At 39.0% G+C, this 288,358-nt stretch overlaps 3 protein-coding genes and 1 long non-coding RNA gene across 5 annotated transcripts; 3 read left to right on the top strand and 1 right to left on the bottom strand.

The window, feature by feature from the left end:
* Window positions 1–58,766: 58,766 nt before the first annotated feature.
* LOC116589978 lies at window positions 58,767–114,269 on the bottom strand. 2 transcript variants are annotated; one of them, XR_004285454.1, is made up of 4 exons: window positions 114,084–114,269; window positions 63,634–63,696; window positions 63,416–63,513; window positions 58,767–58,997 (listed from the first exon to the last, which is right to left on the bottom strand). It is a non-coding gene; the product is annotated as an uncharacterized LOC116589978 (long non-coding RNA). The 2 variants fall into 2 exon arrangements; XR_004285453.1 differs by lacking the exon at window positions 63,416–63,513.
* Window positions 114,270–114,341: 72 nt separating this feature from the next.
* On the top strand, window positions 114,342–123,862 carry ZNF770 (zinc finger protein 770). The gene is made up of 2 exons (XM_032343219.1): window positions 114,342–114,450; window positions 119,518–123,862. The coding sequence occupies exon 2, from the start codon at window positions 119,571–119,573 to the stop codon at window positions 121,641–121,643; it is 2,073 nt and encodes a 690-aa protein (XP_032199110.1). The 5' UTR covers window positions 114,342–114,450; window positions 119,518–119,570; the 3' UTR covers window positions 121,644–123,862.
* A 2,458-nt stretch (window positions 123,863–126,320) lies between these two features.
* On the top strand, window positions 126,321–220,015 carry AQR (aquarius intron-binding spliceosomal factor). Its single transcript, XM_032343217.1, has 35 exons — window positions 126,321–126,395; window positions 131,480–131,536; window positions 132,042–132,082; window positions 137,730–137,765; window positions 140,523–140,643; window positions 143,531–143,671; window positions 145,612–145,680; window positions 146,754–146,854; window positions 150,020–150,096; window positions 153,893–153,957; window positions 155,134–155,250; window positions 156,473–156,586; window positions 157,112–157,215; window positions 167,952–168,054; window positions 171,120–171,240; window positions 174,211–174,352; window positions 177,468–177,646; window positions 180,639–180,806; window positions 182,659–182,828; window positions 186,278–186,519; window positions 188,117–188,263; window positions 189,077–189,146; window positions 191,513–191,623; window positions 194,420–194,529; window positions 197,418–197,553; window positions 199,663–199,872; window positions 201,476–201,613; window positions 205,761–205,832; window positions 206,877–207,064; window positions 207,710–207,881; window positions 210,052–210,222; window positions 213,982–214,067; window positions 215,392–215,566; window positions 218,074–218,187; window positions 219,387–220,015. Exons 1-35 carry the CDS (start codon window positions 126,321–126,323, stop codon window positions 219,717–219,719), a joined length of 4,476 nt encoding a protein of 1,491 aa, XP_032199108.1. The 3' UTR covers window positions 219,720–220,015.
* A 46,689-nt stretch (window positions 220,016–266,704) lies between these two features.
* Window positions 266,705–271,953, top strand: ACTC1 (actin alpha cardiac muscle 1). Its single transcript, XM_032343216.1, has 7 exons — window positions 266,705–266,807; window positions 267,371–267,521; window positions 268,655–268,979; window positions 269,608–269,769; window positions 269,933–270,124; window positions 270,946–271,127; window positions 271,634–271,953. Exons 2-7 carry the CDS (start codon window positions 267,393–267,395, stop codon window positions 271,775–271,777), a joined length of 1,134 nt encoding a protein of 377 aa, XP_032199107.1. The 5' UTR covers window positions 266,705–266,807; window positions 267,371–267,392; the 3' UTR covers window positions 271,778–271,953.
* Window positions 271,954–288,358: the final 16,405 nt, after the last annotated feature.

Raw genomic sequence — 288,358 nt, 5'->3', positions numbered from 1 at the left:
ATGATTTTGAAAAAATTGATTATAGATTTTAGTTGATTTTATTGAAAGTCCCATATCTTAATAAGGATAAACAATTTCACTGGCTTCTATAAAATAATGCAGTGTGTTTTTTTTTTCTCTTCAATATTCACCTGTGTATTGCAATTAGATGTTAAATAGCATGGTTCTTACAGGTCAGAGCTCTGAAATGGGTCTCACAAGGCTAAAATCAAGGTGTCAACAAACCTGCATTCCTTCCAGAGGCTCTGAGGGAAAATCTGTTTCCTCATCTTTCCCAGCTTCCAGAAGCCACCAACATTCCCTGGCTCAGGGCCCTTCCCTCCAACTGCATCCAGAAGCAACATCAAGCCAAGCCCCTCTCACACGGCCCTCTCTGGGTCCCTATCCTCTGCCTTTCTCTTGCACTCCCACCAATATGAGTTACAAAATAATACATTTGTGTTGTTTTAAGCCACTAAGTTTGTGGTAATTTTTTGTAGCAGCTCTAAAGACATTTCTATAAAAGAAAAAAAAAAAGAGAGAGAGAGAGAGAGAAAGACCATTAAAGTATGAAGAGGATAAAATAATCCTTTAGGATAAAACTAGAAATTTCTTTGTATGTATTTTCAAGTAAAACAAGTTATTTGACAAAATGAGTAAAAAATAAAAATAAATTTAAAAACCCCAAATAAGTTATTTGCCAGCTTAGCAAAGAAAAAACAATGCTCTTATTCTTGTGCTTTGACTGTAATAGGGATAGACGTCACTCTGAATACCTATAAAAAGAGATTTAAATATATGCTACCAAATTTAAATATTTAAATTGCTAATATGATTCTCTAGGTGGGAGCAATCGAATCACACATCTTCCCATCTCAAGGTCAGATGATTAGCAACTTTAATTCCATCTGCGAACATAATTCCTACTTACTTATGTAACCTCACAGATTCACAAGTTCTAAGGTTTAGGACATAGACATCTCTGCAGAGACCATTATTCTAACCTGTGAGTTAATAATTTGTGAAGCTAAGGGATGGGCACATAGGAGTCATTATACTAATCTATCAATTTTTATAGGTTTTAACTTTTCCAAACTAAAAAGGTAAAACAAATAAATTTAGGACCTTATATCATCCAAGGAATTGTGTCTAGGAGAGGATTCCAAATTCAGTTAGAACCTCATTAGTATTCAGCCTCTTGGGAAATTTCCATTTTTATTTCCAGTGAGCTATCTGAAAAAGGATAAAATAGTGCAACAATTCGAAAACTTAAAAGTATAAAAATATAGGTATACATTTTGCTTCCAGAAAACAGCCCTTCCCCAGATTTAATCTTTCCCCCCACCCAGAAAAAGGCTTTAAAATAATTTTTAGAAATACTGATTAGTCATTACAGATTCTTAGAATTCCTAGGTTTGGAGAGCTCTTTCTTATCATCTGGTTCAGGTGCTCTCTGACATAGAGCTTTCTGCCAAGTAATCATCCACATATTTATTGGACATCTCCAGGGTGGGGGATAGGAGTCATACCCTCCAAACTAGTTTGCTTGATCTTTTGACAACTACAGTTATTAAGATTTTGCGCCACCGATAACAGCTATAGAGAATAAGTATAATACTACTTCCACATAGTAGTCTAGAGATGTTTGAAAGTAGCTCAGATGTTACCCCATGGCTGAATACCTTTAGTTTTTCTGGACATCCGTGGCAATCCAAAATAGCTAAAGAATAAAGACTGTGTCCCTGTGGAATATTTTATTGGAAGTAAAATTGTCACTTTAAGTGAAAATTCCCTAACAACTCATTTATCTGATAAGTTGAATCATAATACATGGGGAAAATCTAGAGAAGATTTTACCCATGGCTCTACTCCAAAACCAGCCTCAGATTTTTCTGGGACTCTTCCATAGATAGGCTATTTCAGCTGGGTGGTAAATAACTATTTTTGTCCTGGCATAGTCCTAGACATAACTGCCTGCACATCTATGAGCTGTGAGCACAGATAACTAGATTAGAGGAGATCAGAGGATCCCAAAGTGCAGCAGCTGAAGTTTCAACCTTCCCTGAAGACCTTTCATTGTGTAAGGACAGTTGAATCTCGGTTCTATAACTTGAGAGAGGCTGATCGTCTTCCACGTATTAGCAGATTTTAAAACCAATTTTACCTTAAAATAAAATTTTACTTTTCTTTATTCACAAATAAAGATTCCACTTTTCATTTTTCTCGTACCTGGTTTGATGAGATTTGTTGAGAAGCTTAAAGTAACACAATTAAACAAGAGGCATGGCCTTAAGATTTAAAGCTTTTAAGTTTATTATCTCAGGAAAGTCTTGGTTCTGATAAGACTTTTGGAGGACCAGAGCCATGCCACTAGATATCATTAGATGAAAAGAATAGATTCATAACAGTTAACATGGATATGAAATAGGCGGGGAAGAATTGTCCAACTGACTGAGAGGGCACATTTCTCACCACCTTATAACACAGTTAACTGCCTCAACTTTTGTCAGGCAGGCCCTCAACTGTATGGGTGATTGAAAATAGAAACCAATAAAAAGGCCCTAGTTGAGACATTTTACCCTGAAAGCTAATCAGCAACTTTTTTGAACTGAGGTCTTTTCTCTTTAATGGCTTGTTTTACAGTTTTGTTGACTCTGGGCATAGTAGCTCCTGGTGGGAATCCGTTGTGTATTCCATTTTCAGAAAAGATCACCTCTGTTCGCCCAAATCAGAGACTTACAAAAACCACTTGACTGTTGACCTGAATCATACACATGCCTGACAAATTACTTAGTTACTCAGGACATCGTGAGAAACTAGTGACCTTTAGATGTAGTCTACTGAACTATAAGCTGCCACCACACTGTCATGTTTTCTATCATTTCATAGATCTCTACCAGGAATACTTTCAGATTATGTACAGTTTTTATTAACTTTTGCCTCTGAGGACAGGACTCAGTTATGGGCCAAGAAACACAAGCTCCACACAGACTACTCTCATCCTATCTTTCTAATGTTTACACAAAAATAGAGTCAGATGACTGACACTAGAATTAGCTTTGGTCAGGATGATCTTTTAACATAGCAGTTAATTTTTTCATAGTTTGTGTTCTGTCCCCTCTTCTTATGAACTTGCTGCTAAACAATCTTAGAAGCAGGTCTAGATATACTCAATTAAAGCTCCTTTATGATAGAGAGTATTTGGTTGATGGAGTTTGGGTCTTGCAAACTCAGAATAGTTAGCAATTCCTCTTGCTAACTACTCACTGTCAAAAGGAAGAGCTACATGTCAACCATCCTAAAACCAAACTTGGTGTATTCCTTAGAAGAATGCATCTTTTACTTGGCTTAAAAATAACAAGCCAAGCAACAAGTTAAATTATTTCTTTGGATTAGTACAGAAGTCATGAATAAGTCATTTTAGCAATATCTGGGCAATAGAATTATTAGAGACTGACATTCCTTGAGTGCTTTATTAAGATTGTGTTTTGATGGAGGAGGCATTTGGTTATACCTCCTTTAAAAATTATTTTCAACTTGGGGCACTTGGGTGGCTCAGTACCTTAAGCACTGACTCTTGATTTCAACTCAGGTCATGATCTCAGGGTTGTGAGATCGAGCCCTATATCAGGCTCCATGCTGAGTGTGAAGACTGCTTGAGATCTTCTTTCTCCCTCTCTCTCTGCCCTTCCCTGTCCCCTGCTCACTCTCTCTCTCTCTCTCTCCAAAAAAAGAAAAAAATTTTCAAGTGAAAAGCTTACCAACTATGCTATAAGAAATAGGATATCATGACATCTACCACCCATCTGTCCATCTGAATAAATGACTTCAGAAATAATTATTTTGAAAGATTCTGGCTTTCAGATTTCAGCTTACTCAGCATAGGTTGCCATTCTCTCCTCAATTTGTTTGTTAACTTCCACACAATGATAAGTTTACTACATCCTCTCCCTCATCTTTTCTCATCTTTCACCCTCAATTTTATTCATTCTCTATATACTGTTCAAAATTCCATATGTAACTATATCTAATAAATGAGTGAATGGACAGAGGGATGGACAAGTTTGTCCTACTTAAGAATGAACCTAAGCCCTTTTCTGTAGCACAACTTAGTGCTTATTAACACACACTCCTGATGCTCTTTCCAGCCTCATCTCTTGACATTTCTCACTACCCACCCCCCACACATACACCAACACACTGAAGTGGCTATACCTCCAAACACTTACCAGTTCCTCTTTGGGACACACCTGTTTACCATTTGGAACCTCATATTCTTATGGGAAAAATGGGAATAATACCTATCTTATAGAGCAGCTGTAAGAATTAAAGGCATTAATTTATGAAAAGCTCATCACAAGGCATCTGGCACATAGTAAGCACACAGTAAAGGTTACTTGTCATTGTGATTGCCACAGTAGTGATGATCACGTCTTCCCCCAAACCCATGGCTTTACACATTTTTTTTTCCTTCTGCCTAAAATACTGCCATGTCCACCTGGCACATTCATTTTAACCCCTATAAGAAAAGTTGGGCTCTTCCTTGTCTGTAGGTTAAAACATTTTCATAGACCTTCTGATATCTTCATGTAATTCTTTTCCCCACTAGATTCTTAAGGTGGGGGACAGGATTTCCTTCAGGATGTCCCTGACACTTGGCGTGAAATAGATCCTCAATATATGGGAAAGAAAAAAGGGAGGGAGGGAGAGTGAGAAAGAAAGGGGGGAGGGGAGGGAAAGGAAGAAAAGGAAGGGAGAAAAGAGGGATAAGAAGGAAGGAAGGAAGAAGGAAGGAAGGAAGAAGCAAGCAAATGAATGAATCCAGTCCTCTGGCAGCCATCCTGTCCGCCATCATTCCTGGAAGATCCCCAACAGTGATGCATTGATCTCATTTACAAATTCTGTCATTGCGCTGATTAACAGTTCCCAAGTTTATCACTCAGGGCATAAATAACTCTGGTTCTGGAAGATATTAATTCATTTGCAGTGACTAATTTGCCTCCTATTTGATGATAATGCCAACTATTGACTAAGGCAAAATCCCTCAGCTTGCCAACCAAAAAAAATCACTTATTCAGAAAATGGCTCATATAGGAAAGAAGCAGCTGCTTTTGCAATTGACACAAATAAGCCAAAATTTGTTTCTCTAGAAAAAAAAAATTCATTCCAGTGATTCATTTAGCTTCATTGGTGAGGTTTTGGTGAAGACAAGAGAAGTAGAAAATGAAGGATAAGGGAGTACCAAGAAGGTAAGCATATCGATTTTCTTCATTTGCTTTCTCTTTGATGATTTTCCCTGTCTAGATTTCCTAAGTTATAGATGCACAGTTCTTATTGATCGACCCTGTTATACTGGAGAAAGAAAAGAAAATTCAGTGAGGAAAAATAAAATTAATTGTAAATTGGAAACATTTTCTCATAAAGAGCAACAGTTTTTCTCCCCTGATGTGACAATAATCTTCCTTATAAATATCCTGTTTTGAAGATACTGTTCATTGACAATAGAACTCATAAAAGTGAGGAGAAGTTTCTCATTTTACAAAACAATATTTCAAGCTCTGGAAATGCTACAATTTTAAGTTTCACTAGATAACCTGTTAGATGATCCCAATAGTAATAGGTTTGCCAATTTTTTTTTTTAATGGCAAAAAAATGTGTGGTAACTAAAATGTAGATGAGGTTCCTATTCACACACACACACACACACACACACACACACACCAATTCTCTTGCCACCAGTGAAGGGAATGTCCAGATGTAGATCAAAAACTCTGCTTTCTCTCTTCAACCCAAGTTCTTTCCCACGCCAGTGTGTTTGTGGGACCCAACCATGACTGAAGAATTCCTCCCTCTGGAGCAGATTTAGCCCTTCTCTCAGGGGCTGGTTGCATTCTCTCCCTTCTACCAGCTACATCTCCACTTCTCAAAAATTACCAACCAAGAAACTATCTATGATTAATCCTACTCCACTCTTAACTTTGTTTACGTCTTAAAAATAAATGCATTTTCTGTTTGTTTGACCTCTTTCCCAACTCTCTTTGGCTCTTTTATAATTATTCTTGTCACTTTTGACTCTTTGTCTCATATCTAACTGCCCCCTCCACCATTCTTACTCCCCAAATCCTACAGCAGGCATGCACTTTCTACCCCTTCCAGCTTATCCTACACATCATTGTATATTTCCTAAAGTCACAATTCAGAAAAAGGTTGAGTTTCTAATCTCTTAAACCCTTTGCAGTCCGGAAATGGCAATCTAGCTTTTCAGCCACATCAGCCCCATTTGGACATTTGATTGCCATCTACCTCACCCCAACCTTTTCTAGATCAATAAAGGATATGACCAGCCAGCCAGTTACTCAAGTAAAAACTCTAGGAATTATTTCTGAGTCCTCCCTTGCACAGCCCACATTCAGTCCACCACCTAGCCCGTTGACACTACTTCCATAACATCTACCCAGACTGTCCGTTTGAATTAATACCTGTCTGAACCACCACTATCACTCAACTGGGCAACTGCAGTACATCCCATTTGATCTCTTCTTGCCTCTCTACAATACAGTTTCCACACATCTGAAGAGAGCTACGTTAAAATCTAAATCAGATCACATCAGACCCTGTTTAAAACTGTCCAGTGACATTTCATTCTACCTAGAATAAAATTCCTTCTTCTTCCCTGATGTCATCTGGCTCATGTGGGCCTGTTTGACTCCAGCCTTTACCACTTTAGCATCTGCCACCATGCACCAGACACACTGGCTTCCTTATATTCTTCTTACATACATTTTCACTGAAAGCCTTCACTGGCTTCTTCCATCTCCCAATAATGCTTTCCCTCCTAAATTTTGCATGGCCACTATCTTTGTCATTGACCTCTCACCTTAATATATCCAATATCAAGTAGCTGCTAGGACACTGTCACCACACCCTGCATAGCACTTATCTGATATTTTCTCCTGGTTTTTTGTTTGTATGTTTAGGTTCTGTCTTGTTCACTGCTGAATTCCCCCATATCTACAACATTGCTTGGCTCTCAATAAGTATATGTAATGGATAGATGAACTTTACTTTCCCATCTCTCTGCCCTGTCTACAACACTGGACAGTATTCCTGATGGGGAATGATAGAATCAATGACCAGAGGTAGATTGGGTTGATATGGAGACAGGTAGGCTGAGGAACAGTAAGAGAGAATGACTTGATTACAGGGGACAATATTTATTGAATGATAGTTAAGAAATGAGCTCACTTAAGATCTTCAACATCAAACTAAGAAGTTTTGGGTCAAATCTGATATGTTATAGAGGCCCCTTCTTTAACCTACATGAACATAGACTGTGAATTCCATGAAGTCAATGATGTTTGCTTTGGTCACTACTATAAACCCAATGCTTAGAACATACTGCATACTCAATAAATCATCGAAGGTCCAAATTAATGAGTGAATGAACATGGTATAATCTTTAGGATTCTTTGTTTGGAAATAGTTTATAAGACCTGATAGAGATAAGAAGATTATAGAGCAGAATTTCTTAAAATCTGGACAAGGGATTATATGTAAATGATTTATTAAAATGCAATTTCCTGTGCCTTTCTTAAGACCACCAAATCACTGGAGATTGGGGTCAAGAATCTGATTGTTTATGAATTTCCTTTGTTTCTCCTATGCACACTAATGTTGGAATGTCTTCCCTAGAAGGGTGAGATGATGACAGGCCCTAAAGTAGGATCTGTATTTGAGGGAATTCGTGAATGTGGACAAGTTGCCAGAATTTTGCGAAGTATAGGATAGAGTCAGAATGACTGTTTCCAACCTAGCGAGCAGAGAGAATGACACTGTCGTGGTGGAATACAGGAGACTTGTGTATCAGTATGAAAAGGGCTCCTCTTTTGAAAACATGGAAGGTAATAGCTTTTTACCTTTTGGGAAATGAGACCAACTCATGTGTAAGGTGAAATGTTAGACTAAGCTAAGAAAATTATGTATTCCCAAAACCATGGGAGGTACTACACCATGGTATAATAAATACCAAGGGTATTTCCCCTGCATTCCATAGTGTGAGAATGCTGAAGACAAGTATGTCTTGTTTCTTCTTGTTAAAACATATATTAAAGGCATGCTACTCCTGTTTATTTCATAGTGAAAGCGTTACATATGTCTCAGTAAATAGCTCTTTGTGCAATACATCCTTGAAATTGGCTTCCTCCCAGCCATGAACAGATAGAACATTGGAGCAATGCTAGAAAGCAAGGAAGCAATGCCAGAGATCTAATTTGAGGAAAGATCTGAATGCAAATGTCTCCAGCAAATAGTAACATTTTAGGAAGTTGTTCAGTTTTCCATAGTTCAGATTTTATTCATTATTCTTAGGCTTTAGAATCTAGAATCCATACTTTAGAATAAGGTTTTTGTTTTTGTTTTTGTTTTGATATACAGATGGACTGAGGCCAGTGAATGCTGCTACTCATGAGAAGAAATCTTAAAACATGGAACTACTTTGGGCACCTGATAGTCTCTGTATTTTTGTGTTATGGGAAACCTGACATTTAGAATACCCAGTGAGTTAAATACCTAAAAGTAAATCAGCCCTTCCCAGCATGATGGATAAATGTTTAATATAAGCGAGTAGACTAGTCATCATAAAACCCCAAGTTTCTCTTGTCAGTTTCCAGTTAATCACTATCACATGAGAGAAGTGAAGTTAAGGAAGGCCAGCTGACAGAAGTGAGTATTGGAACATGCGGACAACTATACCCATAAGACTGCTTGCTTCACTGTAACTATCTTGGAAGCTCTGATTTTTTTATTTGAGTTTGTTGCAAAAGTAAAGATAAAATAGTGGGAGATTCTATGTGAATTGTTCTACCAGATAAACCTTTCTATTTTTTTCTTAAGCAGAATAAGAAGTAAGATTGATGCCAATTAAAAAAAAAAAAAAAAAAAAGCAGAAAAAAAAAAAAAAACTACTTGTTGAAAATTTATGCCATAAAATTTGGGTCACACATCAGTGAGGTAGGAGCACAATAACTAATCCCTTCACTACTCCTGTTAAGGGACCTATGACTGTCTTGCCAAAGAAAAGGCCAAAACCTAATTAAGGTAGTATGCTTGACACTAACAACTTCCTCACCACCCACCCCGCCCTGCCAAAAGTCTGGTGAGATCAACACATCAATGAAGAGAACACATTTTAACATAAAAAGAGCATCATAATTTGCTTCATAAAGTTCTTTTCTTCATAGATGACCATTCTGGGGCATCTTCATATAGGAACTCTAGGTCAACAAACTGACACCTGAAGAGAGAAGTACTTTAAACTTTTTAAAACATGCTAATAATTCCTCCTAAGTCATCTCAGTTCAAATACTGAAAGAAAGATCTTGAAGTTATATATGCATTCAGTCAATAAATACTGTCATACAACTTTATATCTGCATGATACGTTTCAATGCCCACTATCAGAACCATGCTCAGCTTGATCCAGCAACAAGAAGGAAGCTGAGTGACTGCCCCTAAGATCCTCAGACCATCCAAAGCCGGAGAGCGTACAGCCAGCGGCTTCTTTTGCTTGGTGCTCTCACCATCCAGGCCCTCTAGATAGGGCATGTGCAATGCAAAAGCAGAGGAAAAGGAAAAAAGTGATCTTTATCCAAGGCTCAGAGCTCTGGACATAAATGCTAAGTCAAATATCCCAAAAGAGAAAGAGCCCTTCTGTGTCCTTGGCTTCTTGTGAAACAGCAAACTTTAAAAACATGAAGACCCTTTTTCTTCATCTCAATACTGTAATACTTGTATCATTTTTATCACTTTCCCCAACACAGATAAAGATCTAGTCATACACTAGAAGGAAAAACTGTTTTCTTTCTGCAAAGAGATATGTTTTCCTGGTTTTCTATATGTCAAGGACAACTGAGCTCAGAAGGCATAAATTAGATTTATTTAGGGTCTGATATTATACAAGACAAAACTGTGACATTTTATTTTCACTCAAGTTTGGCCTTAAAACCCTGTCACTTTGTTCTGAAGGTGTACTTTTATTTTGGTAGATATTAGATTTATAGACCTTTTGCGAAAGATAATATTGTTAAGTATAGGTGTGTTTTAATCAATTAGCAAAGTGCTGATAATCAATTGCATTTAGCAAATTAATGTTGTTAAAAATACTTCAAAATTCACGTTCTCAAACATACTGTTACTATTTTATTATTCGTTGGGTGATGCCACTGTAATTCCCTAGAAACAAATAGCCCCTGACTAGCGTTGCCCCAGGTCTGGTCCTCCTTTCAACAACAACTTATCGAAGGTGTTTAAAAAGCTAAGATTCAAAGTAAATTTCATCCATTGTAGTCAAAAAGGACAAAATGCTTTTTTTTCTTTCTTTTTTTTTTTTTTTCAGATTAGACTCCTTTCTATCAGGCATTTTAAAAAACCATAGCACCAGAAACATAAACACAAGTGAAGTAAGTCACTTTCAATAATTTAGCTTAAAAACATGTAACTGGGTCATTTCTCAAAGTCCATCTTCTATTGCAGGAAAACAGAGTAATTTAGAGATGCAGAATACCTTTTTCCTAAATATTTCCAATCCAGGGCCTCCATCTGGATTATAAATAGTTGAAGAAAGAATTGTGTAGCAACGGCTCAAGTGCTCCCAAGCTGTTAACACTCATCTTGCAAACATCAAAAACTCGTGAGTAAAGGGACGCACACTTTCTTCACACAACTGCTACAGGCTGATCTGTGTCAGTCACGGAAACTTTCTAGCTTTACTTCTCTTCTCTATCCCTCCCACTTTTAGTCTTTTTTTTTTTTTTTTTTTGTAAGATTTTTATTTTTAAGTAATCTCCTGCACCCCAGGTGTCTGAACTTCCAACCCTGACATCGGGAGACCCATGCTCTATGGACCGAGCCCACCAGGCGCCGCGCCCTCCCATTCTTAGTCTTCAGATTGTGCACAAACCACACAGAGCGGGATAGCAGGCGTCTCTGAGATTGGGAGGGACTCAGATCCCTTCCAGTTTTTGAGGATCCCGGTACACTAAAAACTAAAGATGTGTTAAAATGAGGTTACAAAATTTGTGGCATGCTCTAAAAGTTCAGTCTTGACAATAAATCTCAGTGACAGTGTGGATAGCTTCATTAGGAGACAACATCAGGAGTCTAAATCAGAGGCCCTCCATGAGGATGAGAGCAGACCACACGGCTCCCCTGCTCCCTCTATAATTAGCCTGCTATTTACTCCCCGCTTTCATTCTCTCGCGGTTTTCTAACAGGTTTCTCTGCCACCAGTATTTCACACCTCTAATCCATCCTCCATCATGCTGCCAGAGTGATCTTTCGAAAATGCCTGTTTGATCATGCTATTTCCCTGTTTAAAACCCTCACATTTCCAGTCGTCTGCAGGATGAGTCAGGCCGCTTCACAAGGGGACCGCGGAAGCCCTTCCTCGCTCCAGCCGCCCGCCTCAGCACCCCCTTCCCATCTCCCAGGGCATGCATTCTCTCCCGCTTCGCCTCTGTACTCTGCATGCATTGATCGGCTCACACTGTTCCCTGAGCCTGGACCGTTCTCTCTCTCTCTGCAGCTGCCTTCTTCGGGATTCACCCCCAGCCTTTGCTGAGCCCCTCAGAGGTCTCTGGCCACGGTTCTCGGTCTGGCCCTGCTGTACCCAGTTACCTTTGTCATGGTCTTTATCACAATGGAAGGCCGTGCTTACTTGCTAATGAGTTTGACTCCCCTTCTTGAGGGCAGGGGCTGTGACTTACCCATGTCTGTATGCCCAGAGCCCAGAGCACAGGGAGGACTAGATTGATAGGGAGTCTAGTATTTTCATTTTTGTTGTTCCGGTTACCTGATTTTTCTTCACTTGTTTCCCTCTTTGCCCCTTTTCACCATTACATTTTTGAATCTTAAAAAGTACCTTAATCTTGGCTGACAAGAGCTAAAATAATGTTACTGAAAGACTTTTATCAGGGATAAGTGGAACATAGTTTTGCAGGGGAATTCTGCGTAATTTTTAAAAAGCCATCGGCTTCTAAATTTCCTGAGCTTCTAAGCCTCTCCAAGACAATCTCCATACATCTCTTCATCTTCTCATACTTAAATCTGCTTCTCTTCAAGCACTGAGGGGCAAGAAAATTTTAAGTTTTTATGCAATTTTATTATTTCTCTCTTTAATTTTATTGCTGCAGTATTTTATTTTTTCCTTCTCCTTGTTCATCTCAAATGTATAACGTTTCTGCTATGTGGGAGATTAAGTGACTTTCACGAGCTGGCGCGGTCACCACCCCCCCCATACCATCCACGCAGGATAGCTTGTTCTGTGGGGCAATGTATTTTAAGTTGCAAACAATCTGCCTCAAAATTCTTTTGAATTTTAGCACCTCTGTGGGTTGTGGATTCTCTACCAAGGTTAGGAAACCTGATACGTACTTGTTTGAGGTATTTATTCAGCAAATATTTATTGACTAACATTTGTCAGGCTGAATGTCAAGCTCTAAGGAGAAGGAGTGAGATAAATTAGGGCCCCCTGCCTTCAAGAGGTTTACAATCTACCCATAGACTTTGTTAGAAGTCGGCATATTTCTCTTATTGCCTCTCTGGTATTTATTGCCACACATGAAAACAGATAAATCCTATTTATGACCTTAATCACATGAAAAACAGCTATTATGAGAATAGTAAATTAACATTCATCCTTCTGAGAAGCACTTCATAGATATTAGAAATATTTTGTCATGTTTGTTTCCTTAAATGTTCGTTTGAGATCGTAAGTGTTCACGTACTTTCCTTTTTAATGAACTTCCCTCCATCTCAGTGAGACTTGTGATATTTTGTTATTTCGTAATATCTACACCAATCCTTGAACACCCCTTTGGAAGGACTCCTCAAACCTTACATTCATTTTTGTAGCCTTCTTTTTCTCCAGTCTGGATGAAAGAAGATCCATCCAATATTTGAGGCCCTCCTTTATTATCTTCTACCAAGAGAAAAAGGATAATGGGTCTAGAGATGTAAGGTCTTTAACAATGTACAACCCTAAGCATTTAATATGTGAATTAGTGGTCTTTAAATGGTTATCCTTTAATCAGATCAGAATTATTCTTGGCAACTAATGGATGTATCTGTAAAATGGAATTTGCCCATTAATGATAGAAAGGTTTCTAAAGATCTTTTAACATGAGATAAATAAAAGCAGTAGATCAACAGAAGATAGGTACATTTCATAATAATCACTCCGAAGGAGCTATTTCAAGTAATAATTACCCACTCAGAAACGATGGGGGAATTTCTAATGGCTATAACTGTAAGAATCACTTACCATGTGGCAAGACAAACCGGCTATTTCCCCAAGCTTAAAATGGAAACATTCGTTAATGGGAAAATAATGTCTTAATTCACTCTCTTAACATTTTTAAATTAAATTGACAAAATACAATGTTTTCATCTCTACAGTTTTACTCACTTTCCTAAGGATAATATTTTAAAAAAATCTATCCTTCCATGCATAAAAAGCTGACAAAACAGTGTATTCCTTTTCTGTTCCCATGGAAGCCTTCTTTCTATAAGACATACCTTTCCTGATAAAGTTATTTTCTTTAACCATTTCAAATTTTGGTAGTCTTTTCTCCTAAATCTTCAGTTTAAATCAGTTGATATTTTGTGGCTTAACTGGTTGTACAAACCTCTTTCTATGAAATTGGTTGCACAACTGAGACAAAAACAATATGGCTTCTTGGTGCCGCTCTGAGAAGAATAAAGAGGCCAGTTCCTATTCCTCAGAGTTGAGTAAAGGGAAGGAAGAACAGCACTGTCTTTCTTGGCACTTTCTTCCCTCATAGGCTTACTTATTCAACTGGTACCGATGTAATGAGATGTACCAGAAAAAAACTATCAGTGGAAAAGGAACTAGGGAGAAAGCCAAAAGTCAAAATAAAGTCAAAACGAACATTTCTATGCATATAAAATTAGGGATTCACGAAAGTCTCCAAATCTATTGCTGTAAGTATCAGGGGTCAACCACACTGTTTAAGGTGCTTAAATATAAAATGATTTTTGTTACTCCGTGTGAATTTTTTTTTATTATCTTTTATTTGGGTAAAATACAACACTTAGCATTTTAACCATGTTTAAGTGAACAGTTGAGTGGCATTAAATGCATTCACTTTGTTGGGCAACAACCACCACTATCCATCTCCAGAACTTTTTCATCATCCCAAACAAAACCTCTCTGATTCCATTAAACAATAATTCCCCATTCTTCCCTCCCTCCAACCCCGGTAACCACTATTCTACTTTACATCTCTATAAATTTGTCTGTTCTAGATAACCACATATACGTGAAACCATACAACATTTCACTTAGCATTAGATCCTCAAGGTTTACCCATATTGTACCATGTGTAAGAATTTCACTCCTTTTAAGACTAAATATTCTTTGTATGTATATATCACTCATATATATTAAGTTTATCCAGTTATGTGTTGATGAACACCTGAACTGTTTCCACTTTTTGGCTGTGGTGAATAAAGCTGCTATACAAATGGGTTACAAAGATCTCTCTGCTTTCCTGCTTTCCATTATTTAGGGTATATACCCTAAAGTGGAATTGTTGGATTAGTGGTATGAACTTATGTGTTTAATTTTTTGAAGCCATGTCATACAAATTTTGAGGAACAGCCTCGCAAATATTTTTAATGGAACTAAGATAGTTTGTATAATGGTATCAAAGCTTAATATCAAAAAATAATTATCCTCACTACTGGTTTCAGTAAAATAATTAAAACAAAAATCACACTCACCCTTTAACAACTCTTACTTGCTGGTGCAAACATCTTGCACATATTCCACCGTTTCTAGTCCAGGATGTCTATAGCCATATGTGCTCTTTTATTTCTCTGGAAGCTGTCCATTGATTTTTCTTGGTGATTTGTGGCTTCTGATTCTTAATTATTAATTGTGTTTTGATGGCAGAAACCCAAAAGCAGAAGAATTATCTACTGTGAAATTTGTTCTCAGAATTTAGGTTCACCTTGTGCACTGCTAGTGGGCATGTAAATTGGTGTAGCCACTAGGGAAAAACAGTAAGAGGGTGCCTCAAAAAATTAAAAATAGAACTACCATATGATACAGCAATCCTACTTCTGGAAATATATCTGAAGGAAACAAAAACAGTAGATCAAATAAAAGCATGCATCCCTATGTTTATTGCAGCATTATTTATTATAGCCAAGACATGGAAACAACCTAAGTGACCATCAATGGATGAGCAGATAAAGAAGTTGTGGCATATATATATATGTGTATATATATATATATATATATATATATATATATATTAGCTAGCCATAAAGATGAGGAAATCTACCATTTGTGACAAAATGGATGGACCTTAAAGGACCACAAACTCAGAGAGAAAGAAACCAGATTTGTGGTTACCAGGAGCAGGGGATTGGAGGAGGAGGAATTGGAGAAAGATGGTCAAAAGGAACAAACTTCCAGTTATAAGATGAAGACATCCTGGGGATGTAAAGTACAACACAATGACATAGTTGACTCTGTTGTATGATATGCAAGGAAATTGTTAAGAGTGTAAATCCTAAGACTTTCCCCCACAAGGAGAACATTTTTTTTCTTCCTTCTTTTCTTTATATTGTATCTATATGAGACAACAGATGTTACCTGAACTGGTGCTAATCATTTCACAGCATATGTAAATCACACTGGCTATATACTAAACTTATATAGTCATGTGTGTCCATGATTTCTCAATAAAACTAGAGAATAAATTAAAAGTGAAGATTTAAAATAAAGGATATAACTTCACGTTTTCTTTTACCCCAATGTAGTTTCTACTTACTCTTCATACAAGTCAGAAACAAATGACAGTTATGACCATGGTCTGTTAACTTCTGATTCTGTAGTTTATTTTGCAGTGTGTTTCTGTTCCCATTTGTAAGGAAATAACTTACTTAAAATGACCAGGGATCTTCTTTCCTCCTTTGATTATAACAACATCATTCGTATTTTCAGTTGGTTTCCTGAGAGTTTTAATGTAACAATACAAATATTGTCCGTCATAAGGCTTATTCAAAACCGTTTCAGATCAAAACCTAGTTCTAATATTCAATATCCACTGAAGTCATACATTTGTGAGAAATAACTTTTGACCTTAAAGTCTGTATACCAATCAAATGCCAGACGAGCTGTTTTGTGTGTCTCTCATCAACAGCAAAACTGGGGTTTGTTTCAATACAATAATGTCAGTGATGAAATATGCAGGGAAAACAAGGAATTGAAATAAAATTTAGTGAAACGTTCTCTCTACCTTATTTTATTTATGCATTACCCTGGAGCCAAGTAATGACTCAGATTTCTGCAAAAATATTTACTTAACTCTCAAAATATGTGTAGCATTACCCATATTTTGTGTTGTTGTGATAGTATAATCAAATTAGATATAATCTTTTTATTCTGGGGCTATGACAGTATATTGCTCCAAATTTGAAATCTGCTGAAGTTTCTTTGCTTCAGAAACTTAAATCAAATCAGATCTTTAAGTGTGTAGCTTCATTTATTCTGAACCAAATATAATTTCCCTTTTCAGGAGAGAGTATCCTTAAAAGGCTCATTAATAAAATCCTAACGAGGCATCTTGGACTTTGGAGAATACTCATGTCATTTTTATGAGTTAAGTATGGAAAGTTGTAAAATGTAAAGATAAGATTTCTTATCAATTACACAACGGCAAAATGTTCCCGACAAAATCAGAACATTCTAAAAAATTTGAAAACTTTTCTAATGCCTCTGAAAAACATTAAAGTAATCATGCTGATATTTTATGAACCAAAGGTCTTATTTTCTCCTTGTGACTTGGGTACAGCAGATACACCTATGGAAAGAAAAATTGGCACTCCTTGTTACGTTTGTAGCCCAGATGGCCTTATGGCTTTAACTTTGAGGATATAAATGGTCTGTTTCTGGAACCATGTAAATATGCAAAGAAAATGCATGCCAAGCGAAAGGACTAGTTGAAGAAATGTAAATTTAAGAACCTTAACAGGGATCCAAGATCTGTAATAAATAAAGGCTGAAACTAAAAAAAAAAAAAAAAAAAAATAGAAAAAGAAAAGAAAAGAAAAAATGGAAACCTCCCCCCCCCCAAAAAACCAAAAAAACCTCAGACCGTGGATAAATATAATCATTGTAATAAAAGCAGAACTTCAATCCAAGGACAATAAAATTTTACCTAAGGCTATTAGTTGGCATCAAATGGAGGATCAGTGATAATGGGAAGCATAAGAAGGGCATAAAAATTTTGGAAACTGTTAAAATCATCAAAGGTCAAAATATTTGTTTTAATCCAGCAACAAATTTATTTTCCAACGAGGCTCATTCACATAAGGCCTTGTGCCCATTGCACTGTTGCAAATTGGCAGTTCACAGTCTATTAGTGGCATCCAAGCTACCAATAGATATAAACCACAGAATCATTCATCTTCAAAGAATCTCAAGAAATGATCTGGTCTGCCCCCTAAACAGACGCGTATACCATTCAAGACAAAATATCACCTCTCTAATTTTAGAGATCCTCAGGAAAATTTCTGCTGCAGTTCTTTCTGTTCAAATACGATCTAACACATTTACCTGTTTTGTCTTGTGGCCCCCGAGTTCAGAGCATAAACTACAATTTTGTTTAAATTAAGACAGCTTAGAATTTTTTTTTCTTTCTGCAAATGTCTCTTTTCTATATTTGATCCTCAAAACTGCTGAGCTGATTTTAATATTAAAAAAAAAAAAAACAACTTACTCCTAGGCTGTAAACCTGCATGACGAATTCCAGCCCAGAGCAACATTTTATGATCCAGTGTCAAGTTCTTGAAAAATGAAAAATGAGAGGAAAGAGAGATTTAACTGTAATGTGGGTACGTTTTGGCCTGGATGTTAACCAGTTGAATAAGGTGTGTGTGTTTAAGCATTAAAGTTGCCTATATTTGCCTTTTCTGATTTGAGCATGCAAAATCTTTTCTTTTCATAATCAGGGCCAAATGTATTTTGTACTCTGGACTTGAACCAGAACTCAAAAAGGGGATGAAAGAGCATTACCCATGCAAACGAAAGATTTGAGGCAAGTTTTAATTGAAAAAAAAAAAAAAAACCCACCATCTATTCATTTTTAAAGCATGAGAGGCATTCAACACATAAATCCTTCATTATTCATACATGGAACTATGTGTTTAATGATTAAGTCTCTAAGGATTTATTTGATAGAATAATTTAAATGTCTTTTTTTTTTTAAGGCAAATGAAACGTGGTTTTTAATTCTTTAAAGGACAAGTTACAAAGCATGCAAAAATATAACACAGGCTCTTAGTTTTTAAAACTATATCTACAATTTGCCTATCCATTGGTTTGTTCATCTGGATATCAGTAACATACAGACTTGATCTAATAATGGCTAATTATGCAGTTGTTTATCAGCTCATTTGAAACATTTTGAGATTCAGTCTAGCTCAGCAAATTACTGTGCTTAAGGCAGTTCTATATTCTAGAAAATTATAATATCCCCAGAAGGCAAAGAATTAATAATAAAAATCCTCTTTTGTAAAAGATTATCATTGCAGAGCAAATGGAGCAGATCTTCCCTATCCTACTGCATTTAATATTCTCATTTTTTCCCTGAAACTTTGATGGAGAGGCAATGAGAATATCTCTGTTTTATTAACTTATTAAGAGGCACATTTATAGAACTCGTGCACTATATTGATTCCTAAAGCTGCAGTGCTGCTAAGAGCCAATAATCACAGAAGAGCAGGATGATTCAATTTGTTAGCCCAGAATGTTTCTGAAGCTCAGCAGAGCCCAAATTTTCACCTGATTCAGAGAACCTGGTTATTTAACTTTTCTGAGCCTCCATTTTCTCATTTGTAAGACAGAGGTAAGAGCCAAAGGCTGCCTCTACATGTTGTGAGGAGTGAATGAGACCATGTGTGGGTTGCACCTAATGCAATGACTGACCCCAGTAAATAATGTTAGTTTTAGTTATTGTTATGGCTATGATGGTCATTACTTCTTGTGGTGCAGGACTCAAATAAGATGTATGCATTTAATTAGCCATTTGCCTCAGTAGTCATGCAACTTTTCAACATCGATATTTTTATATCAGCTGAAAGTTTAACAAGACCTTACCGCTCCAGCACTTTTTAGCCCAAAACTACCTTACCAAGCCAACATCCAGCCAGCCAGAATAGGTGGGATATGACGACATGAGATAAATCACCTGCCCGAGCGTTTGGAATCATTCCAACTTCATAGCAGTTGGACTTGACAACATAGTATTTTAAAAAGCACTTGGGCTTGCTTCTATTGAACTACACCAAAGAGTTTTGAACTTTTTCTTCATAATTCAGATTTTGTCATAGATTTCTACCACCTTCATTTCCTCCACCTTGGATCATTGCATCATATTTTAAGAAGAAAAAAAAATCTCTAAAAAGTATCCAGATGCCTTAGCTGGAACATATGAGACTATTTGCTTTATAGCATTATTTGCACAGAATATATGTATCACTTCATTTGTTTTGTCAACCAGGACTACTTTTTGGCTTCCTGATAAGACGCAGTGTGCTACCTTTAGTTTATAAATATGCCTGAGGCCTCCCTCTCCCTCTTTCCTTCTCTCCCACCCTCCCAACTTCCCTATTTCTCTCCATACATCCACATATACACAAATTTATATATATATATGCACAAACTGTATCTTCATTTGTATATTTAAGGAGTTCAGTTAAAGAGCACTTCTCAAAAACCCATATCCTAAAGCTAGACTTAGGGGTGGATGGCTCAATTTCCCCTTGCAGCTCTCAGCTTCCGGGTATCTTTGCCTCTCTTGGTTCAGGAAGACAACTCATGTTGCAGAGCATTTCAACTTAGGGACAATGAACACACTATTAAGCTTTATTTTATTTTATTTTGCCCTTAAATGCGAAAAGCAAACTATCCAAGTAATAGAGACTAATTACACAAGTTAGCTATTCTTTACCTCACTCTATAGCCAGTAACTGGTTTTTTCTGATTTTAAAACATGCAAACAACTTTGCTTAAATTCAGAAACACCCAAGAAGAGCCTCTTCCCCTTTATTATTCCTCAAACATTCCTAAGGTAAAATGAAATCCATTCCAGGGGCTACATACATAGAAGAGCAAAATGAGACCAAACAGAGGGAAAGTTCACACAGGGTGCAGAAGCCAGCAGCCATCACAGGTGGAGGCTGTGGAAAGCAGGGAGCCTGGAATGTGTTTCTACTCTGCAGACTTGCGGGACCTCAGCATGCTGGAGGAGAAAGTTTTGCACCCCCTTCATTGCGGGACGCTGTTAAATGGGCTCTCTGTCTCTCTCTACTAACTACCGGGACTGTTTAGAAAAAGCTAACCTGGAAAGGGCAAGGTATCTTTCACCAAAGGTTTCCAGAATCCAATCAAACCCCTTACCCCAGGGCGCGAGAGCACCTCCTTTCACCGCACCCATCACAGCCAGGATTGGGCTGTTTCTGTAGTTTGGTCTCTCCGTGTAGGAGCCTGCTATAATCGCCGTTAAGTCACCTGGAAATTACGTGATTAGCAGCCTGTGTTGTGGTGAGAATGAAACACCACTCACAGACCGTCCGTGGCCTCTCACCCCTCACGGGTGGGCAGGGGTCACCTTGGCCAAGAGACAAAATGCAGAAACTGTCATGGTGCCGCCTGCGCTCTCTGAGGCTCGGGGAGTAAAGGGAAAGTTTCATTTTCCGGCTGGGTGTGTTGATCCAGCAGTAGCCATATTATGGAAGCTCAGTTCCCCCACCTCCCTCGAGGAGCTAATTTATGCTCATCCTGGGCAGATCTCAAAAAGATTTTGTAGAGTCTCGCCCTAGTGCACTAATGCAAAAGGCAGAGTGATGTTTTTAATAGAAACATAACAGCTCTTAAATTTCGTTTGCAACATCTCCAGTATATTAAGTGCATGTTGGACATATTAAGAAGAGGTTTGGGAAATTTAATGCTTCTTCGTCGGGCTGAAGTCAATATAGACCACACAAGTCCACTAAACGACAATCATTGGCAAGAACATACAAATTACTAACATCCTCTCTATCTAAAAGGAACGTATTTCCTCCCATGCTAATGTCTAAGTTATGTGGGACACTTTTCATCATAAACACCTAAGAATCTGTTATTTAATTCACACACCTTTCAGATCATTGAAACAATCAGTCAGAATTAGGAAATTATTTTCTGACAACTCATATGACAGGGTGAAGAGTGGTCAGTTTAAAATATATTTAAAAAAAAGGGGCTCCTGGGTGGCTCAGTTGGTTAAGTAACTGCCTTCTGCTCAGGTCATGATCCTGGAGTCTGGGATCGAGTCCCACATAAGGCTCTCTGATTGCCAGAGAGTCTGTTTCTCCCACTGTCCTCTCTCTCTCTCATTCTCTCTCTCTTTCTCAAATAAATAAATAAAATCTTTAAAAAAAAAATATATATATATATATATATATGAAAAAAAAAAGCCTTTATGGTATGTTGCTGTTTATCACACCTAAACTTTCTACCAGATTGACAATATGTAGCATGACCGGTTTAATTTTCTTTAGCACAGTACAAATTCTCTGCATTTTTTTAAATTACCATTTCCAACAAGTCAGTTTGGATAGGAATAGACTCACTCGGTTCTGTTCCATTCCCACAGCTTGACAGGCATTGATATCAAAATTAATTCTAAAATGAAATTTCATAAAGGAAAATCCTATTTGACAAAAGAATGATTGGGCTTGAGTCACGGTTACATTTGCATCACAGAGTCCCATTTTTGTTTTTATTGTATATGAAATAATGCTGAGGGAGAGATTGAATACCCAGAGAGAGTTCATTTGAGGCATCCTGATGGTATCTGCCAGATGCAAGTAAAGCAGAAGCCGTTTTCATGACATCTTCAGAACTTGAAGATTGAATTACAGTTTCAGTAATCATCAGCTCCCCTTCTCCAGTGTCACTTTTTGGTAATATATTGCACAGAAAAGACTTATGGTTCCAGTTTTATAAGCTTGCCATAAAAATATAACAACTGTTGTATTAAATTATTTAAGTTGTAAACCATTGTGAAAAAGGAGAAAAAGTTTTATCGACACAGAGCCTGAAAAACTGATTATAATGGAGAGCAAAATGTATCGTGCTGATTATTCACAAGTTTTCCCCTAGTTTAGCATCTTGTAAATCTCCAAGATCTCCTTCAAATCAAGGTTTGGTACAGAGGGTTCTTGTATTTGTTGATTATTTAGAACTGGCGATGGAGAGAAAGAGAGTCTGTGCAGTTACCAGTCACCAATTTATTTTAGCAGAGCTATGAACACAAAGTCAGAAAAGAAGGTAACAGAGAGAGACTTAAGAGTAAGTAAAAGATGCTAACTGAAAAAACCTAAATATGAAATGATTGCTTCAGAGCAATATAGACTCTGGATGTTGTCTCAAGTAGAAGGCCAGCAGCATCTTTCTAGAATGTTTTTCCATCTCATCTTTCTAGAATGTTTATCTCTTGTGATATTGGTTTTATGGGCACTTGGTACCTCTCTTTCTGGCTACCACTCTATTCTGCGGCTGCATACAAAAAGTACTAGGCTAGGACGCTTTCTTTTCTCCACTATTCCTCTGTAGGTCTTCTAGGTCTTCTCTTCCCATACAAAGCTTCCAGAACTTTCTGTCCACCACTGCCTACTTTCTCTTGCATTTCCAGGCCCCACCTAGGATTCCCCACCTAGGAATCAGTGAGCATTCTCTGGCTTGGTCAGAATTTTTTCATCTTGTGCCTTCACACTCCTAGATTCCCTCTCTACCTGAACGGTTGCTGGATATTTAAACACAGCTCAGGTCAGTCATACACACACACACACCTCCAGGTCACCCGGAAGCCAAAGGGAGATCCCTTTCACTAAATCACTCAGATTTTATTTCTCCAAAGGAAATGAAAACAAGGAAACCACATATGTCCACCCGGGAAATCAAATCACACAGAGGATGTACAGTAACTGTGATTTAGTTGATCCATGAGTGTTGTTCATAACAGCAATTCTGACTCTCTTACTTGCTGTTACAGATGTTTTCTCCCTTTCGCCTAGATTCAACAGCAGCAAACTGGCCATATTCTCACTTCGATGGCAGTGATAATAATAAAAATAATGTAACTTACATGTGCCAGGCACTGCAGGTTAATTTATTTAATCCTCACATCCCAAATGACCTAAGTATTATCCTAATTCTACAGAGGAAGGCATTTAAGTCTTATTCAAAATCACATAGCTACAAAGTATCAGAATCAATATATAAGATTCAACTTAAGCACATGACATTGATGTGCTTACCAACTATACTATATTTTACTAGTCATGGAATGATTCCATCTTTAGGTCACCATCTCCCAAGAGGAAAGAATAGGATTACAAAGAAGTGTGGAAGACTGGGTCTTCCTCTCTGATGTCTACTCTTAACTCATTGTTATACATTTGTGGTGTACAGGTAATATGCCAGAGTCTATCTGTGGTCTGAGGACACAAAGATGAATAGCATATGGTTACCGCTTCCGTTATCCATTGGAAAGGAAAACCAGGTAGACGAATGCAGTTCACTATGATGCTGCAATTGAAATGTACACAAGGTACTATGACAGCACTGGGGAAAAAAAGAAAGCCCAAGGAATTCAATGCTCTTCTTTAACTTGTCACTGCCTATCTCCAGGAGATCTAAGAGAGAATCCAGAATAGCTTCATCCTCAACTAAGAAGTTTTGTAGAAGTGACTATCTGCTTCCCCTTCCCTGGACTAAGAAGGAAAACACTTATCTAGGTCATCTCCATTCATTTACTTGGAATCAGAGGCTCTTCTTTTTTTCTTCCACACCTACAGCTTTATAAGCCAGAAACACTCAGATCAATTTGGAGCAATTTGTGTCAGCAATCCAGAATTGGGCAGTAACTCTCTTGGGCTACTTCCCTGACATCTGGAATCCATGAAGGTACATTGCTTGGTTTAATTAGAACCTCCTACACCTCTACTTCCAACTTCACAGCAATGAGACTTGATATTAAGTCATATGAGCCATAGATATATGGATAACTAGAAACAAGCTATCATTTTCCTGGGCCACTCCCTAACAGATGATTTTCATCATTAGGACATACCACCAGTTGGGCTGGCTTCACTGCTTGGGCATGGCTCAATAGCAGAGAACCACATTAGATGGATAGTTTTATAGAAAAGCCAGAAAATGAAAATCCCCTAGTAAAGAAAAGGAAAAACTTTATAAATGATCTAGGATAGCTAAAAATCCCTTTTCTTTTTTCTGAAGTAACCAAATTTCTTCCTCTTCTACCTAAAAGTAGCTAGTATCTTTGTAATCAAAGTCTGTTAATTTTTCTAACCAGACAGGGTAAAAACAGGGGGATTTGGTCCCTCGCAATAAAATCTATGGGACTACAACTAGAAAAATCTTAAGAACAGGTTGCCTGGCTCACCTTGAATAAAGAAAGTTGTTAGGAGCTTCTGACAGACTGAGGGCTGAAGAGAAGAAGATCTATAGAGGGTTTCTTGGACCTAGTGGGATGAGATCAGGTAGCCGAAGATCTGGGCATTCCTACTACCCAACACATCACTATGGATGCCCAGGTTGGGATTAAAAGCTTCCTAAAGACTATGAGCAAGTGAAGGATAATCATCTCACCCAAGAACTGCAGAGAACAGTATTCAGGAAAGCCTTCTGTCTGGTAAGGAACTGGACCTGGAGTTTTTATGGAATAAAAGATGAGAATGTTATAACCTGTACTTTAGAAAAGACCTGAAAGGCAAACAAAGAAAGGAGATATACATATCTATGATCTCTAGAAAAGAAGCATTTCTACAGTTTATCCTACAAAGAAAAGACTATATAACAGCTTGGGGCAACCAATTGGAGATCAATTAGTCTGGTTTACCAGAAAATGTCACACAGAGTGAACTGTTCTATCACTGGATACAGCAAGCCTTGCGATCAGCAATTACGATTGCTTACCATAGGAGATTATAAATGTGGACATATCTATGAAAAATAACTAGGATTGCTGATAATGCAATAACTTTTCACCTTACATACACCCTCCGCCGGTAAGGGACAATGTCTCTGAATACAAGGAACAATGAATTCATGCAGGGTACTCAGTTGAAAGTACTGGTTTGTTTCACATCCGCTGTCAGATAGGCCTCTTGAAACTCCTGTAAGAATTGGGAACAGTGGCCTGAGGGTAAAAGGCTCATAGCCCAGGAACTGATCCCTTGAGCCATCCAGATCTCAATCCCTGACGATTTTGATTAATCCATGCTGACAAACCAGATTTGGATCAATAGAAATTATCTGTAACAAGAAACTAATTGTGTATTTAGTAAGTGCAGTGCAATTTTTGGTGGCTGTAAATTTATATGGAAAAGACCTTATTGACTTTTGAAATCAAAATTCATACCATTTTAAGGTAATATTGCCTTAGGTTATAATAAATTACAGTGTTCTACTTTCTCTCTTGGGTAATGGATGGTCTGAAGGCATCTAATCTGTTTACTTTTAGCCTATGCATATTCTTTAATTGTTATTTATGGAGACTTCAGATCTATTTACATAATGTAAAAAAGCACAGAACATGTACCTCTTATGCTACTTTCATACTCCATCCCTGTTTAAATGAAGCAGCAAATCACAGCCAATTTCAAGCCACGTTACAATCTCAGCTCAAATTATGCAGTGGCTTAGAATAGTAAAAAAGATGTCCCTAAAGTTGCATCATCTTCAGGATACAGGAGACCTCAGGTGTTAGAGAGCTGCTGAGAGGCAAAGTAGATGAACCAATGAACCAGTGTTGAATTTATATTGTACTTTTCACACAGGAAGATTATCTAGGCCTGCAGCACACCTATACGTGAATCCATGTGTGACGTCTAACTCTTTGCACTTAATTTCCTTATGGACCATTTTTCTGGAAAGGAAGATGGGAAATTTCAGCCAGCCACAAATGGACTGAGACCCGCCAATCTCATTTCACATCAAGCAGGTGTCCCAGACAGGCTTTGAAACCAAGCTACGGAGGTGAAACAAAGAAAATGCTGTTAGAGCTAAACAGATGGCCCTTTATAGAAGCTGTGTCATCAGCTGAAACTAGGTTTGTCTTGGGGTCTAGGAGCAAGCCTTACCTCATAATTCCTTGCAATTTAATGTTATTAAAATCCACTTCTTAGCAGAAACTACTAACATATCTAATAGAAGGAATTTGCTGATCGTTCTACACTCAAGGAGGAGAAAAGTCCAAAGGCCAGGACTTGAGGTCACGGATCTCTAAGGGAAGGCCGCAGGGTCAGTACTCTGTCAAAGAAGGCGTCGCCTCTTAACCGGGTTGCTCTTTTTCAGGCCAAAAACAGAACTGCTCAACCATTCTCAGCCTTAAATGGATAAAACCCCCTTTGAATATTCACTAGTTTTCTCTAGCATACCTGCATCAGTTATATTAAGGATTTTAAGCAGACTATTAGTGTTTGTTCTGAAGAGTTGTACCACTGTACCAAGCGCATGTAGGGCAATAGGGGAAAGGGTAAAGAGCCCTTGTTTAATAGAATTTACATGCTGTGTGACTCTAAATTGTTTAGCTGCCTGATAGAATTTTTATAAAGCCTAAAATAAATATCCATAAACTTAACAGATATGCAGGAGAACTAAAAAGCTGCTTGTTTTATTTCTTCAAAGGTCACACTTTTTTCCTATGACATAACAGTAAATAGCATGATAAAATGCCTTCAATATATCATAAATCATGGAAAATTACCATTGACTTTTCAGAATAGTTTGGGATATAAATACTTTGAGATTAATGTTATAAATGCTTTCCAAATGCAAGCAAGAAATATTGCCAAACTCATAATTGCACAAATAAGTCATAAATATGAGACAAATTAAAAATTAGAAGGATGTTAGTCACACTTAAAAGAATGGTTCTAGAATAGTCCAGTTTACTCATGAAATACATTGGGTTGAAATTATATAAATTTAAAAACCATTAACGGTGGACCCAGGACTACTATTCATATATCGGAAAATCTGTTTGATATTGTCCCCTGTGTGTCTCCAGATTATAAATCATCTGGTTCAAGGGCCCCACCTTATAAATTCAAATAATCCTTCAGCTGACTAATATATTTACTTACCGACTATCCTAGTATCATTTAAAATAACTAACAAGTATTAATGGGTATTACGGAGGGCACATATTGTAGGGAGCGCGGGGTGTGGTGCACAAACAATGTATCTTGAAACACTGAAAAAAAATAAAATAAATAAATAAATAAAAGAACTGACGAGGTAGATTTTAAGAAGATACAATAGCAGTATGCAGGTTTGCCTGGGTGGCTCAGTGGGTTAAAGCCTCTGCCTTGGCTCAAGTCATGATCCCAGGGTCCTGGGATTGAGCCTGCCTCTCTGGCTACCTGCGATCTCTGTCTGTCAAATAAATAAATAAAATCTTAAAAAAAAAAAAAAAACAAAAAACAATAGCAGTATCCAAGGCCACCTTCAAGAATATTTATCTATTTTTTAAACTACATCTCAATTCCTTTGTGTCATCTATGCATAGCATATTTCCAGTTAAATTTTCTCAATATCGTGAACCTCATAAACCAGGAACAAGCAGTCTCTGATCTATAACCAACTCTGGACCAGCTGCCTGTTTTTGAAAATAAAGTTTGATTGAAACTCACCTACACCTGTTGTCTATGACTTTCTTTACCCTATAGTGATAGAGTTGAATAGCAGCAGCAGAGACCATATTGCCCACAAAGCAAACATTTACTGTCTGGCCCCTTACAGAAAAAATTTGTCAACTTATTATAAACACAAAGAGAACTTAGGATCTTTAACCAAAACAGGGTGATCTCCTCACAGTTCCTGCAATTTGGAGGCATATCATATAGTATGTTCACATTATCACATATCCTCCATTCTAGTTACATATTACTGCGTAACAGGATACTCCAAAACTTAATGACGTAAGACAACCACCGTTGTTTCATATCTCGTGATTTTGTGGATCAAAAACTTGGACAATTCTCAACTGAGCAATTGTTCTGCTCCATGTGGCGTTCATGAGTTTCACTCATTGGAATTTAGCTGGCTGCTGGCTTGTCTGGAGGACTTAGGAGAGCCAGGGCCTATCCGAGTGACAACTTCAATAGCGTGGTTGAACTTCTTAGATGGCAATTCAGGGTTCCAAGGTATCCATCTTCCAGTCTTCTTAAAGGATAGTCCCAGAACTGACACAGCATCCCTTCTTCTTCAGGCCATCCCAGATTCAAGGGGAAAGGAAACACCTCAGAGAGAAGAATGTCAAAGAGTTGGTGGCCATCTTTAATCTCCTACCTCCTAACTTCTCTCTTTGCCTCAAATCGTTTTCCAAAGTCTGGTCGGATACTCCTAAAATACCAATTTCATGATGTTTCTTTCCTTCTCAAAAGCCTAAAATGGCTTTCTCTTGCCTATTTGGTTAAACTCCTCTCCCTAGTTTTAAAAGCCTATTATATCTGCTATCACAATCTTACATCCTTTTGTATTAGCCTCTTCACTGATCATTAGCCTGTTTGCTGTTATCAATATCCCTTACTTTCACTTACTCCATTCTGTATTACAGGGAGATTGACCCCTGCAGACATTTTTTTTTTCCATAGGCTCCTTGTCAGCTTCTATCTGGATGTGGTCCATGGAAGACATTGGCAGGTGATGGAGCAGGGGGACAGACAGGAAGAAGCCAGGATATTTCTCTTGTTCTCTCTGCTTCATGTAGACCTCTAGCAGCAACTGCATTTGTATTTCTCCATTCTTCCAGCACCTACTGGTTAGGGCTTCTCTAGTTCTGTCCTCCCCCGGGTGGCCCTGGTCTCGGAGCTCCAGAAACTCTATCTTCTCCCTTGTCCTTCCACCCCAAGTTTTGCTGGCAGCTTCCAGAACTTGCTAATCTTTAATTGCCACACTGTCTCCTATTGGTCATCTCAAGTCATCACCTGAAAATCAGTTCCCTGAATTAAATTTCTGCTGTGTTAAATGCTTAAAGTGATTTATAATCTCCTGATCAGACCCCAAAAGATACAGCCCTCAACACAAAGCATCCACTGAAAGCCAGGCAATTTCCTAGCTGGTCTTCCACTTGCCATGTTCTTATCACTATATTTTTGGCTTGGACATCTGGCCGCATTCTCCAAAGACAACTCAAGCTCTTACTTCCTCGGAAAGGCTTTTGACCTCACTCTAGGGTTTGGCCCTCCAAATCCACTGTTAGTTGGTGACTTCCAATGTGTACATATTCCCAGTTTGCAGTTTGTTGAGGATGCTTCTGCTATCCTGTGGTGCCCAAAGTTCCCAGCAAAATGTCAGTGCATAGGCAGCACTCAATACATATGGCCCTGATTCACTGGCTTTATCTTTTAACTTATTGTTGACTATAATACCTTCTAGGTCTGACTAATTTCTGATAGACATCAAGGCTAAGACAATCTTCACCCTGAATAGCATCCTAACTGAATTTAGGAATGCTCTTCTGTTCAGTGCTCCTGTTACTTTTTGCCAGTCTGGATGAACATGTTATAATGGACAGAGAGAGACAGAGGCATTTTGGGGTGGGGGAAGGACACAAGATGTAACTCAATGTCCTATATGAAGTAGATACCAAATAAACATTAAGTGAATAGGATATAGCCATATCATGACTGATGAATTCATGGGGAGAAGCCAATGAATGAAAATTTTAAACATGGCAGAGTCCTTTCAACCCTTTCATAAAGTACAATTAATTTTGGTATTAAAAAGCAAATATAATTTAATTTACATCTCTTTAAATAAAATCATATTAAAAGGGAGAAAGTGCCATAAGAAGTAGATATAATTAGTTAAGATTCAGTCTCTAAACTATGTCCCACGTTCCTTAAACCCTGAATATTTTGTTTATTTTGTTTCTCTGGTTCTGTAACAGCACCAGAAATATAAAAGGTATTCATTAAATATCTTAATTGTTTGAAGCTATATACTAGCTGTGCTAGTATTCTATATACTATAAAAACAAATTAAATAAATGATGTTCCTGCCTTGTGGTTGCAAAATTGTCTTATAAAAGAGACTGCTTTAGGCAAAATTGTTTCATTTGGGGGTTCTCTTTTGCCAAACAAATTACAAACACGAAAGCTTGCTGCAGCATTTGCTGATTTAGGAGCCAAAAAAGTGTAGCTATTTTGGACCAGAACATGGTCCAGTTTGAGTTATGAAGATCTGGCATTACCTAACTCTGCTTCTGGTACTCCAAGATGACATCAGAAGGAGCCCCACTTTCTCTTGCAAAAAAGTCTTTTAGCTGGCTAATTTTGAAAATGAATTTCTCTCCCACTGCTGTTTGTAACCACAGAGACAGTCGTTTGAATGCTTTACAAAAAAGGCCTCAAGCCTCCTCGTGTTTCACCTTTTCATTGCACTGACGATCATTTAGAGGGCAGACTTGTTCCAGACAGCTTTAATTAAACTGTACCAAGGACGCAGATAGATGTCAATGGAAATGATCCATAACATGAGGCTAAGCATGTATTTAACAGTGTTCCGTCCAGTTCAATCACCTTCTAGCATTTCAGTGGCTTTATATTCGTGTAGCAAAGACTGAATGTGTGTATGTGTTGGTTGTTTTTTTTTTTTTTTTAAGCCATCCCATTAGTGACCATATGCCTGGGCTTCAATGGATACAAGAACTGTCTGCAATCTGCCAGGGATTTAGGGACATCAATAATTTGTGAATAGTCATGTTGGTACTGGTCGAAGGGTTAAGTGCTCTGCACACCAGGGGCACCTCTTTGGGGATTTGAACTCTTAGTTGACTGTTAGGAACCTTATCCCCTGTGAGGTTCCTACTAGATGCTGCTTGTCAGAGGCTTCCAGCTGTATGTAGCTGGGAAGCATTATTAGCTCTGGGATTTAAAGATCTGTGTTAAGTACTGATAAAATGGTGTCTTTGAGTTAAAAAGCAGGGAGAATATATCGCAGCACCCTCAAGGAGGTTTTCATGCTCCATATTAAGCTTATGGTCTTTGTTTTTTCTTCTTTCGTACATTCCTTGTGAACAGATAGCACGGCATCACTTTGAGAAAGCGGTTATGTTTGATATTTGTTTCTACAGCTTGCTGGTAGATTAGATGGCATCAGTCTAAGTGGAAAAATAGATGTCTCCTTAAAATAAGAGAAATTGTGTTACAAAAACTTTTTCTTCCCATTCCTCTACCCAGAGGGTGAGAAATAGGTAATGTGAATGATTTTTGAAATTTAACTTATCTTAATGGTTTGCATGAAGATTTCTCAAATATGGTTGCTTTAATACCGAAAGCAACAAAAATCATATAAAATCTTTTGTTTTGTGTGCAAGCCTGTAACTTCATGTATACCTAACCCTTGCTGGACATGCTTACTATTGTGGCCCATGTCCTTGGCACATAGACTGTATTTAATAAATGCTTGCTGGATGAAGGATGGATGGATGGGTGGATGGATGGATGGACAGACAGATGGACAGATGGAAGAGAGCAAGGCAGAAGGGAAGGAAACGCTTGGGAAAACAGTATGTCAGTCTGACCTGCGTGAAAGTATTTGTTCTCTTAACATTTTCTAGAAGGTGTTTTGGATCTCAGAGTGGATGTTTAGCATTAAAACGTGTTTTAACAGTTTTAATGGATATGGATTTCAGAGCTAGCTTACATTATTACTATCTCTTAATAATAGTAGCACTTAGTTTCCTTGTTGGGATAGGAATAATTATGTTGTGATGACAGCTTTCCATCAGATTATATTTTTTCTACCACATATCTAGACGTGGTTTTGTTTTAATATAACTGAATACTCCCATAGTAGGTATATTGTGGTTTCATTAAGGAGGATAATGATTATTAAGCAAAGGGGTCTTTAGTCTTTGTCTCTGAATATCTAACTGATCTTAAAGATAGTTTGTCTAGTTTGCATTTGATATTCTATATGTGTTTGTTTCCAGTAATTTCAGCCTTCTTACCCTGGAGTAGTTTTACCCATCCCTTAATTGTGCCTAGCTGATGTCTAGAAAGTCTTTTTAAACTTCTTAACTGCACAATGAGGCCTCAGTGGACACCTAGATTGTGTCTGCTTGGGAAAATGCCAAGCACTAATGAGTATTTTGTTTAATGTAATGGAAACTGAAAGTGCACAGCTTCTTCCTTGACTGATCAATGCCCACTTCTGTTGTTTGAATGTATCTATACATTCTGAATTCTAGAAGAAAGGTCACAGAGGGCAGAGCACTTAGTGTCTTCCCAGGAAGGACTGGAGGAGTCGGAACTGTGTTTATATGGGGCTTAGTAGGTAGAAAGCACTTGAGTTAGCACTTCGTCTGCTCCTTTTCTATGTTCAGATATGCCACCGTGACTTTCAAACCCATAATCTTACACTTTTCCATGTTAATTTTCAAGTTTCACATTAATTTAAGAAAACAACGAGGAAATAAATTATGTCATTAAATGCCAGACTGGGCAATACGTACTTACTTCTATGTAATTGTCTATTTATGTCATCGTGGTTTTATTATTATGAAAAAATTTGGCATATATTTATGTTATTGCTTACTTTTTTCCAAGTTCACATACAATGTGTCACAAATCTTAAAGTAAATAATTAAAAACTATTTCTTAGTTACATTACAAGTCATATTTGCTGGAAAACCAAACTGTAAGCAATTCAGTAGGCCAGTATGATCTAGTTTGTTTGAGTGAAGAATAATGAGTTCCATGTGGTACTAATGTTCTACACACAACCAACTGGAAAGAGTAGAGGGTGTTTCTGAAATTTCAATGAACTATATCTGGTTGAATAGATACAGAGCTCCCTTTGGTAGTATTTATAATTTATAGCCTACTTGAATGTGCTAGATAATTTTCAAAAATAAAGATTTCAAGCTATTTAAAAACTTAAAAGAGATTTACCTCTCCTCTAAAGCTACCTAGGTTTAGAGATTTTGTAAAAGTTCTGTGGAGATGGTAAGAAAAGATGGGCTTTGAATGTGGAGAGTAGAAATAATCTAATTCCTCAACTTTGAGTGTAATGACTCACTTTCTCTATTTATTTCCAAGCCATCATCTTGCTTCCGTCATACTATCTCATGCCTTTGGAGACTCTGAAACTATGCAAGCCTCCCCAAATTAGAGTTTATCAAAGAAACCTTGCCTGACCCTTAATAACTGTTACTATACCGAAACACCGTAATACCTTAACTAAGTTGCTTATTACACTAAGCATGAAGTCCTTTGACCCTTAAGGTTCAATATTGATCAGCCCTACTTCTGTCAATACTTGCCTCTAGTGTCAACAATGTCCAATGTGGAATAAATTTAGGAATGGATAGTCTTTTTAATCCACAGACATTCCAAATATTTAATTCTTATGCATTACAGTTTCTATACAGTTAAACAATTTGTTTATTTCCTCTGTACTCTTAATTAATGATTGGAGATTGGGCATCATTGTGAGTATATCATGAAATGTCATTACAATAAGAAGTTAGCTGTAAATGATCCTCATAGGAGGTACAGGACTCACGTAAAAATCTTAACCGATAAAATGTTACTCTAAATGAGACTTAAAGCAAATGCACACAAATTCAACAAAAGTGGCTGAGCTGTTTTTTAGTCCTGAGGTCATGGGGCAGGGGGGAATATTCTAGTGCTTGCTTTACCCTTGGATAATGCAATAGCAGTTTCATTTTTCTTAAGCTGTGGTATTTTTCAGATTGTCAAATGTGTATCAGAGAGTTATTCTTTTGGCAAGTTTTATGAATTTCAGTTCCATTTTCTTGACAATTTAAAATTCAATTATCCAATTATAACTAAAGGTCATTAGTCTAATGTGGCAACTTTGTGACAGTTTTAGTTACAGGAGAATTTCTCAGTTTAGAGAGGAAATTCTCCCATATAAGAAATTTTTATTGTACTTAGAAGTTGGATGATATTTGAAAATATTTTTTCTCTTGTGCTTTTATTATTTATTAATAAAAACATATACTCAATTTCTCTCAATCCCATATTATAATGTACAGTGTCTCATGTTTCACTTCTATGATTAACATTACCAAATAACAGCAAATGATAATGCTGTTAATGATGTTATTATCATCAGATTGTCTTAAATGTTCCTTTAGGGTTGCTTTCCTGTGTTTTAAGTAACTTTAACCTGCACATCACTTCCAGATCTAGGGAAAGGCATTCTCATTTCAATCATGTTACAAGTAGAATTTCTGCTAAGATTACAAACCAGAAAAGTTAGAGACCTAATATTTTAACATTAGTTCCATTTGGTGTGATAATGGAGAACTCCTCAGGCAAAACATACCACAGAACGAGACACAATGGATGCTTGCTGGCTGTCACGCCAGTACAAGATACAAAAATCTTTATCCCTATCCCACCCCCAAAGAAATTGACTTTGCAGTGATAGATAAATAAATATGTTCAACAGCTATTGATTGTGCACTGCTCTGTGCAAGGTCAACAGTGAAACTCATCATTTTTCTGTTCTTGCATTTTAGAGTTCCAGGCATTACTGGAAGCAGAGATGGACAAGACGTTACCCACATTGGTTCTGGGATCCGTGACCCATTTACCCCAAAGAGAAATGATCCACATGGCAGCCTGGCTTAGCACCTAGACCACCAAACAAACATTCCACCATTCCACTTCAGGAGTAAGCTTTTACACTCACTGTCCTCAACACCATTCTGAAATGTCTTTTTCTTACTGGTGCAAAGCTGACCTAAGGATTTTAATACTGAAGCTCACAGTTAAGAGGTAAAACCCCAAATCAATTGTTCTACCCAAGTATAAACATAAGTTTTGCTTCAAGGGTTCAAAAATATTTCCTATTAACACAAATTCCCTGAACTGTTAGCTCCCTGCAACAGCTCTGTAAGTCAGCTTTTTCTGAGCCATTTGAAATGTAAATGGACTGACGGTTGTGGTTTACCAATTATGTCAGCACCATCATTTCTTGTCCACTGACCAGAGAAATTGTAGGTGTGGATGAGAGTTGTATCTGGCATCCAATATGGCTTCCCTTATCAATTCACTTTTAAGTCCCATCATTTAGCAGAGAATGCTCTTTTCTATATCACAGATTGTTGTATTCATCCACTATTGTGCTAAGCACGAATTTACCCACATTATCTCATTTAATCCTCATAGCTATCCTCCAAAGTGTAAAGAGATTAAAATGACTTGGACAGGGTCATTAAAAACTAAAAAACCAGAACTTGAACCAAGGGCATCTGACAGCAGAGCTCTTATTTTTAATCACTTCCTTTAGACTGCTTCACTAAGAATTGTCTTTCCATAATTAAAATTAGATCATAAATTTTTAAAAATCTGTTAGAATTCACAGGGAATTCTAAGAACATAAAAACTAACTTGATTAAAATGGAAGCTTTTTATTAGTGTCCTGCAGATAGAGGTAGACATCAGAGGCGGTACATTTACTTCTGATTTACAGGTTGGTGTGCTGGAGCAGAAAATGTGGTGATAAAAGACCCTTTCTGCCTTTGTAGATATTTAGCCCATTCTTCCACCACCTAATTGTTCCGACACATATCCTGCAATGTCCTTCAACTTTCCCACCATAGTCAAAAGATTCTCCACCCCTATTTGAGTATATATAGTGAGGACTATTTTGAATAAAGGGTGAGTGTGACTTTCATTTTACCTTGTGATAGATAAAGGAGTCAGTAAAGTTTCCTCTTGAAATTTCTCCAAGGAATGGCATGCATTTCCAATTAATCTCATAACTTGTCTTCAACTGTTTGGTCATGTTCCATAACTGATAGATGTTATTTTAATTCAGATTAAAAAAAAAAAAAAAAAGACCGAGGGAAAGAGAGAATGGTCAAGCCAGAGAATAAGGTATACACCAGCTTTTGGACACATTCTATTCACCCAGTCAATCAATATTTTTTGAGGCCCCAACACACTTTGGCTGATCTCTGTGAACAATCACTATTGTCAGTTCTTAACAAAATTACAAAAATGGGGCGCCTGGGTGGCTCAGTGGGTTAAGCCTCTGCCTTCGGCTCAGGTCATGATCCCAGGGTACTGGGATCGAGCCCCACATTGGGCTCTCTGTTCAGCGGAGAGCCTGCTTCCTCCTCTCTCTCTCTCCCTCTCTCTCTCTCTCTTTGCCTACTTGTGATCTCTGTCTGTCAAATAAATAAATAAAATCTTTTTTAAAAACATTGCAAAAATGACTTGCCCGAAAAAAGCCATCAAATTGCTGGCAAATCTTGCTCAGGACCTAGGACAGGCTACCTCTTACCTTTCAAGGGTGGGCATCAGTGGAAAATCACCTTAAGCCTCTAGAAAAGATGGCTTTTAAGGAGAAATTTACCTGTTGGAACCTGGTGGACCAGGAGATAGAAGACACTTGGAGTCTGGATGAAGCTGTGCAATGAAGGCAAGAAAAACAGATAATGCCAGAAAGTAAAGAAATGTTGAGAGAATAAGAAGAACACCACATTGGCCTTTCCTATGGCTTACGTGATAGCACCCAAATCCTTTCACACTGCACTCAAAGTCTTCTACAAGTTGACGCCAACACTCTGAGAGCCTCACCTCCCAGCACTGTCCCTGTGTTTTCTGTCCCACCATCACACCATGGCCTTTTCCCTACAGACGTGGCCCACTTTCCCACGTAAGTGCCCTTGATTATGCTTCCTCCACTATCCCCACCTCATCTGCCTGGAAAAGTCTTACTCAGGTTTTGAGTCTTTCAATCCCACTCTCTTTTCATGAAAACTTTGCAAACTTCTCTCCCCGACCTCCACTCACTACCCCCAACAAGCAGAAGGAACCACCTTCTCCCTGAGCCTCTCGAGCTCTTTCAGTATCTTCCATGTCGTGCTGGCATTTGCTACAGGTCAAAAAGCCTATCTCGTTCATCTCCATATACCAAAGGCGTAGTCAGCATTTAATACATTTTATTGACATGTGTTCCTTCCATATGTCCAGGCAGGTTTCCCTTCCTGGCTCCACCCTAATACCCCACCTCGTGATAATGATGATAACTAATATTTGTAAAATACTCCATAAACTGCCAAACACCTTCAAATCTGCATGAGTTTTCTAGAGCTACCATAACAAAATACCCTAGACTGGGTGCCTTATTGGAAATTTGGGGTTTTTTGCAGTTCTGAAGGCTAGGAATCCAAGATCAAGGTGCCAGCAGGTTGGTTTCTTCTGAGGCCTCTCTCCTGTGCTTGTAGACAGCCATTCTCTCACCTCCTCTCACGATTGCCCCTCAGTCTGTGTTGTCTGTGTCCTAATCTCTTTTTATAAATGCACTACTCATATTGGATTAAGGCTTACCCATATGACTTCATTTTACTTCATTAATGCTTTAAACACCCTATCTCCAAATGTAGGTGTATCCTAAGGTACTGAAGGTTAAGACTTCAACATATGCAAGGGGCAGGAGTTGGGGACACAATCCAGCACAGGCCAATATCCATGATCTCATTTATCCCCTCAAGCAGTAGCTAAGCCACTCTGTACCTCTGCACTATTTTGTGAGCTTTGAAAGACAGCTCTTCTATGCCTAGCCTTACTCCTTCAAGGCTTCCCTCGTCTAGACCTCAAGTCTATTTATTTTGGAAAGGGGCTTTGTTCCTTAATGGGCAAATAAAAACAATACTTCAAAATTCTATCATTTCTTACAGAGTGTAAATTGTCAAAAGCAAAGCCCTAATGTCAGTATAAGAAGAAAATAGAAAAGCTGCCTCTTTTCTAGCACAGAGAACACAGGAAGGCAATGTAATACTTTTGGGACATATTTTGTAGTTAGTAAAAAAACTAAGTAAGGGATTTAAATAAAGGTGCATGTATTAGCCATTTCAACTGAACAAATGCTGGCCTAGTTATAAAGGGAATCAGGCACTTGCTACCTAATACATCGGCCTACATTCTGACCCCAAGACCTGAGAAACACCCATCACGTGAATAGTTCCTTTCCTGTGAAGAAAAGGGCTCTTTTCAAAAGGGTCCTAATCTCAGGCCAAAGTAGGGAGCTCTGTGTGTTCTACAGTCTGTTAACTAAGAGTTTCTTTAGAATCCTTCAAATTCCCCTTGTTTCCGTGTTAATTAGGGGTGAGCAGGGGATTCTTAATAGGTAGGAAGACACTGTGTTTTGCGACTTTCAGCCATTTCTGTCTCCTCCCTCATAGATCATTCTCATGCCATGCCCAGAAGAAGTGGCCACATGCAACCCGATGCATTTCAGCATTTCATTTGAGCTCCAGGAGGATGACATGGCACATGCAACATTGACCATGACCTCGATGTGGAGCTGGGCCAACGCCAGACCTCCCTATCTTCAGAAGGGCAGTCACTATCCCCATCCTCTTTTCACTTATGTTTTGGGAAGTGGAGAAATCAGGGGGCATGGGTGGCTCAGTTGGTTAAGCACCTGACTCTTGATCTGGGCTCAGGTCATGATCTCAGGGATGAGATTTAGTCCCACGTTGGGCTCTGTGCTGAGCATGGAGTCTCCTTAAGATTCTCTCTCTCCCTCATCCTCTGTTTCTCTACCCATTCACGCTCTCAAAAAAAGAAAGAGAGAGAGAGAGAGAAAGGAAGGAAAGGAGAGAGAGAGAAAGAGAGAGAGAAAGAAAGCAGAGGGAAGGGGGAAAAGAAAACTGAAGAAATAATAGAGGTTCAAGACATGGTCATAAGATAATTCCTCTGCAGTCAAGAACTCTCTCTTTTCCTTTTATGAGGTAGAAAAATTTGAAGTCATACCTATGAGAAAGATAGCTTTTGAGATGTTTTGGGGGAGGGTGAGAGGTTGCTGACTCTGCCCTGCCCAAGCCTCTGGTTCTTTTTTCTCTCCTTTCTTCTCCTTGTCGCATCCTCAGGGTTTTAACAGAAACATTTTGTATCAACATAGTGATGTGACTTATGTGTGTAAATAAATGCAAAGAGCTGTTAAATGTTCAGGAAGTAGCGTAACCAATTTTTACACGATTTGTGCTAGTGAGTGTTTTTCATTATCATTTCCCATACCTGCTGCCAAAAATCATTCCCCAGAGATCTTTGTGGCAACGTATGTACCCAGATCATGACTGCAAGACCCTGGGACACTGTATGGAGGGGAATGTATTTAAGATTTGAAATTTAAGAACTTTTATTTATTAGGCAATCACTATTTAACTAACAAGGTTCTATCTTGGGATACACAAATATATATTTGATTTTTGTTTCTAGAATCTTTTTAAGAATATATGTAGACTAATTTTATACTAATTTAAGAATATATGTGGATTGAGAAACAAACTATTTTGTTTCCTTGATTTCATCAACAATTCCCTCTTGCCAGAAGAATTTAGGATGTAGCGATCGTATCAGGATTAGTCTATGGTGATGACTATTCCAGCTCCCAAAACACAAAGGTGTGTTAGAAGACTCTTGCAATACACAAAGCAAGTTGTAAGCAGTTATGGGAAAATGAGCATTTTTTAAATGAACCTTGATTTTCCTCTCACTTATGTGTATTAGGCTATGAAAATACCTCAGTACTCTTTTTTCCTGGATCTGTGTGGAGTGTGTGCACATCTGCCTACTCAGTCTCACCCTCTCTCCCATCTCCCTCAAGAGCTCTCCCTGCTCTTCCTCTAATTGTTGGGCAGTGAGACAGATGGACAGATCAGGCTAAGCGAGTAGAGCTTGTGGAGAGCAGACACAGATTGACTAACTTTGATGATGGCTTCTAGTGAGTCCTGACCATACACATGGCTGAATTGCCATGAAGCCAGTAAGCCAATCGCCCCAAATAGGTTAAAAGATGACATGGAGAGATTTTAAGTGGAAATGATTTCATTCTTTCCTCTCACAAGTTACATGATTAGCTGGTTCATGCACTGATTTGCTATACCACATAAGGCTGGCTCACAGTCCCTGGCAGCTTTCTGAAGTCTTGACGGTGTCGGAAATGGACTGTCTCCTAGGAATGTGTAAAGAAAGGAGGTCAGAGCTCCTCTCCTTCAAGGACAGTCTCTTCAATCCATTATCTCCTCCCTGAGTTCAATAGTCTAGTCTATCAAAATACAGTGATTGAACAAAATTTTGTTTCAGATGATGAATGCATTGATTTAATAAAGGGTTTGTACTACATGGTATTATAGTTGCCTAAATGAGCACTGAAATCCTAAAATGAGAAAACTTATCATTGGTCCCAGTTAAATCATAGCCACTTCTTTTAAACTGAATATCCTAATAAGATACAAACCCATCTGATACTTTTAAAAAAAAAATCAGTTATCTTATATAAGTGCTTAACATTTTCCAGCTATCTTAAAGCCACCTGTTTTTCCTATCATAAGTACATCTGGCTTCAGGCAAACAGATTACAGCCATGGACAACTGACTAATTTATGATGTTTTTATATTTTCATTTTTTTGGCAGACTAATCCAGTTTGATATATTAACCAGCTTTCAGAGATGAATCTTGAAGTCTTGCACTCTTGCAACCTTTTTACTTTTTTCTCTTCCAAACTCTAGAATATTTTTGCCATGTTCTAAAATTTAATTAGAAAACAGAGACAGGGAGAGTGAATTGCTCCCTTATGCTCAGCCCATCTAGTGCCCTTTCCAGCTGACTTCCTAAAAGGAATTGTTTATCTATGTACCCAATGTTGGTGGTGAAAGATCTTTTTATTTTTGATCATTCATTGCTCCTAGGTTCATTGGGCACACTGACAGTTGTGTTGGCACCTAGTTTGAGAACTGCATTTTTGTCCAAATACAATGGGAATTTGGTAGGTCAAACCAAACAGAAGAATCAGTTGCCTTTCTTTGCCAAAGAAATTGGAAATTTTGAGCCACAAGGAACGGAGGCAAGACGATTTTCTGTGGTGGTTCTGCTTCTGCATCTTGAGTTAGAAAGGCCAAGTCCACTCACTCACTCACTTTCTTTCTCCTTCTTTCTTTCTTTCTCTCTTTCTCTCTTCTTTCTTTCCTTTTTTCCTTTATTTTTAAGATTTTGTTTGTTTATTTGAGAGACTGTGAAAGTGAGAGAGATCACAGAGGAAGAGGGAGAAGCAGACTCGCTGAGCAGAGGCCATGATGAGGGGCTTGATCCCAGGACCACACAGAGATCATGACCTGAACTGAAGGCAGATGCTTAACCCACTGAGCCACACAGGCACAAGTCCAGAGCATCTTTTTGATCTGACAACCCCTGAGGGGTCCTCCGTTAGCTATTTATGGGTAATCTTAACTGCTGTGTTGAATATGCCATATTCTTTCTTTAAATATCTACCCTAAGGCCCCAAAGTAATAGATGTGTTTTTAATAAACCTAACACATAAATCATGGATCAGAGATACTCCAAAACGGAGAAACTATCAGAATACCCTGAAAGATTCATTAGAACATTTTTTTTTCCCCAGACATTGTCACCAAGTTAAATAAATGTAGGTCAACTCAAAACAGAGATGAAAAATGGCAGAATGCTTTATGGATTGAGAGTCAAGATATAAGAATTCTAGTCTTGTCTTTCTTGCTCACTTGTTTAATGACTATAGTGTGCTTATCACATATTCCTAATTACTCTCACCTCTGACCAAAAACCAGAACAATGTCTACAGAAGATTTTGAGCTCCTAAGAGAATAGCCCTCAGGAAGTTCAGTTGTCAGTAATCAAGCCTTCCTTGTAGAAGTATAGAGTGGGCTTGTCTGGATTCAAGTCCTAACCATACCCCCCCCCCCGCCCCACCAAAAGCTTGGTACTTAACTCGGAGTTAAAACCTGTTGAATAGAATTAAGAGGTCTACTATTATTGTACATAATACTGAAATGAACATCTTTGAACACATAGATGTGTTTGTGCATTTATATGTTTATACCTATAGGGAGAATTCCTGAAAGATTTACCTAAGGTTAGGTAAATTTAAAATGTTCATGTATATGGCTAACTGGCCCTTCAAAGAATTTATACCAAATTTGTGCTTCCGAGTATATGTATGTTTCTATTTCCTCATACCCTTGTTCACACTATTCATTGTCAATTTTATTTTTTTTTAATTAATTTTTTATTTTTTATAAACATATATTTTTATCCCCAGGGGTACAGGTATGTGCTTTGGTGAGTGTTGTGAAGTGTGTAAACCTGGTGATTCATTGTCAATTTTAAATTTGAGTCATTATCCAAAGTCAAAGAGGGAATCTCATTGTCATTTGCCCTTCTTGAAATAAAGATGTGCATCTTTTCATATTTCAGTAGTCTTTCATTAGTTCATGCATCCCCCATTCTCAATTTCTTGTGTATATTTGGTGTTTTTCTTATTGCTTTGTAGTGCTCTTGGTAGATTAAGATCTTTGTGAAAACAGAAAAGTTGGGGAGAAATTCTAATTAATTTCATTCATGGGCAGTATTTATAAATTGGAAAATTTTATGGTAATTGGCATTACTAACTGAAAAAGGACAAAACCTCTCCAGGTATGAACAGTGAAAAGCCCCAGCTATGTATCACCTAAGTTATCACCGTACTAATCACTGAAATAACCCATTTTGTATGTAAAACATAATGCAAAGAAGTCCATGATGTGATCTCTGCCCTTAAGGAGTTCACAGTAAAGAACACGAGACACATTCATGAGAAATGATAATAATCTGAGATCATAAAAGGAACAAGTGATATAGACCATAAAATGCCCTAGGAATTAAGGAAGAGAAGCTCATCTTCCGTTGGAGTAGTTGAAGAACATAAAGAATGTCACTTAAAAGAAAACACATGCTTGAATAGGCAAAGAGATCGATTCAGAAGTCCAAAAGTGGGAAGCCAGTGAGAGACAGCAGCTAAGTAGACATGGGTCTCCATTCAAGAGAGGTTTGGATGAGGGAGCGGTGGGAAAGTTCACACATGGAAAGATGGGTTGGGGTCAAATTATTGAAGGCCTTGGATATCTGGATTAGGTTGGATTTTATGCTAGGGGAGCAAGTGAAATTTTTGACCAGAGTATAGACATAATGAAAACAATTTTTAGAATAATAATTTTGACCAGTTAATGATGAATGAATGAATGAATGACAAATGTTGCATTAGAACAGGGGATGACAAGTGTATTAATACTTTCTGTGAGGAGAATGAACTAATTTAAAGGAAAAAGGGTTTGTATTTACATCGATTTATAATGCATAAAACAGGTCTAGAACTAATGCTACCTAACATTACTTAAGATAAGAAAACTGATTCAAACCCAGAATTCCTTGTGTATAGATTGAACATTCCAATGCAGTGCCTTTTTCTAAATCTGACTCAGCTTTCAGACCCCACCACTCCCTCACTCTGATGATAGTATAAAGGCTTTCCTTGTTGGGTCTGGAATTCATATCAGTTTTCTCACAGACCCAGAAATTCCAAACATGCTATTGTCATTACACCTCATCTGTCAACCTAAGGAATGGCATTATTTATTCTTGTGATTTGGAGAAATGAGGTGATGGTAGAAAGGGTTCAGAGTAATGGGAGGAAGGTGTTGGCTTCATAGAATCAGCAATTCCTTTCTTACTTCATTACCTTTACATGTTCCTAAAGTTTAGGTGATTGAGCTGAGCCCCCTGCTCTGTAACTGCAAAGCAGTGTTCATTCAACAAGTATTTATTGTATTTATTGAACACCTACAATAAATGTCAGGTACTGTGTAAAGTACTGGGAACAGGGCTTGAAGTGTAGAGCCAGCCCTTACCCTAAGAAGCTTACGGACAGGCGGGAAGCATAGAATCAAGTTCACATTCCACTGTTGCTCTTCACACAGGCCAGGGGGCTGGACACCTCCCTTGAAATTTTCTACGTGGAACAACCCTATTCTACCACATCTGCAGTTTACTTCATGCTTCCTATGTATACATTCCTATGTGTAGTGAGGCATAGAGTCTACTTCTGATGGGTATAAGGAGATAAAAGGAATTCAAATAATATATATTTGGTAAACTTGCTGCAAAATACCAGATGTGAGAGTGGTTATGGAAATCACCAAAGAGTAGAACATGGAACCAATCCATAGAATTGAAGAGGTACAGTAAATGCATTTGCAAAGGTAAACTTTGTAATGTAAGTAATAAACCTATGGCACAGATAGTAAGCGCTGAGGGAACTTAGAAGAAGAGGCACAACTTCCAGAAAGAGGTGGGCTTTGCATGGTTTCCTGAAGGAGAGATCTGATTTGAATAGGTAGAGGAGATGGGTGGTGCCATGTGGGAGCCTGGTTAGCGATGGATCTTGCAATTCCCAAGAACAGAAGCCTGGAGCACACAGACTCGTGCAGGAGTGGTCCTAGGGCTTCCACATGGCTAGAGTCATGGGGTCCAACCATCTGAACTGGTGTCTCTCCCTTCTCCTGGCTCTGCTTTCCCCTGAATTGTTTTTGTCTCAGACAACCGACTCTACCTGGTAGCTTCCAGGTTCACAGTTCACCCCACCAACCACCCGACACAAAAGACAACTTCCTTCCTCTATAGTTCTAAGCAAACTCCTGTGATTTACTCCGATTGGACCAACTCATATCACTTTCCCATCCCTGACCCAATCACTGTAGCAAGGAGGATAGAATTAACTGATTGGCCAGATCTAGATTATGTCTCCACCCTTGGAACAAAAGCAGGCGGGGTCAGCTCCATCTAAGCCACATCAGAACAAGATTAGGGAAGAGGTGTTCCCCAGAGAGAAGAATTGTAATGCTGTTTCCAGAAAAATAACAAGAATCACCAGCACTGAAACCCTCTATGATGAAGAACTTACTCTGAGGACTAAAAAACTTACTCACTGGGTATTATTCTAAACAATGTTCATAGATTCCTTATTTACTTGTCTTACATCCTGTGAAGAAGCTAATCTTATCTCCATTTTCAGATAAAGAAACTGAGGCACGGGGATTTAAAGGAATTTATCACACGGCTGGTACACATCAGGCCAGGGACTGGAACCCGGGACTGTCAGATTGCTGAGTTCATGATCTTACCCACTATAGCATACTAAAATTGACTTCTGTACACACAGAAAACTAGCTAATGCTCAGACTCAGAAATAAGCAAAGTATATCCAACGAACAGTGAGAAGACCAGCAATGGAGGACAGTAATTTTGGTCTATTCTCACAGCTATGGAAACAATATCCAGAAAGTTTGTAGGCAGTGCTATCCTCCCCAGCAGGTCAAGATCTGACAAGACCCAAGCAACCATCACCTGAACTTCCAAGGGAAATGAAATGTCACTGCAGAAAGCTGAATTATCCCCCTGAACCTACCCCAGCCCAATCCTCTTGACAGATTGCGGTTAATACTTTTGCACAATGGGCCAAGGAAATGACTTCATATCTATGTCTGATTCTCATTCTCTCCTCTTTCTCACGCTCTCTCTCTCCTGCTTCAAAACATCATTCATGCAGCATATATTCATTTTAGCTAAAACTAACAATGCATTCAAAAACACACCCAAAATCAAACAATTGCCATTTTGGGCGGGGAGAACCAGCAGCCCCTGGCTGGAGTCTGTTGACTGCATTTCCTGATGCGAAGAAAAGCCAGCACAGTTGGAGAAAACACCACAAAGCATTAGATGGAGACAGCTCGTGTACTTCAGAAGAGAAATGGATACATTAGGAAAAGTTTTTCTCCCTTTGATGTGGAATGTGCTATCTTTTTTTTTTTTTTGTATTAAAATGGGAGTTAACTTTAAATAAATAAAATTCAGCCTGTAGGCTTCAGAAAACTAATGTTGTATTTTGACAGTGTCATTTCTCTGATCCTTGAAAGCATTATGGGAGTTAACTTGGGCCTTCATCATGATTTTCCTTTATGGCGTGGAGAGCACATTATTTTTTCAGTCTGTGTTATTGATTTCCCCTCACTTCCTCCCACATTTTCTCTTTGCCAGCTGTTACCTCTGCCCCTTCTGCTCCCCCACTCGCTGAGAGGGCAGGTGAAGTGACTTTCTCCCTTGTCTTGGGCTGCCGGTGGTCCAGGCACTCCCCCTTAGGGCTCCTCCCTCAGCTACGAACTCTCCTCTGCGTGGTTTCAGAATGTATATAAACCAAGGGCCCTAGACCGCCTTCCAGAAGAGATCAGAGTGCGCCTCATGTTCCTCTGATAAACCAGTGGAAGGATGTGCAATTTTTACTTAGCATGTCTTTAATTGGACTTGAAAATATGTCCCCTCCATTTAGGACACAGAATGCATGAACCTGATAGACTGATGAAAATGTTGTTTTCTTGTGTGGTTCTTAGTGTCCCAAAAGAGCACTGAATAGTCAAATATCAGGTGATTTGAGCCCCCCCCTTAGAATTTACTAATGAAATAAAGCCTTTTTACTTCTAAATAAAGTTGCTTCTAGGTAAATGAAATGTGTAGCCACCTCAAATAAGGTGTGCTTTGCCACATGAGAAAAAACAAGTTTTTTTTTCCTTGTAATTATCCATTTTGATCACTCTTTTCACTCAAGGAATTGCTTCTAAAACTGAATGTATTTGAGACGTACAAAACAACAATTAGAAAAAGAAAATCCTTTAATATAAAAAAATTGTCATGATTAAGGAGTTTTCAGAATTTCACGGTTGTTAATAAGATTTGGAAATTTATAGCTTCTAGAGTTTAAGTTTTTAAAACAAAAGGTACGTTTATGGGTAAGGAAGATTCATGAAATTATATGCAAAATTGTGTGTGCATATGCATATGTTTGTGTTCTGAAGAAAGGCTTCATGGCTTTAATCAATTTTCAGGAGGGTTGATGACAGGAAGAAGTCCCAGTTTGCCTGTCTCACTTTCCTCCCCTTGCTTCTCTGAAGTCAACATCTCTCTCTCTCTCTCTCTCTCTCTCTCTCTCCCTCCCTCCGCCCAGCTTCCTATTAATCCTTTCCCAGATGAATTGTTCTTTTGTTTTGTAAATAAGTTAGGCTGAGCCTGGATGGTGATGGTGGTGGCAGGTAAATGGCAAGACCACCGGGTGTGGGGGGGGAGGGGGGAATGCAGTGAGTGCCCTGGGGGTGGGCTGTTAGGAAGATGGATGGTGCTTCCTGGACCTGCCCTGAGCAGCCTCTCCCGGGAGGGAAATGGTGCCTCCAACATGCCACCACGTCAAGCTTCCATTACATCGAGGATACACGGAAAGAGACCGTCAAGGGGAGAAAGTGAAGTGGATAGTAGATTTCCTGAATGCTCTACCGTGATCCATTTTTTTCCATTTGGTTTTATTTTTTATTGAGGTTTGGGGGCATTTTTCCCCACTTTCCTTAGTTTCTGTATCCATTACAACATCCTAACACTCTAATTGGCTTTCTGTGGGGGCAAACAGGAGGTATTGCTTCTGGCAGCATAGGATTTTCTGTCCTGTTGATTGATGGGTTAATTTTTATTGAGCACAGTGTGCTACCAGCAGAACCAAAAATCCAAGACACAATTCCAGCTTTAGGAGTTTCCATTCTAATGAAAAGTCAGACAGACAACACATGCAAACCTCCCGGTTTCTTTCTCTTACCAGTAGTTTTCCCTTACATCTCTCTTGCTTAAATCAAGTCTACATAAGCAGCAAGTGGATATTGAGGCACCTAGACAGATAAAGTAGGGCCCAGAAACTTGCCATGAAAAAACAGGGGGTGCCGGCTGGATCAAGCAGCCTGGTGAGGGGAGTGGGTTCATCGGAGAGTTCGAGTGGCTGTTCAGTGCTGAACTTCAGAACAGGCAAACGCTTCTCCAGACTCTTTTGGTTCTATCCTATGTCAAGTTAGATTAAATTATATCAAGTTAGATAAAAGAAAGTTACATTCTTGGACTATGTAATAGTTTAATGCCCACAGAAATCCCTTCACTGAAATACAATACAATACTACCTGACGTAATCTCACGAAGGTCTGACGATTTTTCTATAGTCATTTGAAGAATGCTTCATTGTCCCTCTGTGTCCATGATATAAGAATACATAGGCGCATTCCTCCGTAAATTACCAAGCCCCCCGAAGAAGTTTCCCTTTCCAGACAGTTCTCTTTCCTTGTATCAAACACTCTAAGTTAAGTGGCCCAGAGTGTTGTCCAATTCGCTCAGAGGAAATTTAGGGCTCAATTGAACTCATTGTTCCATCTCTGAATCACTCAGAATATTTCTCCTCTTTTTAAAATTTTATTTATTTGTCAGAAAGAGCGTGCACAAGCAGAGGGAGTGGCTGGTAGAGGGAAAAGGAGAACTAGGGAGCCAAACCGGGGCTCAATCCCAGGACCGCAGTGTCACGACTGGAGCTGAAGGCAAACACTTAACCCACAGCCACACAGGTGGCCACAGTCACACAGGTGGCCACAGTCACAGTATTTCTGAACCGCGATTTCCTCATCCATAAAATGGTGTTTATTGGAGATGATGATCTTTACGATTCTTCCAGCTCTGAAGTACCTCCCAGCACACACACATTCTTAGATGATTTCTGATCTCATTCATACCCTTACTTAATTACAATAGAAGCTCTGTAAAAGCATGAGCCATGTCCGCCTTGTTCACCTAGACACCCTGGTTCCTAGCCCATAAATGGAGTGCACTAAATATAACTTGAACGAATAAATTACATTCATAGAGATGTGTGCCTCAAATCCTTCTTTGAAAGGAAACAGTCCATAAAGAAAATCCTCACACTCTATTTGCATATAATTCTTATATTGTATGTAAAAAATCTCATGCTTCCTCTGCCTATGTAGCTACCCTTAAAATTTTGTCCTTTCCTTCCCCTTTCTTCTCTTGTTGATCTGGTTCTCTTGCATACTATTTCACAAAAGGCCCCGATTTTTAAACAAAGCTAAAGGTAGAACAGGACACTCGCACGCAGGTGGCCAGAGCTAAGGCTGCTCAGAACGGAGGGAGCAAGGTCCCTGAGCCCAGGGAGGCCAGGTCTGCCGCCACCAAACTCACCCGCTGACAGCTGATCCAACAACACACAGAAAGAACAAAGCTCCTTGCTCTCTCGGCTAAACAGGTTCACCTGCTCCCCCCCACCCCTCCTCCGCAACAATGGGCCTGATCCTTCAGAGTTGGGCAGAATGAGCCAGCCACTGCCTCAGAGGCCCCAGAGACTCTCCTTGCTGCCCACGGGCGGGGGGGGGGGGCGGGGGGAAGTCCACGGGGGGAGTCCAAGGGGGGGGAGTCCACTGGGAGGGCTAGGGTCCGCCCATGTTATGTTCAATGTGCTGATTCTATCTTTTCCTGACACGTCAGGGGTTTTTCTCTAAACATAAAGTTTAGCCAGAACGGTGTGACGGTGTTGCATTGGTGGACGGCAGAGAGCTAAAGGGTGGATTATGGGGAAGGTCCAGGAAGACACAGGAAACCGAGATAGGAAAAGAGATGTACTTGTGGGACTGCCGCGCTCCCTCCAATCGGCAGTCTGAAGCGCGGCCTTCCCATACATTTGATGGGCAATGCTGCCCTCTCGTGGCCAAGTGAGATGAGCACAGGCTCCAGTTAAATTCCCAGTCAGCGTTTACGGACGTCTTTTGTTGTTAGAAATTTCATCAGCAGTTTTAATATTACTTTGCTTCTAGATCTGGAAGTGAAAAGACAGACATTTTACCAAAACTCATAACTTCTTAAAAAAGATCTCGTGTGACTCCTCCTCTTCTTTCCTTCACTCACTTTTCCATGATGTTTCTACATAATGCCGGCAGTTGGCCTTCCAGCAAACCGCTGGGCCTGACCCCTTGAAGAGGCCTGGGAAAAAGCCTGGCACCTGCCTTACACCTCAGAGGCTGCCTACTAGAGGACCCCTGGGAGAGGCGTGTGGTGGACATTTTCTCTCACTGCTCCTTTCAACTGGAAGGCTCTGTCCTTATTTCCTCACATGGCTGGTTCCTTCCCATCACTTAGCTCAGCTCTGGAGCCAGGGGACCACAGCAGCCGCACCACACCCTCGCCACCCCCCACACACACACCCAGTCCTACCCAGAATGCCAGTCTTCTGGCATGTGATCGGTCTTCTGACTCCATACAGCTCATTGCTTTTTAAAATTATGTGTATTTGCTTCCTCATTTACTGTCTCTCTCTCCCCCATTACAATATAACCTTTATAACAGCAGGAACCGTAGTTTTTTCCACTCATCGATCTGCACACACTAGAAAATGTTGCACATGTTTGGCACATAGCAGACTCTCAGTAAATATTTCTGAATGAATGATAGAGACGATTTATCTCCTAAAACTTCTCTCCCCATAGCAATATTTGTGTCTAACATCTTGCCATCTCCAGTGTCGGGAAGGTGGGACGTGGAGATCCAGGCAGAATTTCGCTAGGGAAACCTGGAAGGCACACAATCCCTTCTCCTGCATCGGCAGACGCTCCAGATTAGAACTGCAAGTTACTAGTGCTGGGTTTAATATGATTTCTTAAAAGTCTGATGATCTATGTTTCTCCTTGTCTACTCAGCAAAAAAGTTTTCTAAAACAGTAGAAACACAGAGAAAAGAAATGGAAAAGAACATAATGATAACGAAAATTCTCAGTCTTGTCAATAATTAAACCTCAGTTGGTGGTAGTAAACTCATGGATACACAACCTCATTGTACCATTTTAAGAGGACGATACCCATTCTTGGTCATACCAGCATATCCTGTGCTGTAGTGACCACAATGTCTGCCTTCATTACATCTTTTTTTTTTTTTTTCCTCATTACGTCTTTTAAAGCAACAGTTTCTACTTACCTGTAGAACCATCTTTATAAGACATGTTTTGATAGTCTCCTTACATCAGGGCTTTTCTCCTTTTTGTTTCTTTTTTTTTTCCCTTCCTTTTTTCTCCCCATATAAAATATAATATGCCGCACTAATGTGTAAAACAAAACAAAACAAAAATCCTGAACAGCTCTGTTAAAGCCACGTTAGGGACCCAGAGTCCTGCCCAGTGAGCCTCTCTCACCATTCTTTCTCCCCTCCCCCCTCCCCTTCGCTCGCCACTGGGTTCCCGCAGAGGAGTTACAGGGCTCCCAAAATTAGACAGAAACCAATGGTGAAAATCATACCTATGGCAACCCCAATACTTTTTAAAAAGTATTCTAATATTTTACTATTAATTCTGGGTAAAGAGAAGCACTTGTTAAACAGGCTAATGTGCGATTTCTATCCATTTGCTCATTCAGTAAACCTTGTGGATCATGATCTTACCACAGTGATCTTACATGATCTGCTAAAAATGGGGGATCCCTGTGAAACAAATGGGACCCCTGCTTTCATGGAGTTTATTGCAGTTGGAGATATTGATAAATAAACAAACAGGTACAATACAGTGTAGCAAATGTGATGATAGAGCAAATACAGGGGGAGCACCAGGAAGTACACGGAGCAGGAGCTTCATAGATCACAGAAGACTTTCTGGAGGTGGAGATAGAGAGAGAGAGATAGGTGACTACTTTGGAAAGCAGTTTTCTGGTTAAGAGGATAACAAGGACCCATGGGCCTCAGCGGGGAAAGAGCATGGCTCATCTGAGAAACTGGAAAAAACTGTGTTTCAAAGGAGCATCAAGTGTATGGGAGACACAGCAGGGAGAGGAGGGAAAGGTGAGGCTGGAGAGGTGGCCACAGTCTGCATCACAAAGGACCATGTAAGTAATTGTAAGAACTCTGAACTTCAGCTGGAGGACAATGTAAACCCACTGAAAGATTATAACCAGCTGCAGCTGAAGAATGCCAGCAAGGTTGATGGATGAGATTGACGAAGAAAATGTTGTAGTGACTGAGATGAGAAACGATGGTGGTCGAATTCAGCAAATGGCCATTGAGATGGATTTAAGGGATAGAAGAGTCTAGTCAAGAAGTAGAATCAACAAGACGTAGTTGGTTGTATATGGGAGATGAGGGTAAAGGAAAGGAAAAATATGTCCAGGCTTCTGGCTTGAGCGACAGAGTAGATGGAGATTCCATCACCAAGAGGGGAACTCACAGGGGCAGAAGTATAATGAGTTTTATTTGAACTTGTCGTGGGATATGTCTGTGAGACAAGCAAATGGAAATAATTGAGATGCCGTTGGGTATGTGGATTTGAATCTCAGAAAAAAATATAGTCTAAAGATTAAGATACAGGATTCATCAAGCATATGTGATTGGTGGTACTTGAAAATATGCAAATACATAAGATATCCAAAAGATTTTGTAGAGAAAGAAAGAGAGGATCCAGAAGAAAACCTTGTGGGACAACACATGTGAAGGGCAAACAGAAGAAGAAGGAACAGGAAGGAAGCAACAAGGAAGTAGAAGGCAAATTTTTGGAAGCCAGAGGAAAAGTCTTTTTAGAAGGAGAGAGTGGTTGATGCTGGAATTTGCTGAGAGATAAGGTGGGGGTGGGGGGGCACTGTTCTTTGGTTTTAGCCAGAAGGCATTCATTGGTGACCTTGGTGAAAACAATATCCATGGAAGTCATAAGAATAGAAGTCACCCTGTTGTAAGGTCAAGGGAAGATGGGAAAGTAAAGGTGAGACAGTTCTTAGGAAGCTTCACTATGAAAGAAAAGTAGGACCCATGGTGAGAACAGAATAGAAATGTAAAGTCAGAGGAGGTTTCTGTTTGATTTTATGTAGAAATACTGATGGAAAGGAAAGTATTATCATTCTTACATTATAGAGAAGCAAAGAAGTTAAGCAATTTACCCAAAGTCATATAATCAACAGAGCTAGGATTCAAACCCAGATCTGTCTGGCTCTAGAGTCCTTGTCCCTAACCACAAATATAAAAGAATAACTCTAAAAAATAAATAAATAAATAAATAAATCAAAGAATAACTCAGTCCTAGATACTGGCTTTCCAATAGAGTTTACTAGCTCAGAATCACATTTTGGTTAGTACCGGGATGGGGGGAAGCATATGTCAGGTACCCCACCCCCATTTAATGGACTAGGAAACTGCAGCTAGAGGAGTCTGGTTTATGCTTGCACACCTCACTCATGGCAAATCTCAGCTCTGCTCTTTGTCGGCTTTTATTCTATCTTTCCTAACATCTCCACTTGGCTTAGGAGACTTGGAGTGGGAAAGTAAGACATAAAGTATCTTGGTATGACAACCAAATGAGTTATGTTATGTAGATTTGCTGCATGAATATGTTGAGGCTAACATGGTCTCTAGAAACTCTGCTTAGCATGCTAATAGGTAAATAAGTAAAATTCTGAAGATATATACCAAACCTGCCTTATATTGTATTTCCAGTAAAATTATCAAAATTAGCACTTTTCAACTCAACCTCATTTGAGGTTATTCATATATATACTTATTACAGGAGTATATAATAACTTTAAACATTATCCTCAGGGAAATGAGTATATCATTTTTTCTCTCCCCAGTTTACTTTTCCCAAAAGTTCTGTAAGTACAGATTGAATAATTAAGGGAAGTTTTGAAATGAGAGGCATAAAACTATAATAAAATAAAAAATAACCATATATAAAATTGTGCAGTAGAGGTGGTCAACCTTTTTGTGACACAAAACTCTTATCTCTGTATGCATCAGATTCAGTTCAGTGACATAATGGTTTAAAAATATGAAAATTAACGAAGAGGTAAGGGGTGCCATCTAGATAAGTTTCACTCTTGGAGTCTACTCGCAAACCTCCTAAACACGCCCACAGATTTGGCTTTCAGGCAATGTACTAAAACACTACCGAGGCAGAGCATGTGCTCTGGAATCAGACTGCTTAGCTCAAATGCCAGTCGCATGTGGACTAATTAGTGACCTTAGGCAAGTCACTTAACCACCTCATGTCTCAGATTAGTCAGTATAATATGAGTATATTCACGTGTATTTTGGGGGCATAGTTCTCCATGAGTCTCAATATTGCTCCCATCTTTAGAAGACACTGACTGCTCATTGTTCTAAGATAACTTCTCAAGGATTTTGTAGAGCAAGCAGCCTTGGAACACAGAAATAGTGTCTCCCTCAGAACAAAGGGCAGGCATACTTACTGCCTACTATAAAAGATTTAGGTTGACTAAGCTTAGGGCTCCTCTCCTACTACACAGTCCACTGTGTATGCTAGCATCCCCATGGAACTTCAGGTCCAGAAGAACTACACAAATAGGTCAACGTTCACGCTGTAGGCTGAGTCATGAGTAATAAAGTCCTTTGTCTCTGACCCAGGAGGCTGGTGTCCTCTGCCAGCCCTCAGAAACTTGCCCACAGAGCAAAATCTCAGATCCTCCGCAGTTCTTCGCAACTTAGGGAATTTAAAGATGAAATGAATTTGTCCATTGAAAATGCTTAGCACACTTCTTGGTACTTAGTAAGCACTCAAAAAATGTAAATTCTACATCAGAACCATCACAATAGGGGTGTGTCCATGGGAGTGTCACATAAATGAAAGCGTGTATTATGCCTGAAGCCCCACTCATAGAAATCAATCAATAAAGCTTTGCATATTTTCAGTAGACTTTTACAAATTCCAGGTACAAATATTATTTATACGTGTTATTATATATTATTATAGATATAATTATATATTCCCATCAACACCTCAGTGACTACCGGCACTCACTTCTCATAGCAGAGCCTGGCAGAGGAAGTCTTAAGAGGTGTACATTTTATGTGATTGAGAGTTCCTCAACATGAGGTATTGCCCAGATAAACAGACTTGAGTAGGAGACAAGGGTATCATTATGACGGTGGGGTTGGTATCTATCTTATCCAGTACTGTATTTCCAACATACATACAGCATGAGACCTAGCACACAGAGGCCCAGAAAAATCTCTGTTGAATGAATGGATGATATCCCAGATAGAAGTTTGGGGAGCCTTTCTTTGTCATCCAGAACTTCTAAGTCGCTGAGGTGTCCTTGTCCTCAAATTACCCCCACCAAATTTGACAACCATTTTACCTACTAAAAAGAAACTCCATCAAAAGTCTAAGATAAAAAGCAACAATAACATAACAAAACAAACTTTTGACCTACTTTGTTATGCATTGAAAAGCACACTTTGGCAGACAGAAAGGCTTGTGCTGCGTAATTGTCATCAGTGTTTCACTTAATATTTTAATGAGCTGAGCAACGGACATCCTGGCTGAACACGTGCCTTTTGTGGCTCTTGTTGCTAAGTAAAAAAGCATATAAAAAACTAGTTGTCTTCCCCCCCACCACCAAAAAAACCCTCACATAATTCCTTAAAACATAAATACATCCCAACCGCCACTTGGATTTATACAAAGATGATTCCCGAGATCCTCCTTCCAACTCTTCTCATATTTTCCTTCTCCTCAGAGCTGCTGAGTTGGGCTCCAGAGCCCTGTGCTGGTTCCTGGACACAGAGCACATCCTCCTGAGCCAGGACTTGTCTGCCAGGACAGGCAGGGTCGTCTTTAGCTCTTTCTCTCTTCTTCTCAAGCCTCCCCAGAACTACCCTGATACATTTATTTTAATATTTCTTCTTTCTTTCCAACTGGCAAGGTCTTCTCCTTAGCTGATGTTTTTCTCTTTTTGCTCCATTCTCTTCTTTTATCTCTTCCCTATGCCCCCCCCACCCCGCTACCCCGGGAGGGGTGATTTATTGGAAACCCCAGAATGATCAAGAGGTAATTTTAGAGAAGCGGGGGGACATCGGTAACGTGATTCTACATTGGGCGGGCGGGAACAGCAGTGAACTGAATACTCTTTACGCAATGTGGAATTTACATTCTTTATTTGCCAGCCTTTGAAGATAAGCTTTAAAATTCACCCCATCAGGGGCACCTGGTGGCTCAGTGGGTTAAGCATCTGCCTTCAGCTCAGGTCATGATCCCTGGGTCCTGGCGTTGAACCCTAAGTTGGGCTCCCTGCTCATCAGGGAGTCTGCTACCCCCTCTCCCTCTGCCTCCCTCCTGTTTATGTTCAGGCTCTCTCTCTGTCAAATAAATTCATAAAATCTAAAATAAAAGAAAATAAAATGAAGTAAAAGTAAATAGTTTTAAAATAAATAAAAGTAAAGTAAGATAAAATAAAATTCACCCCATCATACAGTTGGGAAAACTAAAGACTGAGAGATGAAGCTACCACACTGGGTCTACCAGAGATTAAATGGCAACACCCAAATTTATGCCCAGACAGTCCGAAGCTGACTCTTAGCCATGTGATCTCATGTATTGAGCTCAGATTTGGAGGATAAATAGGAGTTATCTAAACAAATTAATAAAGGATAGGACAAGCTCTTGTAGGTGTGGAAGCCAAGAAAAACAAGGCTGTACCCACCTCGAGTCTAGCCCTGACATAAGTGCAGCCATCTTGATGTTCCAGATTATCACAAAATATTTCTTGGGTTCTGACCTACTCAGGTTAGCACTTTAAACAGTCCCTCTCTCCTTTAATGATTGATTTAAACCCCTGGACGGGAAAAGGGTATTTTTGTCAAATAGAAAAAAAACTTATTTGAGCTTCATTTTCTTTTTGTTACACGAATCATGTTTTGCTCTTTTCTCTCATGTCTCCTCATCTGACCTCAACTCCTCCACTGTCATAACTTCCACAGATGATCCTTTCCACCTGGGAAGATCACCTGAGCAGTCTCCCCCGGACTCAGCCGTCTCCGTCTTTCATAACTCCCCTACACATTCCCCAATTGACCAGTGTTGACCTGAGCAGGTAGGGACAACTCTACGTCCCTATTCAGCAGGAAGAAGTTATAGAAGATGAAACCTTCCACCCTCAACAACCTTAAAGATTTAAGGGTCAAAACTGTTCAGTGGGGAATGATGTGGGAAACAGAGGGAGAAGAAAATCATTAAAATTCTGACAAGCCCTTGAAACAGACAGAGTGGCTCTCCCCTGGGGACTTAACTGCCCTCACCCTGAGGTTTTGCTAAGGACAATCCTAGCCTGACTGACCCCCTACCCGGACAGGTCCGACCAGGATCCTGTGAGTCTACTCTAACAATTCCTTCAGGAAACTTTTTCTCTAAACCTCCAAGATAGTGTCAAGAATCATTCCCAAGCATATGGCCCACTGATACACATCTAAAGGGTCTCACGAGAAGATTTTTACTACTGGTAATAAATAACCTTGCTCCCAACAATAGCTAGCTCCTCAAGGTCCTGGAGACCTTGCTTCCAAAATTCCTTAGAGACGTACATCATCCATAATCCCCTTTGTCCGCATCCACCGACGAGTCCACCCCTACTCTGCCTTTAAAAACTCTGACTGTAATCTGGTTCGAGGTCCAAGTCCCTACTCTGCTGTGTCGGGTATACTTGGGCCCAAGCTTAAGCTTGTCAAATAAACCCTCGTGTGATTGCATCGGTGTTGGCTCCTTGGTGGTCTCTCGGACACGAAAACTCGGGCATAACAGTAGGCAGAGGGCACGGCATTACATACAGGCCAAAAGATATGAAGCGGCTTAACAAGTTTGGGAAACCACAATATCCACAGGGGAGTAACCAGGAAACAAACAAACAAAATACCTAGGAAACTCTGGACACTCATTTAGGACGTAGCATAGGAGTGGAAAGACATGCAGGGTCATATCTAAGAGACCTGGGTTGGAATAACGTCTGACATAATGGTCTATGCATTGTAAAACCTCTGTGAGCCTCTATTTCCTCATCTCTAAAACTGAGATAACACACATTTCACAGTTTAATGGTACAGATTTTAACAAGATAATATATGAGCAGCTGTGTAAACTATGGCATTCTATGCAAATATCTTTCTCCCTCTTAGCTTCTCCCCCTCTGTCATGGAAAGTAGGTTCATAACTGGGACTCAGGAAGCAGCTATAAAAGAAAGGACATTCCAGGGGCCTGGGGAAATCTTGTAGGCAGGCTGCACTCTAGAAGTTATTCTTTTTTAGCCCGAAGTCTGGGAGGTTTATGAGACCCATCCTAACCCAGCGGCACAGAGAAAACGGTTTTGTCAAAGACATTAGTCAAGCATTTTTCTACTAGAGGGAAGTTGCACCTTTGAACTCCGGCATTTTATGGATTTTTTTATGAAATACGATAAGAACAGAAATGACTAAAACAAAGGAATGCTAGACTCTTCATCTTAAAAACGGAACTTTGAGAAGATATGGAGAACTCCAGAATCTGCATATCTGCTCTACTCCGATGAGCTGGTGCAGGCTGCAGGGTCGGCCTGGGATGTGGGCGGGGCCAGAAGCGAGGCTGAGCAGCAGAGGAGGACTCGGCCTGGGACGGAAGATCCCAAGCTCACCAAGCCACCTCCCCAAGCCACCACTCAGTTTCAGTACATAGAATGATTCCCAGCCATTTGCAAGGCAGGCAATACTAGCCAGCAGAAAATCCTGCCATGTTTTGAGGGCTCTTCTCTGTCCCTAAACACCTTTCCAGGAGCGCAAGATGCAGCCGTGGACAGGACCCACAATATCACTGCTGTCCTGGAGCTTACATTCTAGGCCCAGGTGGGCAGGGGTGGAGAGTCTAAATGAACCAGGTAATTTCAAATAAAGTGCTCAATGACATATAGGAGGTGCTCACTAGTATTTGTTAACTGGATAGATTAATGAGGCCTAGGATTCTCTCAAAAGGCCATCTTTGTGCAGCAAGGCAGTCAAGCCAACTTGTCTTCATTGACAGTGCCCTTTAAAGCGTCATTCAGATTCATTCAACCATTTAGCAAAGAGTTTTTAAGTATCTATTCCATGCCAGGCGCGATGCTAGGCGCTAGGGATGTAAAGACAAAACCTATCCCACTCAGTAATCCTTTTATTGAGGAATCAGCTCCTGTCAGCTCTGTTCTTCTACTGATTTTGCCCACTTTCAGATTCAGCCTGAATGTGCCTGCCACGAGGACGGACACAGAAGGCTTGGTGCCAGAGCCTGGATGGCCCAGGCTTCCCATCTAGGAGACGTAAGGAGTGACATTTTCACAAGGCAGGTGGCCCCTTGCTGGAGTTTCCTGTTGCCCTCAGAATCTCATGTAAACCTAGTAAAGAAAATGAAAGTAAGCATTAGGCAGTGCAGTCACCAATTCTCTCCCAAGCAGAAGCGCACATGCTATTTAGTTTATAGGTGGGTAACCCAACCACAGAATACTCCAGAAGTCTAGACATCCAGAAGTCTCCCATATTCTAGAAGTCTAAAAGTCTGGAAGTTGCCCTTCTATAAAGAGGAGTGGGACATTCCTACAGAGGAGGAGTCTTCCTGGATGCTATTTCCACACAGCAGAACAGAGTCCTGTGACTGTGGCAGGCTCCTCTCACCGCTGGCTCTCCCTGAACCCACAAACATGCATAGACATGTACGAACCATGAGGACAGCTTTGATCATCTTATTATTAATATTTGAGATATGGGAGGAAACTAATTTGGTCAGTTCTGTGGTGTCTTTTCTTCACTTAATCCCATGAGATCTTTGGGAAAAGCCTACCCTTTCTTCCCAAGGTATAAAGCTCTCTTCCAGGTGCCTGTTAATCTTTTTTTTTTTAATATTTTATTAAGTGAATAAAGTTTATTGAGCTGACAAAACCATTTAATTTGTGATTTCAAAACTGTGACCAGAGAAGTTCAAGTTTGTGAATTGTTTAAAGATTTGTAAGGTGGAAAACAGCCCAGATGAGCAGCCAGAAAGGCTGAGAAGGAAACACAGTGACAAAAAAGGAAAATAATCTCCCCCAAGAGGCTGATTAGGGAACACATGGAAAAACACAATACAGAATAAGAAAGAACACATCGTGTCCAACTGAAAATTGTTGTCTATCTCTTTTCTCTTAAGAAAAAAAAGAAGATGAATTAATATGTAACAATATGTATCAAATGGGTTTACAAACACCATTGTTAACACACAGCAGGACAACGTGGCTCTCGTTTAAGGTAGGCCATGATGACAGGAAGAAGAGATCTAAACCATGTTTAAATTTTAGCAGAAAGTCCATCTGAGGAAAGTTGATCCATAAATCCAAGAAATAAATAAATAAGCCACCATCTTAGGCAATGTTCTTGAAACACTGACAAGGCAAATTTCTTCTAAGTTGATAGGTTAAGGTTGGAAAAGTGGCTCTGGATTCTGCTTGGTTTCCCCTGACTTGATGAAGGACTGTAATTGCTGTTCTCCATTCTCCCTAAACTCTGTCCCCTCCTCCTTCCGCCCCTACCCATGCACCCCTCCCAGATATTAAATGTGACGATCTTTATAGCATGCTGAAATATCACACTAGCCTCTTTGGCTCAGTGTTAGTTGTGGATTCTAAAAGACAGCAGGGTTGATTTTTCCAGATATACTTTGGTTTGATTTCTTACTATAGCTTGTAGTGACAGGAATCTGCTTGGTTGTTTTTTGTGGATTTTCTTTTTTTACTTGATATTTACATTTAAATTTCATAGGCCATGAGTGAGAAAAGTAATGTGACTAATGTAAATTTTATATTCTATAGCACTATGAGCATGGACACTGATAACCTTATATGTTGACACTAGTGTTGGTTTAACGACAGAAGAGACCTAATTACGACTTAAACTTTTCTTCCAGATGGAAAATTCTATCATGAACCTTAGAGTCAATATTCTGAAAGGGATCATCAGCATATCTTTGGATACTTGACGAAGTCGATATATGTGGGGTGTCCTCAGAGCTCTTAGCAGCTCCGTATCAAGCCGTGTAAGTGATAAAACAACCTCAGGTGTAGAAGGCTTATTCTGAAAAATATAGCTGACTATTGTCCTAAAGAATGAAGCATGGAGGGGGCCTGGGTGGCTCAGCTGGTTAGACGACTGCCTTCGGCTCAGGTCATGATCCCGGAGTCCTGGGATCAAGTCCCACATCAGGCTCCCAGCTCCATAGGGAGTCTGCTTCTCCCTCTGACCTTCTCCTCGCTCATGCTCTCTTTCACTCTCTCTCTTAAATAAACAAATTAAATCTTTAAAAAAAAAAAAATGAAGCATGGGGAAAATAAAATAGACCATAAAAACAGGGCTTAGCTTATCTTCAGTGCTGAGCATAGTGCCTGGCACAGAGCAAAGGTCCTATGAATAATATTTTGAATGAGTGACATTCCCTTATCCTCATTAGTATGTTCACCAGATACCTGATAAAACACCAAAAATTGAAATCACACTTCAAATTTGAAGATTCAAATTTTTCAATTTCTTCTACTAATGAGTATTTTGCTACCATCCCCAATGGATGGTAGAATGAACCTAGACTCTCCTATGCCCATCCTCTCATCTTTAAAAGCTAAAGGATCCTTCATCTTCACAAGAAATTTGCCTTGTCATCTTCACAAGTAGATCACTTTCTGTTCCACGGCCCATCACAACAAAGATCTGGAAAATTTACAAACCACCTAATCATCCCCTGAATCATAAAATGTCCAATTCAAAGCAAAGTATGGGTCAGTGGCGTAAGGATGGTTTTCTAATGGTTTGTGCTTCACTACGTTTACTACTATTACTACTACTACTACTACTATTATCATTATCATTAGTATTATTATTATTTTAGAACACTTTTTTGGAATGTGGCTGCTGTACTTTTATCCTACTAAGAAAAGAAGGTTTTTTGCTTGAAAAGAGTTTTTTAATTGATAGAAGCAACAAAAGGAAAAAAGCCACTAATAAATTCTGCTAACTTATGACCTTCTAACCTTCCCTTCTTTGTTTCTTTGAAGCCGTTAAATATGTTTTGCCTGAGTGTCACCAAGACGGTGAGCACACACTCTACGTCTCTAAACAAACCTTAAGGTCAGACTTGATTCTTTACTGCACTTCTTTTTTAATATTTTTTAAAAGATTTTATTTATTTTGACAGAAAGAGAGAGAGAGCACAAGTAGGCAGAGCAGCAGGCAGAGGGAGAGGGAGAAGCAGATTCTCCATTGAGCAGAGAGCCTGATGTGGAGCTTGATCCCAGGACCCTGGGATCATGCATGACCCAAGCCAAAGGCAGCCACTTAACTGACTGAGCCACCCAGACACTCCTAAATTTTTCTTAAAGACAAGTTCATGGGGCACCTGAGTGGCGCAGTCAGTTGAGTGTCTGACTCTTGGTTTCAGCTAAGGTTGTGATCTCAAGGTCTTGAGATTGGGCCCCACGCTGGGCTCCACACTCAGTGTGGAGTCTGCTTGAGATTTCCCCTCCCTCTCTCCCTGTCTCTCTGGCTCATGCTCTCTCTATATAAAATAAAATAAAATAAAATGACAAATTCACATTTCTAGAGCATTAAAGATTAGTCGAGATTTTCTGAAGAATGTTCCAAAAAGACAGAGTCCCGCTCACAGGTGGCAATACCGCCTTTTCGCAAATATCCGAGAGAAGATAATCACCGTTCCTTCAGCAAATTCTGATAGTGTTGAACAAAAATATCAGCAAAAAAATGTCAGTTCAGTTGGTCTGGGAGGAGATAAGCCATCATGCCAGATTCCTTCTTTGCATTCCCCTTTTCTTCATTATCTTGCTCCTGGATTACCAGTTGTATTTCTATGCTTAGGAAAGCAGTAAGCTATAGTAGAAAGGACAAGGAGCCAGGAAGAATGAGAGATTGTAAGGTGGCAAGGAACAGAATCCTACTAAAGCTAGTTCAGGGTGCTCGACTCTTGCACAATTGCATGGGGAGCTCTAAAAAAAACTGCTGGCAATTTTCATTAGTGGGTGTAGGAGGGGGACTGATGCAACTGTCGTTATAAATGCTGCCTGTCCCCCAGCAGCCTCTGATCTCTCATTCCCTCTGCATGGTCTTCATCCCTGCCTAACAGAGCTAATTCCTTTGCTGATTCCTACACCATGATGTAAGGGGACCTGTGGCTTTGGTTTGATGGGTCACCAATCCTGCTCCCACTTTTCAGAAACTTTCAGAACTGTCAGGTCGAATGACAGAGCAGATATGTCTCCTCTCTGCACAACAAATACATCAGTTCTTCTTTGTTTAAATATTCCCACCGCTTCTAGATGTGTGACCTTGACCATAATACTTAGGTTCTTTGTTAGGTAGAATCAGTATCTTCCCTGAGGTGTTTTTTGTTTTAAGATTTAATTTATTCATTTGTCAGAGAGAGAGAGAGAGAGAGAGAGCACAGCAGGCAGAGGGAGATGCGGGCTCCCTGATGAACAAAGAGCCCAATACGGGACTTGATCCCAGAATCCTGGGGTCATGCATGACCTGAGCCAAAGGCAGATACTTAACTGACTGAGCCACCCAGGTGCCCCACCTTCCCTTAGTTTTTAATGGCTCCATAAACCCTCAGTCCTATCCACCCTGCTTTGAGTTAGTTTGTCTTATTGCTTTTTGGTTTTGGTCAGTGGGAAGAGAGCATATGGGGCTCTATAGGGTGGGAACTAGAGAGAAAATTATGACAAGTAGCTTTTATTTGATAAGCTCTCTCATGTGAAGTCATGTCCTCTCTGTGCCTTACCAGGACAGGTGGTGGAGAAGCTTTTTAGATTGTTTTTTCTTCTGGGAAACTTTGTTCATTTGGAGCAAAGCCTTCCTTTTTAAAAATCTTCTGCTACACTGTTCAAAGTTAAAAAAAAAAAAAAAAAAGCAGCACAGAAAAAGTCAGTTTTCATCCAGAGATGGCTCCTTTCGGAAGCCCTGGACTGCAGAGAGAGGTATCAGGGGACAGGAGGTCACCTTTCTTTGAGGTCAGACAGCTTTTCCTTTGTCATACTGGTAACTGCTGACTGGGAAGAACATCTGAAAAACATATTCCAAACATAAAAGTTGAGGCACCTCTTTACCCTGCCACTTCCCACCCCGGTCTCTACAGGAGTCCCTCCCAACAAACCTGTCACAGGAGTGGCAGGCCCCCTCCTTCAGTCTTATTCTGCTCGGCAGCCTTTGCAAGGAGCACACTCATCCTCCTACCCCTCCCACCCACGTCCGTAGGTGTTTTGAAGTTTATGCTTTAGAGATGAGAGAAAAGTCTAACATCTCAATGACAACGTTCAAATGTATTCTCACCCCGGCAGAAATTAATAAATCATCAGAGCCACTTTGAAATTGGGAAATGAGGGGGAGTGTAGACCACATGAACTTTGGGGGCCTCACTGGGAACCCTCATTTAGGTTCTGAGTGAAGCTTTAGAGGGCATTTTATGTAGACATCCCATGGTCCCGCCTATGACCTTGAAAGCACTATTTCCACCAGTCAGAAGGCCTAGGCATGAACCTCTCAAAGAGAAGGAAAAATGATTTATGAAATCAATATTTAAATAAGAATGACAGCCGATTTTATTAAACATTTACTCTGTACCAGGTACTATTTTTAAATGCTTTTATAACAATTATCTCATTTGGAGGGGAGGGGGGTGGCAGGGTGGGTGAGCCTGGTGGTGGGTTTTAAGGAGGGCACGTATTGCCTGGAGCCCTGAGTTGATGCGTAAACAATGAATCTTGGAACATGAAAAAATTAAATTAATTTTTTTTAAAAAAGAAAACAAAAACAATAATTCAAAAGGAAAAAAACCAATTATTTCATTTAATCCCCCCACCAATCCCTACAATATCTTTTTTATAGATGAGTAAGTAAATACAGTAAACCAGAAGAATATATGCACATGTGTTGTTTGTAGTGGACATAGCCTGGGAGCATCCTGACTATCCATTAATAGAGAAATAATTAAATATGTTTTTTAGTAAAAAAGAAATTTGCAGTATAATACTGATTTTAAAAACTACCCATTTTAGCCTAAAGGAATAAAGAAAGAGAGGGATCAAAAGAAATTCAGATATGATTAAAACTGAACACATAGTAGGAACTAGGAAACCTACCTCTCAAGGAAAACCGTCGCCCTGTTCTAGACTAGTTTCTTGATACTTTAGAAACTTTATGTTTATGTTTTATGTACTGACAACACAGCACCCTCGTGGAATGCTGATGAGCTATCTCGGGAGGTGAGCAGGCAAGCTGACAATGCAATTGATCATCTAAATCAGAACTGTTTTGAGAGTAGAAGGGGGAGTTATGGATAACTGCCCTGGGGCGACAGGCATAACCCAGGAGTACCCAGAGCAGACCAGAACACACGGTTAGCAGCGCCAGGACACCTATGGAGACTCCGCCCCAGCGAAGCCCGCACACAGCTGTGACTGATTCCAGGCTCTGCGGGCTCCAGCACTCCAACCTGATCCAACATCCTATTACTTCGTTACATTTTCAAGCATTATGTCTCTTTCCCTCTCATGCACTGACTGACTTCAGGTACCTTAGCCCCAGCAACCCCCCTGGGGCTAATGGCTTCCACTCATGTCTCCAAGGGGAAGGAGACCATCCTCCATCGAGGACAAATGGAACACAGATACCATGTCACTCTCCTTCTCTATGAATCCCTCCATGGCCACTACTGCATGCATAGGGCAGGGCATAACAAAGCAGGTGCCTAGGACTTCATGAGGACAGAAGCCTGGCTCACAGTCTCCCCAGGGTTGCTCAAGAAGACCAGACAGTCCTAAGCTCCAGGGGACTGAAGAGAAGATGAAAAGAGATGGAGGAAATCCAGAAAGTCAAATGCCAAGCTCGGTTCTTCTCAAATTGTCTCAATCATTTGTCAGGGAAAAAAGCACAGAGCCCAGATCCTAAAATAAAACAAATCTTCATTTCATCTTTTTCAAAATGAAATAGAATGCAGATGGGAGTGTCAACCTGTCCTCTCTTGACTCATCCACAACTTCCCCATTTCCATTAGTCACCAGGAGCTTCTTATACCACATAAAACATAGTCTAGGAGAGGCCAGACCTATCAATCCAGAACAGGTATTTATATCCACTGTATAGGGTTCTAAGGAATCCTATTTTCCAGGGAGTAGAAATATCATTTAAAAATATTGTGCAGGGGCGCCTGGGTGGCTCAGTGGGTTAAGCCGCTGCCTTCAGCTCAGGTCATGATCTCAGGGTCCTGGGATCGAGTCCCACATCGGGCTCTCTGCTCAGCAGGGAGCCTGCTTCCTCCTCTCTCTCTGCCTGCCTCTCTGCCTACTTGTGATCTCTCTCTGTCAAATAAATAAATAAAATCTTTAAAAATAAATAAATAAATAAATAAAAATAAAAATATTGTGCAGAGCCACCTGGATGGCTCAGTCTGTTAAGTATCTGACTCTTGCTCTCAGCTCAGGTCTTGATCTCAAGGTCATTAGTTTAAGTCCCACATTAGGCTCTACACTGGGTGTGGAGCTTACTTTAAAAAATTATATATATATATATATATATATATATATATATATGTGTGTGTGTGTGTATATATATACACATTTAATATATATATATATTTATACTTATGTGTGTCTGTGTATATATACACACACATAAATGTTGTGCAAATGATTTATTAATTCCTTTTCCCCTCCCCTTTTAATGGTTAGCTCTTGTGCTTTGAGTTGTTTGAGTCTATTGAAACAAAATCTAAATGTTTTGTCCCAAACAGGAGACATGGCCAAAGCCCTCCTTTATTCAGGCAGTTTTACCTAAATCAACAAGCAAATCAGATCATGTCCCATGGAAAGTATCAGCTTCCTGGGGAAAGTGCCCCACATGATATCTGTAAGCAGCTGTTTGCCCTGAGCTCCCTGGATGAGGTAAGTGATGGGGGAAGTGGGTGATCATCAGAAGGACCCCAAGAACTTGGCCATTGCACCCAGAGTCCCTTGCTCTGTAGTTATACTCCCACTGTATAGGATTTGAGGAAATCCTCATTTCACTCTGTGGTGGGAGACAGAGGAAATTAAGTGGCTAGACAGAGTGACCAGTGCTCTCCCTTCTCACACACCAACACCTGTGCTTTATGAATAATCATTAACATAAATGGCTGAGCTGTCTTCTGTACCTTTACTCATAACTGGGTACAGAGGAAGATTCACAGAGACATCTACAGGTCATAGTTGGAACTGCTCTAAAATCAAAACTATGTCTTAACATTGTCAATATTTTAATTTGGATGATTCTATCAAACACTAAGATCAATTCATCAGTAGTTAATTGGAGCATTAACTAAGAAACAATTTGTCATTTGTTTATCAACTGCAAATTATTCAGTGTGGGAAGAAAAGAAAATCGACATTTGTTGAGCATTTACCACGTGACAAACTGCACTGGCAATTCTATATTCAGATGCCATTGAATTCCAGAACAAGACTCTGGTCTGCAACATTAAATCCAATCTACAGAAAACCATGACTTAGAGGTGTTAAGTAACTCACTCAACCTCCCGCAGAGAGGAAGCAGAATGCAAGGGCCAGGCTCAAACCTAGATCTATGTGGGGCTATAGCCTACCCTCTTTCCACTGTCCCCAAAAAGCCCGAAGCTTTCGAATGTAGAAAGCTAACTATACACAGCGTTATCAACAATCACGTACATATTATGAGGTTGTAATTTACTCACTCTTCTTATCAGACAAGTGAAAAGAAAATTGGTACTTTTAGACAACTAGACAAACATCTTTTGTCAACTTTCAACTGCTGAGTGAGTAGCAAGGAGAAAAATAACTAAAAGCCAAACTGGTTTAAACCTTGGCCTGACACAACCATTTAGAGTCCCTTTGTTTGATGTTCCACTGTTCCAGATAAGGTACTTGGTGATTCCTCTGCCTTCCTGGCTCCTCTTCCAGATGGCATCTGAATACATGAATATACGTGGGGCTGGGTTGTCATCATAAAACTTTGCAGTCTCGTGGTAGATGGAGTCAGGAGTCTCAAGCATGACTCCATCTACCAAGGTCCGTGGTCTGCAGGACCTTATCATGTACCCAACCAGTTGCTGTTTCCTGACTAAGGTCTGCTGCTCCAGCTGCTTGCAGCTTGTCCTCTGACTTCTCTTCAAGCTTGGCCAAAGCCCAGTGGTGCCTCCGGGCTAACGGCTAACGAGCAGCCTCATCTTCCTTCTTGCTAGAGTCTTGCTAGAGATCCTGAGGAGCCCTTCCTACAAATCTCATTTGGGCTCCAGACCAGCGTTTTCCCGAGCGAAAAGCCAAGTTTTCTTCTCTGCCCATCTCGCCTCCCAGCCTTCTGTACAGACATGCCAGGGATCTCACTGAGCCCTCTGGCAAGCTTCCAGCCAGGCTTTAGCATCATCAGTGTTCCTCCTGAATATACGAGCACCACTGGATACGTTCAGGTTATCATGGAATCTGGGTGAAACCGCTAAGTGACTGAATTCAGGCCCTCCCTCCATGCCCCCCTATGTGGGAGTGAGGAACAACCTTGAGAATGGTGATGTATGGATTGAAAGGTGGCTGGACGGGGAGACACCAGATTTTGCCTGGATGAGAGATTAACAAGGGGCTAGAGGGAGGGCAGGGGCACAAGCTGTTTCTACTTATGTATTAGAGAGGCTCTTCTTTTCCACTTACATTTTTATCTTTGTCGTAGTGCCAATTAAAATAACCATGTCCTTCTATGAGTCCTGTGATAGTGTGGTCACTGCAGGCCAACTGGGCCAACCTAAAATGAGCCTGATTCTAGGGCAGGCTGAGCCTCAAACCACAGCCTCCTCCACTTTCCTCACCAGTGTCCTGCTCTGGTGTACCCTGTCCACTGTCAGGTCCCCAAAGAAGTGGCCAGGGCACCAGCTGTGCCCCTCCTTCCCTGCCCCCCCAACCCCCCACAGCTTCAGCACTAGTGGTTGTGTTTTGTGCCTGGCAGGTCTCCAATGGAGAGCTTTGATTGTCTTTGATTGTCCTGTTTAAGGTGCCAGATGTCTAATTTCAAATATTTAAACAAAATGCAAAAATACCAGATGCATATACGTCCAGTATTAGAAAGTGTCTCTTTCTTCAAAATGTTAACTTTAAATTTTATTACGGTAACCAAATGTTTCCAAGTCTTTCCACATTTTTATGGCCGCCTCTATTTAAAATATCCAAATAAAACAGTTCAGGCTATTGTGGGAAAAGTCAGAAAGGTCCTTCCCAGGGCCTCAAGTTCCATTGTTCTCTCTCACGTGAAATGTCTGTTCCCAGGAAGCTCTTGGTGTTCCCAGCTCGGTATCTCAGCATTCGAAAGCACGGCCCTGTCTCCTCTGCACTCGGCCACTTGGCCTCCCTCCCCAAAGCACTACTCGTGCAAGAAGGTTGTACATGCCAGATGTGATTCTTTTGGGAATTCATTCATTTAACAAACAGTTACTGAGCACCTACTATAGACTACACCCTGCTTGGACTCCAGGGATTCAACAGCAAGTAAAAGAGACAAAAATCTCTGCTCGTGTGGAGCCTATCTTCCAGGGGAAACACTCAGACAACAGGTACACTAAGTAAGACCCCGCAGAGTGTCAGGGCTCAGAGAAAAATAAAGACAAGAAAAGGGAAGCCGAGTCCTAGGAGGAGAGTTGATTTTTAAAATATATGACCCAAGCAGGCTTCAGTGAGCAGACTTGGCATTGAGTAGAGGAGGTGCTGGAGGAGCCATGCTCGTATCTGGGGGAAGGATGTCCCAGGCAGAAGGAGCAGCAAAGGCACAGACTCCGATGGAGGAAGAGGCTGAGGCCAGTGTGATGACAATGGGAATAAATGAGGGAAGCGCCAAAATGTGATCAGAGGGGTTGGAAATGGGTTGTGCAGGCCAGTAGGTCAGTGTGACAGGTGACTTTTGCTCAGAGTGAGTTAGGAAGCTGTTGCCGGCTTTGGGTGAGAGGAGTGCTCGAACCTGACTTGCTTTAGAAAGATCATCTGTCTGGCTCCTGGGATGGGAGAAGACTGAGAGAGGCAAAGGCAGAGGCTGCATGATGACTTTGGAAGCTATTACAACTGTGTAGGTTAGAGCTGGTGACTGGGACCACTGTCCAGCAGTGTGATGATAAGGAGTATACATAGGTTATGGACATATATTGAAGGTCTGCCAACAGGGTTTGCAGATGAATCAAATGTAGATGTAAAAGAATGAAAGGAAGCAACCATAAAACCAAAGTTTTGGAGCACCTGGGTGGCTCAGTTGGTTGGGTGTCTGACTCCTGATTTCGGCTCAGGTCATGGTCTTAGGGTCATGGGATTGACCCCATGTTGTACTGTATGCTGAGAATGGAGTCTGCTTGGGATTCTCTCTCCCTCTCCCTCAACCTCTCCCTCCAGCACTCACTCTCTCCCTCTCTCTTTCAAATAAATACATAAACAAAATATCTATTAAAAGCAAGAAAAAAAAATGTTTTGTTCTGTGCCAGTAGAAAGATGGGGTTGTCATTTGTTGGGATAGGGGAGAACAGCAGTAATAGCACAGCTCAGGAAAGAATATCAAGTTGGATATTAGGCATAAGCATTTCTCCCCAGTCGTGTCCCCCCAGAGTCCCCATGTCTGGCCTTGCTGTTGGGCTCCTCTCTCTCCATATTCTTTTCCTCCACCCACTCCTTCCAAGGTTCCAACTACATACCATGAGCAGCTGAACTTGAAACTCCAGAATTCCTATTTTTACCATGTGCCAATGAGCAATTTAGTTCTTTTTCATGTGATGAAAAACTAAAGAAAGCAAGTTCCCAGGCAAATTGATTATGAGATAACACTGGAGTTTTATTTTAAGCTTACTGCAGGCCAAACCAAAGAATTCTTTCTTGGGAGAAACATAGAAAAGAAGAAAAAGAAAAGGGGAAAGCGGAAGAAGAGGGTGCAAAGGAAGAAGAAGGAGAAGTTACTAACATATGCAAAAAGTAGGCAGAGTGTGATGAACTTTTATGTACTCACCACCTCGCTTCAGTAGTTGCCAACTCGGGCTGACCGTACTTCATCCCGCGCCCACTTCTCTTCCTCTTGTACTATCCTGAACCAATTCCAGGCATACCTTTCATCTATAAACTTTTCACCGTATATTTCTAAACCATAAAGTTGATTTTGTATCAATTCATTACCATTGTCACAATTCAAAAATTAACAATAATCTCTTAATATCATTACATTTCCAGTAAGAATTCACATTTTCAACTGCTTCATGAACGTCATCATTTTCTTTTGTAGCATGTTTGAATCAGGATGCAAATGAGGTCTACATGTTGTAGTAGTTGGTAAGTCTTTTAAGTATTTTTTTTATAGATTCCTTTCTTCCTCCCCACCCCCACTACCTGCAATGTGCTTATTGAAGAAAATATTTGGACTCTTATAGAATTTCCCATGGTATGGATATTACCATCCCTTCATGGTATAGTCTATCATGTACTTCTTATAAATTGGTAGGTAGATATAGACACTGCTGGCTTGTTTTCAAATCACACTGGTAGCTTACATTAATGCTATTTCCATTATGAAATCTTACTGTTTCTTCAAAATGTTGCATTTTGTTGCATGAAAAACTTCCATGTTTTTCAAAGCTTACAACACTCTTTTCAGGTAAGAAATAGTTTTATTCCAAAAGGGCTTACCACCTGAAATCAAATTTTAAGGAAAAAACCATTACTTTAGAACAAAAAACTGATGATAAGGTTTTAGCACATAAGTTATATTCACATTGAGAATAAAAACTGTCCCAAACCTGGTGTAGGACAGAACTTTTTGCATGATATAATTCACAACCTCCTCTGGGATGTAATTGGCTTTGCTGTTAAAATGCTTGAGCAATTTTCTGATAGACCTAAATAAGATTAAGGACTTCTGGGAAGCCAGGGTTACCCACCCAGCTGACTGGCCAGTCTAATAATCTTTAACCAGACATGATTTTTCCTTGTATCCAGTTTAACAATGATTAACCATTCACTTTTCTTATAAAATCCCTAAAGAGAATCTTGAATCGGTGCACTTAAAGGTTTCATCCCTTTTGGCCAGCTCAAAAGAGAGTTTTGGCCCAGACTTATAATCCATTTATCTAAAAAGATGTTTTAACAACATTTAGGAAGAAATACTGTAATTTTTTTTTTTACTACTTAGTGTAGGTAAGAAATTTTCATCAAAAGGTATTAAATGTAAACACAAGAGTCCTTAAATATATGGAAAATCGGTTTCTTTGAAAGCTTTGGGCACTTTGACTAATGGAGAGAAATTTCCCCTTTGGATAACATAATTCAAACTTAGCTGCTGTCATGAAGTGAAAGATCTTCCTTCAGATTCCTTGTATGAGCAAGTGTGTGCCTTGAACGTGGCATCCAAGTGCCCTGAGAAAACAACCTCTCTTGATAGGTGGAAACTGGTTTAACATCATGATTTAATTCTTATCTCAAATACATCACGGATAATCTACGGACTTTAATAAATCTAACAGGTAAAGGCTGAATTGGTAAGAATGAACTTCAGCCCTGCATTTTAAAAAATACATTTAACCCAACGGAAAGTAAAAATGAATACTTGGATAAAATTTTAAACTTGATCATAAATAAATAAAAATTGAATGAAATATAGTAAGAGGATAGGTTGTATATTTTATGTGTTGTGTATAAATGTATTTCAGAAAATTATTTTTTATCACGTCTATACAACAACTTTGTTGACTTCATCTGCAAACTCTTTTAGTTCCTAAGGACAGATATATGAGCTCTCAAAGTATGTAATACAGTGGAGTTAAACCCATTCTCCTTGGCCTTTCAGGATGCTAGATTGGGCCAAATGGCTCAAGATGGCTCTAAATTAGACCTGCAGACCTCAAGGTCTGAGCAAGGCTACCAGGGGCAGATTGGACTTCACCCAGTCCAAGGGTTGACCAGCTAGAAGTCTTCCCAGGGGATTTCTGTTCAGATGCAAAATAGCAGACCCACTCTGAGAGCCAGCCCAAGTAAAGTATGCAGGCTTACGTGCTTTCATCAGCACTGAGTCTACACCAAAAGGGAACAGACTCTTGCATTAAGGAAATTAACTTTAGGGGCAATGGAGAATAATAAAAACTATTTCACGGAATTTTTAGAAAGATTAAAAGCAATGATGTATATAAAGTACTTAGCACAATGTTCAATGGGCACAGGAGGTATGTAATATTGATTATTTTTAATATATTAAATTGTTAATAAATGTATTAAATTATTATTTAATATACTAAATTGATAATATTTATTAGCACCTCCTCTCTCCCAAAGCTGGAAGAGCCACAAGTGCTCAGGATCAGGGATTATCAATGAGGAAATCATGATGTGACCAAAATAATTATGCCTGAATAGTGCTTTATAATCTCCAAAATGTTTTAACATGTACTGTTACATGTGGACCTCAGCTCACCAGCAACACCCAAAGTGCTCTGTGGCACAGGACTAAGTATATCCAGTGTACAGTCGCTGCAAACCTGGTGAAGAAGGACGTGCTATTGCAGCCACACTCCTGGAGGAGATCTGACTTCTGTGGGTCCTGACTTTCAGGTATGTGACGCCCACAGTTCAGACCCCCCCCCCCACACACATACATCCCACAGACACAAGATTCCAATTCAGGTGAACAATGAAGGGATTCCAGGAACACCAGTCTTCCAGTGCTAAAATGGAGAAAGTCTCCCGCAAACCCAGATGAGCTGGTCACCCTAAGTCTAAGAGAAATGAACACCAAACCCCACAGACCGAGAGAGCATAAAACGTTAGCCGCCAGAGCCATGGGAAACATGCTGCTTAGCACATGCCATAGAACCCGGGGGTTTCATGGTTTCAGAGCCTTACATTGCTGTTCAGTCTGGGAAGACAGCTTCTCCAAGCTCTTAGGACCAGAGCGGATTACAAAGCATTTCTTTCCAGAACCCCCTCTGAGGCATCAACATTAGTGCTAATCTTCTCCTTCATCCTGTTCCTGAGGTTTGTAGGTGTGTCCCCCCATGCATGGGGTGACCCCACCCAGCTCAGTTTGTCCCTCCCAGAGGCAGTTGTCTACAGGAGAGCCAAGCAGCTCTGCTATAGCTCCTTTCCAACTGTGGCAAGAGACTGGGGCGCAGTGGAATACAGAGGGCCCCATCTCCAAGCCTCTCCTTTAGAAAAGTCTAAACACTCCCGCTGACACAGAATTCCTTCCACAGAAGGAACTTTATGCACTAAATAATAGTGACATCCTTTGCTTTCAGTATTGCTCCCACCCTTGCATTTGTTTCAGAGCCTATATCTGGAGTGCAACAGCACATTCCTCTGCCCCTTTTGGATCTGGTGTGTATGAGTTCACGGAATCATCTTCAGAAGAAATGCTGAATCAAAAGCTGGGGCAGCTCAGAAGAGGCTATATCTAGGTGGGTCTCCCGTACCCAGCTCCTCAATCTCTCAGTTCCCCTCTAGAGAATCTGCTTCTCTCTCTGAAGATCAAGACTCTGCCTTTTCAAATTCTCCACAAGTTGGTGTGCGTGTGCACTTGCATGTGTGTGTGTGTTACAGTGAGAGAAAAGGGAGAAAACCCTCTATATGGCTTCCAATACTTAGCAGACACGTCTCAAAGAGAAGGTTAATCTCTAGACAAAGAGAAGAGAGGCATCTGGCTTGTGGTTTGATCCATCACTGAAAGGAATACAACTGAAAGGGGCATCAAAGAAAACTGCGGTTTGTCCCCAGCGCAAGCTACCACAGGAACAACTTCCACAGGCTCAAGATGCTGGAGGCTAAAGGACTAGGAGACAAACCTGCAAGCCAGAGACCCGAAGAGACCTTGAGGCTGTAGGAAAGCTACTTACATATTACTGGATCTTAGGGGAAAAAAAAAAAAAAAGTTTTCGTAGAAAAACATGGCTCTGTAAGCTTCTAAGAGACTTTAAAAACATGGTCCACTCACCACACCCACCACATCAAAACACTCTTACTGTGCAAAGAGGCAACCCCAGCTGAGGATCAATGACTAGATGTGCCAGATCTCTTGAGCCTCAGCCCTCCAGATGCTCCTTCCAACCTCCCCAACCAGATCTGCCCCGAGAGAGGCTGACTGCGCTTTGCCTCATCTCAGCCCCCATCGCCTCTGCCTTCTGGCTGGGTTTGGCTAATGGGAAGCACCAGCAAGTGACAGAACAGGAGACATGAGCACGGGAGGAGAAGGAGGAGTGAGGTCAGAGGTCCTTCCTTGTGCCACCAAGGCTTGGCAGTAGCTCCCTCCTTCTCTGGAAAAGGACATAGCCCCCACTATTCTTCTCAAGGTTCTCGTAGCTCTTCCCACTATCCTTTTAAGCCAGTGGCTGGTGAAGACTCCCACTGTTGCTAGCCCTGAATTTGTTGGTTTCCCTCACACCTGTCTACACTCTTACAGATAGCCTCCTCCTTAAACACCCTGAATAAGGCCCTATTAAGTGAGCATTCTGTCTTGTTTGGGGCCTGTACTGATACCTTCAGCAGATCAAGGATCTACATAGGGAAATGCAGCAGAGTACAAAGGCCAATGGCAAGCAAATGAGAAACAATGCAGAAGTAAGGTAGGACTACCTTTCTCCTCTTTCCCACTTTCATCTATCAGCCAAGGAATACATACATTGAAGGGAGAGTTTGATAATAAACAAGGGCTACAAGGAATCCTTCTGAGATTTTTGTCCCTGGTCCTAAGTTCCTGGTCTTAATAATTTCTGGATGAAATGATCCAGAGAAGCTTTCTTCATGCTTATAAGAGTGCAGTTAAATGGTTTTTGCATAAGTCATCATTTTGGTGACCCTAAAAATCTAGTTAACTCTCTCTTTTTCCAACAGAGGAGTGCATCTGAGTTTCTCTTACTGTCCTAAACAAAAACTGAGTGGGGCAGCCAGAAAAACCAAGAAGGCGGAACCATTTGGAAAAAAATTGAAATGTTCAGGGTCTGGGGAGAGTCGTAGCTCCACGCAGGAGGTCATCATGGTCAGAAGATGATTGTTTTGTGAAAGGAGATGTGAATCTAGGAAGTGGGGCTGAAACAAATCAGCCCGAAGGGAAAAGGACCAAGAAGACTCAGTGGACTCCTGAGACCTAGGGAGCACGTGTCTAGGGCAGGCAGGTCCAGAGTGGGCAGTTAAGTAGAGATCTTCACTAGAAGCAACTGGTGGGATCATTGTAGGCACATGGTCAACAAAAAGGGTCAGCAGCTGATGTCATGTTCCCATAAGGCACCAGTCCCTGGAAAACAAGAGAAAACTGACTAAAGCTCATCCTAGTAGAGCCAACAAAGAAGACCCACTCAGAGATGGCATGGGGCTCCTCACTGACCCCATGATTAAGGCCCACATTAAATCCTCCTTCCTGAATAACTAAAGACCATCAGTGCAGGTTAGGAGTCCAGGGGCCAGAACAAGAGGAACAGAAACAAAGCAAGGGTTACAACTGAACTGATGTGTCATAAATAAAGTTAGTGTTGAAATGTATTCTCCTACTACACCAAGATAAAAAGCCATACAACAAAAAAGTTCTTTAGGCAGCATTTTCACAAAAAGGAATAATATCCTCATCTTACTTATGGCATTTTTAAAAAAAGATTTTATTTATTTATTTGCGAGAGAGACAGATAGCAACAGAGAGCAGAAGCAGAGAGGAGAGGGAGAAGCCTGGGAGCCTGATGTGGGGCTTGATCCCCGCTCTGGGATCATGATCTTGGGACATGAACTGATCCAAAGGCAGATACTCAACCAACTGAGGTACCCAGGCACCTCTCAGCATTTAAGTAAAACTGCATAAAGCCCAACATTTCTCCAAATATGACATATCAAAGAGCAAAAGAAGGGAATGAATCTCTGTCAAGAGCTTGACCGGGTATTTTCTGTGCAACTTACGGACAAGAAAGCAAGGTTTTGAGTTCATCTTTAATTCGTATTTCAAATAGCTCTTCCTTTCCCCCAAGAATGTGGCACATGATTAGTCAGAAGTATTTATTAATCAATGATGGAAGGTGACACACACTCCTAAATGAGCTAATTTTAGCTCTTTCATGTTGGAAAGAAAGCAAGAGTAAGAGAAAGGTTGGAAAGCTCTCAGTCCTTAAACTAAAGGGAAATTTGGGAATTTGATCTTAGAAGTCTGACCTTGACTATCACAGTTCCATCATCAGGATTTCAAAACTAACATAGGGACCTATTATATATTGGCTTTGTATTAACACAGTAGTCCTTTTTTGGTTCAAAGACAACTCTTGGGGGCACCTGGGTGGCTCAGTCATTACATGTCTGCCTTCAACTCAGGTCGTGATCCCAGCATCCTGGGTTCAAGTCCTATATGAGGCTCTCTGCTCAGCAGGAAGCATGCTTCTCCCTCTCTCACTCCCCCTGCTTGTGTTCCTTCTCTCACTGTGTCTCTCTCTGTCAAAAAACTAAATGAAATCCTTTTTTAAAAACCTACAACTTTTTCCCCATATTATATAAAAGATCCTCTTTCCTAGAATTCTTAAACATACATATGTTAGGTAGATATTATATACAATACATAATAATATTATATATGTATGCACTATATGTGATATATAATTTATACATATGTGTTTGTATATCTCATATAAATCAATGTATAGTATCTATATAGTTATACATATATTTATAATATATAAAATGAATGTCCATATAGCTATCTATTTATATACATATATCCATCCATTTAATGCATCATTCCTTGAAGAGTAACTGGTTATCATGCTCAAAGCCCTGTGTTTGATGATGGGAATGCAGAGGTGCATAAGACATCTTCTCTATCAAAATTTAGTGGAAGAAACTAACAAATACTATGTATCAAGTTAAAACACATTGTGACAAATGCTATCAGAGAACAGTATGATTAATAATTAGGTACCCAGTGTCTCTGAAGTATCTTATATGTACAATTATTAAATTCCATAATCATGAGTCTGTCGGAATTGTTACATAATCTCTCCCACAATCTCTCCCCCAGGCTGTCAAAGAAGTTTTCATCTGGACCACAATGCCTATCACGTGCCCAGCAAGTGTTTGTTGTTTTAATGAGGATTAGATAGATAATGCTATGAAAGTTCTCTGAAAGATATAAAATGTGACACACACACAGAAAGCTGTAATTGTTTATTCAATGGAGTTAAAAATAGAGAAACCCATTAAAATAACCCCATTAAAAGATAAAAGTGTATCACTATGTTCTTTTTAATAATAAGAGCACTGAGAAGAAGGTAGAGACTATATTAACATGTCCAGGCAAGATGCATTGACATGGACCAAAGTCTACTGGAGAACTGATGGTCAGATTCTAAATAATTACTTCCTTTAAAATCCATCTTCTTTCCCTGGAAAATTGTGAGATTTTTATCACCTTAATAATTGTGTTGTGATTTTAAAAACTGAAAACATCACTGCATTCCAGCTTGCTTAATATTTCCACAGTGGAAATAAATGATAATACAGGTTTTACTAAGAGTTTCCATTTGTTGAACACAGCGGGTAAGTTGGTAGCAGCTGAGCTCTGTCAATGCAAAATCAATTTGGGTTAGACTGATATAAAAATTAAACTTCTGTAGTATATCAGAATATGGTAAAGTGCCTTTAAATCTTAGCCACAGTAATTTATTGAAAAGAAGGAAGTGACTTATTGAAAGGAGGAAGTAAAGAAGAAGACAGTAGCAAGAGGAGTTAATGATAACGAAAGATGGAAGAAATGATCTCAAAACCAGTCAGTTCCTTCCATTTTTGCACCTGTGTTTTATTGCACTTAAAGGGAGACCACAAAAGCTGGGTTGATTTTGTCTTTTCTCTTTTTTAGGCATAGGGGAGAAAAATAAGGAAAAGAGTGATAGTAAAGTAAGAAAGAAATAAGGGAGAGCTGTGAGTAAAAATAAATGAATTAGTGAAGACGAGCAAAGGAAAGACACAGAAACCTGAGAACTTAGAAAAAAAAAAAAGGAGAATAGTGAGAAAACTGACCAGACACCAGGCAGAACTGGTACCTTTGTGTAAAGTATTTTTGCCCCAAATCGAAGGACAAATATCTTGATAATGGTTTAATATTTTTGCTTTCCTTCTACTGAGTTATGCTCATCATTGAAAATGTTAAACACTAACCACCATCCTTTTCTCCTTCCTACTCTACCCTTTTCTGTTCTCACAGTTTTCTTTAGGCAAGAATTTCAAGATCCATACATCTTGAAGTGTGGAGCAACTGGGTTGAGATTATTTTTTTCCAGAACAAGAACAAGCAATTCTATGTGGGAAAACAGAGCATCAAAAATTAAGAGTGGTCTACACTGATTTTAGAAATCAGTGACTTGTAGGCATCACCTCTAAAACTGGAATAAATGCATCTGCAGGTTATAGAGTCTTTGTAAAATGAAATGAGTTAAGGTTTATAAAGCCCCTAGGGCTCAGGCACACAACAAGACTTGTATTTTGAATGAAGATTTGTACTTGAACTGTTTTAATAACTGAAGCATTAAAAACTTAAATTTTCTGGGGCATCTGGCTGGCTCAGTCAGTAGAGCATACAAATCTTGATCTCAGGGGCACGAGTTTGAGCCCCATGTTTGGTGTACAGATTACAAATAAGCAAATTTTGGTTATAAATAAACAATATTTTTTAAAAACTTAAATTTTGTTTAGTTTGGGGAAATGCTTACTCTTTTTTTTTTTTTTACCTTCAAGCCTTTGAGATGTAAAACTCACAAAATAAAAATAGAGATGTTCAAAAAAGGGCTGAGGACTCCCCACCTGATGAAAACCTGATCCAAGATTTCCTCCTTTTTCAAAGGAAAATCTGTCCCTGTACTCTTTTCCAGCATCATGATCTTCTTTCCTGTCAAGAAACGATCTCCAACCTTATACTTTAAAACATTCATTTAAACAGCACAAGGTATGAAGGCATCTCTCCAACTTTCTCCCATCCCTCTGCCTTTCTCTTTCAGGTTTCCTATAAGCAGATAAAAAGGAGAGAGAGTAGGTACACGCTACTACATCTAGCTGTCTTGCTGGTGAAGTATTGTAGAAATAAATTCACAATGGCAATTTCCTCAAAGGAAAGGGTCAAACATGAGCCACGTAATTTAATTTTAAAAGGGACTTTAAGACAGGAAATCAGGAGTTGGTTTGTGGAGAACTCAGGGAAGACTGAGGATTTCAGCGAAGGCACAGATCCTGCACCACCCCAAACTTAGTGAGGTCAAGCCTTGTAAAGGAAAGCTCGTAAGACCTTTGTAGAACAATATCTTACTTTCAGGCCCCTGCCTGTCAGTCCTCTGCTCTGGTTAATATCATCAAGGGAATCCTTGCCTGACAGAATGTAATTTAGGATCTATTAAATATGATTACTTGGCCTTGAAAATGATGGATATTGGACAGAATTATAGAATCACTTTACAAAAGAAAGGTCTCTTTTACATCCTTTCTTGTGGAGCCTAAAATGAAGCCTGGGGAAATCCCTCAGAGGGGCTGTGGCATTTATAGGTTGGGTTTATGAAGAAAGGGAATTGATATTCATATTAAAAACTGTGAAAATTGAGCAAGGTGAAGATAGTGAACATGCAGACAGCTGTGACGTGTGTCTGAAGGGTGAGTGGCATGTTGCCCAACTGATTTACTTGCTTTAATTATATTAGTAATGTGAAAGTCGACATGATTCGAAACAAGCTCTTTGGGTTTTTCATTCAAATACTAGCCCCCAGTGACCAATTTTTATGGTCCTCCCAATTTCCAATTACTTAAAATGTTCATAGCTGAAATACTTCAGAGTTCATTGCTAGGTTTGCTTTAGAGGTGGCCTAGGCCTGAGTTTTTATTTAATTACATTTTGTTCCTGGTTATAAAAGTAATATATAGTCATTGAAAACATCACAAAACATAAAAAATTGCAAAGAAGAAATTAAAATCACTAATAATTCTGTCACCCAGAGATTACCACTAACATTTTCTGTATACCTACTAGGACTTTCATACATATGTTATATATATATATACATATATATATAATTGATGTACTGTCATAATACTGTTTTCTAAATTTTTTTAACTCTATGCTATAGTATGACAATACCCCCATATTTTAAGCGTTATTTGATAATGAGATATTTAGGGGTTATATGGTATTCATTGCATGTATATGCCATCGATTTTTAAACTGATCTGCAACTGATGAGAATTTAGAAGATCTAGTTACATTTTTTACCCATTATCAGATAACTCTGTATACCTCCCCTGCTCTTTCCTTAGGATACATTTCCTGAAGAGTCATTATGCCCAGAAATTTGCAAAATACTAAAACTTTTTACATGTGGTAAATTTCTCCTATAATTCAAAGTCTACCTTACAGTATTTCTTCACCACTTCTGACTATCTTACCAAGACCAAAACAATGAAGGTAATAGCTAAAGTTGAGATTATCATTATATTTTGGTTGACAATGAATTCTGTGTTAGGTGGGAGCAGCCTTAGAATTTTAAACCTCAAACGAACAAGGAAGTGGGAAGTGAGGAATGGGGAGTTATTGTTTAACTGGGTATAGAGTTTCGATTTTGTGAAATAAAAGAGTTCTGGTGATGGATGGTGGTGATGGTTGCACAATGTACTTAATATATCGTACTAATAATGTACTTAATACATTGAACTATACACTTAAAAATGGTTAGAACAGTAAATTTTACATTATTTGTATTTTATCAAATAATGAGAAAAATGACTAAGCAAACAAAAAAGATCAGCACGACTTGAGCTGCAGAGGAGCACATGTGAAACAAGGAAATAGGCTCTCCATATTCCAAGTGCTTCTGCACACATAATTTCATTGACACAAGAGCCTTGTGAAATAGTGGATTGTCATCATTTTGTATATGGAACTTTGAGATGAAGTTCCAATAACTGCCCAAGGCGATATCAGAAGCAAGAAATCATCCCAGGGCCCCAACTCCTTGCCTAATCTGTCTTCTCTCTCCTGTAGAATATACCACCAAGATGGCAGCAAGGCCATTGTGCTGGCAAAACCATCAAGTCTTTTCATTTGACAAGTCAGATGTTTCATCTATAAACTGAAAAGGGCAGATATTTAAATAGCACTTATAAGATTAAGCTTAGAAAAACTTTTTGTAGTGTTTAGATAAATAATTGAATAAAACAGTAATTGTACTAAATATCACTCACAAATCATACACTCAATGTTTGAATTCTTATTTTGTGTTTCTGGCACTTTCAGATATCGAGGTATTTTTGAAATTTGCCCTCCATAACGTATTTTTCGTCCTCAAGGGGAAAACATGTGACATGACCAGTGATCAGTGTGGCCAGGCAAGGACACAGGGAGAGGAACTGAGCACACTTAGAATAATTTAGAGTCCGCAGTCTCTCTTCAGTGTCTTGTCCTATTAAAATACAAAGAGAGAAGTTACATATTTCCAAATTAAATATTAACATAAATGTAGATTTTTTTAATGCAGATTTTCCCTTGTTCCCTAAGTTTTCTTTGCCTATTTTTGGGTGCGGGATCTGATCAAAGATTAAAAAGTTGTTATTGGCTCTTTTATTCATTATCATCTTGAGTTTTGATAGATGAGTTCTCCAACTCTTCAAGATCACTTAGAGTTTTGTCTTTGATGATCCCTGAATAATTTAATCTGAAAAGCAGGTATTTTTGGTAAATAGAAATCTGATTTGTGAAATTTGTTTTGCCTGTGAGCCTACTTATCTAAGGAATTTTAAAGTATCGATAGACACCATGAACATTTCTTGTTCTCATATAGTGACTAACCACATGCATTTAATACACATTATTATGGACCTGTTATGTGCCCAGTACTGCAAATCTAAATAAGACAAGGTCCTGTGGAACTCCCATTATATTAATAACTAGAAAAACTAAGAAGACAAAATGTATTTAAACAAAATAGAAGAAGTGTAATACTAGAAGTACATGTACATACTCTGGGGTCACAGAAGTAGTATTTTTGCTCCTGTAAGTAAGAGAAAGCTTCAAAAAGGAAGAATCATCTGAGTTGGGACTAAAAGGATGAACAGTTTTTCATAAGGAAAAGGTTGGGAAAGTTTATATTACTTTATCCCTTGTTTTATGATTAGATATTTTTCTTCAATTAATAGAATGAAGCCACACAATATCATCAGCTCTGGCTATAACATTAAAAACATCTTTAAATTTCATAGCCATTTCATCATCCTTTTGTAAAGTCTGTATTCTCTTAAAATTCACCAAACTATCATCTTCTGATACACCTGCCATTGAGTTGACTGATAACAAATCATTTTTGATCAATAAACATTAAGTTTAACTATGAACTCCTTGACTAATTTACCACTCTACTAGTAGTGTCAGGATACCCAGCTGCAGGGCCCACCATTTATATAAACACTTTCTACTCTGTACATAATCTATTTTAACACTGCATTTTCCTTTCTAGTGGAACTATACTTACAGTAGAATTTTAAGAAAAAATTGCTTCCTAATATTTATGGTGGCCACTACTCCAGTTAATTTGGATAAATAGAATTTCTAGAACAGTAATAATGATTTTCTAAGATATTTTATCTTACTGTCTTACTTTCTAACCGGTATTGATATAATATGGATCACTGAACAATGTAAATCCCCATTGTATGGTTGATATTGATGGTTTCTGGTCAACTGATGTATGCCACATTTTTTCAGAAATCATACTAGCTTTGAGATTCCTGATCAACTATGCTGTGTATTCTTTTTTAACCATTGATTGAATTTTGAAAAGAAATTTAATATATTTCTAATTTCTTTTTTTTTTTAAGATTTTATTTATTCATTTGACAGACAGAGATCACAAGTAGGCAGAGAGGCAGGCAGAGGGAGAGGAAGGGAAGCAGGCTCCCTGCTGAGCAGAGAGCCTGATGTGGGGCTCGATCCCAGGACCCCGAGATCATGACCTGAGCCAAAGGCAGAGGCTTTAACCCACTGAGCCACCCAGGCACCCCTCTAATTTCTTTTTCTTTTTTTTTTTTTTAATGATAAATCAGGGCATAAATGGTCTATTGTCTGGCATCTTGAAAGGCATCTACTGTGCTTATTCTTTGTTAATAAATAGTGCAGGTTATCTTGAATTGTGCATGGATATTTTTACATATCTGAAACAAATGGGGAATGGTTATTCTCTACAATCTTCATATTTTCAAATTTTATGTTGGATCTCCTCTATACCAGTGGATTCCTTTGAGTTTGATGTGTCTGCCTGGCCAGCACTCTCAACAATAGCATTTTCCCTGATTTCGACTTTTGCCTATCAGAGGCTTTTGAAGAAAAGGAAATTCATTTACACAGAGTGGTTTGAACATTCAATATGCACTCAAGAGAACTAGTTCTGCAGGACTTTCCAGCTCTAGAATTCAGTGTGTATAATAGACTGAAAACAACAGATTGTAATTGTATGAATGTCATCTGTGTTATGTCAAAGAGAAAAACAACTTCATCCTGAATCAGATCAAATAGAACAGTCCAAAAAATGTTAATAGAGGTGAAAATTTAGTCAATTAATTGAATTGGGAATTATAATTTTTGGTGTTTGGACATGAGATAGTGAAATGAAAATTTCTAAAAAATATTAATTAGATTCTTCCCAAGGGCTTTTGAATCCCATCAGATTTATTTAATTTTTTGGAATCTTTTGCAATATGGCACATCGGTACTGAGGTGTCTGCACAGAGTCATGTGTAATCACCCCACTCTAATGCCTCTGTGTGTGGTTTCTCACACAGTGACTTGTCCCCTAACAAAACAGGAGGTCATGACAGCTAAGAAACCAGAGATTCTGCCCTAAATACAGACAGAGGAAAACAGATATTTCCATCAATGCATCAGCTTCTCTTCCATTTTTAGAAGAGAACTTCTCTGCAGGCTATTCAGGAACAAACTGAGCACTCGGTCAATGCAAATTCAAAAATATCAATGAATTATTTTTAAGACAGTAAAGGAGTGGATTTTTTTCCTGGATTCAGGAAAATATGTCTACCTTCTCATAACTGACATGCACCTGCAGGGAATTACCTAGAGTATTTCATTAGCAACACGTACAGCAATGTTTTAACACAGCAGGGCCAATAACCCACCAATACAATCTTGTTCTCTTCCTAAGCAATCTGGGATGAATTATAGAAAATAACTATTTTTGTTTTCATCTTCAAGCTTTAGAAATCTTCTTTTCTTCCTACTTTGCTCCACTTCTCTGATGCCTATTCACAGCCAAGCATATGTAAAGTGTTCATTCTGACAGTGATTCTCAAAGAGTGGTCCTCAGGCTAGTAGGGGCAGCCTCGCCCGGGAATTTGTTAGAAATGCAAATTTCCAGGCACTACGCTACACCTGCTGAGTGAGAAACTCCAGGCGCTTCTGGGTTTTACAAGCCCTCTAACTTATTTTGATAATCGTTTGATTCAGAACCACAATACATGCTCTAGAGTATTTTAATACTCCTTTATTTCCTATTCACTTTCTCCCCTGCCCCAATAGATCTTTCTAGCTTCATCTCTTCCTCAGAGCTGTTTCCTCAGTCCTGTTTCCTCTCATCCGCCCCACCTGCATTCTTCCCCAAGGAGATCTTACTCATTCCTTAGTGAGATCTCGCCCATGTCTAAAAGAAAAAAAACAAAAAAACAAAAAACACTTTATGGATAATAACGGGGTAATAATTAGCTGATAGCAATAGCCTCTTCCAGACTTCTTACTAAATGTTAACTCTCAACCCAATGGCCTGTTCTCTTCAGATGTTTCTCTAATGCTGAATGAACTCATATTAGATCTCCTATCTGATAGTAATAAAAGCTAACCCTTGTTGAGCAATTAATATGTACTGTCCTAAACACGTGTGTATATTATCTCATTTAATTCTCACTATAACTCTATGAGGTAGGTAACATCAGTAATCCATTTTACAGATATGCAAATTGAGGCACAGAGTCGCTAAGTGATAGGACAAGGTCATACAACCAAGAAGTAGTGGGGAGCATATTAAAAGCCAAAGTGTCTAAGATGATTGTTACTCAGCAAGGAAAAAAAACCTAGTCTTATAAAGCAAACAGGAAATTAAGGACTTTCCCTTCTGCCACATGAAGACCATAATGGAATTTTTCCTAAAAGATTATTTTAGAAAGCAGGAGATGCACCATAAAATTATATATATATACTAAGTTTGGGGGGAAAATTCCCCCAGGCAGTGACCTTTATTACTAAGATTTGATTTGGAAGCCAATTTTTATAGCTCAGTTAAAAACTGCTAAACCCAGTCACTTATATAATAGAAATGCTGACATGACCTTAATTCTAGAGGTGCAAAGGGTATAATTGAATTTAAGAACAATGTATCTCATCCATTAAGTCATTAAATAGATCGTAATAATCTGACACATTTGGTAAGTACTACATGAAAGTGGTTAACAATGGTATGCAAATAAAATGAGCTTACGCTATTAGCTACTGTATTTTAGGGTGTGTTTGCCAAATATAACATTAAATTACAATACAGTCATTTAGGAAATGTTATGGAAATATATTTTAAATGTTCCTGAACATGATGCCAACATTAAGAAAAGGAATGTTAGAATCTACAGGATATTGCCAAGTGCCTGTGTGTAATTCAGATAGCTTATATTTACAGTTTATGGAGTTAAACTTAATCAGAAATACATCCTTTTGACCCAAACTTCTGGAGTTGCTCTGGCGATATAGTGCATCTGATTGGAAAGCATATATAAAGATGCCAACTAAATGCCAAAGTCAGAACATTCCTCCCCACAGATGCATATTTGGCACTGCTGAAAGGAAAACATCCAGATGTTTGGCATCCTAAAACCAAGTGCCCAAATCCAAGTGAAATCATAAGTTAAACACATATTTAGGGAATGTAACCAAAGTAGACATCCAGTCAGGCTCATTCTGGCTCAAACAAAACGAAGCAAAGCCAAAACAAAATTTCTTGAGGGCAGGGCTAGCGATCTGAATTCTCAACTTATATTGTCTCAATTCTTTCTTCATTTAATGGATTTACAGGCCCAGTAATGAAGCATACTAACCATTTCAGTCTAACAGAGAAGTCAGTAGTGCAAAACGTTATGGGCTTCAGAATTACAAGAATTATTTTAATCAGATCTTCTGTTTGTTTTACTTCCTTATGCAAATGCTAACATGACAAATAAGATTAATAAAGGAGAATATATCTAATAAATTATCCAGGTTCTTACCTGTTGGTCACAATAATCACAAATGTATTCAAATGTCTTATGTTAAATGTATCTATGGGCAACAAACCATGGATATGGATATATGTGTTTATAGAAAAAATATGTAATATGGTGATATGAAAATTCAAAAGGTTAAAAAAATGCTGTCCTAATAAGATAAATAAAAATAATTAAGAGTTTAAATTAAATAGAAGTGACTCAATTAGCGTGATAGAGCAATTATAAAAATGGCTCCAATTTTCTCCCTTCTTACAACATATCTATACAGCTCCTCCCATCATGATGTGGTATTTATTTGTCCCACCTCTTGAACTGAACTGTCCTGCAACTTGCTTTGGCCTCTAGAATGGTTGACATGATGGGGTGCCATGTAGCAGAGGCCTCAGAGGCATTATGCATTCTTACTCACTCTTTAGCTCCTGTTCCTTTGTCCTGAAAACAGTTCTGAGCTAGCCTACTAAAGAATAAGAGATCACGTGAAAGAGAGCCATAGCATCCCCCCTGGGGTCATCCTAATCCCCCAGTTTATCACAGATGCATAAACAAGCCCAAGAAGAGCTGAGCCTGGCACAGGCCAGCACAATCCACACAGCTGATCTGTAGGTTTATGGCAAATACTAAATGGTTGTTTTAAGCCAATAGGTTTGAGGTAGTTTTTCTTATGCAGCAATAGACAACTGATACAATTGGTGTCAGACAATATTTCTATAGCAGAATAATGCAAATATTATGATTATCTCTAAATATTAGTGATCCTTCAATTTACGTGTAGTTGATATTTTAAAAAACATTTATTTCCTTATTTGGGAGAGAGAGAGTGGGGGGTGCAGAGGGAGAGGGAAAGAGGGAAAGAGAATATTAAGCAGACTCCCTGCTGAGCATAGAGCCGGCTGTGGGCCTCAATCCCAGAACCCTGAGATCATGACCTGAGCCAAAACCAAGAGTCAGACAGCTCAACCAACTGAACCCCAACATACATTTGATCATTTTTAATGTACTGTCACAGACGTGGCTTGCATGATAAAGAAGACAAATGTGATTATCCTAATTTTAAAGATAAGAAAATTGAGACAGGAAAGTTAAATCACACAGACAGGTATAATAACTAAGGTGAGGTAGGGGGGATAAGGATGGATTAAAGTGTAGAATCCAGTTCTCCTCTTTCTAAGTCCACATCAATTTCCAATAATCCTTATGATCTTAACTGGCTTCACTCTGAATTTGACTTAAGGATTAAAAATATCAGCATCGTGGTACCCCAGCTAACATGACAAGCTCTATCTTCACCATTACAAAAACAAGGGTATCCCTGCCTCCAATAAATCCACTAAAACAGAAAATGAGAAGATCCCCAAAACCTACAAGAAATTTAATATTAATTGCTGTTTTTGTTATTGTTGCTGTTTTTGTTGAATGTCTCGGGCTTCCGTTTACCCTTCATGGAAATGAAAGGGGAGCAGGAGGAAAATCTACCTCTCCTACTTTGGTGTCAACCTTTGGACTACTTAATAAACCAATTAGATGAAAAAATCAGAAAGTACCAATCTTTACACTGAGATAACCACTGAGCAATCAATGATAATTAAAAAAATCAATTGGTCTTCTGTAGTAATTAAATTTGTCCACTTAGATATAATTGATATTGTTCACAACTAATTATCCAAGTAAAGGCTCTGAGGGACTTTTAGAGACTAAAGGATTGAGCCAAAGATTCTTCCTAATTTGAAATTGGACTGAATGCCATGTTTTCTCAAAAACTGATTAAGTCTTCCCTAGAAACATAATATTGAACAAACCCAAATACAGTCAGGAAATCAGTATTTCATTAGAGGCAGTTTAGCATACTATCTAGTACTCTCTGTGTGACGGTGAGCTAATCACTTAACCCCTGTGTTTCAGCTCCTTCATCCATAAAATGGAAATAATGCCAGTGTCTACCTCATGGAGTTGTTTTAAGCATAAATTATTATTAGTAAAGTGTTTAGAACAGTAAGACGTGTGTTGATACCATCATTAGTTGTCCCTTGAAACTCTTTAGGAAGAATGGTAAGATAGTCATCAATCGTTAAGTTTATTCTACTATTTTATTCTCAATGTATTCCTTTACATTCAAGAACTGCTACTGTCCTTTCCCATATTTGAGATTCAGTTGTTCTTGGGATAAAAGATGGCTAAAATAGGGCGAAAAGGAAGTTCACATTTGCTGTGTGCCATATCTGATTACAAGTTATTAAGCCAATCCTCCCGTCTCTCTCATAAGCAATTCATTTCTCAGCACCAGAGGGCAGGAATAATAATAAAACACAGGATGATCTTATCACTGATGCTTAGCATTTGTATATTCACTTAAAAAGGTGGCAGAGCAATTTACTACAGCCCTCAAGCGGCCTAAATGACATGTTAGCAAGTTATATAGATATGCTATTACCTATTTATTCTGATATTCAATGCAAAAGTGTCAAGGAGATCCCTACTTAAGTACACTAAATTACTGACTCCTGGGGCTAGAAAGTACTTGGAGAAGCTATTAGCTATTGAACCTATCCCCCGGATAAGAATCTATGGCCCGTATAGATGCGAACCTTCCCAAATTCTAGAGAAAGCTATTAAACTATCTTCTACATTAAGATCCTCACTCTTCCAGAAAATTCTTTTCAAGGTATTCTGGCTTCAGATAAAGTATATGTGCATTTGTCCTATCATTGGATAGAATGAAAACAGCTGGTAAGCCTTGTGACCCATGCAGCATTTCCTTGAATTCTCGCCTTCATCCCAGACCTGTATTTCCCAGTACCAGTACAACAGCTTCATCTGAATGACATCCACTTATCCCATAAGGATTACTGTCTTATATCCTATAAGGTTACCATCTTCTAATATGAGATTAAATTAAGAATATTTTATGCACTCTGATTCTGAAAATGCAGGAATCATCACTTGACATTTGCAGTCCGGCTTTGCCTTCTTCAACTTTCCGAAATACCCTTCAGTCAAATAAGCATTAAGGGGGGAAAAAATGGCACTGAGGTCAGACACTTCTCTATTGTTACTTCTAATGGTGAGATAAGAAGCCTCCTCAGGAATCAGAAGTTGAGCCAGAGGGCAGGAGGCACATCCTAAGAGCACAGTTTACAAAACACTGTAGTTCCTAAGTAAATACAGAATTAAATACAAGTAGATGCATGAATGGAATATCATAAAAAACAAATTGATTTCCTTTTTTTTTTAATTTTTTTTCAATTTTTATTTTTAAGTGATCTCTACACCCAACATGGGGCTCAAACTCATAACCCTGAGGTCAAGAGTAGCACTTTCCACCAACTGAGCCAGCCCAGGGGCCCCAAACTGTCAGGTTTCTACATATATTTCCTTTTCCTTTTTTTTTTTTTAAGATTTTATTTATTTATTTGTCAGAGAGAAAGCACGTAAGCAGGGAGAGTAGCAGGCAGAAAGAGAAGCAGGCTCCCCACTGCACAAGGAGCCCGATGTGGGACTCGATCCCAGGACTCTATGATCATGACCTGAGATGAAGGCAGATGCTTAACTGACTGAGCCACCCAGGAGTTCCCAAATATTTCTTAATTAGGAATTCTGGCACTAAACAATTGGAAACAACCTGATGTATTATGTAAGGGAAACCAGACTTTGATTTTTGGTGGTATTAAGAAGATGGTTTCAGAAACGCAAATTGAGCACATACTGTGGGGCATATCTGACTACAAGTTCCTAGTGTCATTAAAATTCATATTTATTAATATACATTAGCTAGAAAACAAGAAAAGGAGCCAGTATCAGACCAGAAAGTTGCAAGAACTATTAAAAGTAAGATAAAGACTAAGAGAAAAAAAAGAACACGGAAACCTATAGCCCACATCATCAAAAGGTAAGAAAAGTCCTTCCCTAGGAAGCCCTGAAGCACGCCTGATCTGGGAACCCAGGTTAAGTACTGAGTCACTAATCAAGGCCATTAATTTTAAAACTTTATTTGCAACAATAGCGCAGGTTGCATTTCTCTTCCTCTTTCTCCATTTCTATGCAAGCAGAATATATGAAGCTGGTGTCCGGTTTTGTTCAAAAAGAAAACACCAAAACTTTTAAGAGCACTCTAGCGTTCAAAAAGCAGAAAGGGTGAAGGGCAAGAGGCTCCCATTAGGCACTTTGGTTCAATTGTGCCTGCCTAGCAAGTAAGCATGGTAATGTATACATTGTATATTCAAAAAACTGCAGAAAACTGCCTGTAGAAAGAGATCTTAGTATTATAAAGAGCCAAAGGTAATTTCAGGACAACTCCAGGGGGCCGCTGAGAAGGTCCTCAGCTCCCAGCTGGCTCAAACTGACTCACGTAAGGAGATACCAGGCAAGACACCTAGTTGGCATCTCCTTGGCTGAAACCGTTCGTTCTGCAAAATGAAACACATTCCTTCCCTTCCTTCCTTCTGCTGTTAGGTGTTATAATGCCTTCTTATTCAAGTAACTTCCCATTGCTTCCTAGCTAACACGGGATTTTCCAGAGGAGAAAAGATACACTAACAAAAATCAAAGAAGTTTAGTAAACGCCTGTAATCCTAAATTCAAGCTAGAAATACCAGTGAAGAGTTGAGGACGCATTTCTCTTTTTAAAAAATTGTGTATTTCCTAGCTCTCTCTGTGTAAAGGCCAAGCAACAGCCAACCCAGGAACAGGGAGCGCCGCTGCTAAACTGGGTTGTGGCTGCTAAATACGACTTCTGCCTCGTAATTTACAGGTCCGGGACAGGAACTGTAGCACTTGAGCCTGAACATTCTGTCGTCAAGAAAGTAAGGAAGCTATCAAAAACTACTGGGCGGAGGGGTTCATAGCAAAGGTGCATAGGCCAACTTGAGGAAGTTTCTCTTGGCAAAAGACAGAAATCAATAGAAATAACTACTGCTGAGGATTGCAAACACATCAAATATGGTAACATCCATGAGTTTATGATACTTAAAAAAAAAATCTCATTGGTTACCTTTGGAAGATGTTAAGGAATCAGCTCGTAATTCTTAAATCTGGTAAATACAGAGAAAGAATCAAGCATTTAACGTGCCTGTTTGTATGAAATACTTCAGTGCACTGCTCTGATCCCCCGCTCCAAGACTGAGACATTCATCCAACTGTCGGGAGCCTTTATGGCTAAAGGTTCCCGGCTGAGCCTTCCCCAGGAACTGCCTTTCGATAAAGGCTGTTGTCTTACACAAGAAAACATTCTCAATCCCGAGGCAGCCCACAAACAAGGATTTGTCATTGCAAAGGTAGAATGGGAATACAAAGGCACAGCCATGGTTCCGAAGAGTTTTCCCAGCTTCAAAGTTCCCTGTGGGATGGGCTGAGTTCTCCTTTGCAAGTCCTTCACCATTCAATCTCTCCCTCATCCAGTCCCTGCCTCCATCGTTCTCTTACAGGTGTTGGTGCCCAGAACTCTCCCCTGTAAGCCTCTGATAGGCAATCTCCACCTCAAAATCTGTTTCCCAGGGCACTGACCTATGATACTTACCCTTATAAAATACACCTTACGGTGACAAAATAATCGGTGGGGGAAAGTTTTCTCAATAATACACAGAAAAAGAATGATGCAGCCAAACAAACACCATTTTGCTGATTTCTATTTAAATAATGGATCTAGGCAATGATCGTCAGTGGTTTCTGATATCACAAAAAGAGAGATAATTGGATATTATATACCTTGTAATACACACCACCATTTACCAGGTACTCTTGCAAAAAAAAAAATAATAACCAGAGAAATTTGAACCCTAATTTAATATTTGATAATATTAAAAATATACATTGTTTTAGGTATGATTATTTTTATAGGTATATTTTTAAAATATCTTTCTCTTTTTACAGATATATACTGAAGTAATTATCACGGAAATGTTCTGATGCCTGGGATTTGTTCTAAAATAACTGAAGTGGTGGGAGGGAGGCAGAATGGCTAAAGTTATAGATAAAACAATGCTGGCCATGAGGTAGTAACTGTTGAAGCTGGTTGATGATATAAGAAGTTCATTAAAATACTCCTCCTTTTGTATACATTTGAAATTTTCAATAAAAAAGTAAAATAATACAGGAGTGCCTGGGTGGCTCAGTTGGTTAAATGTCTAACTCTTGATCTCAGCGTGCATCTTGCTCTCAGGGTTATGAGTTCAAGCTCCACGCTGGGCTCCACAATGGGCATGGCTCCACCCTGAGGTCATGACCTGAGCCAAAATCAAGGGTCCAATGCTTAACTGACTGAGCCACTCAGGTGCCTCAGGGTTATTTTGAAATGAAATGTCATTTTAAAACACTAAATGATAACATTCAACTCATATAAGCAATGATACTACAGAATGAATATTTTTAAAAACATTTTATTGGGGTGCCTCTGTGGCTCAGTTGGGTAAGTATCTGCCTTCAGCTCAAGCCATGATCTCAGGGTCCTGGGATCGAGCCCCACATCGAGCTCCAAGCTCAGTGGGGAGTCTGCTTCTCCCTCTCTCTCTGCTGCTCCCCCATTTGTGCACTCTCTCTCTCGCTGTAAAATAAACAAATAAAATATTTTTAAAAAATAAATAAATAAAAACATTTTATTTTTCACTATGGAATAATTAGAACAGAACTAAGGGAAAAGGAGATGCTTTCCAATAAAATTTGCCTGGTAAAATATAGAACACCAAGTTAAATTTGGATTTCAGATAGAAATAACAAATAATTTCTTAATGTATGTCCCAAATATTTTTATTTGTTATACCAACTCTACTCCGAATTCTCTTTTTCCAGTTTTATTGAGGTATAATTGACATATAACTTTGAGTAAGCTTAAGGTGTACAATGTGATGACTTTGTATATGTATATATTGTGAAATGTTTTCACACTTGTTTTTTTAGTCGAATTTTTTTTTCTTCCACCATTTGATTACCTGTCCTAGAATATTATCCATATGGTGCTTCATTAAGGAAACTATTATTTAAAGCCTCTCATGTTAAGAAGCCAAGAGAGATTTCTAGCACTGTCACCTTGGAGATGGCAGTTCTGGTACAGGTATTTAATTTTGAGATCTCAAAATACCAGCAGAAAAATTATCCCCTAGAGAATGAGGAATCTGGAAAGTGTTTGTGACAGATCCACCACACTCTTACACCAGCAAGCGCAGCTACTTTGTTCTCTCTGCTCCTCCCCTTTCCCTTGCAATAACACACAAGTCGTATTAATCAACCAGATAATGGCAGTGGTGAGTGGGGGTTGATGAGGGCTCCACTGGACTGACTGTGCTGACTTGACCAGACGTATGGCTTGAGGTGGGAAAAATAGGAACCAGAATGTGGCCTCTTAGTCCCAACCACAGCCCTTAAGGGATGACTCCATTTCTTCTACGTCTCGACAACTGTGCACTCATATTTACGTTGTGTTTCAAGTACTTTCCTATACTTCCCTCTGCTACTCAGAAATCTGCTACTCAGATAAAGATGTTAAGCAACCGGTCAGAAGTCACACACCTTGTGCTCCTGATTCTCCTCTCGGGGTTCTTGTCATAATCTGGATAACGTTGAGCTCTGGTAAAGTTAGGGATTCTGTTCACTGGATTTCCTGCAAACTGATCAGTTCCTGTCCCAGCCTTTGACCCTTCTAGGTGAGGGGCTCACTCTGCACACAGTCTCACATTCTCAGCTCATTCAGTCCTCAACACAGGTTGGACAAACATTGGATTCACTGTGAGGAAACTGTGAGGGACAAGACAGAAAAGGTCCCTGCCTTCCTTGAGCTCACAGTGTAGGGGGAAATAGACAATTAGGTATGCGGTAACAATAAAACGTGATGAGTGCTATCACAGAGTTGTCAGAACATAATTAAGTCGTTAACCTCTATGTTGGGGAGGCCTCCCAAGGAAGGAATGCTCAAGCTGAGACCTGAGAGACTAATGATAATAAAGGTGAAGGGAAAGAGGGTCAGAGAGAGCAGAGTAGTTTCCCTAGCATGGGATTAGATGTGCAAAGATTTGGAGGAGAGAAAAGGTGATATGGGCACGCTGTCATAGGGAGGGCAAACCAAAACATGGGGATGCGTGAGGAGGTCAATGATTTGTGCCTTTTCAAGTCAGTATATTTAATATACTTACTAAATATTTCCTTAGAAGAGAAGTTGATTAGCCTGGGAAAAAAAATTAGCGGGGGGGGGGGGGGGACACTGGTGTCCCCTCAACTACTCCTCTATGGTCCTAAGCAGGGACACCCTTTGGTCCCAAAACTGCAATGTCTCAGCCTAATAAAAGATCTGCACCTAGCAGGACCTGCCCTTCTTAGAACGAGTTTAATGACCTTCTTTGTTACTGAACTAAACTCCTGGGGGAGCTCATGCATTCTTCCATTCACTACCCCAAGAAGCTTCTTTTCAACCATAAACCCGGTTCAGTTCTTGCTGATGATTCTACTAAAAACAAATTTCCACTATCTTGGTACATTCAAATGTTTTGCTTTAGCACCCTTCTTAACTGGCCAGTTTTCTGACCATGTGAGAGAGACAGATGAATATGAAGAATCGACAAGGACCAAGAGTGGGTGGTTTTGTGCAGAACTGGATGTCATAGGGGCACTTGGGTGGCTCAGTGGGTTAAGCCTCTGCCTTCGGCTCAGGTCATAATCTCAGGGTCCTGGGATCATGCCCTGTGTTGGGCTCTCTGCTCAGCGGGGAGCCTGCTTCCTCCTTCTCACTCTGCCTGTCTCTCTGCCTACTCACGATCTCTGTCTGTCAAATAAATAAAATCTTAAAAAAAAAAAAAAAAAAAAAGAACTGGTCGTCATAGGTAGTTCCTTTGGCATCTCTCAGTCACGGGGCTGGGTGTTGAGGCCTGTGCACAAGAACACACCCTGCCTCCTGGCTGACTTAGGAGCAGCACTGAGGAATAAAGCAGGGGTCCTTGTCCTGACAGCAAATCAACAAGGCTTTGGGGTGCCTGGGTGGCTCAGTCAGTTAAGTATCTGCCTTTGGCTCAGGTCATGATCTCAGGGTCATGGTATCAAGTCCTGCATCAGGCTCTCTGCTCAGCAGGGAGCCTGCTTCCTCCTCTCTCTGACTGCCTCTCTGCCTACTTGTAATCTCTGTCTGTCAGGTAAATAAATAAAATCTTAAAAAAAATGTCTTTTCCTGGTGGTAAAATTAATATACTATACAAACCAAGATACAGACTTTTAACTATAGAAAACAAACTGATGGTCACCAGGGGAGAGGGGAGATGGGTGAAATAGGTGAAGGGGATTAAGGAAGGCACTTGTCGCACTGAGTACTGGCTTATGTATGGCAGAGTTGAATCACTATATCGTACACCTGAAAATATTATGCAGTGTGTTAACTAACTGGAATTAAAATAAAAACTCTAAAAATTAGTATACTGCATGTTCATTAGACACAATTTGGAAAATAGTAAAAATACTATATAAAAAAAGAAAATTAAAACCATCTCTATCACCTAGAAATAATGAAATTAACATGTTGATGTGTTTGTTCCAAATATCTTATTTTTTTAAAGAGTAGAGTCAGAGAGTGAGCAGAAGGAGGGGCAGAGGGAGGGAATCTCAAGCAGACTTCCTGCTGAGTGTGGGGCTCAATCTCATAATCCTGAGATCATGACCTGAGCCAAAATCAAGAGACAGGTACTTAACCTACTGAGCCAACCAGGTGCCCCCTCAAGTCTGTTATGATCATGTATTTTAGAAAGTTGGCATAATATATATATATAATATATATATATATATATATTATATATATATATATAGTTTCTGAATCATACTTTTCCCCTTAACCTTATATTGTAACTTTTTAATACATTGCTAAAAATTTTCAAAACTATAATTTTTAATGTTGGTAATATTATACTTTATAAATATATTCCATAATCTCTTTCCTTGTTATTGGACACTTGGGCTTCCTCCCTCTATTTTTTACCATCATAAATAGTAAGAGCTAGCTTTGCTATTTTCAGTTTACCTTTGGGAAAATAGCACTACAGAGGTTAAATGGCTTGCTGCAGGACTAGGACTGGAACACAAATTCTGTACTCCAGCCTAATTCTCTTTTTCATAGACCAAACTTTAATTTGTTTTAAAATTATTAATCAGTGCGTAGACCATACCTGCCACTTCAATACATTTTTATTTCCTGGCCTTCATATTTAAAAATAAATATTACTGACAGGATAGGAGGGTATGAATCAAGTTATATATAGTCCCAAAGTGGGGGTGAATAGGATGAGGGGGTAATTCAGAGTCCCTACAGCTCCGTTCTTTGTTTCTACCTTTTCTCATTGTACAGCTTCCCCAAATGAATCACCTGATAGTGATAACATCACTCTCTTTTGATTCATAAGAAGAGATAAAGTTTCTCTGGTGCTCAGCATCGACCCCTACATGATAGTGCTTCCCCTCTTTCTTCACCTGATGTCCCAGCTCCCTTGTTCACTCACTTACACTCTTTCTTTCTCTCTTTCTCAAAGTCTGACTGGTGTCTGCTTTTCTGTAAAAACCACTGGTATTTGCTCTTCTGCTGTCACATCATTAAAAACATACTTAAGGTATAAGATACAACTGCCCTGTGTCTATTCTTCCATGCTGCTTAGAGTTATACTTCAAGGCGGTTCCGCACCAGGCCATGGAAAAAACCCAGTCCTGAGAACCTGGAAGCCCACCCTACCAGTGTTCAGCTGAGCTCTATTCACTGCTCAGAATGGCGGAGTCTGACGTTGGGCAAGTTACTTGTTTGTATCTGTGGCCTCTATTCCATCTTCATTAGCCGACCCTGAAGATTCCTTCCAGTTTGACCTCATAGCTTTGAACAGTGTTGTTCTTTCAGATGCTCTTTTAGAACATCTCTCGAAACTTCCCTGTTTAAAAAATAACTTGTTTGAAATGCTTCTTTCTGGCCGTCAAACACCTTTGCTTCCATTTCTGTACAGGTCCTACACAAGAGACAATGCCTGTAGGAGGGTTCCACACCAGAGTTTTCTTGTCAGCAGTACTGCTCTTGATCCAATCAGCTGGACTTCTTTTCTGGGTCTAATGCTTTAGGTCCTATTCTGGCCCTCCTTTCCCTCCACCTCCTCCTCCCCATAAGGTGACAGGTCTGTCAGGATTTGCCCTCCTGGAACCTGCTCTCCTTCTTCTAAAGCAAGCTCTCTTTACCTAGGAAACCTAGAATTCCCTGCTTATGAAGCCCTGAGCCTCCTTGGGGTGGCTTGATTTCTGCTCCTCTCTGTTCTCTTAAGGGCAGAATATATTGCGCACAGTCAGGCCAAGGGGTGACTACTTGAGCAATTTGTGTGTGGACTTGTGGAGTGAGCTTGGATATGTAGGATATGTAGGGTGAAGTCTATACATTTATATACAAGCTTCTCTGAAGTCAGTGTGGACAGAAGTGTTATGGCCCATTGAGATGGGGGAAGGTTGGAGACAACCATTTGCACATTCATCTCAGGCTCACAAATATTAGGGATGGGCCCACTTGTGAGATAAACTGCTTTGCACAGAGTGTCATACAGCAGCAAAGAAGAGTGGCTCTTCAAGGACTCTATGAGTTATTTGTGGCCACATTGGAGAACTCGCTAATTGGAATGAGTGGTCAATGGAAAGAGCATGGGGAAGCCAGAGACTTTTCATCCTTGGCTCTAGCTAGATGCAAGTTCTGGACACAAAGATAACTTATAATTTCTTACAAACTCAAGTTGTGATCTTGTAGACACAAAGTGTGATATTTATTTATAGTAATGACAATTGATAATTGAGGCTAACCTAACACCCATTTCTCTCTATGTGTGTTGTTCCATTTTCCCTCAACTCCCTCCTCCACCAAAATAAGATCTTAGGTAAACCAAAGCAATCTTCTTGGACCTAGTCAACCCTCAGTTAACCACCACCTCTGAGACCATTGTTATGATAAATGTTCTATTAAAAAGCATGGTAGGGGTGCCTGGGTGGCTCAGTCATTAAGCGTCTGCCTTCGGCTCAGGTCCTGATCCCAGGGACCTTGGATCGAGTCCCGCATCGGGCTCCCTGCTCAGCGGGGAGACTGCTTCTCCCTCAGCCTGCTGCTCTGTCTACTTGTGCACACTCTCTGTCTGTCAAATAAATAAATCTTAAAAAAAAAAAAAAAAAAGGCATGGTAATTCCAAACCTCATTTAACTATTTCTCACATCACAGTGGTTTTTTAAGATTAGGAGTCATGATTTCATAAATTTGGTTCTTTAAGTTATATTCATATGACAGCTCAAAAGGATCAAGATGGAAAAGTTTGTGCCCTTTAAAATGGCTTTAGTTGTAGTTCTACCCAATTCAAAAAATTAGCTTTGGAAAAATTCTAAACAGCTTACAAATTAGCTGGATGACATTGAACAAGTTATTTACCCTCTTGGGACCTCGATTTCTTTAACTGTAAAATGAGGGGGCTGGATTAAATGATCTCTAAATTTCCTTAAAAAATCTAAGGTTTTATGATTGCTTATGATTTTCTAAGCAGTTATGCCTAGAGCCATTTAGCAGAGAAAATTGCGGAATGTGAAAGCCTTCAGGACTCAGTGAAAAAATGAAAAGCCCATTCATCAGGAAATGGGGTCAAGTTAGAGAGCAAAGAGTGTAGTTGCCTGAGCAACTAGACTTTGAAAAGAAATTATTACAGAGTTAAGCACAGGCCTGTGCAGGCCAAGGAGAAAGAAAAGAAATGAGAGCTCCATCTTTTCCTGATGCTGTCCTGGAAGAGGAGTCGTATAACTGCTTGACTTTGCGGAACAAGGTGAGGTATAAAAAACCAAACACACAGAATACCCAATTATAGGTTGATTATAGCTATATCTGCTACAGCTTCCTTCCAAGTGTTTTAATCAAAGTCTAAAAGCTCGAATGCCAACTCCCCATGGGTAGTTCAGCAGCTATCCACAGCATGCAAATTTTCCCTCCCTCTTTCAGTATTAGAAATCCCACCCAAAGTCCTACAAGTATTATGCTATCCTGAAACTGGGGTTTAAAGCTGGTGTCAAGCCCCCAAATCCTGTTAGTGATAATATGATGAAGTAAGACATTCAACTTTGTTGGGAAACTAAGTCATATTACAGCAGACAACAATATGAAATTACTCTGTCAGTGTGTTCAACCCAAAGCTACAAACTACCCCAGAGAATATGGAGCCTCTCCAGAAGGGGAGGCTTTTTAGTCCTATAATTTCTTGCTAAAGAGAAAGTGAGGAGCTATATGGTCAGTGTTGGAAATCTAACCATATTACGAGAAACCAATTTCACACCTGACTTCACATGCTCTGTAATTGATCAAAATGCAGAAAATTGCAGGTTTAGGGTAGGAAGGAAACAGGAACAAAAAAACTTGTAAAATACCAGATCTGGCTAATCAGCCCTTGTATAAATAAAAATTGGATGCATTTTTAATAGCTATAATATTAAAATTTGAAAATGTGAGGTATAAATATATATTGTCAATGAATTTTATATCATTTTCTTGCATTCGGAAAGTCACAGATTTCCTATGAATCCAGACAATTTTTATTGTATTTATGTTTCTGAAATCTAACTCAATTTCTTCCGTGATGTGTTTTTGCAAAGCTCCTCTGCTTATGAGAATATTTTGTTGAACAAAAAGAACGTGTTAATAACTATCTAGAAAGCAGACACTCGATATCAGTCCATCTTCTATTTAACCTAAATAAGGTATCATTTCTCATTAGAAGCTTAGACATCCAGAGCGGGCCACTGGACATATATAGGACTTCTGGGAGCACTGAATAGAGACACCTCTACAGTGAAGCCACTGACAAACAGGAAAAGGAAGAGTTTTCACACCACATTTTGGGCAACTTCAGCTGCATTTGAACTTTGGGAAGGTCTCATGAACAGCTGCTTCTTCAGGAAACTCAGAAAAACAGCCACAGTGCCCATACCATTGTGCCATTCTTATTTTTTTTTAAAGATCTTATTTCTTTATTTGATAGAGAGAGAGAGAGAGATCACAAGTACACAGAGAGGCAGGCAGAGAGAGGGGGGAAGCAGGCTCCCTGCAGAGCAGAGAGCCCGATGCGGGGCTCGATCCCAGGATGCTGAGATCACGACCTGAGCCGAAGGCAGAGGCTAAACCCATTGAGCCACCCAGGCACCCCTGTGCCATTCTTATTTAACAAACACTTATATAGAGTTTATTATGTACCCGCCCCTGTAAATGCTTTACAAATACTACTCTTTGATTTTTTTCATAGCAATCCTATAGAGTAGGCGATATCATCATCACCATCCCTGTCCCTGTCCCCATTTTAATAGATGAAGAAACTGAGTCACAAGGAGGTAAGTCATTTGTTCAAGCCCCAGAGCTAACAAGAGGCAGAACCTGGGGTGTCTGACTGCAGAGCCCATGCTCCTAACCAACACACTCCCCTCCTCTCAGAGTAGGTCACTATTTGACGCAGAGGTGGAGGGAAAGAATTAGAAAGCGGCTTTGTGCCAGAGCCCTTTAGTATGTCACTTCTCCAGTGTGGAAACACTGCTTTTAAATTCTAGCAAATTCCACCTCTTTAACCTGGAGATTCTTTCTCAGGTCTGTGCTTCTTAGATGTTCCTACAATGAAAGACATGATAACGCGAATGCTAAAGAATTTTAAGAGCAACCTCCAGAATGACCTTGCTTAAGAAGATGAGACTGGTGAGCTAAAGGAGTCAACAGCAAGACATTAATGGTTTCTACCACATCAGAGCCCTCTCAGTTACCTTTATAGTTCTCATTAAAAAAATCAACAAATGCTTTTTGTTGCTGTATTTACAGGTTAACATGAATGACTTCTCTTCGATTTAAGAGAAAAGAAGGTACCAGTTCCTAGAAAATATACATTTTGGCTAAGGACCTTAGAGAGTGAGGTCTTTTAAGTATGACTAAGAGGTGGTACAGGGGTATAAATCTGAAGGAATAGTTGCCATCATAAAAACATAGAAAAACCCTATTTATCTGTCAGTAGGACAATGGGTAAATTAAAAACATCCATGCAATAGAACATGAAGCAATCATTAAAAAGAATCAGGTTGACCTATACATATTTCTGTGAAAAGATACATAGAACATACTAAGCGAAGTGGACAAGCTGCAGAACACCTTCATAGCATTACGCCACTTCCGTGAGAGAATGACACAAGAAACATTTGGTGTTTTTTTCTTTACATTCAATTACCCAACATATAGTACATCATTAATTGTGGATGCAGTGTTCAATAATTTATCAGTTGCATATCACACCCAGGGCTCATCGCATCCTGTGCCCTCCTTAATGCCCATCACCCAACATTTGTTTTTGTGTATCTATGACATAAGGCACGCTCACATACAAATTTTTTAAAAAGTCTGAAGGAATATATACACACCTCTTAAGAGTGGTTACCTCTGGACAATGTGCTGCAGGGGGAGGAGGATGTGGTGAAAAAGAGACAATTTTTTACTTTATAGACTTCCACTTGCTTGTGGTAGGTAGGAGTCACCAAATGCACACGAGTTAAAGCACAAGCAAGCATATGGAAACCATTAAACAACTGGAGAAAGATTAAGAAATCATCAATCATAAATGTGCAGGATATAAATTTGACAAACTGATTCCTGAGATACATCATATAACCCCTTTATGCACGAGTTCTTCCATAATTATGTATACATTACTGTGCTGGATTCACTAGATTTCTATTTTGCTAATGCTATAGATTTTGAGGTTTCAATATTTTTTTTTTTTGAGAGAGAGAAAGTGAAAGCACAAGTGGGAGGAGGGGCGGAGGGGGAGAGAGAGAATCTCAAGCAGGCCCTACACTCAGTGTAGAGCCCAATATGGGGCTCTATCTCACAACCCCATCATTATGACCCGACCAAAATCAAGAGCTGGACGCTTAACTGACAGAGCCACCCAGGCACCCAGAAGTTTTATTTTCATTAAAACTTAAAGAGGAGGGGCACCTGGTGGCTCAGTCAGTTAAGGGTCTGCCTTAGGCTCAGGTCATGACCCTGACTCCCAGGACAGAACCACAAGTTGATCTCTCTGCTCAGCGGGGAGTCTGCTTCTCCCTCTGACCCTCCGCCACTCATGCTCCCTTCTCTCTCTCATTCTCTCTCTCAAATACATAAATAAAATCTTTTAAAAAAAACATAAAGAGGAAAAATAATACATTCTATAAAACTGATAAGTAAATAGTTAATGTGCCAGTCTTTTATAATCATATACTCCTTTAGAACTCATATATACATTATGTGGATCATAACCATACTTTAGACTGACTGGATATCAGTGTAGTATGATAGAAATAATGTGAACTCATGTGATAAATGCAGCACACCAATGAGTTCAGATGGAATCGGTTTTCTTGCCTCATGCTTTCAGCTTTCAGAACTTTTTGGAATTCAGAATTACATCAAAGATATTGTGAAACCATATAGTCTACTGCTTCTCTCTTCCATTTAACACATACTTCTCCTAGCTGGAATGCCCTTCTTTCCTTGCCCAACTGGCTAACTTAAATTTAGTCTTTAAACACCATCTGTCCAGTGAACTTCAAGGTTGAACTGTCCACAGACCAATCCCCTGTAGACAACCCCCATCCCACAGGCCTAAACACTTACAAAGTCCCTGGAACAGCCCTGGAAAACTTGTGTGAGAATTGGGCTTAAGGGAAACCCTATCCAGGGAAGCGATGAATGGGCAAGTACTGTTAATGTTACATATGTCAAATATCTGTTGAATGAAAGGTTTAAAATTTCATAACATTATAGCATGGTACAAGAGACAGTGGATGAGTGTATTCCTAAATTACTAAAATTTAGTGAGTTTTAAACTTCTTTTGATCACTCTCTTGCACCAAAGGCTCACAAAAAATATATAAATAGAAATTTTTGAAAAATACTCATCTTCAGTATGTGAAATGCATACTGGCATTTTCTAGCCTATTATAATCAAAACCACTTTTTAAAAATACTGATCGAGGGTGCTTGGGTGGCTCAGTGGGTTAAGCCGCTGCCTTCAGCTTAGGTCATGATCTCAGGGTCCTGGGATTGAGTCCCACATCAGGCTCTCTGCTAAGCAGGGAACCTGCTTCCCTCTCTCTCTCTCTCTGCCTGCCTCTCTGTCTACTTATGATCTCTGTTTGTCAAATAAATAAATAAAATCTTTAAAAAAAAATACTGCTCGAACCCTAGAAATGGATCATCCCCATCACAGTTTGAAAGATCCCAAACTAAACAATATGTGTTGACAAATGATTACAAACATTGTCAAAAAAAAGAACCAAAATGTAACTAAAATTGCAACCAGAGTTTAGTTCCTTTTTTGCCCTTTCCACTTTCATGTTGTTTCTCCCCATTTTTAGCAACTTGTTCGCCCAAGTTGGGGGCAGGAATTCCTGTCCTAAAGTTGGATGACGTCTGGCCCAAACCATAGGACGTGTGCTGAGACAGAAACCAGAGCAGCCAGCAATCTCAGAGTTGGGAATGTCTTAGCCAATTTTGGATATTTGGTCACCTTATCTGAGATTACATGTAAACTCACCTGTTTCAGTTTCTCAGAAAGCAGTTTTTATAGAGTCATTTAAAAAGAATTTTTTTCTGTGTTGTTTAATGGTTTGGGTTAATTTTAAACAAGGGTTTATGAAATGTGAGCTGGTGCCAGAAAAATGTGGATCTATTGTTGCATCCCTAGGGAAAGTAGTGGTGCTTTTAATAATATAGATTCTAGTAAAGTGTCTATATTTCTTTTGAGGACCTAAAAGGCAAAGCAAAATATGGGTTGGGTAGGGGTGTTTTTAGTGTGTATGTAGACCAAATTTCACATGGCCTGAGTAAGAAAAACTGTCCTTATTAGAATCTTGTTTGTAACAAACAGATCATTATTTAGGTACTATGAGAAGAAAAGGAGTTAATTATATGAATATTGTATCATTTAGGATTAACACTGCATGTGACAGAACTCCAAAATAGTGGTGGATAAGAGTCTTATCTTAAATAAGATAGTATTTAGCTCTCGTAGAAAAGCTAAGAGGTAGACAGTCCGAAACTGGCATTGCTCCATGGTGTCAAAGGACCAGGGTTCTTGCCTGTTGCTTACTACTGGTGTTTCTGTCAATGCATTCAAATTCTAGAATGCTGAAAGTAGAAGGGAGGAGAAATGGTATGCCCCCTCTCTTTAAGGCTATGACCAACAAATTGCGCACACCATGTCCCCCTGTAGCCCATTAAATAGAATATAATCGCATGCCTGTACTTAGCTCCAGGGAATGTTGGGAAATGTAGTCTTTATACCAGTAGACCATATACCCAGCTAAACAGTGGAAGATCTCTTACATAGAAAGATGGCAAGGATGGATACCAGGAAAATAAGCAGATTCTCCCACACATATCCATGGCTTGGGATTTTTTTTTTAAAGGGGGGGGGGCACCTGAGTGGCTCAGTGGGTTAGGCCTCTGCCTTCTGCTCAGGTCATGATCTCCGGGCCCTTGGATCGAGCCCTGCATCGGACTCTGCTCAGTGGGGAGCCTGCTTCCTCCTCTCTCTCTCTCTGCCTGTCTCTCTGCCTACTTGTGATCTCGCTCTGTCAAATAAATAAAATCTTAAAAAAAAAAAAACTTTAGGCTCCATTTCTGAAATCTTTGTCTCTCCTTCTCAAACAGTTTCTCTTTCTCCTTTTTTTCCCCAGTTGAAGGGCATTACAAAGAGCACTAGTCTGCTCGGCTTGGTTGATTATTTGTTATATGGCAGAACCTGCAATGACAGGACAGCATGTGGATGGCTAGAACTAGAGCCAATCAAACCCTAACCACAAAGCTGGGAAACAGTCTAGCCAGGCACCAGGAAGAGGGAAATGAATGTTGGGGAAGCAAGCAACAAATACCTTAACACAATGTCTAAAAGGCAGCTCTGAGTTAACACGTTCCAATCAAAATTCTTAATTTCCCCCCCAAATTCTGCCTCCAAATGCACTACTGTCCACACAGTTGTTTATGCCAACAACCTAAGCGTAATCCTTGAGCTTCTTTTCCTCTCACTCCTCATATCTAATCAGGACCTGCTACATATTATGTGGATCCCAATAAAAAATTAACATGCAGGGTCCCCTGTTGAAAAATTACCAAGAATTTTAAGACTCCAACATCAGAGAACTAAACCAACTGTGGAGTCCTTCCAAGTGTGGGGTCTAGTGCAAGCGCATATGAAGGCAGACATGCATCCAATATACATCTCATGAAATAATAGAAAATATATATTGGTCTCTGTCCCCAGTTCCTGGCACACAGCTCCTAAAATCCCTATCAATTCCTAAGTGATAAGAGCAGTACAAGCATCTTCTGTTCTAATGAGGTGACTTTCGGTGGGTTCCCGGATGGCTCCTGGATAAGGGCTGGTCACTGGAAAGAGGGAGTCATGATTAGTAGCTTGGGGTTTTTAGCCACAACCCCATTCTCCTGAGAGGGGCAAGGGCTGAAAATGGAATTAATGATGATCAATCATGCCAACATAATAAAACCTCCATAAAATCCCAAAAGTATGGGGTTCAAAGAGCTTCCAAATGGGTGTACACATCTATACCAAGAGGGTGATGCACTCCGGATCTATGGGGACAGAACCTCCTAGACCTTGCTCTAGGTATCTCTTCATCTGGCTGTACCCCTGTCTCATCTATCATGAGATACATAGAGATCATGAGATTCATATCCCTGAATGAACCGGTAAAGGTATGTAGGCATTTCCCTGAGTTCTGAGAGTCCCTCTAGCAAATTAATTGTGCTTTTAGAAGGGGTCATTGAAACCTTTGCTCTAGATCCAGTGGGTCAGAGCCATGGACAATAAGAAGCTTGCAACTGGGGTCTGAAGTGGGGAGAGGCAGACTTATGGGAGTGAGCCCTCAACCCATGAGATCTGAGGCTACCTCAAGGTAGACCATTCAACTCAGAATTGAGTTGAATGGTAGGACACCCAGCTGACATCAGAGGCTGGCTTGTTGTTGTGAATAAAACCCCCCACATATCTGGTGACTAGAAATGTCAGAAGTGGTTTGTGTTAATAGGAAATTCACCGGGAAGAAATTCAAAGTAGAGGAGAACTGGGTTTTTCTCTATACAGGAAGGGAAAAAACCTGAGGTTTTCCTTTATATCTATGTGAAAGTTACTTTTATGTGTCAACTCAACTGGGCAACAGAGTGCACAGACATTTGGTTAAGCATTTTTCTGGGTTTGTCTCTAAGAATGTTTCTGGATGAGATTAACACAGTAGACGGAAAAAAGCAGATTGCTCTCTCTAATGTGGGTGGGCTTTATACAAGTTGAGGGCCTGACTAGAGCAAAAACAACAAAAAATATGGGGGACCACCTTCTATCTAGACATAAGTCTTTTCCTGCTCTTAAACTCGAACTGAAACTTCAACTATTCTTGTGTCTCGAGCCTGCCAGCTTCCACCATCAGCCCCACCCTGAGTCTGGAGCTTGCCAACCGCCAATCTTGGGACTTCACAGCCTCCATACTTACATGAGGCAATTCCTTATGAGAAATCACTTTCTTTTCTTCCTCTCTCTCTATCCTACTGGTTTCTCTGGAGAACCATAATACGACCTCCAAAACATTTCTTAAATTGGTAAACATGTCTCCATCTCCATGATGACATTTTGGATCTTTGGTCCTAGACTAAATGGTATTGGCCTCTTAACAAATGTACCAGCTTTCACTTTTGCCCCTGCTTCAGTGGTGTTCAATCAGAGAAGCAGAACCGCAAGAAAGGACACACTCACACATAATACATATATAACAAATGTATAAATATAAAATATACATATTATATATGGTGAGTATTTACATAAAATATCACATATTTCAAATACAAAATGTATTTATTTATTTATTAAGATTTTATTAATCTATTTGACAGAGGGAGAGACAGTGAGAGAGGGAACACAAGCAGGAGGAGTAGGAGAGGGAGAAGCAGGCTTCCTGCTGAGCAAGGAGCCCTATGTGAGGCTCGATCCCAGGACCCTGGGATCATGACCTGAACTGAAGGCAGACACTTAACAAGCCACCCAGGCACCCCATAAATAATATTTAAATATGTATTATTTTTATATATGTATTTTAAATGATATTTAAAATGTACAAAATACATATCACACATTTGTATATGAAATATATTTGGATAAATATATTAAAATATAAAACATTTGACTTTGAGTGAAAAAAATAAGAATAAAAAGTACAATATATTGAGCACCAAATATGCTGTAAGCATTGTACTACATATTTTATATTATGGTGCAGTAGAAAGAATATAGGTTTTGGAGTCAAGACAAAACTGGGTTTGAAACTAAGATACCTGGGTAGCTCATACAGTTAAGCATCTGCTTTCAGCTCAGGTAATGATCCCAGGGTCCTGGGATTGAGTCCAGCATCAGGTTCCTTGCTCATCGAGGAGCCTGATTCTCCTTCTGCTTGCTGCTCCCCCTGCTTGTGGTCTCTCTCTCTCTCTCTGATATATAAATAAATAAAATCTTAAAAAAAAAAAAGAAAGAAACATACTCTTGTACTCACTAGCTGCATGACTTTGACAAGTCAACTAAACTCTAGGTCTTTATGTTTCCTAATTCATAAATAGAGACAAAATTATTTCCTTTTGAAGTTCTTGAGAAGATGAAGAAATTAGAAAGCAATCATAAGGATACTTACTGACCCTGAGAAAAGAATAGAAGCCATCAGGCGGCAGACCCTTACTACAGAGATAGAACAGTTAAAAAAAAATCAGAGATGAAGAGTGCAATAAACGAGATTGGAAACAGGCTTGATGCAATGAACAGCAGGCTGGAAGAACAGGAGGAAGGAATTTGTGACCTAGAAGACAAAACAATGGAAAATAATGAAGCTGAACAACAGAAAGAAAGAATTATGCGATGGGAGAATGGACTTAGGGAACTGAGTGAATCCATCAAACAGTAACGTCCATATTATAGGAGTCCCAAAAGAAGAGAGAAAACAGGGGGCAGAAAATTTATTTGAAGAAATAATAGCTGAAAACTTTTCTAAACTGGGAAAGGAAACAGATATCCAAATGTAAGAGGCACAGAGACCTCTCATCAAAATCAACATACAGGGAAAATGGCAAGACATCGCAATTAAATTTGCAAAATACAGTGATAAAGAAAAGATATTAAAAGCAGCAAGACAAAAGAAGTCCTTAACCTAAAACTCTGTACAGAGCTGATGAAAGATTCTTTTGATGATTGCTTCTTCTACTGAGTCAGGGTCCCTTAAAGATCTGAACTGGGGACTCCCTGTTAGGACCCCTAGAGAATGTTACATGCCGGAAAAAATAAAGACATTTTTTGGTAATGCAGGAAAAGGATTTTCACATTCCCTGAAATATTAGAGGAATAACAGTTGGAATGTAGACAATGATTCATTAAAAGTTTTCAGGATCCAGATTTAGGAATCGATGTGATTCCAAAGTTGCCAGTGCATCCCTAGGGTACACTGAATCCCTAGGGTAGCTGAATGCTTATCAAGGGCATTGTTAATGGCAATCATGCTTGGCAATGTGGTAAATGTCTGGATTTATAAATCAGAATTTAGGCAGCATAACAACTGGAAGGAGAAGTGACCTTTGCATTTGTGTTAACACTGAAGAGGTTTTTGCCATAAAGCATCACCATGTCGCCTTTGGAAAGTAGTATGGAAAAATCAGGCTTGTTGGGGTTAAGTTGTTGTAGGAGGAATTTAAAGCAAAACATTAAAGGGGAAGCTTAGAACCTCTTGTGAAAATCTTGATTATCCTCCTACTCCTTGCTTTTAAAGAAGTCATTTAAAGGGAGAAAGAGAGAAGACTGAGTATTGGGGTCAGAGATTAAGGTACCGTGAGCGGAGTGTGCAGAACTCAGCCACCCAAGTTCAGAGAATTAGTTCACATGGGTCGTTCACCCAACTACCAAAGCCCCCAGTCTATGGGGTAAGTGAGTTACTGACTCTGGGTCAGAGAACACACTGGAAAAAGCCCTAGGCCTAAACACAAACCATGACTGTTGAGCTTTTATCTAGTTGGGAAGCGGGGTCCTAAACAAAAGATCAGTAATACCTCAAACATTTGCCCCCACCATCGAGCAGCCACCAGAGACAGTTTTAATACCATAGCACCACATGGGTTTGGGGGATGAGAAAGAAAATGCTTCCATCTGTTCTGGCTCTTGTGAGGATAGGTATTTTTTAGAGGGATCAAAAGAACTCAAGAAACTAAGATCCAGAAACAAAAGAGAGGTCACAGAGTCAATCTCTCCTGACCCCATAAACAAAAACACTTGGTAGATACCATAGCTCTCCCCCCTTTCATTGATTGGCCTACAGCCCAGTATTAAAGTAGTATGTGGGGTTTCTGTAATCAATGTGGTTCCAAAGGTCAGCCCCAACTCTAAGTGTGAACAAATGTGGTCAAAGCCCTATGTTGAGAATGGCCTCGCTTTCAGGGTAACTCTGGAACTCCAGGGCTTTTGAATTTGAACCAACACAAATTGGGTAGGGTAGGATGGACTGGACTGGGTAGAGTAGGATGCTACTGCCTAACAAGTCCCAGAAATCCTATAGGCATTAGCAGCAGCTTTAGAGAAAATTTCTAGCAACCCTTCAAGAGACTGGACTAGCCTGGAAGTTGGATGTGGTCCAACTGCCTTAATGAAATATAGCGGTACCACTTTTTATCTTCTGATTCCAACTCACCACCCCTTACCTCCAGCCCCTGCCACCCCCTCAGAAGTCCTGTACTAAAACACACAAGAGTCTGCAAAATATTTTTCTTGAGAAAATGTATGATGGGAAAGAGAGAGTTTTATTCACCAAAAATCCTCTTAGAAAGGTAGTACTGTCTTTGTTGGAAAAATCCTTTGATAATTGCTTGGGGGTAGAAACTGACATTTGAAGGCACCTGGGAGGCTCAGTGGGTTAAAGCCTCTGCCTTTGGCTCAGGTCATGATCTCAGGGTCCTGGGATCGAACCCCACATCGGGCTCTCTGCTCAGCAGGGAGCCTGCTTCCCTCTCTCTCTCTCTCTCTCTGCCTGCCTCTCTGCCTACCTGTGATCTCTGTCAAATAAATAAATTATATATATATATATATTTTAAAGAAGCTGACATTTGAGGGATATTGATTTGGTGGCTTATCTGCAGAAGGCAAGGGGATGGTTTTATTGATTGATCCCTGAGAGAAGGGGGAAAAGTGAGAGGAAAATAAGAGGGAGCTGAAAATAGGAAATGTGAACTCCCTGCTAGATCAATCACTTGGGGGCAGGAAGAGCTTTAGCAAGCATTAAAACTCAATTTCATAGTTTCTTTCCTAAAAATATTCCAAAGACATATGAAAGATGCTAAAAGTGTGGACTCCTTTCATCCAATTATCTTGGATGCACTCGGTACTAGCTGAGTTGCGAGAAACTGACAAGGAAGCTAAGTTCTACATTCAACGTGTTGTTGCTAACAAGGAGATAGATAGCTCTAAAGGTTAAGAACTACCAAGGAGGACACACACACACACTAGGAGCAAACTGTGAGAACAGGTATCATGAAGACGGTCACAGGCCACAGAACTGGGTTTTCATCCAAGTTAACCAGATATTCAAGGAGTAGGAAACCCCTAGCTGACAACGTGGCTATTCTAATTTTGCCGCCGCTGTGCTGTCATCCATCTTACTTCTGAGTGAGTTTTCTATGACACAAATGGAAGCGTGCCACACCTGTAATCAAAATTCTTCAATAATCCCCCACTGCCTACAGGATTAAAATAAAGAAGGAAAAAGAAAACCTCTGCAAGGCATTTAAGCCTCTTCTCAGCTTCTTGCAAACTGCCTGGTGAGCTGTAGGCGCTCTAAACACTGATGTATAAATAAGTAGGACTGGCTGTCTCAATTCTATCAGGCTTCACACAAAAATCACAGGACTAATCAGTAAAGTCATCCCTGGCCATCTATTGAAATCCCAACAAGCCCTCACTGTCGGAGGCAGGCCCCTGGCCAGGGCGGCCTCCGCCATTAAAAGATGGCGCCTGGCTAGTTGCCAGGTTAGGATTGCCTCGTGAGACTAAGCAGAACGCCCAAAGAGGAAGTAAACAGCATTGGTTGCTAGCGAAGTTGTTCATTTAGGTGCACAGCCTGATTCGCTCCCTCCTGTACCCTGCTCGCTGATTGGTCATGTAAGCGTATATAAGTGTGTAGACTTGCAGAAATAAAGAGAGAGAAGAGAGAGAAGATGCATCCGAACCAGGGTTCTTGTTGTCCTTGCGGGCCGAGGGCGATACCTCACACCCGAATCTCCATAGCCTCCTTCTCTGCTTATTTCTCCCCTCAGTTCTCATCAATACTTTACATATTAGATATATTTTCCTTATTTAGTTTATTGTGTATCCCTCTGTAGGCATATAAATATATAAAAAATAAACTACACACGAAAAATCTATGAAGACAGGAATTGTTAACTTTTTAATTTCTTCACTACTCTATCTTCAGTAACTTAGAACAGGACTTGGCACATAGCAAGGGCTTAAAATATATGTAGGTCGGATGGATGGGTCGATGGATAATGAAAGCCTCAGCTCAAAGACAATCTCCACCTGAAGTCGCCAGCAGATTTAGACATTTCACCTCCCCACTGCTGTCCCGTACATATCTTATCTTACCATATTGTACTTCTTTGCATGTTGCTCTGAGTTGAAAACTACAGCAAAGTTAGGGCCCTCACTGTTTCATCTTCACATGCTTACAAGTGAATTCTTTGTATTTTGTACATGACAGGTCACTGAGTGAATGATTAATTATATCGCCATTTTAAAGATGCAGAAGCTGAGATTCAGAGGTTAAATAACTTTTAAGGACACACACTAGTAAGTTGCAGTGGTTAAGATTTATCATAAACATATGCCACACCATTCCTTTACTTTTCCTTGTCACTACTACGATCTCTCCCTACAATGTTCTAGCCTGCCCCCCACATTTTCTGTTTATCCATATTGAACCCACTGCCAAGTCCCTGCTCAAATCTCACCTATTTAGTGAAATCTTCCTGATGGCTTATTCATGGTAATTTCTCCCTTTTTTCTCCAGAAAAGTCCTGAGATGACATTCAGGGCGAATGGGGCATGGGCCTTGGAGAATAGTTTATCCATGTCTCATCTGTGTTCCACACTCCAAATTCAGACTCTTGGTGCAAAGGCCTACTTATTTTGCAGGTAATGCACCCTCCATTGGTTCCAACTTCAGGAAATGTTCTCTTATGGTCTGCGTATCTTTCCTGATGATTTATGTGGTTGATGATGGAAGCAATTATTTGCATGATTTGGTTGAACAGAGCTCCCAGAAGAAGCTGCAAAATGCAGCAAAGTATCTAAGGTTATCTGAACACACAGCGTCCTTACCCTGAGGTTAGCGTTTAGGACACCAAAAATTTTCCCCTCCTTTCTCTGTCTCTGCTTCTCTTGGAAGTAAGGGCTTCAACCTTCCCCAGATGTGACTCCTCTAAGCTTCCTACATAAAAAGCCAAAGCTTACGTCCTATTAGCCATTTCCTCATGTTGCCATATGGGAAGTAGAGACTGACTTTTCATTGGCCCAACTTTTTCCTTTTTAAATAGAGGAATGTATACCAACATTAGAAATAACAATTTTTGTTGTCAGTGGTCCTTAACAAGTAATGCGAAAAGTTACTTACAGTCGAAAGAAAATGTGCTTGTTTCCTGTCCTCGTGTCCTCAGCGCTCAAGCTGAGACACTTAAAGTCGGAACCTGCAAAAATTCGCAGTAATTTCCCACTCTTTTGTACTTAAAATCTTCAGTAGATATCTAAACATCCTATCCCTACTAATGTGCCTTCCAAGTCTGTAAAAGGACTGCAACGTTGAGCCCTTCATTGTGTCCACATCAAATACTGAGATTAATTTAGGAAGAAGTGAATTAAAAGTGCAGGTTTGGGCTAAACAGCGGTGTTCGAATCCCAACCCCATCGTCTACCAGCCACGCAACACTGAGTAAGTTTCTTAACGCCTCGATCTCATTTCCCTCATTTTAAATGAGATCCCACCCCTTCATAAAGTTGTATGTAATATAAAAAGAGTAGTAAGTGATAAAGCTATTTGGGGGCTTACTATGCTCTAGACACTATGTTGAGCACTTTACACCCATCTCATCTCATCGTCGCCAATCAGACGAACCGGCCTTCTTCACGCCGCTATTCTCGTCCCCGAGAAACTGCAGCGCGGGGCAAGCGGCGGCAGGGGCGGGGATCAACCTCTGGAACCCCGTTTCACGCCCGACTCGCAGACCGCGCCGAAGCGACGGCGGCCCTGGGGTGGGGGGGAGCCTGTTTCCAGCCGGACCGCGTCCCTGGGCGCTCCGGAGCGCGGCGCCTGCGCGCTCAGCCCGTCGCCGCGCCAGCCCTACGGACGTGCGCTCGCTCCCTTCGCGGCGCCTGGGCCCTGGGATGCGCGCCTGCCCGGTCCGTGCCAGCTCCAGGTGCGTGAGGAGGACTCGAGGAGTCCGTGTGTGAGGTGGAGCGATCCCCGGGAAGGGTCGGCCCTGCCTCGATCCCTCCAAGGTGCCCGGGGACCCGTCGCGGGGACGCCACGACCTCCGCTCCCATTCCTTTTCCCGTCCCCCGCCTCCCGACTGCGTCTCTTGGGGAGCCGCAGTCCTTTAGAGGAAGACGCAGAAAGGATGCTTCCCCGCCCTGCTGGGGGTCGAGTCGCAGGAGGCATTTCCCCCGGACTGCGGCCAAAGCCGTTTTCACGCTTGCCCTTCCTTTCCTGGTGTGGGATTTTGCAGTCTCTGGGCTCGACTCGACTCCTTAGATGCTTCTGGGTTGTGGGTGATTAGGGCGACGGCCGGACTTCAGGGTCCTCTGTCCTCTGTCCTTTGCAGCCCGTCTGGGACGAGAGGTGAGGGTTTAAGAGCGTGGGCCAGGGGAAGTGGGGCAGAAGCAGCCACCAAGAAGGAAAGGCTGTGATAAATGTCGCCAGAGATGATTCCTCAGCTGGAAGTGGCCCACGTTTCTCTCAGGGCTTTCGTCTCTTGTTCATTGGCTTTTGTGATGTCCTCACTGTGCTTTTATTATGTTAGTTAAAAAAAAAAAAAGAAAGAAAGAAAGAAAGAAAACACAACATACAAAAAACACCAAAAAGCTTTCAGCCTTGAAGCGTCATTGAAATTCTTTTAAATCGGTATTTACAGTCTTCCAACAGAGCCTGTCGTGCCGTTGTCGAATCGTCTTCAGGTTGAACCACTGAGATTTACTATTTTACTTTTTATTTTCAGTTTAACAGAAAAAAAGTACACAGAGTTGGCTTTGGTTTGGTTTGGTTTGGTTTTAATAATTACCACCAACGATAAAATCAATTGAGAGCACAGAGAATCCGTTGAAGTGGGATTTGCAGCTCTATCAGATTAATGTGCACCCTGTAGAAGTACTTATGGGACTGCCCTGGGAGCCCTGGAGATCCCTGAGCTATCACTTATAAATAGCAGATGAGATCACTTGTTGCCACCCATGGTTCAAGCAAAGTAAAGTGCTTTCCCACGTGGTATAAAGGCAAATGACAATAGTATCCAGTCTTAACTGTTAGTGGTAGTTGATCAGCTACAGACACCTTGGCACAGGAACTGTAGGTGGTCAATTCCTGTTATAATCAGAGATGGTTGTGTTGTGTGGTTCTAGTCTGGGACTTCTTTCAAGAGTATTCCATAGACACTATTAAAGAAAAAAAGTTAGGAATAGAGGAGATTGGCTCATCCTGGACAAAATCCTTTGTGTGATCTTTCAGGCCTGAAGGTAGACAATTGCATGTCTTTGGCTGGCCAGTCTTAGTAGGGGGGGAAACTGCCCTCTCCACACCAGACTTGTGCATGGCCAGTGCATTGCAGTTTTCTGGAGGGAGTTGCAATCGAGGACTCACCCCGTGTTTATTCTAGCTTGGGTTGTTGGCTCAGTTACCTGCATTCAGAAGGTCTTGGCGGGTGCTTCCCAGGCCCCTGCATCTCTGCCAAGACCCCTTGGATGGGTGGGGGGAGGGGCTTGCTTGAGGTACTTTGCTCTGTTTTAACTCAGGACTTTTCTACTCCTAGCCCTTCCTTCCTCTTCCTCTGGCTCACAGGCCCATGATGAGGCGGAAGCCTTTTGTTCTGGCCCCCTCTGCAGGGAGATGCGGTGTCTGCTGCATCCATCTGATCCTCACCTAGTGTAGTTCTGTCTAATGGACCCTGGGAACCAGTACTTGTTTTGCCTCATCCTTGCACTGTGGCAGTAAGTGAATAAAGGCTTGATTATTATTTTCATCTTGGCTCTTTGTCCTGATTGACCAACCTGACACCTGATAGCTTGACAGGAATTCATAACTTAATTCTCGTAACTGTTGGTGTGTTAGCATGTTTAGGGATTTAGAGAGTGTTCACAAGTATTTTCTCTAACCCAGTGTAGTGAAAATGAATATGAATAGCACCAGCAGTTGATTGTTGCTAACATGGATATCTGGGTCATATGGTATATTTGTGAATTAATATAGTGACTTGCAGTCAGAGTCTTTTATTTTGCATAGACTTGTATGGCATATCCATTAGGCCTCTAATTACATTTTTTTGGTAAATATTTCAGGGTTATATGGCCCAAGTGAAAAAAATTAGATACTGCTGCTTTCCTTAGTAATCCTGCCTCATCCTGTGGGCCCCAGTCTTACCTAATGGATTACTTGGTTACTTTGAACAAAGTGACTGATTTGTTGTGGTTTCCTCTGACTAGGGTTGTGTGAAGAGATATACGAGGAACAGCTTTCACAACATTCTTACTTCTTTCAACAGAAGTTTCACAAAACGGTATTCATCTTTATGTTATACAGTCTCATATTATCTACTCTTTATTAAATAAGACTGCGGATCGTGACCCACTGAATTGATTTCACGGTGCATTAATGGTAGCAACATGCAGTTGTGTTTTTCAAACACGAAAACACTGTAATAAAGCCCCTAGTAGAAGAAACTTGCTCAATAAGCGAATGTTTTTGTTTCTAATTCACATTGCTGAAAAGAACCACAGTGGATATGTTTGTGATTTTGTGTTTAGGGTATCTTGTAGGAGAAAACAGTACACATATATACAAATAGCATATATGTTGGATGTTTGCTAAGTTAACTGACAAAAGAACACTGCGTTTCTTGATTTAATAACTTTGTGATTTTAACTAGAAGATACAACATTAGAGAGGTAGAGCAGCTTTTTTTTTTTTAATCTCTGACTCCTTTATTTAAAGTAAATGCAATAGTAGAAGAATGAGAAGATTGTTTTCTCTGATAAAAGAAGATAGGGTATACAGTTTTTGTGAAAATACCTAGTAATCTTTTGCATGTGTCCTACAGAGTCATATTAGTGAAAGCATATTTGTCCTTATATTAACTCCAAAACCAAAATGATCCTTTTATTATATTGTCTGAAAAGTGAACCACACTTAACTTTCAGTTACTTAGCCATTGATAAGAATATAAGTAGCCAATTTGCCTCATCGACTCTTTTAGGAATTCCACAACAAATGCAAAGAAGAAATACAAAGAACTATAAATTTAGTTAGTTTGTTTATTTCTTTTTTCTTTTGGTATGTTTATTTCTTAGTTAGAAACCCTAAAAATACATAATATGTAGACAAGGATAAAGTTTTAAAATTTGATTAGTGTTGAGCTAAGTAATACCTCCCTTTTGTATATCACTTCATAGTTTTCCAATACATTTAAATGGATTATTTCCATTGATTCTCACAACTTGATGTGGTATGCAGCCAGGAGACATTTTCCCTGTTTTAGTGATGAATTTATTTCCTTTTTTTGCTGCTGAGATTATACAGTAACAAATCAGTACTAGAACCCAAGTTATCTGGGGCATTTTCTCCCAGTTGTCCATATTGTCTTTGTTGGTCCAAAGAGGTAATTAAAAGTAAATACTGTTAGTGATGTGGCTAAGTAATCCAACCTTGGTAACTGAAACATACTGTCAGATCTTACCCATGGTGTGCTATAATTATATGCAAATAACCTTATTTTTAGTTTTACATTTTAATTCTTTTATATTTTAATTCTTAAATAATATTTATATTTTAATTCTCTTATATTTTAATTCTTATACTTTAATTCTTTATATATTTAATTCTTACTTTAATTTTATTTTATATTTTAATTCTTTACCTTCTAGCTTAATTTTTTAAAAATGACAAAACGGGACACCTGGGTGGCTTAGTCATTTGAGCGTCCAACTTGATTTGGGCTCAGGTCATGATTTCATGGTCGTGAGGTGGAGCCCCACATTGGGCTCTGTGCTGAGGGTGGAGCCTGCTAAGATTCTTTTCTCTCACTGCCCCTCCTCACCCTGATTCACACACAGGTTCTCTCTCTCTTTCTCTTAAAAATGAATAAATAATAAATAATGACAAAGCAACTAAATAATGATGACGCTACTTAATAGAGAACTAGGAAACTTGGAATTAAAGAGTCTATTTATAATGTTAAGAAATTTGACTCCTCCCCTTTTTAATGTATTATCTCAATTAATTAGAAATATAGCTTAAAATTATGTTTTTAAAGTTTTTTTTACAATTTTATTTACTTATTTATTGATTTATTTTTTAAGATTTTATTTATTTATTTGACAGAGAAAGATCACAGGCAGGCAGAGAGGCAAGCAGAGAGAAAGGGGGAAGCAGGCTCCCTGCTGAGCGGAGAACCCATTTCGGGGCTCGATCCCAGAACCCTGGGATCATGACTTGAGCTGAAGGCAGAGGCTTTAACCCACTGAGCCACCCAGGTGCCCCAATTTATTTATTTATTTTTAAGTACATTCTACACCCAGGGGCTTGAACTCATGATCCTGAGATCGAGTCCTATACTGTACTGACTGAGCCAGCCAGGTACTCCTAGAAATTTATTTTAAAGACTCATCATTTCTTTTCTTTTCTTTTTTTTAAGATTTTATTTATTTGTCAGAGAGAGTGAACAGGCAGGCAGAGTGGCAGGCAGGGGCAGAGAGAGAAGCAGGCTCCCTGCCAAGCAAGGAGCCTGATGTGGGACTCGATCCCAGGATACTGGGATCATGACCTGAGCTGAAAGCAGATGCTTTTTTTTTTTTTTTAAGATTTTATTTATTTATTTGACAGAGATCACAAGTAGGCAGAGAGGAGGCAGAGAGAGAAGGGAAAGCAGGCTCCCTGAGGAGCAGAGAGCCCAATGTGGGACTCGATCCCAGGACCCTGGGATCATGACCTGAGCTGACGGCAGAGGCTTTAACCCACTGAGCCACCCAGGCACCCCTGAAAGCAGATGCTTAACGAACTGAGCCACCTAGGCATCCCAAGACAAATCATTTCTGTATGTGAATTTAGTTTTATAAATCTAAACTATTCATCTAAAATGGTTATTAACTTACTTTTTAAGCAAAGAAAAAGGCCAGGTTCTCCTGTACCCTTAATATCTTTAACCAAAGGACAACTTAAATTATTTTTTTATTTGAATAAATAATTTTTAAATTAATACATTTTTATTTTTGATTTTTAGACATCTGTGGAGTTTAAGAACATGGAGTTCATCAGAGTATATCACTGAAGAATATGATGGCTGAAAACAATTTAAAAATGCTAAAGATTCAACAGTGTGTAGTAGCCAACAAACTACCTAGAAACAGGCCATATATTTGCAATATTTGCTTCAAGCACTTTGAAACACCATCAAAATTAGCTAGGCATTATCTCATTCATACTGGTCAAAAGCCATTTGAATGTGATGTGTGTCATAAAACCTTTAGGCAACTGGTTCATCTGGAGAGACATCAACTAACTCATAATCTGCCTTTTAAATGTAGCATTTGTCAACGCCACTTTAAAAATCTGAAGACATTTGTGAAGCACCAACAACTTCACAATGAAACGTACCAGAATGATGTTAAACAGGTCAGAAGACTGTTGGAGGCCAAGCAAGAAAAGCCAGTATATGGGATGTATCATACTTTTACCACAGAGGAAAGATGGGCATTACACTCACGCTCTAAGTCCGATCCTACATACAGCCCTACAAAGAAAAGAAAGAATATTCACGCGTGTACAATCTGTGGCAAGATGTTTCCATCACAGTCAAAACTTGATAGGCATGCACTTATTCATACTGGCCAGAGGCCTTTTAAGTGTGTCTTGTGCAGTAAATCTTTCCGACAGTCAACTCATTTAAAAATTCATCAACTCACACATTCAGAAGAAAGACCTTTTCAATGTTGTTTTTGTCAAAAAGGATTTAAGATTCAGAGCAAACTTATGAAGCATAAACAAATCCATACCAGGAATAAGACTTTTCAGACACTTTCACTAAAGGTAAAGAGTCCAGAATCCTGCCCCCTGCCTAATAAATTAAATGCAAAGCAGGATGGTTTTGAAAATGGTGATATAGGTGAATCTGAGGAGAATAATCAACTTGACGTCCACTCTATTTATATCGTCCCTTTTCAGTGTCCAGAGTGTGAAGAGTGTTTTGAATCAGAGCAGATTCTCAATGGACATAAGTGTTTTCCTGCCAGAGGTGGCAAAATTCCAAGCCGGCTCAAAAGAAACTACAACTATAAAACCATTGTGAAAAAAATCTTGGCTAAACTTAAACGTGCTGGGGGTAAGAAATTAGATAATTTTCGATCTGAGAAAAAAGTATATAAAAACAGTTTCTTGAAAAATTACGATCTTATTTCTGGTGAGCAGAGCCCTGAACAAACCCCGAAAACATTTATGGGTTCTCTTGGCAAACATGGAACATATAAGCCAGTTGGCAATAAAAAGAAGAAAACATTGACTTTGCCATTTTCTTGGCAAAAGCACTTTCAGAGCCAAAATATGGGTAAAAACTTGAAAGGTATCCTTACAACAGAAAACATGTTAGATAACTCCGTGAATAATAAAGATGTATCTATCTATGGTTCATCAGGAGAGGAATTCTTTGATAACTGTGAAGTGCTTCAGTGTGGTTTTTCAGTTCCTAGTGAAAACATCCATACTGGACATAAGATGTGTCCTTGTGACAAATGTGAGAAAGTGTTTCCTTCTATATCCAAACTACAAAGACACTATTTAATTCATACTGGACAGAGACCTTTTGGCTGTAATGTTTGTGGGAAATCTTTTAGGCAGTCAGCTCACTTAAAAAGACACAAATTAACTCATATTGATAAGATTCCTTATAGAAGATCTCTTTGCCAAGAATTTGAAAATTTGAACCAACTTCTTATTCATCCAGGCGATAATGTTAACTATAATGCTTCCCAACAATGTCAGACTCTTGGTTTCCAAAAATACGAGGTCTCAGAGTCAGATCAGATATCAGAAATAAAAGTTAAGGCTGAATCAGAGGATTTCATTCTTAGTACCCCCTATAGGAACAGGCAGCCTTATCTCTCTAGTGCACTACTGCAATCAGAGCAGAGCCAACACGGTCATTGTTGTAGTTATTCAGGGCGTGCAGAGAGGAATGATGGCCTTCTTTACCAATGCAGCGTTTGTTCCAAAAGTTTTAGATCTCCATCTAAACTGGAAAGACACTATTTAATTCATGCAGGGCAGAAGCCATTTGAATGCTCAGTTTGTGGCAAAACATTCAGACAGGCTCCTCACTGGAAAAGACATCAACTTACTCACTTTAAGGAATGACCAACCACAAGATAAAGTTCTCAGATTCAGTTATGTAACTGACAGAACCAGGAACACATCTGTGGTCTCTCTGGTGATCTCATTCTTAAAGCCTATATCATTTAAAATGTGTTTTCATTAAAAGGCCTTTGTTAGGTTGAGTGATGTCGTAGGCAGTTGCTTGTCCTGAAAGTAAGAGCCAAGATACATAGAAAATTAATATGATGTTTTAGGAACAGCCAACTTAATTTTTAGGGGGAACAGCATGGTTTGATGCCATATAGAAGACATTTATTTATTTTAATATATACTTTGTATTGAAAATGCAAATCCATGATGCGGTACAATAACTCAGTTCATCATTTTTTAAAGGAATTATTTCTTACTGTATGCCATCTCCTTTTAGATATACTCAAAAGACAGAGGTAAAAGTTGGGTTTTGGCTGCAGCAAATAGCCCCACTACATTTTATTATTTTGTTTCATATGAAAGCATAATTTTGTCCACCTATGGCTCAAATTCCATTGCAGATTTTTTTTCTTGTAAGTTTAAAAACTGAAGGCAGTAAAAGTGAAGGTGGATGAAAAAATCATGGCATTATTTTCATTGGCCTTTTGCAAACCATTTATTCTTAGGACCCTGGTAGCTTCACCTCCTTTTCCAGAGGGGATTTGAAGTTGGCCTTTTGCGCAGCTTGTTGTCTTTCCCAAAAGATCTGAAAGTCGGAGAGAGACTAGAATGCACCTGTATACATTTATCATGTTTACTAATTGGGAATATTTTCCAAGTGCCATAATCTTTTTGAGGATATGTATGCAGTATTATCTTGTCAGAGGAATAAATGAAATTCATCTATTTACTAAATAATTGACAACAGTAGTTGTATAGACTTAAGACTCACCCATAGATCTACATCTCCACATGACTTCTGTTTTACTTCAGTAAAACTTTGTTTTAATGCCTCTTGAATTGAGTGGTCCTGTACTTAACTAAATCTGTTAAGTTTGATCAAATGGCAATGAGTAGGTCTAATTCTAGTTTTTAATTCTGTTGTTTCTCGCAAGACGCTAATGCTAAAGAATGTTATTTTGATCCTTAGCAAATTGTTTTGATTAGTAAGGTAATTATTCCCAATAGTAATAAAGTGCTTATGGAATTGAGGGTATCATTCTTCGAAACAGCACTGTTGTGATTGGGAAATACTGAATCTTAAGCTATAAAAGACATAATCACAAAATGTCCTTTGTATTTGCCATTTTTTAATAAAATCTTTAAGAATGACATTTCTTAGTAATAAAGTAACCATTATCTTTGAAGAGAAGAACTGGTGGGTGTTTTTCCTGGTGTACTTTAATATAGTGACAAGCCCTCTGTTAAGAATGGATACTAAACATTCTTTGCATTGTAAGCTCTTTGTCATACTCTAAGAATTGTCTTTGTATAGGAGGAAGGGGGAAGAGAGGTTGGTATCTTCTTTTTCCAGTGCATTTTGAGAAACTTGGGTTTAATATACAGAGATAAAATGTAACAGTATAGTAACAGATAACAGTAACAGTAACCGATAAAATGCCCAATGTGTATTAATATGCAGGAGAATCATGTTTTAAAGAAGAATTTCTCTTAGGTTTCCTCCAGGTATGTTCCTCCAATGCAAGCAAGATGATGGTTTACAGAATTTGCTTTACACAAAACTTTTCAAGAACATACCTATTACATAAAAACAAGGAATAATTAGTTCATATTTTCCAAGAATATAGGTAGGTTCAAGGATTTTTTGTTTGTAATTATGTATTGGGGGATTTTCCAAAGCTATTTATTTAATTTTATTTGAAGCAAATGTCTCATTTAGCCATTTCCCAGCTCAAACAGGGAGAGTCCTAACAGTGTTGTGCTTGTATGATTATTAGACTTTATTTGCTTAAGTGATACTACTATACTTTTTTTTTTTTTTTGGGCCCATGACTTTTTAAGCTGTTTCATATTGAAAGTTGGAATATTGTAAAAAATTTTGTCAAAGATGTACTGTAGTGCTATTGGAAGTACCTGTAACAATCCTTATTTACCTTTATCACTGCAAGCTTCTTGTGGAAACTTTATAGGAATGAAAATAAACTGTATACCTCCATGATACAAAAATTAAACATTAGATGTTAAATGATGATTTGCTGCATGCTAGAACTGTTAGTATTGTTGAATCAATTACTTTGGTTTTCTGAAAAAATAAACTTTATAAATACCTTTAAAGAGATTTATTAAAAATTTTTGTTTGGGTGATTCCAGGCTGTAGCATGATTACTTACTGAAGTAGTTCCATTGGCTGAGTTAGTGGAATTATTGTTTCTTGTTTTGTACTGCAGTAGGGCCAACAATTTTAAGACAAAATGTGTGTGTGTTGAAAGAAAGTGGGTGGTGGTTAAGAGTCCCGAAGAATTTAAATTTCAGAGTATTTTAAAAATAAACTTTCAAATTACAGAGTTTGGACCTTTTTTTTTTTTTTTTTTTTTTAATAGAAAGCAAAAGCACATAATACTAGAATAAGGTACTGATGGCCAAACACTTTTCCTGGGCCCACTCCAATCCACCTTCTACACTGAATTTCCTAACATGGATATTTAATCATCTCCCTTTTACTTATTTATGTATTTTTTTACTTTTCCTTCTTAGTACATTTCTTTGATATTTTATTACCACCTACAAAAGGATGTTAACTGCATTACATGTCACATGATCTACCCGTTTACCCATTTATCTTCCTCTTTGGCCTTGCTCCAGATTTGTGCTAAAGAAATACAGAATTAGTTCCTCCCATGCATATTCTTGCTATTCTTGTCTCCATTTTGTCTACCCACTATTATTTTAAATTAGATACAGACTTCACACTGTTCAAAGAAGAAATTCAGTTCAGCCAGATTTTATTTGACTTTACATGATTATGGGAAAAAAACTAAAGTGTTTAAAACTGGCTTGCAGAAAACATTTTTTAAATGATGAATTGACTTCTACTTATTTTTTAACATAATCTCTATCCCAACATGGGGCTTCAACTCACAACCCTGGGATCAAGAGTCTCATATTCTTTTTTTTTTTTTTTTTTTTTTAAGAGTCGCATATTCTATTGACTGAGCCAGCCAGGAGCCCCCAAAACATTTCAATTCACATATTATGTTAAATAACCCTTACTTGGGTTTTCTGTTGTTTTTTAGTAATCTCTACACTATACGTGGGGGGCTTGAACTCATGGCTCTGGGATCAATAGTCCAGGCCACCTACTGAGCCAGCCAGATACCTCAAGGACTTTTTGATGAAACAGACTATCTGCTTTTTAGAAACAGGAAAGAACATTTAATTCCTATCTTGAACTTCTATTGCTGATTAGAAGGACTTAAATTTCAGGGCTAACTGCTAGGGTTCAGTTAACACCAAGAGGGAAAAAAAAAAAAGAAAAACGAAAAGTGACACAATGGTATTATTAAAGGGATATGGAACTTGTAATATTTTACATCTACACTGGCAAATTTCTATTCATTCTTTGAGTTTAAACTTAAATACTACTTCCTCTAGAAGCCTTTCTGATTTACCCAAACAATCCATCCCCTGTGCTCCCCTGCTTTTTGTTCATAACTCCATTAACTGCAATTGTTGATCAGTGGTTTTCAAACTTTAGTGTGCATTGGAATCATATAGAGAGTTTGTTAAAAGCATGGATAGCTAAGCCACATCTTCAGAGTTTCTCTCATGTCATGTGTTGGGCCCAATAATTTGCATTTATTTGCATTTATGCAGGTTAGCTATTAGGTCAAATTTGAAGTTGGGTTTGGAAAGAAGGGAGGATAGGCCAAAAAATAAAAAAAATAAAAAAAATCCACTGCACCTTGCATAAAAACAGATAACAGTTGGGACAAAAAACTTGAGTTTTACCTGACATTCTGGTTACTGTTGTACCTTTCTGTTTTTTATATTGAAAATCCATTTTACACCTACTTTCTCCATTGCCTCTTCACTCACTAACCTGTCAGCCCCTTTTAACCTAGTAGCCCTTTTCCCCTAGTTTGGCAATAGGGATGGATTGCAAAAAGCATGAGGAAACTTTTCGGGGTGTTGAATATGCTTAACATCCTGATTTGGGTGATGGTTTCACCGATGTAGGACTGAAAACAGATCAAATTTTACACTCCAAATATGTGCATGCAGTTCATTGTATGTCAACCTATACCTTCATGAATCTTTTAAAAACATTTAAAACCAAGCCCTTCATACCCAGCCTATATTTTTTTCACTACCGCTTTTTTTAGGTTTGAGAGAACTGCCAAGTCTCCCCGACGCCGGCAACTCTACCAGGAGAACCCTCGCCCAACACCACCTACCTACCTGCCCAGACATTGAGACTCTATCCGCACTACAGGGTGCGTTCTCCCATCTTTCCGCTAGGGGACGCAAGAGGTGGAGGCCGAAGCCCTTGCATTCTCTAGCTCAGACCCAACACCTGCACGAACTTCCGGCCCTATTCCGTTCCGCTTCCGGGGAAGTGTACGGGATGCGGTACGCGCTCCTCTGAGACTGTGAACAGTGAGGATATTTTGGCCCACGGGCTCCTGGTTCGCGGAGTTGGGCAGCCACAGCTACCTGTTAGGGGAAGCGCATCGGGTTCCCCACTGCTCCGAGCGGACCTTTCCTTTCACTGGAGCGGAGAGTGCTGCCATGGCGGCCCCTGCTCAGCCCAAGAAAATCGTGGCTCCTACGGTGTCCCAGATCAACGCGGAGTTCGTAACCCAGGTGCGCTTGGCCGAGTCTGGTGGGTGTGAAAGTGGGGAGATGTCAAGGCTCCCGAGGCCAGGGTCTGGGATTTTCCGTGGGACTGGGAGCACCCAGGAAGCATTCGTTCGTCAATTCATTCACTCAAGTGTTCGAACTGAGTATCTGCTCTGAGTCGGCCACTGTGTTGGGCGCTGGGGATAGCACAGGGGAAGAGCCGCCTTGCCCTGCGGAGAACAGGTTCCAGGGAAGATAGAGAAATAAAGAGAAACATACTAAGCGAGCTTTTCTGTCCCGGAGTCTGTCGCAGAAGCGGTAGATTCACGGTAGAAAGCACCCCAGCCTATCTGACACTGGCAGGGCTTCGTAGCCGAGATGATGCCTAACAGAGAGGAAGGAGTAGAGTTTTTCTTAGCCTTAGAGTAACTAGGCTTTTGAGTGGAGCGACGAGAGTCTTCCAAGACACCTGCTCCAAGCAGATGCATCTGTGAAGAGAGCAGTGGCGTCATCCGAAAGCATTCATGTAGAACCCGTTTACTGTGCTGCATTGTGGACCGCGGTGGGCTGTGAAAAAGGAAACATCCCTAGCCCTCAACAACATTCCTAATCCTTATTTCGCTGCTTTGGGTGTTGGTTAAGAGTGCAAGTAGTTCCCTCCCCAAGTTAGCCCATCTTCGTCTTTCTTCTCTGGTCTGTCTCAGATGTGCCTCAGTTTGAACCGCCCTTTCCCTTAACCACCATGTGTTTACATTCTAAATAGCTTTCAAGTTTGTCTGCGTCTCTGTACCCTAAGCTACGTTGCCCTTGTTTATTCTGTGGGCCTACGCACCCTAACCTGTGGTTCGTGGCTTTCCCGCAGCCCATTCTTCATATTGCTGCCAGTGATTTTATACAAATGCAAATCCAGTCATATCACTTACCTTCTTAAAATCTGTAGAGTTCTAATTTCTCTTAGGGTAATGACCAGGATCTTTCAAAATACTATGTAATCTGGCTTGTGCTTATATCCACTTTCCTCTCTCTTTCTTACTCTGCTTTAGCCATACTGACCCGCATTTACTTAAATTCGACATGCTTTCTTTAATCTCCTGTTCTTTCAACATTGTTCCTTCTGCTCAGAATCCTTATTTTCTCCCACTTTATGCGGTTAATTCATTGTCATCCATCTACATTACTTGGGAGAAGCTTTCTTTACAACTTAAACTATATTAGATCTCCCTTTTCCCATGTACCTTTTTTTTTTTTTTAAGATTTTATTTATTTATTTGACAGACAGAGATCACAAGTAGGCAGAGAGAGAGAGGAGGAAGCAGGCTCCCTGCTAAGCAGAGAGCCCAATGCGGGACTTGATCCCAGGACCCTGAGATCATGACCTGAGCCTTAACCCACTGAGCCACCCAGGTGCTCCTGTACCTGTATTTTTATGGTTAAAGCCATTTATTAATTTCCTTCGCTCAAGGAGCTTAGATTTTAGAGATGAGTCAGACAAATTAACAGTACAGTTTCAGGGGTGCCTGGGTAGCTCAATCGTTAAGTGTCTGCCTTCGGTTGAGGTCATGATCCCAGGATCCTGGGATCGAGCCCCACATCGGGCTCCCTGCCCACCAGGAAGCCTGCTTCTCCCTCTCCCTCTCCCACTCCCCCTGCTTGTGTTCCCTTTCTCACTATGTCTCTCTCTGTCAAATAAATAAATAAATAAACTTAAAAAAAAAAAAAAAACAGTACAGTTTCAAATAGGGATAAGTGGTATCAGGAAAATGAAGCAGGGTGTTATGACACTGACTAGGGTGGGGTGTATGAAAGGCAGTCAGGAAAGCTCTCTCTGAGGTGACATTTGAACTAAGACCTGAATGCGAAGAAATGCCAGTTTGGGGGAGAGCAGGGAAACAGTGCAGGGAATAGCAAGTGCAAATGCTTTATGGTATGAATATAAAAAACGCCAGGATAGAAACATAAGAGGAGAGATAGTATGTAGACATCATATCGTATATAGTTTTGGAGGGTGAGATAAGAAGTTTGGATTTCATTCTCAGTACAGTAGATTTTAATTGCAATCCAGGGAATATTTTAGAAAGGATCTTCTGGCTAATGGGTGGAAACTGCGTGAGAGTGAAAGAGCAAAAGTAGCAGTAGGGTCACCAGTGACTCCAGGTAAGAGATGATGGTGGTCTCTACTATTAAAGATTAGGATAGGGCGCCTCGGTGGCTCAGTTGGTTAAACAACTGCCTTCAGCTCAGGTCGTGATCCTGGAGTCCTGGGATCAAGTCCCACATTGGGCTCCCTGCTCGGCAGGTAGTCTGCTTCTCTCTCCCACCCTTCCCCTTCTCATGCTCTCTCTCTCTCTCTGAAATAAATAAAGACTTAAACATATATGAAAAAATAATAAAAAAATAAAGATTAGGGTAACTGATACATACGGAGGCTAGAGGCAGCAGGACCTGATGATGATTGTGGAAGGATGGAGGAAAAGACGAATTGGTCATAGCTTGAACAACTAGGTGAATGGTATGGACATTTAATGAGATAGGAAAGGAGAGGGTTTAGTGGGGGAGTATCAAGAGCTCTCTTTGGGACTTGTTAAATGTGAGATGCCTAGTAACCATTCAGTTGAAAATACTGAGGAGGCAGTTGAATATGTGCGTCGAGAGTACCTGAGCAAGCTGTGGGCTTGAATATAAATTTTGTATTTTTTCACCCAAGATGGTATTTAAAACTGTAGGATTGACTGATATGTCCCAGCGAATGTTATTTGTGAACATGTGACTTTTACTGTATCCTACATTAGATTGAGAGAGCTGAGGCTAGTAACCGTGTCTGATTTATTCCCCATGTACCCCCAGTGCCTAGCGTTGTACTAGGTGCACATTGTGTGATGAGTATTTGTTAAAAGAGTGAGTGAATTAATGGGTAAACATACCAGAGCATTAAAAATATAGAAGTAGGGATGAACATTCTCAGCAGTATTGGGCCATGGAGAGCAAACTTGAATGTCTAAAATCTGCTAGATACCGTTTTGGGCTCTTATAGGCTGCAAAGATAAATAAAATGTGATCCTTGTATTTAGGGAGTTCAGTTTCTGGGAGACTTTAAGAGACTCATCATAGTTCAGTCAATAAATGCCAGAATAGAGATGTGAGGGAAATGCTTTGAGAACACAGTTTTAAATGGAAAGTTTTGTCTAAGAAAAGACTGTCAAGAAAGAATCTTCTCCCCATTGAGAAAGTGCCATTTTAGATGGACTTTAAAACATAATAGGGACATGAGGAAATGGGTTTTCTAGCTGGAGGGGGTATCTTGGATTTAGGTGGTGGTTTATTCTTTTTCTTCTTCTCTTTCTCCTCCCATTTCTCCTTCCTCCTTCTTCATTTCTGAGTACCTGACCAGAGAAGGTATTTTTAAATTATTATTAAATGAGTAAGTTGCAGAGCTTAAAATTTAGTTTTAAAGAGATCAGAAATCTGAACTTTGTGAATTTAGTTTTTTATGCTACTGTATTTTATGTTCTTTTTGTCTTACAGTAAAATTTATTTTGAACAATCTATGCTGTCATAGCTATGTTAAGTGGGAAATGGAAAGAGTTTCTGTTTTGCATGAGATTGGAGAGTATGGGGGAAGGCAGTAGTGTCTGAGAGGTCACAGGTTCGACCCCAAGGAAAAGCTGGATCAGATATTTACAGTAAGCAGTTTTGATCAGAAGATAGGACTTACATATGTGTTTGGAAGACCTTAAATCCATGAAAACTGATCGGATTCAGTTCTCTTAATGGTATGAGGTGAGTAAAAGTAGTTTGTGTGATGCCCATAGACAGTGGAATGAGGAATGAGAATACCATAAGATAATTGGGGGTAGAAGTGTTTTCTGTTGGGTTGGAGGCTAATTGATAGTTCGGGAAGGAGTCATGTAAGTGGGCCGTTGATATATGGGTTGGAGAGACTTCCTCAGGGTCAGTGTCCTCACTGCTCGTGAGGCCCTTTGGGTGTGCTTACTGGGATAGGTACTTAGCTATAGAAGCAAAGAAGATATGAGTCCCATCTCTTTAGTGTTCCACTTAGGCAGACAGGAAGATAGACAAGCAATCAAATGATTGATAATACAGAAAGATAAGACTATAGTAGAGTTCTTTATGAAATGAAGAGAAGGAAGAAACAATTATCACCCTCAGGTAGGGTTGAGGAAAACCTCATAGAAGAGGTAACATTTCAGATTTTACTTTATTTGTTCATTCAGCCATGCACCTGTGTGTATATACCTACATACGTCAATCCATTGGCTATTATTTGAGTTCCTCCAGTATACCAGACACTGTGCAGATAACACTTTCTTATAAATGTGTTGAATCTTTGTGCTTACCAGAGTTTTCTGTTTTTCAAGAGATTGCAGTTTAGTTTTTTTTAAAAAATGCATATTAATAAGACAAGTTTTTTCTTGATATTATATAATAATATACAACCCATCTAAAGATCTGGAAATATTGTGTGTGTGTGTGTGTGTGTATATATATATATATATATATATATATATATATATATATTCTGCTGAAGTATATCAGTTCTTTTGTTCTCTGTAATAACCTGCTTATAGATTAGAAACTTTTTAGGTTTCATTATGTGTGTCTGGGTGTCCACTAATCACTTAAAGTTATTGTTTTACAAGTAAACATTCCTGAAGATTTTGAATCTGATTTTCAATACTTGCTTAGTTCTTAACTAATTGTAATCTTGGGGAGCTCACTTAACTCTAGGTTCTAGGGTGTTCTTTCTAGGCAGTTTCTGGGTTTCATTGTCTCTATGCTGAAGATGTTTGACTGTGGTTATTAAGTGGGTCCTACTGTTCCTCTTGGTGTGGTTAGAAAAGTTTGTTTTGTTTTTGTAAATCACAAGAGCAGGGTGCAGTGCAGGGCATTACTGGCATTTAGTGGATTGGGGTCAAGGATGCTGACTGGCCTGCATGCCTGTATAGTCCTCCTAGGAGGTGGGATTACTCTGTCCTCCCAATGCCTGTAGTGCCCTATTAAGAAATAGCTTGTTACTGTATGAATCCAATCTTTTAGCTCAACAATGGTATGAACCTGTGACTTATTATTTATACTATTTATTTTTGCAGTTAGCATGTAAATACTGGGCTCCTCATATCAAGAAAAAATCACCTTTTGATATAAAGGTAAGTATTTTGGGGTTACAACATTCTTTTTGTATAGGTATGTTCTTTTTATCTCATTTTTAAGGACTAATTCAACAAAAGCATTCCCTGCTCTGAGGGGAGCCTGCTTCCCCTTCTCTCTGCCTGCCTCTCTGCCTGCTTATGATCTCTGTCAAATAAATAAATAAAATCTTAAAAAAAAAAAAAAAAGTCCAGTGCTCTATCCGCTACATGACAGAGCCACCTTGAATACATGATTTTAGTAATTGTTTCTAGGACTCTTTTCATATATATATATATATATATATTTTATTATTTATCTTCTACTACTTTGCTTTCTATTATTTTACATTTTGAGGACTATGATGAGGTTATAAAAAAATCTTTTAAGTAATTATTTCAGTAATATTTTATAAGTATCCTAAGCCAGCTTATTTTATATAAACTGAGTAACTGGAAACTACCAACTTGGGATCTAAAAAAATGCTGTTTGAGATAGTAAATATTTTTATATTTTTGATAACAGGTCATTGAAGATATATATGAAAAAGAGATTGTCAAATCGAGGTAAGAATGAGTTTAATTTTCATATATAGAGGTTAGGTGGGACCAAGTTGGATCTCTTTTGCACTTCTAAACTAAATGTGATCGTAACTAGGAACTTTTTTCTTTCTTTTTGATTTGGTCATTGGGGAGATGGTGGCCAGAAAAACTTTTATATCTAGCTGCTGCAATGTATAGAATATATGTAAAATAATAAAAATAAATAATAGAAAAGAAGGGGGTAAGTTTCGAGAAATCTTCTGTGTCCCTTAACCCTTGATTTATTTATCTACATATTTTTTTTTAATACAGAAAGCTTATACTGTACACATCATTCCATCTCATCTTTTTTTTTTTTTAATGTATTTTGGGTATGTTTCTGTATCTGCAGCTGTAGACATACATGCCTACATGTGAGTGTTTTAGAAGAATAATTGATTAAGTGTTTTCATATAAAATGGAAACATTTAGGTTATGACTAAAAAAACTTGAAAATCTCAGATTTGTTATTTTTCATGTGTTTGAGTCCTAGAAGGTTAATTTTACTAAATATTATGAAGGCAAATCCATGGTAGCATCAAAATGAGAAGCTAGTTGTTTTTGCTTTAATGATTGATTTGTGAGCATATAAAAGGAAGCAGGACCAAAGGTCATGTTAAGGATTTTGTTTCTTATCTGAAGAATAATGAGAAGTTAAGCCTGTAAGCTTAACTTGGTTAAGATGGTGATATTTAAAAAAAAGAATTTGAGGGTATAAGAAGCAAGAAATTAGGTGAGTATTGTAGTAATTACATTCCAGATAATGGTGGCTTGAATTAGCTTGGAAGATTGAGATACAGAGGTGTGCCAATTTGAGATAGAAGTGGCAAGATGGTTGGTGGTTGGATGTGGTAGATGAGGGAAAGGGGAGAATCAAAGGTGACTTCTCTAAGTTTTTGGCTTAGGTTAATTAGTGGATTCCATTACTGATTTCTCCTTTGTTGTTAGGGATGGGGTTGGACATAGATTATTAGTCCCCTTTTAGAAAGGTTGAATTCTAAGTAGTAAAGAGCCATGCAGATGGAGATGTAGAGTAAACAGTTGGGTATCTCAGTACAGAGCTCACAAAACATGACAGAGTTGAGCGTGCTGTGTATCAACCACTATGTCAGTGCTAAAGGAACAACAGTGAACATGGCAGATAAAGTCTCTACTCACTGAGCTTGTGTTCTAGTTCTAGTCCAGACAGGAAATATACAGGTATATAATGTCTCAGGTAGTATTATAAATTTAAGTGTGTTTAGGGTAGTTACAAGGACCATTTTAGATTGAATGATCAGGGAAATCCTCTAAAGATACAACATTTGAGCAGATACATAACTTATGACTTGGTCTGGGAATGGGTATGGATGAGATTACCTAATAAAACTTAAATAAATGGGTAGATAAATTCTAGGATTCTTTTTTCTTACATATTAAGGGTATACCAATCTGAAAATCATCTTGAACCTTCTCAATTAGTTTTCTGTCTCTTCAGAGTGGCTTTACTTCAGTGGAAAGTAATTGCTTGTGATTTTGTTTGCTTGTTTGTTTCATTCAAAACCTTAGTGATTAATATTTCTTCTTAAAGATAATTTTTATGTGACTAATAACCAAAAGCTGCCAGTGTTTTTAAATTATATACTTGGCTACATTATTTTTAGTTGTAAAAGAAGTAACTGTTGTTGGCCAGGCTCACGAAGATTTATCATGGCCCTCTTATCAGTCATTTTCTCACCTTGTATACATTTGAATACTTAAAGTAAACATTACATTTTGCCCTCGATCTCAAAGTTCAGAAAGTGAAGTGTACTTCTATAATACATAAACTGTCATGTGTATATATGTTTTCATCATAAGTGTACTCTTAAATTCCCATTCCCTGAGGTAAATAATATATATTTAAATGACCGTGTTTTAGCCTAGTGTCTGAGGAAGCTGTTTTGCTGAGTTATGTGCTGGTAATATCTTCATTATTGGAGAATGACAATATAAGATTTATTAACTTGTTTGTAGGCTATCAAAATAGACAGTTTAAAGCTGTAAGGTACTCTTCATATTACACATTAATGTTCTTATAATACGCATTTTTTGCATATCAACCCTATTTCTGTAGGAGGAAGCTGGGAAATAAATCAATCAGTTCTTAATATTCTTATGGTAAGAATAACTTCTAGGATCTCAAAAGTGTTGAAATACCATCTTGCTCAGTCACCCATGAATGTGTGGTCTATTACACAATTGATTTGAAATACGAAATATGAAATACGAAAAGGATATTTCGTATCCTTACATTTTCAGATTTGGCAAACATATCTTAATATTTTTTTCTGTTTAATTTTAATATATTAAAAATAATCATAATTGTTATTTGTTAAGTGCTTACTGTGTACCAGATTCTGTTCTAAGCACCTTGCATGTATAGTAGCTCATTTTTCCTCACAACAACATGTGATAGTCACAGAATTATTCTTGTTTTATTGATGAGGAAACTGCAGTACAGAGGGGTTAAATAGTAGTTAACCCAAAATGTTTCCCAGTAGTTAGAGGAAGAGCTAGGTATTAAATCCTCGTTCTTTGACTCTTATCCAATACTCCATTCTTTTTTTTTTTTTTTTTAAGGATTTTATTTATCCATTTGACAGAGACAGAGAGAGAGAGAAAACAAGCCGGGGGTAGTGAGAGAAAGAGAAGCAGGCCTCCCACCGAGCAGGGAGCCTGATGTGGGGCTCGATCTCAGGACCCTGGGATCATGACCCAAGCCAAAGGCAGAGGCTTTAACCCACTGGGCCACCCAGGCACACCCTCCAATACTCCATTCTTAAGTAGTGCAGGGAACATTGCCTTTTAGAATCCCTTAAACAGCACACTTTGGTATGAAAATTAATTCTGTTATGAATCCATCTAAGTGGCTTTTATGCAGAAAAAAAAGTGAGTTGTACTATAGTTTAATTTTGCAAATGTTCATATTTGTTTTGATTTAAAATGTTTAAGGGGCGCCTGGGTGGCTCAGTGGTTTGGGCTGCTGCCTTCGGCTCGGGTCATGATCTCAGGGTCCTGGGATCGAGCCCCGCATCAGGCTCCCTGCTCCGCAGGAAGCCTGCTTCCCTCTCTCTCTCTCTCTCTGTCTCTCTCTGCCTGCCTCTCTGCCTACTCGTGATCTCTGTCTGTCAAATAAATAAATAAAATCTTTAAAAAAAAAAAAATAAAATAAAATGTTTAAACCCCAGGGTGCCTGGCCGGCTTACCCAGAAGAGCATGTAACTCTTGATCTCATGGTCATAAGTTTGAGACCCACATGGCATGTAGAAGTTACTTAAATAAATTTTAAAAACTTAAAAAGTGTTTGAACCCCTTTGCTATGAAACATAATACAGAAAAGGGCATAAAACAGAAATGTTTAGCCTTCTAGATTATTACCATTCATAACCACCACCAAGATAATAAAAGCCGGTATTTGTTAGCATCCCAGAAGCCCTTGCATGGCCTTTTGCTTTAACTAATTTTGAGTTGTAAGTATGGAAACATGAACACTATAGTTTTGCTTGTTTTTAAACTTTAAATAGAATCATGTGATATACTCTTTTGTGGCTGGCTTCTTTTGTTCACTATTCTTATTTGTTTTTTTAATCATCTACTTTACAACAAATCTGGATATGGATAGTTCAGAAGTTAATGTGAGAGCCTTTGTCAACCTTTTCACAATTTGGGGGGCAGGTGCTTTCCGTATGTGGTTGCAAGAGCGCTGCCACAACTCCAGACCTCACGTGTTCACACAGTTATTTCCCAAGAGAACCAGCAGTGGCAATTAGAGCAGCAAGGCTTATTGGCAGAATAAAACTCCAAATTTAATGAATACCACCAAGAATGCTAGAGGTGAAATTAAAATTGAGTGTTTTTGCTTTATTTTGACCTATCATGACTTGTTTTTCTCTTGTCCAGTCATTCGGAAGTATATTGTCTACTTTGCCACTTTTGAATATGAGGAAACTGGGTCCCAGAATGTTTAAAAGATGTTGTGAAGGTAGTTTTGAGTCATGACCAAAATATGATCTTCTTCTCTTCTTTTTTAAAAATTAATTAATTAATAATAATAATACCTTTTTTTTTTAGGGAGAGAGAAGGCAAGGGGGCAGGGGTGGGGTAGAGCTAGATGGAGAAAGATCTTAAGCAGGCTTCACACATAAAGTGCAGAGGCTTGATCCCACGACCCCAAGATCATGACCTGAGCCTAAACCAAGAGTCAGAGGCTCAACCAACTGACAACTCAAGGCACCCTTAGAATATGGTCTTCTATATTATGAGCTGGTATTTTTTCTTTCTTTCACCAAGAGGTCCTTTCTGTGACTGAAGAAATTAAGCATGCAGTTGTGCATAGTGGACACTGAGTGAATTCTGTTCACCGTCATGTCTGCAGCTGGAGACCTAGTGTGTCTGACACACAAGATGTTATATCCACTCCATGGTCTGGCTGGCTGTAGAAGCCAGTACTTTCTCAGTGTTCTATCTTTGTGCTTTTGCACAGTAAAAACTTTCATTTTATTCTCAGTAAAGTTCTGTGACATTGTTTGCTTAGTGAAACTATGTAAGAGATTGGAAATCAGGGGAGTAGTATTTTAACAGGATAATCGTCTCTTGGGGTATTATAGACTCATAATGCCTACACATTTAATTTTCAAAGCTGGAGGCTATTATCTAGTGGCAGTGTTCTACTCTGACTACTGTATTTCCAATATGCAAAATGGTAAAACCGAATTAGTGGACATTTGAACCTGCCTTTGGAGAGATACCTGGTAACTACAGCATTATTTATTCTTTTTTTTTTTTTTAAGATTTTATTTATTTGTTAGAGAGAGAAATACAGAGCGCAAGCACAGGCAGACAGAGTGGCAGGCTAGAGGCAGAGGGAGAAGCAGGCTCCCTGCCGAGCAAGGAGCCCGATGTGGGACTCGATCCCAGAACGCTGGGATCATGACCTGAGCCGAAGGCAGCCGCTTAACCAACTGAGCCACCCAGGCGTCCCAGCATTATTTATTCTTATGAAACAAAGTATTTTTATTTTAAAAAGACAGTCCAGTAAATAAAGATATCTAATACTCCTTTCACAGTTTTGTCATATTGTAGACTTAAGGTCAAGACTTATAAAAGCTGTGAAAAGTCTGATTCCTGTGATGGAGATACATGTGTCCCATGTACTTTCAGGAGGGCATGACTTCAGAATGTTTCCTTTTGAATATTGATAAAAGGATGTTTGTCATTGCTTAAGAAGTTAATATAGGCTACCTATTGGCAATTGTGATCCAATAATATGGATAGTGATGAACATTTGTGTTTACATTAAAATTATTTGCCTTATTAACCTATGTGTTATATCTCAGTATGTCATGGTTCTAATTATGTTTGTTAATACAGGTAAGGTAAGGTTTCATCTCTCCTATTAAGTAACTTTTCTTAGTTTTTAAAAAATAAACTACCCTGACAAAATACAAAGAAAAAGTATAAAAGCAAAATTAACTTTCTTCATTGCATATTAAAATATGATTCTGATATGTGGGTCGATATTAAAACAAGATTCTGAAATGCATCTGTATTAATGACTGAAATATTTATATTTTCTGTTTAAACATTTTTATTATTTATTTTTATACTTTAGGTTTGCCATCAGAAAGATAATGCTCTTGGAGTTTAGGTGAGTTAAAAGACTTTACTTTGATGAAGTTAAAGATGGTGTCAGATCTATATTGTCTGTATACCATAGGGATACCTGTATCATGTTTTTTTAATTCTAGTGTAGTTAACATACAGCATTATGTTAGGTTCAGGTGCAATATAGTGATTTAACAATTCCATACATCAGTAGGTGCTCATCTTGACAAGGGCACTTCTAAATCCCCGCCACCTATTTCACCCATCTCCCCACCCATCTACCCATATCATCTTGAGCAGATCATCTACTTTCATAGCCTTGGTTCCTTATCTGAAAATGTTAAGAATGGATTTGGAGTTTACTGTGTAGTCAGATAACCCCCAAGATAAAACATTAGTATTAGTATTACTATCAAAATGTGACAGACACAAGCCAGTGATAAACCTCTGAGGCATCCAGCAGAAACAAATGTAAGGGTACTCTGGAAGGATATGTATCCCAATTGCATTGCAGAAAAATTCCTATAGAACCCTAGTAAAATTGAGTTCTTAGTCCCTAATTATAAAGCATGTTAGGATAATAATCAACTGTAAGCTGGTCAGTTGAAATAACAGGAGAATTATATCCCCATCCTACCCACGCAGGACCTTAGATAATAATTGATATACACTGTCAAATCATTATGTTTAAAACTGAATATAAAAGAAGAAATTGTGCAAACATGCAATAGGATACTAAAAATGGATAGATTTGGGGAAAACAGAAATAAAAATTATTGAAATTTTAAAACTCAGTGGACAAATTAGATACAGGCACGTTGGAGATATTGCAAGTTCAGTTTGAGACCACCGCAATAAAGCAAGTCAAACGTATTTTCTGGTTTCCTAGTGCATATAAAAGTGTTATGTTTATACTATATTATAGTCTATTAAGTGTGCAACAGAATTATGTCTAAAAAAAATTCTATATACCTTAATTTAAAAATACCTACTTGCTAAAAAGTGCTAACCGTCATTTGAGCTTTCAATAAGCATGATCACAAATCATGGATTACCATAACAAATATAATAATCAGAAAGTTTGAAATATTCTTATTGCCAAATTCTTTGATAATTCTTACTATCATAATGTGACAGACACACAGTAAGCAAATACTGTTAGGAAAAAATGGTGCTGTTAGACTTGGTCAGTGCAACATTGCCACAAACCCTTCAATTTGTGAAAAATGCAATGTCTGCAAAACTGAATAAAGCAAAGCACAATAAAAGAGCATAGGCCTGTGGTGGATTAGACACAGCCAAAGAGGGGATTAGAGGATTGGAATATAGAAAATTAATTAATAATAGCAAAGAGAAATAGAGATGAATAATATAAAAGGAAATTCAGAGATACAGAGGTGAAAATCCGAAAGTGCAATAAGAATTTCAGAAGAGATTTAGGGAGAATGGAGAAGTAGCCATTTAGAAGAGATGGTGGTTAAGAATTTTCTACAGTTGAAACATGAGTTTTAGATTCAGGAAGTACAGTAATACTCAGTAGAACAACTGAAGACTGACAAAGACGGAATGAAGACCTCATCTGCTAGAGGAAAAAAAGACATTACTCAAACAAGGATGCAGAGGTTAATTGTAGATTTCTCTGCTGTAGTAATAGAGAATGTAATAGAATGAGACCAATACAAGAAAAAAATTACAACGCAGAAAGAATTATATAACCAGCTAAATTGTCATGAAATAAATTTCAAACAGATTAATACTAACAGATTTGCTGAGAGAAGTTCTAAAGGATATAATTTGGGAAAAAGGAATTTAAACTTGTAAGAAAGGAATGAAAGAAGCTTTGTGCATTTTATTTATTAAAGAGCATTCAAGTGCTTTACTTGGAGCCTTTTGACCATCATTTTAAGTAAAATTCCACTTGTCCGGGTTCTAGGTTCTTATAAATAAAGTAAGTATTGCTAAAGATTGAAGTACTGATGTGAGCATAAGAGGAAGTAGAAAAATCACAGTGTTACAGCAGAATCTAAAGCACTTAACTGTGTGGGTTTGTTCATAGGCCTGCACACATGTGTGTGAATGATTGCAACATGCATGTGGCGTGATTTAAAAGTGGGAACAAAACACCTTGCTTTTTTAAAATTGGCGCTCAAGAGTATTTTAACCCCAGTGTGGTAAATGATGTTTATAAGTACCCTGAATGGTAGCTAAGTTCTCTTGTAGAAATCAGAAATACTGAAATTTATATATAATAATTGTAGCTTTGGAGAATAAGAGTTTATGCTTTCAAGGCAGGAAGACAGCAAAGATTACTAACATGTAATTATTACCATCAGAACACTGGATATTCCTTATCTAAAACTCTTAATGAAATAAAAAACTAGAATGATATTATGGGCAATTTTAGCAGATAAATGTATCTGAGACATTAATATTACCTCATATGAGGGCCAAATAACTTCCAGAAACTAAGAAAGAAACTTAATAAAAAGAAGCATTTTAATACCTGATTTACTAGGTATTCAACATAAGTCAGTTTTCAAGTTAACTGGCATTTTCCCTCCAAGATACCAAAATTCTTATTTTGAGACTGTGGTGAACAATACTCCTTAATAAATTTTAAAAATTGGTAGCAGATAGCAATGACCTAGATTATAGGTAAGTTTGTAAAGGATTTCCAAGTCATGTAGTTTTTAAAAAGTTTTCAGAAAGTTGTAGATAATCATGATTTTCCAGGTGAGTGACATATTATGGTGAGTGGTGTTAACTAATGAAGTATTCTGTGCTTTTTCACTCTTCACAGCCAGTATCTTGAAAATTACCTCTGGATGAATTATTCTCCAGAGGTGTCCAGCAAGGCCTATTTAATGTCAATCTGCTGTATGGTGAATGAGAAATTCAGAGAAAATGTCCCTGCATGGGAGGTAACAGATTTAAATTACTTCAGAGCTTTCATACTCTGTTTAAGCCATTAAAAAGTAGAACTTTTGACTGATAATAAATAATGCTTTTAGAATGGAACTTTCCCCCAAAATTAAGTGTTGAGAAAAAAGTGGATATATGAAGAATACTATTCTTTTTTGGTTTCAATACTTTGTTCAAACTAATTTACTATGAACCAAAACATTATGAAAGTGAAATTATTTTTCTATTTTGGGCTTGAATGAAGAATGGCATGGATTATAAAGACTTTTCATTAGATCAAAATGAAGTTTATATTAATTAGCACAAATTGTGCTCAAATGAGATCATATTTTTCAGTGTCCTTTTTCACAACAGGGAGTATATATTTGTTTTCTATACATTTCCAAAGTTAAGACATATGTTCATATTATAATTTCACTTTTCTCTTTATCCCCAATTTAGAATCTGCTCCCCCCCGCTTTTTTTTTTAAAGATTTTATTTATTTATTTGTCAGAGAGAGATTGAGTGAGAGCGAGCACAGGCAGACAGAGTGGAAGGCAGAGTCAGAGGGAGAAGCAGGCTCCCTGCGGAGCAAGGAGCCCGATGTGGGACTCGATCCCAGGACGCTGGGATCATGACCTGAGCCAAAGGCAGCTGCTTAACTAACTGAGCCACCCAGGCGTCCTTGCTTTCCCTTTTTGAAATTTCTAGTAGACTGACATTTTTTCTTTGTGCTAGTGTTAATAGAGGCTTGGTCAGTAGAGGTCCAAAATCTAGGTTCTGTTTGGCTGCCATAGAATGATCAGGTCATCAACTTTTTTAAATGAAGAAAAGGCATGGGTACGTGTCATCTTTTTGTGGCAATGGTCTCTAAATTAAGGAAGTATTAAACTCCTTAAGATAAAACCATGGGTACTTCTCTTGGATAGGATATTCCTTAAGAAGAGCCATCTTTGGGGAGATTAGAGCCCAGAATAAACTATGGGCCTGCTGTATTATTGAAAGATCCTGCAGATTTCTTGAAGTTTCTTCAAGCTATTACAGGAAGGGAGAGGCAAGATTTTTTTGAGCTAAAGAATGACCTGATCAGTTTGCATGTTGGTGATTAGGACTTGAAGTAGAGGAATACAGATGAAGAGAAGAGGATATACTAAGATTTAGAAAGTAGAATTGAGGGCACCTGGGTGGCTCATTTGGTTAAGCGACTGCCTTTGGCTCAGGTCATGATCCCAGAGTCCCAGGATGGAGTCCCGTATCAGGCTCCCAGCTCCATAGGGAGTCTGCTTCTCCCTCTGACCTTCTCCCCTCTCATCTTCTCTCTCACTCTCTCTCTCTCAAATAAATAAAATCTTTTTTTTTTTTTAAGTAGAATTGACAGGATTTCATAACTGAATAATTAATATTCGGGAAGGGTGTTATTTCCAATAAGTTTCCAGTCTTGGGCAACTGAGTGTAATAGATGATACTGCCATTTACTGTGATAGATAATAATAATAGAGGGTTGAGAAGTACCAAGGAGGGTACAAAAACTGTTGAATTGATTTTTGGACTTACTGAGTTTAAATTGCCTTTTGAATATCTAGATGAAATTGTCTAGTAGACAGAGGAATCCTGGAATGTAGAGTTAATAATGAGAGTAATCTACTGAGGATATATATTTGGAATCATTAGCATACGTTTTTGAATTCAAGGGACGGGAAAAGAAGAATGAGGTTAGAACCGTAAAATACCAACATCTATACAACAGAAGAAGAGGAGCCCTCAGCATTTGAAAAGGAGTGTGGGGTTGAGTCCCTTGGACTTGATAGCCCTAATAGCCTCAGGGACATCCTTGAGGTGGGAGCCTATTTTAGAGAAGTAAATGAAAACAACTAATGTAGACCACACATTTGGAGCACTTACCTGAAAGAAGAGATGTGGAAGTAACTTGATGGGGAGGTAGATCAGTGGGAAGCTTGAATATATTTACATTGTCTACTTTTTGTATATTGCATGTTAAGAGGAAAGAGCTAATACGACGCAGACATGGGAGAGGCTGTCTTTGAGATTAGAGATTAGTTAGTGGGAAACTAATTTTTGCTAAACATTTTTTTTTTTGCTTATGTTAGAAGAATTAAAATGTTTATTAAGATCCTTAGAAAACAAACACTAGGCTAAATGTGAGCATAATCCACAAAAGAAAAATATAAAGGAAGTAAGCCATTATTTTAGGGACACCTGGCTGGCTAAGTCAGTAGAGCATGAAACTAGATCTTGGGGTCATGAGCTCAAGACCCATGTTTGGCATAGGGATTACTTAAAATATCTCTCTATATGTATATACATATATAATACATACATGTATGTACATATATGTATATATAATATATACATATACATTGTATATACAATGCATATACATGTATGTACATACATACATACATATATGTGTATATATATTTTTTTAATTTTATTTATTTATTTTTTTAAAGATTTTATTTATTTATTTGACAGACAGAGATCACAAGTAGGCAGAGAGGCAGGCAGAGAGAGAGAGAGAGGGAAGCAGGCTTCCTGCGGAGCAGGGAGCCCGATGCGGGGCTCGATCCCAGGACCCTGAGATCATGACCCGAGCCGAAGGCAGCAGCCCAAACCACTGAGCCACCCAGGCGCCCCTATATATATATATTTTAAACACACGCATAAAACATTATTTTATTAGGTAAAGGTTGCTGCAACTCTTTCATGATCTTGCCAGAAACCTATATTTGATTTGTTACCATTAATTATAATTAAGCAAATAATCTTTTTGTAATTTTTTGGTGTTGTTACTAGACTCCTAAAAAGAGTCTACTGATGTTTGTTTAAGGGAGAAAAAGTGGAGAGCAAGCCATATCAAAATAAATTTTTATTCTTTCTCTTTTCAGACTTTTAAGAAGAAGCCGGACCACTTCCCATTTTTTTTTAAGTGTATCTTGAAAGCAGCATTAGCTGAAACTGATGGTGAATTTTCACTCCATGAACAGACGGTCTTACTGCTTTTTCTTGACCATTGCTTCAATAGTTTGGTAATTCTGCTTTATCTTTTGGGAAAACTTTCACATCCTCTTGTTTTTTAAGTGGAACATAAATGAAATTACTTGTATAGCCAACTCTTCATCCATGGTAGCAGGGATGGAGGATAATGCCAAAGCTTCATTTTGGCCACTTCTCAGTAAAAACATTTTAGAACAGCCATTCACTTTTAAAATAGATTTGGGCTGGATCTCCTTTTTTCTGTCTTGACTCTTAAGGAAAGTGGTAATTAGAACTGAAATTCTCCAAAGGTAGAACAGCAAAGAATCTAGCCAGTATGAACTTTGAGTAATGAGATCTGTGCCACAGTTGCCCACAGAAACTAGCTTTATTACTTTTCAGACATCCTTCATGCACAGGCTCTCAGGTCAGCAGGAGAGTTTTGTTTTGAGTTGACCAGTTAGGGGCAGTTGTGGATGATCTCTGAAAATCTCTTGGGTGTGTATGACATATTTTCATCCCTCATAAGAGTATCTTCAAAAGAATTAAATATTTACAGTAATTAATACTTCTTTTGCACTTCTCTACTGTGGTTAAGTGAAGGTCTGTACCTATTTATTTAAAAATATGTGCTTCTGAAATGATTGTGCTTTCAACCCATGCAGGACCCCAAAGCTGGGGGTTCTTTCTTAAGACTGGATGTTGATAGATGGATGGTTATTACTTGTTGTAGGTACCACCTCACATGAATCTTGTAAAGGCATTTTTTAAAAAATGCCTTTACAAAAAATAATCTTAAAAAAAAAAAAAAAGATGTGTGAAGCCCCCAGTAGATGCCACTATTACCACCTTAACATTTACTGAACTACACAATGCAAATGTAAATATAGACAGGACACTTTATCAGAAATTGAATTAAAAAAAAAAGATTTTTATTTTTAGAAAATCTTTAAAAAAAAGATTTTTATTTAGAATTAGTAGTTTGGTGCTAGGTTTGGTTAACTTAGAAGCTAGTTTATTATTAAAATACTTCATTTGGGGGCATTCGGGTGGCTCAGTGGGTTAAGCCTCTGCCTTTGGCTCAGGTCGTGGTCTCAGAGTCCTGGGATCGAGCCCCGCATTGGGCTCTCCGCTCAGCCGGGAGTCTGCTTCCCTCTCTCTCTCTCTCTGCCTGCCTCTCTGCTTACTTGTGATCTCTCTCTCTCTTTGTGTCAAATAAACAAAATCTTTAAAAAAAAAAAAAAAAACTTCACTTTTTTTCAGTATGCCATCAGTTTATTACTTGAGGTAGTTAGGTCTGTGAAGTAGCTAAAAACACTGAATTGGCTGAAACTGAATCATGGTTCCTAGGGAAAATACAGGGTTAGGTCCCTATGAGCCTATGATCACAGCATTTTCATCAGTTGATCAATACATAAACTTGTTTTATGTGTTTCTGTTTAAAGACATTTTATGTAATAATGTTGATTTATTAACCTTGAAGTCATGGCCAACAGCACTATAACTGAAGTCTAAACAAACCTTATTTACCACAGGTATTTTCTCCATAAGATATAACACAGCCTTCTTGGAACTGTGGAACACTAACCAGCACTTTGAGCCCTTAATATGAAATATTAAAATATCATTAATTTGAAAGTATTGGTGGTATATTTTCACCCCAGGACTTAAAAAAGGTGTAGTTATTCCTTATGTAAATATTTATTTATTTTATTAGTTAATCTATTTATTTTTTTTTTTCCAAAGATTTTATTTATTTATTTGACAGACAGAGATCACAAGTAGGCAGACAGGCAGGCAGAGAGAGAGAGAGAGAAGCAGGCTTCCTGCTGAGCAGAGAGCCCGATACGGGGCTCGATCCCAGGACCCCGAGATCATGACCCGAGCCGAAGGCAGCGGCCCAACCCACTGAGCCACCCAGGCTACTTCCTTATGTAAATATTTAAATTAAAATACTGGTGTGCTTATAAATTTTTCTTTGTGCCTTAAACAGGAAGTAGACTTGATAAGAAGTCAAGTACAGCAGCTTATCTCCCTCCCAATGTGGATGGGCTTACAGCCTGTAAGTACCTAATTTCAGAAACTTATGGGTATATGTATTATGTAAGTGGAAAATGCAGTTTAAGACAATGTAGCTTTAATATGGATATAAAATGGTAACTAAAAATCCCCTTTCCTGCTTAGAAAATATGTTTAATTTACTATGCATTAACTTATCATACATGTAGTTTTTTTAAATTTTAGTTTTTATGTATGAGCTAGGAGATCTTTCACTTAATGTCATTATTATGAGGTAAAATAAGGTAGTATCTGTTGAGCTCCTAAAAAAGGGTTAATTTAGCAAAATGTGGTTGTTATTCATGTGTGTCTTTGGGTGAGACTAAATATAGACTTGAATTTTTTATTTCCTTAGATTAGAATGTACACACAGTTAAAGGAGGTCTAGATCATATTTAATATTAATGACTTCCTCTTTTCTTACCTCAAATCCTTATTGGATCGTATGTGTCACTATGAAAACCAAATTAATTGTGATCTTGGGGAATAAAGTTATAACTATCAAATTTCAGGATAAATAATAAATTTACTGAAAATTCCACTTCTTGCATATGGGGTTTTTGCGCATACCCAAATATGCAGGCTTATTCACAAGTACCAGTTGATGGTGATAAAAACAGACATAAATAATGCTAAGTTAAAACTGATAAGTGCCATTAGAAAGAATATAGTTGTGTGGACATTTCTTTGTTTACATGTGACCGCTGTTTCTATGTTCAGTGTTTCAGACTCATTTTTCAGATTTCAGTGATTATACTAATTAGTGTTAATGCTTTAATTTTTCAAACTTAAATCCTTAATTTTAGAAATAGGAAAGAAATTTAATTGATTATTGAGCTTAAGACCTTGACAAGAAAAGGCAGTTTTTATTATTTTTTTGTATTATTAGCAATTATTAAAATTGAATGGTTTTTTAAAATAGAGTTATTAGTTTCATAGTTTTCAGATTTTATCATGTTGCTTTCAGGTTTAATTCCGTAGTATCCACATCTTAGAAAATTAGCTAATAGTGGATCTAATTTTTATCCTTGTAAACTTTAAAGTTACTGGTGATTTAATATCACATTATTCTTTCAGGCACGATTGGAATTAGAATTAAAAAAGACACCTAAGCTAAGAAAATTCTGGAACTTGATTAAAAAGAACGATGAAAAGATGGATCCAGAAGCAAGAGAACAGTATGTTCCCAAAGCTTATTCCTTGTTGGTTTGTTACGCTGTTTTGAGTCTTAGATGATATTGACTGATTTGTTGTTTCCTTTATAAGGCTGAACCAAATAATTAAGAAGTGCTTTTACTGTCGTATTTTTCATAAAGATGTGAAGGGAAAACCAGAACATCAGCATGTTATTCTTCTTTCTCCTCTGTCTGCCCCAGTGATAAGTATATCACTGATCTTCTGTCTGTCTGTTGACCATAGTTTGTCTCTCATGGATGGCTCTCGATTTTCTCCACAATCTTCAGGCTGTCAATCCAACCTTTCTTTGTTTTTCTTACTCTCACACACTTAACAATGACTTTTATACACTCTAACCATCATGCTTTCCTTCAACAAATAGTGAATATTTATATTTTTCCAGGTACTATTCTAGATACAGGGGATATAGCAGAGAACAAAGTGGAAGTAATTCTTGCTCTATGGAACTTACATTCTATTTGGGAAAGACAGCAGCAAACAGATCAATTATGTAGTGTTTTAGATGGTGATACATGCTGCGGAGAAAAATAAATCAGGTATAAGGATTAAAGAAGCAAGTGAGTGTTATGGATTCTTTTAATAGTAATATTTATAATCATTTGGGTAAATCTGGCAGCAAGTATTTATTTCAACAAAGTGCTATTAGTAGGACACTGGGAACTGCGTGCTTTAAGAGCTCTCTCTCTCTCCTCTCTTTCTCTCTCTCAGGCTAACTGGCTAACTGTGACCTTGCCTTTCTACGTGATGGCTGCAGCCGCACTCCGTGTTCTGTTTCCATCTTTTATTCTTTTCCACTCACTCCACTCCTTTTTCTTTGCTTATGTAAATATGCCAAAGATTCCCTTCCCTTGGACCTAGGATAACTTTCTAGCCCTAGCTTATTTTTTCTTCCACTTAGGAGAGTGCTCTGTACATGTGTAGCTAACTAATAATGAAAGCCGTGAGTATGGGTGAGATGATTTAGTCAGATACATAAACCCTGAAAAGAGGGTTGAGGACAAAAAGAAGTGAAACCTGGAGTTACGCTGGTGGCTACCGAAAATGGGAAGAACTGTAAAAAGCTGCGTGCCAGAGAAATGAGTTTGGGTGAAAGGGAGTGAGAGCTATACGGACAGGATATTATTAGGGTCAGAGTAGGAAAATTCCTTCTTTAATTTCCAACTCTAGCCTCATCTCTCACAGTGCCTTTCCACCCAACAGCCTCTTGATTGAACTAATCACATGGCATCTGTATTGACTACTCTTTTTTTTTTTTTTTAACCCGCTCTTACCATTACCTCAATATGATTTAACCATAAATCTCTGTGGCCCTGTCTTCTCTGCTTCCAGTCTTCATGTAACTCTTTGCTGTGTACACTTGGCCCTTGAACAGCACGGAGGTTGGGGTACCAGTATCCCCCACCATACAGTCAGAAGTCCACATATAATTTGTGACTTCCCAAAAACCTAACTGCTAATTCCCCGCTGTTGACCAGAAGGTTTACTAATAACAGTCAGTGAACACATATTTTGTATACTTTATTACATACTGTACTCTTAAAGGAAGATAGAGAATAGAAAATGTTAAGAAAATCCTAAGGAAGAGAAAATGTATTCACAGTCCTATAGTGTATTAATTGGAAAATAATCTGCATGTAAGTAGACCTATACAGTTCAAACCCCTGCTATTGAAGGATCTGTTCTGTTTGCCATGAACTCCATTTCGGCTTAAGTAATCATTGTTCTTCCTCCTAACCTTGCCCTTCTAGCCAATTTCTCTTAATTCCTCCAGACAGTAGGGCTTGGAATATTCCAGTCCTTTGACTAGCAATTTATATCCCATCCATCAGTCCTATTGGATCATCTTTTGTCCTCTTTCTTCTTTCTTGCTTTTCACACTGCTGTTGTCTTATTCAGGCCTTCATAGCTTCTGATTAAAGCACTACAATAAATTCCTATTTGGTGTTTCTTCCAGCTTTCCCACAACAATGAGCCTAACAAGCCATCTCCATAGAAAATTTTGTTTTGCTTGCCATATTCCTATTCACAAGTTTTCAATGGTTTCCTGGTTCCCTAGGATAAACTCTGAAGTCCTTGCAGTGACATTCAGAAACCCCCAACTATTTTTTGCGACTCCCCCAAATCCTTGTCCCTGTCTGTTCTTTGTTTTTTAAACTTTGCTTCCCTAAGTACCTTTTCCCCTCCATTCCACTTAATTGTAGGCTAACCTAAGCACTTCTAGATGGACTACTTTAGGCCACAGTGCTTTCTTCTTCTGAATTCCAAAAACATGCTGTGTGTTCTTTAATTGCAATGCCAGCTATTCGTGTAATGGTTAGAATATGTGTAGTTATTTAGAAAAAAGATTCTGCAGTCACACTTAACTAGGCTCCACACTCACTTGCTGTGTAACTGGGCAAGGTAACCTCACCTCTTTCAGCACCAGTGTGAAATTGGGACAGTTAGTAGTACCTATCTCAAGGACCATTGTCAGCATTACATGAGATCATTCATATGAAGTACTAAATGCAGCTCAGATCCTGACACACTAAGTGCTCAATTAATGTCTGCCAGTCTTATTAATTACGTGCTGGTCTGTGTTACCGATTATCTTTAAATTATAATACTTGTCATTTCAAATACATTTTGGTCATTCCTCCTTTATATTTCCAGTAGGACTGGCATAATCATTTGCAGCTGCCCAGTACATGATGAATATTTGCTGATTGATTGGTATATAGTGCATCTTAAATTAGTAATGAGTAGAATATTGTTTTTTAAACCAACATTTAATTTTTAGACATTGTAATATTCTATGTGATATTTCAAACATATTAAAGTATAAAACTGCTTATTTTATTTTAACTATATACTTAAACATTAAATTTTGAACCTTAAGGGCAGACTATAAATGAAATTTTGGAAACCCCTTTCTTGTTCTGACCTTTAAATCACAAGTGAGAACTTTGACAGAAAGAGAAAGGGGTGTTTCTTAGCTGGCTTATTACACCAGTAATAAGCAGCTGTGTGTTCAAATTATGGTCCCAATTTCAGAGAAAAATGGAACATTTGAACAGTGTTAGAAAGGCTCCTTTGACATTTAAAGTTTACTTTTGAAATAATTATTTTTCAAAAATAATTTGGTCAATGTTACTCTCTGATTTTAGAGCCTATCAAGAAAGAAGATTTCTTTCACAACTCATACAGAAGTTTATCTCTGTGCTGAAATCAGTGCCTCTTTCTGGTAACTATCTTCTCTTACTTCATTTGTGAAGTTGTCATTTAGGTATCCCGACAGTATTTCCTGGTCTGCAGTCTAAAACCTGCTCTTAGAATAGTTTTAAATCATAATGACAACATGTCTGTCCTCCCCTTTTCGTGAATATTACCAGTCTGAGTATTGTGACTGCCTTAGGAGTTCACATATTTTTAAAGGTATCTGCATGATTATTGAAATAATTATTTAGCAGATATTTTTTGAGTTTGCTTGCTAGACCTAGGTCCTGAGCAAGGTGCTAGAATACAGTGGTGAACAAGACAGTAACAGAGCCACGTGGCATTTACAATATGGTCCTAAATAGTGTTTTTAAACAACATCAAATACTGTTTGGAGGGGAAAGAATTATTTTTGAGGTATGAGGTACAAGACAAAATAGGAAAGATTTCCTTCCAACATGGCCTCCATTTATTGATGAAACAAATATATGTTGTATAGACTGTATACTTAAAAATATACCATGGTTATACTATATTTGTGTGTGTGTGTGTGTGTGTGTGAGAGAGAGATAATGCCTGTATACTCGGGGGGGGTGGGGTGGGTAATTACATTATCCTGAGTTTGCAAGATCTTTATAAGCATTTAGTGAATGTACATAGAATATTTTTTACTTAATAAAGGTGTATATATGCTATGTAAGATATGTCATTGGTTAATAAAGTTTTATTTTCTAAGTGGGATATAATCTAAGAGCAGCTCTATAGGTGTATCATATGTATTTTTGCATCAGAGATTGTAGGTTTTTTAAAACTAAAATACAACAGGATTACTTACAAATATTGACCTTCCAAGTAGTATTTTACAACTGAAAATCATATCTATAATTCAGCGAGTAGTAGATACTAATGCTGTTCATCAGCTATACCTGATTTGAGACATAAGATTACTCCCACCATTGGTGTAAAGAAAAAATTATCATATGCTAATAATCTAAGTCACTTAATATTAGTTTTTTTTTAAATTTATTTATTAGACAGAGAGCACAAGTAAGTAGAGCAGCAGGCAGAAGGGGAGAGAGAAGCAGGTTATCTGCTGAGCAGGGAGCCTGATACAGGCCTTGATCCCAGGACCCTGGAATCATGACCAGGGCGGAAAGCAACCACTTAACCAACTGAGCCACCCAGGCACCCCAATATTAGTATTTTTAAGTGTTTCAGTTAAGTGGCTTAAATCTAGAAGGAAAACTTAGATATATTTTTTGGAGCACAAAAGGTATTAATGAGTACTTGGAGCTACTAATGCCTGTAATAATTAAAGTCATAAAAATTGACATCTCTATAGAATGTTAATTTTGGGGCATCAGCAAGGTTTGAAAATCAAGTAACAACAGCAACATGGGACCTGCAGTAATTTTAACAATCTGCAAACCACCAGCTATTACCATTGCTTATTGCCAGAAAAGAAAATTTCTTAGATTGACCTTGAGTTTTAATCAAAATTTGTTAACTCTTTGGCAGCTGAACCAACAAGATGATTAAAGAAGTGTGCCAGTTCAGAGAGTAAAGGTGGACAGATTATCTAGTTAAAAAACAGAAAACTGGCTTTTAAAAAATAAGGATTATAGCTTCATTTCACAGGCTCATGAAAAACAGCATATCCATATTAGTTATTATTAAGGAAGTCTTTGTAGTTGAGCTGTCAGGACTGCTGTCAGAAGAAAGGGGAAAAAACCCCAACAGTGTACATAAGAAGCAAATGATAAGGATATCTCGGTGTCTGAAATTGGAATGACAAGGTTTCTGCTGTAAACAGCATGCCTAGTAGGGCCTACATACATAAAAATATGCAGCTTTATTCATCAGAGCTCAGAAGTTGAGTGTCAAGTATCATGTTCTAATTTTAATTTTAAATAGGACGTTGCCGGTAATTTTCTCAAAACTGAAAATAAAAATACAGAGTACAGAGTTTGCTCACTTTTTCAATTTTGGACAAAAATATTTTTCTTTGACAGTAACAAGAAAAAGGAGCAGAGGACTAAATTGAATGAATTTAATTTTTAAGTTGCTTCTTTAAATTCTTTAGTTTCAACAGCTATATGACTAGACTGTGTCTCAGAAAACCTGAGTTTCAGTTCTAACGAGTCATTATTTTGTTCTACACTTTTACGAGGTCATTTTCTCTGGTTTTCACTTTCTTACCTGAAAAATGAAGAGCTAGAATATGCATTCTCTATGGTCTTTTCCAGGTGTGAAACTTTATGGTTATGTTATTTCATAGTCTGGATTTGGAGCATATGTTAGCGAGAAAAGTTCTACTTAATATTTCCATATATTAGTCACAAAAATATTCGCATTTCTTTCCTTAGATGAAGCCTTCCAATTTTCTGTATAGTACAAATAAATTAAATACATGGATTTATTTAAGCATTCATAGGTTAAATCTAGGCACTGGGGTTAGTCGCTGCTGGGAGTCCTTAGACTAAGCAATAGTGGGGACTCTGGAATTTTTTCCTTTTTAACTGACAGAATCTTGAGATGCCTGGGTGGCTCAGTTGGTTAAGCGGCTGCCTTCAGCTCAGGTCATGATCCCAGGGTCCTGAGATCAAGTCCCGCATCAGGCTCCTTTCTCAGTGGGGAGCCTGCTTCTCTCTCTGCCTCTGCCTGCCTCTTGTGATCCTCTCTCTCTCTCTCTCTCTGTGTGTCTCTCTCTCTCACAAATAAATAAATAAATCTTTAATTGACAGAATCTTGGTAGGATGATTATCTGGTAAAATGGTAGACTATTACCTGGCATTATGAAAAAAAAAAAAAACTTTTTAAAGGTTTGTCATGTCATGAGGTTGTAATTATTTAAAAATAGAAGTAAATGTTTTATAAAAATAGTACATTAATAGTCATGAATAGCATAAAATAAGGTAATGGTTTAAAAATATTTCATTGCTCTGTCATTGATGTTTTATTGTTAAATACTAACATATATATATATATATATATATATATACATACACACACACACAGAGGGGAAAAAAACTCATTTAACAGTTGTCCCTTTAATTAGTTTGGTGTGTACCTTTCCTGCCCATTTTCTTTGCATTCTAAAGGTATCTATGTCTGCATGTACACACACACATATATATGTGTGTGTTTATGTATATGAGAGAACTAGAAGTTTAGTGTGTGAAGACAAGAAGGAAAGTGGGTCAAAAACTGATTTAAACTGCCTTTTTTTTTTTTTTAAGATTTTATTTATTTACTTGACAGAGGGAGACATAGCAAGAGAGGTAACACAAGCGGGGGGAGTGGGAGAGGGAGAAGCAGGCTTCCCGCTGAGCAGGGAGCCTGATGTGGGGCTCCATCTCAGGACCCTGAGATCATGACCCAAGCTGAAGGCAGACGCTTAACAACTGAGCCACCCAGGCGCCCCTTAAATTGCCTTTTTAGTTCTGTTTTTTTTAGACTGCCTTTTTAGTTTTTGTATCACTTGGTTTTTTCAAATCTAGTCATTTAGTACAGGTCTTTTTTTATGACTAATTATTACAGACATTAGTAGGTCTAAACACTTCAAAAATATTTTTGCAAACCTGACTTTTTAAATGTGTTTCTGACCCAAGATAGGTTTTTTGTTGTCTTATATTTGTAGAGCTAAACATAAGGGTAAGGCCCACCTTTTTTGAAATATAGGTGGGGTCCTTACACAGGATCATGATCCTGTCCTGTAAGAGACACATGACAGTTTCAGTAACTAAATAATTGCCAGTTAAGGATTTAGTACATTGAATGGCCTAAATAAGAAGATTCTAACCTGTTTTCTGTGTTATGTCTAGAGCCAGTCACTATGGACAAAGTTCATTACTGTGAAAGATTCATTGAACTTATGATTGACCTAGAGGTAAGAAATGGGCAGTGGCTTTTCTGTTACATCATCTTTAAGGGGGCAAGATTAATCATATAACTATATGAAATATTTCTTCATTACTGGCCTTAGTTTTTTTTACCCATTTCTAGGTGTAACAGAGAGAGGAAAGTCAAACGCAGTTGGCCCTTGAGGTTTTCAGATAGCTGTCAGATGGCTATTGTTTGTAGAAAAAACTACTATATAGTGTAGTTATTAAACATGAGTCTAGCAATAGCATTTTATTTTTTATCATATTTTAATACCCTATCATAGAGGGTCTTGGTTTTGGCTTTAGTTTTTTTTCCCCCATCACAGAGTTTTAATAGTGGCTGAAGTTAGGGGGTTTTGTCCATCTCTTTAATAATCTCACTTTTCTAAATGTGCCTAAATATTGTTGATGAAAAAAGGTATAGCTGCTATTGTCAATTTTTTTAATTAAGATTCTTAAAGAAGATTTCATGTTACTAGGTGCAAGATTTTGACAGAAAGTTCAGATGCAGAGTTGGTGTAATTCAGATTGAATTCATTTCCTTTCCTTTCCCTCTTTACTGCAGGAAATTGAAAGAAAATCCTTTGTGTTCATTTCTTATCTGGAGAGAGAGGGTGGTTTCTTGACATAAGGATTAGAGTATTGGACTGGCAGCCATTCATGAGATCTTTATTCAGATTCTAGTTCTGCCAGCAACTAATTTATAACCTCTAAGGATCTTGATAACCTCATCTATAAAATGAGGATATTTGGCTAGATTAGTGGTTTTCACACTGATATCAGTATCTCGGCATTTTCTTGCTGACTGTCATAAGAGGGATATGGGAAGAAGATACGGGGAAAGAAGTCTCCACATAACCCCTTATCCCCAGTCTCTTTTCTTTCAGAGTAGTACCATTTTTAAATTTATACACAATACATATTGGGATTTCATATAGGATTTTGCTTGAAAACTACTGGCCTGTATATCGGTGAAATTTCTTCCAGTATTGGATTTTATTTTTAAACATTGCCACTGAGTTTACTTACAGCACTGACCAGACCCCTTGCTTTGTGACCGTGACTTTTCAAGACTAGAGGGAACCTTATATGTGATTGACGCTTATGAACCAAATAGTAGATCTTTATCTCTAGCTGCAGAGAACATGCAGACTTACTGCTATAGTATTTATTTTTTCTAGGCCCTACTTCCCACAAGGCGCTGGTTTAATACCATCCTGGATGACTCCCACCTTTTGGTTCACTGTTACCTTTCCAATCTTGTTCATAGGGAAGAGGATGGCCATCTTTTTTCCCAGGTGAGCATTGCTATATCTGAACTGTCACATAGTTTTCATTTCTAAATTGACCTTTTTTTTGCCATGCAACTAAGAATACCAGTGGATGATATAAAGGAAAGTTTGCTAAATATTGAATTGAATAATGTAACTTCCTCATTAGTCATTTTAAAGTAAAATCAAGTCTTAATATAGAAAATGAATGAATGAGACCTTTTGTTAATCATATGTGATTTTATTATTGAACTGAATTATGATCTTGGCAATAATAGTAATCACTGTGGAATTGAATAGATAATGAGCATTAATTTCAAGAGAACTATGCCCTAATCTCATGGCTGTCTTTCCATAACATGATGGTGACAGAGACAGTTGATAGCATGGAAGTGCTCATTTGCTACCTTGGGTAGAAAGAAGTATTAGTGTTTCACCTTGTTTCACATCTCTTTTTCAGAAGGAAAGTCTTCTAACAAACTTTTAACCTTACGTTTCAATGAGATCATACTTGGAGATACAATTTTTGTGTGTTTACATTTTCTTTCAGGAATTCTTTTATTTTTTCATTTTTTTTCCAATTTATTTTAGAGAGAGTGTACAAGCTAGGGGAGAGGAAAAGAAAGAATCTCAAAAAGACTCCCCACTGAGTGCAGAGTCCCACTTGGGGCTCAATCTCACGATCCTGAGAACATGACCTGAAGCGAAAACCAGGAGTCGGATGCTTAACCGACTGCAGTACCCAGGCGCCCCCAAAATTCTTTTATCTTGTATCTATGTTTTTTCTCATTCTCTTATTGAATTTCTATCCAGTGATTTGCCACATACAACATACTAAAATTCTCGTATCTGATCTTCCATAGATTAAAATTAAGAATAATAAAGATCTGGGGTGAATGCAGCCAGTAGATTCTTGATGCCATTGCTATGAAGGGAGAGCAGGCCTTCATCAGCAGCAGTAACTAGGCCAAAGAAAGGGTTTGGTGGCCATGGAGACTGATGAGAGGAAACAGTATCTTAACTTTCCTCACCTTGCTATTTTTCCCTAATAGAAGCAGAACCATACTTTATTCTTATACAAATAACACATTTGGATATGTTCTGAAGTGTTTGTTGCAGTGTTTATATTCCATAGTTTTTCAGCACCTCTGAGAAGTTATATGGACTTGTTATTCTTTATAATAGCTTTTGTTTGTGGTTTCTTGTTCTTATGTTCACACAGTTTAGTAATGTAATTGTATCCTTTCAGCTTTTGGACATGCTTAAGTTCTATACTGGTTTTGAGATTAACGACCAGACTGGAAATGCTCTGACAGAGAATGAGATGACCACAATTCACTATGACAGAATTACTTCTCTACAGGTAACTTGCAATTCAGCATAACCTATGCTTCTGCTGTTTCTGTTTTCTTGCAGCTTACCACATGGTTGGTTGAGGGTTGTTACCCTGAGAGGTCCTTTCTTTCCAGAGTTCCAGAGTAAAAGCACAAACCACTGTGCTTTTGAATTCTCCCTCAAGCTGTCTCTACAGTGGGGATTTCCCTTGGAACTTTCTTTTAGTTTTGTTGGACTAGTTATTCATAATAAAGTATTGTTTTATTTTTCTCCTTTCTGTCATGACTGTTTTCATGTTTGTTCAAAATACAGCATTAGCAATAAACTGAACGTTGACTCTTGGTTTTTGCAATCCTGCTGGAATAATTCTAGCTTTTTGCCATTGTATTGAATGCTTCTGGCTAAATATGGCAGAGGTCACATAATGAGAAGCATATAAGAAAGAGAAGTGCATTAATATTTTTAAAATATTATATTTATTTAGTTTATAAGTTATAGTTGATTGTATTAATATGTAGGCATTAGTTACTGATTTCTTTTTTCTCTTTTCTAGAGAGCTGCTTTTGCACATTTCCCTGAACTCTATGATTTTGCCCTCTCGAATGTGGCAGAAGTAGATACCCGGGAATCATTGGTCAAGTTTTTTGGACCTCTTAGGTAAGTTGACATGAAAGGAAAACTGAATTTTAGTGTTCTTTTTGCCTTTAATCATTTTGCACTATTAGGTAATGGAACTTATTGTACCACTTTATTGACAACTAAAACTAGTGCTTCTCTGTAGCAGTTGGTATCTTTAAGGAACTTAGATGTAATTATTGATCTTCTGTTTTGGGGGGCAAAATTTATATTTTTCATAACAAACTTTTTTTCTAAATCATAAATTTTTCTTAGAGTAGAACATAACACTGGTATTCTGTCAATTATAACATAAAACAGAAACTAGTGCATGTTCATATGTGGTATTAGAAGATGAGAAAATGTGTGTTTAAAATTTATGAAATAGTAATATTCTTTGATGCTTAGCTAATACACTTTTTTTTAAATGGCAATAATGCATTTATAGTACATAGGCACTCTACTACACGTGTAAATAATTCTCAAGACATTCATTTGTGTAAGGAGTAGGTACCATTTTAGAAATAAGGTCCTCGAGACACAGAATTAGTAAGTCATTTGCCTAGATCAAATAGCAAGTAAGTGGCAGAGCTAGGATTCCAACATAGGTAAGTCCAATTTCAAATGTAGGCAGTATAACTTTTAACTGTGCTCTCATATCTCCCAGTGTCCTTAATTCTTGGGAGAAATTATGTTTATTTCATTGGCTATTTAAAATGAAACAAATTTGGTTTCAACCTGAAAGTTAACCGGTTTGGTTGTTGATTTTCTTAAGAAGATTTAATAATGACTTACAATAACACAAAATCTGTTTCATTCTCCTAATGAACTGCATGAAGTTCCATTGGACAGGTGTACCATACTATTTTTTAACCACTCTCCTATCGACAGATCTTTACTTTCTAAATTTTTGGCCATCACTAACAATTCAGTGATGAACAACGTTGTTTCTATATCTATAAAAAAAATCTTGATGCTGATTCCAGAAGGAGTATAGTGACTGGAAGGAGTTCTGTATTTAAAATTTGTTATATATTGCTAAATTTCCTTCAAAAATATGTATCGATGATACCAACAGCATATGAGTATTTATTTTTTTCCCTACCACGTAGGTACACTAGTCTTTCATTCTTGCCAATCCAAGAGTAAAAGAGCCCTCATTGTTTTACTTTGCATTCTGTGATTATATTGGGGAAATTGAGCATCTTTCTATTTTTCTTGGCTATTTGCATTTCCTCTCTAACTTTCGTGTTATCTTTTGCTATTTTGTATTCATTCTTCAATACATTCAATTCATTGCTTGTATTGATCTTTTTTTTGAAGAAAGCTTTATGTATTTTGCATGCTAATATTTGGTCTAGTTTGTGTTGTAATTATTTTCTATCATTTTCTCACTTTTAAGCTTTATTTTGGTGTATTTTATTACCACAAATGTTTTAAATTTTTTAATCCTCTCTGTCAATCTTTTTTTTTTTTTAAAGATTTTATTTATTTATTTGACAGACAGAGACAGACAGAGACAAGTAGGCAAGAGAGGCAGGCAGGGAGAGAGAGGAGGAAGCAAACTCTCCACGGAGCAGAGAGCCTGATGTGGGGCTTGATGCCAGGACCCTGGGATCATGACCTGAGCCGAAAGCAGAGGCTTTAGCCCACTGAGCCACCCAGACGCCCTTGTCAGTCATTTTTTAATAACAATAACAAATGGTTTGTGTAGAAGGCTTTTATCACCATAAGATTATAAAATATTATATTTTAAAACACTTCCATAGTTTTTTTTTTTATGTTCAATTTAGCTGCATAATCCACTTGGGAATTTATTTTCATCCATGATACTCCTTTATACTCTTGTAAATTACTGAGGATGCTAAAAAAACTTTTTTTAATGTGGATTATAGCCATTATGTTGACTGTATTAGAAATTAAAACTGGAAAATGTTAAATACTTTATTAAAATAAGTTAAAAACCTATTACATGTTAGCACACATAGTGTTAATGAAAAAATTTCCATTGGGGGGCCCCTGGGTGGCTCAGTGGGTTAAGCCGCTGCCTTCGGCTCAGGTCATGATCTCAGGGTCCTGGGATCGAGTCCCGCATCGGGCTCTCTGCTCGGCAGGGAGCCTGCTTCCCTCTCTCTCTCTCCTCTGCCTGCCTCTCCGTCTACTTGTGATTTCTCTCTGTCAAATAAATAAATAAAATCTTAAAAAAAAAAAAAAGTATATAGTGAGGAGTGGCATTGTTTTGCATTTTTGAAAATCTTTTTATTTTTTTTTAATTTAAATTTTAGTTAACATACAGTGTAATATTGGTCTATAGAGTAGAATTCAGTGATTCATCACCTCCATACAATAATAACCAGTGTTCATCAGAGCAAGTGCCCACTTTAATGCCCATCACCCATTTAGCTCATCCCCCGCCCATCTCCTTCCATCGACCTGCAGTTTGTTCTCTGTTGTTAAGTCGTTTATGGTTTACTTCCCTCTCCATAATTTTCCCCCATTCCCATATGTTCATCTGTTTTCTTTCTTAAATTCCACATATAAGTGAAATGATATGTTATTTGTCTTTCTCTATTTTATTTAGCATAATATACTCTAGCTCCATCCATGTTATTGCAAATGGCAAGATTTTGTTCTTTCTCATGGCTGAGTAATATTCCATTGTATTTATATACTACCTCTTCTTTATTCATCAGTCAATGGTCATTTGGGCTCTCTCCATAGTTTGGCTGTTGTTGATAATGCTGCAGTAAACACTGGGGTGCATGTACCCCTTCCAGCCTCTCTCTTTGTATCCTTTGGGTAAATACCTAGTAGTGCAATTGCTGGATCATAGGGTAGCTGTATTTTTAAGTTTTTGAGGAACCTGCAAACTGTTCTCCAGAGTGGCTGCACCAGTTTGCATCCCCACCAACAGTGCCAGAGGATTCCCTTTCTCAGCATCCTCATTAACACCTGTTGTTTCTTGTATTGTTAATTTTAGCCATTCTGACAGGTGTGGGGTGGTATCTCATCATGGTTTTGATTTTTATTTTCCTGGTGATGAGTGATACTGAGCATTTTTTTCATATACCTGTTAGCCAGTTGGGAGTGTCTTCTTCCCATTTCTTAACTGCACTATTTGTTTTTGGGTGTTGAGTTTAATAGATTCTTTATAGATTTTAAATACTAACCCTTTATCAGGTATGTCATTTACAAATATCTTCTCTCATTCCATAGGCTGCCTTTTACTTTTGTTGATTGTTTCCTTTGTTGTGCTACAGAAGCTTTTTATCTTGATAAAGCCCCAGTAATTCATTATTGCTTTGGTTTCCCTTCCTTCAGCAATGTGACTAGTGAGCTATATAACCAAGGTCAATAGGTTTCTACCTATGCTGTCCTCTAAGACTTTGATGGTTTCCTATCTCACAGGTTTGGACTGTTCTATTTTCATTTAGACATTTAGGTCTTTCGCCATTTTCAATTTATTTTTGTGTGTGGTATAAGAAAGTGGTCTGGTTTCAATCTTCTGCATGTTGCTGTCTAGTTTTCCCAACACCATTTGTTGAAAAGACTGTCTTTTCCATTGGCTATTCTTCCCTACTTTGTTGAAGATGAGTTCACCATACAGGTTTGGGTCCATTTCTAGATTTCCTGTTCTATTCCATTGATCTGTGTGTCTGTTTTTTGCCAGTAGCATACTGTCTTGAACTACGGTTTTATAATACAGCTTGAAATCTGGAATCGTGATGTTTTGTTTTTCTTTTTCGGGGTTGCTTTGGCTATTCCGGATCTTTTCTAGTTCCATACACATTTTAGGATTGTTTGTTCTAGGTCTGTGAAAAATGCTGATGGTATTTTGATAGGGGTTTTATTAGATGTGTTTATTGCTTTGGATAGTGTAGAGATTTTAACGATGTTTTTTCTTCCAATCCACGAGCTTGGAATTCTTTTCCATTTCCTTGTGTCCTCTTCAATTTCTTTCATAACTGTTCTGGAGTTTTCGGAGTACAGATCTTTCACCTCTTTCTTTAGTTAGATTTATCTCTAGATATCTTACTGTTTCCAGTGCAATTTTAAATGGGATCAATTCCTTGATTTCTTTTTCTGCTGCTTTGTTTTTGGTGAATAGAAATGCAGCAGGTTTCTGCACACTGATTTTATGTCCTGCGACTTTGCTGAATTCATGTATTAGTTCTAGCAATTTTTTGGTAGAGTCTCTTAGGTTTTCTACATAGAATATGTCATCTGCAAATAGTAAAAGTTTGATTTCTTCTTTGCCAATTTGGATGCCTTTTAGTTCTTCTTGTCTGATTTCTGAGGCTGAGACTTCCAGTACTATGTTAAATAGTAATGGTAAGAGTGGATATCTTTTTCTTGTTCCTGACTTAGGGGAAAGGCTCTCAGTTTTTCCCCATTGAAGATGATATTAGCTCTGGGTCTTTTGTATGTGGCCTAATGATGTTGAGATATGTTACAACTATCCCTACTTTGTTGAGAGTTTTTATCAAGAATGAATACTTTGTCAAATGCATCTCTTGACAGGATCATATGGTTCTTATCCTTTCTTTTGTTAGTATGGTGTATCACACTTATTTGTAAATACTGAACCACCCTTGCAGCCCAGGAATAAATCCCACTTGATTGTGGTGAATTATTCTTTGAATGGACTATTGAATTTGATTTGCCAATATTTTATTGAGAATTTTTATATCCGTGTTCATCAGGGATACTGGCCTGTAATTCTCCTTTTTAGAGGGGTCTTTGTTTGGTTTTGGAATCAAAGTAATGCTGGCTTTGTAGAATGAGTTTGGAAGTTTTCCTTCCATTTCTATTTTTTGGGACAGTTTGAGAAGAATAGGTATTAACTCTTTAAATGTCTGGTAGAATTCCCTTGGGAAGCTATCTGGCCCGTGACTTTTGTTTGTTGGGAGATTTTTGATTACTGACTCAATATCTTGGCTGGTTATGGGTCTGTTCAAATTTTCTGTTTCTTCCTGTTTCAGTTGTGGTGGTTTTTAAGTTTCTAGGAGTGTGTCCATCTCTTCTAGATTGCCCAGTTTGTTGGCATATAATTTTTCATAGTATTCTCTTATACTTGTTTGTTTTTCTGTGGTATTGGTTGTGATCTCTCATTTGTGATTTTATCTATTTGGGTCATTTCCCTTTTTTTTTTTTTTTGATAAGTCTGGCTAGGGATTTATCAGTTTTATTCTTTCAAAGAACCCTCTCTTAGTTTTGTTAATCTGATCTACTTTGTTTGTTTCTATATCATTTATTTCTGCTCAAAACTCTATTATTTCCCTTCTTCTGCTGACTTTAGACTTTACTTGCTGTTCCTTTACTTTTTCTTTTAGGTGTAAGGTCAGGTTGTGTATTTGAGACTTTTCTTGCTTCTTGAGGAAGGCCTGTATTGCTATATACTTCCTTCTCAGGACTGCCTTTGCTGCATCCCAAAGGTTTTGGACTGTTCTATTTTCCTTTGCTTCCATTTGTTTTTTTTTTATTCTTTAATTTCTTGGTTAACCCACTCATTTTTAGTAGGATGTTCTTTAACTGCCATGTATTTGAGGTCTTTGCAAATTTTTTCTTGTGGTTGACTACAAGTTTCATAGCAATGTGGTCTGAAAATATGCATGATATAATCTCAATTTTTTTCATACTTGTTGAGTTACCCAGTATGTGATCTATTCTAGAGAATGTTCCGTGTATACTAAAAAAGAATGTGTATGCTGCTGCTTTAGGATGAAATGTTCTGAATATATCCTTTAAGTCCATCCAGTCTAGTGTATTATTTAAAGCCATTGTTTCCTTGTTGATTTTCTGTAGATGATCTGTCTGTTGCAATAAGTGGGGTATTAAAGTCCCCTACTATTATTGTATCATTATCAGTGATTTTCTTTATGTTTATTATTTTTTAATTTCATTTATTAAAATTTAAATTCAGTTAATTAACATATAATGTATTACTGGTTTCAGAGGTAGAGGTCAGTGATATATCAGTCTTATATCATACTCTGTGCTCATTATATTACATGACCTCCTTAATGTCTTTCACCCAGTTACCACATTCCCCACCCCACCCCACTTCCCTCTAGCAACCCTCAGTTTGTTTCCTATGATTAAGAGTCACTTATGGTTTGTCTCCCTCTCTGATTTCATCTTGTTTTATTTTTCCTTCTCTTCCCCTATGATCTTTTTAGTTTCTTAAATTCCATATGAATAAGATCATAAGATAATCGTTTTTCTCTGATTGACTTATTTCGCTAAGCATAATATCTTCTAGTTCCATCCAGTTCCATCCACGTCGTTGCAAATGGCAAGATTTCATTTTGTGATGGCTCAGTAGTATTTCATATATATATATATATATATATATATATATATATATATATATGAATGAACTTCTAGGCTCTTTCCATAGTTTGGCTATTGTAAACATTGCAGCTATGAACATTGGGGTGCAGATGTCCCTTTCGCTCACTACATTTATATCTTTGGGGAAATTCCCTAGTAGTGCAATTACTGCTTGTAGGGTAGTTCTATTTTCAACTTTTTGAGGAACCTCTTTATGTTTATTAATTGATTTGTGTATTTGGGTGTTCCCGAGTTGGGGGCATAAATATTTACAATTGTTTGATCTTGATGGATTCACCTCTTAATTATGATATAATGCCCTTCTTCTCTTGTTATAGATTTTGTTTTAAAATCTAGTTTGTCTGATATAAGTATAGCTACTCCAGCTTTCTTTTGATGTCCATTAGCAAAATAGATGGTTCTCCGTCCCCTTATTTTCAATCTTCAGGTGTCTATGTCTAAAATGAGTCTCTTGGGGTGCCTGAGTGGCTCAGTGGGTTAAAGCCTCTGCCTTCGGCTCAGGTCATGATCCCAGGGTTCTGGAATCGAGCCCCGCATCGGGCTCTCTGCTCAGCAGGGAGCCTGCTTCCTCCTCTCTCTCTGCCTGCCTCTCTGCCTACTTGTGATCTCTGTCTGTCAAATAAATTAATTAAATCTTTAAAAAAAATAAATAAATAAAATGAGTCTCTTGTAGGCAGCATATAGATAAATTTTTAAAAAATCTTTTTTTACTTATTTATTTGACAGAAAGAGAGAGATCACAGGTAGGCAGAGAGGCAGGCAGAGAGAGAGGGGGAAGCAGGCTCCCTGCCAAGCAGAGAGCCAGATGTGGGTCTCGATTCCAGGACCCTGAGATCATGACCTGAGCCGAAGGCAGAGGCTTAACCTATGGAGCCACCCAGGTACCCCAGATGAATTTTTTTTAATCCATTCTGATACCTTATGTCTTATGATTGGAGCATTTAATCCATTTACATTCAGAGTGATTATTGACAGATATAAATCTAGTGCCATTGTGTTATCTGCAGAGTTGGTGTTCTCTGGTCCTTTCTAGTGTTTGTTGCTTTTGGTCTTTTTTTCTCCACTCAAAGAGGCCCCTTAAAATTTCTTACAGGGCTGGTTTAGTGGTCACGAATTCCTTTAGTTTTTGTTCATCTGAGAAACTCTTTTTATCTCTCCTATTCTGAATGACAGTCTTGCTAGAAAAAGAATTCTTGGCTGTGTTATTTTCCCATTCAGCACATTGAATACATCCTGCCACTCTTTTCTGGCTCACCAAGTTTCTGTAGATAGATCTGCTGTGAATCTGATCTGGCTAACCTTGTAGTTGAAGGGTTTTTTCTTCCCTGTGCTGCTTTCAGGTTTCTTTCCTTGTCTATGTATGTTGTGAATTTGATTATGATATGCCTTGGTGACAGTTGACTTTTGTTGAATTTAATAGGAGTTCACTGTGCTTCTTGGATTTTGATGTCTGTCTCCTTTATCAGATTGGGGAAGTTTTTAGCTATAATTTGTTCAAATAAACCTTCTGTCCCTTTTTCCTTTCTCTTTATTTTCTGGGATTCCTTCCAAAAGGTGGTTGCCTTTCTACTTTTAGACTGCAGTTTTTGTTCTCTCAGACCTCCAATTGATTTCTTGGGCATTCAGAATGATTTGATAACTAGCCCTGTTCAAGGTATGAGAGAAGCTTAGGGTCCCCCTACTCCTCTACCACCTCAACTCCTCCCCCACAAATCTCTTTAATGTCTGGCTTCATCAAAGACTGTTGGACTGTAGATCTGCTTCTGTATTTCATTTATTGTGAGATACTGTTTTGGTTGAAGTAAATGAAGACATTCCCTTATGCAAAAGGGAAATATATTTTAATAGCCTTTTCAAATAATTGTGAATATTTTTCTTTGATAGTGTATCACATTTGACAAGTGGTTATTTCTTAAATGTTAGTTTCAATGTGGTATCTGAAACCACATTAAGGAAATCTATACAATTAAAGTGAATTAATTTAAGAAATGGAGATATTTGCCTTGCGTATGGATGAGAAGAGTCAAGGTATGAATTCTGCCCGGATTGATCCATAGGTATAACTCAGTTCTAGTCAAAATCCCAGCAGGATATTTTTCTAGAAATTGTCAAGCTTATTCAAAAATTAGTATAGAAAGGCAAAGAGACTAGACTAGCCAAAACCATTTTGAAAAAGAACAAAGTTGGAGGATTCCCACTACCTAATTTCAAGACTGCCTATATAGCTATAGTAATCAAGACATTGTGATATTGAATAAAGGACAGATAGACATATAGGTCACTGGAACAGAGTAAAGTTCAGAAATAGACCACACATATATGTTAGTTGATTTCTAAAATACCAAAACAACTACCTGGAGAAAGGATAGTCTTTTCAACAACGGTGGTGAAACAGTGGGACATCTATGTACAAAGTATGGAACTTGACACATACTTCGCATCATATACACAAACTGACTCACAATGAATCATAGACATATTTCTCAGAACCAGAACTAATAGAACATATGGAGAATATTTTTGTGAATGTGGTTTGTGCAAAGATTTCCATAGACACCAAAGCACAATTCATAAAGGAAAAAAAGAATTGATAAATAGGACTTTATCAAAATCTAAAACTTTTACTCTTTGAGAGACTTTTTTTTTTCTTTTTTTGGAAAGACATTGTTAACAGAATGTAACTGTAACCCCAGAGTGGGAGAAAATATTGACTAAATACCTGTCTGATAATGGACTGGTACCTGGAAGTCTTAGAACTCCATAATAAGAAAATAATTTAAAAATAGCTAAAGATTTGAACAGATACTCCACCAAAGATGATACATTTCAATAAGGCTACGGAAAGATGCTTAGCATCATTAGTTATTAGAGAAATGCAAATTTAAATCATAATGAGGTAACCACTACATGCCTATTAGAATTGTTAAAAAACATGCAATGTATTGAATTTTGACAAGGATGTGGAACAGCTAGAATTCTCACACATTGCTGGTGGGAATTCAAAATGGTAGTGCCTCTTTGGAAAAATGTGACAGTTTCTTGTAGTTAAACATGCTTTTACTATACAATCTAGCATTCTTACAGGTATACTTAAATGAAAATTTATGTTCACACAAAAATCTTTGGGGAAGTGTATATAGTGGCTTTATAGTTGTCAAAAACAGATACCCTTTAACTGGTGAGTGAAAAAACACACTGTGCTACATCTGTATAATGGAATACTACTCAGCAGTAAAAAGGAACCAACTACAAATGCACACAATATGGGTGAATTTAATTGCATTATGCTAAATGAAAGTAACCAGTATCAGATCATAATGTATGACCTTCTGGGACAAGCAAAATTGTAGAGATCAAAACCCGGTTAGTGGTTATGAGGGACTGGGATAGTGTGTGAGGTCATTTGCTGAGGGTGATGAAACTATATTCAAGTCATAGAAAGCTGTTCAGCTCATGGTGGTGAATATACATTTTCCAGAATTCCAATTTTTCATTTGGAAGTTCAAATTTTATCTTCGGTAACAAATAACCATCAGTTGTTTTCGTTAAGTTACTGCTTATTTTGTTCAGATTTGTAAAATTTTTTGCCATTTATTTAAATCTGAATAACCATAGTTTGTCACCAGTTCTTTCAAGTAAAAATTGTTTGCAAAAAATTGTTTCCATCTTGTCACACAGAATTTTTTAAAAACAGATACTCAAGAGTCCAAATTTAATTATATTAATAATTAATGTTAAGTAACAGTTTAATTTTAATTAATTAATTTTGCTACTTCATTAAGGTCATCTTAAACGAAAGTGGCTTTTTTATATTTTTAAAGATTTTATTTATTTATTTATTTGACAGACAGAGATCACAAGTAGGCAGAGAGGCAGGCAGAGAGAGAGAGGAAGAAGCAGGCTCCCTGCTGAGCAGAGAGCCCGACTCGGGGCTCGATCCCAGGACCCTGGGATCATGACCTGAGCAGAGGCTTTAACCCACTGAGCTACCCAGGTGCCGTGAAAGTGACTTTTTTTTTCTCCCTCTGCATGTGGCAGTAAGGAATATTATGTCTCTTTATAGTCCTAGTTGGTACCATACTTGGTTGATACAGCCTTCACCCACGCCAGCAGTTTTATCCGCCATTGATTTTCACTGTGTACATAAAGATAGTGAAAAAAACAAACAAGTAAAGTATTAACAGAAGAAATACTGTTCTTGCACACATAGTAGAAAGGTCTCAGGGACCACAGGGGGTTTGCAGAAGACTTTTCGAGAACCTGCATTAAGGGGATTAACTTTCATTCTTAATTTATTTATTTGATGCAGTATCATAGGGTTATGTTTGCTAGGGAAGACTTTTTAAGCAGTCTGTAAAATTATGTGTTTCAGAAGTAAAGTAAGTTAATAAGATACTCTGGTCTGAATATTCCTTATTCTGCAGTTCAAATACACTCCACCAGGTGGCATCATACCTCTGCTTGTTACCAACTCTTCCTAAAAATGAAGACACAACTTTTGATAAAGAATTTCTTCTAGAATTGCTGGTAATATTAATGTTCTTTAATTTTCCTTTTCTTAAAGATGTGTGTTAATGAAAATTTTTTCTAGGCTAAAAGTTAAGTAGGTCCATTTCTACTTGTTTTACAATTACATATCTGATTTTGCCAGATTTTTTATCTATTAGGTTTCTTTTCTTAAGTCTTTTACCTTTTAAAACTGCTTTATGGCATGAATTCATTTCGTGCAAACATTTTTGAGCAGCTTCTGTGTCAGGCACTGGCTTCAGGCATTGGGATACATAGGTAATTGACACCATTCCTGCCTTTTAGAGGTCATAGTTATGCACACACAGTTAATACGTACGCATTCATATTTATTTAACCATTTATTTTATTTTATTTTATTTTATTTTTAAAGATTTTATTTTTTTATTTGACAAAGCACAGGTAGGCAGAGAGGCAGGCAGAGAGGGTGCAGAGGGTGGGGGGAGCAAGCTCCCCGCTTGGCAGAGAGCCCTACTGGGGCTTGATCCCAGGACCCTGGGATCATGACCGGAGCTGAAGGCCCAGGCTTTAACCCGCTGAGCCACCCAGGCACCCCTAACCATTTATTTTAAAAGTTACTTAAATATGGTACCTTGAATATTAAGGCATACCTTTATCATTAGAAAGCTCAGGAATATTTATAAAAACTAAGTTATCACTGACTTGGTGATTTAAGAATTCTAACGGAGTTTTCAGTCATTTGGGGAAATAATGGACTTTAACTCAAACTAATACTTTTTGGGTAAGGATTTATTTATTTATTTATTTATTTTTAATTTATTATTTATTTTTAAAGACTGCATTTATTTGAGAGAGAATACAAGCAGGGGGAATGGCACAGGGAGAGGAAGAGGCAGGCTCCTCTCTGAGCAGGGAGCCCAGCTCAGGGCTTAGTCCCTGGTCCCTGAGATCATGACCCAAGCCGAAGGCAGATGGATGTTCAACCAACTGAGCCACCCAGGTGCTATTTATTTTTTTTAGTGCAGTTTTAGGTTCACAGAAAAATTGAGGGATAGTAATATATTTTTAGCTTTAGTAAAATAATTCATAAAATGCACGAGTAATTATATCCCACTATGAATATATAAGTTGTTTGCCGTGTTCACTTTTACAAGTAATGATTTGGTCCCGGCTCATGTCTCTTTGTGCACATGTGTGTGGACATTTAGAAGAGGCACCTAGAAGTGAAATTCTTTGATTGGAGCATGTGCTTATTTAAAAGGTGTAAGATTCAGCCAAATTATCCTCTGAAAGATGTATGTTCCTACTAACAATGTATTAGAGTGTGTCTCCTTAAGCTCTTACCAGCATTGGATGTTACAGGTCATCCTAATTTCTGCCAGTTGCATGGTTTGTACAAAAAAGAATAGCGTGTTTTAATTTTTTGTTTTCTGTCTGCTATAGGTTGAGTAGGTTTTTTAGTTTGTTTTTGTAACTCTGTTTATGCATTTTTTTTACATGTATGGAACGGTCCTGGGCACACAGTTTTGTGGTTATATTCCAAACTAATACTTCTAATATGGGGGGTAAAATACAGTCTCTTATTGTAGAGAAGATGATAATGCTCGTTTTGGGGATAGTAACCAGAAGCTATTGGTAGCAGCTGTTTTAAGCTTGGTAACAGGTGTTTTAGTGCCAATTGGAGAGAAATTCTTGGAGTTTTAACTTAATTCAAGTATGGAAAATACTTTTTTATTGGTACGTTTATGTTTGAAGTGTATGTCTTAGGTACCATCTTTGCCGCCTTTTCATTATTTCTGACTACGAGTGCTTTCTAAAAATTCTTTGTCCTATTTTCTGACAATGTGAAATCTTTTCTCATTAAGTCGGTTTTGGGGATTAATAATAAATCCTTACTATAAGAAATGAGTATTCTTTTAAGGAATCTTTCTAATGGACAATAGGTTTACGTTTAAGGCTGAGCCTTTGCCTTTTACAGTCTTACGGCTAAGATTTGATCAATGAAATTTAAATATTTATGCCAACAAGAAAACAATTCTAAAAATTTATAGTGCTTACAGCATTATCTTTCATTTCCTCTCTCTCCTGAAGGATTTCCTTAGGCTTTGGATTCTTCTAATACCTGAATTATAATAAAGAAGTTGAAATATGTGAATTTTTTAGATGATGTCACACTCTTTTCTTTCCTAAAATAATACTCTCTTTATTGAGGAGAACATGACAAATTTTTCACATATATCGTTATTTTAACTTGTTAATTAGATAACAAGCTTATTTCTGTGTTTGAGATAGAGGACTATAATATTAACAATGGAAATCTACATAGAGGTCATAAAGGCAAACTGATTTTACAAGGAAAATTGAGGCCGTGTGTGTGTGTGTGTGTGTTTTGTTTTGTTTTTAAGATTGATTTATTTCAGAGAGAGAGAGAGACAGCCTGAGCAAGGCTAGGGGCGTCGGGTGGCTGAGGCAGAGGGGAAGGCAGACTCCCCACTGAGCATGGAGCCCAACACTGAGTTCTGTCTCCTGACTTGGAGATCATGACCTGAGCTGAAATCAAGTCATACACCTAAGCGACTGAACCACCCAGGTGCCCCCAGGTTTTTAATAAACAAAATTTTCCAGATTGTTTAATTAGTAAAAGAATGAAAACTATAATCTACTTAGAGCTTAAAAGTGTTGAATATTAAGGGCTGTGGATTTTAAGGTCTTGGCATGTACCAGGCACTTCGATGCTGTTTTATAGTACTCCGTTTCATTTTCATAAGAAACTTGAGAGGTGAATGGTATATTACCTGTTTTACCGAAAAGGAAGCTAAGATCAGGGAAGTTGAAAGAATGTGCCTAGTTTTTACATAGCTCATAAATTACAGGGACTTGGTATTGAACTCTGCTCTGATTTTCCAAAGCCCATCATAATTGGTACCTCTCTCATCTTTGATTTATGGAGAAAATGGAAAAATGAAAAAAACCCTCTTATAAAGTGCTACCATAACTGAAAGACATGAAACTTCTCATTCTGTACTTTATGGTGAATTTCTCCATAAATTATTTTGATTAAAAAAAGATTGCTCTTACTTTCTGCATGATCCTGTTTCTTTTAGGTATCTCGTCATGAACGTCGAATTTCTCAGATTCAGCAGTTGAACCAGATGCCTTTGTATCCAACTGAGAAAATCATATGGGATGAAAATATTGTCCCAACTGAGTACTATTCTGGGGAAGGTACGGCAGAGAAGTATGGAATACAACTGTATTAGGAAATTTAGTTTAGAATTTATTGTATGTAACTAAAAATACCTCTATCGATTACATGCATTAGGGTAGTTTTCTGGTACTCTCAAGTTCAGTTTTAAAGCTGGAAACTATTCAGTATTTTGAATACTGAATAGTATTAAGGATTTTTGAATACTTGAGTAGTATTAAGGATTTTTGTTAAATTTAACCATGCCCTAATGTGTATGTGTGCATGCGAGAGCACGCTACGCACACGTGCTCAGACATTCACATGTGTACATGTATTGGCATGCTATGTGTGTGTGTGTGAATACATATATCATCCTTTATAAAATATGACCATATCATAAAACTATGTTTTAAGGAGACCTAATAGTGGAGGAAGTATGGCTCTCAATATGTCACTGTAAAAGGCTTTGTTTTGTTTGGTAGTGTTTTATTTTTCAAAGCCTTTTTTAGAAGTTCTTTTGAATTTCTCATTAAACCAGCTAATGACCACCAAAAATTGTCAGTACTTAATAATAAACCCTTAGTTTTGATTAAAAATAGTTATTCCCCGGTTTATTTATCTATTTCAACAGATTTGTTCCTAAATGCTTTTTTTTATCCTCTGAGGTTGAGAATTTGCCACAATTGAGTATAGACTGAAGTACATTCTGACATATTTTGAAGGCATATTTCAAAAAAAAAAAAATCAAGGCAATTTTTGAACAATGGCCTCATTATGAGAAGTTTGGCTATTTTAAAGATATTACCAGTGGTAATTTATTTAAAAGAAAAATAGATACTTCAGAATCATATGCTGAAGCCATAACTTCAGTAAACCCATAACTTCAGTAAACTTCAGTGCACCAAAGTTGTGCTAGATTTCAGAATAGGCAGGCTTCATATTTTTTTTTGTTCTTACAAAGGTCATGCCTTGTTTTTTCACTTTCCTAAGTTGCTCATGCTAATAGCGTTTATGGCCATGCATGTATGAATCTAACTCTTCATCTAATCAGTTCCTAAAAGGCAAATACCACTTAATATTTGTCTTACCAGTACAGAACTTATGTGTCCTTAAACATGTATAGTCTTACATCTAGCTTTTGGTGCTATTCAGTGATGTTGCTCTGAGTTTAAAAATACATTTTGCTTAATATGTAAGGTATTGTTCTTTATCTCCTGTAATAGTGAAGGTTAAGGAAAGTATTTCGGAACAATATTTGTTGCCAGGTGGTTTAACTGTAATAAATCTGTCTTCAGATGTTTGGCAGTGTCTTGCCATTGTTCTTCAGTGACCATGATGGCATCGTGTTTTAGGGGCTCAGTAGTTGATGCTAATGAATAGGCAAAGATCAAAGCTAATACTGAATGTTTATACAGACTGTTTCTAGCTCCCAAAAAGACAAAATAAGTGAAACTGGTACAGATATTTAAAGAAATATAGTTAAGAATTATAAAGAAAATCCTTGTAAAATTTTTTGCCCTAATTTTAATTGAACCTTTTAAAGAACATAAACACAAATATAGAAAGCCACACAACATAAACATAAGGTTTAACAAATTATTATAAGGGGAATTACCACCTTATTGGCTATCCCAGAATCCTCCCATAAGCTCCTTCCTAGTTACTGCTTCTCCCTCCACATGAAAGTAACGATTTCCTGACTTCCAAAGCAATCACTGTTTATTTCTTCATAGCTTTATCACTGACTTGTGCATCCATGTATGATAGTCAATCCTTCACATTTTTTAAATTCTTTTACTTCACAAATGCCCTCTGTATCCCCTTTCTTTTCTTTTGAAGAACCTGAGTTATTTGATCTGTATAGTTTTCCACAGTCTGGTTTTTTCTAATTGACTGCTCAGTGTACAGTTGAGTATGTCTTTCTGCTCTTTATTTTTCTTGCAGATTGGCAGCTGAATGCAGAGGCTTGGTCAGGCTGACATTTTCTCTCTGGCAAGATTCTTGGTGGTGCTGTATTCTTTCATCAGAGGCACTGACTGGTTGTTTTTTTCTGTGTGTGATATAAGTAGCCATTGCAGCTTAATGGCTAGATTTGTTAATTCAATGACAGTTGCAAAATGGTCACATTTTAATTCTTTTTTTTTTTTTTTAAATAAAATTATGCTGTCCAAAGAGACATTTTCCCTCAGCCTCTGGCCTGAAAGACACTGAGTTAGATTATAAGTCAGAATTTGCTAACATATATGATGTGAAAACTTTTTTCATATAGATGTTTTTGCCCTTAGGTTTATTATTGCTTTGGTAAGAACGGATTCAGATGATGAAAATAAAGATTTTCTAGTAAAATGTGTTTATTTTGAGGTTCTTTTTTTTTTTAATCTTTTTGATATTGCAGCTGAGGCTTACTCACTTATTATCCAAGGGAAATAGCAGTTACTGAAGATACTAGAAAGAATATTGTTCATTAATATAGTCAGAGAAGGGAAATAACTCCAGGAAGAGCATACAGCCAATACCTTATCCTTAAAGTCTGGCCAAAAGGTAGAGATTCAGAACACAATAGCACCCTTTGGAGATAGATTAATATGTTGTAATGTACTAACTAATTAACTTTCATGGTAAATTTGTCATGAGCTTAGTTTATGGTCATTATTTACTTCGAGCTTTGCCAAATATATATTAGGGGTAAAGGAAGAATTTTTAAACTACTCGAGACTATATTAATTTTAAGTATCTTCAGCTACTTTTGAGAAGTCTGTTTGTATATGAATCAGCGATGTACGGTTATATGTATTAATGAGTTTTATCCCAACTCTTAATAGATAGCATTTGTTAACATGGTTTTTCAATTTCTGTGTGAAAATAAAAATAGAACCTTATCAAATATGCTATATTTAAAGACATCATTAAGTTAAACTCTTAACCAAATTTGTAGTACATTTCTTTATACATAGTGCAGTTGTCTAATTAAAAGAATAATTCAGATGTGGATGTTTTTTCTTTTTCAGGTTGTCTTGCTCTTCCCAAGTTGAATTTGCAGTTTTTGACTCTTCATGATTACCTCTTAAGGAATTTTAATCTCTTCCGCTTAGAATCAACTTACGAAATTAGGCAAGACATCGAGGATAGTGTCAGCAGAATGAAGCCTTGGTAAGCAAATCGGTTCCATTTGTAATGAAGAGGTGTAAACAGTGACTGATACAACCTCTGTCAGAAACCTCATAAGTGTATTTAGAAATAGTATGCCTGGCATGAAGACGCCCTCTTAAAATATGAAATATTCACTCTTGGAGAAATTCTCTAATGTGGATTAGAGTATATCAAAGTGCTAAGATATAAAATATATATCTGGGTACTTGGGTGTGGTGCTGGGGGACTGGGGATAAGGGAGGAGCGGTCTTCATTCTTGGAGGATGGTAGGGGGAGAAATATAGGGGGGTGAGTATGTTGGACATTAGCAAAAGGGTAAAGAGGGAGCGTATGGGCTGACCAGCAGGCCTTTACTAGGACAGGACAGTTTAAGTACTAGGAGCTTATGATAAAGGGGTCTTCTACCCCAGCTGCTCTTGTGGCTATCACCAGTATCTCAGTTAGCCTCTCTAAGGACCCTGGCAATAGATGAGGAGTACTGCTGAGCTTCACATGGCATTGAATGTTGCAAAGTCTTGCCAGGTCCTCCATCCATAGATTACCTTGACTAAACCATCAGGATTTACTTTGGGAGCCAGTTGAGTAGGTCTCTTTATTTGAGGAAGTCTTCTGCTTAAACTCAACTCCCCACTTGCTAGCTCATTTCTGGAATTCTCTTAGCTAAGAAAAAATTTTCATTCTGGTTATTATAGGCAGCTCTGTATTATGAGATTTGTGAAGGTCCGTTTTGCTTTTTAGACATGAAATAAATGCCCTTCATTCACTATTTCATTGTACGTATGAAATTGATGAGAGTAAGTTATATGTCATAAGTGCCTGTGAATCTATAAAAATAGATTTTTATTATATTCTGGTCATTATATGACCAGAATTTTTTTTAAAAAAAGCTTAACAAGTTTGTGAATGTGAATGGCTTCAGGTATCTTCCAGGCTTCTCTCCTTACTAATTATAGAGAGCTACATGGACACTATGATTATGATCTATTTTTTTCACTTCCACATTTTATTTCATACACAGTTCTATTTTTTAATTAGTTATTATGTGAAAAGTTATTCTGGGTGAGACTATACAACACAACATAAAGTATTTTTGACTTAATAATCAGTTGAGTCAGTAGGCAGGGTAGCACTGTGAGGTTTGTATACTCGCTGGCTGATCATCCCTGCCCACAGCTTTGCTGGAATTATTGCCCATTGTTTGGACCCCGGGGGTGTGCTTGATCAGAAGGCTTCCTTTCAGTTTATGGTTACCTTGGGTTATACATGCTCAGATTCTAAACCTAATTTTGGCCATTTTGCAAACTAGGGATTTATGAACTAGCCGTTTATCAAATAGAATTCACTTACATTTTATTTAAATGCCAAATAAAGCAAAAATACTTAAGAGTTCTTATGGTCTATTAATAAAGGACATTTTTTAAACTTATATTATTTTCTGCTAAGGGAAAGAAAATGTCATTTTTCAGAATTAACTTGTGATAATAAATTTTTCTAGATTTTCATTCCTAATTGCCCTTCATTGAAGGCCTTTAAGAATGATGAGATCCAAAAAGAGGCCAAGCTTCTTTCTGTTTCTTGTGTGCTGAAGGTGGAAAGTAGGGGCATAAATTTTACTCAGTGCTTGGTGCTAACGATCACGTACGTATTCGGTCTGCTGAAACCACTGAGCAACATAAGAGAGAATGTACTTATGATGGGCAGAAATCTATCCTTTTTAATTACTTGTGTCATAGGTAGATTTTATAAGAGGAAAAAAGTGTTGGGGAGAATAGATTAGTGGTTGTCTGGGGGTAGTAACAGAATTGACTGTAGTCAAATGAGAGGGATCTTTTATACATAGGATGGAAATGTTCTCAGATTAGATTGGATCATGGGTACACAACTCTGCAAATTTACTAAACAGCATTGAATTGTGCGTATACAGTGAATGCATTTTATTGTATGTAAGCTATACTGTAGTAAAATTGTGAAATATGGAAGAGATAATAGTTATTACAAAAGGGCTTAGACACAAGTTAATACCTTTAAGAAATTCCCTATATTAAGCAAGTCACCGGATGCAGAACTTTTATTTTTAATTAGTTTCACTCTTTGATGTAGAGTTCTACATTTTTCTTATAACACAAAGCCTTTACCTGGGATGTAGCTTTTCTTTATCTGTGTAAGCATGTCACTTTTGGCAGTACTTTCCAGTTTTGGAGTGCTGCTGGAGTATTTATACTACACATTTCCCAGATACACTACTTAATGTAAAATCTAAAACACCAGTTACACTAACCTAAGAAGGAAGAGTGGGTATTTGAATGTTAGTGATTCTGGTTATTATAACTAGCTTGATTATTTTTACCCCCAATCCATGGCAGTATCTCTTAAATGATTCAAATATTACCCTAAAGCAAGCATTTGCATAGATATTATCGTTTGTTGGTTTGTTTTTAATTTTTAAAATTCTGCTTGTTCCAAAACAGCTTATAGAAATACCTAAATGCATAAAGTGTGAACAGTTGAGACTGTCTTGATGAAGAGAGGAAAAGGGTTAAAATTATTACTCTATTATAATAATATAGATTATAATATAATAATAGATTATTATTATTACAGATTATTCTTGACAAAATGCCTCTGCTGTTATGTATATAGAGTTATCTTTTTTCTGTGTGTGTGGGATAAATACTCCTCCTCTTTACTTCACTTTTTTTTTTTTTTCCTAAAGACTTATTTATTTATTTATTTATTTGACAGGCAGAGATCACAGGCAGAGAGGCAGGCAGAGAGAGAGGAGGGAGCAGGCTCCCTGCTGAGCAGAGAGCCCGATGTGGGGCTCGATCCCAGGACCCTGGGATCATGACCTGAGCCGAACGCAGAGGCTTTAACCCACTGAGCCACCCAGGCACCCCTTTACTTCCCTTTCTTTATTGGACCATATCTGCCTGTTCATAACTACTGAAGGTATTCCCTGTATATTGGGACTTAATCTTTTTTTGAGTTTAGAAATAAGTTACTGATGTCAGGGCTTAGTGGTTAAATATGTGTTCCTCCTTACTAATTTTCCTTGACAGAAGTTGGGAAAAAGTCATTTTTTCTTGGAGTAATCACGTAATTCTTTGCTTTTCAGGCAGTCTGAGTATGGTGGTGTAGTGTTTGGTGGTTGGGCACGAATGGCCCAGCCTATCGTGGCTTTCACTGTAGTTGAGGTTGCCAAGCCAAACATAGGTGAAAACTGGCCAACCCGAGTTCGTGCAGATGTTACCATCAATCTGAATGTCAGAGATCACATCAAAGATGAATGGGAAGGTAATTTCCTATTTCAAAAAATAAAGTTACATTTTGCCTTTTTAGTTGATAGACTTCCACTTAGAAAATTGGCAGAGTACTTTTATTAAACATTATTCTTCTAAACATTTATGAAATTTTATCTTTAAAAATTGTCTTTGTAATTATTAGTAGTAAAAATATCAAGGATCATACAAGAATAATTGTCTTAATACTTCAATAAAAAGCATAAAATAGCATGCATATCACAGGATTTTGAAAATTGCAGTTTGCAGAGCTGAGAGGAGAGCTCTATTTAAATCCAAATTTAGTAAGATAGTATTTATGAATATGTAGGATCAATATAAAAAGAACCAAAATATTACTGTTCACTGAAGAAAGGGGGGAAGCCACATATAACTTGTACACATGCAGAGCTAGTAAAGCAAATTAGTATTTTTAAGAGATAAAAGCCGCCAAAGTGAAGAGAATAGAGATAAAGTTGCCGGAAAATAAAGATACAAAATCAAAATCAGACAAACTCAAAAGAAATTTTAAGGGGATCTGTTAAAGCAACTCAGAAATAGATATAATAGTTTAACTATTTGCATCAAAGGGAGGAAGTCAGAATTAGTGATATTAAGTGTATTCAAGGATAAATAATAGATGTAGAGAATTTAGCTGAGTTATTTCCCCTATTCTTTTCAAGGCAAGATTTTAGGTACAGGAGTTCTGTGTCACAAGGAATTTTATTTAGAGGCAGATATGTTCAGAGTTACTAAGCCAAGTAGACTGAAAACACTGGTAACACCTGTGCCAGAAATGACACATGACCTAATTTTTAAGTGTCACTTTTATATTTTTCCCCCAGCTGTCTGTGAGAGCTCTTGCTTGCTGTCCTGTTGTGAGAAACAGTAGCTGGTAGATTTTATCTCTTTCCACCTTCTTAGCATGCCAGAAGGAAAAGGATAGTCCCTTAATAGATCAGTTTTCAGAAATTACTGCTCCCAGTATGGCTGTTTATAACCATAGGGACTATATGATATGTTTATCCAGTAATTCTAAAGGAATCCAGCACCAAAGCTGACCACATGTTTGACATGTGATCACTCTAGTGGGTATAGTTTGTGACAAATTGTTTTTGTATTCCTGTATCCTTCAAGAGTTCTAATCTAATCTAGTGCATTACACATCTAGAATGCTGTATATCTTCATTATTGCTAAACCTTAAGAAAGACATTATTTTTCTGAAGGTTTTTTACTTACTACCTTTGGTGTTTAAGAAGGTACTAAAATAAATACTATTTTACACAGTTACCTAAGCTTTCCTTCATTACTTTGGAGACTTCTCTCAGAAGAACATTAAACAGTCTTTTTTTTTCCTTTCATTCTTTTAAACATAGACCTCTGATAGAATGAGAAATGTAATAGATAAATTTTGATGAGCAAGAGACGGAACAGTAGGGTATTGTGGGATAAGTGATTCATAGTATGAGGCATGGTGGGAAGAAAAGTGTTTTCTGGGAGGCCAGAGCCAAAATTCAGGTCCTCTGTTAATCACAGATGGAGTAACTAAATAGAAAATGGAGGCAAAAAATGAGAGGAAGTTTCTTTAGTAGTAATGAATATTGTCCTGTAGGAACAGTTTTGAAGAGTTTAAGCTAAATACATGAAACATTGTTCTTGTGTCTTCAAAAAGGTATGAAGTTCAGGGCCTTATCCTCTCCATTACCCCATTTTAAAATTAAGAAAACATAATTACGGACACCAAAATGCAGGATTCTGCTCCAGAGGCACAGCCAGGATGGAGTGGATACATATGGTTGAAAGGAGAAAGGTAGTTGAGCTCACCGTTACATAAGGACTTTTTTAATGTAGATCTGAGATGTCCCACAGTGAAATGATCTTAGTAGGGAATATGCAGTCATCCCTCAGTGATACCAAAAAGTGACACTGGTAGGAACTAAATTACTTCTCAGGGCCACCTCTTTGACTTGAACACATAGATGTTGTAATGAGCTGTGCACATCAGAAGTCCTAAAGGTAGTACAACTCAGATAGTAGAACAGTCCACCTTAGTTCTTATTGCTTCTCCTGCTTCTGATTTGTTGGGAAATAATAAAGTAGTTATTGTTAGAGCAATTATTACTAGCACACTTAAACCTCACTCCATATTAAGCCAGAATGGTCCCAGTACTATTAGCTACACACTGACATTGCTGATTTGATTTAGTTGTATATTTTATTATAAGATTATAATTTTGCATTTATGTCATACAGTGGCTAACAAAACGAATCAGGAAAGAAATGAAGGTTAAGTGGTATGCCATTACGTGGATATATGATGTAAATTTATGTCCCTTGTCTTCCCATGTCTCTACTTTTAATAGAGCTGGGGATCTAGTTGAGTCCAGCATTTGGTCTAATGACTGAGAAGCTATGGACTTTGGCACAAGTTTCCTATTTCTTGTCATTTACTTATAAAAATTTTTATTTGCCAAATGAAACTATATATATCCAACCATGTTCTGAATTTGGTATCTATAAACAGTGCTTTTGTGCCTTGATGAATTATTCTTGCATTGACCTCTTTCAGGGAATGCAATTAGACTGTTGTTGGAATGACAGTGATGAATAGTTTAAACTGATGTTAGAAACCTGCTAAGTATAATATAGCTAGATTATATGCCAACCATATTTTCAGTTATTTATTAAGAATGCTAAAACTAAGAGTGATGATGAACATCCAATTTTGGAGCTCTAACATGACTTGAGGACTTACTCAGTAGTGTATTCGTGGCATAAAAGTTTCTAATGTTAACATAAAGAGAAATTTTCTTTTAACTACTCCTTTCAAACATTGAATTTTAAGATTATAGGAAAACCCATAATTATATTACTATGCAAATGTAATCATTGATCACCTTTGGTACTTCACATGTTTCTTAAATCTCCTAAGAGGATGACAATTTGCCAACAAAAGACTAAAAACAATAACATTCTGATAATTAAAAATGTCTTTATGTTCTACCAGGTCTTCGTAAGCATGATGTATGCTTTTTAATCACTGTACGGCCCACAAAACCTTATGGTACTAAGTTTGACCGGAGGAGACCTTTTATTGAGCAGATTGGCCTGGTTTACGTCAGAGGCTGTGAAATCCAGGGGATGCTGGATGATAAAGGGCGCGTCATTGAAGACGGTATGGCAATCTGTAATTTTGAAAGAGTATGTGTACATAATGGTAAATTTTTGTGCCGTTTTTATTTTTGCATCTTAAGTAATATTTTTTAGTTATTTTTATATATTGAATCAACACAAAGGATTATATATAAAATATATATAAGGTACCTACCACCCACTTCTAGAAATAAATAATACGGTTTCTAAACTTTTTTTTTTTTTTCAGATTTTATTTATTTGACAGAGAGAGATCACAAGTAGGCAGGGAAGCAAGCAGAGAGAGAGAAAGAGAGAGAAAGAGAGAGGGAGGAGGAAGCAGGCTCCCTGCCTAGCAGAGAGCCCGATGCGGGACTCGATCCCCGGATCCTGAGATCATGACCTGAGCTGAAGGCAGAGGCTTAACCCACTGAACCACCCAGGCAGCCCCAATTTCTAAACTTTGTATTAGATATTGGAAAGGACAGGATCTTTTGAAATTACCTTTATTTAAAATTTTCCTTTTATAATACTTTACAATATTGCCTTTTTAAAACCTCCAAACACCTCTTATGACATATTTGCCTAATTTTTCCTTCTTAAGTTTTATTGATTTGATGCGTTGTAGCAGTGGCTCTCAGTTGGAAATAGCACTACCCTGTATTTTGAAATGAATTTTGGTATTTATCTTGTCATGTACTGGGGGTAGGAGTAGGGGACGGTGAATTTTATGGAGGGTGAAATTTGATGGATGGGGTCTAGGGATGCTAAACATCTAAACAGAGCTACCTTGGGGCACCTGGGTGGCTCAGTCGGTTGAGTGTCCGATTCTTGATTACAGCTCAAGTCACGAACTCAGGGTGGTAAGATTGAGCCCCACCTTGGGCTTTGTGCTGACCCTGGAGCCTACTTAAGATTGTCTCTCTCCCTTTCTGTCTGTCCTTCTTCTATCACCCACTCACACATGGCACATGCCCCTACTCTCTCTCTCAAAAAAAAAAAAAAAAAAAAAATTAAACAGAGCTGCCTTGTAGAAAGAATTGTCATACCTCACATGCAAACATTACCCCATTTAGAAATACTGCCTTACTGGATTTGTCAGCTCTTTGATTTCTCAGTCTTACCATTGGCTTTTCCTTGAAATTCTTTCTTACCTTGTTTGACTTCCTTGTTATACTTACTGTTAAATTATAACTGCATCTATTTCCAGGGCTTATTCCAATTTGTTTATTAAACTTCTCTCAGAACTTGAATTGCTTTCTACCTGTGATTTTAAGATTGCTCCATTATTGAAAGTGCTGGTAATGAAGCTGACCTTATCACTAGAATAAAAGAAAATAGGAAAGGTGGAATAACCATAAGGTCACATATTGGGACTAGAGTTAAAGGACTAAGACAAAAGTAAGGAGATGAGGCAAAGGGGCAAGAAAAAGCCTCTGAGCTTTCAGCTATTAGTATATGAGATTTCCTTTCACACCGGTGATACTAGGAATGGAATGTGAAAGGACAAAAAGAGTGATCAGTCGAGTGCTTACTATAAGTAAGGCAGTAATGGAAGCTATGAGTAACTGACAAAAAGTAAAGTTGTTTGACTTTTAGGGCTCTTATTTTGGTTGAGTACATATACAGAAAATTGCAGTCTGTGGCCTTGCATCATAAACATTACATCACAAACATTTTTCTGGGAAAGAAATAGTAAAAATTTAGGGAAAAGAGAAAATATTTTCAGCCTCTAGGCATTTGAAAAGCATGAGTGGAAAATATTCTAGTCAGGAGAAGGACTGGGGTTCAGTGTGAACAGTTTACTCATCATTTCTGGAAAAGGAATACTGCTAACTTACTTTGATACTTGAAAAGTCTGTATTTCACTTACCAAACTTTTTCAAAATGTCTAGGACCTGAGCCAAGACCCAATCTTAGAGGAGAGTCGAGGACATTTAGAGTGTTCTTGGATCCAAACCAGTATCAACAAGATATGACTAATACTATACAAAATGGAGCAGAAGATGTGTATGAAACTTTTAATATCATAATGAGGAGAAAACCAAAAGAAAATAACTTTAAGGTAATTTTTAGGCTATGTAACTAAAAGTACTCTGTCCAGTTTGAGTTAACTTCTAAAACAAATACATAAATACTAGATAAAAGAATGTTTTGTTAAGGAAATGATCGCTGCTTTTATTCTCATTCTAAACAATTCTCTCATATTCTTAACATGAAGACTAAATATAAAAACTTAAGAAAATTTATTTACTAAATCTATTTTGTCTTTTGATAAGTTTAGAAACTCAGCAATATAAATTAATCCACGTCAGCCTCCTGCCTTGCATTTTGTGTATTAGATGCTCAGAATAGCCAGTATAAGGTAAAGAAAACTGCTTGTTTATTTGTTTAGTGGGAGTTCTTTTTTAAATCAAAAGTAAGTGTACTTCCAAATCACTTTATGAACACAGATGTGAGAGCCTGTGGTTTTGAATCACTTTATTATATAATATGTTTTACTCCTTAGCAGAAAAAGGGAGGTTTAGGGGCTAGAGAATTTTACTTTTATAACTTAATGGAGATAAGGAGTTTTGATAAAATATGTTTTTTAATTATTTGAAACTACTACATTATAAAATGTAAACATTGAATTGTTTTAGCATTTGGTAACACTACCTTCTGTATAAGTACCTTTCTTTTTTCTCTTCCCCCCAAACATAGTGCCTCTTATGCATTGTCAGTTTATTGCCTTTTTCCCCCCTGTTCTTGTTCTTGAAGACTTCAGATACAAAGGAATTTATTCCCCATTTTGCCCTATTATTGAAGACAGGACAGCAGAAGTACTCTTATTTCTTTTTGTCTCACAGTCCACATCCAGTCCATCAGTCAGTCTGGTTAGCTCACTACCCCCACTGACAGCACGTCCAGGACACCCTCATCTCACATCCCTGCTTCCATTCTCCACGGCTCCTCTCTTTCTGCTATTCTCCACATAACGACTGAATATAAATTATGCCTTGGTACCCTGGTCAACACTCTAATGGTTTCCTATCATAGTAGAAAATTATTACCATAATCCAAGAGGCTCCTTCATTATCTGTCCTCTGGCCACCTCTTCAACCTCATTTGCTAACACCTTTCCCTGATACATTCGATGGCAGATGTGCTGACCTTTGTGCTGTTCTTTAAGAATCCAAGCCTTGGTCCATGGTGTTCCCTCTACCAACACAGTCTTCCTCCCAGGTATTTACCTGGATCGCTCCCTCCCTGCACGTAGGCAATTCTGCTTAGATGTTAACTCCTAAAAGAAGCTTTTTTTCTGGAAATCTTAACCAAAGTAGTATTTCCTCTTCTTCTCATTCTTAATCTAATTGTCTTTATTTCTCCTTACAGTCTTTATTTTACTTGATGACTTGATTTGTTTTTGATCTGATTTCACCATTAGAATGCAGGTCTGTGAGGGCAGGGTCTCATTCGTTTGCCTCTGTTTTGCTTCTCAGTAATGACTGAATTTCAGTCACACTTTACTAAAAATGAAAAAAAGTTTCTTCCTTATGTTCATTTGTTTGACAATTTTATTTAATGCCCACTGTGTATCTGGCATTGTACTAAGTTGTATGGAGCCAGTAAAGTTGAGTAAGACACAGCTTATGTTTTTAGGGAGTTTAGACTACCAATAAAGGAAGTTAAAAATATAAACAAGTAACTACCATGAAATGTTAAAAAGTGCCAGAAGTCATAAGAAGGATGCAGATAAAAGTGTCACAGAAGGGGTGCCTGGCTGGCTCAGTCAGAAGAGCATGTGAGTCTTGATCCTCAGGGTCATGAGTTCAAGCCCCACACTAGGTATAGAGATTACTAAAAAAAATAAACTTTTAAAAACAACAACAACAAAGTGTCAGGGGAGGTCAAAGAGGCATTCAGATTCCAGTCCAAGAAACTGGGGCAGTGATTAACTCTCCTGTGTTTGGGAAAGGACAGATGCTCTTTTGGTGTCTTTGGTGTTTTGTTATCTACCTGGGCAGCATTCCTTACTTCCTTCTCTCTTTCTCAATTGGTATAGCCTGTTCTGAACTGGATGTTTTATTTCTTGCCTAAATAGTTGCACTAAATCACTTCTTCTGCCCTAGCCCTGTTCTCCTGGTCAGTCACCTGTTTTTCATATGCCTCCACTGATCATTTCAGTCAGCTTCTCAAAACATTTCTGTGACTTTCCATTAATGATGAAATAATCCAAGGTTCCTTCACAGGAACCTTGTTTGAGCAAAATTGAAATGCCACTTTCCTCCATGAAACCTTTCCTAAGGTCAAAAGTCTTCCCTGCATGTGTCTGTCTTGGAACTGTTTTCCCATTGTATTTTATAATATTCTGTATTATTGACCACACTCTGCCACTTTGTGTCATTGCTTAAGGACATATTTCCTCTCCCTACTAAAATTTTGATTTTCTTAGAGAGTAGAGCTCTTCTCTTATCCATCATTATGAGAACATACTCATTGATGTGTCCATCCAGTGATTTACCCATCTCATAGTAAAACTTCCTAGATCCCTGCTCTCATGGAAATGATATTCTCGTGGGGATTAGACAAATGATAAGCAGGTAACTTAGTACATGAATAAGAGAATTTCAGGTAGTGATTAGTGCAAAAAAAACAACAACAACAACAACAACAACAAAACAAGGTGATGTGACAGGAGTGTGAATAACACACACTGTCCTGTTACTTTGTTGTCCTGTTTAATATATAGCATTTGTGACATAAAAATGGCTGGTTTTGTTATTTTAGTCTTTGTAGTTAATAGCCTAGCCTTCTCATTTCCATATAGGAGATAGAGCACTTTGTCTAGAAGTAATTATTAGAAAGTCTGAAAGTTTGCCTTGACTTTTGGTAATTTTGATAATGTATAGGTTAACAATTACAATGACTTTTTATTGTAGAATGTTTCATTCTGAAATTTATTTGACATTTCACTTTTTTTTTGTCTACTTTATTTTTTATTTCTAACTTTATTTCTTCTAACAGTGTTAATTTTAATATTTTTAAGTTATGAGATGTTTCACAACTGAGGCATCTATTAATATGTTTCTGGTTGTGTGTCATCTTAGCATGGAGGAACTATGCAATAAAAGAGTTCTCCTCTTTTATTATCTGCCCAGGAATTTCTAAGAAATTCTACTCTTTAAGCGTTTGTTCTATAATATTTTCTTATTGTTATGTAGTCCTGATCAGGTTTTCTTTCTGCCCAACGGGAGTCAAGTGATGAACTTATTTATGACATTCTGTCTAAATGAACTCCTAATGGATAAACTGTCCTTGCTAAGTTTGGTCTTTTGTTTAACTCAGTGTATGGTATCAACTGAAAATATAGCTGTTGATTCAGTCTAGCCAAGCACCTGTCAGCAGAAAATAGCTTCTTGCCCTGAAACACTCGGGAATTCTGGATTAGTGCAGCCAGCTCTGCATTCCACTGAAGTGCAAATGTTTGAGATGGCTTCTTGACACAACCCTTTTCTGTCCTCTCCCTGACAGGCTGTGCTGGAGACCATTCGGAACCTGATGAATACTGATTGTGTGGTACCTGACTGGCTGCATGACATCATTTTGGGTTATGGGGATCCAAGTAGTGCACATTACTCAAAAATGCCCAATCAGATTGCCACTCTTGATTTCAATGATACGTTTCTCTCCATCGAACATTTAAAAACCAGCTTTCCTGGTCATAATGTTAAAGTAACTGTGGATGACCCAGCTCTACAGATACCCCCTTTCAGGTAAAGTCAGAAGTGGATACACTCCTTTCAAACTTTCTGTAGCCAGTCTGAGATAGGCCATGGGACTCTAGCTAAAGTTTTGAATATCTTGATTGTGTTTGGGCAGTCTTTACCTTCACCATATAATGACTGGATTAAATTTACTTTATTTGATTATATTTCTTAGTATAGAAAACAATTTTAAGACCATAAAAAAAGTAGCCTCACGTCTGATAAGGGATCAGTAAATGCTTGTTGTCTGAAGAGCATTATATAAACATATTTATAGCATTTGACTAAAGAAATGTGTCTGCCTATTATGTATAATCTGGTATATTTCCTAATTAATAGACATAGTCGTGGGATGTTGAACTTTCTTTTGTTTTGATTTCAGAAAAATTCTATTTTTCTCATAAGTTTGCTTGCTTTCACAAAACTTAAATATTCACAATATAGTTATATTTCATGTTAAAGAAGCTTTGGTTTTAATTTTGAGTAGAAGTGGAACAAAGCACCTGAAGCAGCAACTCATCACTCTTCCCTGAATACTATTACATGGAAGAAGTGTACATAGAGAATTCTTTTTTTTTTCTCTCTTTTTTTTAAAATTTTAAATGTATTCATTGAACCCCCCAGGTAGTGGGGGGCATTACTTCCTGAGGTGTCCCTGACACCAGGTTAAGAACTTCTGCCTTAAGGCGCCTGAGTAACTCAGTCAGCTAAACAACTGCCTTCAGTTCAGCTCATGATCTCCAGGTCCCAGGATCAGCCTGTGTTGGGCTCCCTGCTCAGTGGGAAGTCTGCTTCCTGCTCTCCCTCTGCCCTTCCTCCTGCCACCTGCTTGTGCTCTCTCAAATAAATAAAATCTTTAAAAAAAAAAAAAAAACTTCTGCCTTAAAGACTTGACATTCTAAGGGTTGGTCATAACGGGGATTCAGCCTGTCTCTCCAGCCTCGTTTTCTCTACTGTATCCATTCTAGCAGAACTGGCCACTTGTACTTGAACCTGTAATCTTACGTATCTTCCCTTCCATGTTTATATGTCTAAGTTCTTGGAAACTCATCTTTTTTTTCTTTTTCTTTTTCTTTTTTTTTTAGATTTTATTTATTTATTTGACAGAGAGAGATCACAAGTAGGCAGAGAGGCAGGCAGAGAGAGAGGAAGGGAAGCAGGCTCCCTGCTGAGCAGAGAGCCCAATGCAGGGCTCAATCCCAGGACCCTGGGATCATGACCTGAACCCAGGGCAGAGGCTTTAACCCACTGAGCCACCCAGGTGCCCTGGAAACTCATCTTTGATGCCATCTCTCCCAAGAAGCCTTTTCTGATTTAAGGAGGGACAATGGGAAAAGCACTTTACAGTGCATGGATATAAGCGTAAAAATGCTCCTTTCTGATTCTCCCTTCATCAGTTGACTTTTTCTAATCTGAACACCATTAACACATATTTTAATGCTTTTTTAAGTCTGCTCTTTTCGGAATATATGTACAGATAGTGAGTTCCTTTAAGCCATAAGCGTTTCTTTCTGATCTGATTATATTCCATACAATGTCATGCACAAGGTAGGTGGTTGGTAAATGTTGTTAATGGTAAAAATGAACAAAGATCTTGATTTTGTAGGATAACTTTTCCAGTAAGGAGTGGAAAAGGGAAGAAAAGGAAAGATGCAGATGGTGAAGATGAAGATACCGAAGAGGCAAAAACCTTAATTGTTGAACCTCATGTCATTCCTAATAGGGGTCCTTATCCTTACAACCAACCCAAACGGTAATTTTACTGTCTATTAATTGTAATAATGAATAGTAGTTTGTTATTTTGGATTAATAAAAGCTTAAATTTTACTATGCCTTTAGAAACCCCAGGAAACTTATGTTTCTGGACACTCTTTCCTTGTATTCTGTTAGACAGCTGAATAGCTCAGGCATTTTTGGCCATTCTGTAGTTACATTTCCTAACACTTTTGGATACTATGAGAAATAAATATTGAAGGGCTATCTTAATTTGAGCGCAGCATTCTTACTTCATGACGATGTTTTACATGTAGCAGCTACCCTCATGCATCAGTGCTGTGGCTAAAAAGCGGCATTATATTTGGTATTAGATTGGGAACTGGAACTTAGACATTCCAAGTGAAATATAGGATGAGCTCAGTGTATTGAAAAATAACTTATCTTTTAGTCTTTTCTTTCCATAACATTCATTTGGTTTTAGTTGGTCAGTAGAGGATGTAGGTGAAGGAAATCATTCAGAAGAGATTGGTTCAGCCATGTAAGATGTAAAAGTACTGGAGATTTGCTATCCAACATTGTTCTTATAGTTAGCAATACTGTACTTTGCAGTTAAAATTTGTTAAGAGGGTCAGTCTTGTCGTTTTTGGTTTTTTGTTTTACCACATACACTCAAATGCACACCCACAATCACCCACCCACCCAAAGGGCTGGGGTTGAGGCAAGAAAAGATTGGGAGAACAGGGGCATATACAGAGGAGGCATTTAGACCTCCGATCATTGTTGTCTAAGGTTTTACCAAATGTTGTTCATCTATGTTTTTAACCAACTTTTTATTTACTCTTGTTTCCAGTAATACAATTCAGTTTACTCACACACAAATAGAGGCTATCCGTGCTGGAATGCAGCCTGGGCTGACTATGGTAAGAGGGTTATTTTTACACGTTTTTACATGGATTCAGACAGGAGGTAGGACTCAATATTTAGAGTATATTTGAAACACAAAAACCCAACTGAATGTAAGCATTTGTAAGTCATTGTGGCCTTGTTTGCATTTGGGGATTTTGCTTACTACTTATTTCAGTATTCATAAATAAAGTTTTATTGGAACATAACTATGCCTATTTGGTTATGAATTGCCCCTGCCCAGTTTTATGCTATAATAGCAGAGTTAAAGTACTTGTAGCAGAAATTATGTGGCCTGCAAAGCCTGAAATGTTTACTTGCTGGCCTTTTACAGATAAAGCCTGCTGACTACTGATTTAAAAGTGTGTTTCATTTCCAAGTATTTAGAAACTTTCCTGTTATTCTTCCATTTAGTAATTTCTGGTCTAAGTCCCTTACGGCCAGAAAAAATACTTTGTGTGATTTCAATTTTTAATTTTTTTAAATTGCTCAAGTTTGTTTTGTGATCCAGGATATGCTCTGTCTTGGTGAATATTTCAGTACACGTAAAAAGAGTGTTTATTCTATTGTTTTGGGGTGGAGTATCCTCTGTATGTCAGATTTATTTGGTTCAATATTTCTTTGTCCTTGCTGATATCCCACTGCTATTTCTGTTGATTACTGAAAAGGAGTATTAAAGTCTCCAACTACAGTTATGTATTTATCTGTTTCTCCTTTGATTTCATTCAGTGTTTGCTTCATGTTTTTTAAAGATTTATGGATAGATACACACATTCAGGGTTGTTACATCTTCTTGGTGAATTAATACATTTATTATTATGTAATGTCTTTCTTGGTAATTTTTTTTCTTCTGAAACATACTTTAATATTAATATAGCCACTACAGTTTGCTTTTGAGTAGTGTTTGCATGGTATATCTTTTCCCATTATTTTATTTTTAACCTACCTATTAATGTTTGAAGTGAACTTCTTGTAAATAGCATATAGTTGGGGTATGTTACCTCCTTCGTTCTGACAATCTCTGTCTTTTAATTGATGTGTTTAGACCATTTACATTAAATGCAATTAATATGTTTAGATTTATTAATTTTTCAGTCTACTTATAAGTTTATTTATTTGAGAGGGAGAGCATGCATGTGCATGCAAACAGGGGGAGTGGCAGAAGGAGAGGGAGAAAGAGTCTCAAGCAGACTCTGTGCTGTGTGCAGAGCCTGACATAGGGCTCCATCTCAGAATCCTGTGATCGTATCCTGAGCCAAAATCAAGAGTTGGACACTCAACACTGAGCCACCCAGACTCCCCAGAAAGTCAAACATTTAAAGAACTCTAGAAAAGAAAAATCTATTATAAATTGGCCATTCATCTTTCATTCCTGGAGTTTTAAGTTTGCTCTGCTATCACTTCCTTTCTGTCTGAAGAACGCTTACCACTTTTAAGAGTAGGTCTGTTAGCAGTGAATTATCTTTGTTTTTTTTCTTGTGAGAATGTCTCTAAATCATCTTCATTCTGTAAAGACACTTTCACTGGACATAGAATTCTATGGAGTACTTTCCTTTCAGAACTTCTGAAATGTTACTCCACTTCCTTCTGGCTTCAATGGTTTCTGAATGAAACCCACAGTCATTAGAAACATCCTTTTCCTATATGTAATGTTTCATTTTTTTCTGGTTGCTATTAAGAATTTTTCTTTAGTTTTCACCTATTTAATTAAAATGTGTCTGGGCTTGGATTTCGTTTTTTTTTTTTTTTTTAAAGATTTTATTTATTTATTTGACAGAGATCACAAGTAGGCAGAGAGGCAGGCAGAGAGAGAGGGAAGCAGGCTCCCAGCTGAGCAGAGAGCATGCCCGTGCATTCTCGATACCAGGACCCTGAGATAATGACCTGAGCTGAAGGCAGAGGCTTAACCCATTGCCCCTGGTGCTACCCAGGTGTCCCTGGGCTTGGATTTCTTTGGGATTATTCTGTTTGGAGTTTGCTGAGCTTCCTGAATCTATTTAAGTCTAATTTAAATTAAATTAAGTCTAATTTAAATCTAATTAAGATTTAAGTCTTCTGCCAGATTTTAGAAGTTTTCAGCCATCATTTCTTCATATATATTTTTCTATACCATAAAATTTTCCTCTTGTTCTAAGACTTCAGTAGCATAAATGTTGGACCTTTTAGTATTGTCCCATAGATTCCAAGGCTCTGTTTATTCATTTGTTTTCAGTCTTTTCTCTCTGCTTATTTTTCTGTTGCTCTATCTTCAGCTTCACTCTCTTGTCAATTCTGTCATTGAACTTATCCAGCAATTTTTAAAATTTATCTCTCAGTTTTAGAATGTCCATTTTCTAACAATGTGATAAATTAGGAGTTTGATATGTATTCATCTCCTGTTTAGGTTGTGGGTCCACCAGGTACTGGAAAAACAGATGTTGCAGTCCAGATCATATCCAACATCTACCATAATTTCCCAGAGCAGAGGACTCTGATTGTTACTCATTCTAATCAGGTAAGAGTGTGTATGTGTGTGAATGCGTGCATGTGCACACACATATATAGGGTGGATGGTAGGCAAGATAAAGGAGGGAGATGAATGAAAGCACAATGGAGATTTCTGCTTGTGTGATAACCTGGTCATAGGTACAACAGAATACTGAAAGACTGATGAGTATAGTTTTGCTGTTAAGTTACTCTTGGATTGTTACTGGTCATAACCAGACTATATTAAGAAAAAAAAAAAAACAATCTTTTATTTCTAATGGAGAGGGTCAAAATGTGGGAAAGCTAAGAAGAATTCTTGGATGTATGGTCAGGTAGATTAAATTTAGATTAAATTAAATTGCTCCCCACCATCTTGCATGCTATGCTGAAGCTTTGAGATTGAAAGCATTAACCATTACTGGTAACATTTTTTTTTTTTTAAGATTTTATTTATTTGACAGAGATCACAAGTAGGCAGAGAGGCAGGCAGAGAGAGAGGGGGAAGCAGGCCCCACTCAGCAGAGAGCCCAATGCAGGGCTTGATCCCAGGACCCCGAGACCATGACCTGAGCGAAAGGCAGAGGCTTTAACCCACTGAGCCACCCAGGTGGCCCTGCTGGTAACATTTTTTATCCTTTAGTAGGATGAATATTACCAAAAGACTAAGGCTCAAATGTATTAACATTAGATTAAGTTATATATCCTTATGAGGTCTACATATGAATATGTGTCACATGGAAGGACTACTTTATGCTGTAGATTCAATACTTAAGTCATTTATAAACCACTAAAGCAATAAAGACAAACTTTTCTCAAATAATATCTGAAAAATAATCTTTGTATCTATGTGTGCGCTATGGTAGTTCTTCTAAAGCTGTTACTATCATAGAAATGAGTAGGACAACTAACATTCACTAGCTCTTTTGTAAATGTGACAGGCAGCTCTCAGAACATCATGAAACTTGCAGCATAGTCTAACCTCCAAAGGTACTTATGTTCTCTAAGTGGTGATTTCAGTTGGCCACTTCCTTAAGAATTGATCTGGGTTGTTTTTGTTTTTTTTTTTAATTTGACAGATCTGGGTTTTTAGAATGCGAAATGTCACTTACTCTATTATTTATCAACTTTTAGTATACCGGTTTTTAAGATTAATGCTATCCAGCTCATTCATATCCAGTTCATTCACTTGTTTTTATATCTTCAGAGTTTTTAAGTAATGGTGGTGTGTTATTCTACAATAATAACAATATTGTACTAAATTGTATGTAATTATATAATATACGATTGTTCAATAATATTGTATACAGTAATACAATATTATAATAAAATTGTGCAGGGGGAAAAGGTTGACCTAGGCTTTATCTTAATTAAGGAAACAAATTATGTAAAGGCCTTTTTTCTTCTTCTTAGTAAAATTTAATCTGTAGAAATCTTACCTATATCCAGATTCTTAAAATGAATAAAGAGTAATTCATCTGTTACTGTTTTTACATAGTATTTTTAGTTAGTTTTGTCGTAACTTGATAATGACTTTCTGTAGAATCTTCTACTTATGATTGATTTGTGTAGTATAATTACAGAGAAGGTTGTTTTACCAATATAACAGAAGACTTCATTGTTTGCTAATGAATGACCCTTGATAATCATATCATCCTCAGTGACATCTATTAAATTGTTGATTTGTGGCTTTTTACAGTTGTTTCCTTTGTCAGATCTTCATTTGCATACTTAACTGCAAAAAGTTCTTCAGTATTTAATTCATAATGAAGTCTTGCAGTTTTTTCTGGGGGAGTATTTTTTCTTCTCTAAATCTCTGTGGTTCCTGACTTTGGATAATGAATAATGCCATGTGGTCTGATCCATTGGATCCCAGGTTTTAAATGGAGAACATCAAGAGTTTCGATACTGGGGAATTTTTTTCTGAAAATTTATATTGATTTCTTCAGTATCTGAGCTCTGACTGCTAGAATTTTGACAGCAAAGAATATCTGTTTTTATATTTTATACCTGGATATTTATAAGACTGGATGTTGACTTCATAGGCAGGTTTAGATTGAGAGTAGTTAAGACAGATGTTTGGCTGACTTTTAAATGATATCTTTAAAATTAACATTATCTTTCCATACTATGGAACTTTTGCCTTTCTGCAACACATTGTAACTGCAGATGGTCAGGTAATTAATACTAGGATTTAAGGGAACCCTAAATATGAGCATTTCATAGGTGGAAAGGAGTGACCTCTAGTATGGCTTCCATCAGAATAGTGTGCAATAAATGAGTGCTCTACTCATTGTTGTATAGAAAACTTTAGACCTTTGGCCTAAGATTTGAATGAAGCTCTTTATCTTTCTACTCTGTGGTCCTCTTGATGTATTGCACCCACACACTCACTACCTGAGAGTCCTCCAACCACAAAAATGTTTCAGTTTTCTGCAAACCATGGGTATTCTATTGAGTGAAATCTTGGTGTGGCCATTAATGATTTTAGTAACTCTTACTGGGGAAGACAGAAACTGATCCAAAGTCTTTCTTTTTTTCATAAATTAGAAGCAAAGATTTAATGATTAGATGGTTTTTATGGTTTTCAGTTAATTAGTTGACCAAAATATATGTGGGCAACAATATCAGGAATCAAGAAAAATACTGTTTCATTTAGATTATAAATGCCCTAACATAAGACTTGTTTCTATGTTTTGAAGTTGATTCTTTTCTGACTGGGCAATGTTCATTCTTTTCTATCCTCCTAAATTTTGGTTTTTCTTACTTTTGAAGCAGCTGCTGGTTCATTAAAATTCACCATCATCCTCTTTGTTTTATTCTCCAGGCCCTGAACCAGTTGTTTGAGAAGATCATGGCTTTAGACATTGATGAGCGCCACCTCCTGCGTCTCGGTCATGGGGAAGAAGAGCTGGAGACAGAGAAGGATTTCAGCAGGTAAGCAAATGAGGATGAGTTTTGAAATGATATACAAAACAATTTTTAACCTTCTCTTTTTCTTTATTAAAGAAACATCAAGAGACAAGAGTCATGAATAATACAACTTGATTCTGAAAGGTTCTAGCATAACCTACTTGTAGTTGACCTAAAAGTCTGGCCGTGGTCTCCCTCAATTCCAGTTCTTTGTGTTTATGCCATTTTTTACTAAAGAATACAGTTACTTCAGTAAAGAGTTATCTTTTTCATCTTTTAAAATTTGCATATTGCCGATTGTTCTCTATTTATTGAGATAATTTTTAATGTTGCCCACTCAGACTGTATGAGTTTACCTGATCCTTTCCATATTTCATCCAGACATTTAATTTGTGTGTATTTTAGGTATCAATTAATAAATTTAATGAAACACAGTTGAAGATTAATGACAGTATAAGCTTTGGGGTTGTAAGTCTTATTACAGATACTTAATTGCCATTTAGCTGGACTTTAACATTAAAATAAAATGACTAAAATTTTACAGATCAGATTTTTTCTGCTGTTAGTATTTTAGGTGTTCTCTTCAAACTTTCTTTATAATAGTTCACTTATTTATATTTAAATCCATTTTGAAAGCATGATTTCAGTTAATAATCATAACAAACAGCTGCACATATTTAATACAGCCTTTGGCTATTAAACTTGACCTTTGACGAAATTGATCATAGACATCAAAAGAGCTAAAGGAGTGTTAAATTATTATGTTGCATCTATTTTGAGTTCCTGTATCACAGAGCTCACCAAACATTTGTTAGCGTCTAAAAAATCATAGGGCAAGAGCAACACACATTAAGTTATTTGGGGCTCTAGATTCTTAATTTGGGGTTAGCCAGAGATAGTTCTCTGAATTCTTGCTGTGTATATTTCTTCATATTCAACTTACAAAAGTGAGCTATACTCTAAAATGTAATAATCCAGCATTTAGTGAACATAAAGTTGCTGGTGAAATGTTAAATACTGTAATTATAATTATACTGCAGTAGAATTTATAGTTTTTTTCAAAGATACTACAAGATACTAATAGTACAGAAGTAGAACTATAAAAAGAATTCAGGTAATACCAAGATTCTGAAGAAAAAAATACTTTTTGCTTTCTGATATATAAGCTAAGCCCCAGGTCGTATTAGTATGTATGAGCTTGTTCAGTTGGGTATATTCTTTAATTTCTCTCCTTTTATTGTAATTAAAAAAAAATGAAATTATCATTTCATAATAAAAGTAATATCATTTTCCCTAAAGAAAATTTTTTAAACTTTGTGAGATAGTAGAAAGGGAATCCATAATTCTACTACTGCAAGACAACTTTTGTTAGTCTTCTTCTTAATAATCATCTGTAAACATGCTATTATTTATAATTGTATACATCGCTTCTTTAAATTAAGAATTTTTTTAGTATAACTAGATTTATGGAATAATGGAATTAATAGTACACAGAGTTCCATTGCATATTGCTTTTAAAATTTAACACTTATCACAAGAATTTTGGTATTTTATTACGGTCTCCTTATAAGCATCTTTAGTTTTTTTCTCATTACCAAAATGTTGATTATAGAAAAATCATTCAGGTCTAGATAAGCAAACAGAAAGAGGTTACCTGGTATAACATTTATATCCTTCTAAGTTGGAAAATTCTTTAAACATAGACTCTCTCTTATATCCCTTTATTCTCAATCATTCTTGCTGGCTCAGAGGTGAATATCTGATCTGTGGAGCATTCAAGAAGATGATTTCTCTCTGTCTAGTCTTTGAACATGATAGCAGCAGTGTTTGTGTTTACACTATTTTAATTTTTGTTTAATGTTAAAAGGTTGTTATAGAAGGTACTTTTTTATTATGGAAAGAGTTCTGGTTCACTGTTTTTCTCTTAATTACATGCCTCTGAGTCAGGTACTCTTCAAATTTCAGTTTTATTACTTATTCAGCAAGTATTTATGAATCTACTAGGTTCAGGTGCCAGGCTACGTGCTGAGACAACAAAGAATGATCAGATACATTTTAAAATTACATTGTGAAGCCTTTAGAACTAATCTACTTATATTGTAATGTAAAACAGGGTTATTCAAAGCAGCCAGTCTGTAAACTATGTATTCTTGGTCTGTGATAAGATGAACTAGCACCAGAATGCACAGTACTGTTTCCCTCTTTGTGAAGGTCTTGTTATTTAAACAAAACAAACAAACAAAAATTATTTAAATGGTGCATTTAGTGATACAGTTGATTTTCCTTCCTCACAGATCATTAAGATGTTTGCAGATCAACACTGATCCAAGAACTACCATTTACATTATATATAAACAGTGTTTTCTACTTTATTTTCCTATTTGCCCATTTATAGTTTCTATTATGGTTGTTTGTTGTTTTTTTTTTTTAAGATTTTATTGATTTATTTGACACAGAGAGAGAGATCACAATAGGCAGAGCAGCAGGCAGAGACAGAGGAAAAGCAGGCTCCCTGCTGAGCAGAGAGCCTGATGCGGGGCTCGATCCCAGGACCCCGAGATCATGACCTGAGCCGAAGGCAGAGGCTTTAACCCACTGAGCCACCCAGGTGCCCCTATTGTGGTTTTTTAAAAAATATATTTATTTATCTGAGAGAGAGAGAGAGAGATGGGGCATGGGAGTGGCTGGAGGCAGAGGGAGAGAGGATGTCAAGGAGACTCTGCACTGAGCGTGGAGCCCAACAGTCCCACAGTCCCAAGATCATGACCTGAGCTGAAACCAAGAGTTGGATGCTTAACTGACTGTGCTACCTAAGGCACCCCATTATGATTTTCTCAAATGTTTTGCTGACAGTATCCTTATAAGTTTCATCATTACATAACTTTGCTTTTTTGCTTAATTGAAATGTCTAGATATGGAAGAGTTAATTATGTCCTGGCTCGAAGAATAGAACTTTTAGAAGAAGTTAAACGATTACAAAAGAGTCTAGGGGTTCCTGGAGATGCTTCATATACTTGTGAAACTGCAGGCTATTTCTTCTTATATCAGGTAAGAGATTTCAGAGTTTTTAAATCATATGGTCTTCAGTTGGACACTGAGATGGGTTCTTGAAATTCTCTTGAAAGCCTGTTTTTTTTTTGTTGAGTAGTTTAAAATGTATGCTGTTGCCAGAGCTATATCTGTGATTATTAAATGTTTGTATTTCCTATTATCTTTTATTTTCTTAGCTAAATAGCTTCTCTTGATGACTCATTCACTGAAAGGCCAGTGTTGCTACTTTTTAAATTCTTTTCCTTTTTCTTTCTTGCTACTGACAAATTTTCTAGTCTCGCTCTTTGTTTTCATTACTATAGAAATATAACTAATTTTACTAGCTACCCAGTGGTAACAAAGTACCATTCTGTAACATACTTCTATTCATATTAATCAACTAATGAAGAGAAACATAACTCTACTTTCAAATTTATAAAAATAAGTTAACGTTTTAGAACTGATTTCAGAGTAGTTAAAAATTCTTTTGACTTCAATTTAAAGGTGTGCTTTTGCTTTGGTTAGGGTTAATTTTTTAGGTGTGAAAATCATTGAGAAGTGGAAAACTAAATATTTGAACAAAAATAAACCTTAATAGTCATTTGGTTTACTAATAATTTTAAGCAACTTAAGGCATAATTATATAATGGAGAATTTTATGTAACTTTGTTCTCTTTGTACTCATACTATTTGTGTATTTTAAATCCAAATTGTAACACTGAAACTTTAAAATGTATAAGGAAGAATACAAAAGGTTAAAATAAAAGAATAAAAATAAAGAATAGGTGTATGTTCATAAGTGGATACACAGACCAGGTCAGTCCATTCAAAATGATCAGATTTCATGGTTTCTTATGACGTAGAGAAGATAAACATCATCTTACAAAGTAGCCTGCATTGGACTCAGGCAGTTTAGAACTTTGAATAATGGATAATATCATGCCTAAATGTGTATTTGGCACAAAATCAAAATCACTAGGCTCTCAGTGAAAACTCCCTTTAAAAGTAGGAGAAATAATCTAAAAATTTGTGGAGGCTTAAGTAATCGATTTGAGAAAAACAAACTTGGAGCCTCACGGTACCGATCAACAATTTTCAACATGTAAGAATCGCCCTGGGAAAGTTATTTTAAAAGTAAATTGTCAAGGTCTGTCCCCAGAGATTCTCTTTCAGGAGGAGGTGGCATCCAGGAATCATCTACATCTTTATTTAGCCTCTTAGATGTTCTGCCTAAGAACCACTCTTGGATAAACCCTGACTGGGAGAATTACCAAAATTGAGATTAAGCAGGAACCGCATGGTAGAGGCATAGTAAAATGTACCAGGATAACTACATCACAAAAGTCATAAAATGAGCTTTCAAATATATACTCAGTTTAACAGAAGTGCTTTGTAAATATACCAAAGAGAATTGGAAAAATCATAAAGGTCTAGGAGAAGGGTTGGCATTTACTAAAATGCTGCTAAAGTAGGATTTAATGTATATGGAGAAAAACTGAGATAATGAAAAAAATATCAGAATTTCTTTGTCCAGAGAATTGGGGTTTTTTTGTTTGTTTGTTGTTTAAACATCAGTAATACTGTTTTGAGTATACATGGAGAATCTGAAATGTCTGAGATAAAGTCCCCTAGGTGACCCTGAGGTTCTTTCTGGTTTATGTATATTCATAAATTATTTATATTTTTATTTATCCTTATATATACACATATATTTTTTCTTTTGAGAGAGAGCATGGTGGGCAGTGTGGGGAAGCGAGGCAGAAGAAGAGAGAAAATCTTAAGTGGGGTTCATACCCAGCGCAGAGCCCAGCTGGATCTCACAACACTAAGATCATGACCTGAGCTGAAACCAAGAGTTGGACATCTAACCGACTGAGCCACCCAGGCACCCCTAGTTTCTCTGGTTTTGATTAAAGAGCCTTTGTTCAGTAACCTAAAAAGTCACCTATTAAAAGGCAGTCTGTCAGTGACTCGGATAAGAAATAGTCCCATTAGGTCAGGAATTTTTTTTCTTTTTCTTTCCCTTTACTTAGTAGGTCTTATTTTTACTGGATTTCTTTTTTATTTTATCATTTAAGACATAATAATTAACTAAGAAATCTAATCTCAAATCCCTTTGTTTCACAGGTCATGTCTCGTTGGGAAGAATATATCAGCAAAGTGAAAAATAAAGGTAGTACGCTGCCGGATGTTACGGAAGTCTCCACTTTCTTCCCTTTTCATGAATACTTTGCAAATGCCCCACAACCCATTTTTAAAGGCCGATCTTACGAAGAAGACATGGAAATTGCTGAAGGATGTTTCAGGCATATTAAGAAAATCTTCACTCAGCTCGAGGTAAGGATTCTCAGAGTCTTTTTTAACTTGACTTTAAAGGGTTTAAGTTTAGTTGTTTGGGGTTTTTTTTGTTTTTGTTTTTAATGAGGTAAAATGGAATATTCACATTACAAACCAGATTGTTACTTTTAAGTGAGATTATTGAAAACATTTATAGTTTTAGTTCAAGACTGAGTAAAAATTAAGGTTTAAATTCAATCCCCATTGCTCTGACTTTTCTGGTGTAAAAGGCTTAGCATTTAAGAAAGGAATGCTTCCCTCAAGAGATTCAACAGTGTTTCTTTGAATTGGAATCTGAGAATGCCACTTCCAAATGATGGAAAACATCATTGGAGGACTATAGCAGCCTCATAAAGGGATCACATTCAGGCTCAGATTCCTCAGTAAGATGATTTAGGATTATTCCAGGTAAGAGGGGCAATGACCGTATCTGTTTTGTCTTTATACCTTTTAGATAAGATGATATCTCTACTTCACATAGTATATGTTCAGTAAATATTGATGTATGGTTTAGGTAGGGGGTAGGTGGATAGATGTAGGTACAGAATAATAAATATATAGTATAATAATAAATAAAATTTTAGAACCTATAAAACAATAATATTAGAGTATGTTCATGATTATAGAAACAAAGTAAAAGAATAAAAGCATTTAGTTCATAATAGTAGTTGTCTTGGGAGGGGTAGGGAGAGATTTAAACAGACTACTTCTCCTGTATCTGTCATGTTTTAATTATTTAGAAAACAAAAATGTTAAAAATATCTAAAGTATGGCATAATGTTCAGAATTTATAACACTTGATATTAGGTACTCTGCTTAGGCTTGTTTGCTCCTCACTTAATCTCTGTTGTCCATCATTTTACCCTGCTCTCTGGGGATCCTCTGCCATGGTCAGAGGTGGAGCTGATCCTTGGAGGTTTAATTTCCTGGCCTCCCATATTAGCTGACTTCTGGCTGGGTTTAGCCAATAAAAATGTGACAGGAATAGAGAAGCTAGGATATTTCTCCACCAGTTGTCTTGGGTTTCATCTCTTTCATGGCCCCAATTTTTGTTGGCCTTGCTTACTATGATTGTTGTTGTAGCTTGTTCTGGTACCCCAGTCCCTGGGCTCTGAAAACACTGCCTCCTTCTCTTCTCTGTTCTAGCCTAGGAATGGTCAAACTTCCTGCTAGTGCTAATATCTGGGTTGCCTCAACCATTCATTCCCTGGCTGGTTTTTGTGCTCCTTTGTCACCTGTGAAACCAGACCCCCTGCATTAAATTTCCTTTGTTATGAATACTTGAAAAAGTTTCTGTTTTTGTGGAGGGACCTTGAGTAGATACTGTGGTGATAGATATTTTATTCTGTATTCTTATTAATAACTGTCAATATTTTACCTTCTACAAAAAACGATCCAAATTATAGCTTCAGTGTCAGTTATTATATGAACTCAATTAGTACCTAATTAATAATGAACAGAGTTGTAATTCATTAGGCTTAGTTTATGATATATTTATATTAATTAATTAGGAATTAAATCTGATAAACTGGATTATGTGAATGTATGCATGAAACGTGTTTATTTTCCTAAAATACTCTCTCCCTGACCCCCAATCCCATAGGAATTCAGAGCTTCTGAACTGCTTCGAAGTGGACTGGACAGATCTAAATACCTTCTGGTGAAAGAAGCCAAAATCATTGCTATGACATGTACTCATGCTGCCTTAAAGCGACATGATTTAGTCAAGCTAGGTTTCAAGGTGGGGACTTAGAGTTTCATTCCTCATTTGATCAGCTGTCAGCTATTAGATTTCTCTTTCCTCTCCTTTTCTTTTCTTGACTTTTTCTTTTTTTTTTTTTTTTAATTTTTATTTTTTTATTTAAATTTTCCTTTTCTTTTCCTTTCCTTCCTTTACCAAGGCCATTTCCCTTAAAGACTGGCTTACCTCTCTCTGAAGTTCACATTTCTAATTACTTAAAAATGTCTTTTCTGAAAGTGATGGTAATCTCTGATGTTTATATGATTAGTGAAATCTAAATCTGATTTTTCTGAGTCTGTTTATCAGTTGTATGTCCATTAAATAACATAACCATATGATTGTCTAAAAAAATTCTAATATTTGTCGGGACGCCTGGGTGGCTCAGTTGGTTAAGCAGCTGCCTTCGGCTCAGGTCATGATCCCAGCGTCCTGGGATCGAGTCCCACATCGGGCTCCTTGCTCGGCAGGGAGCCTGCTTCTCCCTCTGCCTCTGCCTGCCTCTTTGTCTGCCTGTGCTTGCTCGCTCTCTCTCCCTCTGTCTCTGGCAAATAAATAAATAAAATCTTTTAAAAAAAAAAATTCTAATATTTGTTAAGGTAAATTGATTTTTCACTGTGTTAAAAAGATCTCCAAATATAACTAAAAACTATTTAAAAAATTTGACAGTGTTTTTCACCTATTAGACATTTATATGCTTACATTGTTCATATTTTAAATGCACAGCCACTCCCACTAATTTGTTCATTCAGTAGATGGAAAGCCTTCCATATGAGGATATGGAGTACTCTTATAAGACTGTAGATGAGATAGTAAAATGATTACATCATATGAAAAAGACACAAGAGCTAATGGGCACCATAGCCTTGATAACCTATGACTTATTTAAAATGGAATGTAATAAATAAGCAGTAAATTTGAATTTGCAGGCTCTTTATAACTTTGCTAGTGATACTGGCCTAAACTCTGACTTTAATGCAAAATCATTTAACTTCGCTGCAGTTGGTTTATCTGTGTTTAAAATAGGGTTTGTGTACTGGTTTGAATTAAGAGTTAACATTAAGCATTTGTTGTTAATGAAAGTGACTGACAATTTTTAAATGTGAGCTCACTGGAGGATAAGTGCTAAATAAATTCAAGGTGATAGAATAGTTGCTATCTTAGACTGAAGGTTCCTCAGCTGCAAGGTTAGCACAAGCACGATAATTTTATTAAAAGGTACTGTGAACTTGTGCTAGTGGTGTGAATTACCCTTTTGCAAATTATTAGTGAGAATTTTCATCTAAATACTTTGTTCTTGGGACTGACATGAAATATGCTTTGTATTTGATATTAAATCATAATCAGTTTAATAAGGGAAATGATACAATCATAATTAATATTTTATGATGTGCAGCTTTTTCACATGCACATTTTTTTTTAAGACTTTATTTATTTGAGAGAGAGAGCATGAGAGGGGAGAGGTCAGAGGGAGAGCAGACTCCCTGCCAAGCAGGGAGCCCTTTGTGGGACTCAGTCCTGAGACTCCAGGATCATGACCTGAGCCAAAAGCAGTTGCCCAACCAGCTAAGCCACCCAGGCACTCCTCACATGTGTATTCTAAAAAAAAAACAGTACTTGGACCCTATCAAACTTTGATTAATCATTTGCTTACATGGTGCTATACATATATAGTTAGTATAAGCACTGATAGTAGTCCTTAGATCTTTTATATTTTTAATTTTGAGGTTTTATTTTCGTCAAACTTCCCCTGTATCTGGCTTAAGTATTTAAAAAACTTGTAGAGCTACTTTACCTGGAGAATTTCAGTCCCCTTCTCCCCTATCAGCCATTCATTCAACTTTCAGTATTTTCTGTGTTCTTTTTATCTGTATCAATAAAGAATGTTAAATTTGCATTCAGGGGTGCCTGAGTGGCACAGTCGGTTAAGCGTCAGTCTTAAGCTCCGGTCATGATCCCAGGGTCCTAGGATTGAGCCATGCTCCCTGCACAACAGGAAGCCTGCTTCTCCCTCTCCCTGCTGCTCCCTCTGCTTATGCACGCTCTCTCTCTCTCTGTTTGTCAAAAAAATAAATAAAGTCTTTATAAAATCAATCAACTCAATCAATCTGCTTTTTCGACATTGTCTTTTGACCCTGTGCCATCCCCAGGGAGACATGCATGCACAGTCATGTGCTCTTTTCTTTCCTTAATGTGCCCAATATGGTTATTTCATAATTTTGCTTTGTGATTAAAATTGCCTTTTAAAAAGCAGAATCTATACATAACACATTTTTTGTAAGTTAATTTGCATTAGATTTTCAGAGTTGTTTTTCAGAAAGCAGGCTCTTGAAACCATCTTGAGCTGCTCCCACTCTGTTTTGCGTATCATGTCTATTATCCTCTGAGTCCACACAGGGACTTGTGAGAAAATGTGGATCTTAGAACTCCTCCTCCTAATCTTCACCGGGATGACCTAATTAATACTTGTAATAGGGAAATTCAGCATCAGATAGAGCTAGAAAAGACACCTATCTATATACCTTTAGGTATGTTCAGTAAGAAACAGTACAGAATTGAACCTTAACTTTCATCATTGGATGTCCAGTTGAAATTCATGTCAGCTACTTGTCTTAGACAAACAAATACAAGCATAGTTTGGTAAAAATGAGTAGCACAGAAATTACAGTATATGTAAACAATTCATTTAAAAAACAGAGTGAATAGGGCACCCTGGCAGGATGGCTGAAATTGAAAAAAAAAAAAAGTAATGAAATAAATAAAAGACAGACTTAATTAAGCATAAAGAGTAAATATGCTCTTACCTTCTACCTTCCAAGGAGACAAAATAAGAGTAGAAAACTTCAAAAACACAAAACAGAGGAACTGTAATTTGTATTTAGTGATTCTCAAAGAAGGTATTTTACCAATAAGACAAGGAAGAGGATGTCACACTAAGTAACAAACAGAATTAGAAGTGGAGGGGAAGGAAAACATGTTGAGAATAGATCTAAAAGAGAATTGAGCAGATGGGAGAGCAGTAATCATCAAAAAAGAATGAAATTTCTTAATGTTGGAGAAAGACTTGATTTTTTATTATTTTATAAATGTGCAGTGCCTGATGTTACTGGAAGCTGGGATAGTGGAAGGATGCAGGCATCAAACAAGTAAATATGCAGATAGAATTACAAATTGTAATGTCCTGTGAGACAAAGGAAGAGAGTTCTGTGAAATCATGTTTAACCTGGGAGGTCAGAGAAGACATGGATAAAATGGGTTTTAAGCAGGTACTTTAAGAATGAGGAAGAGCCAAGCAGACAAAAAATGAAGAGTGAATGGTATTATAGAGCACCTAAGGCCAGAATGGTGTTGCCAGTTCTAAGAAAATGAAATATGTCAACGTGGTTGAAGCTTAATTAGTAAGGCGTAAGGTGGCATTTAAGGGAGGAGAGGAAGATGGGTCAAATTGAATATAGGCCTGATTAATACAGCTATTACAGGCCTTGTTCAAGGCTCTTTTTCCTAAGATAATTGGAAGCCAGTGAAGGGTTTGAAACCAGTTGAGCTGATGCCGGTTGTATCAGTGGTTTAGGAGAGGCAAGCCAGGGAGGGGCTAGTAAAAGAGATTTCTGGTAGTAGAGTGGTGGCTTGGAATTTAGTGGTGGTGGTAGTAGAAATGGTGAGAGAGTTCTGAAATAAAATTGCATGCTTTGATGACACATTGAATGCCAGGGGTAAAACAGTGGTAGATTGTCAAGTGCTGGGTAGGAGTCATAAGGGGGAAAAAAAGTACCCCAAACTACTACCTGGGGTAAGAATACCAATGGAAATGACCTCATATATAATCATAAATTCATTCTGGCTTATGTAGAACTTAATGAACTGAACTGAAAATAACTAAATTGATATGCAATGCAAGAAATGTTATGTAGGAGATCACTTCAAGGTAAAATTACATATTCGGGGGTTTCCCTGAGGTAACAGACTTGAACTAGAAAAGCAGGGGCATCACGATAAAAAAAATCATGAACTTTCTGTTTGAATAATTTGTATGATATTTTTATCTGAAATTATTTGGGGTTTCTTTGGATAGTTGTTATAGTTATGGTGGTAGTTTTTTTGTCTTTCAAGCTGTCTTTTTGACAAGCTTTCCTTTTTCTCCATCTCTCAGTATGACAACATTTTAATGGAAGAGGCTGCTCAGATTCTGGAGATAGAAACTTTTATACCTCTTCTTCTACAGGTAAGAAATGGATATCTGAGACAAGGAAAGTAGAGTTTGAAGAATTCTGGGGGACAGTGTCAAAAAGCTACACAGATTTGTAATTGTCGTAATTACATATTCTCTTTAACTTCATTATGTTTGCTATTCTATTTTAAGCCTATAAACGTCCTTTAATCTATTCACTGGTTATTTAGTAGTTTGTTTTGTTTCCGGGAGTACTATTTAAAAATTCATAGTTTATCTTTTAAGTTTTGAAAAGACTTAGTAATTTTAATCAAGAAAATTACATTGTTACGCCGTCTAGAGTTTAGATGAGCTATTTTTTTCTCTTCCTTTGTTAGAGTTGTTTCTAGACTTGTTTTTGATGTTCACTGAGTACATTGCTTTTCTTTATTTTATGCCTTAATTTTTCTGAGTGAAATGGCAATGTTTAAGAACGTTTTTTATTGTACCATAGTCTTTACTATGGAAGAATTAAAAACAAAATGTGGAATTCCCAGTTTAAGAATAGATCTAAAAGTTGTTTTATAAGCCAACTTATTTGGGACTTGGAATGTGTTTTATCAGGGTATGTTTCAAGGAATAAGATGTATAAAGTAGCAAATCGAAGTAGTAGTGTGGGAAATTAAAGACATAATTTTTACTGCTTTGTAGATTTTCAGTCTGGCTCTTGGCATGATTGTAATATAGAGTATCTACTTTGACATCTGTCCATTTCATTGCTTGGGTATCTTTTTCTTTCTGTGCACCATTTGCCCAATTCTGACCTGAGCCTCCCTTGGCTTGCCCTACCTGTTAAAGTAGGGTAATTCCATGCTCGCCTTCCTAATCCCTCCACCCTCCCTCACCCACTGTCAGTCACAAGGGTGATAGCACCTGTTTGTGGTTCACAAGTCATTCTATAAACTTTCCAGATTCCTCTCTGTGGAACTGGTGAATGAGAATTTGTAAGCCAGTAAAGCTGTTTTTTAAATAGCAGGACTCTTGAGCAATTGGTTATAGACTAACAGGACAATATATTAATCAGAGTATTTTTGTCATCTCCTCACATTTCATTTCTAGAATCCTCAAGATGGTTTTAGCCGACTGAAACGCTGGATTATGATTGGTGATCATCACCAGTTACCTCCAGTCATTAAGAATATGGCCTTTCAAAAGTATTCAAACATGGAGCAATCTCTTTTCACTCGCTTTGTCCGGGTTGGAGTTCCTACTGTAGATCTTGACGCTCAAGGAAGAGCCAGGGCAAGGTAAAGGAGCCTTAAGTACTCCCTATTTAAGGACCCCCAGCTCCATGATCCAGCTGTTTGATAGTATGTTCAGTAGAGACTCGAGAATTCTCTGCATCTAGGAACCTGCCATCTACAAATCTGAAAGCACCTGTATTGCCCTGTGCATGGGGTGTGAATGATCGAGTTATTTCCTACACTTAATTCACTGATACTAATTTACGTGAGTTGTAAACCAAAGCTTCTTTTCACTGTCCCTTGCCCTTTCTTCATGTCCCCAGAAGATATACAGTTAATATCATTTTGAAATCTAAAAAGGTGAACAAGAGAAAAAGATACCAGTTCTTATTTATATTAAGTGTATAGGCTCTCTCTCATAATTACCTCAAAGTATTCCTCAGTTTACAGACTTCCCTGATTTTTTTTATTTAAGGAGTAAATGAGCATTTACCTCATAAAACAAATAGTTTCATTTCTATAATATCATCAAGTCTGATGACCTTTGGTTACTTAAAGCAGGAAGACAAGTTAAAAAAGGGTTATTTCTAAAAAGATGAGTGCAAAATAGTTAAACATGAAAATTAAAAGGAAGTACACACCCTCTTAGGAACCCAAATTTTGCGTCACTAATATTTCCTGTTTGGGGGGCTTTTTATCTTTGGAAAGCTTATGTAACCTCTACAACTGGAGATATAAGAATCTGGGAAATCTTCCCCACGTGCAGCTCTTGCCAGAGTTTAGTACAGCAAATGCCGGCTTGCTTTATGACTTCCAGCTCATCAATGTGGAAGATTTTCAAGGAGTAGGAGAGTCTGAACCTAATCCTTACTTTTATCAGGTAAGAAAAACGTAAAACTTCTAAGTTTATTTTGCATTAACTAGCTGAATTACTACCTAAATCAGTGCTCTTGAACCATTTGACTAGCCACTGAAAAAACAGAATTAAGTTGCCACCTCACACACAACACAAAATTCTGTTTCAGGTAGATTCAAGATATGTACACCAAAGAAGAGAAACTGTAAACACACTAGAAAGAAGAAGATAGTGATTTAATATATAATATATACATATATAGTATATATATATTTATAATAGATAACGTTAGGGTGACAGAGGTCTTAAGCTCATTACCAAAAGCAGAAATCATAAAGAAGAATGTTGATTGAGACCAAAATTTATTTCCAAGATTTAACAGTGGGTTGAATTCTGAATATATATATACGGAACTTCAATAAATCACTTTTTAAAATAACACCCCAACAGAAAAATGCAATAAGGATAAGAATATGCAGTTCACAAAAAAAGATTTGTAGCAAGTAAAAGTCACTAGAGTGTATATTCACCTCTGATAATACTCAGTGTGGAGTAGGTTTAGGGAAATTTTATACTCATGCAATGCTAGAAGGAAAGCAATTTGGTGAACAGATTGTCAGTATGTATTAAAAGCAGTGTCCTAACTCTGAAGAATTTATCCTAAAAAAATAAATGGGCAAGTTTGCAAGGACTTATATACTGAAATGTCTATCAGATCTTTTCCTTTTACCGCATATTATTTTAAAAATGAGAAAACAACCAAAGGATCTGTCAGTAGGGGTTAATTACATTAGTACCTATTCCGTATAATGAATAGGCATTAAGTACGATAACATTATAACTTCATTTACTGACAAGAAAAACGTTTATGCTCTATTAAATGAAAAAAAAACTAGGTTGTAAAATATATAGGGTCCTTTTTTTTTTTTTTTAAGATTTACTTATTTATTTGAGAGAGAGAGAGTGAAGGTGGGGGAGTATGGGCTGCAGAGGGAGAGGGAGAGAGAGAATCTCAAGCAAACTCCCCCCTGAGCATGGAGCCCAACACAGGGCTTGATCCTCCAACCCTGAGATCATGACCCAAGATGACATCAAGAGTCAGATGCTTAACAGACTGAGGCACCCAAGCGCCCTGTCCAATTTTATTTTTTAAGAGGTACAGCAAAACATGGAAGTTTATACAGATAATCTACATAAAAAGATCCAGCAGCATATACACCAAAAGGTGGGTTGGTTGATTGTTTCTTTATCTATACTAGTAGAACTAACACTTAAAGGTAGTTTGCTATCAGTAGACAGTGGAAAAATTCATAACACGTAGCTGCTTTTCTCTCCTGTCTTCCAAAGAACTAGAAAAGTTAAATGGAAGAGGTAACTCAGGCTGTGAGAGTATCACCAAGAACTAGAATATAAATGATTTTTCTAAAGGTGTTCCTGAATGGTACTTTTGCCTTTAAATGAAAACCAGCTTCTTGTCTTTCTTTTTTGATTCATGTTATGTTTTATATTCTTGTTTTACTTTCTTCTCTCATCTAATGCTTCTAATTTAGTCTCTACTGTACTGGACAGAGCAGCCTTGTGTGCACTTCCACACTTTCAGATTCAGCTAAGCATAAACATAAGCCAGACCCACCAATTTGAGACCACATCCTCTTCCCACTTAAAGTGGTCTCTCTATTAGGAGAGAACAAACACAAAAAATACTAAGAAGTGTGAAGAAAAAGAAAAAAACATTGCCCCAACATTGAGAGTGCACTGCAGTACGGCTAGATACATACACTATTAGACTGGATTTTCTACTGGCTTCTTAGTCGGTAACCTTGCTTCTTTGTAGTAGTGTTTCTTTTATACCTACAGTTGCAGTACACTGCAGCAGAATATTATTGATCTGTATTAAGACTGTTGTGGACCTAGAAATATTAAGCCTTTAAGTTGGTAACTTTTATTTTATGATGAGTCCATATGTTGCTAATACATTATAAGTGTCAAAGAGAAGTAATTACCAGATACTCTTTTTATTTATCAGTGTTAACCTAGGATAGGATTATTCCTTAGTTTTATGAAAGGTGTTCACTTGTCCAAGTTGACTTGACTTCTTGAAGTGTGATAAATGAACAGTTGTGCCACTTACTCATTCTTTCTACAAAATTGAAAAAGGAAATAAATGCATAATCTTGTCATTTTTACACTACAGAATCTTGGAGAAGCAGAATATGTGGTGGCACTTTTTATGTATATGTGTTTACTTGGTTATCCTGCTGATAAGATCAGTATTCTAACAACATATAATGGGCAAAAGCATCTTATTCGTGACATCATCAATAGACGATGTGGAAGCAATCCATTGATTGGAAGACCAAATAAGGTAATTTTGTGAATATGATATGTTCTGTTATTCATCATGTTGGCAAGATGGGAAAATTTTATTTATTACGAGCTATTTATATTGTTCTACTTTGTCTCTTTGCTGTCTCCTTTTAAGACATAAGAAAATAAAATAATAGGAGCTATAAATAATTCTCTAGCAATCCTGTCTGACAGTGTTATTGGTTTACTATGAACTTCTGTCTCAACTACCACATTGGAGATTTTGTTGATGGTAATCAGAAGTAAATGATCCTGAAACTTTTTGTTGGTAAAATGAAGGATAATAAAATTACATTATTTATGTACTGTTACAGTAGGATTGTAGCTTTTTAAAATTATTTTTCAAAGGTATAATTTGTACTGTTTTATTGGTATGTGTGGGAGAGTGTTTTTTCTTGAGAATAAGGGAAGATTGTAGAGTACCTTTGGACCTGAGGATTATTTTTTTATACTTTTATTTTTTGTGTCATATGGAGTAATATCAAGTACGATGCTTGATTATTTCAATAAAAGGCTGAAAGTTTAGAATAACAACTGTATTACTAATGATGAAATTAAGACTGGTTGTAAACATGGCTGTATAGAAGCTCTTTCACTTTTTCTTGGAAATCATCCAAGAATAGCAGGAAAATGGGAGGAGGGAAGGACAAATGATATTTTTAGTGAGATGACACAAATCAGAGGACTAAGATCAAGGAGAAAATTAGGAAGAAGAGAATTTAGAGGACCAGGCTTGAAAGTACCAGTGGAAACACTTTCTGAAGGTGAGTGGCATACTCTGACACACAAGAGCCATGTTCCTGTTACAGAACAGTGGGTATGAAATTGGGGTGAGCAGGAGCCTTCCTGGTCCCAAACTGGTTCAAAGAAGCAGAGCCATGCTCCCCCAAAAGCAGACTTGTCTCTACAGTAGCAGAGGCATGTAGCTGGCATGTAGCTAATCTAAGAAACCACTTATTCAGGGATGAAGTAGAAAAAGGAACCTAGCACGAGCTCAATTTATATAGGAAAAAAAGGAGGACATCAGAACATACCGACAAGACATTTGCTTCAAAAACATGTTGGTCTGGAACAGATGAAAACTTTGAATACACATTTGGCTGTGAATTTTAAAATGCTTAATGAAGTAACCATTTCTGTTGGGGAAGGCTACAAAGCAGAGAAATTTAATAACTCAGGAAGAGATGAAACGTGAGCTGGAAGAAAATAAAAACACAGAAATGGAGACAAAGTTGAAAGGAGTACAAGGACATGCTGAATACTCCACATAGAAAGTGCAAATGAGAAACTAGTAACTTTGAAATGGAGACAGCTTAAAAGTAGAAGAACCTCAGTATCTGAGTCCTTTTATTTATAACAGAAAAACTTAAATAATGAAGGAAAGTCTCCCCACCCCCCATCTCATAACAAGAAGACAAAAGTGAAATGGTTCCAGGACTGGGTTACAGAGTGACTCCATGGTGTATCAAAGACCAGGGTGTTCATTTCATCTTCCTCCTTTGCCATTCTGAGTGTGTGAGCCCAGTTCCCAGACAAGCTCTCCACATGGTCGGGTTGGCAACAGAAATTTCCAGGGAATATATCCCCACATAAGAGCAAAAGACTAAAATCCAAAATATACAAACTTCTGTAACAGTCACTGTTAAATAAAGACAGCCCAATACAGAATTGGCAAACGAGTAGTCACTTCGCACGAGAAGATATAGGAATGGCCAATAAGCACATGCAAAGTGCTTACCATCATTCTTTGTGTCAGGGGAATACAGATTAAAACTATAATGAGGTATACTGCACACCAAATAGATTGGCTAAAATTGACAAGATTCACAGTGCCAACACCGGTTGTTGGCAAGGATGTGGAGCAACTGGAATCTGAATCTAGAACAATGCTAGTGAATGTGCAGAGTGGTACAGCACCTTTGGAAAACAGCTTGACAGTTTCTCATGAAGTTAAACACACTTACTGTACAGTTCAGCAGTTTCACTCCTAGATATTTATTCAAGAGCAGTGAAAACATAATGTCCACAAAAATACTTATACTATGAATTGTAGCTTTATTCAAGATAGCCCCAAACCAAATGCAAACTGCTACAGCCACTGTGGAAAACAGTATGGCGGTTCCTCAAAAACTTAAAAATAGATCTGCTCTTTGACCCAGCAAAGAATACAAAAGCACTAATTCAAAGTGGTACACACACTCCTATGTTTATAGGAGTTTATTATCTACAGTAGCCAACTTATGGAAGCAGCTCAAGTGTCCAATTGATAAATGAGTAAAGTAGATGTGAGATGTGTGTGTGTGTGTGTGTGTGTGCGTGCGTGCATGCATATGTGTATGTATATATGCATGCACACACAATGGAATATCATTCAGCCATTTAAAATGAAATCCTGCCATTTGCAACAACATGGATGGAGCTAGAGAGTATAATGCTAAGCAAAATAAGTCAGAGAAAGACAAATGCCGTATGATTTCACTGATGTGGAATTTAAAAAATGAAACACGATCAAAGGGGCAAAAAGAAAAATTAAGAAACACTCAGTTACAGAGAACAAACTGATGGGGAGGAGTATGGCGGGTTGGGTGAACTAGGTGATGCGGATTAGGGAGTACACCTGCCATGACAAGTATCAGGTGAAGTGTAGAATTGCTGAAACACTGTACTGTACACCTGAAACTAAAATAACACTCTATGTTGACTACACTGAAATCAATTTTTAAAACAAAAAAGCCCCAACCAGAAACAATCCAAATGACATGAATGGGTAAATGGATAATCAAATGTGGAATATTGTTCATTGGAATACTATTCAATAGGCAAAAGGTATGAACTTCTAATGGACACAACACATGGATGAATTTCAAAAACATGCCCAGTGAAAGAAGCCAAACAAAAAAAGTATATGATTCAATTTTTAAGGAATTTTAGCCCGGCAGAAAGTAATCTATAGTGACAGAAAGCAGATCAGTGTTTGCCCAGGGCTTAGGGATACAGTTTTGACTACAAAGGGGCCTGAGGTAATGGAAATCTTCATTGTGGTGCTTATCTAGGAGCATTTATTGTCAGAATTTATCAAAGTAGATACTTCAAGTGAATGCATTTTATTACATGTAAATTATACTTCTGTGAAGTTGATTGAAAAGAAATGCTTTGTAAAACTCCTAAAGGTATGGACCGTGAATTATAGCTTATGCAGATAAGCACTTTTTTTTGTTGGATTAGTGAAAAAGAAATAAATGCCTGAGTGCCAGTATTAGACTAAAACCTGCATGAACTTTCCTAATTGTATATAAAGTTTCAAAGTGAATAAAAAGTGCTATGAAAATTACTTATTTTGTGTGTGTCAGAAGGTGCTATCCGTGAGAACTAAGAATATATCAAATAATAAGTGAGCATACTGAGTTATACTGCTGGGCATCAAACTGGGATACCAGGTCCCTGCGTCCAACGTGTTGAGCAGTCTAGTAGGAGAAGACTGTTTATTCTATAGATAGTAATTTGGTTGTCAGCAGAGGTAAAGATCAGTGCTATAAGTGTAATAACAGGAACATAGCCTAATCTGGTTACTAAGGTTTATTTCTTTGTGTTCGTTAACTGGTTTTCTCAGTTCCAAGTATATGATCATGTTTCCTTTTCAGGTTGACTATCTTAATTATAAGATTTTTATTTTTGAAATATTATTTAAATTCTCTCTCTAGAGTTTTATTTATTGTGCTTTTGAAAATATACCTTATTTCCCATTTTTTCTTCCTAGGTGACAACTGTTGACAGATTTCAAGGTCAACAGAATGATTATATTCTCCTTTCTCTAGTAAGAACCAGGGCAGTGGGCCATCTGAGGTACATAAAGAAAACTTTCAATATTATTGAAATTTATTATCTGCTTCAATTTTGAACTTCTTATTAATTGTTATGGCAGCATTTGGCTTGTCGAGCTTTTTGTTGGAGTATAACAATATCAGATTCTTGCAGAGTGTACTATTGTCATTGCTTCTGAATTTTTTCAATCTTAAATATTTTAGTACATTTACTTTTTAGTCTTCAGTAACACTCAGAGATAGGATTTTATTAGAAAATCTTAGTATCTTGTATTTGTTGGAAGCAGTGTCAGAAATTTAAAAAGGTAAGGTGGTAAAAGGAGTCTTCAGAGTACATTTTTCATTGCACAGGATTTCTGACTTTATTTTCCCACGCAGTCTTTCAGCTTCACCGTTAGAGAATAAAGAAACCATTTGTTCTCCCCGGATTAAGAACTGTCAAAACAAACAATAATCTATTTTTATCATTTATTGTGATGTATTTATGTGCTAGAGATTTATGGGAATAATATATTCTTATTACAAAGCAGCCATTCAGTTTTATATAAACCTTCATCTCATACGACTTACTAACAAAACTAATGAGAGTTTGTTTTATTATTTTATTTGGTAGATATAAAGAGAAAAGTCTCTAAGCTCTCTCCAAGCTCTCATAATGTTGTCATTAAGTCAAAATCTATTTGGAGCTTAGCCCAGTGATCAAGTTGCATCAAACTGATAACTTTTATGTAAGAGTAAACAAAGATGTAATGTTTTGAGAAATTGTTTCAAAACTATTGCATTCTAAAATAGTTTATTTTTGCTTACTTACCAAACATGTATTTGGAGACAAACTTTTCTAAAAAGCATTTCCTTTTCCGCATTAAGATTTATAGCTGCTGTTTGAATGGGGCATCATTATGATTTACATAATTAAAATCTCCCAAAACTCACAGTGTGAATATACGAATAATGCCTCGTCCCCTCCCCATCCTTTTTCTTACTGTGTCATGCTTTTGCCTTTTTCACACTTAATGACTTGACTTCGTGTTCCATAATTCTAATGTAGCTACTTTAAATCAGTGCATTAGTCATGATTCCCCTCCTTCCCACAAAAACAAAAACATGAACATAGAGTTTAGTGGTAAAGCAGTAACTTTACTTGGTTTAACTAATCACTTGATATTAACTTAATGTTTATTCTGAATTTCAGTTTTTAAGACGCTTAACTTTTTATTGCCATAGCTTAACAGGGATATTTAGTAGAATAAGTAAAAACAAAACAAAAACAAAAACAAAACAAAGAAGAAGAAAAGCTGCATACAAATGTTATTAATCTTGAACTGTGCTAATTTTGTTTCCCAAAGGGATGTCCGTCGCTTAGTGGTGGCCATGTCTAGAGCCAGACTTGGACTATATATCTTCGCAAGAGTATCCCTCTTCCAGAACTGTTTTGAACTAACTCCAGCTTTCAGCCAGCTTACTGCCCGTCCACTTCATTTGCATATTATTCCGACAGAACCTTTCCCAACCAGTAGAAAGGTAGGCCTGCTTCTTCATTGTATAGAGCAGCACTCTCCAGTAGGTGATCCCAGTAGCTAGGAACAGCATTGCGTAGATCAATCCCATCAGTGGTTTAGAGCGTTCCCTACACTGTGGAACTGAATTAAATTTTCTGTGTAAAATAATAGTACATGCCAACGTTTATTGAAGACTCACTATGTATCAGGCAATTAGCTCTTCCTTATTAATCCCATTTTATGTATGAGGAAACAGGATTAGCAAAGTTAAGTAGTTTGGTCATGCATCTCATAGATGGAGAATCCAAGATTTTAAAAGCCAGGCAGTGTGACTCCAGAATCCATGTACTTTACTGCCTCTGTTCAGCTTTTCAGGGAGAACTTAACTAATTGATGACAGAGTAATAAATGGCTTAGCTGTTAGAGAACCCTGAAGAAACCTATACTTCAGAGGACATAGGAGGGCACAGCAACAAAGGACCTACTCAGAAGTGCCTCTGCCCTCCCTCCTTATCCTTGTACCCTTTCCCTGTCTGTCCTCCTTGCTCCCCCTTCCCACCCCCTACCCCAGGCCCTATATTTCTTTTGCATAAAGAAGCAAATACTTATTTTCTTATATTGTTTTCTTTCTTTCATAAAGGTTAGCATGCTAATCTTTAGGTTGTGACTTTGGGGCTTTGCATTTTTAATGCAGTGTCTTAGAGGTCCATTTAGATTTTAAATAAAGCTGTTTGGTTGGTTTTTTTTTTTAAATTTTAACTTATTTTTTAAATTTCTTTTTAGTATTCCAGAATTCATTGTTTACGCACCATACCCAGTGCTCCATACAATACGTGCCCTCCTTAATACCCACCAGGCTCACCCAATCTCTCATCTCCCCCTCCAATTTCCCCCAATAAAGCTGTTTTAAATGTTCACAGTACACTTCTTTCCCTCCCTCTGAAGAAAAAGATGAAATTATGTGTGTTTGTTTTATAAGGCTGAGTACATTTTTTCAAACTTTTTTTTCCGTGGAAGTGCCTCTCTGCAGGAATAGAGGGATAAGGGTGGAATGATTTGATGAGGTGGGGCCCTGTGAAGCCTTCAGTGTCAGCCTCCAAGGTCTGGACATGATCCTGTAGCCCTCTGTTTCTCAATCTTTTGTGGGCTGATTATTACACAAGCAGGTTCCTAACACAAGGACTGAGGCACAGCCTTCTTATGCAGAGGCTGCAGGGACGTATCTGGGGGCACATGGAGGTCAGGGAGTGCCAATGAACAGAAGGCTTGAAAGCCAGTGCTTTATCCGACACCTGGGGTGCTAAGGGCTAGGAGCAGCTCCCTATCTTCTGCTCAAGAGACTGTGTTCGAGGCAGAGAGGGCCACACAGCTAGCACTGCGTCTCAGAAGAGGCAGCTCCCAGCAGAGCCCGGGAAAATACGCAAACACACACAGAACCTCCCATGTTGTGAAGGCCATGTTTTGTAGTTGTAACAGCAGTGCTGTCTTTGCACACAAGTGTGACCCTCGCAGAAAGTGACTGCTATCAAAAGAATACCTGCCTACATGTAATACTGCCATCCTGCTTAATTCTGAGAAGTTCTATTTAATACACTCACTGTTGCTAATGTTATGTGTGCTGATTTGTTACTTTATGGTAAAAGCCCTATCCTTGATAGAAGTTTTTTTTACCTTTATGGTTTTCTGAACTGCATCTATACTAAGAAGGGGTGAGACTTTATAAACATTTTATAATGACTATAAATAGGAGGTGTGTTCATCTTTATTCTAGGATAGTTTAGGGAGAAGTGCAGATTGTTTACGGTCTTCATTTGCTTTACCACTTTACCTGCGCTGGTGGTTGTCGGAAACCACTGCAGCAGCAGCCCACCCGTTCTCTGGCAGACCTACCGAATCCCAGGCCCCGGCAGCCGGCCGCACACCTCCACAAGTTAGCAGTCTGCCCCAGACAGTTCTGAAACATACCACGAAGTTTGGACTTTACTATTTGACCATGCATTTTATTAGTTAAAAAAACCTTTTTAAATATCAACCCTCATGACTAACAGTCTGTGTTTTAAATAATAGTAATGTTAGCTTATTTTTAAAGAAACATAAATAGGAAAAATAGTTTTAGTGTTTTCCTTCTGAGTAAGCTTGAAAATTGCCTTTCGAGCTTACACAGTGTTAGAGACCATGCTTTAGGCCACATTGACTTTTCTCTCTATTCAAATGATCTATAGCTCTTGCTCTTCCACATGGGTTCCTAACCCAAACTCCTTATCTTACTTGCCAGCCTGATATTAAAAGGTGGTAACTCTTAATTCTCTTTGAGTCTCTACCTTTTGCTAAATTTAAATTGAATCCCTTCTCTTTATGAAGTCATTACTGGGCTCTCACTCACACTGACATCTTAATGTCCTGGTACTGTTCTGATGTCCTCCAAACCCTAGTAGTGCTTGTACGTAAGATGGAGACATGGGCATCTGGAATGTTTGCTTTTAGCATATCAACTTTCTCACTGTCCTTAACTTTCTCTTTGCTTTCTAGAATGGAGAGCGACCATCTCACGAAGTACAGGTAATAAAGAACATGCCCCAGATGGCGAACTTTGTATACAACATGTACATGCATTTGATACAGACCACACATCATTATCATCAGGTGAGTTTTGTCAAAATTCATTCTTATTTTTCTTGTACAAAGAATCTACTCCTTTGCAGACTACATCTTTAAAGTACTCAGTTCCTCATGGGAAACCAGCTAAACCATCCAAGGTTGTTGTTAATTCATGTAATATCCATTTTTTAAAAACACCTTTGTGTAGATAGAATTTGGCCTACAATAAATTCCACATATTTAAAGCATATAATTTAATATGTTCTGACATATGTAAATACCTGTGAAACCGTCACCACAATCAGGATGGTGAACATACCCATGATCTCCAAAAGTTTCCTCATGCCCCTTGGTAACCTTTCTCATCCTTCACCAGTCCCTTTCCTGACTTCTGCAGGAAGTCCCTTTCCAAGGATCTTACCCTCGATCTGTAGCCCCTCTTTACTGCCAAATAGTATTCCATTATAGGGACCTACCAGGTGTACCCATTGACCTGTTGATGGACATTTGGGTTCTTTCCACCTTTGGCTGTTACAAAGAAAGCCACTGTGAATATTCTTGTCCCAGTCTTTGTATGGGGAGCGGGGCGGCGGGGTGAAGAGGGGCGCGTGGCGCACGTAAAATCCCTAGCAGCAGAATGGCTGAAAAATAGAGAATACATGTTCAATTTTTTAAGAAAGTGCCCACTCATTTTGCCAAGTAGTTGCACCACATTCCCAGCAGCAGTGTTTGAGAGCTATGGTCGCTCCACATCCTCATCTACACGTGTTATGGGTGGCCTTTTTTATTTCGCCATTCTAAACGGGAGGCTAAACGTGTAGAGCTGCTCCAGTGTTCTGGTTGAGTGTGGACAGAAGCTTTGTGCCCGGCCATGGTTTTATCTGAAGGCTTATTCCTCCCCACCCCTCACACATCTCCTTGACTGAGGTTGGCCCTTCAGTTGTGTCAGTCAGTCCTAATCAGCCACTGTTTTTGCAGAAGTGTTACAGCCAATTTATTTGCCAAAAAAGCTAATACATTTTCATATTATCTTCTTCTCTGAAGATCCAATACTTTGATCTTTGGAGTCAGCAAGACCTAGGCCATTGCCATCAGAGTTATGTTTGTAATAAAAAGTGGCCAGCAGTGTTTTAGAGCCCTCTGGATTGAACAGTATCTATTAGTAAGATAATGTGAGAGCTTAGCTTTGTAAGCCAGTGTTTTTTTCATCTAGGTTCATATTGATGTTTTCTTTTTTTCATTAGACTTTCTTACAGCTACCACCTGCTATGGTAGAAGAAGGTGAGGAAGTTCAAAGTCAGGAAACGGAGTTGGAAACAGAAGAGGAGGCCAATCCTTCTCAAACTGACCTATCCGGTCTGACAGATGCCACCTCCAGTCAAGAATCCTCAGCCTCTCTGAATGAGATCACCTGCAGTCAGACCGAGAGCACCCGCACTCAGACGGGAGCTAGGTGCAACCCAGAAGCCACCCCTGCTGCATCTGATGTCACTGCTGCTGCGGCAGGACCTATAGCCGTACCAGCAGAGGCACATGCCCCTCAGGATGTCACACCGGCCCCACAGGAGACCAAGTAGCCCAACTGTGGCCTTTCTTGGGGGAACATGGCTTTCATAAAGTCTAACTAAAGCTACTTTCTGTATTTTATATTTGCTTCTGCTCTTTTAGGGTACTAATTTGTGTTCAGTCCTAATTTTTGGTCACCAATCTCAGTGTTTGTCTTCTTGGATATATTTAAAAGAAAATTGTATGTGTGTAAACAACTTCAGTTTAATTTGTTCAGTCAGAAGGACAAATAGCCATTCCTTTGATGTTTTTATAATTGAATGTATCTGTAATTATACCTACATTAAAAGAATTTTCTGTAGAATACATAAGACATACTTTCTATTTTCAGTGAACTTCTCTAAAGAAAAGGACAGAATACACCAAAATTAGCTCTGAACATCCTTAAGTAAATATTCAAATTGGGAGGAAGTTGTTTCTTCTCTCAGAGTATCAGAGACAAGTTGTGTTTCCTTTTTTCCTCCCTTTCAGATGTATTTTCTTCCTCAAAGTCTCATTATGTGTTAGAACCACCTAGGATGTCTGTTTATTCTTGGGGCCACTCTAGACTGAATGAAGAATCAGAATTTCAGGGTTAGAGCCCAGGTATCTGTATTTTAGCAGGTGCTCCTGATGTTTGAGTTGCTGGCAGAATGGTATCAAATCAAGCTGTAAGGCTGAGCCAGGATGTGTCATGCAGCTAAGCAAGAAGAAGCTGGCAAATCCATCTGGGCAAGAAGAAAGATCCAGAATCTGGGCAGTGAAAGTCAGTGAACTTAACTCCCCTAGATATCTTATCTTTTTTTTTTTTTTTAAGATTTTATTTATTTACTTGACAGACAGAAATCACAAGTAGGCAGAGAGGCAGGCAGAGAGAGAGGAGAAAGCAGGCTCCCTGCTGCTCAGAGAGCCCAATGTGGGGCTCCATCCCACGACCCTGAGATCATGACCTGAGCTGAAGGCAGAGGCTTTAACCCACTGAGCCACCCAGATGCCCCAGATATCTTATCTTATACCCCAGATATCTGCTTATCTTGGTAGATAAGCAGCCACAAGGTGACCTTAAGGTAGAATGTGCTCGAGATTTGGGAGGGCAGAGGTACTAGGACCTTGCTACTCAAGTGGGGTTTGCAGACCAGAGGTACCAGCATCCGCTGAGGCTCGCTGAAACTGAAGCAGTTTGCACTGTCCCCCAGATCTCTTAAGTCTGAATCTCCTCCCCAGCAAAGTGCCCAGGTGATTTATCTGCACTCTGTAGTTTGAGAAGCATTGTTCTCAGATGTTTGTACTGTCCTCAACACGAATGAGCGAGATGGTCAAGTACCGATAAATCACTGATAAAGTTAACAGCGAGTGTAACCGATGTTTTCTGACAGGGGAACCTCTAACTTGCCCGCTTCTTCTCATCCCCATTTCAGCGTCTGCTAGCGTGGCTGGTGGGGAGCATTTCCCTAAAGTATCCCCACTGGTGCCTCCACCTAAAGGCTTGACCATGTTCAAGGAACCTTGAACAAAGTAGGCAAGCACGGCACAGGGCAGCTGACACGCCTCTGCTCCTGACATTTTGAAAGAATGAGTTTGAAAGGAGATGAAACTGAGAAAGTCAAGTCGATGACACTTTTGACTGACTAGTGTTTGCTCAGCTCTACCAGGCAGTGGTCAAGACGAGTCAGGCTTTCATATTATAAGGTGTGCTACTGCATCAGAACACAGCAAAAGGAAAGTGCATGCCAAGGAAGCGGGACTGGGAATCCTTGGTCTCTTTGTTACCAGAATAAGGATTGAGCCAGATAGTCTGTTACATAATTTCTCTGATGATAAGAATTTGGAAGCAGGTGTTGCGGGCATCTGTATGAGGAAGAGCACTCAGAATTATTTTCCTCTGTGAGTATTCTAGTATCAGCCTAAGCGAGAGGAAAGAAGCCTTATTACTGTGTTTCCTGGAAAAGATGAATTTTTCTCTCTACCCTTTAGAGGATCTGAATCATGATACCTGCAACTAAAATAAGCAAACAGTTACTCTGCTTTCTCATTAAGTAAACCCTTTTTCCAGATACTATGTATCATTCTGTCTAGGTAGGGACTTGCTTTTTTCTTTGCTGTTTGATTTTCTGTCACACTAAAACGAAAATCTAACCAGAAGTCGTTCACCTTTCTCAAAGAAATTTTAAAAGAGACAATGATGGTGGGATTTGAATTACTTTAAATTATTTTTTCACAGGAATGGTGAGTGAAATTATGGAATTTTTAAAGGAGCTTAAGAGATCAGTTCTTACTTTAAACAATGAGGAAACTGAGTCAGATAGTCTTAACCAGGGGGGCAACTGTGAAAGAGGGGGTAGAATTCAAGTTTGCTGTCCTAGGACAGTGTTTTGTTTACAGTTCTTTTCAATCAAGCGTACAAGTATGACTGCTTCATAAATTCAAGAGTTTTCTATTGGGATTAGAGACACAGGTACTTCAGCCATGTGACCATTTCAGATTAGTGTTCTCATTGCCCTCCATCCTGTTTTTCAGATCTGAATATGTCATGATTTTGGAATCTATTTTTAAAAGCAAACCAAAAAGATGTATGCAAGAGAATGAGCATGAAATGAAGCAATTCAAATATTTAGACTTTTTTCCACAAAATGCTGAGTTAAGGAAGTTCATTACCAGCCGTTGAGAATAAATAGCTCCATTGATTTGGGCAAATGAATGAGTTGATCTAAACATTATCAGGTCTCTTGAAGTTAGTGTGATGATAAAAATTGAGATGTTGCACTAGATACAGAGAAAAATGGCATAAATGGGTCGTTTGTGCTCCTATATAAATGGAGTTTTTTTATGATCAGGAAACAGCATGCTATTGTAAAACTTGACTTTGGACTCATGCAGACCTGGCTCAAATTTTATCTCATTTGCTCATCAGCATTTAGTTTGACCTTAGATATGTTTTATAGCCTTTCTAAGCCCCAGTTTTCTTTCTTCTCAAAATTGGAAAAAGGTCTCTTCGTTAATGAGGTAATGTTTGTGAAAATATCTGGCACCTGGGTGCCCAGTAGATACTAGCCCTTCTCTCTCCATTTTTTTCCCCAAATCCTGGAGACAATATAGGATATTGCCAACCAGTCTTCTGACTTGGGTAATTGATTATCTTTGCCCCTATTCCAAGAGCATGGAAGATGATGAAGAAGGGGACACGTGGCAGCAGTTGACAATGGAAGATCAAGAATCAAGTCTACTTGAGGACGGTCTCTGCTGAAATTAAAATTCTGACAGAACAGGATAACCAGAGGGAAGGCACTGGGCACCATCATGTGTTTGATGACATCTGTCAGTTCTGAATCCTGCACTCCCCAACCCCAGATCATATAATTGTTGAATTTAGTTAGCTCTGTGCCTTTGAATGTGCCATTTCCTTTTTTTTTTTTTTTTAATTTTTTTCAGTGTTCCAAGATTCATTATTTATGCACACGCCCAGTGCTCCGTGCAATATGTGCCCTCCTTAATACCCACCACCAGGCTCACCCAGTCCCCCACCTCTTCCCCTCCCAAACCCTCAGGTTGTTTCCCAGAGTCCACAGTCTCTCATGGTTCGTCTCCCCCTCTGAGTTCACTTTTCCTTTCCTTCTCCTAATGTTCTCTGTGTTATTCCTTATGTTCCACAAGTAAGCGAAACACTATGATAATTGACTCTCTGCTTGACTTATTTCACTCAGCATAATCTCTCCTTCAGTTCCGTCCATGTTGATACAAAAGTTGGGCATTCATCCTTTCTGATGGAGGCATAGTACTCCATCGTATATATGGACCATACCTTCTTTATCCATTTGTCTGTTGAAGGGCATCTTGGCCCTTTCCACAGTTTGGCGACTGTGGCCATTGTGCCTTTTCCTTTTTATCTTGCAGTCACTCAAATGACATTTTAGAGAAGTTTCTTCAGTTAACATAAGAGTAAAAGGATTTTTTAAAAAGTGACCCTTTTGCACAAGCCAGAAGAGCAGTTAAAGACAAGCAGTGCCTTGCTTCCTGTGGAAAAGGCTTGGCAGTTAGCCTTTGTAATTATGAAGCAATCATGTTAATAGATGTTTAAGAATAATGCAACTGGAGCTGTACTGAGCCAAGGATGGAAATGAACACATGAGACCATTTTTTCTTCATCCATTGGTACTCTTTTTAGTGTTCAAGAAGGGGTTTTAATTCAGTAAGATCCAGAAGTTTTGGACACTTTAGTTTTTCTTCCTAGGGACAAACCAGAGTTTAGTCACTGGAGCATTTCTCAGGATGTTGCATGGTTCATTCTGATGGACATCATGAAAACTTTATTTAGTCAGTTTGGCTTATACTTATTCAGTGGCTCTTCAGACTTCTGCCCTTACATGCAAGGGTGAGTAATCTCATTACTTCTCAACATACATTACAGGAAAACACTATTCTTGAAAAATTCTGAAAAACATGCTCCATGGCCAAATAAACTTGAGGAACACAATGAATTATTCCTTTTTTTGCAGAATCACATCGCATTGTTAGTAAACAAAAGGTTCTGAGAACTCCTGCTGGAAAAAAAATCAGTTAACTTTGTTTAACCCAGCACTTCCAAAACTCAGCTGACCATAGAACTTCTTTTTATTAAGACACTTTTAGGGGACTAACTGCAGGACACAGTGGTTTGGGAACCAATATCTTTACCAGGGCAGTTGAACTTTGATTTCCCCTTAGAAACCTATGGGGATTATAATATGCCACTTTGGCATAAGGATTATTTTGACCTAAAGGCAATTGAGAAGCAGCAGATGTAGGAAGAATTCTCTGTCCTCTGCTTCTACCAAAAATCAGGGCATCAATGTCCCTTTGTAAAAGTGACACAAATTTTCCTTTGTAAAGGTGTCCCCTCTCTTCTATACTAGGAAGAGGAAAATAACCCTTATTACCAGAAACAGATGGCGCTGATCTGCATAAATAAACCTTACTAAAATAACACTTATTCTCCATCAGTTTGCCCATATATTTACTTTTCCCCAATTTGCCACCTCTATAAGCCCAAGCCCCTTTTTGTTTGCCTATTTGGTTCACATTTTATCACTCTCTGTTAAAACAGTATATAAGCTTCTAAGCCTAACAACTTCTTTCGGGTTTTTACTTTTCCATGTAGTCTCCATGAAAGTAAAATTTATAAGATCAATTAAATTTGTATGCTTCTCCTGTTACCCTGTCTTGTCCATTTAACTCACAGGCCCCAGTCACCAACCCTAAAGAGGTAGAGGTAAAGTTTTTCCTCCCCTACACACACATACACACACTCTTAATTTTTTTTCTAATTAACCCAGAGTCTGAGGTAACAGCTGAAGAAGAAACTAGAGGTGAAATGATTGGTACAGAATGTCACATTGTAATTTGTTGAGTGTCATATGGTATTAATAGCAACGTCCTGAAAATGAAAATGAATAAAAGTTTGATCAATGTACCATGACATTCTTTCATGTGAGCCTCCCAAGAAAAGGTCACTGAGCGTTCTCCATTTAGATTTTAATTTTAGACTCCAGGATTTCACACTAGGCCTTTCTCATTCCTAACCCCACAGTGAAAGAAAGTTCACATTTCCAATATACCTTGTTTTCCCAGCCCTTTAAATACGTGTTTCTTTAAAAAGTTTTAAGTTTCAAGAAGGGAGAAGAATGGGCAAGAAGAGTGGGCCAGAAATAATAGAAGAAAATAAAGGTAATATAGAAAATGAAGAAAATCCCCCCTTCCTAAGAAAGTTTAACATAAAAGACCCCAAAAGTTACACCTTGCATCAGACATGTTGAATTCTCTCTTGGTTGATCTCCAGAGATGACTGTCCCCACTATCCCCTTTCTCTCCATCTTTGGCTTACATAATACACACACCTAACACTTAACTCTTCTTGCAGAAAATCTTGAGTTCAAGAGCCTCAGTGGTAGCCGCTTCTCCTTGGGAGATTCCTGGTTTAATATAAAAAGCTCTTTTGAGAAATTGATTTTACTGACATTTTTCAAAAAATTCAAAATTGTGGATAGATCTGATTATATAAAATAATAATTTTTTCTACTTTAGTTCATTGGCTCATTTGGCCCTTTGGAAAGGGTTTATTTTGTTTTTTTCTTTCAGTTGTTCATGAAGAAATGTGCCTTCTGTACTATTGTATGCTCATTACCCCTTTGCTTCCAGTCGCACCTTTCTGTGTGATTTCTTCTTCTAATTCCAGACTGTCCCAAGAACAGTAATAGAACCAGAGTAGACCTAGTTAATTTGCATTTTATTTTTCTGGCTTACTACTTTTCACAGAAATGAATTGAGTTAAAGATATGAAAAAGTTGGAAGATGTCTTTGAATGTATTTAATTCTTGCACATTCACTGACTACTGAGGACCTACTGTGTGACAGGCAACAATGCCAAAAATGACCCATTAATTCATAGATAAGAGCACAAAGGAATTGGGTAATTTGCCTAGAACACTACAATTAGTTGAATGGTGACTAGAACCACTCTCTAACTTTCAGGCAAATCCCTTAAGATGCTGCTCTTCAAACCTATTTGCTTGAGACAAGTAAAAGGAGTAACACCTATACTCTGCACAGGAGTAAGGCGAGTATCCTAAAGAATTCCTCTCATGGGGCACCTGGGTGGCTCAGTGGGTTAAAGCCTCTATCTTCAGCTCAGGTCATGATCCCAGGGTGCTGGGATCGAGCTGCACATTGGGCTCTCTGCTCAGTGGGGAGCCTGCTTCCCTTCCTTTCTCTGCCTCTCTACTTGTAATCTCTGTCTGTCAAATAAATAAATAAAATCTTAAAAAAAAAAAAGAAGAAGAAGAAGAATTCCTCTCATGGTTAGAGCACCAGAGAGGATACTAGGTTGCCCAAGATCAGGATAGATGAGAGATTGATAGAAAGTATCCTTTGATGTTTATAGTGTTCATACTTATGGGTGAAAGCCAAATTAATACTTGTTTTGTTCTGAAAAAGGTGTGAGAAACAGAATGGGAAAGAACTCTGGTAAGCAGTACTTAACTTGTGCCTTTGAAATTCTAAAGCCTAAAGTCTTTGTGAGGGGAGACCCTCTAAGTAATCTTTATTTTTTTCTTTTCAAATTTATATTTAAATCCTAGCTAGTTCACATACAGTGCAATAGTGGGTTCAGGAGTAGAATTCAGTGACTTGTCACTTACATACAACACCCAGTGCTCATCACAAGTGCCCTTAATGCCCATCAGCCATCTAGCCCATCCCCCACCCCCTCCCTCCATCAACCCTCAGTTTGTTCTCTAAGAGTCTCTTATGGTTGCTTGCCTCTCTCTTTTTCAAAGTTTGGGGTTGCTTTGATTTGTTTCGTTTTTTAAGCACAGTCTGAACAGGTTAAATAACAGTTTTTAAAATGTAATATGTAATGAGGGGAAAGATACGACTTACCAAAACCTGCACTTTAAGTTACCATTTTATGACATCTGTTTCAGCCTCTCATTTTAACTGTACAGACCAAAAAACCTTTAGCACACTTGGGAGCTGAAAAGAAAATCTATGTGAGTTCAAGTTCCCAGGAGTAAAAGTTTATTGTTAACACAACTCAAAGCAAGATGCTCTTATACAATTATAGAACCAGTTGAATTAAGTTTTTTTAGAAGCTACCATTGTACTTCTTGATCTAATTGAACTGTTAGTAAGTGAATGGGCTCATTGAAGGAAGCAGAGACTGCGTTTTCCTCTGCCGGAATACACCCCTCCCTTTGGTGAGGACTCGTGAATGTTAGCAAGCATTGATACTTCAGGAATTAAATTGATCAGGTGGTTCCCTTAAGTTACCATAGTACTTTTAATATTGAGCATAGGACATGAAATTATTGGTTCTTGTCTAGAATTCAATAACAGTAATCACCGGACCCTGACCTGGCTAGTGTGAATGGCAAATGCAGATGAAAGGAATGTAAAGATCTCTGACATCAGATTTGGCACTCTCAGAATACATTGGAAATATCAGCCATGAGGAGTTCCTAAGTTAGTGGGACCTTGCAAAAAGCAGGACGTGCTACCTATCAGTAGGCATTTTGGGATCCTAAAGGAGATATTTGGTAATATATTGTGTGAAATACTGACATAATTTTTTTAGGAAAAAAATGACAACAGAGGGATGGTATTTTGTTTGTGAAATGCACAAACTCCTTTGGTTCTGATGCCAGCCATGTATAAACCACTTCGGTTTAAGTAAACTTTTTAGTGAAGTGTATTATACATATAGAAAAGTGCATATGCCAGGGGCACAACTGTACATTTTCATAAAGTGAATACAATCATGTAATCATCACCCAAATCAAGAAATAGAACATGGCCAGCTCCAGAAATTTGCTGTCAGACCCTTTACCAGTCATTATCCCTGCCAAATAAATACCTGTCTTCTGCCATGATTAGTTTTGGTTTTGAGCTTTACATAACTGGAATCATACAGAATGTGCTTTGCCTGTCCTCTCAAACAGATTTCTCTGTATGGTGTGAGGTAAGGATCAAGATTGAGCACATTTATTAGAAGACCATCTTTTCTCTTGCCACACTGTAATGTCATCTTTGTCATAAATCAAGTGATAGTTTATGGGTGAGTCTATTTCTGAACTTGTTTTATTTATATAGTTTTCTTGTGCCAACATTTCACTGCTTTCATTAGTGTCACTATATAATAGTGATGTTTGGTTCTATGTATGCTTCAGCTGTATGCTTCCTTAGTCATTGTGTATAAAGTTTAGAATCATCTTGTCAATTCTACAAAAAAAAAAATGGGATTTTTACTGGGATGACATCTAATCTATAAATGAATTTGGGGGAAACTGACATCTTTACAATCTAGGAACATGGCATCTCCTTCCATTTACTTAAGCCTTTTAATCTCAATGTTTTATAGTTTTCTATACAAAGGTCTTGGCCATCTTCTGTGAAATTTATTACTAGGGTTTTTTTGTGCTTTTATAAATGGAACTTTTTTATTATACTTTATTACACTTTCTAATTGTTCATTACTGGTATATAGAAATACAATATTTTTTTTCTTCAAAGATTTTATTTATTTATTTGACAGAGAGAGATCACAAGTAGGCAGAGAGGCAGGCAGAGAGAGAGAGGAGGAAGCAGGCTCCCCACTGAGCAGAGAGCCCGACGCGGGACTCGATCCCAGGACCCTGAGATCATGACCTGAGCCGAAGGCAGCGGCTCTACCCACTGAGCCACCCAGGCGCCCCAGAAATACAATATATTTTTGTATGTTGACCCGGTACATGCTGATATTGATGAATTCAAGGTTTCTTATAGTTTACTATTTCTGATAGTTTAACTGTAGACTCTTGGATTTTTTACACACATAATTTTGTGATCTGTGAATGACAATACTTTCATTTCTATTTATAATCTTAATAGTTTTTACTTCCTCTTTAATTATACACCTTATATTTCTCTTCTCTGCCTTATTAACCTGGTGGCCTCTGGTACAATGTTGAGTAGAGGCCATCAGAATGAGTATCTTTGTTTCTTCCCAGTTTGGGGGGTAGGCTTTCAATATTTCACTAGTCAGTGTTTGCTCTTGGATTTCTGATGCTCTGTATCAGATTTTAAGAGTTTCCTTCTATTCGTAGTGTGCCAAGGGGAGTTTTTTTCAACATGAATGAACATTGAATTTAACAAATTCTTTTCTGTGTTCATCAAGATGATTATAAACTTTTCTTCATTATTAATGTGGTGAATTGCATCAATGTGCTTTTCTATCAATTGTTTTTTCTTCTTCTGGTTATGGGCCAAAATTGCTACACTTTACATGCCTCATAATTTTTATAGGATCCTGGAAATTACAAATGCTATGTTGCTGAATATTTAGATTTTTTGGTCTTTATTTTTTTTTAAGATTTTATTGATTTATTTATTTGTCAGAGAGAGAGAGCGCGCACATGGTGTGTGCACAAGTGGGTGCAGGGACCAAGAGGGAGGGAGAGGAAGAGAATCTCAAGCAGACTCTGCTTTGGCAGGCAGTTGTGGACTATGTGGGCAATTTTTGATGTTTGTTTTTAAGTTTTGTTGCCCTGGAATTCAGTACCTTTCACTCTAGGGCTAACTTAGTTCAGTCAGTTCTGACCCTTCCTGTGGTCACTGTCCCAGGTGTTCAATGAGGTATCATACTCCAGCTGGTAGAAATTTAAACATTTCTTACACTTGCACAAGTTCTGGAAATTGCTTAGCTTACAGCTTATGGCAGTTAGTTGTGCCTCACATGACTTCATGGAGTTCTACCCTGCATGTGTGTGGGTTAGTATTCAGCAAAGACTTGAGGAGGCCCCTCTTTGGAGTTCTCCAGCTCTTTGGGGGCATAACTCTGTTTATTTATGTACGCTGCCCCACACATCTCACCCAGCTCAGCCTGCACAGGTTTCTAGCTCCTAAATTCAGTAGGGCTGTGAGGCTTCTACTTAGGTTCTCCTTCCCAGGGCTGCTGTTGGGAAATTGCCTCTGGGCAAAAGGCCAATGAGTCACCGGGCTCATCTCCTTTTGCTCCTTTCTCTGGGGGACGTACGGTCTGCAAGTAGTTGCTTCCTATATTTCTTCCAGTTTTCTAGTTGATTATAATGGGATGATCAATTACTGTTTCATGAGCAGAAGCAGATGTCCTTACAATTTGATTTTTCAAATATGAAAGCAACCTGACATTCCTAATTAAAAAAAAAAAATTGTCACACTAAGTTTGCTAATATTTTTGTTAGGATTCTTGTATTTATATTTATGAGAGAGATTGGTCTATAATTATTGTGATCGTATCATTCTTGTCAAATTGGGCATCAAGATTATGCTGGCCTCATAAATCGAGTTGAAAGTATTTTCTCTCTTTTCTAGTCACTGGAAAAATTTTTGTAAAATTGGTATTCCTTTTTCGGCCTTTGGAACAATTCCGTGAAATCATCTAAGCCTAGGGATTTCTTTGCGGAAAGGTTTTTAATTTCAAATTTAATTTAGTTAATAGTATAGAACTATTCTGTTTCTTTTTGTGTTGGTTTGGTAAATTTTGTTTTTCTATGAATGTGTCCAGTTTATATTACCAAAAGTAACTGGGTGTGGAATTTGATTTCCTACTTGTGAACTAGTACGATGAAGACATAGAGCCCCCGGGGGACACACAGAAGACCGCACCAATCACAGCGCTGCAAGCAGCGTGGGCATCAGGACTCTTGCTTGCATCGGTTCCCCTTGCTTCCCAAGTCCCACAGACGTGACATGGAGGGCCCCCAGGGATGCCTTCGTATTCAGGGGATTGTGTTATAGCAGAAGAACACTGGGGAATCCACCCCTACGGTAGCAGGCAGTAAGCAAGCTTGTTTATTGTCCCAGAGGGAAACTTGACCTCATCTGCAAGGTTGCTTGCTACGGATTCAGCCCTGGGGAAATGGCCTGAATAAAGAGCAGTCTTGTATTCTCGGTGTGCCCAGCAAGAGCGTATCTCTAACTGTGAACTCGTTTCTTTCTCCTTATACTTCTGTCAGTTCTTTGCATTGACAATTGATGCATTTTGAGACTATGTTATTAAATTTATACACATTTATAATTATTATACCTTCCTGGTTTATGAGCTTTTTTTATCATGAGGAAATGATTTCCCTGGAACTTCAGTAAAGATTCTTGCCTTAAAGTCTACCATGCCTTATGTTAATGTAACTGTACCAGTTTTCTTTTGGTTAGATTTTTCATGCCATATTTGCTTCTAGCCTCCTACTCAATCTTTCTGCATGCTTATATTTAAGATTTCTCTTTTGTCAGCAGCACTTATAATTAGTGTAATGATTTTTGTCTTTTAATTAGAGTAAATCATTTTACTTTTATATAATTGCTGATATATTTGAGTTTATTTTAACCATTTAATTTTCCCTAGGTTTTGTGTTCTTTTTTTCTCATCTATCTTGACTTCCTTTGTATAAAGTATTGTTTATTATTTTATTTTCCTCATTCTATTACTTTATTAGTAATACATCCTTTTACCAGCTATCCTAACGATTACAAAAGACATTTTTTTTTTTAAGATTCTTTCTTTATTTATTTGAGAGAGAGAGAATGCACAAGCGGAGGGAGGGGCAGCAGGAGAGGGAGAAGCCAACTCTGAGCTGAGTGCGAAACCTGACATGGGGCTTGATCCCTGGACCCTGAGATCATGAAGCTGAAACCAAGAGTTGGGACACTTTAACCGACTGAGCCACCCAGGTGCCCCACAAAAGACATTCTGGACTTACTATAGTCTACTAAGAATTAATAATACCTATTCCACTCCCCAGATGATGCTAAGCCTTACAGTACTAACTACATTAAATCCTCCTGCTTTGTCTTACTGTTGTTATACATTTTATTTTTACATAAAATTTTGTAAAACTTTTTTTTACGATCGATTGCTTCAATCTAGTTGGGACCATACCTCCCCAGACTGGCTTGCCGTCTCTGGGAATGTCCTGTTAGCTCTGGCTCACCCTCAGTCCTAGGATGTGGGACCTAGAGGTCCCAGTGGAAAGCCTGAGATAGTTCTTGAACCAATCGTCCGTGACTAGTCCTGAACTCAGTTTTTGTCTCCGTAGCATCACGAAACAACCCAAAACTCCGCTTTGCTGTTTCACCCAGTTTCTGTTTGGTTTGCAGGCCTCTTGTCCTGCATAACTTAATCAGTAAATAACCTGAGGAAAACTGATGCTGATGGTGGCTCCCATTCTTGCATTCCATTTTTCTCTAGGATCTTAGTTCTAAGTCCTAATTGCCTTGACAGCTCCCAACTTCAGTATTTATCTTCCCAGTCCCTCACTGTCTGCCCTGCACCAAGAATTGCTGTATGCCCTATTTTGTTGCATTTGGACAGCTATGACAAAAATACCATGGACTGAGTGGCTTAAATGACAAACCTTTTTTTCTCACAGAATTGGGGAAGGACACAAACATCCAGTCCACTGCTTGCCCCTAGGAGGAAAATCCTGTGCAAAAAAATTGGGATTTCCCGTGAGCTTCCCTTCCTGCAAGTCCTGGGTATCTCAGCAGGTTTCCAGTCTCTTCTAACAGGCTTTATCTCCTCTAATCTAGCTTTTTAAATGGTTCTCAGTGAGTATTGGTCAGGCTACAGCATGAGAGCCAGACTGGATAACGTTCAAGAAACACTGATTTACTGCCTTATTGTACCTGTTCTTTCACTGAACTTCAACGTGTATCCCTCTAGCATAAGAAGAGAAACCAAACAAACACTATTTCCCATTAGCAGGCTCTGGAGTCGTGCTGTTGCAGAAAAATTACCCTTAACCCTCAGCCTGGTCAGATCCTACCTCATTCCTGATACCACTTGGCTCTTCTTTTCATCTAGGAACCTCTAGACCCACCTGCAGGCGTGGCCTTATCCCTGATCTTGGACCCATCCTGGGACTCATCAGCAGAAGGTGGAAGGCAGACAGCCAGGACTAGCCCTGTGACCTCCAGCTTCAGGTCAGCCCTGCCACCAGGTGGGCTTGCAGCTTATGTGACAGACAGGAGCACTTGCACGTTTTGGTGGGTCCAAAGCCTATACAATTTTAAGGGCCATCGTTAAGAAGGAGGATGCAAATTTATGAATATGAAATTAGGCGTAAGGCCCTAGAAGGGGCCACGCAAGAGAGGAGTCTTCAAACTCAACCTTGACTCACTGCCTCCTAATTCTGCCTTCTTACCTGATGTGCCATCTTCATGAAAACAACTACCTTGGCGAGATCTGTTTATTCCACGTAAGATTTGGGGCCTTGCCACTGACTTGAGTTCTAATTTGACATCTGGACTGAGTACATCCTTAAAATGTAAGAATGTTTTAAGGTTCTCCAGGAAGAGGGACCATGGAGCCAGGAGAAGCCTCACAAATCAATGAGAGAGAGACACTGAAGATAGACCTTCAGGAAAAGTATTAAAGGTGTTTACTGGGTATTTACTGTGGTTTTACACGCACTCTCATTGGATTTTCTCAAGAACCCTAAGACATAGGTAGTACTTTGAAATCCCCATTGTACATTTGAGAAAACTTCTCTAAGCCTCATTTATCCAAAGTCAGAAAATGTAGAAATGGAAAGAACTGGGATTTGAACTTTGACTCCAAAGTGCTTCATTCTCTAAACTGCTTCAAAACAGAACCATTTTGTTATATTTATCTACAAAGTCCAGGCTCTGAGGTGGGTTATACTATCTGTGATGATATTAGAAAACTTGCTTTATGGTGTTGAGTGACCATAGGTCATACTTACACTGTTCTCCTTCTTAGATGGAGATAATAAACTCTTTAGTCAGTGTTTTGCTTATAACAGTCATAGATCTCCTTACTTCAGACATTAGCCCCCATTGTTTTTGTGTCCTGTCCCCAGGGTTATGAATATGTTTACACCATTTTTTAGTTACTTGTAAATCCAGTGTCAGAGAACTCTCTGTTGGCATTATTCCAAATTTGTACCATAATATTTTTAATGTAGGCTATCATAGGGATACGTGCTCATGATCATTTCATGACTTATTACCAGAGGAGTCAGTATCCCTCTAGCATAAGAAGAGAAACCCAACAAACACTGTTTCACTTCAGCAGGCTCTGGAGTTGTGCTGTTGCCTTTTGTCAGCTCTGCTTATGTAATTCAGAAGAAGAGCACTTACCACTATTTCAGAGACTTTTTCAGGAGGGCCTGGGTGTGCAGCACCCTGCCAAATTTCCCATGAGTTATGGAGAAAAGCCATTTGTATTCTGAAATTGCAAATCAGCCAGGCAATCACCACACAGAAATAGCCCCCATGAAAATAAAGCAGTGCTATATTTGAAGCCTTAATCATGTATATTTATAGACCTGAGTTTAGTTCTATTTGGAAATTTTCACATTATACAGTAACATTGTGATTACCAACATCCTTAGTGGGGGAGGGGAGGGGACTTTGATCCACTTACATTTTCTGAGTAATGGAGAGTTAGTCACCAAGAATTTTTCTGTCCACCCTTCGCTAAATGCCTTTCAAAAATTGTTTTGGTGAGCTCATAGGGAGATGAGAAGGCCACCTAGGAGGTATTAGAGGTAAAAGGAGTAGGGGAAGTGTGTTCTCACCAGATTTGTCAGCAATGCATAAAAATCCACCATTAGAGATTCAGTCATGTGGCTTGGGACACTTTCCTACATTAAAATGAAAAGCATTTGGATTGGCTAACATACTGTACATATTAGTGTCTTAGTACTCAGTATTGGTAAGTTTATCAGGACTTTCCCTGACAAAAGATTGGAAAAGATGGTAAATACTTGAAATACTTGAAGGCTTTGTGTACCCTGGGATGAGAGAGCGGTTTCACCTGTTTCCTGATGCTGGTGGTGACTATCTGCCCTTCTTTAGTGAATATGCATCACTGATCTGTGATGACTAAGCATTTTGTCCCCCTCCCCAACCCCCAACTCACATCAGCAGAATGACTCATCATCAGCTTTTTCACCCTCACAACTGCTTCTGTGACATTCACTGTCTTCCCATCTCCTAGTCACTCATGCTGGTGAGAGAAGACGACATTTGGATCTCTGGAAGAATATTCTAGGCAGAAGGAATGGCAGGGTGAGGGCCCTGACCCAGGACCTGTTCCAAGGTGTTGAAAGAGAATGAGAAAGCAGTAGAAGGACAGGAAGGCTGGAGAGGAATCCATGTGGGCATTTTCCAAATGAGAAAGCTTAGAGTTGGCTTTGACTTCTTTCTCTGCCTCTGTCCTCTCATCTAGTCCTTTCTCAAGGGCTCTGACACATTTCTCACACTTGTGACCTCCTCTCCATTCCCATCACTACTGTATAAGATTGATTGATTCCTCCCCAACCCTCCCCAACTCATAGCTTTTCCCAGATCTGCCCTCCACTTGCTGTTAGTTAGCCTTTTACACCACAGGTCATTCCCCTCTTTGCCGTCCTCCATGGACCACGTTATCTATGGCCACACTATCCAACAGAACTATCCACAGTGAAGGAAATGTCCTATCATCTGTACTAATGTCTGCATGTACTTTCGAAATGTGCTTAGTGAGACTAAGAAACTGAATTTCTAAATTTATTTAATTTTAGATCATGTAAATTATCACATGTTGCTAATGGCTACAGAATTGAACAGTGTGGCATTTCTATGGTTTTTGATCTTTTGAGAACATCATATTTGCCTTTGAGAATCTAATGAAAGCTTCACGTCCCTTTAATCGTTCAGTTACAATATTTTTCCAAGAATTCTAGTGGTTCATGATTCCATGGAGCCTGTCCATGTATGCCCCTTGTTAAGAGCTCCTGGCCTACAGGGTAAAGTCCAAGCTCATCTCTGGACTTAGAAAACAGAGAGCACATGAATAATGTCTTTAGTCTCAAGCTAAATTGAATGGGTCAATCGTCTTGACTTCTGGAAGCAGACTAGTTGAAGGGCTCAATGCTGATCAGGAAAAGAAGCCAGGGGGTTGTCTCAGAAGGGCGGTATTAGGTGTCAGGTGGCACAGAACTGGGAGCTGAGGGAAGCAGAAACAGATTGGAAATGTGGTGCCAGATGGGACAAGGCAGCATGCTCTACCCTGGAGGTCATGAGTGAAGTGACGCGCTGGTCCCACTGGGACACACTCATCTGCTTATAAGGGGCTGTAGCCCCATCCATGTACTCAGTACCACCATCACACTGGGCCACCCTGTCACAGTTTCCCCAAAACAGCATTCTTCTACACCGTTGCCAACATGGCCTCTTGCTAAAATGCTCTTTCTTTCCTGTTGACCTGGCAAACTTCTTATTCTACAAGGTCAGGTTCATCTCCTTTGTGATGTTCCCCTACCTATCTTCCTTGTGAAATCAGTCACTCTTCAGCCAGGCTCTCACCACCTCTCTCCCAGCCTCCTAGCACCCATGGTGGATTAGTAGTTTTGGAGTCAGGTAGACCTAAATGTCAAGTTGCTATGGTAGCTCTGCCGCTTGCTAAGTTGTTGACCCTGAACCACAGTGCATTAACTTTCTCATCTACATCATTGGGGTATTAAGACCTTTCTTGAAGAGTTTTTATGAGGATTAAATATGACGTGATATGGAAACGGACTAGTATAATGCCAGACCCAGAGTGGGAACTCAGTAAACGGCACCTGTCACTACAGTATTACCATTTATCTGAATGGAAGCAGCACCACTGGACGTTACCATGACTTGCCTACAGATGTTCTTCTTTCCCACATTAGACTGGATTCCAGAGTGGCTTTCCTGTTTCCAGAAGTTTAGAAGCCCACCTGCTATGAAGAAGGAGCATATGACTCGATTTCCTAGACAGAAAAGTTCTTGGCATCATTTATCTGGCTAAAAATTTTTAGGGTGCCCTAACTGTATACCACACCCTTCCACTGGACAGATTAATAGTATCATAAATATGTACCATCGAAACCTGCTTTATCATTTTGTTTAAAATGTTTGAAAAGGGGAGCACCTGGGTGATCAGTCAGTTAAGTGTCTGCCTTCAGCTCAGGCCATGATCCTGGGGTCCTGAAATCAAGTCTCACGTAAGGCTCATTGTTCAGTAGAGAGTCTGCTTCTCCCTCTGCCTCTCTCTCCATCCATGCACATTCTCTCTCTCTCTCTTTAAAATGAAGTAAGATGTTCAAAAAGATCTGGTCAAGAATGTTCTTTTCTAGCTCTGGTGTTGTTGGAATGCTGTACTTTGGCCATACCTTGGTTTAGCAGGCTGAAGTCAGACACGGTGCACGAGATGGGGCAGCTGTTGCCACTCTGTTCCTGTAAGGTGAGGGAGAACGACACGGAGCCGGCATAAACTGAGTGGGGAAGAGACCCGAGAAAACCCTCAGCCCCACACTAGCTGCTGTTGGGTTGTGATTGCCTTTATTAATGAACCACATAATGGGCTCCCTCATATCAGTTCTGAAGGAAAAAGCACAGCTCCTCAATTATTTTTTTCTTTTTTAAGAAATGAGTAGAGACAGGGCTCCAGAAAAGGTTGAATGACTGCCCAGGGCTGACTGTTCACCCAGCTGCCCCAGACCCAGCCAAGAGGGGGGCCTCCAGCATCTGCCCAGTAGCCACCTCCTGCTAACCTAGTACTCCCTGGAGTAAGCCTGCTCAATGGCCTCTCTTCTGCTTGTGGTTCATGGCCCGCGGTCCTCCCTGGGGCCTGTTCTGCTCCTTCTTATCAGTCTTTGCTATGTTCTCCCCAGCTAGGAGGCCTTGAACTTCTCACTGCTCCCCAGATCTGTCCCGGTCCCCTTGTCCTCACTGGCCTGTCCCCTCCCGCCCCCACCACCAACCCAGCCTCAATGTCTCCATTCCCACATGGGTCAGGGAGCCATTGCTCATCTCCCTTTTTCTTCCCACTCCTACTTTGGCCCAACTGAAACGTGTTCTCCCTCCTTCGCCCCCTGGGATGGAGATAGCATCCAGTGGCATTTTAGATTGAGAGATCACAAAGCACGAATCTGAATCCCAGCAGCCTTGGTTTATCCAGACCTTTAAGGCCATTCTAGCCCTGAGCAGCTGTGATTAAACCCTGCCTGGAGCTTCCAACAAGGAAGACCTTGGCCATCATGGACTAACTAAAACATCTAAAATTTGACCACTGGGAGAAAAGAGGCACACGTATTGACAGGTGTTCACAGGGGGAGAGAAGGTGAGAGAGCTCATCAGCTAAGGTCACCTGCTTGCTATGCGGACCAAGCTTTGCTAGGATGTTACCTTCTGCACTTCTTTTCAAGCCTGGGAAGCTGGCACAGCCCCATTTAACAAGCCAGCAGGGACAGTTTACCAATCACGTGCTCACTTGTTTGGAGCACCTGAAGCATGCCAGCCATCCTGCAGCTTTGTATGTGGCTCAGGGCAGCCATCAGTCAGTACCCAGTAAGCACCAAACACTCACTCACCTGAACGCAGTGAGATGCAGAAGAGTATCTTCAAGGTGGTGGATTTCCAGTTGGGTATCTTAGCTTCTCTGCAGGCATTTTTTTTTTTTTTAAGGTTTTGTTTATTTGTTTTAGAGAGAGAGTATGCATGGGGAGAGGAGCAGAGGGAGAGGGAGGGGAAACAGAATGAAACCCAAGCAGACTCCACACTGAGCTGAAGGCAGAGGAGACTGATACTGGAAACCTCTGTATTCCCTTTACAGTATAGATTGCCAGGGTGTAAGACTGCCATTCTCAAAACAAACAAACAAACAAACAAAACAACCCTTTGTCATTATTAAATTTTGTTGGAGTTAAGCAACGCCATTGGGGTTATGTGTAGAAATCTGGATCTCCCTCTGTCATTTTTAAGAAGCCATGCATAAAAGAATATATACATTATGATTCCGTTTTTGTAAAATTCAAGAACACGGTGATAGGCATCTGTGGTGATTGGAATCAGAATAATAACTGCCTGTGGATGTCGAGATTGCCTGGAAGAGGGCTAAGGGAACTTTCTGGGGTGGAGCTGTTCTATATCTTGATTGGTTACATGGATTATACATTTTTTAAAGCTCATTGAAATGACACACTTAAAAATGTTCAGATCAGATTTATAATTTTAAGATAAGATTTGTAGAAATTTAAGTCAACTAAAAGGAAAAATTCCTCAAGCTCTTAGGTTACTGCAAGGAATAGCTATTTTCTAGAACAGCCCCTTTATCGAGCACACTCTTTATATATATATGTGTGTGTGTGTCTGTGTGTGTGTGTATATATATATATATATATATATATATATATATATATTCATTCATTCCAGTGTAGTTAACATGCAGTGTTATATTCATTTCAGGTCTACAATAAAGGGATTTGACAGTTCCATACATTACTCAGTGTTCATCAGGATAAATGTTCTCTTAATCCCCTTCACCTATTTTACCTGTACTACACCCATCTTCTCTGTAACCATCTCTTTGTTCTCTGTAGTTAAGAATCTGTTTTAGGATTTCTCTCTTTTTCTCTTTTTTTCCCCTTTGTTCATTCATTCATTTTGTTTCTTAAATTCCATGGAGGAGTGAAATCATATGGGGTTTGTCTTTCTCTAACAGACTTATTTCACTTAGCATGATACTCTCTAGATCCACCCATGTTGTTGTAAATGGCAGGATTTCTTTCTTTTATTTCTTGTATATATACACCCTATCTTCTTTATCCACTCATCTGTTGGTGGACACTTAGGTTGCTCCCATTTCTTGGTTATTGTTAATAATGTTGCAATAAGCGTAGAGATGCTTGTATCCTTTTGAATTAGTGATTTTGTATTCTTTGGATAAAAGAAGATCCAGTAGTGGGATTACTGGATCATAGGGTAGGTCTATTTTTAATTTTTTGAGAAGCCTCCACACTGTTTTCCACAGTGGCTGCACCAGTTTGCATCAACAGTGCTTGCGGGTTCCTTTTTCTCCACATCCTTGCCAAAACTTGTTGTTTCTTGTGTTTTTTATTTAGGCCATTCTGATAGGTGTGAGGTGATATCTCCTTGTGGGTTTTCATTTGTATTTCCATGGTGCCATTTTCAGTTGGATTATTTGTAGCGAGCACATTCTTACCTCTCAGGTTTTCAGTTCCTTCTTCCTTTTTAGCGTCTAAGGATTTCTGTTTCTTACAGAGACTTCTATACACTTACAAAAAATACTACTTTATTTTATCTGGCATTTCTAGTTGTCTGTCATGGGTTAGTTTAAGATTATCCTGGTACATTATCCCCTGGAACCAGAAGTCTTTACTTTCCCTAATAATTTTGTCTATACAATTTTTTGCCTTCCATTTGAAATATATGTATATATGTGTATGTGTATGTGTATGTGTATGTAATAAGTCTATCTTCTCTTCAGTAGCTTTGAGATTCTTTTCTGGGGTTAAATCTGTGCTTTGGAGTTTTAACCACTGTCCAAAATCTGTTGGGATAAGCCAGGATATATATTAGGGATACCTAAAGGCAGTTAGTTATTATCAATAGTATCTGTCTCAAACCTATACCTGATTGTTGCTAACTTGGCAGCAAGCTGCCCAGTAAAGCACTGAAAAAGAAAACAGGAAACACCGTCATGAAAACCAACATGTCCTTTGGGAGGCTGACAGATGGCTATGTCATCTTCTGTTCTTGTTTATCTTTTATCCTTTGCCTTGTATTTTCCTCCTGTGGTTAGGAGCCATGTTTAACTTTCCCCTCAAAATGTCACATATAACCTCTTAGTTTATTTAGAGTTTTAGAAAGTGATTGGCCCTAAATAATTAAAATTATATAAATCAACATAGAAATAATGCAGTTTCATTTGTAATATGATTTAAGTGTTCTAAACACAATGAAAATAAATGTTAAGATCATTCTTTATTGATACATTTTGGTGGCTCAATTTGTTAAGTGTCTCCTTTCAGCTCAGGTCATGATCCCAGAGTCCAGGGACTGGGTCCCACATCGGGCTCCCTGCTCAGCGGGGAGCCTGCTTCTGCCTGCTGCTCCCCCTGATTGTGTTCTTTCTCTCTCTCTGACAAATAAATAAAATATTTTTTAAAAAAAAGATCATTCTTTATTATCTATACTTAGTCACTGTGTGCACGTGTGATATTTAGAAGTTCTTCACATACTTTGGGAATCTCCCAACCGCTGTGAATTTAAACTCCCCACAATATTGTCCCACTGAAATCATCATTTGCACTGTAATATTTAAAGCATGAAAAATGTCACCCAAACTGTGGAATTGCATCGCTTACATGCAAAGTGTGTTTCTCCGGATGGCGTGTGTTAGTCAGGATGGGAGATTGAAATATATCTACCGTTATAGTGGAGGTTTTCGTGCATTCACATGTGTGTATGTGTGTGTATGTGTGAGAAAGAGAGAGAGGGAGAGAAAGAGATGAACATATATATAGGTATGCTTAAGAGAAAAATGTATTATGTATGCTATACATGCATGTGTATGAGAATATTCTAATACCTGGATTCTAAGGTGTACCTTTCTATTTTAACATTTATAACAAAGTGTACATTTTATAGAGTGGTTTTTCTTTTTCACAAATGTCTGTTACTGAATCAATGGTGCATTTCGAGTCAATAGCCTCCCAGTCATGGCAGTATTGTGTGCACACAGAGAACTGAGACTTTGGTGGAAAAGGTAACAACTTAGTGCGTATATCCTCAGACACCCAGATGCTCACGTACTGACAGCAGGGAACTCTTCACAAAAATCAGCATTTTCCATCTGTCAGGGTGTGCTTTCTACCTTCTACCAAGTTTCCCAGCTTACATAAGCCCCCCAGAACACATTGGAGAAATATTTATAAGTTGAACTGATTGGGCCAAAGTTTCAAAGAACTTGTGCTAAATGAACAAAAATGTAGCCATTTTTATGGCATTCTAAGATACACAGTTTGGATGCCTCTAAGAGAAACATTTACAGGTAATATATTTTAAAAACTGGGAAACGGAAAATAAATTTTCCATCTTCCCTTCAGCCTGTTTTTACAGTAACAAGCACCGTTCTTAGGCATAGTTGACATCCCAATATTTATTTAATGACTGCAAATATTTACTTGGCAAACTGTATTTACCTGTCAAAAAAAAATAGAATAATTTTGATCTTTCAGTGAAAAAAAAAACTCAGTCTGCAATGTTAATAATTTGCTTGGTGCAGATATGGTCTGAGATGCTTTTTATAATATCTTCTCTTCATATCAGTGGCTGTCGCCTTAAAGTGCAGTTATCGCTGGGATTCTGGAATGCATGCATGCTGAAAGATGCATTTGGATGACCTAAGACTTGACCCCTGACCTTGAGATTGATTTCTTTCCATCCCAGTTAGAGAGGACTGATTACTGAACTACTGAAATCATAAGCAACATTGTTTTTTTTTTTTTGTTTTTGTTTTTTTTTTTATTTCCAGCATAACAGTATTCATTATTTTTGCACCACACCCCGTGCTCCATGCAATCCGTGCCCTCTATAATACCCACCACCTGGTACCCCAACCACCCACCCCCCGTCCCTTCAAAACCCTCAGATTGTTTTTCAGAGTCCATAGTCTCTCATGGTTCACCTCCGCTTCCAATTTCCCCCAACTCCCTTCTCCACTCTAAGTCCCCATGTCCTCCATGCAACATTGTTTTTTAAATACAAGCTTCGTAAGTTGATTCAATAAAGTGATAATAGGACAACAGAAAATAAAAGTTGATTAAAATGAAGTATGGATGATTTAAAAACATTAGCTCTAATAGAATGTAGGTGATGGATTTTCTTATTTCAATGTTTGTACTAACTGCTTAAAGTATCTACCAAAATTAGCATTTCAGAAATAGGACCATATGCTAAAATAACATAACTTTAGACCTCACTGCTTTATATGTAAATGTAAAGATATTTTTAGCTGTAATGCTCAATAGAAGAAAAAAATGGGCTGTTAAATCTCCAACAGTGATCTGATTTTTGTAAGACTCTTCTAGAAAAACTCTACCTACATCCAGCTGTTTTTCTAGTCTGTTGCTTGCAAATCTGTGCATTCTCCAGTTCAAGTCAATTCAATTCATTCAGTTCCTCCCATATTTTCAAAACTTTCTGATAAGAAAATAACTATTAGCTTTGATTCCTGCCCCCTTCCACACAATCTTTGGATTTTATAGTTTTATTATATTAGCAAAGCAAGTGGAAATGCATCTGATTCCCTACTTTGAAAAGAATTTGATTTCTAGCAGATATACCATAGTTACATCTTTTACTAAAATTGGTCTTTTTGCCAGATTTATAACCTATATTCTGAAAATATTACCTTTATGTTTAATCTGGCTTGGTGGTCTATAGCATATCCTGCAGAAACAGCATGGGTCTTTCTCTTTTTTTTACCCTTAGCCAAATTTTCTCTGTTGTATGGCCATTCACATTACCATTAATTTCCATACAACTTAAATAATTTTTAAATGCAGTTTTACACAACTCAAGAGCAAAACAAATGACACCAAAAAAAGAAATGCAACTAAAAATTAGGGGCAGGAGGGGTGCCTGGGTGGCTCAGTCAGTAGAGTGTCTCGCTCTTGATTTCAACTCAGGTCATGATCTCAGAGCCCTGGGATGGAGCCTAATCAGTTTCCATGCTCAGCAGAAGTCCCCTTGAGTATTTCTCTCCCTCTCTTTCCATCCCTCCCCCTGACCCCCTCTGTCTCTCAAATACATAAATATATTGTTTCAAAAAATTAGGCAGAGGAACTGAATAGTCAATTTCCAAAGAAGACATGCAATGCCCAACAGATACATGAAAAGGTGCTCAACATCAATAATTATCAAAGAAATATAAATCAAAACTATAATGAGATCACTTCATACCTGCTAGAATGGCTATTACCCAAAAGAAAAGAGATAATAAGTGTTGGAGAGACTTGGAGGGAAGAGAACCCTGGTGCTCTCTTGATGGGAAAACAGATTGGGGCAGCCACTATGGAAGACAGTATGAACAGTCCTCAAAAAAAAAAAAAAAATTAAAAATAGAACTACAATATATCCAGCAATTTCACTTCTGGATATATATCTGAAGGAAATGAAATTACTATCTTGAAGAGATATCTGCACCCTCATGTTCATGGCATCATTATTCACAATACCCAAGACATGGAAATAACCTAAGTGTCTATCAATAGATGAATGGATAAAGAAAATGTGGTCTAGTTATACATCGAAATATTATTCAGCCATAAGAAAGGAATCCCTGTCATTTGCAACAACATGATGGATCTTGAGGGCATTATGCTAAGTGAAATTAGTCAAACAGAGAAAGACAAATACTGTATGGTTTCATTTGTACATGAAATTTTAAAAAACTGAGCTCATAGGAAGAGAGAACAGATTAGTAGTCCAGAAGCAGGGGGTGGTAGGTGGGGGGAATGTATATGTGAAGGTGGTTGAAAGGTACAAATTTTCAGTTAAATGATTACGAAGTTCTGTGGATATAATGTACAGCATGTACATTATTTCAAATATTCAATATTTGCTGCATTATATATAACTACAGTTAACAATACTATATGTGTATTTGAAAGTCATTAAGAGAATAGATCTTAGAATTTCTCATCACAAGACAAAAAATCATAACTGTGTAAGGTGATGGATGTTAATCAAACCTAAAGTGGGAATCATTTTGCAATATATACATATATCAAATCATTATGTTATAAATCTTAAACTAATGCAATGTTATTATGACTCAACAAAACTGGGGAAAAGGTTAAAAATGCACTTCTATTCTCCTCAGACTACTTTCAAGATGTTTTAATTATGAGTTTCTTTTTAAAATTTTTTTTAAGATTTTATTCATTTATTTGAGATAGAATGAGAGAGAAAGCATAAACAGGAGGAAGGACGGAAGGAAAGAGAGAAGCAGACTCCCCATTGAGCAGGGACCCCCCCCCCGACATGTGGCTTCATCCCTGGACCCTGAGATCATGACCTGAGCTGAAGGCAGACGCTTAAGCAGTTGGGCCACCCAGGTACCCTAGTTAAGAGTTTCATTTCACCAAGTCCATGACCTATGAGATGATTCCAAATTCATTTAACTTGTTGTCCACCAGTGTATGGAAATGAATGAAGATCACTCAAATGAGAACAAACAGAAGCTGTTTATTCATGGCTACCTATAGCAAGGGAGTCAGCCACCTTCACTGGCATTTGGCAGAGACTCAAAGGCAAGTAGGGGAGTGGAAAAGCTGTATAGTGTAATAAAGAGAAGGCTTCTGGTATACTCTGACTGGAGGGTTTTGACATGGGAAAGCTAGAGGCTGGCTAACTAGAAGTGGGTCATCTTATGTAATTGGTTTGGAAAGCTATTTAGCAAACTCTGGTTGGTCCTGAATTGGAAGTAGGGATAAAAAATAGGGTAGTTCGTAGTCACTGTCCAAGACCTGATTATTCTGGATTGATTGTGACCTAAGTTGAGGTTTAGTTTCCTGGATTGGTTGCTGCAGAATTTGTGGGTTAGAGTCCTATTGTCATATGTGGTCTTACCATTGTCTGTCTGCATATTCAGTCTCTCGTGTGTCAGAATTCCAAGTCACTAGCTGTTTTCACCATACACAGAGGTGTTTGGTAACGGGGTGGGTTCAGTGAGATGTAGCATAGGAATTGGGGTAGCTAATGGAGCTGCATTCTGATGCCTGGCAACCAAATTCTACAGAGTAGACAACGGGCAAATGGTACAGATAGGGACGTAGATAGAATAACCCCAAAGACCTCCTTCAACTTTAAGAGTCTCATGATTCTGGGAGATAGTCATTGAGAAAGGCAGTCACTCATGCATGAGAAAGGCATGCAGGCTTTCCACTCCTGCCTGGTCATGTAAGAATGGGCCTTGGTCCTGGAAGAACTCCTTACCAGGAGATCAAGAGCACCTACAGCTTGTGCTGAGCTGATCACACCGTGTGGGAGTATAGTTTCCTATTTTAGACTTAATGCACTCTTCTTTGTTCTGCTTAAGTGGGTGTGTCATATAGCACCTGGTCAATGCACCACTACTCTATGTATTCCTGGTGGGAGGGAATTGGGTCTTTCTCTCGCAGCGTGAGAAGGATGCATGCAGACGTCAGCTGCAGGACAAGACCTGCCAGCCATGAGGGACCAGTACCCACCACTGAAGCTGAACTTGCTCTGTCTCTTCTCTATGGGAATAACACATGGTTCTATCCAGTGCCTGTAGGAGTTGCATCTTTCCTGGAGACCTTCAACCACAGTGATATCTTCAACTGTTGCTCCTGGAGGATTGGGAAGCCTCACCCAGGAGTGATAAAATGTGTCACTTGCTCAGTAGTTGTCATTAGGGAAATCTGGCTGTGGAAAGAGAGGACCCAGTCTTGAAATAGAACTCAAGAGGAGGATTTAAATCTTTGTTTCTGGAATATTAGCAGATACACAGTAGGTAGATTAATGAATGGGGAGACTCAGGAGAAGAAAGTACATAATTCAGCAACTTAGGAGGATAAAAACCAGTAGTGGATCTGGGCAATAAGGTTCCAAGAATCAAGCCAGAACCCAGGCACTATTAATAGAACAAAAATATGAGGTCCTGCTTGATGCTGAGCTACTCTAAATTCCTCCTGATTAAAAAGTAAGTGGGTCCTAAACCACATTATCTGAGACTGTGGAGGCCTGGCAAGCAAGGTCACAAGCCACAAAGTCTCCATGAGGGCCAGTGCCCCCCTGACTCTAGGAGACTGCTGGGATGGTTTGTTCATGCTATTCCCTTTCTTACAAAAAAAAAAAAAAAAAAAAAAAAAATTAAGACAGGGAAAATCACCTCCATGTACATGCGTATCTAATAAAAGGTGAAAGTGGAATTTGAGCTCAGGCAGGACCTTGTTGTCCCAATGTCTGGACTCTTAACTCTATGCTCCCTTCTTATATGACAAAGCTGAGATCATTTGGGTCTATATGATCTTACAGGACAGAGGAAAAAGAAGGTTGCAACATAGGGAATGGTGCATCACTTAGTTAAGGCAGAACTTAGGAATAGGGAAGATGAGACAGCAGAAGACACTGGTTGATACTTGTGAATGTCGTTTTCCTGGGATGACCTAGGTGACTTGAAGAAGAGGGAAAGAGGTAGGAAAGTCATGACTTCTATTCTTGAGGACTCAAGAGAGGGTGTAAATAGACATCGTGCACATGAGAACACAAAGGGAAAAGTGATACCACATAAAGAGACCCAATTAAAAATGCGTATGTGCTAAGTGCACTGCTGAAACTAAATCGGGGATCTGGGGGCAGGAAGTGTTAGCCTGGGAGTGAGGATGAGCTAGGAAGGGAGGTGGGTTGGTGGGAGGGAAAGGGTGGACAGGAGAGAGGCTGTGAAGATGACCATGAGAGGAGCAGAGGATACGGTCTTTGCCAGAATGGGATGGAATTGAGAACTGAGTCAAGACATGGCAAAAGATGAGGACAATGGAGTCACAAAGGTGAAAGCCTAGGAGATCCCACCAGAGTCCTTGGAACTGTTGAGTGCAAATGAAAAGCCCTGCCCAATAGGCAGAGAATCAAGACTCCCCATGGGGGGAGCTACCACAGTCTCCAACCAGAGCTGGGAATGACCTTAGACGGTATCGAGTCTGATCTCAAAGTGAAGTCGTTGGACTAGCAGCACACACAGGGTCTCTGAACTCATTAAAAATTCACTCTCAAAGCCCAACTCACTCCAGAATTCAGATCTGCGTTTTAACAAGATATCCAGGTATTTGCATACACACTGATGTTTATCAAGTACTGAAGGGGAGTGCATAAGAGATTAGAGTTGCCTCCCGTAAAGCACACAAAAGAACTGTGCCCAGGAACAAGGAATGCTAAGGAACAAGAATTTTGCTGAAGAGGGAAGAGGCTTTTTGAGGCTTATTGTGCTTCCCTAAGTCTTGCTAGTATACGGAACTTCACAAGAGATGAAGGGTGAGGGCTAACACGTGGAAAGGGAGAGTATGTGGTTTAGCAGCTCATAGGTCTATGGTGAGTGATTTAAGGATACTCAGACAGCTGATCCTGGCTGCGGTCACCCGATTATCAAGCACAAAATGCCTACAAAGGCCAGAGAGTAGAGCCCCACGGGAAGAGCTGTCTGAGGAACAAGAAGGGAAGACAGTGCAATGCAGGCAGCCCATGGTGCTAGAACCAGCTCCCAGCCTCTTGGGTTAATTGTTGACTATTTCAAGCTGGCAGTAGTTTGAAATTGGCCATGGTGGGGGCACTTGGATGGTTCAGTTGTTTGAGCGTCTGTCTTTGGCTCAGGCCATGATCCTGGGGTCTTGGGATCAAGACCCGCATCGGGCTCCCTGTCAGTGGGGAGCCTGCTTCTCCCTCTTCCCCAATTGTTCTCTCTCTCTCTCTCTCAAATAAATAAATAAAATCATAAAAAAAAAAGAGGGGTGCCTGGGTGGCTCAGTCGTTAAACATCTGCCTTCAACTCAGGTCAAGATCCCAGGGTCCTGGGATCGAGCTCCGCATCAGGCTCTCTGCTCAGCGGGAAGCCTGCTTCTGCCTCTCCTACTCCCCTGGCTTGTGTTCCCTGTCTTGCTGTATCACTGTCAAATAATAAATAAAATTTAAAAAAAAAAAAAGGAAAGAAATTGGCCATGGTGGGAGTATTTATACCGCAGAAGTCAACAAACACTACAAATCCAGGGTTTGTTTTTTTGTTCAGAGCCAATTTAGCAGCCCACCACTGTGAGGATGTAGACGAGTCAAAGAAGAAAACCCTGGAGTTAGTATGTGTAAAGTATGGAAGGAGAAATTCAGGAAAGGAAAAGACAAGTGAAGTCCTAAAAATTGATGCTAGAAAATACTGCTAGAGGTATCTCATTCCAAACTCCTGGAAGTGACCAGGATTCATCCAACACCTTCATTTCTAGGACTCCTTCTCCTTCTCTGAGACTCCTGTCTCAAGAGTAGAAGTTCACTGAAGGCTCAAAGAGGATAGAAAGGTGTGAAATAAGGTGGGCAATCAAATTCTGACCGGACTGGGGAAATACAGAAAGTTGACTGGGTAGCTGTTGCTCCATGTCTCTGTAAGTTCTCATCTGCTGTGGTATACACCTAGACAGTGTGGATGGTGGGCTCCTCCAGGGTGGGGGATTTTTCTGAATCACATGGATATTGCATTTAGTAATCATAATGATAGGACCACCTGGGTAGCTCAGTCCATTAGGTATCCAACTCTTGATTTCAGCTCAAGGTCATGATCGTGGGGTCCTGAGACCCCTCTGCGTCAGTCTCTGTGCTCAGGGCAGATACTTGCGACCCCTTCCCTCCCCCTGCTCGCTCTTGCTCTCTTTCAAATAAACAAATAAAATCTTTAAAATTTATAATGATATCATTATAATGATAGTTCCGGTGGCTTAGATTTACCCTTATGCTTTTGATACCATGAATACTTCTGATTGAAAAACAAGTTTCTGATAAAAAAGTGTAGCTTTGGAATGCATCTCTCTCTTTTTAATTAAACTGTTAAGTGTGTTTAATAATACGTGTATTTAATATCCTCCAATGGCTCTGCTTCAGCCAGGCCACTTTCATTAGCTTCCATTGAAAGCCTCTTGACCTTTCACAACTCTGTGGCTTTGCTTTTTCTGTGCCTCTTGTTTATGAAGCCAGTCTTGTTCCTGTCCTCCCGGACAGACCTTAAGACCGAATACCACCTCTTCTAGGAAGCCTTCCCTGATCACTCCAGCCTGTAGTAACCTCTTTCTCCATCACAGACTGCCTAGATAAAGTCCTGGGGGATTGTGTCTTCAACTTTTTTCAAAGGAATATTAAGAGATGTGGTCTCCCTATTACAGAGCTCTTGCTATGGCGACAGGATAGTCGATGGTCGCCTGCATAATGACACTCATAAACGTAATAAAAACATAAATGTTTTTCCCCACGGTCAGATTCCTTACTAGTCTTCTAAGTGTGCCTCCTCTGTGCCAGTCTGCCTTCTTCTCTATGGCTTTGTTCTAGAACCAGACACTGAAATACAGCAACGGCACCAGTACCCTTTTTCGACATGCCTCCAGCTCAAGTCAGCCTAAAGGATCACCTGACTTTGGTTCCAATCTAAATCTTTGCTTTAGATGATCAACTTGCAGAAAACCCAATTTCAGTAACCAAGAATAAGTTGTGCTAATAATACAGTAAGCTTACCCTTACTGGGGTAGAGGGAAAAGTAAATATCTTGATAATCCCAGAGGAGTCTCTAATATACTGAAAGATCTGGGGAGAAGGGAGCAAATCAGATATTCACAGAGACTCTCTCCGCCACTCGAGGACACTCCAGAACCGAGGGCAGCATAGTTGGGTAGCAGGCTGTCCTGATCATACATACAGACTTTTTCCTTGAAGAGAGGACTGTTTTTTTTTTTTTTTTTTTAAACCTCCTGGTGCCTCATGAAATGCTCACACTCTATTCTATCACACATGGACGTGACCAGATCTCTGGAAAGAGCTTCTAATTATAAGCATGGTATTCATTTTCCTGGCCTTGTGTCATCAGACTTTCTTTTCATTTATGTGAAATACGAGCCATCGGTTTTGAAGACTTGCTGACACTTTAATGAAAAGAAGTTTGGTTGTGAGCTGGTTACTCTTTATCTCTGTTTCCATGTATTTTCTAAATCCAGTAACTCAAATTCACTTGGGAGGTGAGACTCACATCCTATTTTCTACCAGGGAAAATCCATAAATCAGCACAGGATCAGAATCTGAGTATGAAGACAGGGCGGAGTGACAAGTCCAACATAGGACTCTGATACTCTCGCAACTTTTCGCACCTCTTTTGGCCGAGGTTACATTGTTTTCCATTGTATTGACAAGGTGTTATACGTAAGCACTCTAAGCCCAAGGCAGAAGCTATATACCTCTTTCTTTCCTTTCCCCAATTAACAGGGACCTTAATTTTTTTTTTCAATGTAACAACAGAATTTGTCTCAAGATGAGAATTCTCCCTCAGTTCATTGCTCAGAAAATATATAATCCTTTGCTTCTCAAGGCCAAATTCCTACATTTGTGCTTTTGTTTGTTTTTTTTTGCATGCAAGCACTCTTAATAATCAAAATATAGATTCTAGAATAATTGTTCCTTTTTAAAATGTATAAAATAAATTTCTTGAAGACATTTCACTTTTCTTAGCTTTACTCACTCAACATTGTCACTCATTAGTAGGCTGTGGGGGAGATACGCACTATGGTTCCTGACCTTTGGAAGCCTAAATTTCAAAAGGAGAGTGAGGGTAAGCACTGAGGAGAGGATATGAAAGACACCTTAAGGCACCTCATGTGTTTATGATCTCCCTATCATAGAACAATCAACCTGTGCTTAGAAGATGCGAGTTAGGAAGAGCAGGACCTGGCTGGGAATGAAGGCACAGGAAGGACTTTATTCTTGCTTTGGAAGTCAAGTTGGCTTGGCATTGGGCTAGAAAGATTTTTAAAAAGGGAATGCTGACAGAGATTAGAAGAAAAGGAGAAACATGATTTGGCAGGAAAGGTTAGAGATGATATTCTGGGCAGAGGAGAGAGAGAGAGAGAGAAAGGGGGAGAGAGAAAGAAATAGTCTTGGGGATTAAATTGGTAGGGTTATCTGGCTAAAGGTAAAATCCTGAAGTCAAAGGGATAGAGAACAGCAAGGCAAATGTTCTGTTAATATGACACTTGCCTCACTATATTTGGTGGTCAGTCTTTTAAATTTTAATCATTCTAGTGCTCTGTGATGGCAGCTCAAATTTAATTTGTATTTTATTTTTTTAAGTTTTATTTTTATTTATTTTAGAGAGAGAAAAAGAGAGTGTGGTGGGGAGGGGCAGAGGGAGAAGACAGACTCCTCGCTGAGTGGGGCTCCACATGGGGCTGATCTCAGGATCCTGAGATCATGACCTGAGCCAAAACCAGGAGTCAGAGGGTTAACTGACTGTGCCATCCAGGCACCCCAGCTCATTTTAATCTTAATTTGCATTTCCTGTTGCTATTGAGACTGAGTGCACTTTCAAATGTTGATTGGCTGCTTGGATATCCTCTTTTATGTAGCCTCTCTCTAAGTCTTTTGTCTATTTTTATATTGGCTTGTTTGTCTTTTTCTTGATTTATAGTAATTTCTTGTATAGTCTGAATCTAAGCCCTTTGTGGGTTGTATGCATTGCAAATATTTTCTCCCCAGTGTTTTCTCCCCTAATTCTTTGTTGAAGTGAAGTTCTTGTTATTTCTATATAGTCAAGTGTTTCTGTTTAAGAAATCTTTGCCTCAGGGAGCCTGGGTGGCTCAGTGGATTAAGCATGCCTTCAGCTCAGGTCAGGATCCCTCGGTCCTAGGACTGAGCAATCTCCACCACCCCCACCACACACCCCGCCGCCCCTGCAACCCCCCACACTTCTGTGTGCTCTCTCTCTGTTTTGTCTCTCTCACATAAATAAATTAAAAATCTTTTTTTTTTTTAAGATTTTATTTATTTATTTATTTCACAGACAGATCACAAGTAGACAGAGAGGCAGGCCGAGAGAGAGGGGGAAGCAGGCTCCCCACTGAGCAGAGAGCCCAATGCGAGATGGGATCGATCTCAGGATCCTGAGATCATGACCTGAGCCCAGGGCAGAAGCCTAACCCACTGAGCCACCCAGGCTCCCCATAAATTAAAAATCTTAAAAAAAAAGAAAAGAAAGAAAGAAAGAAAGAGAAAGAAATCTTTGTCTGTCCCAAAGTAATCAATATATTATCTTGTGTTAGAGTCTAAGAGCTTAATTCTTTCAACTCACCCATTTAGATGTACAATGCTTAGAATTGAAATATGCATATGGTGTGGGATGAGGTCAAGATTCATTGTTTTCTTCATATAGTTATTCGGCTGTTCTAGAAGCATTTATTGAAAAGGTCATCACTTTCTCAGTATGGTGAAGTTGGCCTTTGTCAAAATCAATTATACATTAATGTGTGGGTCAGTTTCTGAACTATTTTTCTAAAGTTGCACAAAAGCTGCATTTTGTTATCTTGGCTTTATCATAACTCTTGCTATCTAGTGGTGTATGTCCTTCAGCCTTGTTGTTTCTTAAGGTTATCTCAGCCATATTTGGCTTTTTGCATTTCTGTATAATTTTAGAAGCAGCATTTCTGTACACACTCGCACTGCTAGTACTTTGATGGGATTGCATTGAATCTAAAAATCAATGTAGGTTAATGGACTGTGTTATAATGATGAATCTTCTGACTCATAAATGTGACATGTCTCTCCATTTATTTAGTTCTTTTTTAACTTATTGCACTAATATTTTGTAGTTTTATCCATAACAGTCTTTTATATCTTTAGCTGCATTTAAGCCTGGTATGGCATTTTTCTGATGCTATGGTCAATGGCGTATTTCAAATGTTATCTTTTCACTTGTTTATCATTGGCATATAGAGATAAAGTTAACTTATATCTTGTCCCCTAATTCACTTGTTATATTCACTTATTAAATTAAATAGTTTGGATATAAATCCTTCTGAATTTTTTACACTCACTGTTAATGACAGCTTTGTTTCTTCCTTTCCAATTCTTATACCCCTGATTTATGTTTCTTGCCTTATTGCTCTGTCGAGGAGCACTGGTATAGTGGGAGATAGAAGTGATGAGAGCCAACATCTATCTTTTTTTTTTTTAATTTTGTAAAAAAAGATTTTATTTATTTATTTATTTGGCAGACAGAGAGGCGGGTGGGAAGCAAGCTCCCTGCTAAGCAGAGAGCCTGATGCTGGACTCGATCCCAGGATCCTGGGATCATGACCTGAGCTGAAAGCAGAGGCTTTAACCCACTGAGCCACCCAGGCGCCCCAACCAACATCTATCTTATTCACAGTCTCTGGGAACAAGAGATAAAATATAATGATGTAAGTTTATTGTAGATACTCCTTATTAGATTAAAGATTTTCTTTCTATTTCTAGTTTGCTAAGAACGTTTAATATGAATAGATGTTAACTTTTATCAAATGTGTTTTCCACATATTGGACAGATAGTACAATCATTCTGCTATATTCTGTGAATGTGCTAAATTATATGAACTGAATTTTAAATGTTAAACCAGCCATGTATTCTTTCAGTCTGTTTTAATCTGACTATATTCTACTGACCCACCCTGAAACTCACTAATTCCTCTCTTTAACTGTTCTATCTGCTCTTAAAGTCATCTACTGTGTTATTAATTTGTGACATGTTCAGCTTTAGAATGTCATGTGATTCTTTTTAATAGATTCCCATTCCTTGAAGAAATTTTCTATTTTGCTATTTTTCTTGAGCATATTAGTCAGTTGGTTTGTTTGTTTGTTTTTTAAACATATCTGACATGTAGGTTAGGTAAGTTCAGGATCCAGAGCTCCCGATGGTCTCCTTCCATTGTCCATTTTTTTTCTGGTAGGTTTTCAATTTTGTGGTCTTGCCAAATACCCCTTAATTATTTGTATGTACCAGACACGGTGTATGAAAAACTGCAGAGATAACGTAAAGCTCTATAGGAAGTTAGATTCCCCCAGAGGGTATTTCCTTTTGATTTCAACAGACAGGGTAAGGCCAATCGCTTTACACTATCCTGGGACCGAGCTGACTAAAAATCTGATTACTATCCATCTGTCTTACCCACTAAGGTGGAGCTTGTTGTGGGTCTCAGCCGAAGAACTGGACTCTTTACCAGGGCCACTGTTTTTTGGCAGGCCCCGTACTCCAACTCTGTGTCTCCCCCACCCCAGCCCCATGAGTGGCCAAGGTTGAGAACAACTGGCCTACATTTGTGTTTGCTTGATAACCTCTATCTGTAAAACTGGGTGTCACTGTTCCCTGCATTCACACTCTCCTGCCTTTTTGAGGTTCTGCCTCTTTTGCATTTACAGGGGTCCCTGGGGGGGGCATCTCACAGACACTCAAGGTCAAGTATGGACTATGCTATTCTGGCCTCCACCGTGCCCCATCCACTTGGCCCCTCATTTGCACGGCCTTGGCTGCTTGCTCCTGGCCGCCCACAGCCAGCCCTCATGGCTGCCTTCCGGAGCTGTGTCTCAGGCTAAGGAAGCATCAGTCACTGCTCAGCTGTGGATCTGCACCAGAGCAGGTAACTAACTTCCCGTCCTCTACATTCTGTTCGATTACTATGTTCTCCTAGCTGAGGCCTTCATGTTCCAAGTGGTGTGGGGCAGCTCTCTTTGTTTGCAAAATATGCCTTTTGGTTCAAAGTGTTTACCTGCTCCTGGAGTAGTTCAGTTTGGGACATTGTCAAGGGTTACCATACTACTAATCAGAAGCATCCCTCCTCTCCAATCTGCAGGTCCTGTTGCTGAGTCCACTCACTGGGCCAGATTCCTCCTTAAGTAGGTATCAGTTTTACTTCTGGGCTCTTTCATCACCCTGTGGTTTGCCTACTGTCATCGGCACCTGAGTCATCAGACATGCTCATGGACCTTGGAACCTCTTCAGCACAACAGCGCCTAACTCCGCATGCCAGATCTATACTGGGCCAGCCAGTGCTCCTGCTATAAATATAGGGCACGTGATATATTTAGTACAACTATGTAAATTTTGTCACCTATGATCACCTGGATATTAGAACTAATTTACCCAGAGTCAAACTGACTGGAAAACTAAAAAAACTGAATTCTTTGCACCACTTATACTTGGCTTTTAATACTTTCACAGTTTGAGATAATTGTAGATTCACATTCAATTGTACAAAATAATCCAGAGATCCCATAGACCTTCATCCAATGTTCCCCTGTTGATAACAACTTGTACAATTTTTGTACAATATCACAACTAGCACACTGACATTGATCCATCCCATCAGCCACACTGACACACCTCCAGTTTCCATATCTGTCTGTGTGTCTATTTAGATCAAGGCCATTTTATCACACACACACACACACACACACACACACACACACACACACACAGATTCATACGGCTGCCAAAATACAGGAGCATTCCACCATAAGGAGCCCTCATTGCCACCCTGATAGGAGGTTAGGAGCACTGCCTGCTTCCAACCGGCAGAAAATGGAAGATCAGTCCCTCAGCCCCACTAGCACGACTGGGCAGACCTGGAGCACCATCCCCCCAATCCTGTAAGAGTGGTGGGTGGGGAAGAAATCAGCTCCCTGTTCTGTGCCGTTGAAACTGGGGGAGGGGGCAGTTTTGCTATTAGTGCATTAATCTTTGGACAGAGTAGGGCAGGTGGCCAAAAATGGTTTCCATGGTGAGGCCACTCCTTTGTTGGTTCTCTGACTGGAAGGAACATATTTTTTCTTGTAGCTTACTTTATCCATGCCAATTGGCGGTCCAGGCTGGAGGCCACTCTAGCACCCAGCCTGGGATATACGGGAGCCAATAAGGAAACTAGACTCACCACCATGTTGTTTCTCAAGTCCCAAAGTCCTCAAGCAATCCATCTTCTTCTTTCCTCCTTTGAGTTCTCCTATGTTTGTTTGATATATTTTGTCCACAGTCATAACAGGGAGCACCTGGAATGCACCATCTTGGCTAGAACCAGAGGTCTGTTCTGTGCTTGATTTTTAAGAGAAATAAATAGCTAACGGGTATGCCGATGCCAACAGTTAACTCATGTAAGCAACTTTTCAAGATGTTATCATTTTCAAAAAGTTATAATTTTAGTTTAGCTCCGTATTCTATATCTGTCAATATTCTATGTCTGATATGGAGATGTGCATATGTGTGTATGTGTGACAAGAATTTGTGTTCAAAATGAGACTATTCTGTAAATAACTTCTGAAGCACGAAGGGAAATGACATTATCTTCTCTGTAGTTTTGTGTGGGTGTACTCAGGCGAGTTTCATTCTCTAAACAATGGTTGTTTTCCACTGTGTCAGAAACCCAGTACCTAACCAATCTGGCTAAAAGAGATTTTATTGCACATAGACATCTTGAAGCAGAGTCAGATGATGAACCAAACAGGAGGACAGTTTTTAAAACAGCACCACTGGGGGCACCTGGGTGGGTCAGTCAGTTAAGCATCTGGCATTTGGCTCAGGTCATGATCTCGGGGTCCTGGGATCAAGTCCTCTGTGCAGCCCTGTATTGAACAGCTCTGTATGCTGAGCCCTTGTGTCATCCTCCAGACTCACTGGGGAGTCTGCTTGTCTCTCTCCCTCTCCCTCTGCCTCTCCCCATGTTCATGCTCTTTCTCTCTCTCAAATAAATAAATAAAATCTTAAAAAAATAAAAAAAATTAAAATAGCACCATCGATGAAAAAATATCCTAAATATCTCTTAAAGATGCAGTATCTTTCTTCAAGAATTGTGGAGATTATTCTCTAGAAACCCCCATTGGGTAAGCAAGACAAAAATGTGCCAGACTTCAAGCAAGAGGATGTTAAATTCGATTGTTTCTCTCTTTCCTGATATTTACAAAAATTGACACATGCTTCTGGAAAAATATTAAACAATGCATAAATATAAAACGGGAACTGTAACGGGTCCCTTGCTCTCTTGCCTTTCAACACCCTGCCCTCTGTTGACAGTTTTGGTGTGTTTGGTTAGATTTTTAGAAACAGGCTTCAGTAGTCAAAGTTTTCTACATGCAAGCAAACTTGAAACTTCTCAGTCCCAGGAGATTTTTACGCTCCATCATGGGAAATGACATGGGGTAAATGGAGAAGATCTCTCTCTCAAGTCTGCTCCAGTTTTCAATTCAGGAAGAGTAGACGCAGCTGCCCTTTAAAACACATGCACGCCCACACAGACTTTTCACTTGCAAAGGCTATTTCAGTGGTGCCTTCAGTAGTGTGCTTATTTCTGATTCCACATGGAACCTTCTCAGAAGTACAGCATGGGCTGTGTAGTGGGCATTCAGTGGGTGCCTGTTGAACACCCTGTAATCATTCCAAGAGGGAACAACGTATTTTTATCTACGTTCTGCATTTTTTGAACAATGATTGGTAAAGAAACTAATTTCACAAATATAGCACAATATACTAAAGCTTGCCAGTTTTATACTAAAGCTCCAGATTTGTTGCTGTTTTTTTAAGTCTTCGAATCCTGGCCTTCAGTAGTCCTGTCCCCTTCTGAAACTCATTTGCAAAATTATGCCACATTGGTGTGGGTTGGGTGGGAGGGAACCGTTGAATCCATTAGTCCATAGAGGCTCAGCGTAAAATCCATTGACTGTGAAGCCTTGCCCAAGCACTATGACAAGGACTCCCTCCCTCCTTCCAACATCCCCATCCCCGTTGGTGAAATAGCTTTGTATGCTGTTGCATGCTGCTTAACACAGGTCTTTGTGGTGGATGATGCAGTTTAGGTACCGTTAACATAGTGTACATATTTTCTCGGTGTGCAGACATTGTCTCATTCGTAGTATTCTTTGCTCCACGTGGTACAATGCCTTACCTAGAGAAGGCATTTAATAAATATCGATTAAATGAGTAGATTAAATAAACCACATCTTGATTTCAAGGAACCCCATTTAGCTAAAAATTGGATCTTTCCTCCTGTTCATAGCTACATTTTCATGATAAACATCACTATTTTGATTCTATTTGGTTAAAAATAATGCTTATTGAAAACAATGAATTTCTTCATCTGAAAAATTTTGCTCTAAGTGATTCGTAAAATGAAAGACTAAGGGCATATTTAAGTTTCCACATAGGTGAAGACAAGCCTGAATTTCCCAGGGAAATGATCTGAAACCCTTTGTTCAAAGTCAGTCACTGAGAACAGGATGCTTTTTTGGTCAATGCTGAGAATTTAAAACACTGTTCAGAGAGACAAGGACAGTAAAAGATCTTTTCCTGGAAATGATGTGGGCTCTAACAATCAGGCACTACATTTTTGTAGCATGCCACAGTTTGGAGGAAAAGGAGTGTTCAGAGGTATCACAGTCTCAGTGTGGTGACATTATAAAATATTATCTGGAGCTTTTCCACCCACAAATATCTGAAGAAACAAAGGGCAACTGTTCGTTCTTAGCTGCTGCTCAACACCAACCTTGAGGTTCTGAAACTCTGTCTATGTGATTGCGACTGAATCAGAGGCTTTGGAAAATTGTCCTCCACCTATCCATGTGACATCTCTATGCAATCTAGGAAACAAGCAATAAGCCTCCTCTTCATGACCGATTCTCTCTGATTCACACAAATGTGTTCCAGGTGAGAAAGTAGGCAAACTTAACACTTAACTTTTCCTATGGAGTCAGAATAAAGGACAGCTTCCAGATTAAAGAAAAATCAGACTACATAGAGTTGTATGTATGTTTCAATATTTTAGGGTTTGATAGTTAAGGTGTGGGCACTTTTAGAACACTGGAGCTGTTCTCATAAACAAAGCTTACTGTGTCCTGGGATCGCTTTTGACTTTCCCATTACTGTTTTGGGGCCCACGTCCCTGAGGTGGAGAGCTGACACTAGGTTTTCTACAGTGTGAAAGCAAAGTGTCAGCCCTTGTGCCAGTATCTGTATGTGTTTCTGCTTTAACACTGTCCAGTTTCATGGGAAGGGCATAGGGGTTGTAGGTCACTCTCCCAACATCAACTCCCTGCTCCCTCTCCTCACCCCTGCCCACCATCTTGACCCAGCAGTACAAGGATGTGATCCTTGGGTGGACATCCCAAACGACTGATGACACCAGTCTAAAGGATCAGCTTGGTTTAGGGTTTCAGGGGTTCCTTTTTGCACCTCAGGAGAAGAGTTCTGGACTCTCTTCCCATTGGACAGAGGACCCAGAAAGAAGATGGCTGTATCCACTGGTGGGGAGATGGACCCGGCATGAATCTTGTGTGGCACTTAGAAATTTGGAGCTCTAATATTAAACAGCAGCTAGACTCTCCCCCCGGAAAACTACATACTTAAATAGAATTTAACTGAACAAGGGACACCCTTCTTGTTCATCCATAAAGAATGTTCTCACCTGAGGTCTCTCCAGTTCTTGCAGGCATTTCTGTGGTGATGTAATACTTTACTCTGTTACATCCGTTGGGCCATGCCCGAGATTTTTCTGATCATTTTTCAAAGCTATATCATGGTTTAACAGCGGACGCTTTTCCCTTCTCAGTTATTGAAGGCTTGTCTCTGAAATGTCAGAAGCACTGAGTCCTAGTTATTTATGCGAGTGCCGGCATTCACACTCAAGCAAAGGCTTGGAAGGGCTTTTCAGTTGTTTTTATTTTGGAAGCACGATCTGTTTCCTTCCCTGAATTAATACAGATCACTGGCTTTAGGCAAAGCCTTTGTCTTTATTATTTTTCTAATTTATGAAATTAAATTAGAGGCTGTGGGGGGGGAGAGAATTGGTTATCTGTAGTCTTAACCAAGAGGAACTTGGATATACTGACCATATAATCGCTGTAAACATGTTCCCCAAAACAACAGCTCTCCAACCCCCCACATGAAGACAAAGCGTTCAGCAACGTATTTATCTGGCTTAGTTTTATGTTAGTAAAAGGATCTCTGTTTTTAGATGGCAATTTTGAAAGAGTTCAACAGCTGAGTTGGAAAATACCACCTGCTCTCTAAAATATATAAGTGAGATACGGATGGTGCAGTTCAAGGGCAGACCCTGTTCCCAAATTGGCATTCTTTGGTTCCAGCTGTTGGCCAGGGATAATTTAGATTACAAGAGTAAAACCAAGAAATGTTTTAAATGTAAATTCCTTGCATTGCATCTCTCTCGGAAGAACAAGTGGACATTCTTGCAAACTACCAGAACAGGAGGCTAGCTTTCCTCAGTCCAGCGGCTGTTAAGTCGATATGGAAGCCAAGGCCTCATGAATTTTATATCACATTTAGTTTTATTTTAGGGAAGTTAAAATATAGGCCTTAAAAAACTCAACCAGACGTGTCATTTCCTTTGTACTTTTCTGGTCTGTGTTTTCTAGTTTACCACAGTAAGCACATCTTATTTTTGTGGTGGGGGAAATATTAGTCTAGATTTACAGCTATACCTACCACGATGTTAAGAGGAAAATTAAAATAATACTATACTTTCACTGGGATGAAACAAACCTACAGACATCCCCAAGTCATCTGGGGCTCCTGGTCACCTATAATCAATGATCAGTCTAATTCCAATTTCAAATATTCTCCCCACTGCCCCCAGAGTTGAATCTTACCTGCTGGTTTGTCCATTCTTTTTTTTTTTTTTAAATATATTTTATTATTTATTTGACAGAGAGAGAGAGAGATCACAAGTAGGCGAGAGGCAGGCAGGAAGCAGGCTCCCTCCTGAGCAGCAGAGAGCCCAATGGGAGTCTTGATCCCAGGACCCTGAGATCATGACCGGAGCCGAAGGCTGAGGCTTTAACCCACTGAGCCACCCAGGCGCCCCATCCATCCTTTGTTTTGTCCCACAAAGGATTTACGGCAGCTTACAAAGACAGACAAAAGTGAAAAATGTAAGACAAAGAAAAAGTGAAAAGTCAAACTGGGTACATAAAATGGATCATAATGATTTGTAATGATGTTAACAAATGGGCCACATGTGTGGTTTTCTAAGATTTTTCTCAGCCCCTGCCAGAAGAAAAACCTGGTGAGTCACTAGATTCAGGATCTATAAGATCACAACAAGCCAGGTACTTAACAGAACTGCTGCTGTTCTTGGGATCAGAGCCAGCAAGGAAATTTTTCTTAGAGGTTCATAAAGGAGACCAGGTCCTCTGATGAACCCTGGTGACCACAGGTTTGCAATAGAGGCTGTAGTATTGTCATTTGCGACAGAGGTGGTATACTTCTCACACAGCCCCTCGGTATAGGCTGGTGACATCACATCAAAGAGCAGTTTCACATCTGCTGCAGCTGCCAGTCAGTCCTTCCTGCATCTTCTAGAAAGTTCCATCTGGACCATGCCCCCTATAGAGTCTCAAGCTTGCACATGGCCCCTCCTATGTGCTCAATAAATGTTAGTGATTGGTACTCTGACTACTGTTATCATGGGTGTCGTGTGTGTGCCCGACCTTTCCTGGGGTGGAGATGGACTCCACAGTATGCAGGGGCATGAAAGACCTGGTGTCTCTGAGCTTGCAGATCTCACCCACACAGTCTCTCTGGCACTTGTGTGAGCACGAATGGCGCTCAGGCTCAGGTTGGGCAACTCCACATCCGGGCTCTCCAGTCAAGGCAGGCTTGCCCCAGGAGACACCTGAAAAACTGAAACCCCAGTAAGTAGAGTTATTGTCAGCATGGGGAGCAAGCCAACTCTGAGCTAAGACAAACACCTACCAAGCAGAAACCTGTGAGCATCAGCATTTCATTCTTGGAGGGCAAAGTCCTTTTAAGGAATTAAAAAAGCCTCTTAGAAATCCTTTCACGAGTTCCTGGACTTAAGTCGGGGATAGAAGAGAGTAGAAGTGTGGCTTATAGATGGTTAGGTCCATGGGATCCAGAAGAAACTCCTTCTGCCTCCTGTTTCCCCTGCCCCCTTTCTTTGTCCTCCTTTTCAAAATCTCATTAAATGGTTCATCACTGGGGGTCCTGTCATATCAGAAGGCAGTCATGGCCAGAATCCTCCAGGAGCTGAATCCATTTGGAATTGAAATACCCGCCCCCAGAGCTAATCTCTGGGGCAGTTGCATGTCAAACAGGGTCGGGGGGGGGGGGAGCATGTGGCAGAGAAAGGCGTGTGTTGGTATTGAATTCTGAGCACCAGGATGTGTGGGCACACCCCTCCCCCCCACCTGCATCCCTCACAGTCACGTCACTTTCTTCTTTTAATGAAAACTGAAACCCAGCTCCAGCCAGAGGGCAGTGGGAGTGAACAAATGTGCCGGGGAAAGAAAATAGAAATGTTTCAGAAGGCCGGCTCCCCCACCCCTGATCTGGTCTAGAAAGAGCCTCTCCCGCCCTCCCAGACCGAGGAATGTAGGAGAGGCCACCGAGGAGATGGAGAGGGCTCATGGGGAGGAATTAAGTGTGGCTCAGGCTGTTTCTGGCTTCTCTGTAAATACTGTGACACCTCCAATGGAGGAACAGCTGAGATAAGTGACTGCTAATCCCCCCAGTGCCGGGAGGAGGCTGGCCGCTCCCTTCCAGATCCCAGCAGATGGTGGACGAAACAGGCTTCCCTCGAGGCAAGGGCAGCGGGAACTGTCCCACCTTCTGTTCCTTCAGCTTGCCCTGCACGTCTCCCTCATGGCCTGTCCCTGCCCAGAAGGGCCTCAAGGGCCCTCAAGAGCCATGGGGACATACCCCGGCTTTGCCATCCCACCAGGATGCTCAAGGTCAGCCAACCTGGCCCCTGGCCAGGACTGGCAGCTTGGGCAGCATTCAGCAGAGCTCCGTGGGCAGGAGCAGAAACAGTCAGGCAGGGCTGCCAAGTTTCTTCCTCCGTGAATCACCTGGGGAAGAGGGGTGGTGACTTACTTTAAATGCAGATTCTGTCTTCCAAGGTGGAACCTGGGAAGTTGAATTTCTATTAGGCAGCCTGGTCATCTGGTGGCAAGTGGCTCTAGCATTCTACTCTAAGGAGCAGCAGTCCGAGGAGACTGGAAAGCATTTTGGGTGGTGGTCAGAACAGAGGCCTGGATTTGACTCCTCCCTCTTCCCTTTGCTCATCTCTGTGACCTCTGGCAAAAGAGGCCCACTGGTTCCCTGCCTCAGAGGATACAGACCAGTCTTTTTCCAAGTGCGGGATGCAGCCTCTCCTGGCTTTTGAAGTGACTTTTTTCAAAAATTGCATCAAAAAATACAATTGGGAGATTGGTTGCACACTAATGTGAATGTACCTAAGACTGAACTGCACAATTTTAAATGGATAAGAGGATAAGTTTTAAGTTCTTTAAATTTTTTTTTAAATTAAACAAAAAGGACTATCTAGACTACACCACAGAGGATAAGTCATTTTTACATACTTAAGTCAACATGACAGAAGCCAATCTTAATTTTCAAATTAAATGGATCCGTTAAAGACTGTATCAAATGAAAATAGTCATTGCCTCTTACTTTCCCAACAACTTGTATTTTAAAAATATATAAAATAGGGTTCAGAGTTTAAAAAGGTAGAATTTGGGCAGGAGTACAATTAACAAATATTGAACTATCATACGGCCTTAAGGGGAAAACGTGTTCTTTCTTACCATAAGTGGAATGCACATGAAAATACATTTGGTTTCAGGTGGGAAAGAAAGAAAACTGTTCTAAAAATATTTTAAGGGATGAGATTGTCTTATAAAACTGGCCTCTGTGCTCTACCGACATGTCCATCTCGACCAGGTCAGACTGATTCCAAGGTGGGTGGACTGGAATTTGCCTCCTGAACCCTGGAAACATCTGCCAAGGATCCAGGTCAATAGTTTCGGTGTTCAGTGACCAGCCGGGTATTCCAAGGAGCTCCCTTTGCGCAAATGGCAGTGAACGTGGCAATCTACCACCTGCCAGTCCCAGGTCGGAACTTTTTTCCATGCAAATGTTCATGAATTTCAGTCCTACTCTACTTTAAGGACGACAAAATGATATTCTTCAAGAAGGGTTTCTCTGATCCCTCTTTTCATGACTGTCCCCGTGATTCTCTCCTTTTTCATCTCAGCATGCCCCATAAGTGGCCCTGACTTTCCTGTAATTGCCCGGCTCAGCTTTATTTATCACTGTATTCCTGTGACTAGCCCAGCTCTTGTCCCATAAATATTTGCTGAGTCAATAAATGAATGAAATTGACCTAGTTCTTCAAAAGAGTAAGCTACCACTGCTTCCAAGAGTATCTGAGTTGCTGAATTGTAATAGTGACAATTTGTTTTTTATCTTCCGTGTGGATGCTATCGCTTGCTCCTAATTATTTTGGTAAGTAATGACCCCTGCCAGAAAAGAGTAATTGTTATTGTGTCTTTTTTTGGAGGTGAATATTGAGGCTCAGAGAAGGGAAGTGACTTGCCCAAAACCAAATGCACTGTAAGTGATAGAAGCAGGACTTGAACTCAGGGCTGTCTGGCTGTACCCTGGTCCCATTTCTCCTTTTTCTTGGCTCTTCTGCATCCACATGAGCTGAGGCAGCTCTGCTCTTTGCATCCTGTCAATGGGCATTTTCTTTCTAAAAGGCCTTCTGGGTAGCAGGGCATGACCCCCATCAAACCCCTCTCCTGGCTTCATTGCCTGGCTATCCCCACAGTTTCTTCTCCAGACCAACCCAAACATGGTTGCGGAGCTCAGCGGGGAGGGCCCAACATTCCCCAGTCTGGGCGAGTATCTAATCAGTAGACCTCCTCAGCATATCAATCCAAGACCACTCTAGAGATGAATGCCTGTGCCCAGTTTTCTATTTTTAACTGGTGTGAGCGGGAGGGAAAACACAAGCATTAAAAATCAAAGTGCCAGTTAAGAACAGAGAATACGGGGCACCCTAGAGCAAACCAGTAATCTGTGTCCTTAAGTCTCTCTGTTCCTTTCCCCTCTCCCCAGTTCATGTCATCTTTCTGCCCCCTTCTCCGAAGTCCCAAGATCCTTCTAGATCTGTTTCCACGAAGGAGCTGGTATCATTTATGCCCCTGCTTCTCACACTCTAATGTATAGTTGAACCAGCTGGGCATCTCGCCAATTCCCATTCCGTAGTTCAGGACGTAGGGGTGGGGCGGCCAGACTCTGTTTTCCTAACTCTGCCGTCCTGGTCCTGTGATGCGTTCATTGGGTCGAAGCTGCTGTTATCTTCTTGACCAGAATATTGCTCTTTCCGTCTTGTCTGCACTTGGAAAAAAGGCCTCTGTCCCCCAGTTTACAGATGTTCATCTATTCACCAGCAAGTGCACAAGCTGCTTTTGGCATTTGGTCCTTCATTCACTTTGGCAGCAGGGGGACATCCTTTCCTGGCTTGGAGACAGGAGTCTGAGTTTGAGCAAAGCCTTGGCAGCAGGAGGAGAGCTACCTGATATCCATGCTGGGGTTAAACCTGGCCCCCTCTCCAGCAAGACTTGACCAGGTTCTCACTCCAACTCTTCTTAGCCTCTTCCTTAGCCAGACCCTAAGCCACCCATGAGCTGGGGATCAAGGTGGCCTTGGTTAATCTCTGTTTTCTGACCCAGAGGAGCATGGCCCCAGCAGCCCGAGTAAAGTCATCCAAGCTGGTGAGGACTAGACCAGAAGGGTGACCTGTCCCAGGAGCCCCCTTTTCTGTCCACCCCCACAAATGTGCTGCTGTGGTGCCCTTGGGGTCCAGGGGGGCTTCCAGGACTCTATTCATCCAGCTTTCGGTCCTGGAAGATGAGAAGCTGCTATAGCTCCCCTGCCGCCCTGGTCCAGCTGTCAGGACCCCTCAGCAGAGGGCAGAGGGCCAAGTCTTTTGGCTTGTATGTGGCTTATTGTCTTAGGGCTGGCGGGACTGTGAGGAACAAACCCACAGCACACCCAGGGTGCACCTCCATCCAAGAAGGGGGAGGAGGTGAGCTGGCGTCACTGAGTCTTCCCCTGCCCCCTACCCTTCACCGCCTGCCCCTCCCTAGCTCCCTATTTGGCCATCCCCCTGGTTGCCCCCTCCCCTTCCTTACATGGTCTGGGAGCCCCCTGGCTGATCCTCTCCCTTGCCCTTGGCTCCATGAATGGCCTCGGCGCTCCTCAGTGGTGCGAAGGCGACCAAATAAGGCAAGGTGGCCGACCAGGCCCCCCACCCCTGCCCCCGACCGCTGCAACTGACCCCGTCCGTCAGCGCACTATAAAGCGGCGCGCCCCACGCCGGGCACCCAGCGCCTGCTGCCCGAGCCGAGCCGAGCCCGACCCGCGGACGGTGAGTCAGCGCCCGCCCGCCCGCCCCGCCCGGCGCCGCACCCGGCCACAGCCCGCCCCGAGCCCGTAGCCCCGAGCCGGCCGCGCCGCCACGTCTTTGAAAAAGAGACCACGCTTCTCCATGTGGTTCTAACTAGTTTGGTACCGGGCGGTCACAGGAGAGGAGCGCGCAGATCGCGAGCTCTACGGCCTCCCGCCCCGGGCATTTGGGGTCCCTGCTCTCATGCGCGTTTCCCTCCAGCTGGGGCTGGGGCATGGGGGTGTGGTTGAGGCCCAGGTGGGCTCTCAGTTTGAGGAAAGGCAAAGCCGTGAAGGGCTGAGGAGGACCTCCTTACACCCCGGGGCAGAGGGTGACTCCTGGCCAAGGAACTTGGGTGAGTCCCTCTCCCCTTCACCAGGCACGTTGGTCTCGGTCTCCGCAGCCTCTTCCCACCCTGCTACTTCTGCCCCGAGGGGAAGGGAGACGGCAGGCGTTCCCTCCCCTGCTCTGTCCCCTCCGGGGGCGCGAGAAGGCCAGCGCCACCGCGGGCACTGAGCGCAGGCTGCCCTGCTGTCCACCTGCAGACCCCGCTGAAGCTGTGCCAGGATGTGCGACGACGAGGAGACCACTGCTCTGGTGTGCGACAATGGCTCTGGGCTAGTGAAGGCCGGCTTCGCGGGGGATGACGCGCCCCGGGCTGTCTTCCCGTCCATCGTGGGCCGCCCGCGCCACCAGGTAAACTTCCCGCCTGTCCCGGGCCCCACTCCTGCCTGCTACCTCCTCAGTCCAGCCATCTAGTAAATGTCTCACCTGGCCGTCCTGTTCCATGAACTACTCAGGTCAAACTCGGAAAGGATGGAGTAGCCTGAAATCCAAGCCCAGACAAGCAATAGTCACACCACCAGCAGCATACTACCAACCACTTACACACGTCCCCCTTCTACTTCTCAGGGACACAGCCCTCCAGAGGTCCCACCCCTGTGTGGAAAAGCAAGCCGCTTCCCTCCTCCACTCCTGCCCCACATTTTTATTACTGTGTCTTCTCTGACCCTTACAGGCTTCACTTTCTAACCTGGCCTCCCTTGTCAGTCCTGCTCAAGACTTGTAACACTGTAACTCCTCTCAACCAACCAGGGCCCAACCCACATTCCTCCCTCTTGTTCACAGCCAGCTTGCTGGGCTCCCGAAGGACTTAAATCTCTCTGCTTCCTGGCTGTTGCATTTTTAGAAGCCAGCCGTGACAGAAGCAGCAAGTGCCATGGTGATAGTGACATACCACCCTGTTTATTAAAAGAAATGCCAATGCTCTCTGACTCCGCCGGACAGGCTGCCAGGGAGGAAAGCTGTGTGTGTCGTGCTGGTGGCCGATGGGCTCCCTTGGACAGTGCTGGGCCATCTGGATTTCCGGGGCAGAGGGATAATGGCATAGCAGCCCATCTTTTTATGTTCACTTGATGAATGTCAAAATCTTTTCTTAGGAGAAATACAATGTGTCATTAATTCAGTCATTCCACAGTGTAGTCATTTATATTCCGGTTGACATGGGAGATGAATTTCATAATTTAATGAAGGCATTATGGTATTTTTAAAATGAGGTGAGGCTGTACTTCTTTGGTGAAATAGCTTCATTCCCCTCTCCCCAGTTAGAGATTAAAGGACAGAATTGTACCTGGGGAGTGTGTGGGGGGAGACGGAAGGTACTAGATTGATTTTAAGTATTTTTAAACTGGATAAGATTCTATTTCTTTATTACTTCTGATATCTATAAGATGTTCCTTGACTTGGGCAGTTAGGTGTACATTTCTAAGGCATTCGTTACATTCCTAAAATAGTGGAAGCTTGATTTCCCCGTCTTTTTCTTCTTATAGGGCGTCATGGTGGGTATGGGTCAGAAGGACTCCTACGTAGGAGATGAGGCCCAGAGCAAGCGAGGTATCCTGACTCTGAAGTACCCCATTGAGCACGGCATCATCACCAACTGGGATGACATGGAGAAGATCTGGCACCACACCTTCTACAACGAGCTCCGCGTGGCCCCTGAGGAGCACCCCACTCTGCTCACGGAGGCCCCGCTGAACCCTAAGGCCAACCGTGAGAAGATGACCCAGATCATGTTTGAGACCTTCAATGTCCCTGCCATGTATGTGGCCATCCAGGCAGTGCTGTCCCTGTACGCTTCTGGCCGTACCACAGGTATGACTGGGCTGTGGGGACAGTCACTGACTCACCACATTCCTAAGTCACTGACCTGGCTATGACTCAGGGAAAGGTGTCCCTGAGAAGAGAGGGTGGTAACAATAGCTTCAGATCACATGCATTTCTACGAGTTGAAAGCACATGGGAGTTAGAGCCTTACCTCTCCTAAAGTATGTGCGACCACATATTAAGTCTCTACATGATGTATGAACTTGCAGTGTAACCATCACTGGCATGTGTTCCATACTAACACTACCCCTGGGCACCTGTCCACAAGGAGAACCGACATTCCCTACGGCGTCCGAGTCAAAAAAGAATGTGGGAGGCAAGAAGAACACGCCCGGATGCTCCCGTAATGTGCTAATGGCTGATGAAAGGGATGGTCATTTGCAAGTGTCCTGGGGAAATTTTTCTACTATAATATTTAAAAGGGTGAGCTGTTGCTGGCTTCCGATTGAGCCTTCGTTATGCTCATTTTTATTCTTTGTGTGTAAGGAATCTAATTTGATCTGGATCCATGCCCAGTGCGAGTATCTTTTAGCCAAGATTGGAAGTGGGCTTTGACACCACTAAAGCAGTGGTGTTTTCGGGGATTTACTTGGCTCCTGTCTGTTTCTTCTGACAGGCATCGTCCTGGATTCTGGAGATGGTGTAACTCACAACGTTCCCATCTATGAGGGCTACGCTCTGCCCCATGCCATCATGCGTCTGGATCTGGCTGGCCGGGATCTCACGGACTACCTCATGAAGATCCTTACTGAACGTGGCTACTCTTTTGTCACCACCGGTGCGTGCACACGTGTGTGTGTGTGTGTGTGTGTGTGTGTGTGTGTGTGTGTGATCGGCCGCGGCATCGTGTCTGCTTTTTCCCTCCACCAGAGAATCCACCTACGCCCCCACAGTTGACTTCATTCTTCAAAGCTTGACTATGCTACCCTTTATTTCTGCAGCTGAACGTGAAATTGTCCGTGACATTAAAGAGAAGCTGTGCTATGTTGCCCTGGATTTTGAGAATGAAATGGCCACAGCTGCCTCCTCCTCCTCTCTGGAGAAGAGCTATGAGCTGCCCGATGGCCAAGTCATCACTATTGGCAACGAGCGCTTTCGCTGCCCCGAGACACTATTCCAGCCCTCCTTCATCGGTGAGTGGTAATCTGGCGCAGGGGCAGAGCTCTTCCCTGGACATCTAGGTGTCCCCCGGAGTAAAATCAATTCTCGTCAAGAAGGATTAAGGGTCTCTTGTGTTGAAAGAAGTCAGAGCTTCGAGTCCCGCCCCGCTCAGCCTCAGACCCTGATGGCTCATAAAAGGGATGGCCATCCTGTTCTGTTGTAGTGATATGACAAAGGATGACACACTGACTTTGTGTCAAAATAAAGAACGAGACAGAATAGTAATTGACTGATCTGTATCTGCGGGAAAGAAATGATTCCTCAGAAGTGCTTACTGCAGTTAGTCCATTACCCAGTAGCTGGACTTCCTCTGAAGTCACTCATCATTAAACACAACCATAGTCAGACTCTTGGTAATAACTGGACCCTAGTATTTTACTAACCATCTTGCCTCAGGAATGACTTCTAAGAGGAAGCTTGACCGGATCTGATTTTAGCCCATAAATAAAAATTGCATTAATCTAACTCTAATCTGTGCCTCACCCTTTCCAACATATCTCCGTACATCTGATGCATATGTTCAAGTGTTCACTCCAAACAGGTGCTGAACGCAGTGGTTTGTGTCTTCATAGTCTGCTGGGGATGAACTGTCAGCAGTGTTAGAGACACCTGTTCCGCACACACCTTGCACTATATCTTAAAGAAGAACATATGTTTCAGAGACAAATGGGCGACAGTGTATGAACACAAAGGAATCCTGTTTTCTTCCCTCCGCCCCTGGGCCCCTGGCCCGAGTGCACTGTGATTTCTTTCTTTCTTTCTTTCTTTCTTTTTTTTTTTAACTGATTTCTAGGTATGGAATCTGCTGGCATCCATGAAACCACTTATAATAGCATCATGAAGTGTGACATTGATATTCGCAAGGACCTGTATGCCAACAATGTCCTCTCTGGAGGTACCACCATGTACCCTGGTATTGCCGATCGCATGCAAAAGGAAATTACTGCCTTGGCTCCCAGCACCATGAAGATCAAGGTGAAGAGTGATCTTTGCCTGTGGGTGGGAGAGGCAAAGCGGGGTCTCGGGACTGCGCGGAACTTGCACTGTGCTTCCCGTCTCCTCTACACTTTACTTCTTAGCTTTTCTAGCACTTTTCCCAAGAGAAGAGACTTGAAAAACATTTTCAAGCAGTGGATAATAATAGATCTTGGAAGAAAAAAAATACCCTAAATCTCTGAACACATTTTAAAAGTCTCCAACTTTTGGGCTAGCCTCCATCACGCATTTAGCTTGTTGCCGCAGTATACTCTACTTCAGAGAAGTGGGGCAGTTCTGTTTTGTAGAGTCTTTGATAATGGACAGAATGAGACAGGAGAAAATGCATAAAACTTGATTCCGCCGTATTAATTTTTGGTAGGAAATATCTCACGTTACAGTGAGTTCCGATCTCACGTTTTCTTCTGTGACTCTCTCCAGCATGTTGCTTGATTCATTGCTGCGAGTGTCAGAGTTCACCCGAAGCTTTTGTTTTCCTTCCGCAGATTATTGCTCCCCCCGAGCGTAAGTACTCTGTCTGGATTGGGGGCTCCATCCTGGCCTCCCTGTCCACCTTCCAGCAGATGTGGATCAGCAAGCAAGAGTACGATGAGGCAGGCCCCTCCATTGTCCATCGCAAATGCTTCTAAGGTGCCTTCTCTCGTGGTCTACATTCAGGATGACAGTACTACGCTTCTTGGAGTCTTCCGAGCCACCCTCCCTTATCTCTCATCAATCATTGTACAGTTTGTTTACACATGTGCAATTTATTTGTGCTTCTAATATTTATTGCTTTATATAAATAAACCAGACCAGGACTTGCAAAATACAAAAGCCTCTCCTTTCTTTTTCTGGGAGGCATGGGGTGGGGCCAGTGTAGGCTTACTTCAGTCTGTGAATTCCTATACTGGTGGCTTTGCCCCCAGGAGCACTGTAACGTCAGTACCACAAAGCGCGTCAGGTGAATTGGTGTGACATTTAGCCGGGAGATACCATACTAAATATCAATTTTACATTTTGGGATGGAATCGTGAATAAATGTCACATCTGAAAAGTAGATTAGCTTTAACTCTGCATCGGTGAGACACACGAAATCGGATTTCACGATTCTTTGGGATTAGTCGCTGTGAATGACAGGGAAAGTTGTTGCAGCATATGTTTCAGTTGTTTCGTCGCTTTGTAGAAACTTTGTAGAAACGTACATATTAGTAATGAGAAGGTCAAAGATTATTTTAAATAAGTTAGTTTCAATTTTCAATTCTAGACTCCTCACTTGTCGTCCTGAGGGCTATGCGTTTCCATGGTGAAACATGGGAGCCAGCTGACCCTTAGGTCCAGCCATGTCCCATTCCGAATGTTCCCAAAATAGATCAAGACCACTGTGCATGTTCGGAATAACTGTGAGGAAACAGGCGCCAGATATTTTTGCTTCATCAGTAACTAACTTGTGCGACAGAGGTCTTTGAGCTGTTCATATCTTTGAAATCTTGGGCTGTGGGGTTGAGTTCAGTGAAGGCTGTGAAATCTGCCGAGAGGTGAAGGGGAGTGGGAAGCCACAATATTCCCTTTATTTCATGCTGGACTCTCTGCAAAGTATGCTGAGGCGGGGGTTGGGGACTGCTGGGGGCAGCGTCCAAAAGAATCAGTCATGCTATGTCCCTGAAGGGCTCACACCCTCTACAGTGAGCTCCCAATGTGTGCGATCTGGGAAGCTTCCAGGAGATGGGCATGGGTCTGGGTCTTGAAGAATGGTTAAGAATTACAGAGGCGAGAAGAGCGGGCAGGAAATTTCAGCAGAAGGAAATAGGGCAGAAGCCAGCAAACAAGTCACAGGGCAGGCTGGTGAGAGCTGATGACTTAGGAAATCAATTTGCGCCGGTAAATTTCCACCTGATTGTGGAAGCTCGAAAATTGTTCATTTTCAAGTTAATTGTTCATGAACCGTTGGAGCATTTGAATGGATGTAATTAAACTTTTATCTATTGGTGAGGGAATCAAGACAGATGAAGCAAGTGGTTCAATGTCATACAGCTTGTGGGATACCCAAGATAGAAAGCCAGATTTTCTGACATCGAATCTAATGGTGCTTCTCAAACCATCTTTAGTCATAAAACTTCAGTCTTCAGCTATACTCGTAAAGTTATAAATATAAACCTATAGACATAAAGTTTTAGTCATGGTCTTGGGGCATTTTATCACATACCTTTTGGGAGTCTGGGTTCAAAATTTGGAGTATTTGGGGGCTCATCAGACATCTTTAGTAATGTTGCTAATGTCATTATTCAGGGTCATAATTGTGCCTTTACATTATTCATCCCAAAAGTATCTCTTGATCCCTGACTCCGGGCAAAGCACAGTAGTAGGTGCAGGGGATACAAAGATAAATCAAAGCACATTTTCTGGGCTTCAGGAGTTCAGTTTAGAGGCTGTACTATTACGTTATAGTAGCCTGAGCAAACTAACATAAGATTTTCCTACATGTTGGGCTTGATGCCCCAAGATTCATGGTCTAGCAGCTTATCACTGTCTGGACCAAAAGGGTATCTTTTCAGGTGATTCTGACAAAAATTCCAGGGAAGCCTCAGTCTGGCCAGGTTTGAGGACTGAATCATACTATCCTTACCATGGGAACTGATCGATATTAAGTAAGGGAGGCATGGTTCTCCGATGAAAGAGAAATGGCATAAACACCGTACTTAATGAGCTAGACCAGGAGGGAAAATTTAGTAGTTTGTGGGTAAGGGCTCCAACTTCTAGTCTGAAAGTTTTATTTGATTTAACAGGCCATGAGAAGGTCTTGGGAAGAGCAATGACTTTATTCAAACAAAACTGGGGGGTGAGACTGAGAAGCTTTGGATGATGGTATACATGACTGGCTAGATATTTTTCAGACTCTACTGTGGCCCAGGGACCCAGGAACCTAACAGTCACTCTATAACCAGATTAGCCTGGTGTTTAAGAAGAAATAAGTCAGATTCACTTTGTGATTAACATGGTATAAATGCTATAAATATTTCCTAGTAACTGGAAGGTACTGAAGAAATTTTGAGTCCTTTAGGTCAAAACCAACAAAGATCGATAATCAATTTAAGTTTGTTAACTTTAATAGAGCAAAGAGAGTAATTTTATTTCAGCCAAAAGTCCTGAGTTTATTCAGAAATAACAGAGGAATTGCAATCTAGGACAAGCAAGATATGGTGAACCGTCAGCCAGCCCAAAAGGACAAAAGGAAGGTCAGCTTTTATTGGGTTTTAGGAGGAAATTGGAGAGGATTGCTTAGAACAAAAGTTTATTGGAAAAGAACCAGAGATCGAGATTGTGGTTTCTCACTGTCTGCGAGTGGGAGGTAGTGCGATGCTCCTGAGGCAGAGAGGGATCTTCTTTCCTTCTCTGAAAGCAGGAGACAAAATTCCTACGTGAAAAATGTCCTGTGCTGGAGTGATTCTTACCTTCCTTCTTCCCCTGGTGACACAGGCTGCAGGAGTGGTGCATGCTGGAGAGCTCCCCCTTCAGGGCTTCCCTGCTCCATTGTAAATGAGATTTCCTTTATTTATTTTCCCAAGGTCTTTGGGGCTCATTATACAAGGAGTTTCTCCTTTGGGCACAGCTTGGCTGTTGCTATGACAACCAAACTCCCATTAGGAAGCTACAGGATAAAAGCTCTTGGAGAGATTACCAAAGTATACTCTGGGTCCTTGGTGAGCTCAAAAGTCGAAGGAGTTCAGCCTTCAGCTGTGTGCAACGAATGGATGCGAGCAAGACTGACCAGGCAGATAAAGAGCTTCAGCTCGAGAACAGCTCTCTCTGTCGCTGGGGTTCTGGGCCCTCTCTCCTGCTTGACCAAGGAGAGCTGAGTCAAGTGAGAGCTAAGCAGGGGTGGTGTGCGGGACCCCCAACAGGATTGTTTGCTTATGGCTCTGCATTGTTTCACAGCAGCTCCCAAAGGAATCCAGGGTTGGGGAGAGGAGATAGAAAGAAACAGACCCAAGGGAAAGTTGCAGTCAAGCTGAATTACAATATAGCATTACTAGTAGATGAAAAATGGACTCTGCGGTGAAGTGTAAGCAAGGCCTTGGATCAACAGGTTTGCTTGAAGAACTTTGGAAATACTACTGGATAATGACAGGGTAGACATCATGTAGGGTAGCGTATGAGACAGCAGGCATCGTGTAGGAAGTTAAAAAGCAAATCTGACATAGGCACAATAGTGACATTTTTCCCAAAACACCTTTAACTCTAGGATCTACTTTTTGGACTTTTTTTTCCCCAGGATCTACCACCCAGTGCTGGTCACCACGGACACTCTCCCTACCACTCATATCTTGATGACCCTTAACTTATTGCATTTCTTTAGAGATGAGACCATGCTAATTAACATGTCAGTTACCTAATCTATGTTCCTGGGGGAAAGTTAGAACATATTTTCCCACTAGAGAACACACCCATAATTTAATAATACTTTTCTGTGTATCTATCATCATCATCATCATCATCATCATCATCATCTTACTAACCTGAAGGTTTGATGTTGCATGAGCTTTCAATCAGAAAGATTAAGTTCAAATCCTGGTTTTGCCACTGACTAGTTGAGTGTCTTTTTAGTAAATAACTTAACCCCTCTGAACCTCAGAACAGAGGGACTAACTTAAATCATGCTCCCAGGAGCACCTGAATGGCTCAGTCCTTTAGGGTCTGCCTTCCACTCAGGTCGTGGCTCTCTGCTCAGCAGGAAGCCTGCTTTTCCCTCTCCCTCTGCCTACTGCTCTGCCTACTAGTACATTCTCTTTCTCTGGCAAATAAATTAATAAAATCTCTCTCTCAAAAAACAAAGATGGTTTTCATAAGCAAAAAGGACAGGATGTGCCGTGGGTTGGATGGGGCAGGCAAGAAGACGGAGGAACCACAGAAGCTCCCCAGGCTGTTGGCTTGAATGGACAATGTGTTTTCAAGGAAATTAAAATTTCAAGGTAATTCAAATGCAGCTGCAGTCCTACAACGGAGAGAGGGCATCATCCAAAGATGGCATGTGCCCTGAGTCTGGCAGTTAAGGGGTTGAAAGAAAAGGAGGGAGACTGAATGAGCAGAGAGTGGTTTGGGGGACATGAAATTGGTAGGGAGACCTGACTGGAGCAGAAAGTATGTGTGGGGAGGCAGCAGTCAGGGAGACTAAAATCCAGTAGGATGAGGACTAGGGCATGGCTTCTGGAGAAACAAGAGGACACTGTTCTTGCCTGTAAACCCAAACAATGATAGAACGGCTCTACAAAGTTCCTGTGAAAATGAAACGGGTTAAAGCTGATACTATGCTCAGACCTTGACACATAGTAGGACCTTAATTAGTGCTCTATCATCGTTGTTATTGATTAACATTTTTACACTTACATATACTTATTTACATGTAGTATATGTAGTATATATTATACATTAAACACACATGTATGAGTGTGTATGTGTGCACACGTAAGAATTGAAAGACAAGTGTGGAAATTCAGATTTGATATGAGAGAACATCTGCTGATGTTTCCTGAGAAAGGATCCACTGAATAATATTTAAAGAAGAAGGTGAACTCTGGCATTTGGATCCAGAATGGTCTAGTGAGCACAGATCCTTGCTCAATAATCCAAGAGCAACTAGAGAATTCAGGAAGCACCTATGCCATAGGCTGAGAACGTAAAGCTAGACTCTCCTTCGTCTGCCAAAGGAGAGATGGACCTAAATAACTTCAGCACTTCGGGACGCAGGCTTCAAAGAGTTCAATTAATAATCACAGTGGCCTTACATTACAGAGCCTCTTAAAAAAATATCTAAATTGACTTTGAATTCTCACGTAGGAAGCCCTTTTCGTAGCACATTGAGCCTCCTCTCAAGCTGAAGCAACTTATTTTAAATCTGTTTAAATCTTACAGTAAAGGGTAGCCACACTCTCTTTTATACCCACTCCTCTGGAGTGTCAATTCCATTGTGTTATAATAACTGGTTTGATTTTAATACATAAAAGGGAGCTCTGTCACTGAAATACAGTATGAGGATTCCAGTTTTTAAAAAGAAAACCGTAGGTTGGGAGGGATGAGAGTTTCAGCAGAAAGAACTTGATGAGTATTTACTCCAAATATAAATCTTAATAGGGAGGAAATAAAATATAAAATATATATCCAAACTCTTAAGAGAAAGAAGCATGATGCCAGGAATTGAAAATCTACTACAATGCGATACTACAATGTTGAGTTGAAGCCTCCATCAGCTTGGGTCTCCATAAGACTGGAATGAATGGTGTCTCCTGTAGACCCAAAGCATCAGTGAGAAATACTGTTAAGTGACCCATGAGCTTGTTTGTTACCATGGCATAACTGAGCCTATTTTGACTGTTAGCACCAGCTTCCGACTCTGGCCTCCCCAGGATTTCGCTTGGCTCAAGGGCTCTGAGTTATTTCACGTGGGATGGTTGTTCAGGATGCCCAAAGTCCCAAACTATCAGAAACAGAAATCTGGTATCAGGTAATTTTATTCAATTGCCGGGGGGGGGGGTGGGGAGGGTGTTTTTCTTTGGCATATGAATGAAGTAGAAGATCTATCTGAACTTTCATCTTGTTGGTTCAACATGTGAGCAGCAAACTCAGGAGGTAAAAATGAAGGGTCCCATCTGGTTTACTTTGTTTTACTCTGTGTCCAAAGTTTGCACCCAAGCCTGCCTCATCATTGAATTAGTTTTTCTTATTTTTTTAAACAAAACCTTCAAGATATAATTCACATCCCATACAATTCAGCAATTTACAGTATACAATTTAATTGGTTCTTGGTATATTCACAGACAGATGCAGTCATCACCACAGTCAATTTTGGAACATTTTCTTCATCTTAAAAAGAAACCTCGGGGCGCCTGGGTGGCTCAGTGGTTTGGGCTGCTGCCTTCGGCTCGGGTCATGATCTCAGGGTCCTGGGATCGAGCCCCGCGTCGGGCTCTCTGCTCAGCAGGGATCCTGCTTCCTCCTCTCTCTCTCTGCCTGCCTCTCTGCCTACTTGTGATCTCTGTCTGTCAAATAAATAAATAAAATCTTAAAAAAAAAAAAAAAAGAAACCTCATGTCCTTTAGCTCTTATTCCTCTGTACCCACATCTAGAAGGACTGGTGAGATGATCCAGTTACATATTCCTTCTCTCCAGGGAAAAATAGAATTATGACCTCGTTTTACTAAAGTTCCCTATTGCGAGAAAAATAAGGGATACCATCAGGGCCTTTCTTCATGGGATTCCTTCTGCACAGGCCTCTTGCCTCCTCATGGCCAAGAACTTCCACAGTGCACAGAAGACTCCTGGAGACACTCATCCAAGTTAGACTCCTGCTTCACCACCACGCTTGGTTCATTTCCTTTGTAGCACATATTATATGATCTTTGTTTTAATTTTATTAGGCATGGTTTATATACAATAACACATGTCCATTTTAAGCAAGCAATTCAATGAGTTTTGACCAATGTGTATACCCAGTGCCACCACCGCAGTCAAGATATAGCACACATTCCATCCCCTCTCATAAGCCCTCCTGTTCTTCCAAATTCAGTCCTCTCCACCTCCATCCCAGGCAACCCTTTCTATCAATACAGATTAGTCGTTTTTTTTTTTTTTAATGTTCAGTTAGCCAATATATAGTTCTATAGATTAGTTTTGTCTGTTCTTGAATTTCATACTAATCGTAATTTAAATTGTTAGCTTACTTATTTTTTGTCTCTACTACTAAACTTTTTTTTTTTAAAAACCAGGATTGTCTAGCACAGCATGTCTAGCACAGAGCCAGACAGTGTCAGAAGGAACGAATCCCCAATTATTCCATTTATCAACCCTGATTTTTTAGAAAACTAGAGAATCTACGTATTTGATAGGAACCGTGAGGACTTTTTTGTGAGGGCTCACGAGCAGGTGTTCCCTGTTCATCTCTTTTCCTTTCTTGCCCTCCCTGCCCTCCCCTTTTTCATCACAACAACGTCAAAAGTAGCCAAGTGGGGTGAAAAGCTGTATAGAAGACACATTCTTTTGCCTTTGGGCAAAACATATTATCATTTGGAATGAAAGAGTAGTAATAGCCTCATTCATTTGTAATGTTTTGTAACATTCAACTTTGAGCTTTCAACTTTGTCAATGAAGACAGTTCTCAGGGCTTCTTGCAAATCCATCCATGCCTCAGACAACGGGATATGAAATCAACTCAAACCACATCTCTACTTCCAAAAATACATTCAAAATGGGTGTCCTATTTGTCCAAATATTTGACAAAATATTTCTTAAAACCCTGCCTACCCTATGGGGGAAAGTTAGGAATTTTTTATTTTTTTAGATTTTATTTATTTATTTATTTGACAGACAGAGATCACAAGTAGGCAGAGAGGCAGGCAGAGAGAGAGGAGGAAGCAGGCTCTCTGCTGAGCAGAGAGCTCGATGTGGGGCTCGAGCAGAGAGCCCGATGTGGGGATCACAACCTGAGCAGAAGGCAGAGGCTTTAACCCACTGAGCCACCCAGGCGCCCCGATTTTTTTTTAAGACTGACTTATTTATTTGAAAGAGAGAGAGAAAGAGAGAGTGTGAGCAGGTGGGAAGGGCAGAGGGAGAGAGAGAATCCTTAAGCAGACTCCCCGCTGAGTGCAGAGCCTGACATGAGACCCTGACCTGAGACCCTGAGATCCTGTCCTGAAGCAAAATCAAGAGGTGGATGCTTAAGCTACTGAGCCACCCAGGGACTCCAAATTTTGACAGAATATTGTTACTGTAATACAATCAACACTTAAAGCATTATACCTATGAACTGGCCCCTCTCATTCAGGCACAGGAGAGGGTGGGGTCACGTTGGGCATCTCTACCGTACAGCCAGAGGAGCTGAGGTACAGAGACCCTTCCGTGGGGTGCTCTTTGTTGCTTCTTTGCGTGCATTCCCTGCAGGCAGTATGTGCAACCCCCTCCAGCCCAAGTTCTAAATCTCTTTCTCTCTCAACTATCTAGGACACATGAGAATTAACCTACTCATGTAGATTACAGGGCCCCAGCCCTCATTAACCTTAATATTGAAAGAAATACAGCTTTTGTGGCAGGAGGAGTGGAAATGCCCTTCCACTCATTACAAATAGCAACACTGGCATGAGCAGAGGAAATAAACTTTGCAGGAGGCAATTTATCCAATGGAGATGCTGGTTTCCTGTCAGTGAACATTTCCCGTATGTAATCCCCCTGGATTTGTAGACTCCTTTATAAAATGTTATAAAATTGCATCCCTAGGGTTGTTGTTGTTATTATTATTATTATTATTATTATTATTATTTTACAGTAGATCAAGGTGTTGTCTACACTGTATTTTCGTGATGTCCTTTGATTTGGTGACTCTGTCCCAAAATTCTTGTCTTCCTCCACAAGAGGCACTTGATTGCTATTTGTTGAAGAATTGAAGAGCTGACACTTTATTCTTAAATACTGTAGTCAAACGTACCCTAGACTTTCGCTTTTCTAGATGCAGCCTCTTGGTCTCTGTTCCCTGCTTGCCGGGCCTGACCTGTACTTAAATGGGATTTAAGGACAAAGCGAATCTCAGCTATGTCCTTATCCCTTCTCTTTAGAAGTTGTTGCTTCTGTCAATGACACTGAGTTTGGGGGGGACAGTTACAATGTGGAGCGGATTAGAAGTGAGGAGACAAGACAGGATATAAATGCATAACCCTTGCAAATTAGAAAAATGTTTGGGGCGCCTGGGTGGCTCAGTGGGTTAAAGCCTCTGCCTTCGGCTCAGGTCATGATCCCGGGGGTCATGGGATGGAGCCCCACATCGGGCTCTCTGCTCAGCAGGGAGCCTGCTTCTCCCTCTGTCAGCCTCTCTGCCTACTTGTGATCTGTCTGTCAGATAAATAAATAAAATCTTAAAAAAAAAAAAAAAGAAAAGAAAAATATTTGAGGACTAGCTTGTGCCTTGGGCAAGGCAGAAACAGGAGACGAGTGGGGAAGAAGCAACCCAGACCATGACCGCTGATTGGCAGTACAAATGCTAGAAGCCAGTAAAGCCATAGAAAGGGATACCTGGGTGGCTGAGTCAGTTAAGTGTCTGCCTTTGGCTCAGGTCATGATCCCAGGTCCTGAGATAAATCCCAGGGCCCTGAGTTTGAGCCCATTGTTGGGTTCCCTGCTCAGCTGCTTCCTCTCTTCCCTGCTTATGCTCTCTCCTGCTATCTCTCTCTGTCTCTCAAATAAATAAATAAAAATCTTAAAATAAATAAATAAGCCCATGTAAGAAAAGTCGGGGAATTGGGTCATGCACAGAGAAGCAGAAGTAGCTTATGAAACGTTCTCATTTTGTTAAGCATTGATGATACCCTCTTGCCAGACTAGGGTCTGACATTTCCAGGAAGGCTAGGCAAATAGCCATAACTGCTCATTCTCTTCCATTCAAACAGTCATGACTCTTCTCTTGGGTCAGGTCAACAGGCAAGTGTTCAGTTGTCCACCAGAATGATTTGATGTTGTTTAGAACTGTGTTTTTCAAACTGTAGGTCATGAGCCATTAAATGAGTCTTGAAAGTAGTTGAATAGGTTCCAACCAACATTTTTTAAAAAGGAACCAAGCAGGGCAGAACACAGAAAACATCAGAGTATACTGTTTATAGTGAGGGGTAAATAATGTTTTGTGAACTCTGTTTTTAGCCTTTATGTGTATGCACTAGGTTGTAACATGAATTTTGTTTTATTTTGTTTTTTGTGGGGGTCTTGGGGGATCATGGTAAAAAAAAATTTGAAAATTACTGGTTTACAACTCCCAATTTTCAGATCTTCTTTTAAAAAACAATTTTATTGGAGGGATGGCTGGGTGGCTCAGTGGGTTAAGGCCTCTGCCTTCGGCTCAGGTCATGATCCCAGGGTCCTGGGATCGAGCCCCACGTCGGGCTTTCTGCTCTGCAGGAAGCCTGCTTCCTCCTCTCTCTCTCTGCCTGCCTTTCTGCCTACTTGTGATATCTGTCTGTCAAATAAGTAAATAAAATTTAAAAAAAAACAATTTTATTGGAAATTGGAATTTCCAATTTTTATTAGAAATTGGAATTTCCAATTTTTATTGGAAATTTTATGGAAAATATCCATAAAAGTAATGACAATAATAAAACAGACCCTGTTGTATCCTCACCTAGTTTCCAAATTATCTTTCGTAGATAGTACTATCCATTCACTTACTTCAGTAATTTATTTTTTATTTTCATTTCTTTGTTCCACCTTACCAAATGCAGAGGTTTCAGGCAGAATTGAAGTCATCCTTCCTGGTAGATGAAGTTGTGAATATTTCAGTTCGATGGACAACTTTATGGGAGGCCTCAGGAAACCCCTGGGAAAAACAAGTTTGGAAGGAAAACTGAGGCATACCTCACAAATTCTGCTTGCACTAGCACTGTGCCTTTTCTGGAGGAGGCAGTCGCGTCATCTGGTTCAGTTCAAAGTTCCCTTCCCCATTCCCTTTTTATCTCACCCAACTTTAGAGAACATGGAAGGGTAGAGCTGGGTGGAACGCAAGAACTCCTAGTCCAAACCTTTGTTTCACAGATGAAGGAACTAAACTCTAGGGGTGAGGACTGAGGTACCCAAGAGAGCCTCTCTTGTCTTGCTGTCTGTCACATCCCCTGCAGGAACCAGGCATCGGGGTCATAGACAGAAACCAGGATACAAGGAAGTCAAGGGTTTCACTCAGAGCCTTGGACAAAGGCATTAGTAAATGAGGAATAAACACGAAGACCCCTCCTTCCCTCTTAGTACTTTACTTCTTAGGATTGGACCAAGAAAGTCAATGTTTAGATGGAGTGTATGAGTGTGGCGTGAGGGATAGACCAGGAGGGAGGAATCACTTATTTCCCTCATGGTCTTGTCCCTCTCTCCAAGGCCACTCCAAGCAGACAGATGTAGCCCTGCTGCATTATCAACGTCCTCCACACTTCAGCAGGCTTTTCCTGTTCCACCAGACCACAGCACCCAGCAGGTTCCCAAGAATGGCTCTAGGTGGTTTCTGACTTTATGTACAAGACTTAGCCTTCCCTTCCCAAACTCCAGTTTCAAGTGCAGTATGGAATTTGAACTAGGGGCAGAGCTCCTATGGAGAAAAAAACTAAAGTGAATTAAGTGAAGACCTTATAACGTAGGAGAAAGCCTACATTTTTGCCCCTGTATAAGAAGACAATTCCTATAAGGCTGAAGACTGGTGAAGTGCCTATATAGAGCACATACTTAGTAATCAGTAGCCATTTTAAACCTTCTGCCTTAAGTTTTCAATTACTCCTACTTTTCACTCCAACTCTTCTTTGTCCTTTGTGACCTGCCCCCAACTTCAAAAAGAGAAGATAAGCCAGAGACTGAAACTCCCTCAATTTCCTACAGCAAACGTGCACATTTAAGTCTCTCCATTAGAAACCGCTCTGCTTCAACCCAATATTCCATTGGAGTTACTGTTCTCTTTCTCTTTTCCATAGCCAGACCCCTCAGAAGCACTATCTCCTTTTCCTTAGGGCCCATTCACTTCTCAGCCCACTCCAATCTGTCACCCCACTGAGAGAGCTCTTGTGAAGGTCTCTGATGACCTCCATGGTGCCTTGTCCAGAGAGCCTTTTTCAATCCTCATCACAACTGTTGACTGCCTCTTGTAGAAATACCTTATTTCCTGACTCTACTCTTGATTTTCCTCCAACTCACAGCTCTTCTGTATACTTTGCAGGTTCACCTTCCACCTACCAGCTATAGCAGAAGTTGTTAGGGCAATGACTTGGGCCATCTCCTCATGCCACAGTGTCTCCCTAAGTTACTTTACCCGTGTCCCCAGAGATCGATTCCCACCTTTACGTTTCAAACATTTATATTCAATTACCTCCTTGAAACTCTAGCTGGTGCTCAGAGGCACTTGAAATTCAACTTGTCCAAAAGCAAACTCAAAATCTTCATCTCCAAATGTGGTCTTATTCTCACGTCTCTGAAAGCCACGCAGGGATGCCAGAGACCCATCTTTGCACTTCTTTCTGCCTCACTTCTCATGGCCAATCTATCAGCCAGTCCTTTTGAATGTTCTTCTAAAAAGTCTCTTGATTCTGGTGGAATGAATTTCACCTTCTCCTCCTCCTTCTCCTCACAGTCGCAGCCTCACCCGACACTACAATAACTCCCACACGTATCTTGCTCCCCCATCCTCTCTCTACACGGAATCAAGAGCAATCTTTTAGTACTGCAATTCTGATCAATCTCTCCCTACCAAATAAAACCTCTCAATGGCTCTGAGCTGCTTTAAAGGTGAAGACCAAGCTCTTCAAGCAGCCTGAAAGACCTAAACGGTGTGGCCCTCTCTTCTTGTCCAACCCCCTTCTTGTACTTCATTCCCAGCTGCAGCCCTACTGCCCTATATATGTCTACACCCACTGCCAGGGTTTTGCATATGGTGATCTCTCTATTTAGAATGCTACCTTCCTCCCCACTCCTGAACTCCCCCACCGCCCTCCTTGAATTTACCACAGTTATAACTTATGTCTTTAAGAATAATTATTTCTTTAACATCTGCCTTCCCTTCTGACCATTAGTTCTGGGAGACAGGAAACCTGTCTGTTTCTGCTCATTGTATCATCTTCAACACTTAACATTAGGCTGCCATACAGGTGTTTGAAAATTTTTCAGAGAAAAGAAATTTTTTTTCAGTACCAAATTCCTTTGTACTCCTCCTCAGCTCCCTTCTCTGGCTTTTGGGTTTCCTTGTTGTTTTTTTTTTTTTTTTTCCATTCTCCTGAAACTGGTGCCTGTTCTTCTGACGCACGATTCTGTGGTTTTTGTTTGTTTGTTTTATTTGTGAGCAAGGGAGGGTGCTGGGAAGGGCAGAGGGAAAAGGAGAGAAAGAATCTTAAGCAGGTGCCTTCCTCAGTACAGAGCCCTACATGGGGCTCCATCTCACAAATCTGAGATCATGACCTGAGCCAAAATCAAAAGCTGGATACTTAACTGACTGAACCATCCAGGCACCCCTGATTCTGTGATTTTTATACATTTCCCAAATATCCATATATCTGCTAAATATCCTTGTAGAAAACATGAGCCATGGTCTCCTGTACTTTACATTTAAAAATTAAGCCATATTCTACTTACCACCCAGCGTTTAGCTTTTTTCACTCAGCAAACATTTAGTTTTTGAGATTTATTTTCATTGATATAGATACAGATGAAGATCAATTTCATTCATTTTTATTACTAGATAGTATGCATCAAATGAATTAATCAGATTTTGATACTTCTATCATTGAATTTCGTGGTTTTAAAAATTTATTATCTTTTTGTTTGGTTTGGTTTCCTTGTCTTCCTTTACTGACAAATATAGACTGCATGTTTGTGTCCTCCCAGAATTCATATGTTGAAGCCCTAATCCCCAGTGTAATGGTATTTGGGGGTAAGGTCTTTAGGGGTAGTGAGATTTAGATGAGGTCATGAGGATGGGGTCCTCATGATGTGATTAGTGCCTTTATAAGAAGAGACGCTGAGAGCCTGCTTTCTCTCTCCTACATCTAAGGCGTTAGCAAGAAGGTGGTCATCTGTCCAGAAAGAGAGCCCTTACTAGGAACTGTATAGGCCAGCAGTTTGATCTTGGACTTCCAAGAACCTAGAGAAAATAAATTTTTGTTGTTAAAGCATCCAGTTATGGTATTTTGTGATGGCAGCCTGAGCAGACTAAGATAATGACTTCTAGTGAATTGATGTTTTCTCTACTAATCTGGAAGTTTTAGATTCCATTTCTATTCATTTGTGTTTCTCTTAAGCATTTAATATACATTTAACTCAACCCAATCAAAAGTTATATTCTATTCCTTCTTGTTAGGGTTGGTTTTTTTATTTGTTTTTGTCACGACTTTGCCCACAGTAAGTATTTACAGTGTATACTTAATTTTAAAAACAAGATTGCCTTTTTTCCATAATTTTTTTTCTCATATTGCATTTCTTTCTTGATTGATAGTTCTCCATAATTCTTTTAGTGACGGCCTATAAAGAGGAAACCCTTTCATTCTTTGTCTCAAAAACATATTTTGCTCTCACTTTCTAATATATTTGAGTATATAGGCATAGAAAAATCACTGCACAGCAGTGTTTATATCTGGATGGAGAAACAACTGGTAGTTTCCTTCAGCTACTTGCGTACTCTAATTCGTCTAAGCTGAATATTACTTGGATAATTTCTCAAAAGTTAAAAAGTACCCAATGAAACACAGTAAAACATGAAACACTTTGACCACCAGCTCATCAAACCAGTGCCAGATTTCATGTATTCTGATCATGTTTCTGCAAGATTTTCTTCAGGAGAAAGAACCACGAAGGTGATACCGTTGCCATGGTACCATGTAAGTAGTTCCCTTAGATATCAAAATGGAAGAGCCACGTCACTCTAGGCTCAGGTTTCACTTACTCAGGGCTGCATTTATTTGCACAACTTCAATGCAAATGGGTCTTTAATCCTGCTTTCTACGTGATATTAGAAATTCTCCTCAGTGACGGAATGGAACGTCTGCCTTCATGTGAGCCTTGAGGCTGAAGTGTGGAAGAATCATAGCCAGCACCCACTGTACTTGGGAAGTGTGGCTATAGCCCCTCTCGGCTTCCAAAGCAGATTTTTTTTTATGCAAATGATGCTCCAGTTGGCGTTGAGAGCCGCATCTGTGCCTGGGATAGAAATCCAGAGCGCAATCCTGGTCCCCTTCAGAGTCACCAGATCTCAAAGAACCACAGTGAAAATTAGATTTCTAGAGAGAGATCACAGCCAGTGACACTGAGCTAACTGAGCTAACATCATTTTTCCAGCTGCCTGAGGATCTGGTCAGCTGGAGAAATCTGAATTCTGTTCACACAGAATTTCAGTTAGTCAATTAGTCCACGCTGCTATTTTATTTTTAGCAGATTATGTTTAGATTCTTGTTTTCTCTTGGGTTTAGGTTTAAAAAAATTTTTTTTTCCCCTGGCTCTTATTATACTGCATCCTGCAGATTATGTGGGCTCCAAATCAGCTTCTTGTCTTTGTAGTCAGTAGATTTCTTTAAGAGAAAAAACAAAAACAAAACCAAAACATAGCCAATCCACCCCTGACATCAAAACTCATTTAGTAACATGCACCTGCAAAGTGGCCATGAAAAAGTTAACAGAATGCAGACATTTTACCTTGAATCCAGTATAAATGCATTGTTTTTGGGCTTTTCTTACTGGAGAATACCAATAAATGCTTCAACATGAAAAATACAATTGTGGGACCTCCACAGAACAGATGGGGGAGCACACGCCTTTACTCTTGTGCTCTTCTGAGATCTCACTGATAGGATAGTAAAGGGATTTTTAAGAAGACATAATCTATAAAGATAAAGAGAACTGAAAACTGGAAAACAGATAGATAAGTGATAATCTAAGCAATCAGCTGTAGAAAAAGCTGAGTACCAACTATTTTATTCAGCAGAAACTCATTTCCCCTCTCCACTTTGTAAAGGTTTAGGAACTAGGAGTGAAGAAAGGGTAACGATAGAGCTGAAACCAAGATGATTGCTTAAAAGTCCATTTAAGAAGAAATTTAAATTCTATTATATCCTTCCCCACTCCAAACAGCCAAGTAACTGCCTTCCCTCCATGCTGGTGGAAAACTGGATGCTTAATCTCTGGAGAGGGTCTCTGGGGTCAGGGAACTTAGTCACAGCTGACCATGGGGAGACAATATTGCCAAGGGAATGATGACACATCATCATTTGCACTCTGACTGTTAAAACCGCCAGCTCACTACTGTCCCTGGCCCCCAGAATGCTAGAAGCCAGGTTTAAAACCCCAGGAAGGATACTTAGTGGAAGAATCTGACCAGCCCCAAAGAAAGAAAACAAAAACAAAAACAGAAACAAAAAACCAAATCAGAGGTTTTTAACTAAATGGTCTGAGGAGATACCCAGGATTTCTCAGCCAAGATTACTCACATTTTGGGGAGGATAAGTCTTTGCTGTGGGGGGGGGCTCTCCTGGGCATGTAGGGTATATAGCTGTCAACCTGGGATCTGCCCACCAGATGCCTGTAACCCTGTTCTATCCTGGAACCCACAGTCAGCAGCCCCACTACTACACTTAGAGTTTCCAGTCCATTTCATTGTGCTTCATTCACTCTTAACCATGAGCTGACCACTACAAGTCAGAAGATACAAGAGGAGAAACATGGAGACAAAAAATGAACTTTAAAAGAAGTTAAGA

Source organism: Mustela erminea, chromosome 5 (assembly GCF_009829155.1).
Source record: "Mustela erminea isolate mMusErm1 chromosome 5, mMusErm1.Pri, whole genome shotgun sequence".
Taxonomy (NCBI): Eukaryota; Metazoa; Chordata; class Mammalia; order Carnivora; family Mustelidae; genus Mustela; species Mustela erminea.
The sequence above is the reverse complement of the archived record's forward strand: the minus strand, read 5'-3'. Positions and strand labels throughout refer to the sequence as shown.

Excerpts from the sequence above, each read along its gene's own strand:
- AQR (XM_032343217.1), top strand. The coding sequence starts at position 126,321 with ATGGCGGCCCCTGCTCAGCCCAAGAAAATCGTGGCTCCTACGGTGTCC. Across the intron at positions 150,097-153,892 it reads GAAATCAGTGCCTCTTTCTG|AGCCAGTCACTATGGACAAA; the intron begins GTAACTATCTTC and ends TGTTATGTCTAG. Across the intron at positions 155,251-156,472 it reads ATGGCCATCTTTTTTCCCAG|CTTTTGGACATGCTTAAGTT; the intron begins GTGAGCATTGCT and ends GTATCCTTTCAG.
- ZNF770 (XM_032343219.1), top strand. The coding sequence starts at position 119,571 with ATGATGGCTGAAAACAATTTAAAAATGCTAAAGATTCAACAGTGTGTA.
- ACTC1 (XM_032343216.1), top strand. The coding sequence starts at position 267,393 with ATGTGCGACGACGAGGAGACCACTGCTCTGGTGTGCGACAATGGCTCT. Across the intron at positions 267,522-268,654 it reads TGGGCCGCCCGCGCCACCAG|GGCGTCATGGTGGGTATGGG; the intron begins GTAAACTTCCCG and ends TTCTTCTTATAG. Across the intron at positions 268,980-269,607 it reads CGCTTCTGGCCGTACCACAG|GCATCGTCCTGGATTCTGGA; the intron begins GTATGACTGGGC and ends TTCTTCTGACAG.